Source organism: Urocitellus parryii, chromosome 5, assembly GCF_045843805.1.
Source record: "Urocitellus parryii isolate mUroPar1 chromosome 5, mUroPar1.hap1, whole genome shotgun sequence".
Taxonomy (NCBI): Eukaryota; Metazoa; Chordata; class Mammalia; order Rodentia; family Sciuridae; genus Urocitellus; species Urocitellus parryii.
Genome location: NC_135535.1, coordinates 71,765,387 through 72,053,744, shown reverse-complemented (window position 1 = coordinate 72,053,744; position 288,358 = coordinate 71,765,387). Strand labels below are relative to the sequence as shown.

Sequence of the window (288,358 nt, the reverse complement as noted above, 5' to 3'; positions counted from 1 at the left end):
TTATTCAAACCCAAACACTCCCATCTTCTCAACAAATGGAGCACCTCAATTCCTTTTTAGGGCATGTGCTCAATTCCATTTTCAGAATTTGGGAGTGATATCTCTTCCTCTTCTGGATCAGTCAAGATACTGATTCAATATTATACCAGCTATGAACAAAATTATAAAAAACAATCTCAATACACATCACATATATAATTATGGTCCAGAAGAAAAAATTGCAAATATGTATATATGCACATGCACTGTACACACACACATATGTTGTGTATAAGCTTTGTACACAAACCTAAAGACACGTGAACATATAATCTATCTACATACATATATGTATACATGTATATACAGACATAGATGCATAACAAGCAGTTCCAATCATCATTTTCATAGTTTGTCATAGATCAACCATATAACTTCCCTTTTCTACTTTATATTCCTTTATATATACTTCTTAAACTTGACATACCCTTCAGTTGGTTGGGTATCTAACCTCTTATAGTATTCTTCTACTTTTAGTACCAGAATTGACAGTGAAAGGAAATATTCACAGAAATAACTGTGTTCTATCCACAGCCTTGCCAACCCTCACTGAATGGCAGAAATCCCATCTCCTTTGATGGTAAGAGTCAACAACCTCAACCAGCATAGATATGTTTTTGCCTATTAATTCTTGGTATGAAAAAATAGCAAAAAAAAAACAATTTGGGAGTTTTTTCTATCTGTTAAGTGGAACAATTGTTGCATTACTTGGTGAAGTGTAAATCAACAGAGCCAATAGACTTGGGAATAGAAAAGAAACATTTTGTGAGTAGGTTATTTGGTATAATAGAGAGAGCTTCCCAATTCATCCTTTTAAATCTGGCTTCTACTTTATGTCTACAGAAGAAATAGTACCATTATATTGGTCACTGGTTCAGAACATATACTGTTTCCTGAAGGACAGCACCCCAACCTCCCAGCATTGTCCCCAGATGGTGAGATAAATGAGACTTTTACAAAGCACTCAACCATTCTGCAAGGCCAGCTGCTTGTGGGAAATGGATTCTTCATAAGAACATTAAATTTATGAACATTAGCTCCAGGCTTTGTATCTTTAATTGTAAGTGAGAAAACATGTGGCAGGAGATGTGATGATGGCATATAAAGCATTAGTGAGTCTACAGATAATGCTGAAAAAACTACAGTAGACAAGAAAAAACAAACTCAGATTCAGAATAAACATCTTCCAACAAGAACCAATTGAATAAGGCACAGGTGGAGTATGCCTTATCAAAATGCTCGGGACCAGCCTGCGTGGGACTTTGAATTTTTTAAAGTATTTACATATAAATAATGAGACCTCTTGAGGATGAGACCTACCCAAGTCTAAATACAACATTCACTTATGTTTCATGTCTACTTGTATAACTTAGGATTCTCTAGAGGAACAGAACCTACAGGATATGTATATGTACCATTATAAAAGGGAATTTATTAGATTGGCTTACATGATCAGAAGTTTCTGGTCTCACATGGTGTCTGCACCAGAGACCAAGAAGAGGCTGTAGCTTCTCAGTCCAAGCATCAGAACAAGAGGGGCCAATGATGCAGACCCAGTCAAGACTGAAGGCCTAGGAATTCCCTGGAGAATAGCTGGTTGGAGATCACACCACAAGGGTGAAGTGGCTGAAGTCTGATATCCTCATGGGAATGGCAGCAGCAATCACAAATTCACTACCCAAAAAGAATCAACTTTGCCTACCCAGGGCTTCCTCCTTATTCTGTCTTTTGCTCCATCTGGGCCCCAGCCTATTAGAGAGTCCTACCCACATTCATGGTGAGTATCCCCACTAACTTTGTTGTCCCACATGCCAATCATCTCTGAAAACATCCTTATAGACACACCCAGAAGACTCTTAATCCTAGACATTTCTTAATCCAAACAAGTGGTCCATCCAGATTAACCATCCCAATACCTATATACATCGCCTATAAGTAATTTGACACATTATTAATGTGCTTGTGTTTCAATTATGTCTCCATATAAAGTCAAGTATGAAATATTTTCATCCATGAAGAAGTATTCCATTATAATCAATTCGTCATTACGTAACTAGTTGCCTTAAGAGAATGGAAACTCAGGATAGTCTGCTACTTGCAGACTGGGAATTTAGCTAAATCAATCTTGGTGAAAGCCAGTCTATTTTACTAAGTTCATGCCATTCATTCATCCTTGAGAATATGACCCTTTTAATCAGGGCCCTTTGCTACCAAGAGATATAATAATAGATGAGCTTCTTTGCATTTTGGAAGCAATGTATATTATATGGAGGTGTCCATATATCACTTTTCCTTTGACCTGAAAACCTGACACTTTTAACTGAGTTCAGAGTAATAGAAGAAACTCCATTAAGTCCAAACTTTGACAAATACAGTTCTGCCACTTAGCTGTTTCTCTGCCAGGAATTCACCAGGCGTATATTATCAATGACTAAGAAATAAGGCTCAAGGACATCTACAGAACTTGTCAGCATGTGTGGGTTTTGGGGTGGCCGCTCTCATGTGACACATTATAAGACCATTCAAGGCATTTTTACTCTGTATCTCTTACCAAAGATTCATTAGTCACAGACTTGAGATTTTTATGTGTCCTTGATTTGGACTCTCATCTCTCCTTTCACTTTAAGACAAAAGTGTGATATTTCATGACATTTTAAGATCCAGTCAAATACTCTTCCTTCATTATCTACTATGATTGCACTTTGGTGGAGCTCTAAAGCATTCACAGACTATCTCCAACTAGAGCCAGAATATCATGACAAAACATTTGTAAAATAGGTAAAATTTATTCTTTTCTTAATTAATTTCATGAGTCATCTGACAAAGAATGCTCCATGAAACCATAGGTGGTGTTGAATTGGGTTGTCAAAGCAGCAGATAGAGGAAGACAAGACGAACACAAAACTGGCTCATGCAAATTATTTGTTTCTGCAGACCAAATTCACAATCACTTCCATTTTTTTTTTCCTTCTGATTGCTCATAAAGTACCATTCAGAATGCTGACTTTGTTGTTATTTAGATTAGAGAGCATCTGGTTCATCTTGGGCACCTTGGATTTTACAGCCATATAATCTTCAATGTCTATGAATGGAAGTTTTCCAAAGGTATCTACCAAAACTTGTAAGGCTGTGCTCCGAAATGCTAGGTGCGCCAGTGTCATTATTCTACTGATCCATAACTCATGCTCCACATGGTCATTTAATCTGCTAAGCTTACTGTGAGAACCATTGTGACCACTGTGTCAAGTATATTTGCTTCAGTCTTATCCAGCTGGTACACTTTCGCTTTTATGGACCTCATCAAAACTGACAGCCTTTCAAGACCAAGGTCAAAATGTTATGTTGACACCTCAGTGTAATACATCTTGACTTCAGAATGTGAAGAAACTCACTATGTCTCTTTCATAGTACTATAGGGCACAACAGCAACTTCCTCACTTTGAAGGGGACATACTTACATACCCCAGTCCTACAGAGGGATGGTTGGCAAAAAACTTCTGAAACGGAAATGAGAAAAAACACTCCATTCACAATATCCTCAAAAAAAATAAAATACTTGGGAATCAACCTAACAAAAGAGGTGAAAGATTTATACAATGAAAACTACAGAACCCTAAAGAGAGAAGTAGAAGAAGATCTTAGAAGATGGAAAAATATACCCTGTTCATGGATAGGCAGACTAACATTATCAAAATGGCAATATTACCAAAAGTTCTCTATAGGTTTAATGCAATGCCAATCAAAATCAAAACGGCATTTCTTGTAGAAATAGATAAAGCAATCATGAAATTCACATGGAAAAATAAAAGACCCAGAATAGCAAAAGCAATTCTAAGCAGGAAGTGTGAATCAGGCGGTATAGAGATACCAGATTTCAAACTATATTACAGAGCAATAGTGACAAAAACAGCATGGTACTGGTACCAAAACAGGCAGGTGGACCAATGGTATAGAATAGAGGACACAGAGACTAATCCACAAAGTTACAACTATCTTATATTTGATAAAGGGGCTAAAAGCATGCAATGGAGGAAGGATAGCATCTTCAACAAATGGTGTTGGGAAAACTGGAAATCCATATGCAACAAAATGAAACTGAATCCCTTTCTCTCGCCATGCACAAAAGTTAACTCAAAATGGATCAAGGAGCTTGATATCAAATTAGAGACTCTGTCTGATAGAAGAAAAAGTTGGCTCTGATCTACATATTGTGGGATCGGACTCCAAATTCCTTAATAGGACACCCATAGCACAAGAGTTAATAACAAGAATCAACAAATGGGACTTACTTAAACTAAAAAGTTTTTTTCTCAGCAAGAGAAACAATAAGAGAGGTAAATAGGGAGCCTACATCATGGTAACAAATTTTTACTCCTCACACTTCAGATAGAGCCCTAATATCCAGAGTATACAAAGAACTCAAAAAATTAGACAATAAGATAACAAATAACTCAATCAACAAATGGGCCAAGGACCTGAACAGACACTTCTCAGAGGAGGATATACAATCAATCAACAAGTACATGAAAAAATGCTCACCATCTCTAGCAGTCAGAGAAATGCAAATCAAAACCACCCTAAGATACCATCTCACTCCAGTAAGATTGGCAGCCACTATGAAGTCAAACAACAAGTGCTGGCGAGGATGTGGAGAAAAGGGTACACTTGTACATTGCTGGTAGGACTGCAAATTGGTGCGGCCAATTTGGAAAGCAGTATGGAGATTCCTGGGAAAGCTGGGAATGGAACCACCATTTGACCCTGCTATTGCCCTTCTCGGACTATTCCTTGAAGACCTTAAAAGAGCATACTACAGGGATACTGCCACATCGATGTTCATAGCAGCACAATTCACAATAGCTAGACTGTGGAACCAACCCAGATGCCCTTCAATAGATGAATGGATAAAAAAATGTGGCATTTATATACCATGGAGTATTTCGCAGCACTAAAAAATGACAAAATCATGGAATTTGCAGGGAAATGGATGGCACTAGAGCAGATTATGCTTAGTGAAGCTAGCCAATCCCTAAAAAACAAATGCCAAATGTCTTCTTTGATATAATGAGAGCAACTATGAACAGAGCAGGAAGGAAGAGCAGGAAGAAAAGATTAACATTAAACAGAGACATGACATGGGAGGGAAAGGGAGAGAAAAGGGAAATTGCATGGAAGTGAAGGCAGACCCTCATTGCTATACAAAATTACATATAAGAGGTTGTGAGGGGAATGGGAAAATAAACAAGGAGAGAAATGAATTACAGTAGATGGGGTAGAGAGAGAAGATGGGAGGGGAGGGGAGGGGGGATAGTAGAGGATAGGAAAGGTAGCAGAATATAACAGTTACTAATGAGGCATTATGTAAAAATGTGGATGTGTAACCGATGTGATTCTGCAATCTGCATTTGGGGTAAAAATTGGGAGTTCATAACCCACTTCAATCTAATGTATGAAATATGATATGTCAAGAGCTTTGTAATGTTGTGAACAACCAATAAAAAAAAAAAAACTAAAAAAAAAATCCTAGGCTTGTACTCCCATATCCCAATCCAAATAAAGCACCTTCTTTTTATTAAAAAAAAAAAAAAAGTAATAGCCTGCAGGTCAAATGTAGCCTACCATTAGTTTTAACAGCCTCTGAGCCCTGCCTGAAGGTCTCACTGTTAAGTCATACGTACTTACATAATAACTTCGATTTTTGCCTTTTTACTCTCAAGTTCCAAACTATTTATTAGAAACTGGGATGTACAACCTGTATTTTTTTCCCCACTCTCTGGCATATGCAGATATCTATCGATCTGTCTGTCTATCTCATACCAAAGCATTTAGAATTCTCTCAAAATTCTATCAGGATAAGTAGGCCTTGATGATGCCCTAAAGAATCACAAATTAGAGAAGGATCCTGAAGAATAAATTATGCCACTGGCAGGTAAAAAGCAGGCTACTTAAGAGAAAAAACACTTGACCATCCCCACCTAAGTTGCAATTGATTTGCCACAAGCTGTATTGATTTGCTCAAAAATCATGGCCCAATTAATTTTGGGATAACCTACTGTCATTTTCCTAGTTGAATATGTCTTTTGTACCATGCAAACTGGAGTTAAAAGATGATATTATAGAGTAGAGAAATGGGATTGAGGGTATGAGGAAATACTGCAGAATAAAATCTACCAAATCATGCTATCCCCATGTATAAATATACCACAATGAATCCCACTTATGTATATAATTATTATGCACTAATTAAAACAATAACAACAACAATAATAATAAAGAGAGATCAGTAGAGTAGAGCCAACAGATCAGGGAGAAGGAGAAGAGGAGGGAAAGGGAAGGTGTGGAGGAATGAGATTGATCAAATTATGTTATATATATAATATATAATAAATAATAAAATATATAATAAATAGAATAAATACTAAAATATATAATAAATAATAAAACATGATATTATAGAGATGGACATACTTGTATCTTTCTAGTCTTGGATTGTGGCTTTAGTCATTATAATTCCATCAAGGTTGTAATACTGGTTTTGATTTGCTCTTTTCATAAGGTAGGTAGCTCAGAGGACTTCCACTTGACCCTTCCTTTCATGAAAGCTCTTGTTACATACAAGGCCAAGTGAGGTCACAAATATTGGGGAAACATACGTTCAAGAATTGAGTGAATAACCACATTATTGGTTCATAGGAACACTGGGAATGATGAACTATGTGATGTATATTGTACTTGCTTCAAAACTCTAATTTCCTAAACACCTTAGATTTCTACTTTGGTGGTAGACATCTTGCCTTTTATTTAAGGAACTTTATGTCTTTAAACTAACTTGGGTATGAAAATTAGCTAAGAGACACCAACACTCTCTACTAAAATAGTCCAGATTAGATCTCCCTTTTCCTGAATTGGAAGTATTCTGGTATTATTACTCAAGTAGAACTTCACTAGTTGTGCTAGGCAGAATAACAAATCTGGAAGATGTCTATATCTGGACCACTAGAACTCTGAATATGTTAAATCACATGGCAAAGGAGAATTAGGGTTTCAGATGGAGCTAACATTGCTAATTAACTTATTTTTAAGTAGAAAGATTAATCTGGACTCTAACCAGATGGGCCCAGTGTAATCATAAGAGCCCTTATAAGTGGGAAAGGTAGAAAGATGAGTGGGTCAAGGTATGTGGTGTGATAACAGTTAATCAACCCACTGTTTTGAGGATGGAGTAAGAGGTCATGAGCCAAAGAATGAACTTTCTGGAAGCCACAAAGAGCAACAAAATGGACTCTGCCCAATCTCCAGAAGGGAGTGCATCTGAGCCAAATCTTGATTTTAACGTAAAGACACTCATTTTAGACTTTTAAAATACAACACTATGAGATAGTTCATGTTGTTTTCTGCCACTGTTTGGTATTTTGTAGTAACAGGTGTAGAGAATTAATAAATTAATAAAATTAATAAGTAACTTGTATTCTATTGGCCCATTCCAAATGTTTCTGCAGGTTGAACCTTGCGATTTGCCAGGCTGGCTCTGCAATTTCTCTAGTAATCACACCCTCTTTCTTTAGTATTTCTAGGCCTCTGCCATCTAGGAATTCTGCTACCTTCCTTAAAATCAGGGAGCTCACTTAAATGCAACATCTTCTAAGAACTCAGAAAAAAAACTCACTAAAATGGGATTTTTTGTTTGTTTTTTTAATACTGGTATTTTTTCTCACCAGTGGTGTTTTCAAAACCTAAAGTGAAGAGAGTGACTTCTAGATCCTCCAGAGACATACCTGGGAGGGAATGGTTCATTCTTTATCAACATCAGTTTTTGTATTTATTCCAGAACATTTCACCAAGAAATTGCGACACTGCAACCTGCTTCACATATCACAGTTTTGAATGTGGGTTTAATGAACTGACTAAATATCATTAAAAGTGTATCTCTGGGGGCCTGGGGTTGTGGCTCAGTAGCAGAACACTGAGCCACATAAAAATAAACAAAATAGAGGTATTGTGTTCAACTACAACTAAAAAATTAATAATTTTTTTAAAAAAGTATATCTTGGAGGAAATCTGATTTCTCTAATTTTCAGTATCAAAAATGCAAATGAAGATTTTTTTTCAAGTATATATTTTGCCAATTCCTTAGCAAACTTCCTCTCTTTTTTTTTTTTTAAATATTTATTTATTTTTAGTTCTTGGCGGACACAACATCTTTGTTGGTATGTGGTGCTGAGGATCGAACCCGGGCCGCACGCATGCCAGGCGAGCGCGCTACCGCTTGAGCCACATCCCCAGCCCCTCCTCTCTTTAAATTCTGTTGGATAGGAATTAGTTTAAAAGTAATCTATTCCAGGGGTAACAATGTGCTTTGACTTGTGAGATAAACACATTTTAAACTCATAGGACAGATCACTATTTAAAATAACTGAACAATCAACCTTTCATTGAAACAAAACATATTCTTGAAAAGCTAATGGTACCCATCTAAACTTTTAAAGTCTAGACTTCAAAATTCTTTTTTTTTTTCCCCCTCTTTCTTATAACTGTTTGGAGCACCTCACTATTGTGTTATTTACTCACTTAAAAGAAGGACAAAGAATTATATCCTTGTTACTATTATTCCATCTTCCTTAATGTATTTATGAATACATCAAGTTATTTATCTTTGCAATATTTATTACTATCAGTATCTTTGATTCTCTCTTAAACTCATAAGCTATTTGATACTTTTGTGGACATCAGATTCTGTCAAGCTACTGGATTCAGGTCATATATTTCATGTCAAATATTTCATTTCAAACTCTATTTTAAGCCAGACAAAGTCCTCATCTTTTTCTGAAAATCTTTTAAATCTTACAAGAAAAAAGATATATCAACCTACAGAATTTTCAAGATTAACTTCTAGTCAGGTTTTCCTTAAAAGATTTATTTCCTCAAATGAAGAAAGTTCTTAAATTAAAAATATGATGCTTTTGGGGAAAGCTTAGTGGTGAAAATGTGTTAATGGATTAATGGTTGCTTCAGGGGAAGGTGTAATTCACATTCTGAGAGGAGCAGCTGTTCCATGATAAATGAGCGAGGGGTTATGCTTGTGGTTGTGGGTACTACGTGGAGCGTCTGTCTGATTGACAGCTAGCAAGAGCTGATCAGATGGTGGTTTTTTGTTTGTTTGGTTGGTTGGTTTGGTTGCGTTTCTGTTGCTATCATTTGTTTCTTAATATACTCTAGAACATGGCTACTTATATTAGACTGAAGATCAGGATCATTATGCCCTTCACATACCAGTGGTATTTCAGCTGGTATTAATTTTGTTGTCAAAAATACAGCTGTTGTAAGAAATATTTTGAATTTTTAGTACCATCTGGTGTGCTGAAGGAAGAAATAGTGCTCTGAGCATTGGCATCAATCCACTATCTAAGTGGGTAATACTGGTGCTTTGAAAAGGGGGCTGTCAGAATGGGAGACGAGAGAGTCATTAATCTGTACTGTTTTCATCCTTGTACGGCACTACAAATACTGCAATACACCAAATTCAAATAAACACACTTAGTATGTGTGCATGTTAAGTTTTTTAAGAACATTTGATTACTTATAACACTGGCATTATTAATGGCTCATTTTGGGAAATTTAAATATTGATAAAATAATACAACTCAAATTGAGAGGACGATGTATCAGGGTTAATCTACACCTTGTTAAGGGAGGTGACAAATTAGTATTAGGCATAGTTAAATTGTTTTTCTCACCAACCACTCTTTTTAAAGTTTATATCTGGTTTTCTATAAATATAAATTTATAATTAAAATACATAAACGTAGCACTGCATTTGATACATGTATACTTGTGTAATGTTTCAATTGGGTTAAACTATGTCCTCAAACAATCATTATTTTTTAATGACGAAAACACTGAAAATCCTTCCTTTCAGCTTTTACAGATATAGAGTACAGCATTATCATCTATAGTCACCCCACTGTCCTTGCAGAACTCCTTACTAATATCTAAATGCAAATTACCCCAATGTTCTTTATCATCATATATCTTATTCAGATGTTCACTGAACTCACATCTTTCCCCCAAAATAAGTATTCATTGAGTTGGCATAAGTTAAAAACATGCAATAACTTATGACACAATGTATTTTGCTTCAAAGATTTGGGATTTCATTTTTCAGCTTTAGCTCCTGAAAGTTCCCCAAAAGTTAAAAATATAGTAGAAATAAGATATCCTGGCACTTTCCCAGGGCACACATCTAAGTAGAGTGCTAAAATATTATTGGCGTAAATAACATCACAATAAATGTTAGGAAATAAAGAAAATGTGTTTACCAGAAATCATTATACAAAGACATATAAGTGGTAGGAGGGAATACTTAAATAGGAAAGTTGAAGTATAAAGTGGTGGAAATCAGGATCTCAAAATAGAGCACCTACGTTTGAGAAAACAGCAGAAGCAAGGTCTCTCTTCACTTCCCCTGGTCCTTCTCACATGAAGCAGGTCATAAAGAATTCTCTGACCTTCCTCTGAAGTAGATCATAAGACACTTCATATGAGAGGTGCCCACTGTATAACCCAGAGGAAAGGAACATTCTCATTTCTGAATGAGGGACACAAAAGAATCTGAGGTGTTGCTGAGTTCTCCCTGTTTATCACCATGACATTATACCCTCGTTGTCCAATCATGTCTCCAAACTATCCACTTCTTCATCAAACTGAGCATAAAAATACGCAGATTTTCCTATTTCTATCAGTCTTTATTTCCTCACAAACTTTCCCATAGAACTTATTAAATAAATTTGCATTCTTTTCTCGTGTTAATCTGCCTATATTATAGGTGCCTCAGCCATGAATCTAGTGGCATGTGAGGGAAAGAAATGTTTTCTTCCTTGCAAGGGAGAGAAACTGCCCCCCAAAGGCATTTTAATCATCTGATTAAATAGTAACAAAATCTTACTAAAGTCTTTTCCAAGATAATTGTATTATCTTTTGTTGACAGAGTGAGAGATGATTTGGGGATCAAGGACTAAATTTCTAGAGAGAATAAGCTGAATAATGGTGACTTACATCTGTCCATTCCCCTGCAGCACTCATATTCTTTTCCAAATAGATAATAAAAAGTACTAAGTGAATGCATTTATTAAGAAGCAGAAAATGAGAAACTCCCTAGAATACCTATAGGTCTCAAAATAATTCTAAACTGGAGACACATTATATAAATTGTGAAGTTTCTATAACACCCAGAGGATAAAGAGAAAAGGTGAAGCTTAATGTGCTATGGAAGTTCAGAGGAAGGCAGAATTTTATTCAATTGATCAAATGAACTGAATTAAGGGGAGAATGTCATAGAAGAGCATTCCAGAAAACCTTAAGAAATAGGATTTTAATTGCTGATTTGAGTGAGACAAGATGTCCAGTCCAAAGGAAAATATGAGCTAAGACTCGAACAGAAGAAAGTTTGAGGTATTTTTGAAGCAGCTAATAGTCATTGAGCATGAAGGCCTTGTAAGAAAAAAAAAATGGGAAATAAAATTGTAAAGTGTGAATGTCACTAAGTAGAACCTGCAAGGGCTTAAGTGGTGAGTTTGACTATTCATTGGGAAACTGGAGGCTTTGAAATAGTATAACAGACAACATGGTCACAGGTGGAAGGACAGATGTTAGCAAGGGATAATGAGATAATAGAAGTGGGGGATCCAGTAGGTGGCTACTGCAGTTGTTCCAAGTTGCTGATGGTAAGATGTTGTTGATGAATTTTTAAAATTGAAAAGAAAAATTCAGAGACAAATAAAAGCAACATTTTAGAGATTGAAGCACTAATACTTAGCAACAAAGCATCTGTTGAAATTGTAGTGAGATGGGCAAGATCAAAGAATGATGGAAAATCTCCAACGTTACCTAGCATAAAGCAATCAGAAAATGAAATTGTCACACAAAAAAATGTCAAGGTGATAACAGGCTGAGAAGACTTTGTTATATCTTAACTTGATTGATCATAATATGACTTCGTATCATTTTCTTCCTTGTAGCCTATCTTGGTGGAAGGGGATCTTGGAAAAGTGCCATTTATCAATCAACTGTGTGCCAGTCATCATGTAAGATATCTTACATGATCCCTTTTAAATGCCAAAAAAAACCCTGCAATATAGGTGGTTATCCATCCCTCCTTTAAGACAATGAAACTGAAGTTCTGACAGGTTAAATTATCTGATCGAAGTGCTATGGAGGTTCAGAACTAAAGGAGGAAATGTAGAACTTGAATTTAATGGTATCTGATTTCACTAAATAGAAGAGCTGTAATCTGTTGGATACAGGATGAGTTGTATCTACAGAGGACAGGCAGACCTTAGGCAGGGAAGTTTATCTTTCTAAACTAAAAAAGGAACTAATAGAGAAATGAGGGAGACCAAGCAATCTTCCTCAAAGACAGATTTGTTCTCTGCAGTTAAGATAGCAGACCATAGGCTTCTCATTGATGGTCAGTATTGTTTAAATTTTACAGTGATTATAGGACTCTGATTTCTGAAATGTTAAATCCTGAAATAATAGAATTGAGACTGTTGTATGATATAAAGCAGGCTATTGTTCAATGATTCACATTTTCTGTCACTTCCTTCTACTTAATACATTTTTTTAAATAGGAAGAGATGTTGGATCAGATTAAATAATTTACTTATGGGTCTTAAATAGCAATGTGTTTATCATTCTCCTCTTTTACTTTACCTACTCTGTCACCACTTATAGTCGTCAGATCTTCAAGGATGCTATATCATACATACCTCCTCCTAGTTATCTTCTGAAGCTCCCTGCATGTCCCAGTTCCTATGCTGTCATCCTCCCCAATCTATGACTGACCTTGAACACATTCTTGCTGTTTTACAAAACTCCCTAGACTGCAGCCTTTGTTACAATTTAAAAGTGTGACACTCTTTCTAAAATCCCTCAATAGACTCTCACTGCACCTTAGATAAAAGACTAAAACCCACAGAATGACCCAAATTAAATTCTGCTAGTCTTTGTGTGGTCAGGCATGGACAGTGGAAATGTCAAAGCCATTTGGGGCTGACTTTCCTATTCAGGATCATGATGTTGGCCACATGAGTAGATTGGGTGTGGGGGGGGGGAACCAATTGCCACCCACTTCACCTGGATTTTTTAACAAGTTGTTTTTGTTTACCTTTACTTCATAAGTTTGAAGTCAGTTTTTACCTTTTTTGTGTACAGATATGGACATTTTAAATGGAAGTCAAGGGGAAAAGGGTTGTAGTTGGAGCCCTGAAACAGTATTTCTGATTTGCTATTTTAAATCCTCGTTGTTGCTTCAGAGACCTGTGGTAAGTTTCAGTCTTTGGTGAGCAAGCATTAGATAGTACTCAAACAAAAGAAGTGGAGGTGATGTTTGCCACGGGGTGGGTGACTTCCTTCTCTCACCATATTTATCTCTTTGAATGTTTTGAGAGTCATTCAGGCCCTCAGGGTACACAGACTGGAGACAATGATATTCCAGAAACAAATCAACATAAAAGCTTTGCTCAGCTAAGACTTGTGTCTGTATCTATCAGACTTTAGAGCTCAGTTTTATAATAAACAAGGATGTTATAGACACAGGTTATTTTATTTTATTGTACAGCTTACATCTAACTTGAACCTCAAAGCATGAAAGCATCTCATCTTTTATGTACAAATACTTAAGATATGTACACCCAAAGATGTTTATTTTGCTCCATAGTCAAACTATTTTCTGAGGCCTAAAATCATCAGGACATAAAAATAAACTGTTAGAGAAACAACTGAACAACCCTAAGAGAGGTGGTAAGAAGTGATAGGGACTAACAGAACAACTTAACCAAACTTCAAGCATATTTTGGAAAGAAATCCAACACTGAATTGAATGCAACAGAAGGAGGCCAGAAAAACATTGGCTTAATTCATTCTTTAATTGGGCACCACTCTCTCTGGAAAGCCACCACCCTTGCACTTTCTGGGCTGGGCAGAGATGCATGCAACATCCTGTCTGATAATATGCAATGTCCCAAACTCTCTTTTCCCCTTAACTTTGTTTTGTGTCTCATTTGTTCTAAATGACTATCCACTGATCTTTTAAATTTAACGTTAGAAACATTTTGATTGATAGCAATAGGTTAATATTATTCCTTCCGTTAGAATTGCATAGCCATAACTCAAAGAAGTCACTCTAATGATGTTTATTGTAGGCACCAGGGCAGGGCAAAGGGTGCCTGGGCCTTCAGTCTTAAGTTAGGTACATAAGTGGTCACACAGGCTATGGAAAGACACCAGACCTCTTTGTTCAAACCTCAGTTCTAAAGTACACTTGGGCAAGTAAATAGATGGAAAATAAAGTAGTTCCATCCCCAGTACAGAGGAATTGATTTCTACTGATGGTGAATAATTTTAGGGAAATTACAGATAATTTCTCCTTTTGATATCTCAGATATAACAATCCCACCCAACCTTCCACGCTATTTCTGACTCATTTTCAATCACTACAGTTGAAAGTCCATTAAATAAATGTGCAATGAAAATTCAAACCCCTATTTAAAATTTTTAAGTACCTGGGAAAGACAATACATCAGATTACTAACAACAGAGTTGTATTGTGAGATAAAGAGGAAATTCTTGGAAAAGAATTTGGAATACACAGACAAGGTATAAAATGAGAAGAAAAAAAAAATATGCAGCATGGGGTATGTCTCCATTTTCTTCTCTGAAATATTTCTCCTCTCTAAAACTTTAAGCCCAATTAAGATATAATGAAATGTCCTTAGGTCCTCAGAGTCATTAGAGGTCCTTAGAGAACAAAGAAGAGCTGTGTATGGGGGTTTGGGGGTGCACAGGAAGGAAGAGGAGAAATGACAGCGCCTGTGTCTCATAAAGCCACACATATCTGAATTTCTGCTCTCCACCAATTCACTTTGTTTCTTAATGCCAGAAAAATAAGAGACACCTCCAGACAGCGCACACAGAAGACCTTTGTAACAACATCTTAAGAAGGCTCAGACAGGGCTCAGGGACAGAAAAATAAATACAGACGCTTAAGTGCAGTTGGTTTCATCCAGGAACATCAGCTCAGCAGGAACAAGACATGAAAGAGACCTATGGTTCAAAACACGCCACCAAGTATCTAGACTATTTCCTGAAAAGAGCTTCTTGGAGATAAATACCATGGAAATACAAATATACATACCTTTTAGTAATGTCATTTCAACTGTTTCTGGACTTTGCTTTGTAATGACTCTGAAAATACAAAACAATTGGGTACAGAGAATTGTTTTTGACTCTTAATGAACATTTGGGTTAACGGGACAGTGCGTTACAGTCCCTTACAGGGGTGAACTAATGTTCTAAGATGTGATGCTCTTATTGATGACCTGTTCTAATTTTATTTGTATTTTCACTCATAGTCATTCACAAATTAATGTAGTAAGAAAAAAAAAAACATAGCTAAATAAAAACTTGGTCCCCAATTTAAACTGGATTAAACTGGTCTTGTTTAACAAATCTGTCATTAGTTTAGTGATGATAATAAGTGGTTGCAACAGCCTCTTGTATCTTAGTAGGAAATTTGAAGAACAGATGGCATGAACGCATAATTTTAAAAACCTTGATTTTTACCACAGAGAAGTATATATTGTTAGCACTTTAATACAGTTCCTTTGAGAATTTTTTCTTGTGACTGTGAGTGTAGAGTTTTCTGCATGTTTTTAATATTCAGTCATCCTGATTTGAACAAATAAAATTTTTAAAATATTATGGGTCAATTAGGGAAATTTAATCACTGAGAATATATCAGATCATGTTTAGTAATCATTGTTAATTTTAAAATGTAATAATATTTTTAAATTGTTTTTAGAGATAAAAAGTGAATGTTAATAGTTGCAATGATATGATTCCTTGAATTTGCTTAAAATTATCCAGAATAGGATAAAATGCTACAGGTTATGAGTTAATAATTATTGGAAATGAATGATAGATACATGAAGGTTTATTACCCTATTCTTTAATAAAAAATTATCATATTTTAAATGAGTTATAGGCCATGAGTTGAGGTCGAAAATATACACATATATAATAATATATACACATATGTATATACAAATATATATATGTAGATATACAAATATATTATTTACCATTTATGTATCATTTATATACGTACATATAGGTATATACTTTTTTAAGAAATATTTTTATTAGTTATTGATGGAGCTTTATTTGTTTATATGTGGTGCTGAGAATCAAACCCAGTGCCTTGCACATGCTAGGCAAGCACTCTACCACTGAGCCACAGCCACAGTCCCACACATGTATATACTTATATATATAGATATACAAATATGTAATATTTACCTTTTCATTATACACACTCAAAAACACCTTCATTTGACTTAACAAATTATACCACTTAAATTTTCTATATCCTTATTTTTTTCAGTTTGACTTATTAAAATCAGGGAGAGGTATGTAAGGTTATTCAAAATAATTATGCTTGGTTAATCGTTTTTCTAAGTATATTTTCCTCTTTATTTTGAATCCAAGTTTAATTCTATTAAAATATGTCATTACCTTTATGTGTATATATTTTATTGACCTATGTCTCTCTAGTTCTCTCCAACTACTTTGTCTTGAGTTTCAACTTTCACATTTATCATTTTTTCTTTTCCTTTGTCTTTGCTTGACAATTCTTGAGCATCTCTTAGTTATTGTTTTGATGGTGGGTGTTTGACATTTTATGTCTGACTAAGAAGCATATAGTGTTTTTTGAAATGTGAATATCTTTTCATTTAATTGATATGTACTGAAGTATATTGACTTTTTTCATAACTTTTTTGTTTTAAATTGTATTTCTCATCTTGAGTTTTTTTTGTTTTAAGCTTATTTGTATGTATGTATGGTTTCTCTCTTTCTCTCTCTCTCTCTCTCTCTCTCTCTCTCTCTCTCTCTCTCTCTCTCTCTCTCTTACACACACACACACACAGAACATATGGATCATTTTTGTTTCCTTTTGTTTTGTTTTTTTACAAAATTTGGTAATTATATAAACTGCTTTTAGTTCTACTAGTCGTAAAACTTAGGCATTGTGAAAACATTCTTTAACATTGTTTGTATGTATTTGAAAGCCAGTAATGAAAAGGTTTAGTTTCACTCCACCCTACAGAATATGAGAAATTCAGCTTTTGGCTTTAATTTTTCCCTTCCCGTCCACATCCTGACATTTTCTACTAAAAGTTTTAATTTTTTAAATAGTTATTAAATTATTTGCAAAAGAGCTCATCTTTCCAATTGCTTTGATTCCAAATTAATTCCTATAGAATGCATAATAACAAAACGTCTTCATGTTATCTACACGTTTTGTTGATTTTCATGTTTGTAATTTTAAATTATAATATCTTTTGTATGAAACATATGATGTACATTTTGTAAGCCATGATATTATAAAGCACAGAACTCCAATCTCACTTCAAAATATTTATTCCTAAATCTATAGTACTTATAGAGTTTACTTTTTCAAACAACCCTATGAGAAACTATAAAGGGAGGAAACATTCCCTGTTCATTCTATGAGGGTGGAAGTACCCAGATACGAAAGCCACTCAAAGATATTACAAGAAAAGAAAGCTATGTACCAGTATATTTTGATAACTTAAATATAAAATTCTTAAGTTTAGCAAATAAAATCCAGAAATAAGTTTTAAAATATGGTATATCATTATTGATTGGGCTTCATCCAGGGGCTACCAGGCATGTTATCATTTGATAATCAATCAATGAAATACCATATTAACAAACTAAAGAAGAAAAAAACATATTACCTTCTCAGCAGATACAGAAAAAAATCATCTGACAAAAATTCAACATTCATTCATGAAAAATATTCTCACTAAATTAGGTAGATGAAGAAACTTCCTCAAACTCATGAAGGCTACCTACCATAATATACAACAGAAAACTCAGTGGTCTCTCTTTTAATCAGGAACAAGATAAGAAAGTTGGTTCTCATCCCTTTCATTCCACAATGTACTGGAAGTCCTAGATAGATTAGGAAGTTCAAGCTAAAACTTTTTTACTCATAAATAATATGATTACTATGCAGAAAATCCTAAGAAAATCACAAAAAAGCTGCAAGAAATAAAATGAGAATTTAGCAAGTACATAGAATGTAAAATCAATATAAAAACACTATTCCTATGTACTAGCAAAAGTTGGAAGTTAAAAAACTTCTATCTAGAAACGAAACACACACACACACACACACACACTTTGGTCTTCACCTCACAACATACCTAGAAATTAGTTACAAATACATCATAGATTTAGATATACAAGCTGAAACTACTAAACTTCTAAGAGAAAACAGAAGAAACTCTTTTGACCTCAAGCAAAGATTTCTTAGTGCACCAAGACACAAACTATAAAAATGAAAATTTATAATTTAAACTTCACCAAATCCTAGAGATTCTGATATTTTTTAAATGGCACTTAAGAAAAATAGAAGCAAGCCACTGTTTCTAAGAAAATGTCATTTCAAAATATATATCTGACAAAACAAATATTCTAAAATGTATAATGGATCTTAGAACTAAATCATATGAAAACAATTCAATGGGCAAACAATTTGAACAGATATTTTTCCAAAAATATATGAAAATATACTTAATTCTTTAGCTATTAAGAAAATGCAAATTAAACCCCAAGTGGGGTACCATTTCACATCCACTAGATTGGCTAAAATATTAAAGACTGACAATATTAAATGTTGACAGGGATGAGGAACACCTGGAATTCTCATACATTACTGGTGGGAAATGCAAAGTGGTATTGCCACTTTGTAATACAGATTGACAGTTTCTTATAAGATTGAATATTCTCTTAGTATATGATCCAGTAATTCAACTCTTGGATATTTATTGAAGAGCACTGAAAACCTTTGCTTACACAAACATGTATTGCAATATTTGTAGCAGCTTTATACTAGCCAAAATTTTTTTAAAAAGGACTATCAATTTTTGAAGGGGCAAATTATAGTGCTTCACAAAATGCAATACTTATCAATGATCTCTTAATACAAATAATAATAATCCCAAAAGCTTTATGCTAAAGAACAGTACATACTGTATGATTTCATTTATATGGTACTCTAGGGACAGAAGCTGTTGAGTGGCTTTCAAAGACCAGGGCTGAGAGGAAGGGATCAACCACAAAGGGCATACAGAACTTTTTGCAGCAATAGAAATTCCCTATATCATAAAAATGGCAGTGGTTACACCACTGTGTATATTTGTCAAAACTTAATGAAATGTAAAGTGCTGAATTTTATCACATGTAAATTATAGCTGATTTTTAAAAAGAAACAAGGAGGCAGAATAAGAGATTTGCAGACTAAAATTCTATGGGGCAAGTCAAATACAACATGAAGAGCTTGAGTAACTTTACACAGAACTACAGCAATGGAGGCAGAACTAGAAAATAAGAATACCAAAACAACTCATTTATTAATTTTGGAGAAATGTACCAAATATTCATCTAATAGCCACTGTGTATGGATAGCATTGTGCAAGTTAATTGAGATATAATAATTATTTAATCATAGCATTTATCTTCCTGTGGCAGAAAAGTAGTTGAAACATAGACCCATAAGCTAATAATGGTTTTAACATGAGGGTAGATATAGAAAATGTTTCAGAAGTGCTGTGTGAGAATAGTGGACAGAGTTGGGACTTAACCTTGGCCTCTTCCCTAATTTAGTAAATAATTCAATAAATATTTACCGCTCTGTTGATTCCATTCAAAAGCTTTTCACCTGAATATATGACTTGTACCTAGCATGGTCCATGTGTTGCTAAAAAGAAAATGGCCCATGAAACAATTCCTTTGGTAAATATTTCATTTTATCTGAAATCATTTGGCACTCCCACTATTAAAATAATGTCATCTTTGTCTCTTATTTAGTTGGACAGAATTGACAGGGAGTGAAAGTGGAAATAAGACATAAGTTGCCCTTGAATGTAAACATCTTAGTTTGCCTTGGCTCTTGGTGCCAGCCATGGGCCACTTAGCTCTCCCTTCTTGGAAGGGGGAGGATTGGCTGCAGTTGGGTTCCATCAGATTCTTCCCTTTGACCACTGCTCTCAATTCTCCTCCTTTCTTCTTCCCTCTCCTCATCTGTATTCCATCCACAGAGCATTTAATGTGGATCTGACCACTTTTTTTGTCTCTCTGAGAAACGTATCAGTGCTTTTCTCTTTGTGGAATATTCTTCAGAGATTAATTGCTTCCTCTTTTATTGTAAAATTTCTTGGAATGTCAAATGTATTGAGAAGCACAAGGTCTTTAATTCCTTTCTGTCCCAAGGAATTAAGATTCCTAGCAGACTTCAGACTTCTTCCCAAAGAATTCTCTGCTTTGGCAAAAAAAAAAAAAAAAAATGCAATTTTTTCAAGTAGTTGAGTGATGATTCAGCAACTCTTATAGCAAACAGGAATCCAATATTTCAAAATCCATATTTTAGACATAAAAAAATTTTAACCTTCCTCACAAAGATACGTTGGAAACTCATTCTTCCCTCTCTTCAGGTGAAATTTTAATGAGCCCTGTAATATTATTTTCTAACTGTTGCTAACCAAAAGTAAACACATGCACAATCCATCTCCCATAAGAATAGCTTTGTACATTTAGTTCCAAACGAAATCAAAGTCCTTTTATTGTTTAATTAATTTCTTTGGTTTTTACATATCCTATTAGCAGGAAGTCCAGTATTCTGCCCACATCTTAATTGTCTAAACTCTCTGGAGACTGTTGTAACAGGCTCCATTTTACTTGCAGCAAGAGAATGCCAACCTGATCAAGTCACCATTTCTGGTTTTTTGGGGGTTTTTTTGTTTGTTTGTTTTTACTGTCACGTGCTATTTTATTCTGAAAATCCTGACAGGCAGTGCTTGCCCACTGCTATGCAGGATGATTCTGTTTCCTTACAGCCTAACTGTAAAGGGTGTCCCACACATGAGCTCCAAGGTGCAGCCTTAAGCACTCATCACTTTCAGTTCACATCTTATAAACCTAGAATCCTCATATTCCTTTCCATGCTGGCAACCACATGTATTCCATTAAGCCACTCCCTCCCTATCCTCAGAACTATCAGAGCATCCTTCAGAGGGACTCTTGCCTCAGAAATCTCAAAGTGATTTCCTGTCCTCATTTGCACCTTGACATTTCTGGCTATTTTCCTCATTCAGGAAAAAATAAACCATACACACACAGAGAGACATACAATCTCTGATGGGAAAATGTCTTTAAATATGCCATTATTAAATTATTAAAATACTTGTATATGATAGGGTATTATACATGTATATATATGCACATGTATACATGCATTTATATATTATAATGTATTTTATGGAATGTGTATCATATATGTTTGTATGTGTTGGTCTGAGTTCATCAATAGAGTGAAAAATACCTGTTAATTGAATACTATTATGTACCAGCCACTGAAGTCAAGAGTTAATAAAGTATAATCTCCCTTTTCAAGAAATCTGAAAATTAAACAAACATGCAATTAAAATGGTGTAACATAAGTACCATTTCAGAACTACATACACAATATAGATTGCAGGGGCAACATTCAAAGATGAAATTCATAAGAATAAAGAGGAAGAAGAAATTCAATAGAATCATGTAGCTAGCAACAGATTTCATTCTATAGCTAGTCCATGAATATGGCACCTGATTTCCTTCTGTTGTCTTGGATTCCTGACATCATAGAGTTTTTTCATTTTTTTGTTTTGTTTTGTTTTGTTTGCTTTTGATTAGGCTTTATTTATAGCAGTGTAAATCATATTACAGTTTAGTTAAATGCTTGTATCCTTATTTCTGCTATGGAGAAATAACATGACCATATAGTATATTCTTAGGAAATATGTTTTTATAAAGTTCTAATGAATGGAAAATAGTTTTATTGGCAATTATGACATAGAAAGCCTATTTATTGTACATAAGGGTTTTTTGATGCAAGTGTATCAAATTTAATTAAAACATCTGGCACAATCAATTTGTAAAATTTGACGAGATTGTTTATGAATAAATGAACTGAACTCCACTGGACGTACACAATTTAAACAGATTAATTTCAAGCAATGAAATAGAAGATGCCATTAAAAGCCTACCAACCAAGAAAAGCCCAGGACCAGATGGATTCTAAGCCAAGATCTATAAGACCTTCAAAGAAGAATTAACACCAATACTCCTCAAATTTTTCCGTGAAATAGAAATGGAGGGAACCCTTCCAAACTCATTCTACAAGGCTAATATCATCCTGATACCAAAACCAGGCAAAGACACATCAAAGAAAGAAAGCTTCAGACCAATGACCCTGGTGAACATAGATGCTCAAATTCTGGCAAATCACATATAAAGACATATTAAAAAGATAGTGCACCACAATCAAGTGCGGTTCATCCCAGAGATGCAAGGGATGCAATGGATTCAACATGTGGAAATCAATAAATGTAATTCATCACATCAATAGACTTAAAGACACATATCATATGATCATCTCAATAGATTCAGAAAAAGCATTTGACAAAACACAGCACCCTTTCATGTTCAGAACACTAGAAAAAGCTAGGGATAGTAGGAACATACCTCAATATTTTAAAAGCTATCTATGCTAAACCCAAGGCCATTATAATTATAAATGGAGAAAAATTGAAAGCATTCCCTAAAAAAACTGGAACAAGACAAAGATACCCTCGATCACCACTTCTATTCAACAGAGTCCTGGAAACTCTAGCCTGAGCAATTAGACAGATGAAAGAAATTAAAGGGATATGAATAGGAAAAGAAGAATTCAAACTCTATTTGCTGACAACATGTTTCTATATTTAGAAGGTCCAAAAATTTCACCAGAAAACTTCTAAAACTAATAAATGAATTCAGCAAAGTAGCAGGATGTAAAATCAACACTCATAAATCAAATGCATTCCTGTACATCAGTGATGAATCCACTGAAAGAAATTAGGAAAAATGACTCCATTCACAATATCCTCAAAAAAAAAATAAATAAATACTTGGGAAATAATCTAATAAAAGAAGTGAAAGACCTCTACAATTAAAATTACAGAACACTAAAGAAATTGAAGAAGACCTTAGAAGATGGAAAGATCTCTCATGTCCTTGGATAGGCAAAATTAATATTACCAAAATGACCATACTACCAAAAACATTATATAGATTTAATGCAATTCCTATTAAGTTTCCCATGACTTTCTTCATAGAAATAGAAAAGTCATCATGAAATTTATTTGGAAAAATAAGAGACCCAGAATAGCTAAAGCAATCCTTAGCAAGAAATGTGAAGTAGGAGACCTCACAATACTAGACCTTAAACTATACTACAGAGCCATAGTAATAAAAACAACATGGTATTGACACCAAAACAGACATATAGACCAATGGAACAGAATAGAAAACACAGAGACAAACCCACATAAATATAGTTATCTCATATTAGACAAAGCTGCCAAAAACATTCATTGGAGAAAAGATAGCCTCTTCAACAAATAGTGCTGGAAAAACTGGAAATTCATATGTGACAAAATAAAATTAAACCCCTATCTCTCACCCTGCACAAAACTCAACTCAAAGTGAATCAAAGACTTAGGCTCCAGAACAGAGACCTTGTACCTAATACAAGAAAAAGTAGGCCCAAAGCTTCACCATGTCGGCTTAGGAACTGACTTCCTTAACAAGATTTCTAAAGCACAAGAAGTAAAATTAAGAATCAATAAATGGGATGGCTTCAAACTAAAAAGCTTCTTCTCAAAAAAGGAAAAAAAATCAATAATGTAAAGAGAAAACCTATAGAATGGGAAAAAAAATCTTTACCACATGCACTGCAGATAGAGCATTAATCTCCAGGATATATAAAGAACTCAAAAACCTCAACACCAAAAACAAAACAAAACAAAAACAAATAGACAATAGACAGTTGACAGAAGATGATATACAATCAATCAACAAATACATGAAAAAAATGTTCAACATCTCTAGCAATAAGAGAAATGCAAATCAAAACGACTCTAAGATTTTTATCTCTAGTCAGAATAGCAATTATCAAGAATACAAGCAACAATAAATGTTAGCAAGGATGTGGGGGAAAAGTTACACTCATATGTTGCCGGTAGGACTGCAAATTGGTTCAACCATTATGGAAAGCAGTATGGAGGTTCCTCAGAAAACTTGGAATGAGACCACCATTTGACCCACTCCTTGGTTTACACCCCAAGGACTTAAAATTGGCATACTATAGTGACACAGTCACATTAAGGTTTATAGCAGCTCAATTCACAGTAGTCAAACTATGGAACCAACCTAGATGCCCTTCAACAGATGAACAGAGAAAGAAAATGTATAGATACACAATAGAATATTACTTAGCCTTATAGAAGAATAAAATCATGGCATTTGCCAGTAAATGGATGGAGATGGCAAATATCATGCTAAGCAAACTAACCCAATCCAAAAAAAAAAAAAAGCTGAATGTTTTCTCTGGTATGTGAATGCTAATTCACTATGTGGAGGGTTAGGCAAAAATAGAGGTACTTTGGATTTGGCAGAGGGAAATGAAAGAGAGAGGAGGGTAATGGGAGTGGGAGGGATAGTAGAATAAATTAGGCATTAGTATCCTATGTACGTACATGATTACACGACTGATGTAATTCTACATCATGTATAACCAGAAGAATGAGAAATTATACTTCATTTATGTATAATATGTCAAAATGTATTCTACTCTCCTGTATAACTATAGAACAATAAAAAAATCAAGTGTTATATAACTTTATAATAATAAACATTGAGAAAGAATTGAGCTTAGACTACTCTTTCTTTCCCTCTTCATATCAACATCCATAATTCCATGTAACACACTTGGAGTGACAAACACAGCCTAAGAAGCAAATGTCGGAACCCTGTGCATGAGCCAATGTGAGAATCTCCCAACAGATTTTGTCTATCATTGAGTTGTTTTGACACATGAAATTTTGATTTAAAAAAAAAATTGGAAACTTCAGCCGGGCACAGTGCTGCACTCCTGTAATCCCAGCAGCTTGGGAGACTGAGGTAGGAAGATCGAGAGTTCAAAACCAGCCTCAGCAATGGCAAGATGCTAAGCAATTCAGTGAGACCTTGTTTCTAAATAAAATACAAAATAAGGCTGGGGATGTGGTTCAGTGTCGAATACCCCTGAGTTCAATCCCAGTATACCCTCTTCCCCCAAAAAAGATATGGAAACTTTGGTATGCTTTAATTTATTTTTTGGAACAAAATAATTGTTATTGATTTTAAATATTTTATTCTATTTCTTAAATTTATTATGTACATTTGAATCAAATGGGGGGAGGAGAAATGGTGGAAAAAGCATTATATTAGTTTCATTACTGTTCTTGGCTATTAGGGTGTTCTGGGGCCTTCCCTTCATCAGATGCTAAGCAAGACCAGACATACTGTGGAAGATGTTTAAACCTATACTATCTACATGTAATCAGACATGAGCAAGTCTCAACCACTACACAGACAGAACTTTATACCTGAAACTTAAATGACCATGTTATTTGAGCAAAACTTGGATATAATTTTGAACTTAATAAATAAATTGATGGATGTCAGTGACTGTATACGTCATCTAGGATGAGTTTAGGCAGGAGTTTGGGCAGAAGTCAAGTTAATTTTGACATCTATAATCCCTGATTTAATGTCTCAAATTTTCAAAACACAGGAATGAGATGTCCTTCACTGATTGTGGTTCCCCTTGAAAACCTCAATCTGATGGGTACCTGTTTTGCAGGAAGGTGCATTTCTGGGAAAAGGAGCCATGTTCTAGTGACCAGCACTAAGGGAACAACCGGGTGGAGTGGATGTGTATAGATGGCCTTGAGGGGCATGTGTGTGTGCTCCTATTTACAACAGACGTCTGTGTAATTGAGCAAATATTGGGCATCAGGCCTACAGGACCTTCAGTAGAACCTCCAGGAAAGCCCCAATATGCAATATTGGTCCAATATTACTTTGAATGCTTTTAGTTTTTTTTTTCAAAAAATAAGGAAACAAAAGACATTTGTCCTTTGTTTTGTTTTAAGGTAACAGCTACCTCGTTAGATAGGGTTGGCTCACTTGTCAGCTTGTATTAGTTCAGCTTTACCCTGGGAAGTAATTCATGTAAAATCCCCAAATTAAGCTTGAAGTGAAAGCACCTTCGTCCCATACCTAGGAATACTTGCTCAAGGGGGAAAAAAATGATACAATTTATTGTGCCCACCTTTTGGAATTGTATTAGTTCTATTAGTGTTAAAAATTGTAGTTATGTCAGTTCTGCAGCTGAGAGTGGTTGGGTTCAAACCAGAGTCAGTGGCAGCTGCAAAAATAAGGAAACATCTTGTCTGTTGCCATGAGAGGATTAGTGTAACTAATAGCAAGCCAGCTTTATGCTAATCACCTCAGGTTTATCATGTCACAAAGTCACATGTCTCTACACGAGCTGTGTCAGCTGAGAAGCTTCCAGCCTAACCAGCAAAGAAAGGCAACCACCAAAGCCATGGGGCTTTCTACATTTAAAGGACAGATAAGTGGGACATTCTCTTCTGAAAGAGCCGTTCCCATCACAGAAGTCCGCGCCATTCCTGCAGCTCTTTCTTGCCTCCTAACCCCCCATCAGAGTCTCTGAAGAGAGATTGGTTAGAGGGTGGCTTCCAACAACCCAGGGCTCCCCTCCAAGAACAGCGCCTTCTGCTCTTGTCACGCCTCCACTGCCAAGTCACAACCCCTATTCGGGTGCTTTTTAAATGCTGTGAACCCATAATCACAGTAAGGAATTCATGTTCACCCAGATGGGTATGTATATAAAGTGCATTCACGTGCATACACATATACATAGATCTCCATAGGTATTTTAATATTATAACGGAAGAAAAAAAATTATAAAAAATATTCCCCCCAATACATGCCTTGTACTCTGTTAGTTTTTGTTATTCTATTGTTTAATCTTTACATGATCACTGCAGCCTGCCAAGTTGACTTCATGACAACCAAAACATGTAATGACCCTCAGTGTATAAAATGCTGCCAAAATTCATTACTTCTTATGGCCAACCCGTCACCTGAGGAGTGTTCTCAAAACAAGAAGCCAGGGCTGGGAAGAGGGAAGTTAGAGGTAACTGCCAGTTAAGGAAGGCAGACATCTGCCAATTATTTACTATACAGCCTTGGTCACTCAACCTTTCAGTCTCAGTTTCTTCACCTGTTGAATGATCATGCTAATAATAAAGTCTTCCATACAGGATCATCATGTGCATGAAATGACATAATACATGCAAAACACTTTGCTGTGAGTCTGAAACATGGTAAGAAGACACCAGTGTTCTTCATGAGTTGTAAAACCCTACTGTTTTTATAGTTGGGTTGTATTACTGTATGTCTAACAGGGATTTTCCCAACATGTCCTGATCTGCCTTAAACTCTGTGCCTTTGCTAGAGCCCAAAGTAGGTTAGAACTCAGTCACCTCATTAGTACCTTGCTGGCTACTAACTGGAGGTGCCTAAACAAGGTACTAATGAGATGACCAGGCTGGAACCCAACGTGGGTCCCCACTAAAGGCTATAATGAGGTGACCAGGTTTTAACCTATACTTGGCCTTATGTCCTGTAAATGTTGGTTTCCAAAGCAGGTGAGAACTTGCTTTTAAAAGACTATTAATATATCAAATCACAAGCCAATTTGAGTTTCTTTTTTATTAAAGTATCAGAATGAAGGATATAAAGGGAAGAACAGAGCAAGGTTAGTTAGAAACCCAAGGTTAGTTAGAAACTATCCTATGCCAGTTTTCCTGAAGAACTACAGTAGATTGCATTTCACATTATTTAAGTAAACATAGGGACTTTTCCAGTGAATTATTCTCAATTTAATACAATAATATCCTAAAATTCTAGGTCCTAAATTGAATCAAGTAATAAGTGTTTATTGAATAACTAATACAATCACACTAAATTAAGCACTGCAAGAATAACAAGAAAATGCAGTATGATCCCTTTCCTCAAAGTGCTTGCAGTCTGGCTGGAGGAAACTGTTTACAAGATAGTATATTGATAGAAAGTTTGAAGTATATGAAGGCAACAGGTCAGGAAAAGAGTGCCAGTTACAGTTTCCAAGAGAAGGATACCCCATGCCATGGGGGCCACCTGCAGAAACCCCTAATCAGGAGGCACACGTAGGATAAGACCTTTCATTATAGTTTTTACGGGAAAAGCAGACAAGGCAGGGTAGTGTAGAGGGTTGGGTAATTTGAATAAGTTTGGCCTATTTAGGCCATAGACTCATTGATTAGAACTAGGCCCAGGGTGATTGGAGTAGATGGATGGTGGCCCAGAGTTTGAGATCCTGATAAAGGACATGACTGGGGTGTGGGCTGTAGGTTGGCTGGTTTGTAGTTGCAATGCGTTCTCCTGGGCAAGTTGTTTACCATCTCTAGGAACTGAGAGCTCTAGCAAGGACAGCTCTTCCTCTCGAGTCAGCAACAGCCCCGATGTCAAAGTATCAGAATTCGGAAACTAAAAGACACAGTCAATTTAGAAACAACCCAAAACTTGGTAAATATTAATAACACAATTTACCACTAATATATCTACTGTATAACAAAAAAAATTTAAAGGATTTAGAGAAATTATTCTTAACCTTGTGATATATTGGCATCACCTGGGGAATTAAAATGGTACTAACATTAAATCTCCGTCTTACATCCTGACTTAATTTGCCTACCAGGAAGCCTGGGAATCATAATGTTGAGGAACTTTGCCCAGGTGATTTTAATTTGTAGTCCAGTTTAAGATCTGACACAGAGCAGGAGTGAGTAGGACAGGTGCAGACGGGGTGCACTTGTACATTTCATGCCCTATAGCCAGCTAGCTTGTGTCTCATCTTTTTCATTAGAGAAGAGGAAAAGGAGGAGATAGAAATAATAATACAATAGAAAACAATGGATTTAAGATGTACATATTACCTAATACATGTCAGGCCATTTTTAGTTACTTCAAATATATTATCTAATTTTCTCCCTGCAACATAAGAGAAAATAAATAGTAGCCTCATTTTCCTGAAAGGAAACTGAAACTCAAAGAGGTAAATGATTTGTTTAGAATCCACAACTAATAAATTGGTAAATTCATACCTTTTCTCTTCAAAATTAGAATCTATCTAGCTAATGTTTTAGGAAAAACAAAGAAAATATATCATTTTTTTTTTTTTTTTTTTTTTTTTGCAGAAAGCCACCCATGAATTACTTGAGGGTCTTCTCTTGGTACAGCAGCCAGGGAGATTTTAGGTTTAAACTTGGGAACTATTCAGGGTTCTCTCACACAATAGATTGCCCAAGGCACATGACCTTTATCTCTGCTCTACTGGGAATATACCTCATAGTAGCTCAGGAGATGGGCGTGACCCTTTGGGAACTGGACATCCCACCTATAACCTTTTTTGGTGAAGAACATTGTATGGAAGGCCTTTGATGTTCCCCAATATAAATAAAGTCATTGTGGGCTCCATTTTGCTTTTTAGGATAGAAGCTGGATCTATATGATCAGCTAGCCCATCTTGCCCCTGCTTTCTGAAAGTATTTTCTGTGTCCTATGGTTCTTTTTTTTTTTTTTTTTTTTGAATCTGAACTAGTATTTTTTTTATTGGTTTTTTTCATTCTATTTTTCTTAGCTTTTATTTCACAGCCAGACATTCCACTGAGGGGAACCCCATTTCCATTGCCTTTTTGGGACATGGGTTAGAATTTTTCTCCTAATGACCAATATTTTCCCTAATAACCCAAACATAATCTTATTTCTTTGTATGCAACTATAAATTGTATTAACCAAATACAAGTTGGATTGAATATCATTATAGCACAATCTGTGAGCCCTGACATAATTGACATTTATAATCGTCCCCATCCCCCAGTTCTCAGTTTCTATTAAGCTTTTGCCCAAGCTCCATCCCATACAGTTAAAGTTAATCTGTGAATGACAGCAGTCGGCATAGGACTGGGTTATACAACCATTGGTATTCCAGTATTTTATCTTTAGTGATTGGTACAAGAGATGATCATGTGAACAAATCAGAATGATCACATGAAGCCAATAAGAGTGTTTCCAACAAGATTTTAAACATAGATTCTGGAGAGATAATGTATTTCTATCTTATAGACTGTAGGCTCTAAAACACAGAGTGGAGCTTCTTTGAGATCATGTCTAAGGCATGAGAGAATGAGGCCAACAGGAAGAGAGATGCAAATACAAATAGAACCAAGAGATGAAGAAGCTGATATCATTGTTTAAGCGTCTGGATTTAGTCAGGCTTAAATGCAAACATCTCCACCCATGGATTCTACAATCGTATGAGCCAATAAATTTTGTATTTACTTAAGCTGTTTTGAATTGAGTTTCTGTCTCTTTCAACTATCCCTTATGCATTCAGACTTTTCCAAAAAGCACCCATTATTTGGGGCACACGCCTGCTCTGCTTAACCAAGGTATACTCAAGTTTGAACTAGAGAGTGCTTTTCTTCTGGTATGGACTACTTACTGCCTTGTTGTATGAGCAGATTTTTCAGATCAAAGTTTAAAAGAAGGCTACACTCAAAGTTAAAAATCAATGATAGAATGTTTTTTTAACAGTCTTTTAGAGAAGAGGACTGAGATCTCAATGATAAAGAGTCAATCAGTCAAAATCAATGACTAAGGTAAAGGAAGACTCCAAAGGTGGAGATGACAGATCACTACCCTCCAGAAGTTCAGTGCTTGTGGGGGAAATATGGAATAACCAGAGCGAGAAGGTAACGAATGCATGGTAAGCTGCCAAGTGAGCCTGTATAAAAGGAATTTAGGGTTACAGGTTACGTATGTTTAAAGAAATGAGCAATAGCTGTTGGATGGAGGTGGACAAAAACACTTGTTATTTTTTAAGGAAGTGTAACCTGACCTGTGCCTTGAAGAAAGGAAGATTTACCAGGCAGATTTCCTTTCCCTACAAAGAGAAAATTTCATGTAACATATATTGAATTCTTAGTCCATACTAGACCAATGGCAGTAGAACTTAATACAGCAGAAAAACCATCTCTTTATCTCTCTCTGTATCATTATTTTAAATTTTTGATTATCTAAGAGAGACATTTATTAAAAATAATGTCACAAACTATTTGAGTCCATCATGGTTCTTGTCCTTAAGGGATTTTAATGTATTCAGAAATGTCAAATAAACAAGTCATTGTTTTGAATAACAGGAAACATAACCCAAATTAAGGAAAGTCAGAGCAGAATTCTTGGAAAAAGTAGCATCTACACTAACATTTTACTGAGGACTCAGTAGAAGTTAGAAAAAGTTCTTAAATGAGAAAAAGCACAATATACATGATTCCTTCAAGGAAGGTCAAAGTAATGACAGCAAGGTACTTCTGAGAATAGAGAGGACAACATGTGAATTTAAATACTGTAGAGAAGAGAATGCTACAACGATGCCATAGAGCAGCTGTTTCCTAACAACAGAGACCATTGCAGGTCTCTGAGACACATCCATGGAGTTTTTGAAGATAAATAATGTTAAGTAATTTAAATAAATAATGCTAGTACACAATTTGCCTGTAAAAGCTCATTTTCTCATGAGCACATAGTGGAGTTTTCTGCTATACTTTTGGAAGGTCTACATAAAAGAGTGGATCGTTATGTTCCAAATAACAAATCATGATATTACAAAATCATGCATAGGTTAAAAAATTTATTCAAGTTGCAAGACAGGCCAATGTAACTGACATTAAAAATTACATAAATATGGTTTCAGATTTCATGTTGCAACTAATCTCTAAGAAAATACCACTTCTTAAATTTTGGTGTAGATGCAAGATAAATATTCACTAAAATTATCTAAGATGGCTATTAAATACTACCTTTCCCAACTGCGTATGTGCATGAGTCTAGGCTTTCTTCATCTCATACACAATCAAAACAACAGCAGATTGAATGCAGAAGCAGAAGGGACAGTCTAGGTAACTTCCATAAAGCCAGACCTTAAAAAAGAGGTTCAAAATTATAGAACAATTATACTCATAACTAATTTGGGGATAAATAAATATAGTTTGTAATAAAATGCTTATTACTGATACTTTTAAACAAATTAATATTTTATTTTATTTTAAATGTTAACTTTGAATACAGTAAGTAAATAGATATTACCCATATTTGCTCTTTGGGATCCTTATTTTTAAGAGTGTAAAGGGATTCTAAGACAAAACTATTGAGAGTGACTTCCACAGAGAGTGCCGTAGAATTTGGCTTCAAATCTCTTTGAGATTTTTTTTTTCCTGGACCCTGTGTGATTGGTGAATACTTCATTCTCTCAGTTAATGTTGAGTTGTTTCTCCTCTTCCATTCACTAATGTTCTCCAACTATCTGTTGTTATAAGCCTGGATGAACAAAGGGATCTTGCCTTCACATCACTACTCCACAATAAGACTAGTTCCTTTCATTTCCCATTGATAATGTGTCATGAGTAATAGCTGTTATTAGGACAATTTAAGAGAATCATGTAAGGATCAATAAGCAACAAGATCAAATTCACAAATGTGCCTACCTCTCTGCCAAGCACTCTCAATAAAAACAGAAATTGACTGAGGAGACTATTCTGTTAAACAAGGGATACCCAGGGGGCTTCGCATGTTTTGCATTATGAGAGGAGAAGCTTTAAGGCCACAGAGCATTAGAACATATGAAGACAGCAAAAAGTTATGACTTTTGCTGAACTAAACAATTGGGGAAATGGTTATACTGAATAATTCCTTATATTTAGTGCAAAAAGTCTGATTTCTTCCTTTGCTTTGAAGCTTCTGATAATTTCTGGCTGTTCACCATCCCCTCGTTTTGATCTTTGGATAAGGATGTTATCACCCAAGCATCTCTCCTTCTAAGGTCCACCAGGGAACTCTTTCTGATGGTTTTCACTGGGACTTTCTATTTTACTCTTGGCTTCTGAAAATTTTAGGAAAAGGAAGCATCCATTCAGTTACCAAGCTCTAGAATCCTCTGGAGGTAAATGATGTGGACATGGAATTCAGTGGCCCTGAGAGCCAAAAATGAGAGAAATAACAAGGACTCAGTGCAGGCCCTGACTCCTGGCCTGCTCCTGGCCCTTGGCACGCCGCTCCTCCAGTCCCAGCCTCCCTTCACACAGGCAGCTTGTGGGATTGGCTCCCAGGGTCACCAGGTTGCGTTTGTTTCCATCTTCCTGGAACTGACTGGAGCCCACCATTTTTTTTTCCAGTTATAAGTTTTGGCAAATTTGATTCCATACTATACGTTAGAGGACATCATTTTTTTCAAGTAAAAAAAAATCTAGCTTCTCCTAAATTTTGATTTTTTTTTTTTAAAAAAAGGTCTTTTTCATTTTTTTGTTCTTTTCAAATAGCATTATTTTTAAATAGTTGCTTATTTCAGATTAAATCGAGCCTGGTAGAAAAGGATTTTTATTTCTGTTTTATTTGAATTTGCTTGTCAACATCCCTTGAAAGCTATCTATATGGTAATCTTTCAAAAACATTTTTTTCTGCCTGATTTTCCTTATAAAACTATCTTTGTATCAATGTTTTATATTTATTTTACATTTTTCCAATCATTTCTTAAAAATCACTTTTCACTAGTCGATCCTTCAACAGCTGGAAAATTTATTCACAACCGTATATGAAGTACTTGAGTGCCCTCTCTTGTTCACCTCAAAGTAAAACAATTTTATAATCAATGAATTTTTTCTCTCTTAGTGGAAGCAAATAAAATTAGCTACATCTAATAATATGATTCAAATTATTTGTCTTACTTCTTTGAAAATTTGAGGTATAAATGCATGTTATATTTCATTGAGAAGAAATGGAGTTATTGAAAGGATATCAACTTAAAGTAAAAGACAACTTCTTTTATAAGTAGAATGATAGATTTTAAAATATAACACTGGTAAGAGTTTGATCTTTTTAATTCAGAGCATAAACTGCAAGTAAACTTATAAATAATTATCAATAAATAATCATATTCTAATTATTAAAATTTTTATTAAAACAATTTGAAATAAAAAAAACACAAATGTAAGTAATTTCTTCTATTGCTGCTAAGTAATATGGAGCCATACAAAAGATATATAATGCTATTAATTTTAAAGAAAGTTCATATTCTATTTCTAAAGCCCTGTCTTTAGGAAGTTATTGAAACAGACAGAAAAACATTGGTTTTTGTGCTTGACATGAAAAGCCAACTTGGTGGAAGATTTCTGGATAAAATGATCTTAGAAGTAATAGGACTAAAATTCATGCAGGGCTCTATGACGATAACAGGGAATGCTCTCTGCTATAGGTTTAAGAATCCTATGCCATTTCGATTGCAATCCCTGAAAAGTTTGAGTATGTAAAAAAGCACTGGGCCCTATGTAGATGTCTTCTGGAATCTCAAATGAGGCAGTTTTCAGCCATAAATCCTTCACATCCTATGAAAAATGTTTCCTGAAGGCATGGAGGAAAATGATATTTATTAGAGGGATTTTTGAAAAGAAGAGCACAGCATAGGTTTCTAAATCTGAGAAGATCTCCCTGCTCAGCTCCCCAGCTCCACGTGTTTTCCATTCTCAAGTGTGCTGGCTGCCAAATAAGGAACCTAAGTGCCACTACCACTGCACATGTTAAGAGTACTTCCACCAGTGACAGAAGTACTGCTAAGCACCCATATGTGCACACAGGACCCAGTCTCTCAACAGGGGGCTATAGCTGTTTGCAGAGTAGAGGGTCATGTGTTCAAGGACCATGTGATGTCTGATTCCCTCTGAGCCATGCTATGGTGATGCTTCTGGATATTGCCAATACTGCATTTTCCTGAAGAAGTTTTGCTCTTTAGGCGAGAAGTAGATAGATCACCAGTTACTAGAAATTTCTCTGCTCTGATGTTGAGCCTTAATAAGGAAAATCCAAAGACCAACTTGAGTGAGCCTCACAACTCCCCTGAAAGATAGAATCTATTATCATCTTTCTTTTACCCAGAGTGATTAAGTAACTTCATCCACAGCACATGACCAAATTTACTAGACAGAAGTAAAATCTGAACCCAGTCCAATCAGATCAAGTCTATGCTGATCCTTTTTCTAACCCTTCTCACCACGCAAACTCATACTATTTTTCAATGCTCTGTTCACTAATGACCTTCTCTCAGAAGCTTTCTTGATATTTCTAGTCATCCATTGTCTCTTTCTCTCCTGAACTCCCACATACTATCTTTAGTTTTTCTCTAATGTTAACTTTGTGGTAATGTTTTTAATATTTATTACTTATATCTTTGCTCACCAACTAAACAGTAAGTCATCAGGCAGTATATACATATATTTACATACACACACACACATACACATACACACATTTTTTTGCAGGAGAGGGTGCTTACAAAGTTGGTGGTGAGATATGAAACAGCATTTTAAATAAAGTTATTAGCTTTATATGCTTTTATGGATGCATTCATTCATTCTACTGGTTCTCATTAAGACCATTGATCTGGCAGGCCTGTATCTACATGCTAGGATTACCAGAGATTGATAAATAAGTCAAACTGATGACACAGTTTTATGACAGAACTACTGGACTATATGCAGTGGGATTTCTAAATATGAGTCTATAATGCACAATATTTATTATTAAAGGTCAGTTACTAGTAGAAAAACAGATCATTGATGTATTGCTCATTGTTATTGACAGGGAACTCAGAATGAACAGGGTATGTGAGGAGGTTTCTGTGGAACATCATGTTATAAAACTTAGAAGCATTACAGACAAAAAAAAAAAAAAGGAAGTACATCACTTATACAATAGCAATGGACCAATGTGGGGAAAATGTGGGATTTTCTCATGTTTGAATATGGATAACCATTTGAAATAAGTTTCAGATGATATTGCTAATTTATTTTTTTTTTGGCAGAAAGCATGGAAAGACTTGGAATTCTTAACAAGTAAAAATGAATCAGGATCTAGTTCAATTTCATTTAGCCAGAAGATCATATATCCTCCTCCATGGGTTCAATTTTACTAGGAAATGTCCAAATTATTTAGCATAATTTTCTGGGTAAGAGGTTTTTGTTGTTGTTGTTGTTTGTTTTGTTTTGTTTTTGTGTTTTCCCAAAGAATTCTCATTAAGATGCTATTCAGACCTGACCCTGATTATCAGATATATGAATGTAACCTCAAGTTGTTTGACTACTTATGGATGAGATTGGAAAATGACAGGCTGCAGTCAGTCCACAAAGAACTGTATTTGCATTAAGTGACTTGTGATTGTGTGTGGTACCCTACTGCTAGCCCATCTCTATGGATAATTTCTAGCAAATTCAGACTCAAAACAAATAAAGTAACCTGACAGTTCGTAAGGGTGGGAAAGGATGTTGGTTCATGTCCCTGAAGACTAATCTCATAAGAAGGCCATATATTATATGAAAAAGAAATGTAATTTAACCTTTCTTTGCCAGAAAAGGCAGCCAAAATTTTTATATTGTTCCAGGAAGAAAATGATCTTTCTGCGATTTCCATTTACTCCTTCCTCACCAAAGCTATGATTTGATTCTTTTGGAGATGGAAATGGTATTGCCACATTTTCATGAAGTGAAGCTTTAAATAAAATACAAAGAAATTTCAGTGCACAAACCCCCAACCTCTCTCTTCTTTCCCAGATGAGACTCATTGTTGTCTTTAGCTTCTCTTGTTCATGGTTTGGGCTTCCTGATTACTACATCATTTGTTTCTCTGTCTTGTCTGACCCTTCACCACAACACTGAAGTATTCACTGTAATAACATGTGGGCCAAAATGAGCTCATGCTGATTAGCATAGAGTATGTAATTCCATAGGAATTTTATGATAATTGAGCAATAATTCTTGTATACCTATTAAACAATTTATCTGGAAAGCATATTAAAGTAACATATTTCCCTGAGGCTCTTAACATTATCAATTTTATTATAACATTATCTATTTTTAAGAATTCTCCCTCCTTGTTGAAGACTTTCAACTTATTAGCTCAATAGCCTTGACAACAAAAGGATAAAAGAGATAGAGATGTTCAAAAATCTATTTTTAGTTTAAATCTAGGTTTATTACCAGCAATATGTGCCTATTGTGCTGCTTACAGTAGCGCAAATAATCCAGAGTCTAATAGATAGATAACAAAACTGAAAGATAATTATTTGCTAAATATACATCTCTCTATCATTTTCCCTATCCCAGTCTTCTTTATATATGTATTAAGACACAGATGCAGTGTTTAGTTCTGACTAAGCATTTTGTTTTCCTAGTTAGTAGTCTATTGTGGATTTCTGTTTTTTCCTGAATAGGTTGCAGAAGGGGGTCTCTATTCAGAGTAGGTCTCAGAACAGTGAAAAAGGAATTAATATGCATTTATTCCCAAATATAGAATAAAACAAGTTTTACATATATCCTCTTACTCAATACTGATAACTACCCCCATGAGCTGGTTCATGTGGCCTCTTAGAAATGAGCAAACTGAGGCTTTCAGAGGATAGTATATCTAATCCACTGTTAATAGTTGTATCTGCTTAATTCTAAACAAAGCTTTATGCAAAAGAAATTCTTACTTTCTCCACTCTACCCTTTTATGGAATCATTGCTACATGCACATACACAAAAATACAAGCATGTGTTTGCACATACTTAGGATACTGCACACTTATACCACAAAGCTTAGGGAAGCCATCCTGAAATGGTAATGCAATTAAGCATCTCAATTAGAAATCTTTAATAGGGTAGTTCAGATATCAATGTGATTAACCACCTTTCCCCCCTCCATGATGTTTCTATAGCCCCTCAGGCTAGGTGCAGTCCATATTATTTCTCACTGCCCTTCATGCTCTCATATCATCAGCTTTTTGAATGAGTTGTCAGGGCCACTTGTGCGGATCTTCCTATGGACTCTAATAATAGGTCAATTAGAGAGCCTGATGGTTGGGGAAATGACTTTGGTAACTCCCTGCTGCACAGTATGGGCGCAGTTGATGAAAGAATAGAACATTTGCTTTCTTTTCTTTGTTCATTCTGTTATTTTTTTCTGCAATCCAATGAACCCTTTCTTTCCTAATGAGTTTTCTGCTCAACAGCTTATCAAGTTTGTCTCTTCCAAACTAAACAGATCAAACAAGCCTAGATCATTGTCAGGAGACAAAGTTAAATCATTTGGGGAGGGAGTAAAAATAGCTCTAACTGAATCTCTACTGGCCTTTGGGGAAATCTAAAATATGTTCATTTTTCTTTCAAATTGGCTGGCTGGCTTCTTTCTTCACTCTCTAGCATGACAGTAAAGTGCATTATTTTTTTTTATCAATAGTGTGGCAGTATTGAGATAAGGCAGGGGCAATCCTATTTTCCTCTCCTGGATGAAGACAAGCAAAACAGTGTGGTTTGTCAGGATGGATATTTCTCTACTAAGACAGTCCCCGGCACGGTACTACATAAATGTTATTAAACTCCACATTAAACAGCCTGTGTGTGTGGGTACTGAGCCCAGAAGTGCCTGACAGCTAATGAATAAACATATACTGCATTTTTAGCAGGGCTTTTTGTAAGGGTATGCTGTCTGTACTTTTGGTAAAAAGACCCATTTATTTTTTGAAAGAACACATGTGCTTATATGGAAACACAAGTAAACCAGGCAGAGTGTTTCCTGAGTTTATAAATAGGTAGATCTCTGATGGATTTGCCTAAAGAATGTCCAGGGGACTCAGCTTCATTCAGTTCAGAGAAATTGCTGCTGCTCCAACCCCACACTCAAGATCAGGTGGCATTTACCCATCCGAGGCCCTCTCCAGGATGCTTATCTCCTTTTCAAAACACATGGACTTGTGAATACAAAGTTCAAAGGACTTTCTAAAGTTCAGTCCATTTGGTCCCTATTTGTAAAGAAAAAAAAAAAAAACAGTAGGTATTCCCAACATAGAGTTTGGAACTGAAATGTTCATTCAGAGTGGTGGGGGCCTATGTGTGTGTGTATCCTTATTTGTGTCTGTGGGTTTACATTGTCATAGTGCCTTACAAACATTTAATACCTAGATGGAATACCTTACTGCCACCTTTTAGTGAAGGATGAAGGATGGCTTCTTACTTTTTCATGTCATGTATAATAGTGAATTTATTATACATTTGATAAAGTTTTTCATGATTTGTCTATGGGATCTCAGGCCATCAATAGCCAATGATATAACACAAAAAGCTCCTCATTCTAAATGAGTAAAATAGACATTTTATATATGCAAATAGCATATATTGAACTAATAAAACTAGAAAGACTAGTTTGTGATATAAGGATACATCTGCAATAAATTTTCAAGAATGAAAGCCACTTCTCACCACACTGTGGTATCTCTGGTTGACCAAAGTGAGAACCATTGGGAATGGCTGGAACTTACATCACCCACCAAGCACAATGAGGCATTTGAAGGCTGAATGCATGTAGTGACAGAGACATGCTGAGAAGGAAGTTAAGGGCAGTCAGGTTTGGTGACAGCTCTGTGGGTAATGTCTTGGGCTCATCTTTGCATCATCACCTTGGCACTGGAACAGTGATTAACAACGGTCAGTCTGGGACTTTGAGCCTCCTGATGAACTCTGCTTTAGAACAAAGCCATCCTTCCAAGGAGGAGTTTATTGTGCTATAATGAACTGGAAGAAAGCGGAACGTAAAGGAAGGGAGATACAGGCCCTCTGCTGGGAAGCAGGGTTGTTAAAAATAATGAGCAGCCTTTCACTTCCTTCTCTTTATTAACTCTCTGCAAAGGACAACCTGACACTTGATTTTTTAACACAGTCTCCCCTTTTAGTAATAGCCATCAGCAGATTGCTAAAAATGTTTCCACAACATGCTCCATGTGCCATAATACTTGGAACCACACTGCAAAACACTCAGTCTTTTCCTTCCTTTTTTTTCCCCTTTCCCTTTGTACCTCTCAGAATTGGCTTTTCTATTAACTGCCTCTATGCTAAACACAAATTTGTCATCCCTCCCGCCTCTAAAGTATACAAAGCTAGCATTTGAGGGGAAAGTTGAAAGCTCATAGCAAAGGGAAAGAAAATGACTTTAAATACCCAGCCTAAAGTTCCATTCATTCCAAGTTTCTCCCTTGAACTGGCCCTGCAGGACGAATTCACGTCCAGGAAACTTTAGGAAAGGTTTCGACACCTAATTGTTGGCATGGTTTTGCCTTCAGATAGGAGAAATCTGAATGAACCAGATGGTTGGTAAAAGGCCAGAATTTTAGTCTTGAAGAGATTTCTAGAATGAATTATGAAGCTAACTACCCAGAGTTAGTACTTTGTTCCCTCAGAGAATGCTGCCTCAGTGCCAAATAACAGAACTGAACTCTTGACTTTTTCCCCTTGTAGTTAACAACTTAAGCCAAGCTTTTGATCAAAGGAAAGGAAGCACAACTGCTAAGACCCAAAGAAACTGTCAGCTTGACCATAAGTCTCTGTGACTGGGGATCCAAGTGACTCAGCCTTCCAGTGATCAGAGGATGAAAGAGGAAGTAGTGGTATTGGGGCACCTATCAGATTGTCAAGACCCTGTCAGATACTTTATGACACGATTTCATGGAGTCCCCATACTAACCCCAAGAAGTTGTCATTTGTAGCCATGAGTGAATGATACATAGAAAGTTAACATTTATTCACTCACTCTTTTAACAAATATTTATTATACAAATAATCATCATCCAGGCACAGTCCTGGATGGTGAGGCTACAATGATAAAATGGAGAGAAGCAGCGATTGCATTCATAAGGCTCACAGTTTAGTTAGGAAGATTGCTAAGTGTATCTATAAACCTGGGAGTGTTACACAAGGGAAAATATAAGGTGCTAAGCAGCTATCGAAAATAGGCCATTTACTCAACCAATCAACACATGACTATTGGAAACACTAAGATACCACTTGGCTTTTGGCTTAAGAAACCAAGTAGTACTCTTATCAAGATATAATTCTACCTCTCCTGAATGCACCCTTGGTTAATATATTACTTACTAATGGCAAAACAAGAGAGAAAGATGTGTATTGTTAAAATAACCACAAATATGAATGCTCACATAGGTAGAGCAAAACTATACTTCAATGAAATATTGGTGTCTATGAATATCTGCTAGAATTTTCTGTGCTAATAGAAATGTGTTATATCTGTGATATACATGGACATATGGTTAGGAGCACATGAAAAGTCTCTCCATGTGACTGAGGCACTGAATTATTTTAATTAATTCAAAATTTAATTTTAAGAGTCATATGTGGTTAGTAACTATCATATTTGAAAAAATAGTTATAGGTAATTTCCATGGGGCATGAAGCACTCTGAAACTTGTTTCCTCCCCATTGTCTTTGGAGAGGTTTGGGCATGCCAGACTAGGAAGCCTAGGGCAACTTGTTTCTGTTACGGTCATACTGAGACTCCCCATTCCACATATACCTCGTATTTGGGGGATAGCTCCAAGGAAGACATTAGATGGCCATAAAAAACCAAGTCTAATTTAGAGTCCAGTTAGATTCAATCTGAACTAAACCTGGATTTGTTTTTAAACCGAACTATCCTCTTGGTGTTGGTGTTAGTCAATCTGGAGAAATTCAGCATTGGGCAATTTCAGGGAAAAAGAAATTTCTTTCTGGTTCCCTTGCAACAGCTCAAATGTAGAAGAGAACCGGGATCCCAAGGCCAGTCAGAATAGGAGAAAAAAGAGTGGATTAATCTTTAGGTATCTGGTCACATATGTGGAGGTGGATTCAAGTTCTCCTGAGATCAGAGAGGTAGCTATAAGAAAAAGCACCCCTCGTCCCAACACAGTCACATTCACATGCCTTTGGGTGCTGGTGTCTCTTGGTGACCATGTGTTCTTGACACTGTTATTTTGCTAGGAGTCCTAATCAGAGAACAAAGTAAAAAAGAGGTGATTTAAACCTAAAAAAAAAAAAATGAAACTTAATTTGCTTTAGATCCTTTTGTCAAAGCAACTTACTCATTACACGAGTTTGTTTTAAATAAAGAAAGGCTATCTATCAGGCAGTAAATTATAGTAGTCCTGCTGGATATTAATTTATTCAATGACAACATCGACTCCACTGCTGCTGACTTCAGCTTCTACTTTTGGTTGGTCCTGTGGCCTCAGAGACATTCTTTCAGCTCTAGATATTTTTCTTAGTAACATAGGTATAGTTTAAATCCCTCTTGGATGGCAATGAATTGACCATTCTTTCTCTCTGCTTCGGTCTCCTGGCTACTACCACCTCAGCCAGCTACTTGACCTCACCACTCCCCCCTCCCCACTGTGAACTGATGCACACTTTTCTGATATGACTGCAGTTCATTACTAATTGGGCATTACTGACAGACTGCTGCCTCCAGGCCTGCCATGGGTCTGGCTGCCACCTCAGGAAGCAACATGAATCAGCATCATGATTATTGCTTGCTTTATTCTTAAGGAAAGGAAAGGAACCAGACCTTTAAAAATATACTACGTGTTGTATTTCAGCATGCTGTCCAGTTGCCAATTCTTCTTTCGAAAATTGGTCCTATGCAAACACTATTTAAAAGAAAGTTGGCTTGGGGTATGACTGATATCAGATCATTTCATGAGATAATAGTAGTAAAAGTTTCATTTATTGGAAGCCAGTAATGTGCTAAGCATATTTATTGAAACATTCATTGTTATATTCAGTTTTCACAATAACCAGTAAACTTTAAAACTTTTTTTTCTGTTTTTTTTTTCAGATGAAGAAATAACATTTATGAGTCTAAACAACCTGTCGAAGGTCACAGTTTGGAAGTCACAAACTCATCTAACTCCTGTAGCCAGTGCTGTTTCCATACTGATGGACCAACTTCTGGGGTACAAGGTTCCAGAGAGGAGATAGAGATGGGAATGAAGAAAGGAATATGTCAAGGTGTATGTCAAGGTGTCTAACTTCACTGGGTTAGTTGAAAGCGATAAAGTGTCTATCTTTCACTACTGATGTCACTTAATTTTTCCTCACACAGTACTAGGCACAAACGAGGCACTTGCTGAATGAAATAAATGTTTAAAAATCTGTCCTGAAAATATATTTTCGAGTAAGATTTAGACAGAAACATTGTACTAAGCTTGCCCTGGAGAGACCAAGCATGCAAAGGTCTTTCTTTTTTGTGGCCTTATTTTTGGGGGTGGGATAGAATAGAAAACAGTAATCATAGCAATGAGCAAAATAATTTCAGATGGTGTCAAAGTGCAAGGGGGAAAAAAAAACAGTGTAAGGTGACCCAGTGCTCTGAGTACCTATGCAGGCACAGGAGCACTAATTTAGACTCAGTGGTCTGCAGTGTTCTACAAAAAGGCCAACACCCAAGGAACCTTCAAGATCTGTAAGGAGACTGTGCCAAACAAAGGGAGCATCTCACTAAGTGGGGAGTACAAAAAGAAAAATCAAAGTGCTTCCTGGGGTTTAAATTCAGCAACTGGCAGGACCTTGATGATTTACTGAAATTGGAAGACCTGGAGAAAGCAAATTGTGGAGGGGGAAATGTAAGAGTTTTTTTAATTTACAAAAGGCATTTTTATAATGCTTATTTTTACCAGGTAGACTCTAAATACAATGTCTTATTTCTGCATATTTCTATGAAAAGTTGATAAATTCAATGAATCCATCATTTTCATTTTAAATAAAAAGATACAAGTTATATTCATAATTATTCTTTTTAAATTAGTTCTATTTTTACCAGTATGAATAATAGAAAAAAATGAAAATCTTTAGAAAATTATTTCTAGTTTTTCAAACTCTGCAGTGTATTTTTTAACTACCAAATTATATTCTTAAGCATATTTTTTAAAGAAATGCCATATGCAGCCAAAATTCAAGTTTCTGTGAATCTAATCAAAAAGGTGCATAAAGGCTTACAATAAAATTTCCATTTTTTTAATGCCAGCATGTTCCTTGAACTTGAAGATTATGAATTAGGAAAATATTTCATTTGAAAAACCTAATGATTTTATAAAGTGAGTCCTGGGAAAAACAACATCATAGGCACATTATTACAGTACAATTGTATGGTGAAATTACTATGAAGGTGCAAGATAAGACAATTCTTTATCCTTTGTAGGGAAAAGAGTTAAATTTCTTAGCCTAGTCTTTCAAGAAGAAAGGTTTAGAAACAAAGATTAGGGCTGTTGGAAGGGAATTCCAGGCCGATACAGGTACAAATGTATCAATTGAGAACCTGACTGCTATGTGACTAGAAAATTTAACATCTTCCATCTTAAAAAATAACAATTCATTTAAAAGTCTTAGGATCTAATCTATTTTGATGTTTTGTTTCATTTCACATAAGTATTTTTGCTCTCCCGGTGTTACCAAATGAGGCCCATTTTGTCCACAATACAGAATGCAGATCACTGAAACAAAACAAGTTTTGCAAAAGAGATTTTACTCATGCAGCACCAGTCCTGAGACAAGGTGGCAGCTTCAAATCTCAAATCCACTTCAAATCCACTTCCCAGTAAATAGACTTTAGTGGTGTTCATGGGATGAAGAAAATAGGGTTACCTAAGGTAGGGGGTGGGGTAAAGATGCCTGGAGTAAGGAAAGGGGTTGTAATGGTGGTCTACACATTCCTGAACAAATTTATAGCTTTTCATTGGCCTTGTTCAGAAAATAGCTGAGTAAGTGTGATATAGGGTTAGGGTTTTGGCCCTCTGATGTCAGAAAGTTACCCACTGGATAACACTGGACCCAAGTCAAGGGTAGGTGTTTTTAACCAGTTTGAGATAGGCTAAAGCAACCTTTGAATTCCTAAGAAAATACTGAAGCAATTACAACAATAAGTCAGAGATGTTACCAATAGCAACGCCAATGGAGAAATACTGCTTAGCTCTCTGACTCCCAAAATTGGCAATAAAAGCAAGTAACTGAAAACAAAAGAAGCTAGATGGTTTATTCAGGTTTTCCCTTGGATTCACCAATTTTAAACCAACTTCTCAACATCAGAAATAACAGCAAAATTTTAAATGTTGATTGACTTATAAAGCCATTATTTATTACCTCAACACTATTCTGAAGATATTAGTTGAAAATTATAAAGATAACTATCTAAGTAGTTGGAAGAATAATCGTGCATTTGTCAGAGTTCTAATACTTGTATAAACAAAATAACTGGGCCATCGACTGAAGCATTTATTATTTAACGAGATACTTTAGTGCTTTCAGCACTATCTCCTATAAATATATCATTTTAGCATAAATGCCTTGTAATTTATAATTTTCATGTTCTTGGAGATTCTTATAAGTTAAAAGCATCTTCTGTAACAAATTAAATTTGAACATAAAGTATGTCTCAACTAGTTCTTTGACCTAATTATTTACTCTTCACAAGTGCCTATGAATACTGACTTCATTCAAAGATGATTATAAAATCTAAACATTTTAAAATGTGAAGGCTGTATAACTTGGCAAATTTGTACTGACTAGTCATTTTAATAATTTTTTTAAAATTTTGTTAATGATGGTACTCTAGATATCTAACTTCCCTTCTATACTAGATTCAGCTGTTAACCATTGTTTATAGCCTTTGATGATTTCTCCTCTTAATCCTAATTGTGAAGGCAGTAGATTATGCAAATTACTAACAAATCTCCTACTGATAAGCTATGCAAATGAAGCACCAAGTGAGTGGCTATATTCTTTTATCATTAATCAGTTGATTTAACTCTCCTAAAAAATGCAAGATGACATGATTGACCCCAACTTGCAAGCCTCCAAAGAGTCGTTTATGTTGTCAATAATGTAGCCAAGAAAGCAAATGCATATTATTTGCATTTAGTTTTTAAAAGCCTGGAAGTTTTCAGTTGTCTTTGCAAGGGCTCCAGATTCTAGCCTCTCTCTCTGTTATATCTGCACCATCTATAATATCATTAGAATCCTAAGCAAACCCTGAGGAAGGGGAGTTGGACTTACTCAGTATGCAAAGCAACAATAGATGAGTTTTCCAGACAAGAGTTCTGAGAAAGAAAACCTGTTGGGAAAGAAAAGAGGGAAAGGTTTCAAGTATTGTTTGTTTTTTTTTCCAACTTGGCTTTTCCACACTCCTTTTTCTGAGAAGCCATTTGTATGTACAAATCACTTCGGTTTATTTTTAAAACCCACACACAGAGAGATGTTGTTTTGTTGTGGTTACATCCTGGTCAGTAGAGGCCCAAAGCTTCCCATCGTGAGAGGAAATGAAGGCTGGCTGGATCTTTAAGGAATCTCTTAATGCACGTGGCTCCTTTCATCTCATGCCTGTGATAGCTGTGATTCAGTCCCTGGTTTATTTGCAAAGGTAGCTTACCGAGAAAATTGAACACAGGCTGGGAGGTGAGCCCCACAAATGGAACAAAGTTTGCATGTTTATTAAGAAGAAAAAGGACAAAGCAATTTCTTCCCTTACATGAAGAAAACCAATCTGCTGTGTTGCAGGAGTCCTACGACTAGTAGAACCAAGGCACTTGGATAGGACAACAGAACATCAAGATAGATCAGATTCCAAAGTTTACAAATAAAAAATCTTGAGGTGCATATGCCCAGAGAAGACCAAATTTTCCAGTTGTGTGGCAGACTACGTTCTCCAACAGTTTCATGTTTTTGTGCCTATGTTGACCTGGAAGGCCCTTCCTGTAGCCCGAAGGACTGCCTGAGAAGAAAAGATATTTTCTTCCAAGACTGAACTAAGACTCTCCTCAGCCTTGATTCCCTCCTCCTAAAGGGCAGAGGGTTATCTTTTCTGGCCACCTCTGTAGCTCTTGCTGCATGATAGTGTTACTGTTGGACAGCCTGGCCTCCAGATTAAATTAGACTGAGCTTCATGAGTTGGAGATCTGTGTAGATACTTGAAGAATCAAGGAACCATGGTCTATCCAGGTATCCAAATTTGGGTTCAGAAAACTAGATCATTCTAAGACTGGTTTGAATCTCTCCCTCTAATGATACACTTTCTGCCACTTATTACTACTGACCAAGTGCAAACTTGTCAACCCTGAATGGGAATTGAACCACTTTAGTACTCGATATGGGAAAGGGAGAGATACTATTAGCAGACAAAGACAAGTTATGTGAAAATTTTTCAATAAACTCACTGTGGTTAATCTGAATTGTCAACTTGATTGGATTCAGAGATGCTCAAGATTAAGAGGTTTCTGGGTGTGTCAAGGAGGGTGCTTCTAGGAATCATTGACACGAGGGACAGCAAACCGAGGGAAAGACCTACCCTAAATGTGGATAGCACAGTCCTATATGTTAGGGGCCTGGACAGAACAAAAAGGTGAAAGATCAAGGAGGCAGCAGCAGAGAGGATCCCCCATTCTTCTTTGGAGTGGGTTCCATTGCTGCTGTGTTGGCATGAGGACATGAGACTCCAACTTCTTCACTCTTCAGAGCAGGTTCTCACTGGTGACTCTCCAGGGAGTTTCCAGGTTTTCTGTCCTGGACCAGGACAGCATCATGGGTTCCTCTGGTTCTGAGGCTCCAGCTTCTTAGACTGAGCAGCTACTGGTTCCTCCAGTTCTCCAGCTTTCCATCATTGTCAGTCTGATATATAGATTATATATATATATATATATATATATAGAGAGAGAGAGAGAGAGAGAGAGAGAGAGAGAGAGAGATAGACAGATAGAGAGAAATGATTATATATATATATATATATATATATATAATCACCTGTTGGTTCTGTTTCTCTGAGAACTCTAACAACTAACAACTCACTATCAGCCCTTGTCAATTTTAGAGTATTCTTTGAAGCTACAGATTCCTACCTTGCTTGTTTTATTCAATAATTTAAAATGATGTTCCCATTATGATATAAAATCAATTTTTCTTGCTGTATTTTTAGTTTTTTGTTGTTGTTGTTGTTTTATTTTTTACATACATGACAGCGAAGTGCTTTATTGCTTTCTGACCAGTACTTCCACAAATTGCCTAAGAAACCATTAAAGTTCTGAGTTTTTTAAAGAGATTATTTTAAAGAGATTATTCTTCTTTGAAGAAATGTGTTTTAAACCCATATGAGACATGCTAATCTTGCATCATGGTCTAATACCCATATTTAGGTATATGCAAGAATATTTAACAACTGGAAATAAAACTTTAATATAGTATTTTTCAATAAATAATTTTAAAATATTCCATCACTCTCTTTTGTCAGTAGTTTAAAAAGATGTCCCTGTCTGAACTATAAGACAGAAATCTTGCCTCTTGCTTTATTAAACTGATAGTCATTAGATTCACTTGTAGTTTTTGACTGCCATCAAGAGGCTAGGTATGCTGAGTCTATACCCAGACAGCCTGAAACTTGGACCCACCCAGCATTCTGTTATCATCACCATCTGGCCAGTCTCCCCTTATCACCCATATTGATGCTGAGCCCCACACCCCACCCCTGCCAGCATCAGGAGATGTGCACACAGATACAAATGCCCCTCCTATTTGAGACCACTCTGCAGCTAGCTAGGGTGACCCTCATTTGCAGAATGCTCTAAGCCCCAATATGTACTTTATAGACATTTGGGTTCCATACAGTAAACCATTTACCATCTGGTACTGATGCCTTATATTTCAACTTTTTAATGAATGATATGTTCATAGTAGTGGTGAACATCAGCTCTGCCTAGAAGGTTCTGGTCTTTATAGATGACTAACAGTAAAAGTCTAATTTTCTTCAGCTAGCCAAATAGCCATCTGGTACTTATACCATAATTTATAGGAACTTGGTTTTGACATGAGGTCAGAAAGAGAATAGATACTACTTATACCATTCAAGTTTTTTAACAAATTAAATAAAAATGAGCACTTGTACAAATTAAATACATTTTATCTCATCCAGTCTTTATATCAATCCTGTCTTCAGGTAAAATCATCATTTTATAATTGGGAAAACTGAAGCACAGAGAAATTAAATTGCCCAAGAATTCATATGCTCACTTCAGAATTCAACCACTATGATATACCACCTTCCTATTAAGTAAATGGCTCTCTAAATGACCAGGTTTATGTACTGAAGTGAACAGAAATATGGTTTGAATTATGATTTCCTCACTTACTAATTGAACCTCTGAAAAAATTACTTTATCACTGTAAGCTTTAATTTTCTCACCTCCAAATCAGAAAGAATAAACCTTCTTTGACATAGTTATTATGAGAAATAAACAATAAAATAAACAGAAAATGATTACTATTGTACCTGGAACATAATAATTCTTTCATGAAAATCAATTCTGCTCTGTAAAATATCTCTCGTTAGCACTATATGGGCAGGAACCATATTGGGCTCATCCTCATAATTACAATGATAAGGATAATAGCTAACTACTGTAGACCGAACCCTTGACACATGGCAGGCACTGCTCTACTCTTTTACTTAGAACAACTCATTCAATCCTTTCAACTACCTTCTATATACATGAGATTAGTATTATCCTCACTTATACAGGTGAGGAAACAGGAGCAAGAAAATCATGTAACTCAACTCAACATCATCCATAGATGGCAAGTGGTAGACCCTGAATTAAAATTTAAACCAGGCACACTGGCTCTAGAATTTGTGCTTTTAACCACTGTTCACTCTTAGTGCTCTAGAGTTTCAATAAATATTTGTAGAGGAATGTGTAATCCTGAAATTACACAATTATTATTTCTTGTGTTAATTTTTAGCTTTCTAGTCCCTAAGAAATATGAAGCTGATATTAGACCACTAATATGTTTTTTCATTTGAATGTTGATGAATTTGTTTATTGGTCCTAAAAAGATAACAAGTTTTGAAAGGACAGAGAAAATTACAAACAACAAAAGCAATAAATATGGCTAGGAAAGAGATACAGTTAGATAATACAAATGGAAGAAATGATTTACAGTAGAAGGGGTAGAGAGAGAAAAGGGGAGGGGAGGGGAGGGGAGGGGGGATAGTAGAGAATAAGACAGACAGCAGAATACATCAGACACTAGAAAGGCAATATGTCAATCAATGGAAGGGTAACTGATGTGATACAGCAATCTGTATACGGGGTAAAATTGGGAGTTCATAACCCACTTGAATCAAACTGTGAAATATGATGTATTAAGAACTATGTAATGTTTTGAACGACCAACAATTAAAAAAATAAAAAAAATATAAAGTTGCTGGATAGGAAAAAAAAAAAAAAAAAAAGAAGCCATACCAAACATGAGACCCCAAGCTGGGGTTCGATTTCTATTAGCCTCATGAGAATCTAATACTTACCAAGTCTTAAATCTTAGCTATAATCTTTTTAATTAAAAGACACTATTTGAGTATGATTGGAAGAAAAGATAACAATGGTATTTCTTTCTAGAATATTTATAAACATTTTAGCAAGTAAAATACAAAAAAATAATAATTTGATTGTAATTTTTCTTTCTGTCTGGATTGTCTCAAGAATACATAAAATATGTAATCCTAGTCACTTGGGAGACTGAAGCAGGTGGACTTCAAGTCCAAGACTAGCTTCAGTAACTTAGTGAAACGCTGTCTCAAAATAAATAAATACCCTCACACATCAGACAGAGCACTAATCTCTAGGGTATATAAAAACCTCAAAAAGCTAGACACCAAAAAAACAAATAACTCAATCAATAATGGGCCATGGACCTGAACAGACACTTCTCAGAATAAGACATACCATCAGTCAACAAAATATGAAAAAAATATTCATTATCTCTAGCAATTAGAGAAATGCAAATCAAAACCACTCTAAGATTTCATCTCGCTCTAGTCAGAATGGCAGCTATTATGAAAACAAACAACAATAAGTGTTGGTGAGGATGTGGGGAAAACGGTACACTCATACATTGCTGGTGTAACTGCAAATTGGTGCAGCCAATATGGAAAGCAGTATGGATATTTCTTAGAAAATTGGGAATGGAACCCCATTTGACCTAGCTATCCCTCTCCTTGGACTATACCCAAAAGATTTAAAAACAGCATACTACAGGAACCACAGCCACACCAATGTTTTTAGCAGCAAAATTCACAACAGCTAAACTGTGGAACCAACCTAGATGCCCTTCAGTAGATGACTGGATAAAAAAAAAATGTGGCATATATACACAATGGAATATTACTTAGCAATAAAAGAGAATAAAATCATGGTATTTGCAGGTAAATCGATAGAATTAGAGAAGATAATGCTAAATTAAGTTAGCTAATCCCCCAAAAAACAAATGCCAAATGTTTTCTCTGATATAAGGAGGCTGATTTGTAGTGTAGGCTGATTTGTAGAGGGAGCATGGGAGAACTCTAGATAGGGCAGAGGGGTGGGAGGGGCAGAGTCGGGGCATAGGGTTAGAAATGATGGTGGAATGTGATGGACATTATTATCCAAAATACATGTATGAAGACATGAATTGGTGTGAATATACTTTGTATACAAACAGAGATATGAAAAATTGTGCTCTATATGTGTAATAAGAATTGTAATACATTCTGCTGTCATATATAAATTTTTAAAAAAGCAAAAACCAAACAAACAAATAGGCCTGGGGATGTATCTCAATGATACAGAACTTCTGGGTTCAATCCCCAGTATTATCAAAAAATTACATAAAATATTATCAATAAGTTAAAAAAGTATGTGCATCTTAGAAAAAGAAAACCCTCTTGTATAAAAAAAAGTTTGAAAATTCCATCTAAGATAGAAGCACTGCTTTAATAAAAAAAAAGATAATCCTCTATGACAAAAAACCTACTTTTAATACTTCATCCAAGTTATCTTTTAGTCTTATGTCAATTTAGAATTTGTTCATACATCATAATATAAATAGGCCATTTGAAAACTGAGACACAAATACTAGTAATCTTAGTTCTTATTTATTAAAATTTAGTGTTTAGTACTATTGTTTAACCTCCATAATTGCTTTTGAAGGTTTACAAAAAGTGTATTTATATATATATATATATATCTTCAAAGATTTTTAAGAGATAAAACTCTCATTTGACATATTTCTTTTATTAATACTATTTGTGAAATAATTCCATGCAATGAATTTGCCACTGTATTTTCTCATGTTTACTGTGATGGAAATTGTGAACTTGACTAGGATGATACAGGTTTAACTATGTATCCTTTAAGGTGGTCAGAATCCTTTTTAGACCTGTGAGGTGTCCTAATTGACCGGTCACATTACTCAGCGTTAAAAAAGAACAAAATCATAGCATTTGCAGGTAAATGTATGGCGTTGGAGAAGATAATGCTAAGTGAAGTCAGCCAATTCCAAAAAAAATAAGTGCCAAATGTTTTATCTGATATAATGGGGGTGACTCATAGTGAGGTAGGGAGGGAGAGCATGGGAGGATTAGATGAATTCTAGATAGGGAAGAGGGGTAGGAGGGAAAGAGAGGGGGAAGGGGATTAGCAAGGATGGTGGAATGTGATGGTCATCATTATCCAAAGTACATGTATGAAGACTTGAATTGGGTATCAACATATCTTGTATACAAACAGAGATATGAAAAAATGTGGTATCTATATATATTAAGAATTGTAATGCAAAAAAGCGCATGTATAATGGCACAAATTGATGTGAACATACTTTATATACAAAGATACAAAAACATTGTGCTCTATGTGTGTAATAAGGATTGTAATGCGTTCCTCTGTTGTGTATTTTTAAAAAGTAATAAAATCAATTAAAAAATACTAACTTATGAAACTAAAAGTCTTAATGCAAGTCATCTCAATCCAATGTCTGCTGTATTAATCACAATACAAATAGCTAAGTATCAGGATATCCGAATGATATTTTGTGGAAAGGGAAGGATCTGAAGGCTGTCAAAGCTTGATGTACTATAACCTGAAAGCTGACTCACATCAACTTTGACACTATTGTTCTATAGGAAATGCTCATCTTTGATCTTATCTTGAAATTTTGAAAGTAGTATCACTACTTTGCATTTGTTTGAGAGTTAATAAATGAGAAACAAGAATACAACCTATTTTAAACTTAAAAAACATTCTCAAGTGAGAAATTCAGAAGGCAAATAGAAACACAATAACCTATATATTATTAAGATCATTGACCCTATAGTCAGACAGACCATGCCTTTATCTTTATTATTTCTTCTTAAATTTACTTATTGTTTAAAGGATCACTATAAAGATTCAATGAAGTAACACATGTAAACCACTTAGTACAATTCATAGCAAAAATAAGTAAATAAATGAACCAACAACAAACTTCCTCCAAATCTCTCATTTCCCAATTGTTTTGCATTGACATTAAGCAAATTAACTTATTTCTCTATGTCTTAATTTAATTATCTATAAATATGATATAATTGAAGGCTTGTTAGAAGGATTATGAAGAAGATGTAAAATTTCTGACATTTAGAGTGAACTTAATAAATGGTTTGGGGTTAAAATTAACCTTCAGTTTTGCTATATATCATGAAATTATACAACTAATACTGACTTCACAACCTGAATCCCTGTGTAATGTTGAGAGCCACAGCCAAAGGAGCCCCAGCAAACTTCCAGCTGCCAGCAAACTTCCAGCTGCCGGCTGATGATTGGCTCACAGCGGCCCCAGCAACATCTAGCTGATTGGCTCCTCTGCGGTGATGCTCATTGGGCTGTTTCCCTGCCCTTCAGACTGCCAGCTGATGATTGGCTCACAGCGGCCCCAGCAACATCTAGCTGATTGGCTCCACCACGGAGCTGCTCATTGGGGGACTTCTTTGGCTCCACCCACGCAACCCAGCCAATCGGCCTCAAGAACAGGAGGATTGTGGGAGGTGGAGAAGCTTGTGTGGGTGAGAGGCTTGTGGAAGCCAGTGGTGGCAGTTGGGCTCTGAGGGTTTTTTCCTGAGGAGCTGTTTTGTTTGGCATTTGTTGTTCTAAAAATAGAGTTAGTTTCTTTTGACAAGTGGCTCCTGAATTGTGCTCAGCCAGACTGCGGCAGTGTAATAAACTTATTAGTACATAGTCAAGCTAAAAGCTTGAATTTTTTTTGTAACAATTAGCTGAGTCTCAGCCAATCACAGCAGAAGAGCTTCAACCAATCACAGGCTCAGACCATGCCCAAATAATGCAATCACCAAACTGGAATCAAAAAAAGCTGTGTCTGTTCCTCATCTCCATTTTCTGTCCGTTAATGCTTCCTGCCTATGAACTCTACCATGAACTTTTCTGCTGCCTAATTTGGAAATTATACCTAGCTCAAGTAAATTCTATTAAAGTTACTTGTTGCAAGATTTTGTTTAACAATATATGGTATATGTATGTAGTGTGTTACATTTAAATTTTATTATACAATTTTAAAAACAGCTATTGATAAGGATAAAATACAGGAGGTATAAATTAGCTAGTACCTCTGAGATGTTGACATGTATTTGAATGGGGTAAATAGTTAAACAACCCATTATTTTAGCTTAAGTTTGTCAGATGAAATCAAACCAGAGTCTCAGCATAGAAGCAATTTTTAAGGTCCATCATCAAAATGATTTATTTAGATGCATTTTCAATAGTTTCTAATTTCAGAAAAGGCACACATTTCTCTTTTTGTGTTCAAGATAGTCAAGCAGAACCCTTTATGATTTGAGAAGCAACTTTCTCATTTGCATATTCTGGATGTTCCATTTAAATTTCTTGTCTTGCTTTTTGTCTGTTTAAGCTTTTATTAATATTACAACAATTTGCATTTTTGTCCCCATAAAGAAGGATTTTTAAAAGTGTCTTTTTGTTGGTTCTGCTTTCCCTCAACACAATGGCATCTGAGCATGAGAAACTATTTTTTAAAGTTTTCTATTCAATTCAACATTATAAGAAAATATTTTTTAATTAACATAAAAATAAAAGCCTATGCATGTTTCTCCTGAATTTGAGCAAAGAAAAAAAATGTATGCAAACATCAAGCTGGTGAATTTCATTTTTGGTCCCTATGTCAACACAAGATGGCCACAGCAAAACCAGATCATTTGTATCCATCTCACAAGAGTATTTCCAAGGCACAAGATCCACTAAAATTGGAATTCCATTGATTGGTTTCAGTCACATGCTCATCCTTGAAACTGTTCTAGAGGGATGAAATTTGCTCATTGGTTTAGGCCTAGGTTATAACTCTATTTCTTAAATGAACCTTGGAGCCCACCAAGCTTCCTGGTCAAAGGGTGAAAAAGTGTTGTAGCCTTAAACCCCAATTAGAAATGACTGCTAGAATGAAGAATACAAACCTCAAGATGGCCAACAATCAATCTTTTTTTTTTATCAAATATTCACATTATTTTGAAAAATCAGTTCAAGTTTCTTTCCATGACTAGCTGGCCTGTCTGAGGGCTGGGTTGCTATCACAGCCCCTGACATACAATAGGCATTTAAACAGTGTATTGGCAGGCTTTGTCCTTGAGTTCCTTCTTAGCATAGCAGGCAAAGAGACCCTGTATGGATATATCAGATGATGTCAATCCCTACATATTTCTATCTCATGTCTAGCAAAGTGTGAATTCCTTACAAAGTCCAAAGAGCTTTTCACATTATGGTCTCCCCATTCCGTTCTGCTCTGTCTTCTTCTCTTGGTACTTCTTTATCTGGATCTCTGCTCCAACCACCCTGGTCTCCTTGCTATTCTTCCAAAATGCCAGGACTTCTGCAGGTGGCCTTCTGTCTGAAGTCCTCTTCTGTCAATCAGATCTGAGCTCACTCCTCTTCCCCCAGGTATTCCCTGGCTAGCCTATCTCAGTTGAATCCACCCTTGTATGAATTTCTGTCCATCTTTATTTGTCTTTGCTCCATAGCATCATCTAAAATCCTTAGGGTAATTATTACTAATGCTTTTCTGTTCTTATCTCTAGGATATAATGTTATTAAGGCAGAGGTTCTGGATTTTTTTATTCATGACTATATTCCCAATTCTGTAGTGTCAATAAATATCCATTGAAAGAAAGAATATGCTTCTCTTATTCATCCTCCAATAACAGGTACACTCCAACTCTGCATTTCAATAACTTTCTCCAACATTCTTGCTCCTTAAGGTGGGTTAACTTCACTCACTCTCAATTCCCTGATTTCTGGCACAGAGAATATGCTCAATAGATAAGCAAGTAAAGGTGTATAACTTATTGAGTGTACAATAGCAGTGAACGCTCCGAAAGATTTCACGAAATATTACATCATATTTTGAAACTGAATTTTTGTTATGCTGATCTTGGAGCCCTTATATCATCCCACACATGAGAAGTTATGTACGTGCCAAAATGAGCTTGTTCTAAATCTAACCACATCCTCAAATTTTCTTCAGCCATTTGTCTTTCAAGGCCCTTTCCCTAATACACACACACACACACATCCAGACTTATTTTATCATCAAGTAGAGCATATTGCAGCAATAGATTTATTAGCATGAACATGCTGGCAGGAAATGGAAGACTTCTGTTACTCTCACAAAGCTTTCTATAGAGTAGAATAAGAGGCACAGGCCTGCACTGACCCAGCAGGAGTGGGAGGGAGGAGGTGATGTGGCTGTTCAGGCTTCTGGGGCTTCCTCTGGCCCCAGCACACTAGGGTGGATCTACCAGCATGACTCAATTTGAAGCCTCCTCAGAAGATTTGGCCAACTTTACTTCCTGCTCCAGTGAGACTTGGCTCAACAACTGAACAGGCCAAAGCCTGCTAAAGAGCCCATTAGCAGATTCAACAATAAAGAGATAGGGAAGAGAGGAAATAAGGCAAGAACTGAAACCTTCTGTTAAAACAACATCAATTCCCCATAATGTCGTCCTTTATAAACAAAGCTCCCATGGAAGACTTGTGAAAGGTTTAAAATTCTCATGAGGTTTTTCTGACCCAAACACAATTTTATACCCACTGACAGGCCCAGAATAATGTCAAAGTTCTGGTAATTATGAACCTAAATATGTTAGAGCATCAAAATTTAAAAAAAAAATTAAAAGAGGGCCCCAAATAATCTGATATAATTGCTCGAGTCTATTGAGAATATAAATGAGTGGTTTGAATATGTTTGTTTGGATGTTTGACTTAATTTTTAGAGGAGAATACGCCTTTATAATTGCCCCATGAGTTGGAATAAAGGCCAGATACATATGGAAACACTCTAAGAAACTCATTAGCCTCCACTTCTGGATTTTAGAGCTTCTAGGTAAATATTGACTTAAAATTTTTGAGTCCTATCAGGCATCAAGCATGATGGCACTTTCTAAGTTTCTTAAACACTAATAATTATACCACTAATTATGTGCTTACTATGCTCCAAACAAGACATTCTATGCTGTTGTAGAGAACTTGCTTTATCTTCATGACAACTCTGTGATTTAGGTATCACCATCTATTTATACAGCTAAGAAAATGGAGGCACAGGGAATGTAAGTGGCTGTTTTCAGTCACACAGCTAGCAGCCTGCAGAACAGGATTTAAATCCACATCCTGTGGCTCCTGAATACACACTAACCATTGTACTTTACTTCTTTTCAGTGAATACCAACCATTCTTAGCAATCACTGAGTCCTTCTAGCCTGCAGACTAATGATCCTTGAGTTGGAAATAGAGGCTCCTAGATAAACATTCACAGTATATGCTCCATTCTCTAAAAGGAGATCCAAATGACATGTTTCTGCCAGCTGGAAGTGTGTTGGACCATCTATGTTTCCTTCCCAAATTGCCATTCTTGGCCTTGGCTCTTTCTGATTAGAGACCACATTTATTCTATCTGGTTCTTGGATCCTCCTGTCATATCAGAAAAGTGGCATTGCTTGGCACTTCTGATGTTTCAGACTAGATTTAGGACTTGCATTTCTTGGTGTAATCCAGGATTGGCCCTGATTTGTATTTCACTGTGCTCTGCAGCTGGAGTACAACAGTCTGGAGGCCTGGAATGGATATGAATATTAACAATTCTATTATCAAGTGCTCCATATGCTTGTGTCTTGAAGCCCATTTGGTCATAGCCTGTTTTCCCCTTGTGGGCTCTGACCAAGATTGCTTATCTTAAGAAACATTCCAAATGAAGACTTCAGAACATTTTCTCAAAATGATTGAATGCATCCTTAGGGCCTTTTCAGATTTTTCCAAAAAGTTATAATTGTGAGCCAGGCTTTGCAACACACAGCATGACAAATGTTATCCTCTGGCCTTTTAATTTAGTTGAATTGTAGGATAGAGGCATATTCAGATGCTACTTCTGTACATTCATCCTAAGCCAACCCGTGGATTGCTGTAGGAGATAGAATAGCTACTTCTGTCAGCTTTTTTATGTCTAAGCTGTGATTTCATGACCAACAGCACACTGAATTACTAAATAGGAAGAGTCTCTCTCTAGAATTAGCTAAAAACTTAAAAGACAATTAAGAACTTTTAGAGTAAATTCAGTAATATTTGCTAAATATAAATTAGGTGTTATATAGTGGAATAGACTACATAGATATAGGAACAAATAGTAACAACAATGGTTAATAATTTCTATCTCTTTCTATGCTAAGATTGATGCACTAAAAATTTATTTCATCTAATAGTCAGTACAATATATATATATATATGAGATAATCCTATTATCCCCAGTAAAGTAACTTGTTCAAAGTCATATGGGTAATATTTGGAAAAGGTGGATTCTAATTCTGACTTTAATGTGAATCCAGAGTCCTCAGCTTGAACCACTCCTAGCCAATATATTAATAGAATAAATCGATGTGATATGTAAATAAATTATTTTAATATTGTTTGTACTTACGCCTAATCTATGGGTTTCAAAGGCTCCTCTTTGGTAGATAATCTCTTACTCCATCAGTGTGGCTGGGGTCCAGTGTTCAGCAGATAGTGTGGTACCTCACATTGAGCACCACTGGCTTTCCTCCCTGGTTGCATAATACAGGACAACTGACAGAATATCCTGCCCATGACCATATGACCTTGAGCTTTGTATGATAACTTCTGGTGATTAAAGCTACCAAGCAAAAGGAAAAATGGCTGTTTACCCCTGGGAAAACTGAAGTGTGGAGTCACAAGCTATTTCCCCTCTATCATTGTTTCACCATTACAGGTACTCACTCCCACCTTGCTCCTTGGCTATTAATCTCCTTGTCCTCATCGTATGCAGAACTGAGCCTGATTTCACTACCCTACTATGAAACTTCCATTACAGTACTCCATCTTGAGTGAAGACTTCTTTACCATCTTTAATAAGCATCAATTTTTCCTTTAACACTTTTTAATGTCCTTCTGCTTTTTGAAAGTATCTTTTGAAATCAGCTCCTCTTGTAAACTTTGATTAATCATAACAGATGTGTCATTATTTCTGCAGAAATTTAAACTTTATACCATTTAGTTTTTACAATTTTCATGGAAACTAAAATCAATGGTTTTTTAAAAAAATTTTGATTTATACTTAGTAAAGTTGCCTAGAAATTTTTATAAATATCTGTCCTGAACCTGTCATGTTATCTGAGTGAAGTATAGAGATGAACTCCAGGTAATTTTCAGTTGTCTTTGATAATGAAGAAATACTCAACAGTATAGAAAAAAATAAGTCTACTAAGTAGAGTCAAAGTTAACAAATGCAGCAGCTTTAAATTCAAAAAGCAACAAGAAATAAATGATGATCACAAACTATTAGGGCTCTGATCAAATTGTAAACTTATTCCATTTTCCTAAACAAAACATGCCATTGAAGGAAATTAGTTTTAAAATCTGTCCAATTAAAACACTTCATGGATAAAGTTCTTTTGCTGGGTGTAGTAGCACATGCCTATAATCCCAGCAACTAGGGAGGCTGAGACAGGAGGATCCCTTGCAAAATAGCAAGGCCCTAACCAACTTAGTAAGACCCCATTCTCAAAATTTAAAAAATAAATAAATAAGGGCTGAGTGTAGCTCAGTAGTAAAGTGCCCCTGGGTTCAATCCTGATATGTTCCCACCTCCACCTCCTGCCCCTCAAAAACAGATGTTGTTTTGAAAAGCTGCATTTTTATAAAGTGAGGCTTACTATAAGTATAGAGAAAATACCATTTCCTGCTATTACAGTGAATTTTCATGGTTTTTCTAACTTCCTGAAAATGTGCTTTGATAGAGGAACTAAATACAGAAGATGGATCCAAACAGATGAATTGCTAACATTCCAACCTGCTGTCTTAATTTGATAATTCAAACCCCCTCATACAAGTATCCTAAACCACATTTAAATTATTAATCATGGTTAATAAGATAATGATAATGCGATAAGCAGGATGTGTTAGTTGTCATTCTAAAAGGCTTTCAAAACTCAATGAAGATTTCTGGAAGTTAGCTTTATAGACTTCATGATCCCTTCTGTTTCTTCCTCCTCCTCCTTCAAGAATTTCAAGGGGAGGAACAAACTCATGCTATTTAAACTCTATCTGAAGTCTACCTTTGATGTTGGCATAAGTTATATCGGATATTATTTTTCATTGTAGGGAACGGTGGCAGATTTTCTCAAGGGAAGCAGACAATGAGGCAGAAAATTCCAAAAGGTTTGGTTTGCAAGTTTCTATGATTTAAATCTCTAGATTTATGAAAGATATAAAGCATCAAGTTTAAAATAAGCACTCTTTTAAATATAACTCAATTTTATCAAATGTTGGCATTTTTGCCATAATTTTAAAAGCCTTTGTTGTTGTTGTTGTTTTGTACCAGGGATTGAACTCAGGGGCACTTTACCATTGAGCACATACCCTGCCCTATTTTATATTTTATTTAGAAACAGTGTCTCACTGAGTTACTTAGCACCTCACTGTTGCTGAGGCTGGCTTTGAACTTGCAATCCTTCTACCTCAGCCTCTGGAGCCACTAAGATTGCAGGTGTGCTTTCCATATTGGCTGCACCAATTTGCAGTTCCACCAGCAATGTATGAGTGTGCCTTTTACCCCACATCCTTGCCAACACTTATTGTGTTTATATTCTTAATAGCTGCCATTCTATTGGAATGAGATGAAATCTTACAGTAGTTTTGATTTGCATTTCTCCAATTGCTTGCGATGATGAATATTTTTTCACGTATTTGTTGATTGATTGTATATCATCTTCAGAGAAGTGTCTTTTCAGTTTCTTGGCCAATTTATTGATTGGGTTATTTGGGTTTCTTTGGTCTTAAAATTTTTGAGTTCTTTGTATATCCTAGAGATTAGTTCTCTATCTGATGTACGTGTGGTAAAAATTTGCTCCCAAAATGTAGTCTCTCTATCACCTCATTGATAGTTTCTTTTGCTGAGAAGAAGCTTTTTATTTGAATCCATCCTATTTATTGATTCCTGATTTTAATTCTTGTGCTATACGAGTCTTATTAAGGAAAGCAGTATAGAGATTCTTTGGAAAACTGAGAATGGAACCACCATTTGACCCAGCTATCCCACTCCTCAATCTATACCCAAAGGACTTAAAAACTGCATAACACAGGGACACAGCCACATCAATGTTTATAGCAGTACAATTCACAATAGCTAAACAGTGGAACCAACCTAGATGCCCTGCAGTTGATGAATGGATAATGAAAATGTGGTATATATACACAATGGAATATTACTCAGCAATAAAAGAGAATAAAATCATGGCATTTGCAGGTAAAAGTATGGAGTTGAAGAAGAGAATGCTAAGTGAAGTTTGCCAATCCCCAAAAAACAAATGCTAACTGTTTTCTCTGATATAAGGAGGCTGATTCAGAGTGGGGTTGGGGGCAGAGCATGGGTGGATTAGATGAACTCTAGATAGAGCAAAGAGGAGGGAGGGGAAGGAAGGGGGATTGGGGGTAGGAAAGACAGTGGATTGAGATGGACATCATTACCCTAAGTACATGTATGAAGACATGAATGTTGTGATTCTGTGTACAACCAGAGATATGAAAAATTGTGCTCTATATATGTAATATAAGTTGCAATGAATTGTGCTGTCATATATAACAAACTAGAATTTTTTAAAAAAATAAGATTACCAGCAGCACTGCAGCTGGCTAAAGTCTCTTTTAAGAGAGTCTCTCAAATTGTCAAAACCCACAGTGTACCCCTTCTTCAATTCAGATGTAACCACTGTCTTAAATTTGTACTTATTACACTACAAATAATTTTATACTTCATCACAATTAATAATATATCTATATATGAAAATATATCTGAAATAGAATACATTTTCATCATCTGTTAGCAGTATGTTTTATGTTTTTAAAAATTTATATAATCATTGTACATTTAAAAATAATTATATGCTATATTTGTGATTCTAGTTAGTATTTTTAAGTTATATATTATTTTATACCCATTTTCTCCATTGATGGGGGTTTAAGTTGTTTCCAACTTTTTCCCTATGATAAATAGTTAGGTTTTGGTGTTCTCAAATGGAACATAAACAATTTTACACAACATCAACATCAAATAAGGCCATCTGTGACTATAATAGATCAGGACAAAAAGCAGGAGTTCTGTGTAATCATGTTTGGATATAGACAAAAGCATGAATATTGTTTAAACAACGAAAATGACTAAACGCACCTCTTTCCTGGCTAACAAGAGTGCTGCTGCTTCTTTAGCAATTATAGCCTTAGATTTGCCCTAGACTTCTCTCCTTTTAGGTAAGATTTAATAAAATACCCAATTATACAATTATCGCACTTCTCAACAGTATTCATTTCCGAGCAAAATCAAACCTCCTAAGCCTCTCCCCATATTCCTCAGCACAGCAAACAAGCAACCCAAATGGTTATAGGAGCCCTCCTAGTGGCCATTGGCTATAGGGCCCCGATTTCAATGAGTCTGAAGATCTTTTCACTTATATATCAGCAAAGATAACCATCAAGGGTGCAAGCTGACTTTGACTCTGAGATGATCAGAGGGGGCTTCAACTCTGTTTCCTCTTCTTGCATTTACTTTCCTGAACTGCCTATTCCCTTTTCCCATTTCTCTATTGTTTTTTTAAATTTTGTTATATATTTATAAGGGCTCTTTATATTTTCAGGATACAGCCCCTTTCTGTGTGCTGTAAATATTATTCAAATCTATAGTTTTTACTGAAAATTGGTTTTTATACACTCATTTTTATTGCTTTTGCAATGCTTTGTGATTCTTATACCTTAAGGAATTCTTCCCTATTTAAAGGGAATAAATATATATTTAAAAGTCATAAATATATCCTTTTCTATTTTCCTATTTGTTTTTGAAAAATATTAATTGTATATATTCTATTTATGGGAGAATAATGTGATGTTTACATGTACACTTCCTTCTTCTATCCTATTTGTAATTTTGAAGTTTTGTTTTTTTCATATTTTGTCCACTAACATCCCAGAATTTATTTTGTCTATGGTGGCAGTACAAATTAAATTTTTTTCCAGTCTGGATAGTGATAAACCTTACTGGACAGTCTTTCTTTCCCTAATCATTTATGAAGTTATTTCTGACAAATAGTAAGTTTCCAAAGAAATGTATGAGTCTGGTTCTTGATTCCATTATCCCATTATTTTTATCATTCCTCACACTAACATTCATTTTTTTATTTAATTATTGTGCCCTATTCTTCTCCTTCGAGACACTTACTATTTGTGTTTAAATGAGCTTTTCTTTAATGTCTAATTTCTCATTAAACTAAGCTCTGTGTGGAAAGCTCAGTGTTCTGCATAGGGCCTCAATACAGAGATTCAGTACATATCTGTTAAATGACAGGAGGCATGAGTAGAAGAATAAATGAACGTTTATTAGAATGTAGAATAATGATAAGTCTAATGACCTGAACTTTAGCTGCATGTGGCCTCCCGGCATACTCAGTCACAACTCTTCTGATTTGAACATGCTATTGGGATCCCTCGGTCTTCTCTATTTACATCTCCCTGTTTGGGTTGTTCCTTAGAAGGAAGAGCAGAAAGTTTGTTTTTATTGCTTCACTTTGATCTCATCACACCTGTATAAATACTTAAAAATTTTCACATAAATGAGCATTTTTCTTGTTGTTTGTATTGCCAACTTTTCGATATATTCTCTAATATCTACATCAACTTTTTCCTTTCATAATAATAATTATAAGAGTGAATACTTAAGTACTGAATACCATGCACAAGACTCTGATCTGTAAGTCCTTTCAATACATTAGCTCATCTCATCCTCACCCCTCAGGGGAGTGCGTCCTTATTATAGAGGAGGAAGCTATCACTTGGAGTTTAAGCAGATCTCTAAAATCACATGGAGACAACTTCAAGTCTATTTATAGCTTATTTTACATAGACATTCTGCTTTGAAATGCATTTCAGATAATATAATTTGTATCAAGGTAAGGAGGATATCCAGGGTGGTGTCTTGCTTCACTGGAAACTACAGGGCTGGCATCTCCAAGTGTGCTGAGTTGTGGCTTGAAATCCTTAGGGAAGAAAGATCCTCCCTCTTTCAGGATCCATATACTGTAATAGAAAGTAGCACACATACACATGCACACATACCGATTCTGTTTTCTCCTCTGAATTATCTGTTTCCTCCAGAGTTACTGTTGAGTGCTCAGCTGGCTAGCTTCCCTGTGCATCATACAGACCGGAAACTGGAAAGTCAGCTTAGGAGAGGAACCTTGTCTCCCCTAGTGTAGCTTTTAAACTCTTAGAAGAAAACCCTTATTCACCGTGATGTCAATGTCTTTGTAGAGAGTCGGGTTTGGAGTTAGTAGATTTGGGTTGTATCCAATTATTTTCTGTTTCCAAGTCCACGGCCACTTGAAGGAAAGTATGGGAAATTCATTTTTTTTAATGTTTTTTTAGTTGTAGGTGTATACAATAACCTTTATTTTATTTTTATGTGGTGCTGAGGATCGAACCCAGTGCCTCATGTGTGCTAGGTAAGCGCTCTATTACTGAGCCACAACCCCAACCCCGGGAAATTAGTTTTTAATAAGTATTTTTACTGATTATAAAAGTAGCTCATATTCATTAAAGGAAAGTGTGGAACACATCCTCGCATAATGAATAAAATAAAACTAAACGTATCTCCTAATTCATTAGAATGAGGAACTTCTTGAATCTGATTGACCTCAAAGTATTTAATAATAAAACCAAGAAATGTGTCAAACATTTTCCTCATCTGATCTCACTGATTATCACTTAATAAGTTGCTTTCCCAGGATCACTCAGAGAACTACCTAATGAAGACTTTATAAATACTTTTCCTTTTCCAGGGCATAATGTGGCTCCAGAAGATCTGTCACTCTTGTAATTTTAAAAACATATTCATATTTTTTTTCCTTTTCTTTCTTCTTTTTTTTTTTTGGTAGAAATAGGGATTCTTTCAGTCATTATGTATCAACTTTAAAGGTCAGCAATTCCAAACCTGGTTTGTCTGTATTTTTCCTCTTTTTGTTTGTGCAAGTAAGATTTGAAAAATGCTTGTGGGTTTTGAAACTCCTGCTGCGCCAGCCACAATTTCCCATAAAAAGGGGAACATTTATTTGTGTATATGAAGTCCTGGACAGCAGTACTTGGTCAGACGTGAGACAGATGTATGTATGCACAGCTGTTTGTGTTTAAGGACAGAATACAGACATAAATAAGGTTAGATAGTCTTGGTTTGGTGCTAGAATATTTTCATATACTATATTCAAAGGAATATCTGTCATAACTGAAAACAAGGAGAAATTTATCAGAAACAGAGCACAGAGCCCTTCCCCTGAGCCAGGATAAACAAAACCAATATGGGCCTATCAAACTATGGTCTTGTAAAATAAACTTCATTGTACAAAAGGAAACTATCTTATTTATTCTTAAAGATATTGTCAGATATTTTCCTAAGGTCATGTAGTACTGTCTTCGATAAAATTAAAGGGCATAAGTAGATCTTTCTGGCTTGTCTATCATGATCAGAATGCAATCATATTAAAAGCCAATAACACTAGAGAAGAATGTTTTGTGAAGAACACTATTACTGTCTCCACTATTCAACTCCCTTCCTGAACTGAGAGAGAGAAGCAATCTTTCTTCTTTTCTCTGAAAAAAAGTTTATATTCCAATAATGCTGCTATTTCTCCAGTACGTTTCAATGGCAAAATGATTCCCAGAAAGATGTTTTTCCCCACCAAATACCAAAATCACAGAAAAATAATATTACAAATCTGACACCCAAGCTCACAGAGATTTCTAGAGAGAGCCTTGGAATTTGTTGCATGGCTTTGATGATCCAGAACTTTGAGAAGTATCTCAGGAAAAAGACTTACAGGAATGCTGCTAATTACTTTATTTATTTTTATTCTATTTAAGCCTATTCCAATTAAGAAGTCATTCACATTATGCACAATCTGGAAAACAATTTTTTATATCAGAATTTATTCAAATAAAAAATGTGTAATGGAAGTTATGTTTAATATTTATTTTCACACTTTATGTGCCAGGATTTTCACATAGCCTCTCTCTTCCCCTCTCTTCAGGTCTTTCCTTGAAGAACATTCCTTTAAAAGTTCAGAACAGACCTTCAAAGTAACTACCCACTTTGTTAGAAGGTACTCTTGTTTTGATGAAAACCCTAAAACAACTCCTTTAAAGGATTTGTTTAAAAGAACCTAAGACATAGTGATATCCATAAGACTGAAATGCTATACTTTATTTACCTAAGTTTGGACTTTGAAGAAGTGTTTTGTTTTGTTTTGTTGTCAACCCAATAAATCATATTGAGAATCACGGGTGACTTACAATGTTCAAGACCCAAAGAAGACAACTAAGAAAAGTCTGTTCTTTTAACCTTGACTCTGGTAACTTAGCCATTATTAAAATCATATGATGAAAACAGAGGATTACAAAATAGAACTCCCTGGAAATAAAATATTCCATCCTATGTCTATAAGTAGAAATAACTGGCTAATGTTTTATAGGTTTCAAGAATTATAAAATCTCTTTAATACCTATATGCAACATTTCTTTAATATGATTTTCAGAATTACATATTTGGACCATTACACATGGGGATAAATCTAAAAGTAAAATAATGGAAAGCAATGAAAAGTACTCTTCCTGTATTTTACATTTAGTTCTGTAACCCTTTCTTTCAACATTATATATCTGAGATTTATAGATGCTGATTTTGAATTATCTACATGGCTGTACTCAGAAGTATCAAAATATGTGAGATCCTGAAATGTGTTTATGCATTCTAAAAGGCATACATAAATTATAAATACCAAACATTCCCTCAAAATATTGCATAAAACTACAAAAGCTCTTCAAAAGTATATCATGTTACAAAACTGCAAAATTAAACTCCACATTTGCCTATTTTTCCCAGTAATGTGATTACTTTGCAAGAAATATCCTCAAGAATGAACAAATAGTTTGACAGAGAATACTGAATGACATATGTATTCCTTATGTGATAAGATATGTGGATTCTGAACAACTGTTACTATTCATCAGAACAATAGAAAGAAGAATTCAACAAAATCATTGCTTTAAGCAGGAAAAGAAGAGGCTTAAAATAATGCATACTCATTGATACTGTTAATATAAATGAATTTCGAAATGAAAAATATTGACAATACTATTTTTAATCATTGAAATGCTGCCTGACACTCAAAAATATGACAAGCTTATCTCAATATCACACTTTTTAAAAATAAAGAACAAAGTACTTAAAATGTCCTAAATCATTGTAAAATTTACAACCACAAGAGGGAGCTTTGAGTGAAAAAAGTCCAAAGATTCACATGCCTTGTTCCTAAATTATAAACATGGTAAAAACCCAAACAAAAGAAGAAAATGGATAGACAGAAATTGAAGTGTTGAATTAGCTGCTGTATATGTCCCATTAATGTGCTAAGTCAAAAAAAATTATACATTGTCAATTTCAACCCAATGTATTTGTTAACCAGGTTTCTAGCTCTTTTTGACAAGATATTATTAACAATGTCAATAACAATAAAAACTACATTCTACTGAGCTTTTAATATATCCCAGGCACTACATGTAAAACAACTGCATTCAGGAATGCGTACAGTATGATTTTCCTGACAACCCAAATGAGGCAGGTTTGTGTGGGCATTTGCTTCTTGATTGAGTTTTATTGTTACTCTTGCTCTATCTCATGGTTTGGGAAACAGAAGTTTAAAGAAGTGAAGAAATTTTTCCAAGGTCACTGAACTAATAAATGCAGATCTAAACCTAGACCTATTAAAATTCTAAAATAAGTTTGCTAATATAGCAAATAAGGGTACAGGATACCCAGTTATTTTGAATTTCAGACCAACAATAAATAATTGTGCAGTATACATCCTGTGGGATATTTGAGATATCCATATGCTAAACAGTTATTTGTTGTTTTTCTGGAATTTCTTATTCATCTAGGCATTGTGCATAAAAACTGCCAACCCTACTTTAACTCTGACCCAGAGTTTGAAGTCTCTGCTAGCCTGACTCTCCAAAGCCAGGAAGCCTGTGCTGGGATGAGGCTGGGATAGCCTCTCCTTTGCTTTTCTGGATAAGTGAAGCTCGGTGATAACTGTGTAGTTGCACCTTGAGCATCTTTCAGTAGTTCAGTGGTTCTCAAAACAGTGAGGGTAAATATCATCTGGGGTGCCTGGTGAAATGCAGATTCCCTGCCAGAGTCTTTGAGGAGACTTTAAAATATGCATTTTAACAATACTCCTGATGTTTCTGATATAGGTGGTCCTGACCTAGTCCCTGAGAAATAGTGAAATAGTTGGCCTACTCAAGAACAATGTAACATTATTAGAAAAATATGCTATAAAATTAGCTTAGGGACTATGTGAGGTTTGATGCAATCTGGAAAAATATAAGCTGTGGAAGATCCGACTGAATTTTATGTGGTCATCACCTAGATTTCAATAATATCATAAAAAGCAGGCTGATCAATTAAACTCAATATACTTTCGATAGTCTACTGCTGTTCTTCTAGACAATGGCCTTGGGAAATAAAGGCCAGTGTTCCTTAACATGCTATATACATTAAATTTTAATATTACCTTTCTCCTTACTAAGTCATTCACTTCCAATGCAGTCTTACTCTTAAGTACTCAGGTTGGCATTCGGGGTACAGGTGAGTCAAACATTTTGACTTTCTCCTAAACTTTTTATTATCTCATCAATTTTTACAACCTTCCTATAGACTAAGGAATTAAAGAGAAAACCAGTTTAACTAAATTTGTATAACTAATGTTTTTCTTCTAAATGTTTTAAAAGAGCTGAAGATCCTAAGGAATCTTGAAATGATATAATTAGGTCACTTGGGGATTTTTATCCACACTCTTTTGAACATTACCTGCAGTCATTTTAGTCTTCCTGTTCTTAACTGTTACACTATATTTTCTCTTTTTAAAATATACACAGTATTTTAAATTCTTATTTCAGTAACAAAATGGCTGATTAAAAAAAAAATACGCACATGCAGCTATTGAACCACTGCCTCTAATTTGCTGTTTTCTGTCTCATAGGAAAGACTGAAAGAAGCCATTAGCAGATATTAGCTGACTAGGACTTTTAAATGAACCATCTTTACTTTATACATTACCCACAGGATTATCCCAAGTTTCAGTCTGTATGCTGAAAGACAACATTAAGTAAGTTTGGACCGGAAGTAAATCTCAGAGCCTTGCCTCAGGTAAATAGGCATAATGACTCTCCAGGGAGATTGTTAGGTATGAATTATTTCCAAGCCTCCTTTTTGAGGAACCTGTTTGAATGAATCAAATATATCTGTGCACATGTACACATGTGTACGTATACATACACACGCCCCTAGAACTGTCTTAGATACATCAACATGCTCTGGACTGATTATGTGAGAGGGGCTTCTCATCTTTCATAACTCACAGCAGGAACACTTTACAGCCATTTCCTTCATATATAAAGATGTTTTCTTATATGTCATTCACTTTTTCTATATAGATGAGTTTCTGGGAAAATAAGATGAAACTATACCATCCTTGCTAAAACTTATACACCCCCTCCACAGTAGATAGCATGTAAAACTCCTCTTACCAAGATAATTCTAGGTCCTTTGGCTTCTGCCTAAAGTTTTAAATTGGCTTATCATTTTCTGCAAAAATGTCTGCGAAAAGTTGGATACAGTGGCTCATACCTATAATTCCAACTACTCCGGAGGCTGAGGCAGGAGCAGAGCAAGCTTGAAGCCAACTTCTATCGCTTAGTAAGACTCTGTATCAAAATAAAAAATAAAAAAGTTCTGGCAAAGTATCTCAGAGGTAAAGCACCCCTAGGTTCAATCCCCAGTTTAAAAAAAAAAAAACTGTCAGGATTTTGAATATGATTGCATTAAATCCATAGATCAGTTTGGAGAGGACCACCATGTTAACAAAACTGAGTCTTCCAGGATAACACTCTTGCAGTTTGTGAAAATCTCTCTCCATTTGTTTAGGTCTTCTTTATTTCAGAAAGTTTATTTCTCTGTTCTAGAGTTCTCATCTTGATCTTATAATTTCCATTCCTCTGATTAATATGACATTTCTCTATGATTTTTATTCACTGAAAATATAAGTTATTGTTGTTACTTTATTGAAGATGAGGATATTATATGCTAAATTTTTTTCTAATACATAATCCATGTTAAACTCTCTCTCCAAGAAGTTTTCTTTTTGCTTGAGAATGTGTGTTTTGTTTGGGGTATTCAATTGGGGTAATCTTAGAGTGTTTGCTAGACAATAGGAACTTTAATTTGTGGGGATTCAGGATTCTGCTATATTCTTTGATGAGTGTTGTGGGCTTTTTTTATTTCTTATATACATGACAATAGTGGAATGCATTACAACCATAATTATCCATTCACAGCACAGTTTTTTGTAACTCTCTATATAAAGTATGTTCACTCCAAATTATGCCATTATACATGAGCTCTCTTATTATTATTGTGGCATGTATACACAATGGAATATTACTCAGTACTAAAAAAAGAATAAGATCATGGCATTTGCAGGGAAATGGATGGCATTAGAGCAGATTATGTTAAGTGAAGTTAGCCAATCCCAAAACAACAAATGCCAAATGTCTTCTCTGATATAAGTGGGGTGACTTAAAATAGGGTAGGGAGGGAGAGCATGGGAGGAAGATTAGCATGTGGGCTTTATTTGGCAAGTAATTTTCCTGCCTGGGCTCGGGCTTTAATATCTTGTTTTTTGTTTGTTTGTTTGTTTTGAGTAGCATCTTCACATTCAGGCAGAGCTTTAACCTTTTACTGGGCTGCTTGGAGTCTGTTTTGTTTTTATTCTTTCTTTCTTTTTTTCTACATGGTTTAAAGGTGAATAAAAAATATGGACAGACAGATTTAAGGAAGCCCTTTCTGGCTTACACTCTGATTAATGTTTTACAGTTTCATATTTCTGGAATCCCTGGGCATATTTCTTTTGTGTCTTATTTTTCATTTGTTTATTTTTAAGTTTTTGGTGTGTGCACTTGAGTTGCAGTTAACCCAGAAAGAAAACTATAGAGAGGAGCATTTACTTAAGGACCTTCCCATGTTTCCTCCTCCAAGTGAGCATGGATTCTCCACCAGATCTCTCTTCTGTTCACTGCCAGTATCTTTATCATTGCTTCATGCACTACATCTTAGCTTTATAAATATTTTCTGTGGAGTAATTTTTCTGGTAGAGTCTTAAGCCTACCTTACCTAGAAATGAAACTGCAACTATGAATTAAGCTTGTTGGAAATACTGTCATTACTGCGCTAGAGAAAAATGTCTTTTTATTGCTGATTTCAACATGATTAAAACTTCTCAACTATTCCATGGCAGCCATTTTTGAGCACCTAGCTTCTAGGGATTCTGCAGTTTTCTCTTCATCACTATGGCCCTAAGTCTATAATATAATATTAAATGGTAAAGTCGAAAGTGCCAGAAACTTGGTCATTGTTTTCAAAAGTCTTCTAAAAAATATAAAAGAAACTGGACCGTTTTGGCTAAAATGATACTGAAAAAATTCCAGAGGAGCCGTTTTCCCACGTCCTGCCCATTTTAAATGTGATTCCCAGCACAGCTGGCTCTTCCAGGTCTCTTTGGAAAACTGATTTTAATCTCTCCCTTTGTGTTTGGTGGATTCACCAATTCACTCAATGCATATTTATTTTTCAAACCTTTACTTTTCTTTCCCAGTTGTAGTTTTTCCTCTGGCATTTATCTCTATTTCTCATGTTTTCTTTTATGGACCACCCACCCAGTTTCTCGCACACCCAATATTCTTAACCTAACTTCCTAACTAAGCAGTCCTTGAATATCACTTTTATTCTCAAATCTTCACAGATTTATGACAGAGACAAGTTACAAAAACCTAAATTCCATTCCTTCTTTTACTTCATATGTTTTCTCCCAAAAGCTGACTTAGAGTCCTGCTCAAAATAGTGTAAATATTTACTTAGGCTATTGTCCTAATACCCACTCAGTAAGACATCAGTACTAATAAAACAGCAGGGAAATATCACAGAGAAATTTCTGCTTTCTACAGCTTAATGACTAAAGGGAATCTTTATTTAATTAAATTTTATTATATCTCTTTTCTGCTCTTAAATAACATTGAATTTCTCAGGAGACCCTTATTTGCATTTTCCATTTCCTTTAAGTTAAGGATTATCTTGAATTCTTGGCCTGAATTCCCTAGAGTGTGAGTAGCCAAGGAATTTACCTCTTAGGCATACTCTAAAGTCCCTCACCAGCTTCAGGGTGAAGAAGATTGCTGGCTAGGGCCATCAACAGGAGTACCTAAAAGTCTCCAATAACGTCTAGACATCCAATCATATAGATCAGGTAAAATATAAGGAGGCTGAAAGAAATGATTTTTTTAAAACAATTATTTTTATCTGTAGGGCAAAAGAAAGATAATTTGCTGATGTAACTGGATCTAAAATAGTTCAATGGTACCTCCTCTGTGTCAAGTACTATCCAGAGTATTAACCCAACTCTAGTTGGTTCGGTTATCGTTCTCATTCTACTAAAGTTCAGGATGTGTGTAAGACATTCACTAGATTCGGGCTTAGCTGGGGTCTGAACCCTGTAATTTGACACTAGAGTCCCTTGTCCTCGACCACTATACAACACTGGGCTCTTATTGTATGTTGTTTATCCCGGTCTAAAGAAGAGTTCTCTCCAAGGGATTCAAACCTAATGGTAAATAGTTTATAACAGAGATGCCTATGTATAAGAAGGTGCTAAAAAAAAGTAATAACTCATTGTTATATTAAATATTAAACATAAAATTGACCATTCTGTATATCAAAAATGACTGAATATCAACAATTTCAAATGGGTCAGTCTAATATTAAGTCAAAATACTTGAAGTTGATTCTCAGGGGGAATACCAAATAATATTGGAATTTAAAATGTTAGCTATTTAACAAAGACCTAGGAGTTAGTGAGATGTGGCTGGAGGAGATGACAAAAGTAAAGTCTCCTTAAAGATCTCTTTTGTCAATGGGGGAGTATGGGAAGTCGTAATATGCTCGAGGGCTTATCTTAGTAAAGGGAGAGTAGGGAGCAAGAACACCTTGGTGTGGAGGGCAGGGGGGTAGTCTCTTATTTTTAGAGCATGGTGGAAAAATGAGTATTTGATTATAGACATCGAAAAAGGAAGGGTGCTCCTGGGAAACTGACCTTCCCTGCAGGAATGTAGCCCGAATCCACAGAACAGGCTGCTCAGGAAGGGTGGTGGTCCTTCAGAAGTGAATAAATCCCTTGAGAATGGCAAGAGGAATGTCTCACACCTGGTCCAAGGCTAGCTCTCTGTGGGTGGCATCATCCACAGCTGTGCAGAATCTGAATATACTGGTGTTTTCTATGAGCCACCTCTGTTGGAACACAGCAATGTAAGAGTATTGTGTCCTAAGAACTTGTTCTACTTTGAACTCTGGGCAAAGTTCCAAACACTGCTGACATTTCTTCATGTTGAACAGGTAATGCTTTCTAGCACTCTTAATTGGTTTGACTGAAGTGACATACACTCACAGTTTTAGGATTCTTAATAATTACAACTACAATTGTCCAAAACTATTTATGAAAACTAGAGCACACAATCAAGACTATTTAATAAAAAATGTTGAAAATGAATTGAGTGCTGGTGAAAATGATTAGTTAGAAGATAATTTTAGGTGAAATCTCAAGAGTCCTATTTGTTCCTACTTCCCACTTTATTCCCCTTGTCTGTAGAAAATGGTGCTCTTGGAGTTGTTGTATGTTCTAGGCTTATGTAGCATTTAAGTACCTTTGAAGAAGGTTGGAATTTCATTTTCACTTTTCATACAGAATTAGCATATATAACGGAAAATGACATACGTAGACCAAAACCAAGGTTATTGAAAGGGGAAATGAAGAACTCAAAATTATGGAAAACAATGTAATTTGAATACATTGCTTGATATGTCTATTTTAATAACGAGTACTAAATTAAGTAGAAAGGGGGAAATGCAATAACAAGCTTTTATATCAGAGCACAGTACAAAGAAAGCTACTTGAGTTAGAAATAATAGTTGAAAGAAAGAAGGATAAAAGAAATAGGTTGAATGTGTGATAGACTACATATCTATGAGGATGCTGGAAAAAGGCAAAAAGTATAGAATATGCTAAGAAAAGTCATATCTGCTGATGGGAGTCCATGCTCAGTGCTCAATAATCACTAAAAATGAAGGGTATTAAGACAAATAAATTTTTTTACTAACAATGATCAGGTATTTTGAGCTGCTTTCTAATCTTCTCTGATTAGATAGCCTGAGATGTGACAAGTATTGATAAAACTGGAACCAAAGAAAGAAGGAGAAAGGAAAGAGAAGAAAATTCCCAAAGAAGAGACACAAATTGAATTTTGGGTCCTAGAATGGGGAGCAAGAATAGACTTCGGACTACCTGAAGACTGTTTGGTGAGGGTGCTTTGGTTTTTTAGGAAAGTGATCTTGACTTCATCCTGTATCTGGAAATGTTGTGCACTCCGAATGCACTGGGTTTGCTTATTTCAGTCAATTCTGGTTAGTGGGCCGGATTTCAGAGCAGGCAGATAGAAAGAGATAGAAACAAAGCCTTCCCCTCCATGAGAACAGCAAAGAAGCTTCTCATGTCTGTGAAGGGATCTCCTCCCTTGGGTGAGATCATTCACATCCCATATCCTCCCTCTTCCCTCACTACATTTTGTGCACACTTTTGCTGGGAACTTCTTGTCAGTACCACTGTCATCCTAGTATAAAAAGCATGATAAAGTAACCACTAGTAGAATAGAATAGCAGAATTAACTTCCAAATTAGCAAGGGGAAAAAATTTTTTTAAAGTCATAAAATCAAATATATAGCAATATTAAGAGAACAGAAAGGAGTAAAACCAAATATATAATGGAAAACTTAAAATGATCAAGATAATTTCTTCTTTTAAAAGGCAGACTAGATAAGATCAAAATAGTAAAGATTTCATAGGCCACTTTTTTTCTGATTTTATATCAATTAAAAATATTAAAAGATAGTGGGAAAACAACTATATGAAACTATCTAGAAATTAAGAATTATCCTTTTTGAGGATTTCTAAATCATAAGCTAAGATCCCAAATTACAAAACTATATTCAGCATGAGAAAGTATTGCACCACAATCTATGGATACCAGCTCAAGCTGAAATATCTTCAAATTTTAAGAACATAGGATAACAATTAGAAAGAGACCAGCAAATTAAGTCAAGGGAAATACACAGAATTAACAGAAAGTACATAGAATTCATAATAAAACTTGGAAAAAAACAAAATATATAAGATATATGAAAATTCCATTATTATGAAATGTCCAATAAGAAAACAAACCCTGGGGCTTGGGGTTGTGGCTTAGTGGTAGAGTGCTCGCCTAGCATGCACAAGGCACTGGGTTCGATCCTCAGCACCACATAAATGTAAAACAAAGATGTTGTATCCACCTAAAAATTTAAGAATAAATATTAAAAAAATAAAACAAACAACCTTAGCAAGCTTAATGAAAAATAGAGAAACAAAAATGATACAAGTGTAGAAATGAGAGGACATATGCAATTGGTAACACAAGAATTAGGAAAGAACACCATTGTCATCAGCTTTTCATTGTCATAACCAAAATACCTGACAAGACCAACTTATGGGAGGAGAAGTTTATTTTGGCTCCGAGGTCTCAGCCCATAACCAGTCTACTCAGTTGCTCTGGGCCTGGGGTGAGGCAGCACATCCTTATGGAAGGGCCCAGTGGAAGGAAGCTGCTCAGCTCCTGGCAGCAAGCAAGCAGAAAAGAGAATGAAGGAACTGCAGGAACACCAGCCCTGCCAGGGCATGCTCCCACAGTGACCCACCTCCACCAACTACACCCCACCAGCCTATAGTTAGCACCCAGTCCTTCCATTAAAACTAGGACCCAGCTATTGCCCTTCTCGGACTATTCCCTGAAGACCTTAAAAGAGCATACTACAGGGATACTGCCACATCGATGTTCATAGCAGCACAATTCACAATAGCTAGACTGTGGAACCAACCCAGATGCCCTTCAATAGATGAATGGATTAAAAAAATGTGGCATTTATACACCATAGAGTATTACGCAGAACTAAAAAATGACAAAACCATGGAATTTGCAGGGAAATGGATGGCACTAGAGCAGATTATGCTTAGTGAAGCTAGCCAATCCCTAAAAAACAAATGCCAATAAAAAAAATTTAAAAAAAAATAAAAATAACTAGGAAGGACTGATTAGATGTCAGCTCTCACAATCCGCTCACTTTACCTCTGACTATTCTGGCATTAACAGGTAATTTGGGGGACACCTCACATCCAACTATAACAAATACCTTCCATCATCTATGGTAGCCATTTTTAAGGTCTAGAAGAAATTCTTGATTTATTTGCAAAAAATATGCAACAATTGACCCATGTAGGAATAGAATCCTGGCCTTTACTGATTATATACGGAATTTTAAATGTTTAGTAGATTTCTCATATTTTCATGTATCCACTCCCTAGTCATTGTGTATTTTTTCTCCTCCTGATTTTGGGATTGGCCATGAAACTGTCTTTGGCCAGTAATACATGGGTAGGTATGAGAAAGCCAATCTGAGCCTAGGCCTTCAGAAGGTTCTGGCATTTCTGATCTCTTTGCCTCTGACACAGACATGAAAAGGATTTGTCCTTCCTAACTACTGCTAATAAGGAGACTGTGAGAGACATGTGACAACAAAGCTGCCTTGGAGCCAGCAAAAATCCATGATCTGCAACAGACTTGTGCATGGCTAAGAAAGACAAACTGAGATAAAGAGAGTTCTTCCCTATAGCTGCAGACTCATGAGAATAGAATGGTGTGTTTAAGTCTCTGTGTTGGGGGTTAGTGTGTCACTAAGCATTCCCAAGTAATAGCTAATGCATGCCAATGTTAGTTAAGTTCTTCCACCATACACTGCACAAATATGAGAAGGTCTCACTGCTGATTTTTTCTCTAATCCTCCATGCAGATAATTTCAGAATTAATTGAATCTTAATTCCAAAACATGATATTATAGTACAAAAGAGAAAGAAAGAGAGAGAGAGAGAGAGAGAGAGAGAGAGAGAGAGAGAGAGAGAGAGAACAGACAATAGGAGAGACAGATAAAGTTGGAGGGAGGTACAAAGAAGAGGGGTGGTGAGGGAAAGACAGAAAAGTACCGACCAATCTCATTTCTGAATATAGAACAAAATGTACAAATTGTACAAATGCAATGCTAATTATGAATCTGATTAGTAACTGAAAAATGTTAATTTGTGACCAAATTTAGTGACAAGTATTTAATCATCTCTCCCTCAATATCTGTTAATGGAAATCCTTCCTGTGCTTCAAGAACAGTTTGTCAAGGGATGCAACATGAGCTCATCTTTCTTCTGAAACACCAGTTCTGTTTATCTTAGAGGAACTGGCATTGCACCATGGCTTTTGACAGCTCCATTCTGTTCTTTTCACTCCTTTTTCTCTTTGGGTTTCAGTTTGGATGATTTCTTTTGACTTACATTTAAGTTCATAAATTCTTTGCTCAGTCGGTTGAGTCTATCAGTTGACCTTCTAAAGGCATTCTTCTTTTCTATTGCCATGCTTTTTATTTATAACATTTTGTACCACAGGTCTCCTACTAAGATTGTTAAGTATTCACATTTTGAAACTGCTGCTGAATGTGTGTAGATTGAGAACTGTAATAATGTTCTGCTGCAAGATATCATTATGAAATTTTTTAAATCTCTACTCCTGGTTTGTGCATTACAGTCTATATTTTCTCTAAGTGTAGTTACATCAGCTCTTTTTTTTTTTTTGGTTAATGTTTGTATAGTCTAGATCTCCCCCATAACTTTCTTGAACTGTCTGTGTCCATATTTAAGAGGTATCTTGTAAGCTGCTTGTAGTTCATTTTTGGCTCTTTATCCACTCTGAAAATCTTACTCTTTCAACTTGAACTATTATTTAGTCCATTTACATCTGTTGTAGGTGCATACATCTGTGAGAAAGACCCAATGCTCTGCTATAGGGAGCATTATCGGCAGACAGTCTACTGTTCTCTGTTCCTTCCAGGTCTGCCCCAGTAGCACAGAGGAACTCTGAAACAGATGTTCTTATCTTTCTAGTGCAATATGCATCTGGTGATTGAACAAGTTCTAAATGACAAGAAGATTCAACCCAAGAGAGGACAACTCTGATGGCAATATCTGCTCCACAATTCCCTGCTGGGTTTGCTGGGAATTTGTTGGACCTGAATTTCAGTTCAGCCTCTCCTTCTGCCCAATTCATCTACCTCTGGTTCTCTCCTGTTCCTAAAGGAAGACCTATGACAAAAGCCCAACAAGTTTTTGTCACCTCAAACCCTGAGTGTTGGAGGTCTCAGTTATCATGCCTGCTGTACAAAGTAGCTTGAAAATCTGCCCAATGTCTTAAACAGAGGGCATGTGGAAGGCTTTGAAGAAGGTTCTTCCTTCCAAGGTACAATACCGCAATATATTTCACTCTGCCTTTAGAGTGAGCAGAATGTAATAAATAGGTAGGGGTTGGTGAATCTGAATCATCTCAATCTTCTAACATGTTACACCAAACCTTAAAGTAGTATAAGCTTTGCTGCCAGGATAAGCCCAAAGTTTGCCTGTGCCCAGGTTCAGAATCAGTAAAATCTCCAAGCAGAATAAGAGAAAATAGCTGGAGACCATCAGCTCAACTCAGAGAGCATCTTCCTCTTTCCAAGTTTCATTGTCTAATAGTCCTTGCTTACATGCTCTCTGATGCCATTTTAAATGGCAGTGGTGGGTTTTGTCGTAGTTTTTAATCTGCTTCCTCTAGTTGTTGAAGTAGGGACGTTGATTTGCTGTGACCTCCCATATCCTATGCGATGTGGAAATCCCATTTATCTACCAAAGATGATGCTTTTATTCTTCTCCCTCTTCCTCCAGTCAGTTCCCAAGTCTCTGAATTCTACTCCGGCAACGTCCTTTCCATCCTGTGCCATCTTTTCTTTACCACCAACACCACTTTAGTTACTCCCTTATCTTCAAAGGATGATTACAATGTCACCTAATTTTCCCAGCTCTAGTTTCTGTCTGGTACAACCAGTGCTCTAGACAATTCCTTAAATTATTGGGGAACGCAGCTCTAATGATGTTGGTCTCCAGACAAAATATTCCCATGGCATTCTGTCCCAGTTGAATGTCAGATTTTAGTCCTAAAATATATCCTGTTTTATGACTCAGATTGCTTATGCTTCATCCAAACCTGACTACTTAGGTTTCCTTTGACATATTCCATACATTGCTACTATCTGCCCTTTGTCCGTGCTATTACCTCTTCTTGACAAGTTAAGATGACAAGTATTTAATTATTTTTCCCTAAATATCTATTAATAGAAATCCTTCCTATGATTCAAGTCATTGTTTAAATGCTGCTTCTTTTATTAAAATCTCACTTATATTCCAACAGGATCTCACGATTTTCTCTGCTTCTAAGTTTTTCAGATATGTAGTTTTTATGTCACTTGGCATTTACTAAATTCTATCTTCTTTTAAATTGACTTGTTAGTATACTCACAACTAAGAAGTAAAATTTTGAGGTCAGGAAACTGTTTATATTATCTGGTAAAATTTATTAAACATTTATTAAGCCCTTTGCACAAAAAAGAACAATAAGTATTTGTAAATGAACAGAAATGAGCCACATAGCTGATCAGAGTGACCTGATTTCTAGTCATACAGAGAGAGTTTCTGATGTGGAAATCTATTTTTATCTTTTTCCCTGTTGCTTCTCAACATCTTTCTTCAATACTAGCATCAGGAACCATTCAGATTTCCTCTAATGAATGTTTGGATCAAAGTAAATCTCCTGCTTGGCTTTCTACTTTAGCTTTATCACCCTCAAAATCATTATATAGAGAGGCATGATTGGGATCAAGTACAAAATATTTCTCTAAGCAACATCGCATATTCGCCTTAATTCATAATTTAGCCTTTAAGTTGAAATTATTCAAATATTTGTCCACAAAGTACTTTCAGCATCTCAGAAGAATAACATAATCTAAACACAAAATGCAGCTTCTCCGTTTATGAGGTAATATTTATAACTTACATAGTTGGATCCTTTACATTTGCACAAATTCTTCCCAGAAATAGCCCCACCCAAAATAAAACTGTTCAAAGTGATGATACTTCATTTTCAAGTAAAAATAAATAAATGATGAAAGTGGGTAAAATGATCTGTCCAACCCCATTTGGAACAAAAGAGCATCAGTGAGAAATTTTATAAAAGACTCAGAGAAACATTTATTTGTATATCAGCTAAACTCCTTTCCCCTTCGCCTGCAAAGTATCAACTGTCATGTTCTATAAAACTCTGTGAGTCATGTGGTTCCAACAAGTTCTTATCATTGCCTGTCATCAGCCTACGTGGACTCACAACTTGGAGAAAACAAGCATAAGTGTCTCAGGCTCAAAATGATTAATAATATAGTTGAAAGAGATTATAAAAGCACTGTTATTTCCTGTCACTGGATAATATGTTATAAGCTATTTTTGTTGTAGCAACATAAGAAAAAAAAACTTAATTCAGTAAACCTGGTTTAAAAATGAGCAAATGAATAAATGTAAATCCTGTAAATAAAACAAGACATGTTGTGATTTGCATACTTTCAAGCCGAATTTTCCTAATCTCTAAACATCAGGAGAAGATTGAAAAGGAGCAGATGAAGAGCAGGGACAAGAATGTAGGTCTTAAAAACAGATGGCCTAGGGTCAGACTCCAGCTCCAAAGTCAGCTAGGAAGCCTTCAGCAAGTTACTGGTGCTTCTTGTCTTACCCAGAGATTATATCCTGATTATGTCCACCATAAATTGAAAATACCATAAGCCAAAAAAATGCATTTAATACAACTGACGTACAAAACATCATAGCTTAACTGAGCAACCTTAAATGTGTTTGTAACATTTCTATTAGCCTACAATTGGGCAAGATCATCTCATACAATGCCTGTTGTAAGGTAGTGTGACTATTTCACAGGGTCACAGGAAGCTGTGTCTTCATGCTGATGCTAAGTATCTTGAGAGAGCATCCAACTGGACATCACTAACTAGAGGAAAGATCAAAATACAAAATTTGAAGTGGGGTTTCTATTGAATGCATCTTGTTTTCACACCATTGTAATTTCAAACAATAGTCAGTAGAATTTTCCTAATTATCTGTGTTATGATTTACATATGAGGTGTCCTTCAAAAGTTTCTGAGACAACACAAGAAAGTTAAGTGGTGAAATGATTGGGTTATGAAAGCCTTAACCTAATCCGTGTGTTAATGTTAATGGCCTGGTAAGAATTAACTGAGTGGTAACTGTAGACATGTAGGGTGTGGCTGGAGGAGATAGGTCACTGGAAGTTGACTTTGGGGCATATATTTTGTACCTGGCAGGTAGAGTGTCCCGCTGTCTCTGCTTCCTGGTTCCATGTCCCCAGATGTTCTCCTCCAGCATACTCTAATGATGTTCTGCCTCACCTTGAGCCCCAAGGAATGGAGCTGGCCTTCTATGGACTGAGACCTCTGAAACCATGGGCCCCCAATAAACTTTTTCTCCTCTAAAATTGCTCTTGTCAGGTCTTTTGGTCAGTGAAAAAAAATGAACTAAAACAATCTATGAATTAAAATCAAGGTTTCTGTATATTTTTTACCTTAGGGTATTGTTCAGTGAGTATATACATTTATCAATTTTATACATTATACATTTTATTCTATATAAATTATATCTCAACAAAAAGGAAAAATTGTTTAAAAATCAGCATTCCTGTCAGAAGGGGAAAATCACAGTAGTTATTACATGTGTATGTTGGATAGATTAAATAAGATAATGCATATAAAATGCCTCACAAATCATAGGCATTATTATCTGAACAAATGACCAAAACATTGCAAGGTGAATGTTATTATCTTTTTTTGTTTGTTTGTTTCAAAATAAGGATAAAGCAGAGTTTCAAAAATTTATACTACCTTGCCAAAGATCTGAAGCTGAGCTTTAAATACTGGTCTGTTGAATGATTAAGTTTTCTGCACTCTAATAGAAAATTACAGTGTGGGCCCTTTAGGAAGTTGGAATGGAACAAGCAGTTTGGTACAGATCTTGTTCCTTTCTTGGAGTGTAACCATGGGAAAAAAGCTGAAATGATTTAAATATTTTTTTAAAAATCAAATTTGTGATTTTACCATTGAGAATTTTGTAATTTGATACAGCAAAGGAAGGATACATTGTGGAAGATGGGAAATTCATTCCTGCTGTCTTTAATTGCTAAGGGAATATTTTGTTGTTTTCAATCTGTTTAGAACTGGTACTTTTCACACTGACAGCCTAATGGATGATATTACAAAGCAGATAAAAACACTTTGTGTATATCTTCTTTGGGCATGTGGGAAATATACATAAACATAGAATTGACTGCAAACATATTGCTTATGTGATTTGAATAAGAACAAACTCACTCTGAACTATATGGCAAACCTACATGAACGTATTTCCAGATGACATTTCATACATTATGAATTGTTCTCCAAAACTATCATTCCCGCATAGACTGTTTATATTAAAACATTCCAAATTTCTGTTTCACCACAGTTGAATTTAGTTCTACTTTAGGCTCATTACCTTTTGCCATTAAAGAAAGTGATCCTGAGAAATAAAAATCATTCTAAGACATAAATCATCAGCTTGATTTTACATCAGTATTGTAAACTCATTCATATCCTAAGACTCATTATCTCTGATTTTGGAAATTCTGACATTTTAAAGAAATTATGTAAAAGATTTGACCATCATTTTGTAAACTTTATTGAAAATAAATTAACAACATCTTCATATCTAAAAATACAACTTTTATTTACTCATTAAAATAGTATGGGTGATTGCACTCAGGAAAAAAAAAACTGCATTGCGTAATTGGTATAAATAGGCAACCTCAAAGAACTTTCAATTTCAAAGGGAATTTTCAAAGGGAAATGGAATTATACTGAAAGAACCACATACGAATCTGTACTAAGGATGTCAATTAATCTAAGAGTAGAAGGAGAAAAGTAAAAAAGATATTTCAGAGAAGACATATTATTCTCATAATAGAAAGTTCAATTGAAAGGTTCTAATTGAAAATCTTATGTTTGATAGAGTAAGGATAGAGAAGATTTAACAGGGTATTTTAGTGAGAAGAACTAAAATGAGAAGAGACATAAAAACTCAAATCAAAAACCCAAGAGTAGGAAAATAAAAAGGAGCTCAGTAGCAAGTGGCATAACTACTACTATAATTTGGATCTTAAATGTCCCCCACAGGCCTGTGTGTTAAAGACTTGGTCCCCAGGCTGGCACTATTGGAAGAGGGCGAGAACTTTAACAGGTGGAGTCTGGTGGCAGGTCTTAGGTGATTGGGGAGCATCCTTTAAGGGGATTGTGGGACCTTGGCCGCTTCCTCTTCCTCGTCCTCTTTTCTTTCACATCTGGATCATTTCCATTTTCGTTCCCTCAACACAGGCCCCAAAAGCAATGGGCCAACTAACGCTGGATTGAAACTTCTAAAACTATGAGCCAAAATAAACCTTTCTTCCTTATAAGTGAATTACCTCAGTTGTGTGTTACAGCAACAGAAAGCCTACTAACACAACTGCATATTTCAGATAGTAGAGAGACGTGAGATGAATGTCAGAGAGGATGCTTGGAAACAGATGACAGAGGTGTGAAGATGCCAGGGTAGTTTTGATTTTTATTCCTCAGACTCTGAAATCTTGGTTTTATCTTTATCCTAGTAGGTGGTCTAAGAAACACTGGGGTCCTCCCTGAGATTTTTTAGGGAGTCCATGAGGTCATCACCATTTTCATAATAACACCAAGACAGTAATAGCAGTTGTCACCTTCATTGTGACACAGGTTTGCAATATAGTTTTCCATAATGTGTACCATTAAGGCACATAGAATGCAGAGCAGATGTAAGAATCCTGGTGTTCTCTCTTCTGCCAGACACTATGAAGATTTGTGAAATACACAAACACATGCCATTCTTCTCAGTAGGCATCCTTTTGTAATATACAGTAATTTTCATAAAAATAATGATGTATTATAGGTATTTAAAAATAAATCAATAAATATTTTTGAAGTTATTTTTCTTTTTTCTCTCTGTGTGCTGGGGATCAAACTTAGGTCCTTGTGTTTGTGAGGCAAATGTCTACCACTGAGCTACATTCCCAATCCCCTTAGTTTTTATTTCAAAAACACTACATATCAGTAGATAACCCTTCCCCCCCAAAAAAAAAAAATTCTTCAAGATCTTCACAATTTTTTCCGTTTCTTCCCCCCATTCAACCCAAGGGTCCTCTACTGCTGAGCTACATCCTCTACCCTTATTATTATTATTATTTTTTATTTTGAGACAGGATCCCACTAAGTTGCTGAGGCTAGCCTTGAAACTTTGGATTCTCCTGCCTCCGTCTACCTTGTCAGTGGGATTACTGGTGTGCACCACCATACCCAGTGGTCTTCACAAATTTTTCAAAGTTTAAAGAGATCCTAAGACCAAAAGTTTGGCTAGCCACTGCTTAAATAGCAATTTGGTCTTGATAGACACTCAAGCATGACCTCTAGTGGATGCATCCAGCCGTTTTTAGAAATCAGTTATCCAAACTAAAAGACATCATTTGAAACTCCACTGTTATTTCTTCTTGAGACTTCATTCAAGCTCTTCTATTATAGGCGCCAAATCTAGTTTCTGCTACACGGGTTAGGACTAGGTTTTTCCCTGGTGTCCCTGGGCCACTTGCTTCAGAATCTCTGGTGAAGCAGGCTTCGAAGGAAGATGCCCCGGTCTTTCTTAGAGCTTCCAATCAGAACCTCTATGAAAGAGCTCATCTGCAGTCCATCAAGAACCCCACGTTGTTCTTACGAATACTGAGATTCAGTTTCCTGTTCTGGTATATTTGTGGTGTCCTGGGGACGTTACAAAGAGTCATCATAAAATGGTGGTCTGGACTCCTGTGGAGTCAGACATTTTTACTCAGCTTAACTTGAGTTCCCATGGACTGGCATGCCTTTCAACACTCATCAGGCAGAAATTAAGAATCTTGAAGTTGATGGAGCTTGTTCAAGGAAAAAGAAATACCCATGAGTCAGTCACCAGTGAGACCTTAATTCATCAGAGATACCACTCTACCCTCATGATGGAGGTCAGCGTGAGTGAAACCCATACTTCTGAGGTTTGTAACATGCAGAAGAGTCACGGGAGACTGCTGAGCCTAAAATATTTACTATCTGGCTATTTATAGAAAAGTTCTCAGCCCCCTAAAAAATGTATGATTTTTTTGAATGTGACAAAGAAATCAGCCTTCCAGGGACCTTGCTAAGACATGCATTCTGACCCTGTGGACCTGATGCTAAAGTTCTTATTTCTAATTAGCAATTTAGATGGTACTGGCCCATCAGCAACCAACCTGAGCACGGGTTTCAAATGCAGAATCTCAGGCCGTAGGGCCATCTCATTGATTTTGAGGCTGCATAGCACCAGGATCCACAAGCATTCTCATGCCCATTAATAACGAAACCAGAAACATGGGTGTAAACTATACAAAGAGCATGGCTTTTGACTTCAGGCAAAGTGGGATTGAAATCCCATTCTCGTACATTAGGCAGGTATAAGAATGCAGTAGGTTCTCAAAAGTCTCCAGGCCTCAGGGTCTGCATCTCTAAAATGGGGACAAAAATTCTTAGTTCACTCACATAAGCACCCTATTGTGAAAATTGAACTAGATGATGGAAACCTTTTTTGAGTAATAGGCAAAAAATTAACACAACACTGGAGCTAAACTGTAAGGATCAAGGGTTCGCTATATGTAAGACACAGTTGTGAATAATTTACAAAGGTCTTGAGATTCAGAGTGGGAACACAGCTTGTTTGACTTCACAGAGTTAGCTGCAGAAATACAGATTTGGTCAGCTTCAGCCAGTGGCTGCCAGCTCTTGCACTCTGTGACCATATAAGTGTTTCCTTCAGTCCCTCCCTGCACTATTTGAATGTCTGTGCCAATGATTTGTTACTTTTTTATGAACATATTCCAAGACACATATTCCTGCCTTGCAAAAGAAATCTGCAATCCGGGTCAGTAAGGAGAATGCTCCAAATCTTAACACATACATGTGTCCTTACCAGAAAGTCCAAAAGCAACACAGTAAATCCAAAATTTTCCTAATTTATATTCTATGTTAGAGCAACTTTGTGAAATGAACCTGGAGCTTACACAGTTGACCGTTATGATGACTAAATCACATATCGGAGGAAATAGCAGTATACAAGTACCTCAATTATATGGTTTTCTTGTCTTTAAAAATCACCTTCCTGTGTTGCTTGCAGGAGACAGCTTTGGCACCAAAGCCTCCATCTGCTTATAATCTCCCTTGCACATAAGGGGCCTTTTCAGAGTTTGTTGTTTTGCCCAGCAGGAAGTCCCCATTCCTGCCACTCACTTTCATTTTCCTTTCTTGCCCTTAGTGAAGGTCACAGACCTTGAAAACTTTCTGCGGAAGAGTACTCTATAAAAGATGCAACAGCATCCTCTACTGACCATGACTTATAATGCCAAAGGGGCACCAACTCACCAGTATTTGAGCAGGTCTGGGTCACTGCTGCTATAGCGCACTTATCCATGATTTTATTTTCTTACTTTATTTTATGCTGATTTTGTTATTAATACAAAATGTTGATGTTTCATTTTTAATTAAATGGCCTTCAGCAGGAGAGTTGTTTTGATAAGCACATAATTCTTATCTGCATGGGGTGTGGCCTTGCTTCATTCAGAACTGTAGGGACTTTCATTGTGATTCTCCCAGTCTTGTCACAAATTGTACACAGTGTCTTTCTGCCACTGCTACTCCCAACATCATAGGGTCTGCTCCCACGGCCACATAAGCTACTGTCATCCAAGTGGCAAAGCTCCTTGTGCTCCAGCCTCAATGAGCCCATAAGCACTTTCCTGCCTTGGATTCAATGCAGAGAACACTCAGACTGCCACATATTACCCTGTAAGGGCTAAAGTAATATCCTTAGCTGTGGAATTTGCTGTCTGCAGAATCCCAAGAAGCCCAGAAGATATTTCACTAGCTTCTTTGTGGTAGGAGGTATAAGATGTAATGTTTTGATTTTTAACAGGCAGTATGTCATAGTACACCTCTGATCACTGGACCTCTAAAAGCGCATATTTGAACCATTCTCCTGAAATTTTAGAGTTCATCTCCTTCCACTAGAACATGTGTGTTTTGTCAAGACCTCCATGTACCGACCACCTGCTTCTTGTTCACCCACCCAACTCTACAATGGTCATCTATGTAATGGATAATGTGATGTGTGGGATGACCAGATTATCCATAGTTTTTTGGATTATGCCAAAGAAGAAGGTGAAAAAATTAACACAACACTAGAGCAAAACTGTATATATTTTTCATTGCTCAATCCTTATGATTATGAACTATTTATAATCCTCTTTTCTTATTAGGATAGCAAAGAATTCATTTGGTAACCCAGAAACTATAGACCATGTATCTGAGGCCATACTAATCTGCTCTAAGAAAGATACCAAATCTGGCATGAAGACTCCACTGGCAACTATGATTTGGTTGAGCTTCTATTAGGCTATCATCATTTCCTAGGACTATCCAGTTTCTTCAGGGGACAGACTAGTGAATTAAATGGCAATAAGGTGGGAACACTACTCCTGCATCCATTAGAGTCTTAATATGGCACTAATTGCTGCTCTTTCTATAAGAATATTACTACTTGAATGTGATGCTTCTAGGTTTCCATCTTGCCCACTGTGATGGATTTTACTCCACAGTTCAAGGGTTTAATGTGGAAGTTACACTAACTGCCAGGTATTTCAATTTCAGTTATATATCCAGGGATGGGGAATGATCACCAGGTGGGCCTATGGACCTGTGAACTTAGGGGTCCACTATAAGTCAGAAGTTAGGCATGATTCCATTTATTATCTAGACCACACACAGTGGTGATGTCCCTGCAGGTCCTTAGATATTAGTATCAGCTCAATCCTGTATCCAATAGTCACTGAAATGTGTAGGGCATTCCCCTTTCCCTAGTGAACAACATCTGAATGAATGTTCATAGGACTTTTGGGGGTAGGACAAGAGGATTCATTACTATATAAGTGGAGTTGAGACCCAGCCACTCTTTCAGTCAATATGTGCTGGATCTGAAAACTGGCTCAAGTCCCAGAACTTGACAAGGGCTGACAGTGCTTGGCTTCTTTTGATGTCTTGTGCTTGTGTTTATGCAAACTGAGTAGTGCCCTTTCTGATTCCTCTTGTATTTTGCCCCTGGGGAAAAAAGTTCTATTAACTTTCCATAACTCTTGGCAGGTCAGGACCCCTTGGACACCATTTCTCCAGCTTCTACTAATACATGTTGGCTTAGTCTGGCAGCGCATTTGGGATATAGTTCTTTTCCTTTGTTATTGGGCTTAGGGAGTCCCCGGCTGCATTATAGACTGACTTAATCCTACCTGTATTTCCAATGGCCTACTGCCCAGTAGGGGAGGGAAGTCCAGACCCAGAGAGGGACATCAAAGTCTTGTGTAAGAGAGGCATCTGTATCATCTTCCAGGATGGGGGAAGTACTACATCTCACAAGAGAGAGGTCAGCTATTCTGCAGGCCCAGAAGATTTGGGAGGGTCTTTGGAGTCAAACTCTTCAGGGCCATAAGGTCCAGATGATTACATCTAGGGTTTCCCAAATAGGGTTCTACTCTTTCTCTTCTTGTTGCTTCCTAATATTGCAAACATTGACCTGACAAGTTGTGATAAATGATGTTTTGTTTTTATTCAGTTCTAAGTATTTTGTAATTATAAGTTTTCCAATCTAAAATTATTTGGAATTTTTTTTTGTAAATATTTTCTTTAGTTGTAGATAAACACAATGACTTTATTTTATTTATTTTTATGTGGTACTGAGGATCAAACCCAGTGCCTCACACATGCTAGGCGAGCACTCTATCACTGAGCCACAACCCCAGCCCAAGGGTTGTTTTTTTTTTTTTTTAATATTTTGATTTTTTGTAGTACTGGAGATCAAACCCAGGACCTTGTAGAAAGCACACGCCAGCCTGATAAATATTCTATTGTTTATGTATGTTGCAAATAAATATTTATTCTATAAATATTTGGCATAGAATTCATTAGTTTACATTTGCTAACGCATTGTTTGAATTTACTAATGTAACTTTAGTTTCTGAAAAAAATATTCTAAAATTTCCTGCCATCATTGTATTTTTACATTTCTTCTTGTAGTTCTGTGAATTTTTGCCCTTTATACTTTGAAGCTATGAGGATGAATAATGTGGCTCAAGATTTCAGTGTTCTTTCTGATAAATACTTTTTCTGGTTGTAATAATGATCATTACCTTTTCCAATGCTTTAGCTTAAAGAATATTTGACTAATTTTAATAACATTCTCCAACTTCGTTTTGGTTAACAGTTGCCTAAGGCATCTCTTCCCTAATCTTTCACTTTAAATCTTTTGTAGTTGATACATCTTTATATGCATATTTTATAGAGCAGGTAAACTGAACTCTTTTACAAATCCAAATTATGGATGCATTTTGATTCTGTTTTACCATGTATTTTGTGTTTTTCTTCTTTGTGCTTTTTCTTGGTTTGCTTTCCTTCTTCCTTTATCTCCTGATGAAGTTTTGTTTATCTGACCTTTCTCCTATCCTTATTCAGAAGTTAAAACTTTTATAAGTTAACCTTATAATTTTAAATGTGCTTATTTGACTAAAGTCAAAGTTTTATCTCTCTGCCTTCCTCTCTAAAATGAGGTCTTTGGAGTTTTCATTGCAAATCACTTCCTCCACCATTTCAAGCTCCTTTAGTCAGCATTTGAGTTTCAAAAACAAGACATTATCTTGATTGTTAGTTTTTTTTCAGTCAGTGTTTATTCACATCAACACAAATGGTTAATAAAGTTTTGCCTTCACGTTCTGACATCAACATCCTCACTATTTATATAACTTCTTTAATGGTCATTTAGCAAGGGTCCATGAATAGCAAATGTGGCCTTTGATAATAAATGTACTTCACTTTTATTATTAACTATCTGACTATGTGATGTTAGAATGATCTCTCTTTTCCCTCTGCATTTTGAGCTTGGCTATGCATTTTGTGGTTGCTGCTGCTCTACCTTATTCAGCATCTCTGCAATAAGGGGGAGGCCCACATGACCCCAGGTCTATGGAATGACTATAACTACAGGCCTTTCTAATGATGCAGCCCTTGAAGTTGGGTTTCCTTTTCCTTCCAAACAAAAACATCCTAACTTACCAAGTTGGCTTATAAACCCAAATCTTTGGTTGAGATTGCAGAGAAGCTTTATGAAGTCTTTTCCTATGGCAAAACCCAAGTTGAAGTAAAAGTGATTATTAGTTCTTTCTTCTTGTCCCTTTGTATCATGAACTGACCTGAATTATAGTACTGTCACACTCAAGGTCATCAACTCTGCATGTGGCAAGCTCCCACACTAGACTATAGTATCAGGAGTACTGAGATAGTGCTTATTAGATGTATAATCCCAGCCCTTCCTCCTTATAGCATGGCAAATCTATAAATGATGTTTCTTGTATGAGAGAATGGGTGAACAAGTAACTTTTTCAGGGCACAAGATCTTGGGCCTGTTTCTAAATTTAGGTGGCAGTTCAGATATTGTTCAGACTTCCTTACTAAGTTGAATAGAGTGGAATCTCAATAAAATGAGCTTTGTCCTTGACAAATATATCTAATTCAAATAAAGACAAATTACTTATAAGCTTCTTTATAACAATAATAGCAGTGGTAGCAATACTAACATGAGGCCATTTTATAAAGAGCATGAACCTTGTGTTAGAGTTTGGTATGCATCCTCCAATGTAGCTGTAGAATGTATCCTTGGATCCTACAAGGCTGTGGCTGTTGGCAGGTATGCTGTACCAGGAATGTATAATCAGATATTTGTATTTTCAAAAAATACTCCATATGTTTTTGACTTTGCTAAGCTATTAGTCTTTAGAGTCTCAAGTTTTTTTTTTTTTATTTTACATGGTTGTGAAATTTAAGTTTTTATCCCCAGTGATATTTACAAAACTAGTTTAAAAGATTCTGGGAAGCCATGCTGGACCAGATTGACATTTAGCAGTTTTATATGGCTTACAACTTGGCATATGATTAGAATGAGAAACTGACCCACCCGTTTCTGTTACCAAGAGCTTTGCCTCTAGCAGCACTGATCACAGACTGATATTAAGTATTTGTTCTCTCTTCTTTGTTTCAGAAACTGATTGGTTCACTCTAGACAATATAAATTATTAAAACATATCTAGTTGGAGACAGGGGAAAACCCCAAATCATCCCCATAGTTGATGCCATCAATATTTGCTGACACAGCAGCTATGCTTTGGGAGCTTCAACTTGCTCTGCTGATGCATGATGCTGCCACAGAGCTCCCACTGCTGCCTCTGGGCCCTGGGTGTAGCCATCTCCAAGGCACCATCTGTCACTAGTGCAGACTTCACTGCCTCTGTTTAGAGTCACCACCTTCTGAAGAAAGTGGAGATGGTGATTCCAATTGAAGGAGCAGAGGTCATATGCCTGTGTTCTAGCTGCAAGGGATGTCAGGAAAGCAAGTACTGTGTTTGATCCTTGCAGCATCTGCACTGGGAGACATGGTCCACCAGATAAAATAGGGGATTCACAAAAGAAGGGTAGTTTCAATGAATCTCTGGCTAGATTCTGTTCAACTGTCCTTTTTAGTTATTTTCTCATACTCCTCCTCAAACCCCAAATCTGAGATTTTCCCTGCCTATGCCACATGTATTTTTTTCCCCCAGGCAAGGCCTAACTAAAAACAAAAGCAAAAACAAGCAAACAAACCACAACTTTGCCACTTGGTGCTTCAGAGGGTTCTGAAATACTGTACACCAAACTGCATACCCTGTGACAGAAGAAAGCTGTTTACTTTGTTTCTTAGTCTGCTGGTGACCAGAGTTGTTTTCAATAAATATATGCTGCATCACTTTGGGGAATTTATCTCTTCCTGTCTAATTAGGCCATAAGACTAGGCTCTGGAAACTGGATCCTTCCTATCTAGCTAGACCTGGTTCAGAGAAAACAGAGAGATAGCCTATGATGTGCCAAATTTGATATACTGGAAATGGTTACCAGGGAAACTATACTAAGAGTTTTGAAGAGGTATCCAGACTGAATAGTAGGAAATGTCTGGAATGATTAATGCCCACCCTGGGTGCCATATGCAAGAGCATTGGCACATTTGCTGGCATGTACCATCTCTAACACAGATACAGAGAAAATATTATATATTTTTAATGTGATCAAAGCTAAATAAAATTTCTCCAAAAGTCTCCTTTTATAAAATGATGGAAGGACAAAAAGACCAAGAGTAAGAACCAATACTAAACTGTGGAATAGAAAAGAGTCTCCCTCTAAGCAGAGTCTGTGCTAATGTAACTGCAGTTGGCTATTCTCTGGCTTGGCTGGCACCTTGACAGACACGTCACACTGAGAGCATCTTTTTCAACCATCTGGGCTATACATTTGATGGAGCTGCCTAGAAAGCACTCACCATTACCTCCCAAGATGGTTTTTTGACAGTTCATCCTATGGCACTCAATTTTGGGTATGTTGAAACAAGAAAAATCAAGCAAGAAAAAAGAGCAGAGAATTAAAAGGAAGTCCAGAGTGAAAAGGGGTGAGAAGGGCAGAAACAACAAACACAAAATGCCAATCTTGAGATCTAATTCACAAACTGGGTTGTGATTAATTCTTCCCAAGGTGATTTCTATTTGGAGCTGATTAGCAGCACAGCAGGGATGGTGAGCAGAGACCATACAGCATCAGATGGCTCAAGGTAAACCTATGCCATAAGAAAAGGCAAAGAGCTTCTCCACTGTCCCTGGGGCCTGGGTGTCCCTCTGCCCTCTCCACACACGCATGGATGTTTGTATGCCTTCAGATGAGCTCACAAAAGCATTATCCATGACCTGGAGGTCATGATGGTAACAGAAATGAAAGCAAACATTCATGAAAACTGGATGTGCCTAGCCTAGTGCCAACATTTTACATATTAATATTTGAAGTAACAAAGTAAAATAGGTTCTACCTATATCTCAAATTTATAATAGAAACCATGAAATTCAAAAAAGGGAGTAATATCTCCAAGATGACAGATGCTGATGGACTCGGGACCCCTCTGCTCTCTGATAATGCTTTCAAAGATGTTTACATTAAATTGAGGAATATAATTTGGCACTTTCAATTATTCACAGCATACAAATAAAAATCATTCAATTCAACTTTTTTTTTTCTTTTTGGTAGTTGTAGCCAGACAGAATCCTTCATTTTATTTGTTTATTTTTATGTGGTCCTGAGGATCAAACCCAGTGCCTCAAGCATGCTAGGCAAGTGCTCTGTCACTGAGCTACAGCCCCAACCCTCATTCAGTTCAACTTTTAATGTTAGGAAGGTAGAAGGGCAATTTCATTTCTATCAGTTTTACAATTGACAATGTTGAGGTTCAAACGAAGTGTTGTGCTATGAGACCGTATGGCCAGAAAACAATCAAGCACATCAAGAACTTTTTTTTCACTCACATTAAGTACTAACTATATGAATTTAACAAAAAGTAACTGTCAATTAATATATCAGACTCGAATTGTACTTTTACACCTGAAAAAATACCTGAGGAGGCAGTTCTTTCAAATCTCTTATTTTATGGCTATGGGACAATCATAAGTTGCTGACTTATTTGATAATATCCTATTCCTTACTTCAGCCTGTTCCAGAATACTCCTGGACCCCTTCCAAGTATCCTCTATTTACCAAATGAAGATTCTTAAAAAAAAATTATTCCATGAAAAGCCATCTCTTGGTCTGCTTCTGAAGGTCAAGGAAGATTTATGTTGGTAAGAATATTCTCAGATTGAAGTTGTAGAAAGCAACATGTATGAATGCATGATATAGACATGGATATTATATAGACATAAGGATCAGTGTTAAGTTGGCTTAAGGAAGCCTCAGAGAATTTGCCCAATGCATTCCAAGCGATCATGTCACAAGCTCTCCAGCAAAGTGAAGAAGAAAATTAGTTTGGTCACTTTTCTTTATCCTGCTGAAGAATAGTTATAAGCGGCCAGCAGATGCCACTGTTGTCAGTTGTATTTTTTCAAGTTTCAGATACGAAAGGGCGAAGTCATTACAGAAAATAATGGGATGAGTAAAAGGTAGCAAAATAAAAAAAATCAAATTATCTTTAAGAAATTATGTGGCAAAAGCACTGCAATAATTGGATTTATTATATACACTTTAACAAATATTCAATTAACCTCTTGGCAACTAAAAACTAGGTACTAAATTATTACAAAAAATAACAGGAGAAACGGTGAGACTCTTAGGTCTGAAATTTTCAAGAATTACAAGTTCATACAATAGCCAGTGTTAATAGGTATATTTAATAGCCAATATGTAACCTATCCTGATGAGTGACATCAAAGAAGAATAAAACAAAAATAATTCTACTCCTTTTCATTATTATTATGGTATCATAAAACAATTTTATCAAACTTGTGCTTATTTGTGAGTTATTTATTACAAAACATTGTTAATTATACTACTATCTTTTATTTCTAGGTATTCGTAAATCTTTTAAAGTAATTTAAGACATATTAAAGAAGACCCAAGTAACCGATTCCTCAAAGAAAACATGCATGGTGACTGTTGTCTTCTTTAAGCTAGGCTCATAAATTGTACAGTGGGGAAAATAAGCTCCAATGAGCTTTTCAGGGACACCTGTATCTTCTGACAATATTCCTGGATTGTTTTTACATCTTAAAAATAAAATAAAATAAGTTCTACTGAGTATCTATAAAATACAGTTCATATAGACTTTTTTCATAAATTTTCATATGGAATCAAATTCCTAAATATTTTATCTTAATCACATGAAATATTAAATACATACTGGGTGGTAGATATTCTTAGAGTTGTCATGAGGAATACAAAATGAATAGTTTCTGCCCTTAAGTGAACTTGTATAGGGTGGAGTAGAAGAAAAGCTTTTTGTCTAGACAGTTTACACTAAGCTAAATTGTTTCTACCATTACTAACAAATGATCCATAAAATGGTGATGCTTCATAAGGTTGTTGCAAGGATTAAAGAAGGATGTAAAGTGTCTCTCAGTACCTGGCACAAAACAGTAACTGAATAAGTGCTGATTTTTACGCAAATAACATAATCTTAGCAGGTAAGAAGAGTAGTCAAACTCCTGTTCACATAGAAAGTAGAAAACAGTAAGAGAAATAGAAAGAAATAAAATAAATATGGAATTAAAAATAATGCATATCAAACAAAATTGTCTGGGAAGGATTTATGGTAGAGGTCTCATTTAGAGACCACTCAATGGAACAGGCAGAATTGTGGGACACAGTTATCTAAGATGGAGAAGAGAGAACAAATAAAGCATGGCACCCATCCTAGCCATCACTCCTACACTAGCATACCCTTTTCAAACACTATTAGGAAATTAAGTGGTGACATTTCTGAATTTGCTAATTGTATCTGGCAATATTCCTAGATTGCTTCTACATCTTAAAAATAAAATAAAATGAATTCTATTGAGTATCTATAAAATACAGTTTTTGTAAGTTTATGTAAGAGAATGTTCTCTTATGAAATGAAATATATACTAAATATATACTAAAGTATTAAGGGCCAGAAAGTCCTGAGATAACCAACCTATATTCAAATTATTAAGAATAAATAAATATGTGACAATAGATATGTATGTATGCATATCTGTATGTACATCTAAAGAGAAAGAAAAGGACAATGATAAAGTAAATATGGCAAAATGTTATAAGTTAATAAATATGAGCAAAGGACAGGTGGCAACTATTAGTGCTTGCAATTATTTGTAAGTTTCAAATTATGTCAACATTTATAGATGAAGATGAAAAATATGAAGGTGAATTAAGGCCATCCAGTCAAATAAATGAAAGCTGAATTTGTACCACCTCACTCACAAAATAAATAAATAAATAAATAAATAAATAAAATAATTTTGGAGAAAGTTCTTTAAGTTGAAGGGGAATGATAACAAGAGAAACTCAGATCTATAGGAAAGAATGATGGGAGCAGAAAATAACAAATACATGGATACATATAAAGTAAAACTTTATATTACCCTATTTATTTAGAAAGATACTTTAAAATGTACATAAAATGTTTTGTAAGTTTATAGATTTCAAGGTACATTATGATAGATTAAGCGTATATACTAGAATTCCTATTTGAGCACTAAAAAATTTAAACAAAAGAGGCAACTATAAAAGAAAACATAAAATTGAATAAAATAAATAAAAATAAAATAAAACATAAAAAAGAATCAAATAACTCAACAAAACAAAACAAAACCAGAAAAGGAGTGTTTTAGTCAGCTATTTTCCTGCTCTGACTAAAAGACCCAACCAGAACAATTGTAGAGAAGGAAAAGTTTATTTGGGGACTCACGGTTTCAAAGGTCTCAACCCATAGACAGCAGGCTCCATTCCTCCGGGCTCAAGGTAAGGCAGAACATCATGGTGGAAAAGTGTGGCAGAAGGAAGCAGCTCACATGATGATCAGGAAGCAGAGAGAGAGAGAGACTACACTTTCCAGATACAAATATATACCACATAGCCCCACCCCCAGTGAATCACTTCCTCCAGCCACATCCCACCTGCCTCCAGTTACCACTAACGGATTAATTAATCCCATCATCAGGGATTAATTTACTAATTAGGCTAAGACTATGGCCCAATCATTTCTCCTTCAAACCTTCTTGTATTGTCTCACGCATGAGCTTTTGGGGAACACCCCACATGCAAACCATAACAAGGAGAAATAAGGGAAGGAAGAACTTATGAGACAAATAGAAAACAAACAGCAAGAAGGTAAACTTAAATACAACCACTGCAACAATTGCATTAACTATATAAATGGCTTTAAATTCTTTTTTTTTCCTTATTGGTACCATGAACTAAACCCAGGAGTGCTTTACTCATTTTTTTAAAAAATGTATATATTTTTTTTATTTAGAGACAGGACCTCACTGAGTTTCTGCCTTATTCCTCCTGCCTCAACCTCCAGAGCCCCTGGGATTACAGGAGTGTACCACCGTACTCAGCTGTGACAAGAAATTTTTAAATGTTTTAAATCATATCCACATAAAACTGCTTTACTTTTATTTAGAAATGTTTGCTCCCCACCCCTTTTCTTTTGGTGGAGGAGTGGGGAAGGTACAGAGCAGAGGAAGAAGAGGTAGGAAGTTGAAGGGATTAATTAACTTCCAATGGTCTTCTTTTTATTAAAAAAAGAAAGTAATGCTCCTTACTAAGAATTAAACTAAAATTTTTATCCTGCCGGTGGTCATTTAAATTGACTTAACCAATGAAAAATATTCAACGTCTCTAGCAATCAGGGAAATGTGAATCAAAACTACACTAAGATTTCATATCCCTCCAGTTGGAATGGAAATGATCGAGTATACAAGCAACAATAAATGCTGGCAAGGTTGTGGGGGAGAAGGTATACTTGTAAATTCTCCATGGGACTGCAGACTAGTACAACCACCCTGGAAAACAGTACAGAGTTTCCTCAAAAAACTAGGGATAGTATACCACCATATGACTCAGCTGTTCCATTCCTTGGTGTTTTCCCAGAAGATCTAAAAGTAAATGGATGGAAATGGATACTATCATGATAAGTGAAATAAGCCAAACTCAGAAACTTACAGTATGCAGAAGCTAGAGTAAAATAAAAGAAAGGGGAGGGAAGGGTAGGATAACAAAAAGTACCAATCAAATATAAATTAATAGATGAGCAAGAAGAAGTCTAGTAGAGGAAGAAGAATGGGAGAAAGAAGAGAAGATGGGAGGGAAAAAGGAGAGGGAAAGGGGGGACCACAAACTGAAATCCATTTCCATGCATGTATGAGTTTGTTGGGATGAACCCAACTACCACATATAACCATAAAGAAAGATGATAGATGGATGGATGGATGGATGGATGGATGGATGGATGGATGGATAGATAGATAAATAGATAGATAGATAGATAGATAGATAGATAGATAGATAGATAGATGGATGGATAGATAGAAGATAGATAGACAACCATTTCGGGGAGTACTTTGGCAATTTATATGGAGGTTGAAGATGGTCGGATATGTCACAGGGAAGACATGTGATAGATATGTCTGTTGCCTGGTTTGGGAAAGGATTGTAGGCCCCCTCCTATCTCCCAGCTTCTCGTCCTCCTGCCCTGAAGATGGGAAAGATTTCTGTGTCCTAGGTCTGATCATGTGATTGTGTTTAGTCAATTGAACCTACGTAGACATAAGCACTACTTGTGTGGACATACATATTGGAAGCTTTTTTTCTGCCTTCCTATCCATAGACTTTTGTCATAGGAAGAGTGTGCACCAGGCAGAAGTTGTTTTCCCTACCCACTGCAACAATTTCACTAAAACAACTTCTTAGAATTCCTGAAGTGATTTTATGCATAGAGACTTGTGGTGAGGGATTCCTTTCTTACATGTGAGGACAATGAAAACAAAGTGCTAAATCATCACACAAATATTTTTATTATTTAAATGTTTATAAATTACAAGATTTTAGTTATGAATGAAAACATTTCTGGAAAATGTAACATTTCATATTATTTGTTACTGGTTTAAGGCACATAGTGCATAATACTTCTTTTCTGATACAGAGATCCCCAAATGTTTATTTAACCACATTGGCACAAAATTGCTTTAGCACCTTACGTGGTACAATATATCCTTCTTAAATGTTTGGGGAAAAACACTTTGTGGGTAAAATGAGTACACCAGTATCTTATAAAATTCTGTTAGTGGATTCTGTTTATTTTATTTTGTTTTATTTTGATTTACAGAGTAGGTTGTCATAGATAAATATTATTAGTAACCTGTCTTTTTAAGTTACATTATTACATAATACACAATTCTAAATTATTCACATAAAATACCATAATGCCCAAGAATTTGACTCTAAACAGTTAATTTTTATACTTCCCTTTATTTTCTGACATTAAGAAACCTCCAATATAAAATAACTTGACATTTCTTATAAAATTTGGTGTCTTAAAATATAATTTTACTTTTACCAAAATAAGATCTTTAAACTTCCAAGAATTTCTACTTTTCTATTTGGTTAATAAAATATAGTACATAACTTTGAAAAAAAATAGATTTTTAAAGACTAGATATATAACATATACAAGGGTTATAAAGGCATAAGAGTATATAAACAGTTTAAAAAGAACATGTTGCTCTTATAAGTACAATTGAATTAGAGGTAGGTTTTAAAAATCAAATTCTAATATATCATATCTTCTCTATTATACCCACAAAATTTTATGTTTAGTATTTAACCGAAACACAAATTCTTAACACAAAATTTGTACCACATTTTTAGGACTTTTTTTTTCCATTGAAGCACCATAATCCCCAATTAAAATTAAAGGAAAAATAAAACAAGGTGTCTAATCTGTATCAGCAGAAAGTATAGTGGCTATGTACTTCTTTGATATAACTATTTATTTGATATTCACCTGACAGTTTTAATAATGTTTACAGTAGTTTTATATACATTTTCCCGAATTTAAACTTATTCCATTTTAAGAAATAGAATAAAAACCTCATTGTACAATAGGATATTGAAGAGGTTTACATATATGTTTAACAGTATGACATAATTGTGGTCCAGTGTAAGCTGTTAACAGCACCGTTGTCTGGCATAATTCATCACACATGCTTGGATTCCCTATCATAAATTATGTTCTTTAAAGTGATCCTGATGCATATATCTGTTCGTTTTGAAAGCCTTGAAAAACTCAAGTGATTTGAATCCATGATGAGCACCTTCAATAAAAGGCAGACATACTGGACATGGAAATCTCAGGAAGAGAGAAATAAAGAAATGAGCACCAGTTGTTTGCATGTTCCAGAAAAATCTCTCCCCATTGGGGCATACTTCCTACTTCTGAATGTTCATATCACTTGAATTGGGAGCCCAGTAGTCATGTGAGGAACACACTTTCCACAGAACCCTCCACATCTACCGTAGACTTTGGTTCCATCCTGAAAATAGGAAGAGACAGAAGTACAGGAGAATATTATACAAGTTGGTATCCATGTGCACAAAGCAGAATATGGAAATGTTTTGTATCATGTCACTGAACTCATTAGTTAAGGTGTCTAACAACTGCCTTTGATATAAAAAATCAGGTCATTTCAATATTAGTTCAAGTTGGTGGTCATGGCAAAGTTAAAATTAGATAACCTAAGTTAAATTAGATAACCTAAGATTCTGAAAGTTAGATTCATTTTAGCTACTTGATGATTGTAAACCACAAAATAGACACTTCAGCACAATCCATATATTTTTCATCAAGGTATCTGCATCAGTGAGTCATTAAAACCTTTCCCAATTTGCTATCCAATTGTTACATAATTTTATATAAGATTCTCTTAAGTTAATTAAAAGATATTATACAATATTGACCTTAAAGGTAAAGAATTCATATTCTACCCTTTTACTGCCTCATGAAGCATTGCCATGGAGAAAAGCACAGAAGGTAATGAAATGGAGGGGGGAAAGCTGGGCTGAGAGCAGTAATCACAATTAGAGAAGAACTAGAAAGAGATGAGTGAGTAGAGTAGTTCAACGAGTGGGTGAGGTAGGCAGGGATGGGTCTAAGCTGAAGGTCCTCTCAGATGACCTTCTGTCTTCAGGACCCAAAGTCAAAAGACTAAAGACGTTTTTGTAGAATGAGACAAAAATAGATCGAACTCCTTTCATTTCTTGGGGAGGTAAGTTTTGGTTGTTGTTTTTAGTCTAGGTAGGAAGGGAAGAGTAGAGAAGGCAATTTTTGGTTCTTGGAACACATTAAAATGGAAATTGCTAGAGACCAGGTGTTTTAAAGTTGCCTTTCCTTTCAAAGGCCCATTTAACTCCAGAGAATCTGAGTAAGCAGAGAGCGAATGACTGTGAAACCTCAATTTTGTATACTTCTCTATTTCCAAGCAGATTGTTGAAGTGAAAACTTAATCTTGATTGAACTTACTGGCTAAAGAAAATATGTTTGCATTTCCATAAGTATATTTGGGTTTGATAAGGTTCGATTTTATACCAGGCCTGGGATTTCAAAAAAGGCTTTTATGTGGAACATTTTGATTGAAGTACTTCTCCATAAATTAAATAAAAAACAATCTTTAGACAAAAAGTTAAATAGGAACAAAATGAATGATTTTACTAAATATTTACATCTTCTGATGACTTCAGCCAGGATTCCAGTCTTTACGTTTAACCAAAAGATATCTAAAAGCTGCCTACAAGGTTAGAACATTTCATTGAGCTCTCTACATTTATACTGCTCAGGATATACCTTAAATAAGTAATTAATTTTTCCTATTCTTTTGCCCCAAAGGATTAAACCTAAATATGCAGAATAAATGATTAAAAATAGTCATTTTTTGATTTTGTAGCAAGGGTTGTTTTCTTATTTGTTTCATGAGCACAGTTTAATGTTTGTTCAGAAAGCAATTGAACCTAACAATTTTAAATGAAAATTAAAATATCTAAGTGGTGAAAAAAATAGTCATTTTTTGAAAGCCTACTATATTACCCATAAAAGAAAAATAATAAAAAATTAAATTATTTAATTATTAATTAAAACATAATTTTAGTCTTCAGAAATAAAATATTTTAAAGGTTATATGTGAGAATATTGCATTTCATATTCAAATAATGTTCATATAAATAAAATATAATAGAAGTCACTTTTATTTAAAAAATAGAGTAAGCATGATTTATTTCTGGTAAAGATTTACATGCAAAATGGTGAAAACACTCATAACCTAGATCCAGATTCCCTGTGGGTGGAGCCAAACTTCCCAAGGCACTGTAAGTACCGGAAGGCATCTCTTGAAATGTACATGTTAGTATACCTACCAGCTAAAAATTAAGTGGATTCTACTTTGCATAGTACTTGTGCTATTGTTCAAATAACTATGAAAATAAATTATAAAAATAGTTACAGCTACATGCAGAAGTACTATATAATTTTACTTATATAGTTAAAATAACAGTGTTATCAATATAAAGGTAGGGAAATATGAGTAAGACATAAATACTCCTTATTCTTGAAATCACTGTGAAGGATATTTGTTAAATGACAAATGGCTTCAACACTTCATCACTAAATCAAAGCAGTGAAGTAAATAAACCAAAAATTTACCCTCACTTTGAAATATTAAACACTATAAATATCTAATAATTAAAGTGGAATTAAGACCACTATCTCTGACTGCAGTATCTGCATGTGAAGTCATTATCTTTAAGCCTGAGAAAGACAAAGTCTGCATGTCCTCACATTTGGTACTTCATGTTAGGATATCTGTACCCTGTGTATGGATGAATTTTGTGTGTGTGTGTGTGTGTGTGTGTGTGTGTGTGTAAAACCTACAGTTGTACTGCAATAAAAATGAACCCAATTTCACTTTATAAATGGATGTTGTACCCCATTGTATGTCATACACTCACTATATTTAACAACTCTCCAGTCATTAGCTCCATGAAATTTAAATTTAAGGTAGAGGACCTTTACTGCTGCTTTGCAGCATAGAAATAGCTCCCACAGGCTCTTTGGTCGAGCAGGACTTACTTGGGATCTGTGTATTGTGACAGAGGCATACCTCCCCTGAGCAAGCCACTTCGCTGTGCTGGATATCTTCATCCCAGTTCCTGCCAAGTTAATGCTGAACTGTCCCTGGATTGTAAACAAAACAAAACAAAAATAGATGGATTCATAAACTATTTAACAATGTTCTGTTCTGGAAACATCAAATGACTCAAATTATTTTTTTCCAAGGGTCTTCTTTTATAAAATGAAAAATATTGATGTAAATTTATTGTCTAGAAAATAAGCCAGTTAAGGATCTTAAAAAATTGATTACCAGTGTCTTCTCAATTACAAATGATGACAAAATTAATACCATACTGTTTCTTTGCTGAAGTTCAACCCCACATAGGATTCTACAGCTCGACAAGCAGAGCTAATGGCTCTGTAGCAGTTGGCAAGTCCTGACAGAGAGTTATCCACAGGGACTATCAATTGCTAGACTTCAGTACTCCTCTTGTTTCAGTTCCTTCCCTCCCTCCCTCCCTTCCTTCCTTCCTTCCTTCCTTCCTTCCTTCCTTCCTTCCTTCCTTCCTTCCTTCCTTCCTTCCTTCCTTCCTTCCTTCCCCTGTTCCTTTAGTCACTTAGGACCTCTATAAAAAGCTGAGCCTGGCTTTGCACTTGCACTAGCTCCTCTTGCCTCCATCTCTGGAGTTTCTGGGATTACAGGTGTGTGCACCACACCTAGCTCCTATTTCAGTTTTTGATTTCTCATCGCAAATTCTTGGATGTTACAACTGTTTCATGTATTTTCTGGAACCTACTGTTGTTATACCCTTCCTTTTTATGCTAAGAATATTACTTCTTTACCTACCACACAAAACTACGGAATGTGGGATTTTCATCTTGGCCATTATGTCCTTTTTAAGTTCCCAGAAGGGTACCTGAATATGTGATGCCCTTATTACACCATTGTGTGGGTCCCCTAGTGGCTTTGTGACATTATTATTTTCTAATACAAAGATCATTTTATGTCGAAATATTTCAAACTATTTTTGTTAAAAAACTTCAAATAACTGTGTGAAAAAGATACATACTAAAATGAGTAACATCTTATTTACATTATCTTAATTCATCCAACTACCAATATTTAGTATTCATGAAAATTCAGAGAAATACTAAGGCATTCTTAGATCATGTCATAATATTCCAATGGCCTAAATCTCACAAATCTTGAGCAAGACTGTAATGGAATATTGAAGTTTATATTATGTGAATGAGAATATGATCTTGTCATGAAAGTTAAGGCTAAATAAACATTGTATACATTTATAATAAAACACTAATATTGATAAAGCAATTAAATATTAGTTTATAAATTTAAATTTCTTCACAGACCTATATTATATATCTCATTTAAAAATGAAACAGATTAAAATACATTTATAGTACAATGACACAAAATGGAGAATTTTTATAGCAGAAATAATCAATTTTAGACAAATTCCAAAGATTTATTAAGTACAACATCATTTGGTTATGAAATTTAGCATATGACTTCTCTGTTTGCTTCATTTCTATATCCCCAGAGCAAGACCTAGGTATTTAATAGTGCTTCTGAATGGAAGAATTAGATGCAGCATTATAAATATTAAATAGTAGCACCATAAAAGCAAATATATAAACACACATATAGACCCATCAGACTTCATCCTGATAGATTACCCTAATACTAGACACAGGAGCATTTTAAGTTGTAGATAGTTGAATTTGAAGAGCTAACTCTTAGGATAGATTATACTATTTGGTACTTAATCTGACATAGGTTTTGCACTGGTTACCTACAGACCCCATTCTCTCACAGACTTCTCAATAAAATTTTTCAACAATGGAGATGTATTCAGTGATGTTGGGGTGCTGTAACCAGGTAATTGCTGAGAGCTATACAGCGTTAACACACCTGATACTCATTCCACACTTCCATCATTCTCTACCTCCTTGCTTATGAGGCCTGGAAGCATCCAAATGCGCACACACTGGAAAGGAAAGGAGAAAGTCCCAACTGACTGCTTAGAGGATTAGGGGGTCTTTAATCATTGGGTCTAGAAATATCTACTACTCCATTTCCGTGGACTCATTTTCATGAGCTTTACTTCTGTTCTTAGTCATTAAAAAAACTACATGCTACAATCTCAAAAAAAAAAATCATTGAACAATTTATTTGAAATTTAGGGATGACTCTGACAGAGGTACAAATACTTTATATCCATTTGTTCAAAATAAATTGAATGGTAGACAAAGTGTCAAGTAGTATAAGAGTTCAAAGTTCTTACTTTAAATCTGGTAAGTGAAAGAGCATAAATATATAAATGTAATGCACATTTCCTTTTTGAAGATTCGCAGTGCATGTTGGTGCCTTAAAGGTTTGAGATTTCTTCTATTTCCCTGGTAATCTCAAAGGTAAAATCCAAACTCCTGGGCTGGTTTTAAAACTCCTCTGACTGGCCCCACCTGATTTAGTCAACCTCTCTTTTCGGGAGGCAGGCTGGTCACAACCGTTGCTAGTGTGCTTCTTCCCAGTCTTCACCTCTGGGCCTCCTCTGATTCTCTTTCCTTTGAAATTCTCCCTAGACTTTCCACTTCCACCAGCTTGGTCAAGCCCCAGCTCAAGTTTTATCTCCTTGACCACAGGCCTCTCTGATGAACTTGCTCTTCACTGTGAATTTTCTCAGAATTGTACCTGTACAAGGTGGTGTCATGTCATTGGGATTTACTTCAAGGTTATTTTGGGATTAGCCTCAGGGTATGTGAGATATATATAGTTTGTAAACAGCTTTGCTTCTTTTTAAAAGCTAATGGGAGCCCATGACAGTACCATGGATTATAAAGTTCTTGTAGATAAAAAATAATGGTGAATGTACCAATGGCTAGCCATTTTCCATGGTAAAGCCACTTAGATCCTGGATCTGTATGAATTAACAATTACTGAACAATGATTGAACATGGTATTTACATTTTCTGTAATTAATTACTTTGATGTTTCTCAAATTAAATGAAATAGCAATGCAAAAGATTTTACCTAAAAAAAATAAATAAATAAATAAATGTAATGCAGTGTAGATAATTATAGGTGCTGTAAGGAGGTAGTAGAACATTCCTGTGGAACTCCAGAAGTAATATTTGAGTGAATAATATTAATTACTTCAATTACAATATTTTATTTAAAAGTTGAGCCTCCTTAAGCAGGATCTTTAACCAAAAAAAAAAAAAAAAAGATTCTGCCTGGGAGTTGCTAAATATGTATGTTATTTTAAAATAGATTTTATTGTGCATATTTAAAGTATACAACATGACACTGCATGGTACGTATAGATAGTAAAAAGGTTACTATAGTGAAGCAAATTAACGTATCCATCATCTCTCACAATTATCTCTTTTTGCTTTTGTTTTTGTAGCAAGAGCAACTAAAGTCAACTCATTGAGAATGAATCCTGAATAATGAGCTATTACCTATAGCCTTGAGCTGTACATCAGATCGCTAGACCTGTTCATCTTCCATATCTGCTACTTGTACTTCTGGCCCCTGCCTATCCAACCAACCTCTCAACCCCCACCACTTGTGGTAACCACTCTTTTGTTGTCTGTATAACTGAATTTTTGTTTAGATCCATATATAAATATAGTCATGCTGTATTTTTTTCTTTCTGGATCTAGATTGTTTCATTTAGCTTAACGCCCTCCATGCTCTTCCCCACTGTAGAATATAGCCAGATCCTCATTCTTATTCTTTTTTTTTTTGGCATCTATCTATCATTTATTTTGCAATTTCTTTATCCATTCATTCACTGATGAACACTTAAGTTGTTTCCATGTCTTGGTTGTTATTTTTACAGGACTGTGATTTCATTTTCTTTCAGTATGTGTCTAGAAGAGGAATTGCTGAAACACATGACAGTTATACTTTTAATTTCTGTGGTACTTTTAATTTCTTTAGAAAATTCCATACTACTTTAGATAATGGCTGAATCAATATAAATTCCCACCAAAAGTGTCAGAGCTCCCTTTTTTCTATATTTTCACTGACATTTGTTGTCTTTTGACTATTTGAGGTAATGGGGATTGAATCCAGGATTTTACATGTCATACACAAGCACTCTACCACTTAGCTACATCTCTAGTCTTTAAAAAATATTTCATTTGGAGACAAGGTCTCATGAGTTGCCCTACCTGGTCTCAAACTTGTGATCCTTCTTTTCTCAGCCTCCCAAGTAGCTGGGACTCTATAGGCATCTCCTATTGTGCCCAGTTTTATTTATTTTTAATATTTGTTTTAAATATTTATTTTTCAGATGTAGTTGGACACAATACCTTTATTTTGTTTTAAGTATTTTTATGTGGTACTGAGGACCGAACCCAGGGCCTTATACATGCTAGGCAAGCGCTCTACTGCTGAGCCACAACCCCAGCCCCCAAGCTTTATTTTTTAACAATGCTAACATAACAGTTGTGAAGTGATATTTCCTAGTAGTGTTGATTTGTATTTCCCTGATGATTGGTAATGCTGAGCTCCTTTTCATATGATTGTTGGTGATTCATATGCATTCTTTTGAGAACTGTTCAGATCTTTTGCTCATTTTTTAACTGCATTACTTAAACAAGTAATTACCTAAACAGCTGTTGAGTTGTAAAAGTTCTTTGTAAATTTTAGATATTACATTTTATTTTATTGATTGTTTACTGTGCAGAAGCTTTTTGGTTTGACAAAGTCCCATTGATTCTATGGCCTGAGATAATGTCTAGCTTTTTGTGTTCTAAACGTTTTATAGCTTCTGGTCTTACATTACATTAAGGTATTTTATATATTCTGAGTTTTTTTGTGTGTATGGTGTAAGATAAGGGTCCAATTTCCTTTTTTCACTTGTGCAAAAACAGATTTTCTGTATCACTTATTGAGAACCCTATCCTTCCCCTTCATGTCTTCTTATTTCCCTTGTCAAAATTTGTTGACAGTATATGTTTAGATGTATTTTGGGACTCTCTTTATTCTGTCCTACTGGTCTATGTGTCTGTTTTTATACTAGTACTATACTGTTTTGAATATTATCATTTTGTAATATAATTTTAAATCAGGAATGTGATAGATCCTGTTTTGGTTTTCTTCTCAGGACTTTGCTAACTATTCTGTCTTTCCTTTTTCTATACAAATTTCAAAAATTTTGTTTTCTCTTTCTGTGGGAATGCCATTGGCATTTTGATAGGGACTGTGTTGAATCTGTATATTGCTTTAAGGAGCATAGATATTTCAATACTAATATTTCTTCGAGTCCTTGAGCACAGGATATTTGTTCCCTTTCTTTGTGTCTATATCAGTTTCTTTCATCAAGGATGAGATCTTTCCCCTCATTGGTTAAGTTTATTCATATGTTTTTTAGTTTTCTTTGATGCTACTGTAAATGAAATTATTTTCTTGATTTCTTTTTCAATTAGTTCAATATTTGTGAATAAAAATGCTACTGACTTATCCAGATTAATTTTGTATCCTATAACTTAACTGAATTTACTTATTGGTTATAACAGTTTGTATATGTGTGTCTGCATGCAGAACTTTTGAAGTTTTTTATTATAGAAAATTAGGCAATCAATAAATAAAGATAGTTTTATTTCTTCCTTTCCAATTTGGACCTCTCTTTTTTTCCCTTGTTTTATTGCAAACCACAACAACAGAGAATGGAGCAGTTTTTGCTAAGAGTTAGGTGGGAGGAGATGTCTAAGTCTAAAAGGGAAGTGGGGAGAAGATATTTGAGGTAAGAGTACTGTACTGTATTCTGATTATGGTAATGCTAACATGAATTTGTACATATGTTAAAGCTCATAGTACTGTATAACAAAAAAGAAAAAGAAAAAATTTTTTCTGTATGATATTTTAAAACATATAATAAAAAATGTGAAGGAGAGTAACATCTGTTTTAAAAAAGGAATTTTTAATGGGTTGCCAAACAATGCCCAACTATCTGCTATATGTATGGAATATACCTAAAGCAAAGGGGAAGCTAAAAATAAAAGGGTGGGTAAAATTAACAAATAAATAAACAAAACAAAACATGAAAGCAGGTAAATGGACATAAAAGGAGAGCAGGAACAGAACCTGATACGGGTCAAAAAGACTTCAAGTTTTAAATTACAGTACCATGACAAAGAGCTGGTAAAAACCATGATCCATATAAAACAGTTGACACGTGACTATTATGCATCAAACAGTACAGCAACAACTTATGGCAGAAACTAAGAAATGCAAGGAGACATAGAGAGACATACCCTAAAAATAGGAAAATTTAATATACCAGTTTTAATACCAAGACAGATCAAGTAAGGCAAAAAGGGAGAGAAAAGTTCTAAGCAATATAATTTTAAAAATCCATTTTATATATGTATATATAAATATGTTTTATGTACATATTTTATGTATATGTATATACACACATATGTATATGTATGTGTACTATATATACAACACGTGCAAGTATACACACACATGTGTGTATCTGTGTATTTATCAGTGCAAGGGAATGAATCCACAGCCTTGCACATATTAAGCATATATTCTGCCATTAGGCTACACCACCCAGCCCCTGGCAGATCTTATATATTAAACTACTCACCTTGATAATAAATAATATATACTCCATAGATTTAATACACTGACTATACACACTCAAAATGGGTACTACCTATGATCCATGGGTGTTGGTTGAATGTGATTATTTCTCTTGCTCTATATAATCAAATATTAATTATGTCAACTAAAGAGATGCACATTAAGCTTTTTAAAATTTCTGTGGCTTTGTGGAAAGCAAAGAACATTTACTTTTCTTCACTTTTGACATATGCATTTGAAAGTCACATTATACTCTTTAACTTCATCTCACATTGCAATGTTGCAAAGTTTATTTTCCCTAAAGAACACCATATGTGTCCATTCTCTTTTTATCATTCATGTCCTGAGGTATTCAGTCATAAGCAAACATAGAGGATGTGGTTTTGATGAATCCCAAACAACAGAATAAGTTCTTTGTAACATCAAACATCTGGAGGGTATTCATGCAAATGTTGTATAACTTAACACAGAATCTGGTTTATATATTTGAAAGAACATCTCCCAAAACACTGGGCAGTTTGTATTTTTGGTAACAGTAGCCTAAGGCAGATAAATACAAACTGAATATAAATGGACATAGCTCCTTTCGACAGCACACATCTATGCCCAATAACATGTAACCTTGTAATGGAGCTCTACATTCCAGAACTGTCTCAAAAACCACGTGAGGAAGATAACACATCTTGATGGGCAAAAAGAGGGCCTTTTTATTGCTGGTTCTGCCTATGATTTTTTCAAGGATCTTAAACAAATTGTTAACATGGAATGTCTCTCTGCAACTATAAACTGGAATTACACAGTTTATAGATACATAATTTTCTCAAGATATTTTAGGAAAAAAATCAGGTTACAATAAAATCAGAGAAAGGGAGTTAGAAATAAATAGAAATGGTTATCTTATTTAAAAACCTGATTGTGCAAATGACTTTAATCCAGATTCTATGCTCATCAAGAAATGATTTTTGTTTACAATAATTTATTTTGCACTAAGATATTTTCTATGGGGAAAGTTCACGAAGTGAGATAAAAAGAATGTTGTTTCCACTTAACGATTAAAGGATTTACCCTTTTATCAATCACCTGTAAATTTTGTTGATGTCTCATTTGACCAGACCTTACTCAATTCAATATAAAATAATAAAGACCAGATTTCCAGAACTTGGTCACCTTTCCAAAGAAATAGCATCAGAAAAGCCTTGTATTAACACACTATTCACATATATAGGTTGTGTTGTCAGTTTATTTCTCTCTAATCAAATAAATGAAATGATCAAATAAGTGATCAGAAGGCATAGCTTAAAAGATGGATGGATTGTTGGACAAAGTTGAGCAGTCAGAAGATGAGTTGACCATTGGAGAATGAACATCCATTTAAGAGAATCAAGATGGAAGTGTTGTCAACAAAAGAAACTTATATATCAGGGAAAACACTGTTTAGAATGTTAAAAGTTTTAAGTCAGACAACTTTAACTTCAGAACATGAAGAGATATCCAAAGAAACAATGCCAGGCTTCAGAAGCAGAAGGGGAGTCATGGGAAGGACAGATCTAGGAATGAAACCGAATGATACAGATAAAAGATAAAAAAGGTACCAGTTGGGAGGCAGTTATGATCACCACATGAGTAGAGTAGGAAATTGGGGAAAAGAAGCATGGATGTGAGTTGAGCTAACTAGTAATAAAGATGGAATGAGAGTGTAGGATTCTTCTGCAAAGTTACCCACCTTTCACTGAGAGGAAGCACTTTTAGAATAGCAATTTGAAGGAGCCCATGGGCATTCTCTCTGGCAATAACTGGTGAAAATTAAATTGTTTCTCTGCAATGAGAGAAACAAGCAAAATGATAGATAAGGTTGAGTTTAATAGATGCAGCTAAGACAGATTCCTCTTGGAGTCTTCCCTAAGCTTCAAGATTGACCTGTAAACCACCCTGGCCAATGAGGAGTAATTGGTGTCCCCAGGATGTTTTTGAAAGACTAGAGCAATTATCTAGCAATAGTAAAGACCAAGTACTGAGAATTATGTCAATAAAGATGAATCAGCAAAAATCTCAATGAAGAGTCAGGGAAAGACAACTGAAGAGAGCCCAGCCAACACCACGGTCATTCCTGGGGGAAAAAGCAAGATCAGGGTAAGTATGTGAGCCCAAGGATGTACTCTCTGAAGTACAACATCAAAGGGATACACTTCAAGGGAAACAGAATCCACTGAAACAGTTCAGCCAAGTAACTAAACAAATATACACACCAGCAAACAATAATAAGAATTCCTAGATGGGAGGGGAAAACGGTATCCACAATTTCTAAAGTATTGTATCTAAAATATTTAATTGTCAACAAAAAATTACAAGACTTATAAAGAAAAACTGGAAAGGATGACATATACTCTGGGGTAAAAGAAAACTATCTTTGAGAGGTATGTGATCTCAGGTTGAAAAAAGATCAGCTACTATAAATATGTTTAAAAAAAGAAACTAGGCTTTAAAAAGTAAAAGAAAGGATGGCGATAATATCTCATCAAACAGAGAATATCATTACAGATACAGAAATTATGTTTTTTTAAAATAGTTTTAGTTGTAGTTGTCACAATACCTTTATTTTATTTATCATTTATATGTGGTGCTGAGGATCGAATCCAGGGCCTTGCATGTGCTAGGTGAGCACTCTACCGCTGAGTCCCAGAATTCTGTTTTATTAAAAATAGCTAAAGGGTAATTCTGGAGTTGAAAAGTTCAATAACCAAGATAAATTTAATTCACCAGGGAGGCTCAAGCAACAGATTGTATCTAGCAGAGGAATTGGAACATTTGAAAGAGATATCAATAGCAATGATACAAACTTAAGAACAGAAGGAAAAATGGAATAAAGAAAAATAAACAGAACATCAGAGAAATAAAGAGACACCATTAAGTGTACCAAAATATGCATAATGAGAGTACCAAAAGGAAAGAAGAAAGAGAAAAGAGCAGAGAGTTACATGGGAAAGAAAATAGATTTCAACTTTGAAATGTATGAATCTATACATCCAGGACATTTAATAGACTGCAAACTGAATAGATACTAAAGTTTGACACCAAATATATCACAGAAAAGATGCTGATAGACAAAAATAAAAAGAAAATCCTAAAGGACCACTAGAAAAATGACCACTTACATGGAATAAGGTAAATAGTTGATATCTACTATTTATCTAGCCTCTGCTCACCAGAGGGCAGTGGAATGACATATTCAAAGTGCAAATAATCATCTATCATCATCATCATCATCATCATCATCATCACTGCAAATCAAGGATTTTATAACAGGCAAATCTATCTTTCAAAAATGAAGGCAAAATAAAGACATTCTCAGATAAACAAAACAGTATTCTTATTAGCAGTATATGGGAGGATATGCACAGACTATATGCAAATACTATGTCATTTTATATGAAGAACTTGAGCATACACAGATTTTGGTTTCCATGAGGCATCCTGGAATAAACGCTCCACTGAAATTGGGGACAACTGGAAGTACAAGTACTATGTCTCTATGTCACTGGAGTGGCCCCATTAGTATTGGACAAATTAGATTTTAAAACTAAAAACAAAAAAAGTTACTGCAGTAAAAGAACATTTTATAATGATAAAAGCCTATCTATTAGGAAGTTATGATGGTTATAAATACATAAGCTTGTACAATAAGACTCCAAAAGAAATGAAACAAGATTGAACTTAGAAATAGATAATTCAGCAATTATAGTTGCATAGTTTCAGTGGACAGAAGAATCAAGTAGAAGATCAACAAGGAGAAAGAAGAGGTGAATAACACTATAAACTACCAGGGCCTGTAGTCTATAAAACACTTTTTACCCAACAACATCAGAACACACATTCTTTCCAAGCACACATTGAACATTCTTTAGCATAAATCATATGTTACACCGTAAAACAAGTCTCAATAAATTCAAAAGGACAGAGACAATATAGACCATGTTTTTCAGTGGAAATGAAAGTAGAAATTAAACAAAGAAAAGAAGAAGGAAGAGGAGGAGGAGATTTGGAAAATTCACAAACATTTGGTAATTAAGCACCATACTTTTAAATAACCAGTGATCCAAAGAAAATGTTCTATTGTCAAACACATGACAATAGAAAATATTTTAGGATACATGAACATAAAAGCACAGCATACAAAATTTCTGAGATGCACAAATTAAATGCTTGAAGGGAAGTTATAGCTATAAATGCCTATATTAAAAAGAAAAATGTCTTAAATCAAGAGCCTAATCTACCTTAAAACACTAGAAAAAGAAGAGACAATTAAATCTAAAGCAAGCAGAAGAAAAGAAATGGTGAAGATTAAACTGAAAATTTATTGAATACAAAGCAGACAAATATGAAAGAGGGGATGTGACCACTGATCTTACAAAAATACAGAGGTTTATACATTCCATCAGGATGTATTGGAACCAATTAGATAACTTAGATGAAATGGACATCCCTATAAAGAAAATTACCAAAACCAATTAAGGAGGAACTAGAAAATCTGAATAGATCTATAATAATAAAGTGATTAAATTAGTAACTAAATTTCACAAAGAAAAGTACAAGGTCAGATGGCTTTGCTGAATTCTACCAAACGTTTAAAGAATGAATTCTTCATAAAGTTTTCCCCAAAACTTTATGAACTTCCCAGTTCATTCTATGAAGCCATTATTTCCCTAATATCCAAACCAGACAGACACCATAAGAAAAATGACAGAATAAAATCTTATGAATATAGACAAAAAATTCTGAACAAAATTTTAGCCTAGCAAGTCTAGAAGAATATAAGAATTATACACTATGACCATGTGGGATTTATTCCAGGAATTCAAGTTTGCTTTAATATACTAAAATAAATCATTATAATATATTTATCATATTAACACAGTAATAGACAAGAACCACAAAAATCATCTCAATGGATGCAGAAGAACCATTCAACAAAACCCAACATTCCTTCTGGTAGCAATACTTAAGCTAAAATTAGAAGGGTACTTCCTGAACCTGATCAAGGGCATCTACAAAACACTCATAGCTAGTATATCTACTGGGGAAGGACTGAAAGCTTTTCACCTAAAATCAGAACATAAGGAAATCTACTCTTCTATCCAACACTACTAGCAGAGATGACCAAGCAACGAGGCAAGACAAAAAAATTAAAAATACCCAGATTGAAAAGGAAGTAGTAAAAGTATTTTATTCACAGGTAACATCATCATGCATTTAGAAAATCCTAAGGAATCTACTAAAAACCTATTCTAATTAAAAAATAAATCTTCATTTTTCTTTTCAGCAAGATTGTGGGATAACAGATCAATCAAAGTTATGAAAGCAATAAAGAAGTTTGGGGAGAAATATGGAAATAAGAGATGAAAGCAAGAATGAAAATGTAATCTCTACATTTCACACATAATAGAACATCATTTCAAGAATGTATATAGTCAGTCTTATGTTACTACAACAAAATACATGAGGCAATTAACTTTCTAAAGAGGAAAGCTTTATTTAGGTTCATGATTTTGGAAGTTCAAATTCAAGATTGTGCAGCCCCATTTGTTGGAGTCTGGCAAGAGCAGCACATTAAGTTGGGCGTGTATGCCAGAGCAAGGGATCTCATCACAAGCCAGGAAGCAGAGAGAGAATGGACCAAAGGGGCTCCACAATCCCCCTCAAGTGTATGCTCCCAATGACCTAAGTACCTCCCATGAGGCCCTGCCTCTTGAGTCTATAGCACCTCCTACTACTGTCATCTGGGGACCTATCCTTTAAATATGGACTTTTGAGAGACCCTCATCCAAACAATAACAGAGTGCCACAGACCCAAACAACTAATACTGATGATATATGATCATCATATTATCATACTGATGATATATGAAAGTCACATGTTTATGTTCTATTCCTTTACCTTTTAATATCAAAATTATGAAGTATCATGAAGGAGAAATAGGATCTGAACAATTTAAAATTCTTGTTATTATATCTCTCAAACAAACCCAATATTTGTAAATGCTCTTCATCTAAGGTTTATCTATAATCTTTGAAATAAAGTGCATATAGAAACTTGTGCTTATCAATTTACTTATGCTTCTTGCAATATTATGGTAAAGAAAAATGAAACAGGAGAAACATTTCAAATTTTTTCATAGTGAAGGAAAACAAATTAAATACATGTCAAATACCTGTGGGCATCTGGCAGCACTATAGCAATCTCCAGCCGTGGCAAATGGAACTGCTTTACCAAATATTGTCTTGGAAAAAAGAAGGTCTGTAGCTAGAAAATAGATGAAACTCTTTAGTATTAAGATAACATTGCAATATTAATTGTCAAATGTACACAGAATTTGCATACTATTGTCTTCAGTGTATTTACATAATAAATTCAAAAATTTAAGCAAAAAGACACAATTATAGTACGTAGTGTAGAACAGTCTCTCAATGAATACATTATCTTTAGTATAAAAATGTTCATGTCATAACTTGCCCTAAAATTGGCAGGTACATCTGTAATTAAAACAGAATATTTAAAACTAAATAATTGCTTTATTATATTTTATATCAGAGCAAATACTAAAATAAGAAAAATTGAGATCAGGACCAAAATCACTAAAGAAAAGATTAATTAAAGACAGATAAATTATGCTGAAGTGCTTATGCACTGCATATGTATCAATTCATTTGGGAAATTAAGAACCACCAAGCTAAAATATTTGCTGTTTTCTTTGATATCTTACATTACTGCATTATATTATTCTTTTCATCTTAATTTTGCTGACACTATTAGCAGAATTTTCTGATTAGCAATAGCTGGGGATTCTACAATTATCAAAGGATCAAAAATAGAATCATGGGATCAAAAACAGGTTGAAAGGAATCCTAAAAGTCAGCTGCTTCAATCATTTAATCATGCCTGACTCACTTAAATAATATTCCAACAGAATTATCCAGACAGTGGCTATCAGCTCCACAGAGTTGTCACAAATTATTTCACTTTTAGAGAAAAACTGCAAGATCATTGCATATCCCATGATGACATCAGTGCCCTGGAGGCAATTCTCACAGATAGCCTTGCTGCAAAGAGCTATCTTATCTCCAAGAAGGGTTTCCAAAACTAAGAGCACTTCTTGGTATGTGAAGCAAGCCAGTACCAGTGAGAGCCAATTGTGGGCATCTCTTCCCAATTCCACATATAATAAGGTCATGTTGGTAGCTTATAATTGGCTGTGTGCAAGTATAGATACCATGAGAATGGACACAATCCAACTTTTTCCTGCATATCTGGTCATTAAACATTTATACATCACTACTTATGGCTATTATGAGTTAGACTGGGGCAGAGCAAAGTATGTATCCAGTCCACTTGACTCTGATCAATTCCAGGACATCTACCAAACTCCTATAGAACAACTACTTGGGTGGCTCAACATCTCTCTCTAACTTAACTTGCCTGAGATAAATGCGTTATCTATTTCTCCCCATTTATTCCCTTGCATTATTCCCATCTCACTAAATTATACAACTATCCACCTGTTATTTTAGAAATCTTTCTGAATAGTCCATATCACTTATTCCCACGTACCTTCTGTGAGAAAATCCTATTGAATCAACTTCTTTAATATTTCACCATATTGTGACACAGGTCCTTAACTGTGTACCTCATCACATGAGATTCCTAATTATTTTCATGGATATAAGTTGTTCTCCCTCCAAGCAAGTATAGAATATGAGTTGCCCCTCCTCCTCCTGATACTTTTAGTCCAATGGCTTCTATGATGTCACAGATAAAATTCAATTACATACAGTAGCCCACCATTATCCATAGGGAATATTCCAAGACATTTCTCAGATGCCTAAAACTAAGATGGAAATGAACCCTATTCATACAGTATTGTTTTACACACACACATACACAACACACACACACACACACACACACCTATGATAAATTCTAATTTACAAATTAACCATAGTAAGATATTATCAAAATAATAATAATAATAAAATAAAAAATGTAAGAATATACTGTGATAAAATAAAATAAGGGTTTCTTGAACACAGGCCCTGTAATACCACCAGAGCTGATCTGATAAAACAAAACACTGCCAAGTAATTGATAGGCAGGTAGCATATCCAGTATGAATATGCTGGAAAAAGGGATAACTCATGTTTCTTGTAGGATGGAGCAGGACAGCATGAGATTTCATTAAATTACTCAGAATGGCATGCAATTTAAGACTTAAGAATTATTTATTTCTGGAATGTTCCCATTTAATAATTTCTGAACATGGTTGACCACAGGTAACTGAAACCACAGATAATGGGAGGCCACTGTCATTTAGTACACATTGTCCTTCATGGTCTATTCCATGGAGACTTCCTAATATGCTATCATACCTCAACCTCCACTCAATTTATGGTTCAAGATAGCTGTCCTTAGAAGCTTCTTGGGGAAACAAATATTTATTTGTAGCTTATTTTATATTGGGCACTGTTACAAATACTGTGAACACAATAGTGGATGAAGCAGAAGCTGATGGAAGCGGAGTCCTACCAAAGAGAGACTAGTAGTAGAGTAAATTTTTATATTAAGTTAGGAGTGATAATTGCTATGGTTAAAAATATACATATCCAGCATGGAAGAGCACTGGGGAGAGAGGAATGTTAAGAGTGCCCTAGTGATCCTTCATGGCATTATTGAGAAGCTGTGGGATGAATCTTCCAGGTAAATGGAACAGTAAGTGAGAAGACCTTAACTCAAGGACCTGCCTAGTGTTCAAGCAAAGAGCCACTGTGTCTGGAGTCCAGTACACAAGGAGGTGGGGAAGGGGTGAGAAGCAGAGTGGTAATGGAGGTGGGGAGATCATGTTGAGTTTTGTTGATCAGTGAGAGAATTCTCTATTTCACCCTAAGTTAGGTGAGAAATGTCTGGGTAGTTTCAAGCAGAGTTTATGTTTGTTAAGAAATCAGATGAGAGAAGCACAAGTCATAACACAACTGAAGTTTTATAGGATTGTTCTGGCTTAACTTTTGAGAAGAAAATCAATATCAGAAGTGATATGGACTTGGACCAATATGATAGCAAATGAGTTAGTAAGAAAGGAGATTTGGCATGCCTTAGATAGTTCAGGATGCCATAACAAAATTCCATAGACTGGATAACATAACTAACAGAAACTTACATTTCACACTTCTGAGGGCTGGAAATCCAAGAATCAGGGTCCCAGCATGATTGAGATCTTGTGAAGGTGTTTTTGTTTTCTGTTTTTTGACTTGCAAATGAAGACCCTATTGCTGTATTTTTCCATGATAGAAAGTTCTGATAGCTCCTCCTTTACTTAAAGTGTGCTCCTCCTATTATGAGGGGCCCTTCTTCATGTTTTCATTTAAACCCAATTTTGTAGAATAGTTCCACCTCTAAATATCATTGCATTGAGGGTTAAGGTTTCAACTTTTTAATTTTGGGAATGTGCAATTCAGTCCATTGTGGTATGCATGTAAAATGTTCACCTGATATAGTTTGATGATGGATTTCATATGGTTGTAGAAGAAAGAGAAACGTTAAAGATATTGCTAGTTTTTAGCTACAGCAGAAGGAGAAGTTTATAGTTGCCACTTTGGGCAATGGTTAAAATTGAATAGAAGGTAGAGGTTTAGCAGGAAGTAGTAGAAGCTCAGTTATGTTTGACATACCTATGACACATTCACATGGATATATTGAGCAGACAGGTAGATGTTCAGGGTAACAGTCCAAGTTGGAAATGTACACTTGGGACTATCATTTAATAGGTGGTATTTGAAATCTATAGAGGGAATGGGATCTCCGAGGCAATGAATGAGTCTTAAATGTTCCAACATTAAATGTTATGGAAGATTAAAAGTAATTGGCCAAGTTAAGACATAGTGAGAAAGACAAGACAAAAAGTGACCAGGAAAGGCACAAAGTCATTATAGTGTGGTGTCCTGGAAGGCAGGTGCAGCAGTTAAAAATCATGGAAGATGAAAACCAAGAATCTACCATTGAATTTAGAGGAATGGAGGCCATTGATAATCTTAATTGAGCTATTTCCTAAAAGTGGTATGAATAAAAAACTGATCTGAATGAGTTCAGGAGGGTATGGAGGAAGAAAAATGGAAGAGAGAGGAAATGACACTTTTAAGGAATTTACTGTAAGGAAACACACAGAAATTGGACAGTGGCTAGAGAAGAAGAGAGTAACAAGGATTTGTTCTTAATTTTAATGGAAGAATCAAGAGCATTTTCTCTGTGTGACGTGCAAATTAAAGCAGAGAGGAAGAACTGATGATGTATTGTATTGATGGGGATAATATAGTATCTGACAAATTCTGTTCCATGGCATAGGTACAAAATTGGTGAAAGGTTTCATTTAATCAATACTTGAGTTTTGCCACATTCATTGAGGAAGGAAAAAAGAAGAGCTAAAAATGTATGTAATTGATCTTGTACACTCAGGACCCAGCCCAATGACTGAAAATATGGCAACTTTGTTTGATAAATTTATGAAAAACAGCTAAATATGTAAATATATACTTAGCAGTACTAATTACCTGATACATAATAAAATAATAACCAATATTTTTAGTGCATTTATTACTTGCAGGACATTGACTATGTATATCATCTCTTAATCTTCACCAAAAGTAAGAAAGAAAGAAAAAAGAAAGAAAAAAAAAGAGAGAAAGAGAGAAAGAGAAAGAAAGACAAAAAAAGCAGGAAAAAAGAAGAGAGAAAAATTGGGGAGGGATTTCTTATTTCACAGTTGAGGGAATTTAGACTTTAAAAGGTATGTTCAAGGTCATACAATTAATAAATTGAAACAAAGAATTTACACCCAAACAATATGACTCCAGAGTTTCACTGAAATCACTACTATAATTTGAATAGGATCTATTCTTACTAACTCATGCAGAAATTCAATCCCCAAAGTTTTTTGTTAATTATATCAAGGGAATGGAAACTTAATTCTGTTATGGTGTTTTATTTCGAGTTTTTTAGGAAATGATGAGATTATATTAGGTGAGTGGGGTCGAGCCCCTATGATTGAACTGTGTTGCTGCATAAGGAGATGGAGGGAGATCTCACAGACACAGAGATACACACACATGGCCACCATGATGTGAGGCAGCCAAGGATGAGGACCTTGCCAGAGCCTGTGTTATGCCACTTGAATTTTCAGCCTATAAAACTATGATCCAAAATAAACCTCTCTCCTTTATAGTATAGGAAAGAATTTCATTACGTTAGTGAAAAATGAACTAAACATCCACTGTAGTAAACGTTGAAGGTTTGGTAAATGGTAGTCATCAAGTTCATCATCATATTAACTATAATTTAGATACTACATATTAATGCAAATGCTGCTTCAATAAATATTCTCTTTTCATTTCTTTCTCTAGTTTATGCACTGGGCTAGACACAGTTGATCTAATGAGGACTGAGATCTGTCTCAGATTTTGAAATAAACTCTTTGCCTCTTTATACAAGCATGTCACTTTCAAGACAGGAGGCTGCATCAAGCTCAGTGTATTTAGGTTTCATAAATATGTTTTGACTTGATTGTATCATAAATTAATTTCTAGGCAGTATTATAAATTAAGGCAGTATGATCCATTATTTGAGGTCCATAACTAGAACTTTATAATCCCCCCCCAACAATTACTAACTAGGAAACGGACAAGTCACTGAACTTCCATATATATATATATATATATATATATATATACATATATATATATATATATATATATATATATAAATTTCTCATCACTGCTTACAGTGTGATATAATAGCTGCCCTAATACAGGATTGCTGACATATTAAATTAATACTGTATGGGAAAATAATTGATCAATTATAATTTATAGTTAATGTTCATTATTAATTTAAACCCTGAAAAAAGTACTTACACGTATATGTCAATGAAGTTAATTTTCTTACCCTTTTATAGTTGGTTATTTTAAGGTAGAGGGTTTTGATTTGAAAGGGCAGTATCTTATCACTGCCACAACCATTACATTTTGATTAAGGGTACCCCTGATATGTCATTGCAGAGAAAGCAGATAGCTAATAATACTTTTTAAATTAAGTAATTGTTTTGCAGTGCTAGGTCCTTCTCTATACCCTGATTATCATATATATCAGCATATTGCTAGACTTTCATTAGAAAATGGAGGATTTTGTTTTAAAAACAGAGTCAGCACTTACTTTTAATTTGCAAAGAAGTAAGATCAATTCTTATTTTGCTGAAAACAGTATATCCAGCAGCTAGGTAGTCATTTTTACATGCACAGTCTTGCCTCCTACTTCCATTAAAAGGGCATTCATATGGATTTTGTAGTCTGTAACAACATTGGAATATTTTTAATCTTAGATATAGTTATTAGACCCCCAGCATGATGAATGGTAAGCTTTGAAAGTGGGAAAATAAAAAATATTCCTGTTCTTCAATATCATAATTCCAACAAGTTTAATGTGAAAGACATAAAAATAATTCAATATACAAAACTAATATACAATTAACATACAATATTCTCGATGGGCAATTTAAGGATAGTTTGCAGAAAAATAATTCCTAATGTTTGTCACTGGAATTAATTTGATTTTTATGAAAATACACACAGATCTTTAGCTATTCCCTTCTCTATTGTCCCACCATTCACCCACGTTTAAGTCAATCTCTCTGTGAGTACAGCTTAACACTCATGTCTTTCTTATTAAATATGCATGGAAACAGATGGCTTAGGTCCTCATATGTCCATCTGCTCTTAAATTACTTGCCCCATATGTGATCTATTCAAGTGTCATACAAAGGTTAGAACTTTTAAGAGTCATAAAAAATGCACAGGTAGAACAAAACACAGCTCATACCTAAAACCATACACTTCAGAAAAGTTGTCTTCTTCACCTTTGACCAGTGATAAATATTCCTTAGGGTTCTCCAAGTGCATGTCTGCACAGTAGACCTAAAAGAAAAATGCAAACACCTATAAAACTTTATCAATAGACAATGAACAGTGGTAAAGTCAACTAGGAACTGTTTCTGTAATACCTTTATTATTCTTCCCTTAATGTTAAGGTAATAGTCACCATCCTTGGTAATGTTGCTTTTAACTTGGATTTCCTTGCAGGTGGTAAATGATTTACCTTCAAAGACAAGTTAACACATCTTATCAACACTGAACAAATTACAAACACAGCATGAGCTTAATCATATAGATACTGCCACACATTGAAGACCTGAACCCTTCAGGTTGTAGAGTATGTGACTATTAGGTACATTTATTTTTACACTTTACTAAAACTTCTTCTTAGAAAAACTTACATACTAGGCTGATTTTTGAAATTTATTAACTTACAGTCATTGGCATAACATTTCCTTTGAGCATCTGGTTTTAAATGCTTCAGACACAGGTCACTGGATCCACCATTTTCAGCTATGCATTCTACTCTTCTCTCCATTATCCCACTTCCACAAGTCACTGAGCACTGTGAATAGAGTATAATTTACAGTGAAACATATAACAAATACTAAGGAAGCCCAGTAAGTCCATGCCTTCTCAGAGTAGGTCCTTTTGAAATAAATGGGGGGTCAATAAGGGTTAGAACTACTGAAGATACAGAAATACACTGGAGACTGCACAGTTGCAGATGGAAAAAGTCCTCAGTCCTGGGATTAAGTCTATTATTTCTCAGTTACTGGCTTCTTTTCATTTATTTTGTATACTTATATCTATAGTACATTGTAAATACTTAATAAATATTAATTAACGAGGATATTAAGACTACTGAGAGTTTTTTTTCCCACTGAGTTAAGATGCTATTTGCAAAGTAGCATTTATTTGCTTTCCATCCATTAAATTGGGAACATGATATAGTGCAAATAATATTTATTACTCATATATTAGATTTATTTATTTCTTCACTTAATTAATAAATATGTTTTAAATACTTTCTCAAAGTGTAATCCACTTTACAGGGTTCTCTGAGGAACAGAAATAAGTATTGATATGGCATCTATTATAAAAAAAAGTTCCAGAAAGCATAGAGGAGAGATAAGATTATATATACAAATAACTGATACTTTAGTTTTCAGACAAAAGGAGATGAGACAACTCCAAGAATCTAGCTAAACATGCAGATTTCCAGGCATTCTACCCCCTGGAAAATCTTATTCAAAAAGTTTTAATTCATTATTTCACACTGACCTTGCTCCATTTTCCAACTTTCCAAGTGGCCACACGCAAACAGCCTCTCATATTGCATTTGTAAACCTGAGAGGAAGGAGGCACAGGGCATTCTCGATAGGATACAGGCCAAAGCTGATGGAGCTTATGTTTCTTAGTAGACGGGATCCCAATGCAATATGTAATCCTTCGTTGATAACTAAATCCACAGTTACCTGCACACTTAAAAATACATGATTGCAAGATGATAAGAAGATGTTTTGAAATTTAACAACTAAAATCAATCAATTGTTTAATATATACCAAGCTGCATTATCTCCACAACAATCTTATTTGATCAGCCTCATTTACACATGGGTAAACAAAGTTTCCAAGCCATTTGCTCAACTTTTCCAGAGTTGTACCAATAAATAGAAAGAACTTAGATCCAGGCTAGATTTTGTATTTTGTAAATTTTCTATTTATTTTTCGACATCAAGTTTTTTGAATTCTTTACATATTCTGGGTGTTGATCCTCTGTCAAAGAGTAACTGGCAAAGATTTTTCAAGGTTACTACAGGGCCAAAAGGGAGAGAATAAGAATAAGGCCAGATAAAATCCCACATATGTAAAGGAACTCAAAAAACTTAATGTCAAAAAATAAATAACCCAATTAATAAATAGCAAGTGAACTAGACTGACATTTCTTAAAAAAAAATGAAAAGGCCAAAAAAAAATTAGAAAATCTGTTTAACATTTTTATCTGTAAGGGTAATGCAAACCAAACTACATTGAGATTTCATTTCACTCTAGTTAAAATAGCATTCATCAATAAAACAAATAATAAATGCTGGTGAGAATGTTGGGGGAAAGGAACTGTTGTTGGGATTGTAAATTAGTGCATACAACCACAATGGAAGTCAGTATGAAAGTTCTTCCAAAGTCTAGGCATGGAATCACCAAATGACCCACTGTATACTCTTTGGTGTTTACCCTAAAGAACTAAAGTCATTATACACAAAATCAATTCAAAGTATAGGAAAGACCTAAAAGCATAAACAAAAATTATACATGTCTTAGAAGAAAACATCAATATTCATCTTTGTGACCATGGAATAGGCAATAATTTCTCAGGTGTAATACTTAAAGCACAAAACACAATAATAATTTTAAAAGTTTGTCAAATTTGACTTCCTCAAAACTAAACACATTTGTGCACCAAAGGACACTATGAAGAAAGTAAAATGACAACCCACAGACTGAGAAAAAAATATTTAAATATGATATAACTGACAAAAGTTGGTACCTGAAAAGCATTTCCTAACTTAACAATAAAAATACAAATGGGCAGAGGATTTGAATAGCTATTTCTAAAAATGATATATAAAAAAATAACAAATAAAAGAAGCTAGACACAAAAGACCACATGCTTTATGATTCCATTTATACAAAATGTCCAGAACCAGGCAAATCAATAGAGACAGAAAGCAGTTAGTGGTTGTCAGTGACTAGGAGGAAAGTGGGAGAATGAGAAATGACTACTAATAGGTAGAAAGCCTTTTAGGTGTGACACAATATTCATGGTGATGCTTGCAAAAACTTATACTGAATTTCTCTAAATTGCAAACACACAGACTTTACAATTAGCATAGAAGGACATTAAAAAGTCAGTAATGACTGTTATATGCTTAAAATATTAAGTATAGACATGGAGGACTTCTTAAAAAGATAAAATTGAGCTTTTAAAGATGAAGATGGTGACGTATGGAATGAAAAGTAAACTGGATCAGAATTAAAGGCATATCAGACATCAGAGAAGAAAAGATAAGAAATCTTGAAAACATCTATAAAATTTATATGAAATATTACTAAACAATAAAAAAGAATAAACTACTGATACATATTGTGACCTCAATGAATCTCCAAAACTTGTATTACATCAGACAAAAAATAATTCTATTTATATAAAATCCTGGAAGTTCAAACTAATACAGTGACACATAACTAATATAGAAAATAGTGGGGGTTAATTGTGGGGTGAAGGGAGTATAGGGAGGATTATAAAATAGTACAAGGAAATTAGGGGCTGATGGAAGTATAATATGCTATTTATTTTGTATATTATACTGATCTTATGGATACATACACATGTCTAAACTTAAGCTGTACACTTTAAATATATATAGTTAATTGTCAATTATACCTCAATAGTACTGTTTTTAAAATGTGAGAACCATGCAAGACCCATTTGCTAAACTATTCCTAGTAGCTGGTTTCATGGATGGTACCAATGGACACTTCAGACTTATACTGCAAGCATCACCATGAATATTGTGTCACACCTAAAAGGCTTTCTACCTTTTAGTACTCTACACAATCCAATGGTATCACTCATTAGATCAATATGCATACCCATTATTTGTCCCCACTTTCAAATTTGAGACCCAGCTGTTGTGTACAGGAACAAAATCTCTCAATTCCTTTTTTTGCCTTACCTGGGATGGGTCTCCTGTTACCACCACATATTTGCAGGGAGGGTTTCTGCACTTTTTAATTGACAGAGGCCTGGTTGAAGGGTCACAGAAACTTTCATTTACTTGCATGTTCTGTGTATCAACACACTTCACAAGCCGATGGGTCTCTTTTGTCTTACACGATGTTGAACACTAGAAATGCAATAACAAAATGAATAGCACACTCTTATAGATGTTGTCTTTGAAAGCTCACTCATCAATACTCACATCCAGCCACTGTCCCACTATCCATTGGTACTGCACACAGTCCTGGCGCCAGCATTGCCTCTGAAAATAAGGCCGGGTGGACCGATCACACCTTTCTTCAGCCACCCGACCAATGCCTCTCAGTCTGCAGTAGACATCTCTTTGCTGAACTCCAGAGCCACAGGTCACAGAGCACTGCAAAGAAGCCCAGATGCATTGAACTACATAGCTAACAAATATCAAATTATATAAAAATAGCAAAATTGAGCTATTGCATATTTTTATTTCCTTTAAACATCATTAATATTATATTATGCATTAGGCAGAAATTAAATGTGTTGTAGCGTGTTTATGTGGAGTGTGTGTGTGTGTGTCCTCTTTTTTAATAATTTCCTGAAGCCTTCCAGAAACTTTGACAAGTGAATTATGTTATGCCAGACCACAACCAAATTCCCAATTGATAACCCTCTCTTTTGACTTAAATGCACTTGATATCTATAATAATGACCATGCAGTCATAAACTATTCTACTACATTGCTTTTATGTTTCACTTAAATTCTTATACTATACACATTATCTCCAAGAGTGTTAGGTTCACCCTTTTACTTATAATATTTCAGTTTGTACCTATTTCAGTTTGTACCTATTAAGGGATCCATACATTTGCTATTTGTTGACTCCCAATTTTATTTCAGTGGATAGGAGTTTGGGAAGCTACTGTATAACTTATAAATTTAGCCTCTCTCCAGGCCTCATTTTTCTTATCTGTATAATGTAAACTTTGTGTTATTTATATAATTTTACAAAACACACATATTTTTCTTGACAAGAGTTTTTCTAAAGGAGGTACCATGCTGAAAACACCAAGACTCAGAGAGGTTCAGTCACTTGCTGGCCTCTGTAAGGGGCTACCTATGTGAGGGGGTTTCTTGGTCCACCCAGAAAGTTAATTAACAAAATAAGATAAACCAGGTGACTTATTAATGATAAAAACTGATTTCTGACAATTCTAGAGCCAGAAATTCCAAGATCAAGGTACCAAGAGAATCAGTGTATGGTGAGGTTCCCCTATCTGGGTCATAGAGGACACTCTCACTGTATTCTGATTGGACATGACCTCTCAGAATCATGAGAGCAATGCCTTCGTGACCTAATCAATTCCCAGTTCCCTTCTTGTCTCATCACCGTGGGAGTAGGGTTTCAACATGAATTTTAGGGGAACATGAATATTCACACCACAGCATTCTCTCCCTCACCCTGCCAAATTCATGTTCTTCTTACATGCAAAAAATAGGCATTCATTGCATCCCCATAACCCCCAAAGTCTTAACTCATTGCAGCATCAACTCCAAAGTCTGAATTCCAGAGTATCAATATCTAAATCAGACATGAGTGAGATTCTAGGTATGATTCAGCTTCAGGCAAATGAACCTGTGAAATCAAACAATTTATGTGATGGGAAAAGCATAGGATAGACATCCCCATTCCAAAAGGGGGGAAAAAATAACAATGGGGATGGGTACTAGGTCCTGAGCAATTCCCAAACACAACGGGACAAACAACATTAACTCTGAAGTTTCCAGAATAAGTCTACCCTCAATGTCCTGATTTCTGGACACACTGGGGGAGAGTTTGGGCAGATGCCTTGCCTTCAAAACTCCAGGCACCTCTATCTTTTGATAGTAACTACATTATGTGAAGTAACCACATTATCATAATAAGATACTGTGCATGCCTGGGAGATGGCACCATGTAGACGTTGTCAAAGCTAGCCACCTATGCCCTCTGGTGGGGCAGTGTACACTGCACTGGGCCCTCTGAAGCCATACCTGAGGTAGCAGAAGAGTGCTTTTCTCCAGAATGTAGGGACTAGAGCTAATAATGTGAGTTGGCACCAGGTAGCTGTCACCCTATCCTTCCCCTCAGCTCTGGCACGAGGGCCTATGAGGGGAGGGGTAATCCTTGATAATCTCCAAAATGCCTTTACAGGTCATTCTTCCATTGTCTTGGACAATAGGCCATGGCTTCTATTTAGATGACTATGTGATATCCACATTGTCTTGATAAATAACTCACAGCTTTGATTGAAATGGCCAATCCAATTAATCTAATCATCATTAGATAATTTTCTAATATGATTATTAAATTTGGCCACAGCCTTCATATTATGTAATGAATAATCTTCCTCATTTTGTCAAATAGAATATTTTAAGTTATCTTCTCCTTTGATTTATATTCCAATTTAAAAAAAAATCTTTTTAGTTATAGATGGACACAAAACCTTTATTTTATTTGTTTATTTTTCAAATAATCAAACTCAGTGCCTCATATATGCTAGGCAAGTACTCCACCACTGAGCTACAACCCCAGTCCCTACATTTCTATTTTAAGTCATTTCTGTGTCGTGGCATTTTACAATAAGCAGTCAGTAGAAATCGAGTTGCAATTTCAAAGCTTTGCTTTGTAATTTCTTTGATATCCAGTTTTATTACCTATCAGTTCTACTTTCCACAAAACACAGGAAGGTTAACACAATTCCCTGAAATGTGAACACAAAGTAGCCAGATTCTTTGTAACTGTGTAACAAGGATGGCCTTTCCTCCTTTGTCCAATAACAGGCTCCTGATTACTGTCTACCATCTCATCAGATTGGCCTTTACAGTTCACATTCTCTAAGATTGAGCTCTATCTTCAGCTCTTCTATTTTCTTTTTTGAGCTCTCACCAGAATTGCCCTTAATACCTTCATGGCCACACAGGATTTTGTAACATAAACATCAAAACTCTTACAGTCCCCACACTTTACCCAGTACCAAAACTACTTCCACATTTAGATGTTTGTTACAGCAGCATCCTGCTATCAGTACCCATTTTCTCTTAGTCTGTTTAGACTTCTATAAAAATATACTTTAAACTAAGTGACTTATAATCACAGGAATTTATTTCTCACAGTTTGGGTGCCTCAAAAGTCCAAAATTGAAGCACCAGAAGATTTGGTGTCTGGTGAAGACCTGTTTCTGTTCATAAATGATCATTTGCTTATGCTTCCTCATGTGGTAGAAGTATAATGAGGTCCATTTAAAGTTAGAAATCCCAAATTGTTTATTATTCTTCATTTCCTGATAAAGCTTTCATCCATCCCAGCTTCCTATAAACCATCATCTTGTGCTGAGAATGGGAGCTAAAATTGCCTTCCCCAAAACCCCTGGCACCAATATGCTCAGAGAACTTGAATTGTGATGGATTTATTGTAGTTTGGGTCTGAAGTGTCCCCCAAAGGTTCATGTCTGAAGGCTTGTTCAGAAATGAGCTTTTGGACTGGGTATGGTGGTGCATGCCTATAATCTCAGCAGCTCAGGAGGCTGAGGCAGGAGAATCACAAGTTCAAAGCCAGTCTCAACAAAAATGAGGCACTAAGCAACTTAGTGAGACCCTGTCTCTAAATAAAATACAAATTAGGGCTGGAGATTTGGCTTGGTGGTCAAGTGCCCTTTAGTTCAATCCCTAGTACCCATCCCCAGAGAGAGAGAGAGAGAAGGAGAGAGAGAGAGAAGAAATGAGCTTTGGGGAAGTAATGCATCATGAGGACTCTGACTTCATGACCTCATGAGTGGATTAATCCACTGATGGACTCATAGCTGAATGAACTATTGGGAGTTGATGGAAACTGTAAGAGGAGGGATCTAGTTAAAGAGAGCAGCTCTTGGAGGGCATGCCCTTGGAGACTGTATCTTGTCCCCAGTCTTTCTCTTTCTCTGCTCAGATGTTATGAGAAGGGCTTCACCAAGCCCTTTCAACATGAAGTTCTGCGTCACCACTGGCCCAGAAACAATGGACCTGGTGATGGTGGACTAAAACCTCTGAAACTGTGGGCCAAAATAAATCTTCCCTTTTCTAAGTTGATTTTCTCAGGTATTTTGTCACAGCAACAAAAAGCTGACTAACACAATATCTTGGCTAGCACAGATTGGAAAAGTCTACATATGTATATTTCCTGGCTTTTTCCCACTATGAATCTAATATTTCTGTGGGACAGCACAAACAGAGAGTTGTCTTCCCAGTTTGGACCAGGCTATAAATTCTTTTTTTTTTTTTTTTGGTATCATTTTTCTCTTATTGATGAAGCAACCAAATCCAGTGGGTTCGGATCCCAGCAACCTCCGTGGTGACAGAAGAGACAAATTAAGTCTCTGGGGTCGTTTTCATAAGAGAGTCAATTATGGGGATTCCACCCTCATGACCTAATCGGCCGCACACTCCCCACCTCCTAATACTCTCACTCTGGGGTGCAGGATTTCAAACCATGAATTTTGAAGGGACATAAACATTTGAATCACAACAGTGGTAAAGCACTGTCAAAGCTCCATTCTTTCTGTTGAGCTCTTCTCACTGCCTCTGGGGGTGGAAAGACTTCACAGTTTTGCAGCTGTGGGATATAAGTTTTTCTAAAACTAAGTGGTGAAAATCATACCACAGAGCTTGACAACAGTGCAGAGTTGTGGTGCCTTCCTTAATAAGGTGCAGAGTCTAAGAATATTTATTTAATTTGTGAGTCCGGTGCTATATATTCCCTGTCATCTCAGAAGAGATTTGAGGTAATACTGGATAGTATTGTGTGAGGACCCATCAGTATTCCCAATAGCAATATTATAAAAAAGAAATCAGGTTGTTCTTCAAGTTCTCTATTTTTGCAGGAGTTGCAGAGTAACTAATTTCCTTTTATATTTATTTTAACAACATTAACAGATATCTGCAAAATATAATTTTGCCATGAGAAAAAAAATATGTAAATCCCACAAAATCTAAGAATTTAATTTACCGAGTAGGCTCCAATTCCTCGTACAAACTGTAGCAGCATTTTCACTATAAAGACACTGTAAACTTTAGTATTTCTATCTTGCATGTATAAGCAGCAACCGCTGACTTCAAAGAGAATTTGTATGCATAATTTTACTTATCTACATAATTCATATATACATTCAAGTTATGCTTAAGCTATTGAATTTTGCCAACTCATTGAATGTTTTCACAAAACATATATACCTCTTTGTAGGGAGACAAATAACTTAATATGTGCTGTGCTTCAGTAACACTATTAGATAGACTAAAACATCTGGAAGCAGTTTAGCCTCATCTGAACCGCTTATGAAAACGTTTAACCTATAAAATATGGCTCCTGCAAACTTTTCAGAGATAATTTCAAAAAAATAAACCATATTTGGAAAACATCCTGCCTCCAAACCTGAAAAAAAACAATTCCTGGAAAAAACAAGTTCACAAAACATAGCTTAGCAAGAAGTTCTAATGAACACATATAATTTCCTATAATTCACTAAACCACACTGCTTTATTGGTCCTTTGATCCTAAAACAAGTTTAAAAAAAAATCCACTGAGACCAGGCATGGTTACTATATTTTATCATGGCCCTCTCCTCCCCAAAAGGAGAAAAAGTGGACTGCTTTGAAAAGAAGGTAACTTTTGTTTTTCAGTATTTTAGGGAGTAAATTGATATGGTTTTAGATTTGAATAGAGGATAATTATTACTTCTATTTAATATTTCTCAACCCTTGTGTCATCAACAACCTGCAAATTCAATAGACACTTTTCAAACCTCTTCTTGGCTAATTTCACCAACACATTTGGCACCACTAACCACTTCCAGTGCATTGGTCTTACTTCTAGGATTGAAATCTTTCTGGTTCTAGGTGCTCTCCTCTTTCTTCTTATACGTCTCCCTCGAAGGGTTCTTACCTGACTCCACTCTCTCTGATCATATGGTAAGCATTAGCATATCCTACTAAAACATATCAAACGCTACTGAAGTTAAATGTTTTCATAGCAGAACTCATCACCTTTACCTAAAGCCAGTTCCTCTTATGGTCATAGATGCGGTGTAAACACTGCCATCCCTCTTAAGTGGCTTATCAGAATGGCCTCCCAAGTGCATTACAACCCCCATACACTCATCCTTATTTTAATAGTTTTATAGAACTACATATTTATATGTGTGTTAAATTTTATTTTAAAAATATCCCCAGATGATGTGTTTGAGGGCTTTGTGAGGCCATGGATGCAAGTATAACACAAATAATTGGAATACACTAAGTTAGCAACCCTACATAACTCAATTTTGATAGAAAAATCATACTGACACATAAATATAACATGGCTTAGACTAGAACTTGAAAGGCTTAGTGAAAACAGAAGATGAATTTTAGCAAATCCACAAGTTCTGTAGCTATTGTAGAACAAAGATAAAGAAGTATCACAATCTGCATTGCAAAATGGTTTCAATAATGCTGACTCACTTTGCCATTTAATAAATAATTACTTAAAATAAAAACAATGAAGTCCTCTCTCGATGAGTTGGTTATAATTTTCATTGTGAATAAGGTTTTTGTTCCATTAGTTATTTGCAACTATAGTTTTTTCAAGAGAATCAATAACATAGCAGTAGTATGCCATTTTGAGTTAGAAACTCTAGGAATACCTAATCCTAATCTTTCCTTAATTCTGAAATCTCTTTTATAGTAATGGTGAATGAGAGCTTATCAAACTAAACATAACCAAATATAATTTCTTAAAGCATTCACTATATCTTCAAAGCAAACATTTGATTTTCAGGTGCCTCCAATGTTAGCAAATACTCTCTTATGTTGACCCAAAATTGTCTTTAAACTTTACCCACTCTCCAGAATCTGTTCTCTTCTATTAATTTGAACAAAATGATGTCTACTGTCACATATAAAAGTATGAAGGTGTGAGGACTAGAACCGTGGAAGCCATCTAATGACCATCAGGAGCTGACAAATGAACTGGAGATATGTCAATCCAACTCCTTGATATCGTGGAGCTGCTAAATCAAAATTAAAACTAGCCATGCTGTTTTTGTTGTGTAAAAATAAACATTAGTGCTTTAATCTACTAATAATCAGGGCTTTTGCTGCTTACAACAGAAGACAGCAGGACTGATAAAGCAGTATTGTTGCCATTTGATTGTTCATCACTGGAAATCTGAAACATTGTAATGATTTTCTTAAAGTATGGATCCCAGAGTATGCACACGTCCAAATACCTGACTATTAGAGCCAAAAAGTACAAACATTATCCTTCTGTTAATATAGCCTAATGTGCTTCTAGTCATTTAAGTCATTACAGTTTATTTAACATATGTGATCAACTAAATCCTCAGTTTCCTATGCATATAAAATTACTATATATTTTTAATTTATGAAATAGCCATTTTTTTACATGAATAAGCTTTCAATAAATTTAGCACAGCATATATTACATTTCTACTGAATAAATTATTATCTAGTATAGTAAGAGCCTACAATTATTGAAACTATGCCCTTCTTGGCCAGAGAGGACAATATAGTATTAAGGAAATATAAGGATAAGCTAAGATATAATGATAATAGTGAAATAATTATGATAGCAAACACAGTGGGAAAAGCTCAAATAGGTCTGTGTTTCTATCCCCCAATATTTCCTGGCCTGTGACCTGCACACGCTACTTGTTTTTTCATCTGCATAATGTATGCATTAATACCTCCAGTATACTGTTGTGAGGAATAGAGAAGCTTCTCATACTTTGTCAGGAAGGGAGTGACTGTCCCTGACTCCTCCCTCCCCCCTATATTTTTTTGCTTCACTTTTCTTGCTGAAGTACCATTATTTCTGCATTGAAAAGTTCATTGATACATACCTCATCTCAGTCATTCAGAAGCCATCTTAAATTTTAAGAAAAATGATAAAGGAAGAGAGTTGACAAGCAGCAGTGAAATGCAAAAACAGAAGACTGAGAACCATAGCACCCAGCCCCAGAGGAGGGACGGCATCCATTTCTGAAATTGTACCCAGCCTGCCTGCCTTAGTGGACACATCACTGAGTACCCTGAAGACAGAGATGAAGGTATTCTGGATCCTTGCTTGATAGCACCAGGGACTTGAAAAAGATTAATTATTTTTAGGACTGGGGTTGTGGCTCAGTGGTAGAGCATTTGCCTCACATGTGTGAGGCACTGGGTTGGATCCTCAGGACCACATATAAATAAAATAAAGGTCCATCAATGACTAATATATATATATATTTGAACAAAATAATGTCTACTGTTATATATATATATATATATATAATTATTTTAAATTATAAAATATAAATATAAATGCATATCTCAGAAATTTTTGAAAATATGGAAATAGACATGCATTTGGAGACATAGAAAATATGGAATTAAATACAAAATCACTTAAAAATCCAACATTTAGCATATAGTTTTAATTTGTCCAATTTAGGGGCTTCAGGTGGGAGATTCTAGATAGATTCATGAGATTTGGGAACTTATTAGCATCTTTGGTCCCAGCTCTGACCTTAAAATGTGAGAGAGAAAATATGGATCTCAGAGAAGGGGAATGAGGCAAGTGGCTGATTTCATCTGGCTCAAGATTGAATAAGGTTGAATGAGACTCTCATTCTTTTCTAAATTACCCAGCAGGTTCAGCCTGATCAAGGGAAGGTAAGAATTCAAGACATGTTTTTGTTTTTGTTTTTTGTCCCCAAACATAGGGACTATTCATTTTGTCAACACTTAACTTAGTAGGTGAGGCCTGAGACACTGAAAAATCTAGTGGTAGTCTCACCTTGAACTTAAAAAGGGAGCTGATATTCTCAAATACATACATGATAAAACATCCCCTTGCTTCCTTCCAGGAAGTATGTTTGTGAAGTTTTTTTTTTCTTTCTTTTTTTTTTAGGACTTATTTGATTTGCCTCTAAAGATACACATCTGGACACAGAAGACAAATGGTCTTGTATAACAGTGTTTGTTCTTGTTCAGCAATTGTCATTAAAATTCATTACATTAAAGAAAAAGGATATCAAACACCAAATGGAAAGTATCTCTTCAGACTCATTTGAGTACCTTTTTGATCAACAATTTACCAAATGAGCCTTTCCATTTAAAGCCTCATGTAAATGGTAATGAATGAAATTATTTTATAGCAGGTGATTTTATTAAAGCAATGTTAGCAATTTATACAAGCAGAACAAAGCAGCAACCAGTGATTTTCTTGTAACCACCTCTGAAATTACACTTCTGTTGAATATAATATTATATGTAGTGCAGTGACAGCCTGCAATTGTGACTTCATGTGGGTACTTTTTATAGAATAAATCAAAAGCCAAGGACTTTACAAGTGGTCATTTGTTTCTGGCAGAGATTTAAGGACTGTGTGGGTGAAAGAAGCTAATTTCTATGACAAGGAAAACCAATGTAAAGAGGAGAAAGCAGACTCAGTACAAAAGCATCTCTTTTACAGTCTATGCATATTCAAATCTGTATCTTTGAAATTTCTAAAATACATTCCTTTAGTGGATATTATACAATTTCATGTTTGGTGGTAACCCAAGGCCAATCTGTTAGGACTAATGATGGATGGATTCACTGTCGTGGGGCTGGAGGTCAAAGGCCAGAAAGTGTCCTTCATGAATACCAATCACAGCAGCTACAGCAGCTGCATAGCAGCAGAAGCACCCTTGGGAACCATAGGAATACTGGTCAAGAAGCAAAGTCTCTCCCAGTTTCACTGCAAACCCCCATCCCCACCCTTCTCTGTGGATCCTGCCTGATGTCAGAATGTGGAGCTACCTGTTGGCACCTGGTCCATCTGCAATTTTTCACATCCAGCGCCCTTTTGGCATTTCACCTCAGGGAAAGTTGCTTTAACATTATTCTGCCACACTGGTCCAGAGAAAGTAAGGTGGCCCTCTACTTAAAGCACAACCACAATATGACAACAATAATAAGAGATGTTGAGATCCTTTGCAATTAAATTGAAGTATTCAAAATAAGAAGTATTTAGCTATGTATGAAGTTAGGTGCTTAGTGAAAAAGATATCCATTGTCTCTAAGAGAGAAAAAGATAGTGGTCTGGTGTAATTCTGAAGAATATTAAAAACTTATCAAAAAAATTGTGCACCATGATCAAGTAGGATTCATCCCTGGGATGCAAGGATGGTTCAATATACGGAAATCAATAAATGTTATTCACCACATCAATAGACTTAAAGATAAGAACCATATGATCATCTCGATAGACGCAGAGAAAGCATTCGACAAAGTACAGCATCCCTTTATGTTCAAAACATTAGAAAAACTAGGGATAACAGGAACTTACCTTGACATTGTAAAAGCTATCTATGCTAAGCCTCAGGCTAGCATCATTCTGAACGGACAAAAGTTGAAGGCATTCCCTCTAAAATCTGGAACAAGACAGGGATGCCCTCTCTCACCACTTCTATTTAATTTAGTCCTTGAAATATTAGCCAGAGCAATTAGACAAAAGAAATTAAAGGCATAAAAATAGGAAAAGAAGAACTTAAATTATCACTATTTGCAGATGACATGATTCTATACCTAGAAGACCCAAAAGGGTCTACAAAGAAACTACTAGAACTAATAAATGAATTCAGCAAAGTGGCAGGATATAAAATCAACACGCATAAATCAAAGGCATTTCTGGATATCAGCGACAAAACTTCTGAAACGGAAATGAGGAAAAATACTCCATTCACAATATCCTCAAAAAAAAAATAATAATTGGGAATCAACCTAACAAAAGAGGTGAAAGACTTATACAATGAAAACTACAGAACCCTAAATAGAGAAATAGAAGAAGATCTTAGAAGATGGAAAAATATACCCTGTTCATGGATAGGCAGAACTAACATTATCAAAATGGCGATATTACCAAAAGTTCTCTACAGGTTTAATGCAATGCCAATCAAAATCCCAACGGCATTTCTCATAGAAATAAAGCAATCATGAAATTCATATGGAAAAATAAAAGACCCAGAATAGCAAAAGCAATTCTAAGCAGGAAGTGTGAATCAGGCGGTATAGCGATACCAGATTTCAAACTATATTACAGAGCAATAGTGACAAAAACAGCATGGTACTGGTACCAAAACAGGCGGGTGGACCAACGGTATAGAATAGAGGACACAGAGACTAATCCACAAAGTTACAACTATCTTATATTTGATAAAGGGGCTAAAAGCATGCAATGGAGGAAGGATAGCATCTTCAACAAATGGTGTTGGGAAAACTGGAAATCCATATGCAACAAAATGAAACTGAATCCCTTTCTCTCGCCATGCACAAAAGTTAACTCAAAATGGATCAAGGAGCTTGATATCAAATCAGAGACTCTGTGTCTGATAGAAGAAAAAGTTGGCTCCGATCTACATATTGTGGGGTCGGGCTCCAAATTCCTTAATAGGACACCTATAGCACAAGAGTTAATAACAAGAATCAACAAATGGGACTTACGTAAACGAAAAAGTTTTTTCTCAGCAAGAGAAACAATAAGAGAGGTAAATAGGGAGCCTACATCCTGGGAACAAATTTTTACTCTTCACACTTCAGATAGAGCCCTAATATCCAGAGTATACAAAGAACTCAAAAAATTAGACAATAAGATAACAAATAACCCAATCAACAAATGGGCCAAGGACCTGAACAGACACTTCTCCTGAACAGACACTTCTCAGAGGAGGATATACAATCAATCAACAAGTACATAAAAAAATGCTCACCATCTCTAGCAGTCAGAGAAATGCACATCAAAACCACCCTAAGATACCATCTCACTCCAGTAAGATTGGCAGCCACTATGAAGTCAAACAACAACAAGTGCTGGCGAGGATGTGGAGAAAAGGGTACACTTGTACATTGCTGGTGGGACTGCAAATTGGTGCGGCCAATTTGGAAAGCAGTTTGGAGATTCCTGGGAAAGCTGGGAATGGAACCACCATTTGACCCTGCTATTGCCCTTCTCAGACTATTCCCTGAAGACTTTAAAAGAGCATGCTACAGGGATACTGCCACATCGATGTTCATAGCAGCACAATTCACAATAGCTAGACTGTGGAACCAACCCAGATGCCCTTCAATAGATGAATGGATAAAAAAAAATGTGGCATTTATACACCATGGAATATTACACAGCACTAAAAAATGACAAAATCATGGAATTTGCAGGGAAATGGATGGCACTAGAGCAGATTATGCTTAGTGAAGCTAGCCAATCCCTAAAAAACAAATACCAAATGTCTTCTTTGATATAATGAGAGCAACTATGAACAGAGTAGGGAGGAAGAGCAGGAAGAAAAGATTAACTTTAAACAGAGACATGAGATGGGAGGGAAAGGGAGAGAAAAGGGAAATTGCATGGAAATGAAGGGAGACCCTCATTGCTATACAAAATTACATATAAGAGGTTGTGAGGGGAATGGGAAAATAAACAAGGAGAGAAATGAATTACAGTAGATGGGGTAGAGAGAGAAGATGTGAGGGAAGGGGAGGGGGGAGAGTAGGGGATAGGAAAGGTAGCAGAATACAACAATTACTAATTGGGCATTATGTAAAATTGTGGATGTGTAACTGACGTGATTCTGCAATCTGCATTTGGGGTAAAAATTGGGAGTTCATAACCCACTTCAATCTAAGTATGTAATATGATATGTCAAGAGCTTTGTAATGTTGTGAACAACCAATAAAAAAAAGAATAAAAAAAAGAAACAGATAAGCAATTGTAGGTACTCTGGGAGCAACCAGAGGGTTCTGTTGAAAGCCCAGCCCAAGGCAATCAGCCCTCTGGAAATTATTCCATTTAACATTTTTATCTTGTTCATGGCTTTTGTCCCATCAATATTTGCGAAGCTGGTGTTTGCTTGACAACCACTTTCAGAAGCATGACTCCTCCAATTCAGATTTTGCGCTCTGTTCCCTGAGGAAGTCAGGGCAGGTATCAATCACCCTTCTTTTACAACTGAATTCTCAGCCTGGGCCTAGTTTATTTGTGAGCTTCACTTCACCCAGGAGTCTTTCTACTCTAATCTCAGCCCAGCTGATTTTATCTAACTTTCACACCTCCCTAATTATCAATTTCCAATCCTGTCTGCAATTTACCAGTCACTTCTACAAGATGCAGTCTAAGCTGAAATCCAAGCTTTGGGGGATGGAAATAAGGTCATTACTAAATGCAACCACAGCAACATATATATCGTGCTGCTAGACTACCAAGATGATTATCAGTAGTTGTCCCTCTAATATTCAGAAACAGAATGCCTTGTAAAATTTATAGCCACAGACAAATCAAGTTACAAATTAGTTATTTAACTGTAGACTTAAAACAAATGCATTTAATACTGTACAGTGTTAATTGAGATTATAGTGCAGAAAATTCAATAACAGAATAAAGTACACTTTAAAGAAAAAAACTTTCTAGGTTATAGGAAACAGAATAAATTAAGATTTTAAAATGCAAAAAATAATTTTATAATTATAAAATTCATCACATACCTCCTTCCATCTATTGGCTTTCCATGAAGGGCATCTGATAGATCTACAAACTTTGTGAGTTCGAGGTTTCTGCAGATGGCTACAATATTTTTCTTCTAATTTCCCTTGGAATTTGTCAATGCAAAGCACATCACGATACTTTATCCCTTTACCACACGAAACTGAACACTAGAAAAGAAACATGAATGCCCTTGATTTATTTTTCTTAAGTTTATCTTCAAGAAATATAAAACAAAATGATCAAAACAGCATTGCTTTGACATTCGTATTAAGATATGCTCCAGTACTTCAAATTAGAATTTGAAATTCGACAATCTGCCCTCAACCATCAATTGATGCTGATATCAAAAGGTATTCATTCATTCTACAAAAAAGTATTGCTTGTCTACAATATACCAGGAATTCTTTGACACATGATGTTTTAGATATTTTAAAAGACTTCAAATAACTCCTTTTATCATGCATAATAAAACTTGCTTTCAGTTTGTAGAGTCACTTCCACCTATTATATTTTTATTCTCATATGCTTTTTCCACACTGGAAAGTATGTTTTCCTTGTTAAAAACCAAAACAAACAAACAAAAAAACAATCCAATGACCTCTCAGAGCAGGAAACTGAAAAAATAGATATTTTATTTTTTAAAGTATAGTTTCATTTAAGTATAGTTTTTTTGCATCAATCCAGAAGACAAATCTCTCTACCTTCAATGTGTTTAGTGAAAAAAGAAAAACTTGTGAAATATAAGTAAAACTCTATTTTTTCAGCCAGTTGTCGTTTTATGAGCCAGGATATTGAAATGTGCTGGAAAGAGCTTCTTCGGCCCTGGCATTGAATATGGATTTTGTCAGTCACAGATGAATGACTTGCAGGTACATTTCATCATCTGTCCAAGCAGCAGTTTCTTCACTTACAAAATGGGAATAATGACACCAATCTTATAAACTTTTTATGAAGATTAACATGAGATAAAGAATATGAAATATCTAATCCAGTTCTCTTACACCAGGCAGATTCTCAGTAAACATTAGCTTCCTCTTCTATCATTTTCGTTCGTGAAGTCTCAGAGAAGATATTGACAATTTCAGCATGACACAGGTAGCAGGAAAAGCAGGGAAGACATGGATCCCAGACAATTCTTATTCCTCTCAGATAGCTGTTTATGGTGTTTAATTTAGAAACATACTGAGCTCTGAGAACATTAGCTAGTATATTATGCATTTAATGGGTATCATGAGTTCACAAACTATTATACTATCTAATGTGGGCCATTAGATGTTTAAAATTTTTTAAACTTCAAAAAATGAAATTTACTTTGTTACATTATCGGCAATACTGTATCTCATTTGTATGGGTAATGAACTTGGTGCCTTCATTAAGCCTTGCTGTGATCATGTCCTAGATGTTTACTTCCCCCTTCACTAATACTTAGAGTCTTCCTATGCCACTTAGAACACATTTAGTTGTTTGAAAACCTCTAATAAATTTCATATTCATATACAGATAGCATTCTTTCCTTCTACTGATGATCTAGACCTCCCTATATGCTCTACTCTTCCTGGACACTTATCTTGGGCACAACTTTGATTCTTTCTTCATTGCTTATTTTTCTAAGAATGTAAATATTGCACATTAAAAATGTTATCAGGGCTGGGGATGTGGCTCAAGCGGTAGCGTGCTCGCCTGGCGGCCCAGGTTAGATCCTCAGCACCACATACAAGCAAAGATGTTGTGTTTGCTGAAAACTAAAAAATAAAATTAAAAATTCTCTCTCTCTCTCTCTCTCTCTCTCTCTCTCTCTCTCTCTCTCTTTAAAAAATATTATCAATTATCTAGCATATACTGTCATGGAGTGTACTAATTACTTTGCATGCATACATGTTCAAACATGGAAATTTTTCTCCTCAGATGTATGTAATTTTTCTAACATTTGAATTGTGATCTTTTGAAACAAAATAGCATTTATTATTCTCCCTGTTAACCCTTTATTTAAAAAGTAATAATTATTTAAATGTGCAATATTCAATAATATTCATGTTCAAGTGCTTATAATCTAAAAGATACGTGCCATTTGTGAAATGAATTATGCCAGAGTAGGTCTTAAATAATGTAAACCCAGTGAAGATCAGAAAAACCAAAAATGCTACAAAACAATAAGTATCACTAAAATGGTAGAAGAAAGAATATGGTGAAATTAAGAAATTAATGAAAAGTAGCCAATTCTTTCTAGGGTTTTTGGTAATTACTCAAGATAGTGACATTCACACTTAGTCTTGAAGGAGAAGCAATTTCCTGATGGACAAGGATGAATGATCTACATATATGCTTTCTATACTTTATCTATATTTTGCTCATGTGTGTCTATTTTGTAAAATTTCCCAAGGTTCTTTTTAACCATGCCCAGTATCCAAGAATCACACAGTAAATATGAAGCAAATTGTTAATATTTCTGGAAAGAATGAACAATTTTCAAAATACATAGGATGAGAAGAAAGATTAAACTTGAGATTCTAATTTAGAATTCAGCAATATATTTCCTCTATGAACAATATATATGAATGTAATGTAAATTCAGAAGTGCAGAGTACTATTAAGATTACTTTTCAGACAACTGAATGGTCTCCTACTCTTAACTCTAGTTCATCTTCTATTTTTTCTCTTATTCCTTATTTTAATCTATTAGAGTAATCTATACTATTGTCAGTCTAATTTAGATTATGACTATACATAATTTAAACATAAACCAATTTTATCAACTTGTTTAGTACATTTATATTTTCAAATTTAAGCAGACTCTTATTATTATAACATAAAAACTATTATTATTAAATAACTTTAAATGTACTTTTTTTTTTTTTGCCCAAGAATTGACAATGGCTCCTTATTGTTTTTAATCCATTCTCTTCCTTGCTTTTGTGGATTTTGGTTGGCATAATTTCCCGGCTGAATTCTGCTACTTTTCATCATGCAAACTTCTCTACTGAGGTATAATGTAATTGCTTTCTCTTCAATCTTCAACAGAGTTTAACTCATTATCTTCTTTACCCAGACTAATCACTTCCCCTAGTGCTTTCTCAGTGTTACTTCTCCTTAAAGGCTTATCCACCTTTCACTTTGTTGAGTTCTTCTGATTCTCACCTGTTTTTTAGCACGTCATCATTTTCTATATTTGTCACGTGCTTTATCTACCCAGCCTCCTGGAGGTCAGTTTGTTTTAGATTATTCAAAGTAGCAGGTATCATAAATATCAAGTGGATTGATTGATGTTGGATTTTGGTGTAAGCAATTTATTCGTTTTTATTGCACACTAAACTAATTTATTTAAAAATTTTAAATTCCATAAAATATATTTATTAGTTAATAAATTCAAAGTCCTCTAGGTAAGTTAGAAAAAATGTAAAATCAGATAATTATACAATAAACTATGTTTTGAACACATGTTTGAAGTAGAGCTCTTTTTCTTCAAGATCTGAAGAGGACTAAGTACAGATCTCTTTTCTTGATCTGAAGAGGAATGAGGCCATTATTTTATCATGTCTGGAATTCCATGTGGAATTTCTCTGAAGTAAAAGCGAACATGCTATGCAGAGAATTGTGTTTTAGTTGCAATGAGGCAGCTATAGAGTAAACAAAGAATGAAATGTTACCTCTTTCCTCTCCCAAACCACAGTACATTCTGTGTTGTCAAGATTCCACAAAACAGCCATTGGTAGGGATACCAAAACATAGCAATTCTTTCCTCTCCTATCACAGCAATCTTTTCTTTTTTCTGTACTTTATATTTCTATGCCTTCCTTTTCCCCTAAGATTTTCATTGATGCTGCATAATTCATTTCTAGCAGTCTGACAAAAGTGGTATTTTTTTTTTCTCAAAGGTAACCTCTATGTCCCTTAATAAGAGGTTAAGACATAGCCTTAAGGAGAATGTCTATGGAACAGTAGATATAGGACCCAGCCCACTTTGGAAGTGATGATACTGAATAAACACATAAATATCCTGAAGTGACTACTCATATATTAGATAAAGACAAATTTCTATTTAAGACAGCATTTGAAACAAATGTACCACTTGCAAGCACTAAAACTGTGGTAGAATCTCCAGAGTCATTTGGGATAGCTGGTACTTTCTATTCCAAGAAAATTAATTAGTCCCCCTTAACTTTGGAACAAGAATATCCTTGTTTTTAGAGAAAAGTTGTACATAATTATAGGAGAAGACTACTTCTGATATTTGAGGTGAGGATCATTTTGTTTGTTTATACATAAACGTACCACAGAAGAATGAATGCATTGACTTAATTTGGGGAGTCTTGATTAATTTAATTCTGGAAACTTAAATTGCTGAACAAAATTAAATAGGGAAGTTTATTTATTTCTAGGAAATGGACGTCTTGGGATTTTTGGCTTTTAGAAACTGTTATGTTAATTTATACTGTATTCTTTTTGACAACAGTGAGGAACAGTATTTGTACTGGGGAATTAGTAGATACTATAGCTAGTTATGAAATAATCCTGAAAAAAGTGTTACATTCTACCTCAGTCATGCATGCACTCTTTGCAAAGTATGCAAGCTGAGTAACTACAGGTAAATTTTTTACCCATATAACACTCCATTTTCCATTAATAATATTGGTAAAATAATACTTTCTATATGGGTGAAGGTAAAATGAAGGGATTTTTTTGAAAAGACAGAAATAAAACTAAGAAAACTGTAAAGATATTTTAACGGTATAGAAAAATGTTAAAAAGTTAAAACCAACAAAGAACCAAAAGAATATTGCATAACACCACATTGATTTCATGAGAAAAATGCTTAAAAATGTTTCTTTTTCCATGTTGTGAATAAAACAGGGAAAATAACACAGAGAGAAGAGCAAATGGAAATCTATGCATGAATGTCATTTTCTAGAGTGTACTCTGCTTATTCCCAGCTCAGCACCTTTGCATATGCCCCCTAACTCAGACCAGATTAGGCATGAGTCTTACGAACTTTTTTTTTAACACCTTGAGTTTCTCCTTTGTGACCCTCAATACACCTCTAATTATCTGTTATTCATCTGTTTTCTCTTCCAGACAGATTACAGAATCTAGTAGGAACAGACATATTATAAGGAAACATGAAAAATAGAAGAACCCAGAATTACTTGTTCCAAATGAAATTTGTCATAAATCATTCTTCATTCCTTCTAAATGGAGAAAATAATTCTAATGTACCATTAACCATAGGAACTTGCATAGAGGAACATCCTCCAAACTGGTATATATTCCACTGGTAGCACATGAACTGATTTTAGATGGTATACTACAAATTTAAAGGTTACTTACATAATTATGATCAACCTCAATTTTATTTATAATATGTAATTTGAAGAAAAAAAAGAATCTGTAATTTGGTCTATAGGACAGCAAAAACAATCAAAATTAAAAGAAAGAATTATTTATTCATTACATCTATTTTAATTGTTTAGAAAAGTAGAAATATCTATTTCATATGCCACTGAATAGTGTCACTTATAAATAAAATTATATATTTTTCCTTCCATGTCAACCACACAGATTTAAGCTAAAATTCTCTAAGAATATTGTTAAAACTAATATTCAACACTTAATATTAGGAAAAGGCTCTGATACCAACTCAGTTCTATGCTAAGATTTTTTGATGACTATCAAAATAACAAGTTGTTGAGAAGAATTTTATTTCTTAGTTCTCGGCGGACACAACATCTTTGTTGGTATGTGGTGCTGGGGATCGAACCCGGGCCGCACGCATGCCAGACGAGCGCGCTACCGCTGAGCCACATTCCCAGCCCGAGAAGAATTTTAAAGATAAGCCTACTTTCCTTCATATGTAATTCCTTCATATATATTCTTGCTTAATAATTTAACATTTTCCAAACTAACTCTGTAACACAGGCTAAATTATTGCCAGTTTTCTAAATGGACTTTTGTGAGTAAATTTGTCAAAAATCCACTTTAAACTAACCAGATCATAATTCCAGATTAATTAATGAAAACAAAAAATACCTTAACAACTAACCTGCAGCTCCCTTAACATTTCTCCTCACCACTGAGAAGTAAATTATTAACAATTAAGTATAATATTTCATAATTTTATAATTGTAAACATTTTGTTTAATAATCTACTTTTCTTCTGAAAACCATACTGGGGGTTGTGGATATGGCTCAGTGGGAGAGTCCTTGCCTTGCATGCTTGAGGCCTGGGGTCTATTTTGGGGCTAACTAAAAATTATGACACTTAGTTTTTTTTTTAGCAACCATAAATAAATAATCTAACTAGACATAAATTTAATAGTCGTAACTTTTCTCTCAGCCATTTTATTTAATTTTTGTTTTCTAATGTTGTAATTAAGCAAATAAACATAACAAGAAAATACAAAACTGAACAAAAATAATAAGGTACTATTATTCAATTTCACTTCGCCTACCAAAAGTTTGGGAATTTAATGGTTCTTTGCTTTTAAAACATACTCCTTAGAAATCAACAGGTCATCGGATGAAGAACAAATTTTTACTTTATTACTAAATATCATATTACCTCTATGTTTTCCTGATAGCAAGTTCTCTAAGTCATTTGTTAAAGATGTAAACTCATAACCAGGTGACTGGTGTTATGTCTATCCCACTGCTCACCATAAGCCAAGTATTAATGACTTCTCCAGACAACAAAGAAATCCCACAAAGGGAGTAGGATTTGTAAAGTATTCATAAACTCTTCTTGTTTAAAGAGCTTGTCTTAGAAAAGTACTTCTTATATATTAGAAATCAAAATCTATCTCAATACAAATAAAAAAATTATTGCCATCAAGACAAATGCAACAGCATAATAAGAAGCATCAATGTACAGTAAATAGAGTGATTTTGACTTAAACACCAGTATGCTAAAATAACTTAAAGAAAATCAGGTGTTGTAGTATCTCTCATGAAATACTTTGAGAGGATTAGCTGTGCTTTCCTTAGTCTTTAAGTGACATTAAAAAGCATCAATTAAATTTTCAGTATTGGAGTATGAATCCTTTATCTCATTTATCTCATAACTAAACAGTTTTATGCTCCTTTAGCAAAGTTAAATCAAAAGTTTGAAAGGGAAAAAAATCTGGGCCATACTATTTTGCTAGAGAATTTTTTAAAGTGAGATTTTAGTGATTGTTTTAAAAGTTTTAGAACATTATCATGGAATAAAAGGTTAGCATATGAAATTACCTATTAAATACAGAATGACAGAATTTCCAGTAAAAATTGACCAGAAATTAGTTGTTTTGAAGAATAAAACATTATTGCATATATGTGTACATGTGACTTGTTTTTGTTTTTTAAGAAGACTATTACAACACTCTAAATAAAATAGGTTGATTCTAAACCATTGCATGGTTAAACAGCATGGTTGTTGAGATCTTCAGAAAGCCAGATATTTCTGTATTATCTATGAGAAAAGTCCATTACAATAAAATCTTAGATATGAGTTCCATACAACTACTTTATTATTATGTTCTCTATAATTGAGAGAACCTATTTCTAAACTGAACATCTCAGTTTATTAGATAAATAAAACATTAAATTAGTTAGAGTACAGTAGTGTATCCTTCTATTTAAAACAGCTATAGAAAGGACAAAATATGCATATGAAGAGTGTCAGCTCTGTAAAATAATCCCACTACTGTTCTCTTAATTCACTGCACATGTGGGCCAAGGAGTGAGATACTAAATCCACCAACAGGGTCCCCATTCATACTGTTTCCTGAAAGATTATGCTTATAATTTAAAGTTTCATGGAGTTTGAAAACTTCCTTTTAAACCTGTTACAAACATTCTTTGATAACACAGCATTAACAAACCAGGACAGCTTTTAGTTTCTAAAGTATTTACCACTGAAACATTTTATTCTATTGCAGTACATCTAATTATATTTAAAATTTGTAATTTTGGCCATTAAAAAAATTTAAGTCAGATTGATTTGCAAAGTGTTTGACTCACAACTGAAAGCATAATAACCAAAAAATGATGAATAACCAACATATCCAGCAAAGTTACTTTATATTAGTTAATATCATCATAAAACTTATAACTTTAATTTCAATTTTGTGTTATAAGATTTTAATTTTGAATGCATGGATGTGTATATTTATGTATATTCATAGACTTAGAGTTCTAAGCTGATCAATGCAATATGTGTGATCTCACATGTAATTCATCTGGCTAACTCAATTATAAGAAACAGTTAAAGATAATTTGCTGCAACTGTTAATCTTGTCTAAATTATAACTCTGGAAAGTTTTGTGATTATTTTCACTTGCAATGTAAACATGAGGAAAAGTTTCAGTAATTGATGCAGTGTCTTATGTAAAAACACATCTGCGTAAATGACACACATATCATATAATATTGTTTGCCCACAATTTAAATATTAGAAAATTAGAATGAAAAATTACCCCAGTAACTAATAATTAAAAGATTCAACTATTAGATTAGTTTCAATAATAAGATTTAATGAAGAATAATTGAAAAATCTGCAAAGATTAATTATTAAACTCAGGTATATTTTACTGGAAGAGTAAATGTAATTCTAATTCAAAATGTAAGCATTATTTGTTTTGAAAAATACTTAGGAAAAACTATCATTAGTTTGAAGCTTATGATTTATTCTTTTAACTCTGCTAATGGCAAAGTTTCTGTGTGCCATAAAGAGGTAATGAACATTTCAGCCTCCTCTATAAAATTCATTTGCAAGTGGAAATCATCTAAAAATTTCCTGTTAGAAGTTTTCATTGACTTATTCAGTGACATGAATCTTTACAATTATATTCCAACCAAGAGAAAAATGGTATGGTAATATGAAATTGATGTAAATCTTGTCTAATTTTAAGAATTATTTTGGTGGCATTATTGTGAATTTATTTATTATTGCTGTTTCTACATGAATCACAATGACCTGGGACATTGCTGTTACAAGAATGTAGGCACATTCCATTAAAAAAAAAAAAAAAACACTTCTATCTTACTGCAGAGAACCTAAATCCAGAAATATGAGCATCTGCCTTTCTGGGTGCAGCAGAGCAGAGAACTCTTCAGTGTGGTTAAACCATACAAAGGAAAAGGGACCAGAAAAATAACCAAATCATACTTGCCTAAAAATTATGACTTTTAAAGCATTACTTACTATGGAAACATTAACCAAATTCTTAAAATCAAGTGCTAACAATATAGCAGGATTTACCATTCAAGTTTCTTCTTGTTTTATGTACAGGCTGTGGGAGTTAACAGAAATAAAGCCAAGAAGTTTGCTTTTAAGTAGGGTTATAAAGGTCCAAAAAGGAATATGCAGAGAGCTGTGTGATGAGAAATAAATGAGCTCTTTGAATGCTTGAAAAGGGAAAAGTCAGAGTTGAGTTGAAAGGAGCAGCCCTCACTGCACAAATTAATATCTACTTACCATATGCAATAGAGGTCATGAGGGAAGGATGTGTTTGGAATTAATTTCATATTTTGGTGAATTTAAGCTAATTTAAAGTTATTGCTTTAATCACATAGAAATGAATTATATATGTTAAAATTGAAGGTGAGTTTCATGATTTGCACTCCTGGGTGGTAGTAGATGGAATAATGAAAAGGGCACAGAATTAGGAGTCAGACACCCACATTTGAATCTCAGCTGTCAGTAGTGGGGAAAACTTGGGATAGATGCTTAATTTCTGGTCCTCCAATTTCACAACATAAAGTGACAATAATACCTATGCTTCAGTGAGGTTGTGATATTAAATGATCTATAAGTGAACCCCTAAAACAGTGCCTGAAACAATGAAATAAATGCATATTAAGCCTCTATTCCCTTTTCTTTTTTCTCCTTTCTCAAATTCAGAGGGAATATAAAATTGTAAAAATACAATGTCTGATGTAGATTTGCCAATTAAACACATAAATGCAACATGGGAGTTGTTCAAAGCTCCTAACATTTGCAACTCACTCAGTTATGAGATAAGGAGACAGTGAGCCCATTTGAATTCCAGGGAAACTCCATCTTGTTCCTCCTAAGACAAATTATTGTAAAGGTAGGGATAAGGTAGAATAAACCCCAAACAAAGAGGGCAAATTTTAAACACTTGGTTTTAAGCAAAACAGATTTAGTTAAAAATGATAAATGATCTTTTGTATTTATTTCCTCTCCCTCTTTTTTTCAACCCACAATGTCCAAGAGCATAAAACTATACTTCAGTAGCTTAGGAAGATGCAAAGAAGATAAACAGAAAGGAGAAGACCAACATGAAGCAATACAGTTAGACCTGCAGAACCCCTGCCATGCTCAGCACTCAGAAGCAAAAAGTCAGAGAGAGGGCTTTTTCGCAAACAAATTAAACTGCATGGGGTTCTAGAAATGGGGCACTGGAAGAAGAATAAGAGGCTTCTATATATTGAACTCTCAGGTCTTTAGTACCTCTGCCCACAGTCTACTCTAAGCAAGGAATTAGGGGGGTTCTTCTCTGGAGAATCTGGGTGTCCAAGAGAAAAGATCTCAAAGCGCTGGCTTTCAGGGAAGATCACTAGTTACTCAACTATCCCAATGCAGTTTCCAAACACTAATCCCTTACTCTAATGAGTTGCAGAGAATCATCAAAATTTGAAGAAAATTTTCAGTGGAAATGACAGAAAACCACTTTTCCTTAAAGAAAGGGTCTAATGGATAAAGATATGTAAGGGGAAAAATATCCCCTCAAAAAAAGATAACTGTAATTATTACATGTAATATAAGATGTCATCAAAACTGAAGGCAAGAGAAGAATATCACAGAATGAGAGGACAGTGTGACAGAGGTACAGAAGGTTAAAATCATCCACCCTACATCAATGGAAGAAGATGGGAGGTGTAGGCGAAGGAGTCTAGGGAAGAGAAAATACCTGAACACTTAGGGAAAACAATTCACAGAGATTTTACACATCTGGACAAACACTTGAGAGGAAACAATGGTGATTGAAACATAAAAAATTGAAGGAATTTATGAATTAGGAAATGATTAACTTGAGAAAAAGTAGAGAAGTTGTACAAGACAGCAGGATTTCAAAGTATACTACTTGGCTTCATACTGACCGAGTGGCACCGACTATTGACTTGATCAAAATTTCTTTGAAAGATAGACTGTAGAGCTCATGATTTTGCATAAGAAAGCTAAATTCTCATGCTCTATGAGGAGACGTCAACAGGTAATTTTTTGATGCATCAAGAAATAGCAGAATAAACTTTATTTGTAAATATGGAAATAAAGATAAGAAGATAAATGATTATTTCTAGAGTGGGAGAGATGATCAGGAGACAGCTCTTTATCTTTACTGACTTTTTAACACAACAATATTTTAAAATGTTGTATGTGTTACATTGGTAAAGTTGCATTCAGAATTATAATCACAGATATTTGATTTATTAGTGGGAATCAACATCTGCCAGTATATTCTAGAGTTTTGGAGCTGCCTCATGAAGGCTACTTAGTGAATACATGAAAAGCTTGCTTCACTAATTTATTCATGTCATGAAGTTGGGAGGATTTGTTAAAATCAGATGTGAGTATTAATATGAAAGATGTATGCTACTAGGCAATCAGGAGAAAATAAATATTCTATTCTTTTGCTTAAAATATTAACTATGCTAAAGATGCATAAAACCCAATTTAATAATAGTATCTGATTCCATGTGTGTAGGTTTATACTGATACAGAATCAGTGTAGAAAAACTGGATGACTAGTAAAAATTGAAATTTGATGCATTTTTGATCATTTTGATCACATATTACATACAGTACATATAACAAAGCTGGCAATATTCTTTATAGCTACATTCTTGATAGTAAGACCATTTTTCTTCTCTTCTACTAGTGAAAATTCTAGATATCACTCTTTGAGATGGTCATAATAAGGAGATTGAGAAGACTGAAGAATTGAACAAAATGTTTATATTTTACTAGGAAAATAGAAGACAGAAAATAATTGTCTTCAAATATTTGCCTGGTGGAGGAGGAATTTCATTAATTTTTACTTCAAGATGGCAAAATTAGAATTGGAAGTCAAAGTCTCATATGTGTATTTAACTAAAGAATACTCCTAAAGAAAAGTGGGTTACATGTGCTGTGGTATGGTCTCCAATTTTAGAAAGGCTTGCTAGGACATGGAAGGCGTGTGTACTTCAATTAATACATTTGTTTAAATAATTTATGCTTTGTGTAAAAAGACAGAAAAGAGAAAATTTGAGAACTCTCCCAATTTTAAAGATACCCAAAACAACTAAACAGTATCTCAAAAGTATTTCAAGAATCTCAAAATTTTATTGTTTAGATAAATAATATTTATGGGTCTATAAAAACATATTGCATCATTATTACTTACTTAAATGAGAAAAAGGTAAATTCTGTATACCCGAATTCTCCTTTGGTGAAATGGAACTTGTCATCCTTTAGTCTTAAAAATTATTAAAGAGTCACAGTTTGTATGGATTTCGGTATCAAAATGAAATTCTGAAGTTATTCCCAGACCTTTATATTTCAGTTGCCCACAAAATAATATTTTTAAAAAAATCTTTCGCAATAGCAATTAGCCAAGAATCTTTGTAACTAGTGTCTCTTTTCAACTAATTTTACTGAGCCTTATAAAAGGAAACACTTTCCAATTCTCTAAGAAACTGAGTTTTGTTCATTAGTTTTCTCAATGCTTTTACATTAAAAGTTATATAAAATCCTTGTAGTTTGAAAATAAAACACAAACTTTGGAAACCACATTTAATAAATTTTTAAAAAATCTCTAAAGCTCTCTCCTCAATGTAGAAATAATCTTAAATGATCTCTATATAAATGTAATACCTTAGTAACATAATAGTAATTTGGGTATTGGAATGATTATTATAAACAAGTTTGTGTGTCTCAAAAATAGCTGAACTTTCCACCGAAATATATCCAAAAATTAGTCAATAAAAAAAAGAAATTATGCATAAGAATTCTAAACTTAATAAGGGCAGAAACCACATCTATAAATATTTACTGAATAAAAAAAATAAATAAATGGTGTACAGAAAAAAATATACTTGTAGATAAGAGATCCTTTGCCTTAAAGATATCATCTGTATTTCTATTTATTTTTACATCTTTCTTTACATTATGCAGCTTTACATTATCTAGTATTTTTGCCCCAGAAATTTAAGAGCTGATATACTATTCTAAACTTCATATTTGGTAGAAAGAAAAGTTAGTTGCTTTGGCATTTTTATTTCAAAAGGTGCATTTTGCCAAGTATACATATAACAAAGACCTTTTCAATATAAATCTATTTTATTAGAAAGGGGTGGAATTGAATGATTTTTAGCCCCACAGAAAATCCCATGGGAAGCAAAACTACATGTAATAAACTTCTTTGCTTAAGATTTCTTTTGCTGTTCGGTTTTTTTGGGGGATGTGCTGTGGATCTTTTGAGAAAAGAACCTATTCTTGGGTTCATCTATGATTGAGACTTTGCCCATGTTAGCAGAGTGAGGGAGAAGTCATGCTTTTTGTCTTTCCTACTTCTAGATATAAAATTTTTTTCTAAGGTTCCAAAGCAAACAGTGAAGAGGTTCAGTCTCAGAGGAAATGATGAGAACTCTCTCTGGTTGGCAAATAGGGCCTATTTTTCATTAGAGTAGAAGTATAAATTGCCTTTTACAATCTACTAAATGAACATATTAGCACAGTTTCACATTATCGTTTATATAACATATATTTTAAATCTTGCACTATATTTAATGATATCTCAATCAGAACAATTAATCATTAATGACACCAAATGCCTTCTTGTTTTGTTCATCAAATATTAATATACTTGGATTTATATGTTTTGGGCACACTCTATAGAGAAGCAAATTTTCTGCTATATTTAACAATAAAAATAATCACAAGATAGAAATAGAAATGGCTCTATTATACAAAAACCTGGTAATTTTAATGATTACATTGAAGTGGAACTCTGATTGCTACCATATTTTAAGAATGTTATTTACATTTTAGAACTGGTTTATCTTAAAGTATTTCTTACTATTAATAAACATCCCATTAAAAGAAATATTTTTCTTGAAAAAAAATTTGGTAGTTAACTAATTAAATAGGTATTTCAATAGTCTTTGATTAAATATCTCAAAATATTTTTTCCCCCAATGGTAGGGTTTGAACCCACATGCTAGGCAAGCACTTTACCCCTGAGCTACAGCTCTCACTCTCAAACTGATTTCATAAAACTGCTATTTTTTTTTTCTGGGAAATCTACTTTTAGTACTACTTTCTACTGATTTTGAGTAGATTCTAATTCCAGAATTCTTTTTCTTTACTGAATATCAAAGTGATATTTAAATCATCTGAAAAAAAAAGAAAACTAACATTGGTGAAATTTAACTCTCAGGTGAAAGAAAATTCATTTTTCCCCTTCTCAATCCTTCAGGATTCTTCTCATTCTGTGCCCCACCAAGCTCCTAAATTCTTTCCTTGGTACATGTATATGGTTGAGTATGCAGGAATAATCATATACTTATTTTCATTTTACTATTTTTACTTGTTGTAATATAAACTGTTCCATGTCCTGATTCACTGGTATTTTTATTCTTCACATCTAACACACAGTGACTGCTATATAAATACCTACTGAGTGAAAAAAATTAATGGAAATTCACGAAGATTATAAATCAGGAATTTTACATTTTCTTCAAAAAAGAACTGAGGCACGTATTAGCTAATCTTTCTTCTCTTAATCAAATTAGCGGTGTAAAGTAGTACAATTTGTCTCTAACACTTTCAAATAGTTTTAAAATAAATCTTTACTAAACACTTAAGTCATGAATTCTGCTATTTTTTTTATTTGTGTCCAATACAACCCATTTAGAGTGTCCCACCCTTCTACTTACTGAGAAGTAGAAACCCCTTGTTTCTTTTCAGTATCCATGGCTGAGATTGGATGACAGCAGAAGACTGAAATGTTAGTTGATTTTCTTCACTATGTATTTCCAACATGGCACTTACATACAAAACAAAACAAAAAATAACTCCAATATACTTATAAGGTGAAGAATAAGAATCAATAGAAAGATGGCCAAAGGACTTCTATCAGCACTTTACTAAAGAGGATATCACAAGGCAATAGACATATGTGAAGGTACTCAACTTAACCATCAAAGAAAATCAAATTAAAACCACCAAGAAATTCCACTACAGACTCAATAGAATTACTAAAATTTAAAAGTCTGATAATATCATGTTGGCAAGAATGTGGGGAAATTGGAATTCTCTTTAAAAAACCATGTCGAAGACTGTCTGTTTAGTAATATTTATTAAAACAGAACATATTCATACACTATCTTTTAATGAACTCCTGTCTACATATCCAATGGATATGTATGCACAAATTCATTAAAAGACATGTAAGAAATGTTCAGCAGAGAATTACTTCTAAATCCCAATTTTTTAAAAAACAATCTCAAATGCTTGTCAACTAGAGAATAAATATGCATTACAAATCATAGTCATTCAAACAGGTCATATAATTTTGATTTCAAAGAAGTAATACTAGATGGCAATTGAAAACTGCAATTGTATACAATGTGATCAAATTTCATATATTGTGACTTTCACAAATTATCAAAATTCCATTCATCTAATGTTGACAAGCAGGCAAGCTAATTTGTGACATCTGAAGTCAGAAATGGAGTAATATAGTGACTATGAAGAAGTAAATGGGAGAATTTCTGGGGTGCTGATGTTCTTAGTTTAGGTCCTGGCTATACATATGTGATCACTTTGGAAAATTCATTGAATGGCATCTTTGTGATTTGAAATTTCTCTGTATTTTTTTATGTCTATAAATGTTTACTTAAAGGAAATAAAACCAAACCTGAATCCAAATTAATTTCTTTCTTATACTGGAGTATAACTTGCTTAAGTGGGTTTTGTTTCAGATTGTTTGATGTGTTATTAACCCATTCTTCTGTATTTGGATTTTTAGTTTCTTGAGGAAAGGGAGTTTGTATTTACAGGATAAGTAATAATGGTTAGCAGAACACCAATCTTGAAATAATAGGCCTTCTGATAATCCCTTTTGTATTGCTTCATTTTATTCTATAAATGTTCTCTTTAGGTAGGTATTATTCTCATTCCAACAAAATGAAGTCTTAGAAATGTTCAGTAATTTGCCAAAGATTATTCAGTAAAATATGAGTCTTACTGAACTCCAGGCATTTTAATGCTTCTTACCCTAACCTGCAGGATGTAGGATAGATTTATTATTAAACATATTTCAACAAGCTTAAGAATGATGTTAGCCGGGTCAGTGGTGCATGCCTGTAATCCCAGCAGATCAGGTGGACTGCAAGTTCAAAATCAGTCTTAGCAACTTAGTAAGGCCCTAAACAACTCAGTGAGACTCTGTCTTTAAATAAAATATGAAAAAGTCAGGGGATGTATCTCAGTGGCTAAGAACACCTGGGTTCAATCCCCTGAACAAAATAATAATGATGATGAAGATGATAATAATAATCTCTTCATATTCCTTACATTAAAGTTTGCATTTTGTCTCAGTGAATATTATCTTCTTTATGTGAGACTATATAATACAAATCTTGTCTTCATCATCAAATGGATCCCTCACAATGCAGCTTGCAAACTCAGTGCCCTCAATTGGTTTCTTTGCTCATTGTTCAATCTTTTACTCTCTTCAAGTTTAGGTTTCATGATCCCTTCAAATTTATATTTGTATATCTTCTACACATCATATAATCACATTAGTTTATATATGCAATGTATAAATATATAATATATAAGAACACATGCTCAAAACATTTTATTGATAAATATACACATACATACATAAGAATATGACCAAATAGGAAGTTAGCAAATGTCAAGCAACATACACAAACTTTTAATGTATGATTGTCATGATTATGTAGAATAGACTGCTGAAAACTGACATGTAAAATCTGTATAATAAAAATTTAGAATATCTTAATGTCCTAATATTAATTAATGTTTATGTATCTTATATAAGCAGTCTCATCATATAGCACATAGATGGAGAACTCTGGGAACAATTTCTTCTAACATCATCTAAAATCTATTTCCAGAGATCTTTAAACAATTTGAAGCATTATGCCTGGGAAATTAGTAGCATTACCAGAGACACACAGGCATTTTTACTTTCTTTAACATGGACGTATGAAGAAAAAATAAAACATATCATGATTTATGTTGAGATTTTTCTTAGAGTTACTTTATGCTCTACATTTGAACTTCACTTAACATCAAAACACACACAATCTCTTTCTTGTTTTATGATCTCATCATTGCTTCAAGTATCTGCTTACATTTTTCCTAGGTCATACATTTCAAACCTGCAGGCCAATTGTGTCACCTTTTTAAAGTTTTTTTTTTGTTGTTGTTGTTTTCAGAGTATTATATCTAGGACAATCTATTAATCTTTGCATGTTTTCCTTTTTGGTAAAGCATAAAATCCATATGTACAAAGAAAGAAGACTATGTAATTAAACCTAAACTATTCTTCTAGGGTAGATCAAGACACTATTTATCTTTGCCAGGTTATGATGGAATGTGTCTTACTGGCTTAGGCTTTCTAGAAGGATCTGCTAGCAGAATTATTCTGTTGTCAACTACAGTGTTCATTTCTAATTATTAAGTTATTTTAACCTATTAAGCACCGAATATTTATAGCTCCTCAATATTGTAAATCACACGGTTGTTACTGAAATAAAATAGGAATCCCACCCTGCACTCTGATCATCTGTTTATTACATTCATTGCAAAATTGCAAACTCCTTGGACACAAAGATTGTGTCTGATTTATTTTTAGTAATTTGTAGTAGATATTCATGATTTGGGGGAGATCAATGAGTGTACTTTAGAAAGACATGGTAATACATACCTTATATATAATCAGAGAAATGATAAATTATGGTATAATGGTGTATTAAGAATTGTAATGCAAAAATAAATAAATTAAAAATTTAAAAAAGAAACACATGGTAATAAACATAATACATGGAAAGACTATTTCAATACTTAGTAGATATTTCTGATACATTTTCTAAAAAAAAATTTATTTAAAAATGTATTTCCAATCCACTTACTATGCTTGTGTATCTTTTCCAAACTTAAGAAAATAATTAATAACTATGAATGTTTTTACTCAACACTCCACTTTACAAAGTCGAAATAAAGAATGGATGGGTTTTTGAAGCATTTCCCCACACATTACCTTGCCTCTGGGGCTGCTGCTGGTCAAGCTTCCTGAGCGAGTTTCTCCTGCAATGGGAACTACAGTGGAAGGAGCCGCCCCATTCCACTGCTTAGCCTCTCAGTGTTCTTTTGTTACACACAACTGTTAAATTGGCAAACTTTGGATTTACTAGGTGTGTACTATTATTTTCACCTCATTTCTGAAAATGCTTTTGTTTGTGGCATTCCATTGTATTGTATTAATATATATTTTTCTACATAATGATATAGGCATTTTTTTTTAAAAAAGAAACACTTTGAGGAAAGTAATAGAATTAAGAGGTTCAAATGGCTATTCAAATAGCTATTTGAACCTCTTTTTTAAAAAAAAAAACAACTTTCTCATATTTTTTGTAAAAAAAATGACCTTTAAAGAAAAAAATGTATTTTCTTTACTTTTGTTGGTTAATCATCATTACCAGAACTCACTGGGACACAAGTATCTGTTTGTCAAATATGATTTCTTTCTACATAGGAAGTAAAAACATCCTAAGAAAATGAATTAGATCTTAATGTGGCTAAGTGGGAAAAAATATATAAATATAAATTGACTTAAAGAGAATTTGCTAGAATAGTTCAATTTCATTATGTGTAACATCCCTTACCAAATATAAAAAAAAAAGAAAAGTAAAGCTTACTCATCTTTTAAAGATTACCTTAGTCATAAGTACATGTTTTTAATTCACTAAATAAAATTGTTCATAATTTTATTCATTATTCATAATATATAGAAGAAAAATAAAAACATTTTTAGGATTTAAAAATTGATATTTAAACAATAAATCTTATACTTAGAATTCCAATGTTAGTGTATAACAGAAATATTTTCTGTAAAACAGCAGTAGCTTATACATATACCAAGTAAAATTATGAAAGCATACACTATTCAACAATTAAATATTTAATAAGAGAAATTAGCAGTTTGTTATTTAAGAAAAAAAACATAAAGGAGGCATCCATTACAACACACAATCTGTTCAGTGACTTAAAACATTTCAGATATTGATCCAAGGAGTACAAATGAGCATACATATGAATTATGCAAAGCACAAAGCCACAACAGATCATTAATAAACAAGAGTTAAAATATAATAACATCACATTGGGAAATCACAAAAATGCAGTCATTAAATTAACAGGCATAGGTTAAGATTTATTTATTCTTTTTGTTATTACAGCACAAGATTTCCCACAACATGGAGAAAAGTTAGATGTATTGTTACAACTTTCTTTCTAATAGTATTTTAAATGATTTTGCACTTTATATTTTTATTTTCCTTTCAAATTAAGAGATTTCATGTTATTTGTTCACACACACACAAACACATATACTCTTTACTTTTCTACTTAATGAATAGGATTTTAAAATTAGTTACCCATGAAAGACTATTAATCTGATATGTTGACAAGAGGTATTCTGAAGTTTGGCTAATATGTAATAACATTGAAAAAGGCAAAAGATTAGATCTAGTTTTGATAACAAAACTTCAGATCCCCTAAGCCCTTTTAATATAAAAGGCTAATTTAACAAATAAATATTCTTCAGGTAATAAAGGAAATCCAGGCACTCTAATGATATATGTGTACTTTATACATATACAAAAGTAAATAAATAAGTTTGTAAAAATTCTAATATAAACATTTATTACAATAGTAAAAACTTCATTTTCAGTTTATCAAGAAAAAAAGATATCAAAGTTCTTTCCTAGTGCAAAGACTGAATTTTCAAAGAACTCCTTTTGGAACAGACATGGTAAACGATGAAGAATTCTGTACTTCTGCCTTACTATTTTGTAATTTTTTGTTATATGTTTTCTTCATTATTTATTTGTATAAGATTGAAAAAGATGTCTGTGCACAAGATTTGAATGAACACTCAGGTTTTTGACTTATGGCACCATTTATGTACAAAGATAGCACAACACAAATATATTGGAATTCCAACACAATACATAAAATTATGCAAAAACTGAAATAGATATGTAGAAAAGATTGGTAAACCTAAAAATGTTTTTGAATGTCAAATGAAGGACTGAAAAATATCTACCTAAAATTGATTCAAAAGGAATAACTGTAATTTTAATGATCTGTACATTTTTATGTTAAACTTAAAATGTTCATTAAATAGGACAGGGTCAGAAAGGGCCAAATAGTAACTATTGCAGGCTTTGCGGATCATACAGTCTATTGCAACAAATTAGCTCCACTCACTGCTGGAATGCAAAAAAAGCAGCCTTAGATAATACAAGAACAATGAGTATGACTGTATTCCAATAAAACTTATTTATAAAACTAGGTCGGGGGTGAGGTGGTGGTAACTAGATTTAGATCAGGGGCTATACAGAAAAATCTGACTCAAAACACTTTAGTTTCATTATTTCAATATCTACCACAAAGCAGGAATAACAAGTAAATGTTTAGTGCTTTGCGATTAAAGTCATGAATCAGTAAGGAAAATAAAACCTTTGTGCTGAGAAACCAATGCCATTACTACTCAGTCTCTAATCAGTGAATAGGATGCTGATTTTTTAATTAAGGCAAAATTCTAAGAGGGTCTTATTAAGAACTATGCCTGACAACTAAAATCAATGAAGTGAAAGAGAAAGAAGAAGAGCTATAATAAGGAGAAATTGAATTTCCAATCTAAGATAGTTAATAAAAAAAAGATGTCTTTTAGGGTGAGTTTCTATAGTATTTCTAATCCCCCTGAGTGGACTATAAAATCTACATGGATAAAAAATATGTTTTAATTAACTCTGTAGAGTAGTGCCCAAGACATAGTAGATGATCAGTTAACATTTATTGAATAACTGTGTGAGTGCTTTCTATGGAAAAAAAATTGTGTTTTTTTTAGTTCCCACAAAGGGATGGTGCTCTGAAGTAGTGATTTTATTTTAAAATCTTCTTATAAAGTTAAAATGTTCTGTTGTTTTGTAACATGAGTCACACTTGGACTATAAAGATAAATTTCAGCCTGAACTAGAACTTGACCTATATCTCACTGTTAAAGTTTGTCTTGGGCAAAGCAAATGCATTACCAAGGGTTGGGTCTAGTCAGAGAGGATGGTGGAATGGAACTAGACAGCAATTCCTGACAATTCCTAACACAGAAAGAAGGTAGTGAAGGATCAGCTGGTCTGAGACCAGATAAATGCTCTAAGATCCAGTATTACATAGTTTGATACCTGAAGAGAGTTGAAGCTTGAGTACTGGAGTAAAAAATAAGGACAGAGTTCCCTAACCCTGAACCTCGACTAGAGTGGAGGGAGGAAGGAGGGGCTGAACAGAGAAAGAAAGAAAGAAGGAGAAAGAGGGAAAGAAAGAGCACATAAGCTCATCCCCTTAATAACAACTGGAAAGAAAAGCAGATCAAAGTAAAACATGGCAAGAGCAGTGGTGCCCTTGAAGCAGATCAAGCAGTTTAAATTCATAGTGTAAAAAGAAAGCCAAGAAAGCTCAGCATTTTGTGGAACCCACAGGTGACCAGTCATCCCCATCATTACTGCATCTCCTCATCTCCAGATAATAGCAAATTAAACCAGAGGGAGCACCCCTGCAGTGGGATCTCTTATGAATCCGCAAGAAAGAACTTCTAATTGGATCTCTACTAACCAAAAGTTGCTGCAACTCCCACACTTCACCTGGAACAAGGAGAGCAGGGTGGAGCAGCCCCACTCCAAAGTGCTAGCTTAACCCAGCACTCTACACAGCTTCCACAGGAGCCCAAGCAGAAACAGAGCAGTTGCCTGCAATTCATGGTGGCTGGAAGTGAGAGTTCAGATCCCAGCGGGAAGGTGGTTTTGTCCCAAGAAGAAGAAAAGAAAGCTGTCAGCATCACAGCCACCACTGGCACTGATGGAAAGCACATCATGGTGGGAAGTGGTCTCAGTCCTGATGAACCTAAAGGGACTGATCCCCAGACTGCAGCCACAGTCTGCATGAAACAAATTCCAGTGGGAAGCTGCCTAGGTCTCCAGCATAGAGGGATGATCCCCAGATCTTGGCAGCAGCCAGAGAAAGACGGTTATGGAAAGATGTTGCCTGTGTCCCAGGAAGCTTAAAGGAATGGTACCTGGATTGCAAGCATAGACAGTAGGAGGTCAGTCAAGGTGAATAGTTGCCTGGGTCCAAGGCAGTAGAAAGCAATGGTACCTTGTCTCAACCATGGCCACAGCTGGAGAGTGTCTGGACATGGACTGCACACTGCCTCAGTCACAGTCAGCAAAGGGAAGTAACACCCACAATTAACAGTTTGGGGCAGTGGAAGCTAGAACCCAGGCAAATCACTTGAATCTCTTTACTCATTCCTAAGGACAATATCCCAGTGAGCTGCACTGGCAATGGGGAATGCTTCTGCACTGCAAATTACAGAGAATCTACAACCATAGGACCTGTGCTTGTAGATAGCCACCAGGATCTAGGTCATTTTGAAAAGGATTCTATAGAGGAGAGTGGGAACATGGGACCCAAGGCAATCACAATGACAGCCCAGAGCCCTTGCATCCTGAACTTCTGCACACAATAGAAACAACCAGCTGACATAACTGCTGTATCCCTGAGCACTCAGACTCAGGCCCCTGAATTGACAAACCAGAACTGGCTGATGGGAGATCCATAGCAACTAAGGGAGGGGCTTCTGTGCCCCAGCATCTCTGGAGGAATAGAGGGATCAAAAGTCAAACAATGATGAACATCTTCTAACTGTCCAAATTTGAATGAAATCTAAACCAAGACTCAATAAGAATTTTCTTCAACTCAACCTGGTTTGCTATAAAGAAGATTTTTGCCACTTCCTCACCAGACAGGGGATTAATATTCAGAATAAAAAATAAATAAAAAACATAAAAAAACCTCAACAGGGCTGGGGTTGTAGCTCAGTAGTAGAGCATTAGCCCAGCACATGTGAGGCACTGGGTTTGATCCTCAGCACCACATAAAATGAATAAATAAAAGAAAGGTATTGTGTCCATCTACAACTAAAATGAAATTTTTTTAAATAAAAATAACTCAACAAACTTAACATCAAAAAACCCAAATAATCCAACTAAGTGGGCAAAAGAACTGAAAAAACACTTCTCAAAAGAAGAATATAACAAATATGTGAAAAAATGTTCAACATCTCTAGCAATTAGGGAAATGCAAATCAAAAATCACATTGAGATTTCATCTTCTACCAGTCAGAATCACAATTATCAAGAATACAAACAATAACAAGTGTTGGTGAGAATGTGGAGAAAAAGGTACTTGCACACACTGTTGGTGTGACTGCAAATTAGTGCAACCACTCTAGAAATCAGTATGGAGATTCCTTAAAAAAACTAGGAATGGAACCACCATATAATTCAGCTATCCCACTGCCTGATATCAAAGATATAAAATCAGCATTAGCAACACACCCACTAGCCAGACAATGGAACTAACCTAGGTGTCCTTCAAGAGATGAATGAATAAAGAAAATGTGGTATATATACACAAAAGAATATTACTAAACCATAAAGAAGAATGAATTGAGGCCTTTCCTGGTAAATGGATGAAACTGGAGACTTGTGCTAAGTGAAATAAGGCAGACCCAGAAAGTCAAAGGTTGAATAAGTTTTCTCTGATAGAAGCTAATACAAAATAAGGGGCAGAGGTGGGGAAGGCCAGGAAGGGGTATTCCATCAAACTAGAAGCAAAATCAGTGAAGTAAAAAAAAAGGAGAATGAGGGGGAAGGAAGAGGGACTGGATAAGGGGAGAATTGAGGAATGAATCTGACCTAAAGTTTCTAAGTGCATATAAGAATAAACCACAGTGAATCTCACCATTATGTATATCCACAAGGCAGTAATTTTTTAAAAAATGCTATAAGTAAATAGCAGAAAGGTGACTAGAGGGAGGAGAACAGTAGGAGGGAGGGAGGAGGGAAAGGGGAAGTATTAGAGACTGATTTAGAGCAAATTGTATTCTGTGCTTTTACAATTATGTCAAAATGAATCCTAATGTTATATATAACTAAAAAGAACCAATAAAAATTATAAAAAAGGGTTAGTTGTAAAACTGCAGTTATGATTATTTTCTAAATAAAATATGATTTAACTTCATAAATACAATTATAAATATATTATAGACTCAAATCAAGTTTTCATCTGAAAGAAATGAACTTAGTTGTCCATGATTTAAAAAATCAGAAGTGACCAAAAAACTAATTCAATATACTTAGGTATTAAATATTCTTCAGAGTTTAGATATCTGAAAACAACTAGAGAAAATAAACTATTCATGAGCAATATTTATGAGTTTGGTCTATGGCTCCAAAAAATAACAAAACAGAAAATTAAAATATTCCTAAACACAGTAACTCCACACAGTGGAGAAAAATGAAGATTCACATAAATTATTATATAAATCATACTTTTCTGTGATGTAACAAACTGTAAACAATTAATTTATTTTATGTAAGTAAATTTCTCTATCTTTTCTTTAATATAAATGTTCACATTTCCAAACAAAATAATGAGTTTTAACAATGATAAAAACAAGTTTTAAAAGATTGTTATTTGGTTTTGGATCAGTTATTGGACATTGACAGACAAAAGCCACATACAGTTATATGCTCAACAAGACATAGCCTTGATTTGCCATTGTTACAAGCAAAGTGTTAACATTACATAAAAATGTAAATAGTGAGGGCAAACAAAAGATGTAATGAAGAAAAATATTTCCATGGGAATAGTGCTATGGTTCAAACTTCACATATAAAAATAAATACTTATAGAACTATTAAATATTACAGTACTTAAAATTGAATCAATCCTTCTTCCAACTATCAATTTTTAATAATATAAGCCAAGAAGGCCAATGGTCTGCTTTAAAAAAAATCAGAAATCATAGTATGTGGATTTCATGATTTGTAAAGAAAAGAAATTAAAGTGAAAGGAACCTAGTAAAATAAAACAAAATTAAGATTGAGAATACTATCGTACCGATTTCCATGGTCCCCGATGCCATGATACATCATCAGGGCAGGCATGAACATGACATTGTATCATACTAGGCGGCTTGTTTAGGATTTCACAGTTGTGCTCTTCTGACAGTTGGCCATTGGGAAACTGGCATATTACAAATCTTGATTTTATTCCTCCTCCACATGTTTGTGTACACTAAAAATAAGAAGAGGAAATATCAAGCCTATGTGACTTTACAGAGACTGTTATTCATTCTTGAAATATAATTAGTAATGCTAGAGCTTAAACATTTATTATTTCTAATTATCAACATTTCTCCCTGAATTTAAGAGTTTTAATCCCATGATTATAAAAACTGACAGTTTCTGCGACTTATTAGGAAAATATTTCAGTAAGGTATGAAGTCTATAAGATACTATTTGCAGGTTATGACAGAAACAAAACTGATTTACCTAAGTAAAGAGTATCAATTATGAAATGTATGAATTATAATCAATGAATTATTATGTAGCCATGAGAGCTAATGAGATAGGTCAAATTTTATAAACATGGATATATATTTAATACATTTTATATAAAAACCAGACAGAAAACAGCATGTATAATATAAATCTGTTTTTGTAACCTATACAGAACAAAATTCTAGCAGTAAATGTACCAAAATGATAAAAGTTTGTATTTGTTTATAGTTTTCCTATGATTTAAACTTTTAAAATGAATATACCTACTAATACTGTAATACTAAAGTTACTTAATTTTGGAAAATATTAAAGTATATATGAAACACGTACTTGATGTTTATTAGCACCTAGCCAAAAGTATGCCTTTAAGCAATGATTTCCAATAAATTCCCTATGAAGAAAATTACATAATAAAAACAATTAAGCAAAAACATTTGACTAATTAAATTAGCTGATTTATTTTATTCATCCCAAACTAACATACATCATTGTTTCTTATTCTTTCCCATTCAAAATAAGGGTGGGATTAATATTCAAAGTGACCATTTTAGAAATTATCTTTACATTTTCAGTGCCAAAGAGCAACGGGGCATGATGAAAGTGCTTAATAATTGAAAATTATCTAGCTTAAAGGAGAAAAAATTCATCAAATGAATGACTAAACAATAGGAGTTAAATATGGTCTACATATTCACTTTGTTTTCTATTTATATCAATCCAATTTTCTAAGATATTTGAATAATAATGTACAAAAGTTAGAAAGATATTAGTAATTCACAGTCATACTGAGTAACATAGCAGGTTCTATTTACAAATCTGGAATACACGCTTTCCGTCATGAGTGAGTGACTTACACAATGAGAGAACACCTAGTAAAAGAACAGGGTTTTGATCTTTCAATTAAGAAAAATATTTCTTTCCATATATAGTGAAGTAAAATTATCCAGCAGTATGAGATAATGAGGTAATGTCAAAAAGCACTTTACTTTAGGTCTTCAGATATGTAAAATTCTCCACAAATTTGGGGAATCTTATGACTTACTTCTCCCCAGCTTCCATAGTTCCAGCGTGGACAAGGTCCCGAATCACAGTGCTTTGATTCTGGGGGTTTTGAGGCTGCATCACAGTAACTTGCACTTTGTCCATTCTCATCCTGGCAGACCACAACCCTACGCTGGAGACCTCCAGCACAGCTGCTAGAACACTGGCCAGAAGAAAATAGAAACACACATGAACTGCAGATTCCACAATGTGAATTTTCATGGTGGAAAAAAAAAAATCATGCCTTGACTCAACCCAAAGCAAACTTTGAATCATGAAAATCTGACAAAAACACTTAAATTTTACTGAGGGCTTCATTAAAATTTGTCAATGAAAGGTAGGACTTTCAATTATGCATTAGGAAATAATCTTCCACCTTCATCCTGAATGTTAAGTAAAAAGGAATTACAGTTTTAAGATTAACTGGGAAGAAATTAAAAAACAAAAACAAAACAGTGTTATGTCACTTGATTTTTACCTTGGTATTTTTCTTTAATTTGTATCATTAATATCATGTAAAATATGAACTACAATCCTACCTTTGGTAGTTTACCATGATTTTACCCTAGTTTATTCCATGTCTATCACAGTAAGTTTTTGTTTTATTTTTTTCATAAACATTTGTAGTCTTACTTCTTAAAGGGTTTTCTCTTATTTTTATTATAATGGACCCTAATCAGATTATTTTTAAGTGCATTCCTTTGTAATCATAATATCACATTAGTCTATAATTCAATAAGAACTCTGGGGAGTTGTAGTCTGCATCAAAAATGCTTAATCCATTTAAGATTTAAACTATTGATCTTCAGATAAATTTAGCATTAAAAGCATTTGATGTCATTATATACAGATCTGTTAAAGGGCTAAAACATAACAAAATTACAGAAATAATATAACTCAATAAAGAACAGCTTACTGATCCCCATGGTCCTGTTCTCCATTGGTTTCCTCTGATTGACAGATGGACCCCCTGATTTTGATTATCTTCGGGTTTGTGAGTTAATGGAAAATGCCTGCCTGGGAAACGACTTGGCTGCTCAGAAGAACTAGGAAAGTGGCTGTACATGGGTGGGCAGGCGGCCAGGTTACAATCTTGTTCTATCAAGGGGCGAACTTCAGGGTCACAGTAATTCTCATCAATTGGCTGCTGGTGGTTGATGCATAAAACTTGTCGAGTTGTTTTTCCATGGCCACAGGATGCTGAACACTGACGAGAAATTTAGTCAACATTTACTATGTAATACACTTCATTGATATTATATAAAATATCATATATTATATTTAAACATTTCACTTCCTATTTTTTCATGAGGATACTTACAGGTGACCAATTTCCTGCTTGCCATTCTCCACAAGGGCTAAAGCAGACAGATATTTCAGCAGGTCTGGGTAAGTGTGCACAGTATGATTCATCTGCTATTCCATCATGAGCATCACGACAGCTTACATAGCGGGCTTGATTACCTCTTCCACAAGACACAGAGCACTTAAGAAATCAAATAATATTGAAATGTTAGATAGTACCTCTCCCACTTTCCTTAACCATAGCTGTTACTCACATTTCTAAAACATCAAGTTTCTTGAGAAAACATAAATTAGGAATAACATTACCTGGCATCATCTCTCAATCAAATACAGATGGGCAATAAATATTCCAGTTTAGATCATAAATTTCACAGATATAAAATTTGAATTAATATAATGTTTTGAAATACTTAGTTATATTTCAAAATTAAAAATGCTATGTAAGGGAATCTTAATATATCATTAAAATAATTTAAAAGACTTAATTCAAATTTAAGATTAAAGCAAATGATAATCCTAAATACATTAAAACTTTCAGTTCAGAAAAATAACATTAAAATGTCAGTAGTTTAACTAAAAGTTGATAAATGCCTAATAACACATCTGTTTCTTATAACAACCTGTGACATAAGTATCATTATCCTCATTTTATAGATTAGAAAATCTATAAAAGGCTCAAATTTCCTGCACATAAACACAGGCTCTTGAAAGTCAGAGCATGAGTTAGCCATTAAATGACCTATTTCTAAACCCTATACTTGTTCCATACCATCAAAATACCTGAGAATGAATACATACATTAACTTAAGCAAATCTGTCCCAAACATTTTGCTGGTGTCTAAAGACCTCCATAAGAAATACTATATCACTTCAATAAATTCACTTACTGGGGTCCAAGAACCATGTCTCCACTGTGCTACCTTTCCCATAGGAACAGCTGGTAACGACGTAGCCCCAACATTGGGGACAATTGGGCAGGGAGTAACTATACAGTCCTATTCAAAAGAAAAATAGATCTCAAAGAATATCATTTAATTAATCAACCACATTTAAATTCATTTTGGCATTTCATTGTCTCTATTAAATATCTAATTCAACAATAGTTGCATACTAAGTCGCAAATAAATGATGTAAAGAATTTTATTTTCAAAAGTTCAAGGTACTTCAAGTGCTAGCAGTGGACAGTAAGACTGAATATCCATATTTGGATCATTCCATCTGATAGTTGAAAACTGAAAGAGCAAAGTCCTTCAAAAATACCACTAGGCTGAAACATTCTGAAAGTACAGAACTCCACTTTAAAAAGGCAAAACACACTTCAAAAGTTCATAATAATAGATCTTGTTATACAAGCACAGTTCAAAAAATGGGAATACACAAGTTAAATGAATAATCCACAATAATACACAAGTTAATGAATAATGAATAATGGCAGATAAAGTGTAAGCTATGTCATAAGAAAGCTATAAGAATTTCAAAACCAAGAATAACAAATTCTATTTCATGCACACATTTTTAAGGCATAGAAGTTTAAGTGGAAAAAGTACATATAAAAATAATTTGAACATATTAGCAATCCTCCTGATAAATAATAAATATTTTTATTTATAATCCACAAAGATTGCTTCCTTTACCTGCCTATCACCTGGGCGACTGGCCCCTTGACATTCTCTGTCATCTAATACTGCACTAAAGAGCTCGCTGACACATTTAACAGCACGTATCTGATACCCAAGTCCGCAGGTAGCTGTGCACTGAAAGATAAAGATAAATAGATATCAAAAAACATTGTTTTTCAAAAATTACATAAACTTCCATTTTCTTAATAAATATATAGTTAATAATATACTTTCAGTAGATCTTCTTATACAAGCACTTTATACCAGATTCAAAAGAAATTATTATTCAAATTAATAAATTCAATCATCATGCCTACTTATTTAAATACCTTATGTAGACATTACTAAAATACTGAGGTTCACAAAATGTATATTATTAATATAGTTTTAAAAGTTATCATGTAAAAAAATATCAGTAAAGGCCTGATATTTTGGAGGCAGAGTCAATACAATTATAGAAACAAAATACTTTCAAACTCTATGTATGTATGTCACTTAATACACTGAAGAAATTTCAAAAAGATATAGAAGAAAGAGGTAAGAAGGTTTCCATCAACTTTGGTAATCTTCACAGGATACTATACTACCCACACTCATCCAGTCTGATCACTGCTCACTTTGCAGCTTCCTGGTTGGCTATTCTAACAATGCCTATTCTAAATATGGTAAAGATGCCAACGTAAGCACAGAATGTGAAAATATTTATAGTTTAATCAAAGCTAATAAAAACATGAGATTTGAAGACTTTCATTTAACTAAAGTGAATCCAAAAGCAAAGCTGAAATATTTACCATAGCAAAACTAACAGTAATGTCAAAATTTTGCATATACTCACAGAACTCCATGGTCCTACTTGCCAAGAAGCACATGCGTGAAGCTCACATGGTCTTAGAGATTCAGGTTTGGTACTTGGATTACAGAAGCCATCACTCAAGTGATCTTCATTCAGTTGACACCAAACCTGCCGCTGCTTTGATCCTTTTCCACATGTAACAAGACACTGTAAGAAGTCAACAGGATACATTACAAAATGATGCAAGGATCAATTTACATATTAAAATACAGCTGTGAGACCATTTCTAAGTTCAGTGTAACCCAAATCCTCTAGAGACATCTGCTCCCCAAGTATCACTGAAATGTCCACTAGTCCTAGAAACAAAGATACAAAATTAACCTTGGAATAAGTATATATCGAGGCCACTGCACTTTCTTATAAAAATAGTTATAGTTGTAGATTAGACATCAGCAAATGTTATTGATAATTTAATTTAATAACTGTAAATAGTTTAAGGATAGCCATTTAAAAAATTTTACTGCCTTTAATAAAAATATCTTTAAATGATAAAGTTAAATATGTGTGAATTTTATAAAGTCTTTGATGTAAAGTTTCCTAACACAATATTATAATAGTTCTAAGCCTCATGTTTTTAATGTTACCTCACTCCACTCACTAGCAACCCAAATGGGACAGGAAAATTCATTGCAATTCTCTACAATCATTCGAGGCAGCTCTTGACATTCTCTGTCAGCAAGACGGTGGCCAAAGTTGTTTACGCAATAAGATTCTCGAGACCGTTCTCCTCCTCCACAACTCCTAGAACACTGATTAAAAAAAAAAAAAAAAAAAAAGAAAGAAAGAAAGAAAAGAAAAAGAAATTAAAAAAGATGACTTTTGGAGATAAAAAATTAAATTGTTTACAAATATGTATTTCAGAGAAATTTAATATTCAGTTAGGAAAAAGGAGACAACCTTCTTTAACCAATAATTATTATACCTGAGACCATTCTAAATAATGCCATCTTGTTAAGACACAGTCACCATGGCATGGCTCTCGGGTAGGAGGTTTAATTTGGTCACTGCAGTCGTGGTCATTTACTGGAACAGTCTGTCCTTTATGGATGGAGTACTTCATGCAGTGGACATCCAAGGATCTGTATCCTGAACCACAGTGGGATGAACATTCACTTTTGCCAATGACGTGCCACCTAGAAAGAAAGGATAATGTGCTATTAACACAAATTTAAAAGTGAATTTAGAGAAACTCATGCATGAAATTCAATTTTAAGAATTCTAAGAGCTAACAGAAATGCAACCTGAAAAGATGTAAAGATGTAATTTCAAGAGATTATATAGCTCAAACTTTCAGATTACAGATTAAAAAAAAAGATTATCTATTCCAATGGTACAATGCTTGAAAATTTTTCTCTTTTGATCAGAAATTGTACTTTTTTCCATATTAAATCTTAAGTTGCTTCCAAAATATATATAAATGAAATATCTAGTTAAAGCTAGAGACAGGGCACCAACACTACATCTACTGATATTATCCTGACACTTGATAGTAACTTTGGAGGTATGTCCAAGGAAGTACAAGTTTCAAAAGCATTTGAAAACACGGGGTTTAGATCAAGATGACTCAAGTAGTTAGTGGCAGATTTAAGACTATAACTGAAGACATCAGTTAGTCTGATGTTAGTCAATCAAATAGTCTCTCCGTTTGAAAACCTCTGATAGTACTTTGATACGTGAACAGAGAATATCTGGAAATCTGAACACATCAATAAAGATATAGTCCTTAAAAACTGGCAAAACCGTTTTTGTAAAGAATATCACACTCACTCATTAATTCATTCCAATCTCTATTTAGACATGTTTGCAGGGAAAATATTTATTATAAGCAAAAATGCTAGTTATAGCCAAGTTATCTCAATTACAGTCTAGTAAGCAATCAAATTATGAGTATCCCTGTATAAAGAAGCACAGAATTCACAGAGTTCATTTCTGATAGCTTCTCAAGAATGTCATTGTGTTTTATGCGACTTAAAACAGGCAATTTTACTACTGGGCTATGTATATAAAAAACAGACATATAAATTCATATCCTTCAATACTGAATGTAACCTGCTACGATGCAAAAATAAAAAATGAAAAACTGGAAGATTGTTATTGTTACTGTTCTTAGTATTGGTCTGTTACCAATCATCCAAGGAGGAAGAAAGGATAAGAAATTTAGATTAGAACTACAAACTTTCCTGCCATGATCTACCATAATGTTGCTTAGTATCTAATGGATTAATTACTAAAATACCAGGAAAATTGATACAGTCTCTAATCCATAAAACTTATAAATTTAGTGGTTCATGAGTTCAATGCTAATTATAGGATCAGGCTACAGATATGTTGTTCTAGATCTTTAAACCATGGCTTTTAGACAAGAGTTTACTTATATTTATTTTACAGGCAAAATGACTTCTAACACAGTGTAGAGACCTGGGTAACTGGTATTCAGCCAGTAATATGAATAAAAATTCAGTTACATTTCTGAATTTCACCACACATTAGTGAATCTGAAATTTTATAATAGAGACAGATGATGGGTATTAGTGATATGTCCACTTTATGTTAGGCACTGTTTTATATTTATCTCACTTATTAGTTTAGTTGCATTTATACAGTAGTTATATCACACATTATTTCCTTTTTACCTTAGTTCACAGTCTGTATTGCACTTTTCAGTCACAAACAATGGGTGTGGCAACTGGTCACAATTTTTATCAGACACAATCACATGATCACTCTTACGTATGCAGATAATTTTTCTTCTACGAAGACCTTGACCGAAATCAAATGAAAATTAAAAATGAAATGAGAATTTACATAAGTAGAAGTTCCTTACTTATTTAAGTCCACTAAAAGCCTAAAGGATGTAGCTAAGAAAGCTAAATTTTCAAGACTTACATCTAAGATATGCTAGTATATTAATCTAGTCAGGAATGACTTTTTATAGTAAGTAAGCTGAATTCTAAATGATTGAGGAGTTTGCTTAGTGAAGAGGAAAAAGGAAGGTGGGACAGGTACAGAGTAGAAAGAAATTCATCAGGGCCAAGGCAGAGATTGGGGGAAATTGAGTGGCTAGGGACAGTGCTGATTCTATGTGGTACATGATATTATTGTTTCCCAGTATTTGCTTTCCCTATATATGAAGGGAAGTGCCCATTTCTGGTTGCTACAATGTCATGGTAACTTCCTGTGGGAGAAGATCACTTCCGTCTCTCAATTGGCATCAGCCTTATGCTGATCAACTAAAGTGGATGAGACCTATTCCAGCGATTCTCAGGCAAGGGCTGCTCTTTCAGCCTGGAGTCATGAATGAAAAGACATTGACAAAACAATAAAAAGATCAGTGGTGTCACAGGTTGTAGGGGAGGAAGGCAAGATGAAAAGGTGAGCACAGGGGATTTTTAGGGCTGCGAAACTTCACTGGATGATACCATCATCCATATATTTGTCAAAACCTATAGAATGTACAACACAAAGAATGAATCCTAATATAAACTATAGGCTTTAATGCATAAAAATTGGCTCATCAATTATACACATGTGCCAAACTAATATAAGATGTTAATAATGGAGGGAGTGAGTAAAGGATGCACAGAGGGAACAGAGAGGGAAGGGACAAGGCAGAATATTCAGCCTTTCTATCCAGTGTTTTTCAGTAAACCTAAAGATGCTCTACAAAGTAAAGTCCATAAGTTTTTAAAAAATGACATGGATGCAGTAATAAGTTGGAGCAGAGCCATAACCAATTAGCAGCAAAACATGACATGGGCAATAAATAAACCTTCATCCTAAACCATTGAGATTGGTGGCTGGTTGTATGCAGCATAACAGCAAAAGTAAACTCAGAGAAATGGTTATAACATCCAGAATAGTCTGAATTTACATTTTCTGCAATGAAGAGACAGTAAAGAGTTTAAGCGGTCAGAGACATGATCAAATTTCTGTTTATAAAGTTCTACTTTGTACTGCCAGTTGACTGAAGATGAACACATATGTTTATCTCTGATCTTTCCCAAACTCTCTTTAAAATAAAGAATTTTGAAAAGGCATATGTCTAAAAGAACAGGGGAAAAAGGAAACACAGTAGGCAAGATGAGAATTTTTTTAAATATGAAAAGCAGATGGGAATAGATTTTTGACTGTTGAGGAGATGAATCCTAAGCCTATGAAGGTAGAGAATAAATAAGGAAAAGCCCGTGCATGCCACAAAATCCAAAATTCAAAAGAAGTTCGGGAATCAAAGACACCAGGTTTCTCTGAAGAGGTGAATGTTGTGAAGTGTAGGCCAGAAAAATTAATAATTGATTGAAAGGTACTTATGAAGAACAGTTAGATGACTACCCTTCTAGCCAAGAGCGGCACTGGCTAACAGAAGCCACCTGTGTCACTTGGCATTTTCTAGTAGTCACATTAAAAAGTAAAGAGAGGCAGGTGAGATTAATTTTAATAGCATTTATATTTAATCCAATTATCTGGAATTTTAATATAGCACCAATTTATAAATTATTAATAATACATTTTAAATTCTTTTTTCCCTATTTTTTCCAAATCCAGTAATAATTCACACTTACAGCACATGGACTAGCCACAGGTGGACAGCATAGCTCGAGGAAAGGAGAACTTGAAGGAATAAGAAACAATACAGGGAAGCCACAGCACAGCAGACTGAAATGGGGTGATGAAGTAAGTCTCCATAGTGAAAGAACAGATCCCAGCCCCAAATCTCCATCCACTGTGGCCCCAAGATGACTTCTATTATTCCCCACCCCATTATGACTGTCAGGAGATGGGAAAATTCGTCTCTTGGGCAACTGTTTAACCCAGAAAAAGGATCAACTGACAACAACATTTGGTTCTTCACCCCACTGACAAACAAAAGAGCCTCTCAACCATCCAGTTATTCTAGAACAAAGCCCCTGGTGGACGCATCTGACACATGTAGAACTTTCAATTAGCATCTTGATACTTCCTAAATATGAACAAACAGCCAATAATCATTGGAAATTCTAGGAAAGCCACTAACAAAAGAGAACAAAAGAAACAAAACCACAATAGAACTAGAATAAAACCAATATGTCAGAGCAGAAGAAAACTCAAAGACTACACTTAATACCCTCAGAGGCCTAATAGAAGATATTACACCCATTAAATAAAAGTTATGAGAAGAAACCTCAAAACAGTGTAATGAATAGAAGAAATTAGAAAAGAAGTCCTCAGTTTAAGAGGTTGAGTACTCCAATAATAAAACTTTCAGAGAGAAGAGAAAAATGAGTGTGAGGAAATTATCAAAAAAATTAAAGAATGCAACTAAATTTTTCAAGACAAAGAATCAGTGTTTCCAAATTGAAATGACATCTTAATTACTTAGGCAAATACAGAATAAGTAAAATAAAATGAAGCACCAACATCAAGGTATTAACGTTAAGGGGATCCACAAAACTTCCAGAACAGAAAATGCCCCATACAAGGGTAGGAAATTGAAAAACAAGCTGAGAAAACAGTCATAAAACAAGGCTTCCCAAATTCTCAAGGGAAATCGTCTGTTTCAGAATTTGTACCAAAAGTACTGAGCAAGAATGAGAATGACACAATGCAATTTTCAGAGATGGGAAGCCTCTAACATTGCCTTTCTTTCTCAGTAAAGTACTGAGGAGCATGTCCACCTAATGAGGGAAGGAAATCAAAAAGAGGAACTCATAAGACTTAGAAAACAAGGAATCCAGCCTAAGAGAAAGTTGAAGGAAATTTCCAGGATAATAAAGGAGGGACATCTTGAGGTGATGGTCACATAACAGCCCTAAAAAGCAATGCAAACAAATTAGTGCAAGAGAAAAGAGGGTCACAGACAAAGATAAAAAATGTGAAGGAAAATTAAAGCTGATAATATGCTTCTACTACCAGTAAAATGTGTAGTACTGACAGAAATCTTGAGGACTGATGACTTTCAGCATACTGAAAAACAAGTCAACAAGCAAACAAAGTTGAGGAAATGAATGAGAGAAACCAAAAGCCTATACAAAAAAGGAATATACTCACAGCATACTGTGAGGTAAAGAATTAATAGTTCCTTTTTTTCTTGCACATGATTCTTTAAGGTGGTTTTCCTGGTCTGGACACCCCCATCACTTCTTACCAAATTTTCCCCAACCTCCCAGAATCATATTATTCTTTATTTGGGGTGTCTACTGCATTTAAGAATGTGCCTTTATTCACCTGTTGCTTGGCTTTGTCCCCCTAGGTCTCCATGTCCAAGGCCACAGACCAGCTTATTCACTCAGCACTGGAATATCAGCTCCCCAAATTCCAGTTCTCTCCTGTAAAGTACACCCAGGGCCTTCCTGTCAAAGTGAGTCCTTCCTTCTTCTGCATTATCAAAGCCCCTGGTTTCTACTTTAGCATTTATCCCAGCTGAGCTGGTGTCATCTACTACCAAAGCCCTTCTCTGAGACACTGCTGCCCAAGCAGTCACAAGAATGCCTGATCTCATGCAATCACTCTGGGGGTCACTGTCCCAATGCAAAGGACCACAGTTGGGCCTCTTCCTCAATGAATCAGCACAGTTCCTTTGGTATCTGGTCACACCAGTTAACTAAACTGTTCCTCACATTCTCATCATCTGGGGCCACTGCCTCTGGTCACCTCCTTTCTCCTATAGGATCATCTCCATACTGTTCTAAGCTTCCTTCCATCTGACCGCTGCTCTCCTGAATTTTTAAGCATTCTCTATTCTCCATGAAAATGACTTCTCCATTCTATATAAACTTCTCTATATATACCTCAGCTTCAATCTCCTCATAACCTTTTTCTGTGATCATCTCTGATACATACAGAGATATAGTATTGCATTTACCATTTTATTACTATTATATTACTATTTTAAATTAAGATATCTACTCATATTTCTTTTGCAACCACTAGACTTTAAAACCTGAATGCAGAACTGGAGTCTCATTAATAATCTAAAACAAAGCAGTCCCTAGATAATTGTCCTGCATTGAACACGGTATTACACAACTAAGCATCCAAAATTAAACATTACACAAAGACTCTAGTCTTTCTATTTGCTGTCCCTACTATAAATCTCTCTGCCATTTCCTCTCTGCTCCTTTCAATTAATCATGCCACTAATACAAATATATTTTCTCAGAGCTGGGGAAGGTAAATGAAAGAATGGTTGATATCTCAACACTGAAAGAGGGAGACAGGTTTATAAGAAAGAGTGTGTGGAGGACAGTAGATGAGAGGACAGGTATTTAACTAGGAAGTGGGATGCAAGTAAGTTAGAGAAAATTTCTGCAACTGCAAAAAAATTTTAAAAAAATAAAGAGAGAGAGAGAGAGAGAGAGAGAGAGAGAGAGAGAGAGAGAATGAAAATGTGAAAATGTACCAGGAACAGTAGAAAGGGGTAGTTTTAAAAACAGGGTCTGTTGAGTAAGAAACAAAAAGAGTGAGAGGAAAAGTGAGAAGAAGAAAATAAAACTGTACACTTTTGTATGCCTGTGTGTTATGTTTATGAAAAGAAGGAAGATTCTATAGGCAACCTAACTGGAAGGAATCAAATGATAACAGCATGCACAGTTAAACCTCCATCTCTTTAATACCAAGGTACCTTGACACATTTTGGTGCAGTCTTGCCATGGTCCATGTGCATCCCATGTGAACAGGTCACTCCTCTCCTCCATAGGGATGTTGAAGGAATAGCGTACATCAGGGTTATATAAATTACCCACACATAGCACCTCAATAAAGATACAAAGGAACATACAACTTATAAAAGATACATTCTTCAGACATAATGTCTATCTTTAATAATAAATGCTAAGCACTTAACCAGTATAGATCACTAACATGATTAAAGTGAAGTCTTACTGACCACTGAAGAGTTACCTGTAAAACAAGTTCTTCTTCCAGTCTATCAGTACTGTTAATTCTTTCAATTGAGTTGTTTGATCCACTGTATTCAAAAATAGCTCCTTGTATGTTTATTTCCTTTTTTGACATACTTACAACAAAATTTCCATTTAAAAGAAAATTCCCTTGGGCATCAGATAAGGCTGTAAAAGAATAAAATATTGCTCATGAAGTCATAAAGCAAACCAAAAGTACAGAAAATGATTTTTTTAACTTTTTAAAATAAAATCCTGTTTTGAATTCAAAGAATGGAATTGTAAATTAATAGTAAGGATAATATTAAAGAAATAAACCTTATTTTGCTATACTGGGGTATCTATTCTGTAAGCAGGCAAACTTCAGCATGTCAGCCAAAGAGATTAGAATAAATTCACACTACATTTTTCTGCCTGAAAGGGTCATCTTCCCCTATGGGGCACAGAGCGTCAGGAGGGATGTACAAGAAGTGGTCAGGCTGAATGAAATCATGCCCGAACCAGATAGATCAGCTAAACCAATTGTGGTCATCAACAGAAGGAGACAAAGAGCAACGGACTTCGGCAACACTCCATTTACACTTGTCTTGGAAAAAATGTATGAAGCTTTAACTCTAGGGTCAATATTCTAAAAGGCTATGCAATGACTACACTGTTCTCTATACAGCTGTCTCAATCTTTTTGTAAAGAGGCACTCTATCACTGTTGAAATACAAGTAAATATCAGCTTTTCAGAATAATATTCCTATCATCTCCCTTGCTATTCATGCCCTTTCTTGTTCTCTCTCTTCCATTGATGTGTAATAATATAAGCCCATTAAATACATGCATATTTATTTGTATAATGTATACATAAAAACAACAGTATAGTATATATTCATAATTTGTTGCTTTTTAAATTAAAATTGCACGATGTCTACAATAATGTGGTTGTAAAAAGACAAAAGAATTTAGTATTCAAACAGTTCAAATTATCTTAATTAATTACTTTGTGGTGTGACACAAACTTGTAGCTCAGTTTCCTAAACTGCATAATAAAATCAATACATATTTCTGCCTTAACAGGACCTTAATGAGGATCAAATTTGGAAAATGTTTATAAAGTGTGTAAATGGTAAAATTTATGCTATTTATTTTTAATTTTCAAGAGAATATATAATATTTAAAACTTTACAATAATAAAACTCTATAATAATCAAGTTCTTCTCTTCTTGTTTTACTAGCATTATACTTCTCAGTGGAACAATAACCTTTGGGGGAAAATGTATTTAACGTCCAGAGAACTGTACCAAAACCACATAGTTGACTTACAAATAAACTTTATAATAAATACAATACCCCTCTGAAAAAACAGTCTTGAAGGGATTATTGCAAAATCAGTTACATGTTTCTGTGTATATATGAACCAGCTTAACTGCCTTTATATATTATATTGAATTCAATGAAGAACAAATAACATTCTATATTTATTTTCTAAAAAAGAAATTCCTCTGTGTAAGAATCTGCACTGGATCAAAGGTAGAGAGTCCTATTTAAAGAACCATTGGTTACATTAAATCTAAGGAAAACAAATAAAGCCTTTGTGAGAAAAATTCTACACATTTTGTTACTTTTGATGATGAAATTTCATAAATGTTTTAAAAATCCTTTCTAGTGACTTTATGTTTGTTTTGCTCACTTCAAATCAGACTTTAATATTTGCATTTGCAGTTCTCCTAGAAAGTAACACTTCTAATCTTTTAAACTTGGGAAGAACCTGTGGTTCATTCCCGGGAAGATACAGGTATGTACATTTAGAACCTTAGAGAGACATACTGGATTATTTATCTACAGATACTGTAGCATTTTTCTGTATCTATGCACATAGGTAATATTTTTTAGCAGAAGAAAAAAGTTTCAAATAAATGTAAAAGAATAATATATCAAAATATTTACATTTTATTCTCTTGGGGAAATAAATGATTTGCATTTATTAAGATGAAACTCACAAAACACAGAACTAACCACTTTTAAGTGAACAATTCAATAGCAATTAATACGTTCATAATGTGCAACTATCACCTCAATATAGTTCTAAAACTTTTCTATCATCCCCCAAAGATACCTTGTACCCATTATGCAGTTGTTTCCTTTACATTTGATTTTTGTAATGCCAAATGTAACTCCTAAAATAATCTGTTCACACCAGATTCTCATTCCTTGCTACAAGGTTTAGTTATCTGGGCCAATATTTCATAGTTTATTAATGTGAAGTACATAATTTCTCTACATCATCACCTACTCTAGCATGGTAAATTACAGGTAAGTCAATTTTTAAGATGTTTTTCTGATGGAAAAGTTTTGCAAAATATTCTTTTCATGTTATACCTAAGCAAAATTCTCTAAACTTTAAAGCTAATTTCAAAAATAAATGCCAAAAAGTTGCATAATTACTATTAGCTAAAAGGAAGAGAATTTTACTCTAAACACACAGGTAACTTTAACTGAACATGCATTTGGTTATCTAAAATATTCTTATGAAGAAAAACAAAACAATTAAAAAAAAATTCAGACTGGGGTTGTGGCTCAGTGGTGGAGCGCTTGCCTGGCAAGGGTTCAATTCTCAGCACCACATATAAATAAATAAACTAAATAAAGGTTCATTGACAACTAAATATATTTTAAAAAAACAATTTTTCAGAATTTTGTTAAAAAAGAACATATTTTATGTAGTTTAAGAAGAACATATGCACAGGAGTCAGATGATCTAAGCTACGTAGGAACTGAAACTACATGTTTGTTCCAGGGATTCTTGTTGCCTTCCAGGAATTCACATCAACCACAGACCTCCATGAAATTGCACACAAACCACATATTGGCTGCTGCTTACTAAAAATGTTTACCAAGGTAATTGTCATCTTCTGGTTTTCCGGAATAGCTGTGCTGAAGAATTTCAATGTTTGTTGCTCCTGTGGGAATCTTTACAACGACATTGTAACCTGCAATATAATTTTATAAATGTTAAATTTCACAAAAGCAGATGTCCTAGAGAATATTACTACTAAATGTACGATATAGTCAGTCTCAATTTCATTTTACCTTTAAAAAATGAAACTGATCGTTCCTTTTGAACCTTAATAAGTTACTGAGGACTAGAGAAAAGCAGCTGTTGTCTAGAAGCATATAGAGTTTCAGATTCTTAAAGTTTAACTCTTCCTAATTTTTTACTTCTAAAATTCTCTTCTTTTATTATCATTATTATCATTTTCAGTACTAGGGAATGAATACAGGGATGCTTTACACTGAGTTACATCTTCAGTCTTTTTCATTCTTTACTTTGAGACAGGGTCTAAGTTGCTAAAGCTGGCCTGAAATCTTCTTGCTTGTCTCCCTAGTCACTGGAATTACCGGCATGCACCACCATGTCCAGCATAGAATTCTTAACATAGGATAGAATAAAATTAATATATTAATTGAGCCCCTTAAATGCTCAATTGGCGTATTCATTTTTAAGTGTGACTAATGCATTTAGATTTTCTCCTGGGAAAAATATGAAATTTCAAATGCTATTCACAAATATGAAAGATATCAGTAAAATTGGTCTTTGGTGTGATAATGTTAACAGATACTAAGCAGCAAATTTCATTGCTAAGAAATAATAATAATAAAGAAAAAGCTCAATCTCTTTCATAAGCTTTTAGTTTATAGTATAACCTGGAATCCCTATATTTATTTGCCCCCAACAATCTGGATTCCCTATATCTACCCCCTGCCAAATTCTGCATTGATTTTAAAAGCCTATTAATAAACTATCTATGAGAAAAATTAAATGTTTACTGGAAGTAAATAAAAGTAATACCTCTATGTACAGACCAAATTCAATAAAGAAGAAAAAGAGGGAATACTATACCAAACATACATTAAACAAGAAAAAATATTTTCTTGATACAGAAAAATTCATATTACACAGTTGCCCAAATACTCTCAGGATAAGTATATAATTGATTATATTCTAGTTATATTAATCTAAGTTTTCACTTGTCCTTTCTTATTAAGATTTTCCTCTACTTAATCAATAAGTGAGAGAAGTTGTAATTTTTCTCATTCACTAAAATTTAAAAACACGGGACAAATTTAAAAAGTAGCAGTTTTATAAAAGCTTAAATTTGTGATCCTGATATTAGATTCCTTTGAATAGTCTTGCAACAGCCTTTTTCTATCTCTTTAAGGCAGCCCATTTTAAATATAATGTGATAGATGATTTAAAGAGTCTGCATACACCATACATACATATTAGTTGTAGATTATCAATATTCAAGAATAAATTCAACTCCTCTTCTCTATAAAATATCCCTGTTCACTACTTCACTATTTATGTCTGCTAGTGCAATTTTTCAAGAAAGCAAGCTTGAAACATTTCAAATGCAACAAGATGAAGGTGACCACCAGGGGGCAGAAACGTCGTCAGTGCTATTCAAAACACTGCAAATGACTTCACTTTTCTCCATTTACAAACTGATTAATTCACAGTACAGTTTTTGCATGTTAACTATTTAATACTAATTTGAAATATGTCCCTTTTTTCCTTCAAAAATATACTTTTCAACAGATTATGCTAAGTATGCGTCATTGATTATAGAAGGAGAACAAACTGTGTGGCTTTCATGAAACAATGAATAAAACAACTAGAAAAATATGTCAAATCATCTAATAACTAATGATCATAAGTACCACTAGCATGGGAGAGTATAAAATGTACTATACTTATTGTATAAATAAAAATGTAAATTTTTGAGTTTTAAGTTATACCTCTATAACTGAAGTAATTCACATGTTTAAACACTTATGAACACAATTTAATGCTGAAAAGCACAGTAGTAAATAATACACCTTTACTGTTCAAGGCGAGTTTTAATGTTCTGCTTTTATTTCATAAAAAAGAAAAAAAAATGTTTGTTCAGAAAATTTTAGAATGGAAAATTTTTGAGATATTCTCATAACAATTTTGAGTAAAAATGAAATCATGGCCAAATATCAATTATATTTATCATTCAGATACTGCTTGGGAAATCAAATGTGATGATAATTATTAAATATTATGTTAATGGTTTCATCCTTCTCCTTCAATCAACATTTTCAATATTGATAACATAAACAACAGACTGACCAGGTCAGACCAAAAATAATGTTTCAATGATAATAATTTAGAGCAGGTTTCCTGAAAAATAGTCATAAGTATATACATTTTAGATTACAGGAACAACACTAAAAGCACTTCAATCATTGGGGGACTATTCACACATTGTGGTCAAATAACACTGAATTTACTTTTTCTCTCATAATGCACCTAATTTATCTTTAAAAATTAGATTTGTCTTGGGTGGGTGAATTCATTGATTTAAAAGTGCATCTGGTGTAAGATGTAATTTTCTCATATTTAGGAAGTATTTCTTTCACAATCATTTTGAACTAAGGGTATAGAGTACACAAAACAATAACCATGTGTTACTATTATACCTTCATTATATACTCACTACTAGATCAAGTAAAAGGGAAAACTTGAAGCAAATACACAGCTTACCATAATGGGCACTGTTGAAGACACCTGCCATTGTCCTGCATGAAGAGTTATCTCCACCACACACTCCACATTTGTCTCTCTTGGCCTTGGAGTTTAACACATGATCACATCCAGCTTGCTTCAAAACATAATTAGTACAATTAAGACACTCCTTGAATGTAAGAAATGAGAGCCAGAGGGCTAGAGAGAGGATTTAACAAAGATGTTGACTAAATGTCACCATAGAAGGTCACAATCAAAGTAGCAAAAGTAGTTTACAACCTGTATGAACGTTATGTTCTACCCTTTTAGGAAGCTCACATCATCTTTATCCTGATTCTGAATAGCACAAGCTAACCAGAATCAGCAAACTTAGTGCTTTATGAGTCATTATTAAATGACAGAGAATTGCCTAGTAACAAATCTAATCATATTCCTATAGATAGCATAATATAAAAATTACTTTATTGGAATTCATAAGAATGTACTATGAAGCAGCAAAAGAAATATTTGGTTAGAGAAATAGAAAAAAACTATTGTTATTAAATCACTATACATGTATAGAAACTTCTAGTTTACTTACCCGACACAGGCCTTGAACACAGATGTCGTTGGTTTCAGTTCCACAAGGGGTACCATCAGCAACCCTATCCTTCAACTGGTAGAAGTTAGTGGTTCCAGCAACCCGACAATAGAGCTTACAACGATCTTTTATGGCAACTGTAAAAATTTTAAAAAGTCAATTTTGGGGTGTACAATAATAAAGCCATGAGTTCTAAGGTCTCAAAAAAATTTACACTAATGACATTATAAATACTTACTCCCACTGTACTTGGGAAGCCACCTCACATTAGGGGAAAGACCATTGATGTTGAAATGTTTACCATCAAAATCAGAGCACTGCTTCTCTCGAAAGTCTTGCTTGCCTTTTGGACATGAATCAGTGTTACATGATCGAAATTTCATCCTGCGGCCCACACAGTACTTTCCTCCGTTTCTTGGCCTAGTCAAATTCATTACATTTTAAAGCACATCAGTACAACATTATTTCTGCCATTTACTTCTATAATTGTTCCATTCTTTTCCAGGATCAGGAAAACCACTGATGTTCTACTAACATAAGTTTTTAAATGGAAGTATGTAAAAGGGATTTTAAGCAATTCTCTGACTAATGAACTATAAAAATATCCACCTTCACATGGATGCTGAGGCCTGGAAGGTAGAACCAACAAAAAACTAATGATGCACATAAACGAATTAGAATAAACAAATTAACTTAAAAAAACTGATGGACTTTTTTTTAAGTTGTAAATGGACACAATACCTTTATTTAGTTTATTTAGTTGTTTTGTTTTGTTTTTAATGTGGTGCTGAGGATCGAACCCAGTGCCTCACGCATGCTAGGCAAGTGCTCTACCACTGAGCCACAACCCCAGACCCTCATAATGAACTTCTTTTGTAAAACATCAAAATGGAATTTGTTTACTCTCTGAGGGAAAAAAAGACATGTAATGAATAGCCAAAGACAATAAAAAAGGAAGACAGCATGTTCAAAAGGAAGTATATGTGCATCTCCATAATGTATATACTTCTTCCCACTCAGTTCAAGGAGTTTCATGGTATCAATCTATATCCCTCTCTATTTCAACTTAATGCTGGAAAATAGAAACTCTTCAGAATTTTAGATATAAATATTTTTAGTATAATGTAACTATTCTAAAGTTCAAATGAATTTAGATTTTATTTAGAGTATGTCATATTTCTGCATTAAAATGCTTTTAATAAGACATTGAAAGAATGTCACATTGATTGCCAAATAATATATCATATATACAACAGAAACATTCATTTTAAAAAATCTTTATGAGCTCTCTAAGCTCTTTTATATATTTCAATGAGGGGGGAATATATTTACTTATTCAGCTAAATACAATGATGCATCTACAATGTGAGCAGAGAATGAAAATGTGACACATAAAATTATATAAGACAATAAAAACTACCAACCAAACTATGAATTTTCTCCAAAAGAGCCAAAACTAAGTGAAAGGATCCAGGAAGTTTCATTAGAAATACAGTAAATGTGAAAATGCCAGTGTAACTGTCATTCATATTCAAAAATATTTCCTAACTGATATCAAATCAGAAAACAAATTTTAAAAAAAGAAGAAAATGATTCTGAATCAGTTCAAATTATAAAATTTTATCTATTTATGTTTTTTAAACTCTGAATCTACAAAGATATATAGCAATATGGTTAAAATATTCCAGAAGTTTTCTGAAACTCAGAAACTTACAGACTGACCTCCAGTTTTAGAAGTGAATGAAACTGGTGTTTACTTTCTGGTGCCTTGAGTTAATCTTAATTTACAGTGACATAAAAAAGACATACTCAGGACGATTACAGAGCCTGGCTGTGCTTTTGATTCCACCTCCACATGTTCTTGAACAAGAACTGTAAGGTCCCCATGGTCCCCATTCACCATCTACAGGTCGTGTCTCCATTTCTTTGTTTACACACAGCCCATGGTGGCAGTGCTACAAAAATAACACACAGAGAAATGACTCATGTATATCTAGTTGGAACATCGCAGTTATTATAGTAATATTATCAAGATTAATAGAAGGACAATATACAAACAATTTAAAGTAAACCACTAATAATTCAGAAATAGGATTACATTTGACAACAACTTATGAATATTTCCTGTCTACTGAGTAACCATAAGATCTGTGGAATGCAAAAAGAATCTCTTCCCTTTGAGACTTAGAGGCTCACTGGAAAGAAAAACATAGTAAAATGGAAAATGATGTTTTTTAAAAAGAAGTAACAAATATTAGTTTAATACTGTATATGTTCACAGTTTCATTATTTTACTCCAAGATATCAATCCTCTTTCCCACTCTTTTAGATAACTTTCTGCATCTCATTCATCATCTCAGATGACCTTGTTTCTTACTTTCATTGATAAAACAGAAACTTAGAGAAGAATCTGACCACAATATCCTCCTACTCCTTCTATCCAACCAACAGCATCTGTACCCAGATACTCTCTTTGTCATCTATTAGTGCACATGAAAACTCTATGATACTAAAAGAAGTTAATCCCTCCACCTATGCCCTTATTCCCATCTCTTCTCACTACTTAAAACATTACTCTAGCAATTCTCCCTGCCATCTGTCTTATATCATCATTGCTTGGTGACAGCTAATCAAGGTGTCCTCGCCTGAAACAAGTCTTTACAGTTTGGTAAGCACAGAACTGAGAGTTTAGAAACATTTCTTTAGACACATGATGCTGGAGACCAACCCTAAATCTTGCACATGTTACAGCAAGTGCTCTACCACTGAGCTATTTACCCAGCCCCGCTTTTGAAACTTTTATAAGATTCTAATAGAATAAGTTTATGTTTATTGAAGTAAATAATTTGAAAATTGGCTTGTATTTATTTTTTAATTATTTTAAAATACACATAAAATTATGATCACAACCATTTTTATGTGTACAGTTCAGTAGTATTAAGTATATTCACCACTGTTGTACAAGCATTCTCCAGAACTTTTTCATCTTGTAAATCCCTACACCCATTAACGACTCCCATTTATCCCTTCTTTTGCCTCCTGGTAGTTACCATTCTACTTTTTACTGTTATGAATTTGACTATTTTGGACACCTCTTATAATGAGAATCACATAGAATGTCTTTCTTGCCAGGCTCACTTCACTTGGCATAATGTTGCTAAGAACCATGTTGTTGCATGTGTCAGAACATCCTTCATTTTTAAGGACTATTAGAATGGAATATCATTCCTTTGTAAATTTCCATATATTAGTCCATTTGTACAAGGCTCTAATTCCCGATATTATTACATTGGAAATTAAATTTCAATATGAATTCTGGAGGATCACACATTCAAATCATACCATATGTATATATAGCATTTCATTTACCCATCTCCCCATCCATGCACTCTTGGGCTATTTCTACCTTCTGGCTGTTGTTAATAATACTGCGATGAATATAGGTGTACAAATATCCCTTCAAGATCCTGCTTTCAATTCTTGGGAATTTAGTCCCACAAGTAGAATTACTGGATTATAAAATGACTCTATTTCTAATTTCTTCAAGAAAGGCCATACTGTTTTCCACAGAGAATTTTGGAAGACACTTCTATTTTCTCTTTTTCATTTTATCTTTCTAGTTATAATAATTTTTATTTTATATAAAAGTACCAGTTAATAAATAACCAGAAATTTTGAACAAAAAATACAATCTTTTACTACAGATAGTTTGAGAAGTACTTCATTAGATCATTCCCATTAACATACACACTTCAAAACAATGGCAACAACGAAATCTTTCTTAGCTCTCACTTCCCTCACCAGCTCCAGTACTTTTCTCCAGTCTTATTATTGACTAACGCTCTCTGCCTATGTTCTCATAACATCACCCCAGCCAGGCTTTCATGGCCTTCATGAAATGGGACTTCATGGCCTATTTCTGCATGAACCTGCTCAGGTGTAGGTCATGGATGTCTTTGCACTGCCATAACCAAGGGTCAGTTTTCATTCTCTGTCTTCTTTGATTTACCAGCAATACGTGACTCAGTTAATCACTCTTCCTATCTGATATACTTCCTTTCCTCTTGGTGTCCAGGACCATTCTTAGTCTTGGAACATGCTTGGTTTTCTTTCTTCTTTAATAATGAATCCATCACAAGTATCTTCTGCTATTTTTAATTTGTCTTTGTGCTCTCTTAATATCGGAACCAATAGCATCTGTACACAAGCTGCTTGCTTGTGTTTAATTGATTTTCTAAAAAACATTTCAAAAGGAATCTGGAAATCAAAATCCTGCCTCTCCTCCATCAAAACCTGCTTCTCCTGAATTGATCTAAGTTGTTCCTGCCTCTTCTTCCTCATCAAATTGTCCACATCAGAAACATTAGCAAATGCTCTGGTTACTTTTAAATACATCAAGAATTGAACTTTCTTCATCCTTGCTGCTCCCACTCTGGCTTGAGCTACTAGTGTCTATCACCTCTGTCACTGCTATAGATACCCTGTTTCCACTCCTCTTCTCTACTGTTTAGCCTCAACATGGTTGCCAGAATGATCCTTTTTAAAACCAGTTTTTAAATTAAGTCAAATCAGATGATGACTCTCCTCAAATCCTTCAATTACTTTACTTTATGTAAACACTAAGTTCTTACAGTGTCTTCAAGGCTCTATATAATATTTCGCCAGTTAGTTCCTCCAAGTCTCACTCTCTGCACTTTACTCCAATGGTGAGGTGCTCTGTGATCTGCGCTGAACACTCCAGGTTTCCCCAGAATTAGCAGTTGAGCTGTTCTTTGTTTGAAACTTGATTATCCCAGATATCCTCACAGCTAATCCCCTTACCTTCTTTAAGAGTTCATTTGGCAAACTTCATGAAGCTCTTCCTGGACCACTAGATTTTGCATTGCAATCTACCTTCTCCTACTAGAAAACTTCTGTCTTCTTCCTGCTCTGTTTCTCTTGTCAATGGCATTGATTAGTTTCATGGAACTATTATATATTAATTATTCATAATATTTATAATTTGTTCCTAGAATGTAAACTCTGGGAAAGCAGGGATAGCATATGTTTTATTTGCTTATATGTCTTTAGCACTGAGAATAGTGCCTGGCATAGAACACCCTTGAAAAATCTTTGTTGAATGAAATAATCCTATTCTTAATTTTATCAGCAGAAAAAATTGCTTTGTGCCTTCCATTAGAACAAATTACCTAATAGCATAAGGCTGTTAGAGGTAAACAAAAACAAAGTATCAGAATAGACTGTATTATGTACAAATGCATTTTGTGGGATCTCCCAGAAACAATTAAAATAATCTTCATGCTCTCATGTGTTCTCTCTCTCTCTCTCTCTCTCTCGATATAGATATCTATAAATATCTATAGATAATATATGTATACAAACATATACACACACATAAAAATACATATACACATACATACATACATAATTACATATAATGAGAGAATATAGCATTAAAAAGATAGGTAATACTATTCATCATTTAGTACAATTAACTCATATTCAGATGGATGCACAATGGCTTTACACAAATTGCTTTACTACCAAAAGTATCTAACACAGACTCATTTTTAAGACAGTCACAAAATAAAGGAACTAGAGGAAAATGTTATGGCACAATTTATTTATTTATAATGTCCCACCAATAAAAGCTTCATTTAATACTGAATAGAGATAACATATAGGGTTCACTATTTTCAATAAATAAATAAAGAGAATGTATATCTGTCATACCCCACATGTTGCAACCTAACTGCCATCTCTGTTTTTTAATCTTCACTGGCTTTAAAATACATCTCACTATCTCATCACTTTGACCTAGAATCCCAACCATGCCCACCTTTCAATCTCATACGGGAAATATCCAAATGGCTATTCAAATGGCTAGTAAGCAAATAGAATGATGCTCAAGATATATAATAATCAGGGTAATGCAATTAAAGTCACAATGAGGTTTCATTTTATACTTAATTAAATTGGCTAATTTTTTAAAAAGATTAACAATATTAAAATCTGGAAAGGAATGCAGAGCAACTGAAAATTTCTACATTGAGAAGCGCAGTGTTGCACATATTTTGGAAAATGGTTTGGCACTTTCTTATGAAGTTAAACACATGCTTATCCTATGACCCGCAAGTCTATCCCAAGAGAAATTCAAACATGTCTACAAGGAGACTTGCACAGAGATGCTCATAGAAGCTTTGTTCATAATAGCCCCAAGCCAGAAAGGATCCAAATCCTATAGACAGAAGAGTAAGTAAATTATGTGCATTTAGACAGCTGAATTTCACTTCTGTATAAAGGAACAAGTGCTGATGCACCCAACAATGCTGATGAAGCTCAAAACATTATGTTGAACAAAAGAAGCCTGATCCACCCTCCCCGCAAAATCTACACTGTTTCCACTTACACTAAGATCAAAAACAGGCAAACTAATCTATAGAGATAGAAATCAAAACAGGAGACTTCTTTGGAGAGACAGGAAATGATCCAGAAACAGGGGAGACTGAACTTTGCAGAGTGATAGGAGTGTTCTAATTTTAAGGGATGTGTTCTAATTTTGATTGGGATGTTGGCATCTATATTTGTTAAAACCTACCAGACCATAAACATAAGATCTATGCGTTGTACTCATATGCCTCTGTTTCAAAAAATAATGTTTATGTTCAAATTGAATTAGGCTACCCAATAAATTACCTATAAATAGTATATCCCCATTTTGGCCACACAACATTATTCCTAAAGATTCATGACATACAGTAAACTGAAAGTTTGCTAAGGAACAGAATAAGGTCCAATCCCAGATTGAATCAGGTGAACATCTTGGAGAACATTTCTTATTTAGTGGTCCAATAATCAATATCCCAGCATTCTCACTTCTAAAAGGTCTTTGTCTCTGCTCAACCTCAAAGTCAGTAACTCTCACAAATACAACCATTTCCCTCAAAAAGTCACTTACAGAGGAAATGAGAGGGAAAAAATATAAAATTATTTTAAATAATTCTTACCCCCTAAATAAAAATACCATACCAATTAAAAATCAAATTTTAAGATTCAGTGCTAGTTAAACTGAAAAATTCTACTAAAACTTTGATCCTAAAATTATAAAATGAGAATTAAGTGTTACATCATTTCCATGAGTACTTCAGCTACTACATAAATTACTGAAGTTCCAAATAAAACTTTAGTAATCAATTTATTTGTGATGTGAGCAATAGTCATAGGAAACACCTGCCTTTTGGTGGAAAAGTGATTCCAAAGAAAAACAATAGCTGGTACAAGCATTTCCATGAAGCAACAGGTGGGAAAGATGCACTTTTAGCTACTGAATGGACTTTAGTTTTGAGAAGTGTTCAACCTTTGTCCAAGGTAAATGTAAGAGAGGGGCCACATTAACCAACTCATTGCCAAGGAAATGTTCTGTCTATATGAGGGAGTCAGAAAAGATTACCACACCAAAACCTAATATAGACAACACTCTTTGCTAAATCTGAAAGAACATGACTTTATCTTGGAGCACAAAGCACAATTTGACGTCAGCCCCACCTACAATACATTTCCTTATCATGTTGAAACTTATCATTCAACACCGTATTGACAGATTTAGATGACTTCATGATTTATGTTAGAATAGTAAAGAAGTAGTTTGGTAGGCAGTTATTTTAGGGGCATAATATATTTTAATACATGTAAAACCAGAAAGATTTGACGATACCATTTAACACATTCAATTATACTTGACTGAATTTTATGGGTAAAAATGTATGTAATGGAAACATCTTTAAATATGGGGATTTGCTGAAAGGTTAGGTTCTTGACGTCTGTATTAATTTTAATAAAAATACTATTATATGTGTGTCTGTGTAATTATATGATGATTAAATCTAACTTTAATATTCATCTGCTACATGCTGAAAAAAGGGTAAAATTGAACATTCAATTCAGCTGACAATGCGTACATCCAAAAAACATGGCAATAACATTAATTCAACCAGCTAAACAAAAATTGACAGCAAGTAATGAACAGAGTGCTGAAATGCAGAGCAATCACATCCTTGGATAAACTCTTGATACAAGACTCACCCTTTGAGAAAACCTACCATCCCAGGACCACAGTTTGTTCCATCTGCCAGTGGCATGTGTTGAGTGCGACAGCCCTTGTGAATTCCTTCTGCACTTGTGCACCAGAGACGCCGGCATTGTCTCTGCAGAGAAACCAAAGGCAGGCAAGCAAGTGTAAGCATATGATCACCCAGACCAATTCAGTATAATGCATATCATAAGTTGATCTGATCTATTTCCTAGGTTCAAAATCAAAGCTGGAAATGGTTACCAAACATCCTTACAAAGTAAGTTCTAGTCATTGTTTTTCCTCTAAGCATAAAAAATGGCAACATTTACTTTTGAAGAAAGGTTAAATTTTATTTATTGATGAACAATGGGAGAAACGAACTGAAGTCTAAATATTAAAATTTACATGAGACATTTTTCTTTCTTGACGAGATATTTTTCTAAAGGGACTTTTTGTTGCTAAATGTTATTCATAATGAGTTTCCAAAAAGTCCTTTTTGATGTAATGGTGGAATGTATGAATAATGTGCATAGAAATGCTGTATAATGTACTGAAGTTTCCTATTTTGTGAATATAATGCACACTTTAAATTTTTGAACAAAGGGTTCTGAAGTTTGCACAAGAAATTAAAATCCCTACAGGGTCATAGGGCATATACTCAAAATAATTCCTTTCTTTTTCTGAATTTAAACTTGAAGTTTATCTAGAGTCTAAATCAGATCAGGAAGCAATGTATATTTTATAATGAAATATTAAGAAAATCTTTCCTCCTGCACAGTAAATGTTTAAAGGCTTATTAAGATTTTTTATTATGAATTTAGGGTTTTAGGTATAATATTCCTATGTGTAATAAGATTTGCATGTCCCTACTTTCACTGTTAACTGACTTATCCATGCATTCATTCAACATTCAATAAGCATTTATTTTGGGACAGCCATTATTGTTGCAGATCCTGAACTGGACACTGAAAATATAAGTCGAGAATCCCATATCTGAAATGCTTAGAAATAGAAGTGCTTCAGATCTTGTATATTTTCAGGTTGTATATACTGGCACATATACAATAAGATAAGTTGGGGATGGGACCCAAGCCTAAACAAAACTTCATTTGTTGCATATGCACTTTATATACGTAGCATGAAGGTAATCCCTTTTACATTATTTTTAGTGCACTTGTGTTTTGACTAGGACACATATGAGGTTGGATGAGAACTTTTCCATTTGGGGTATGACATCTATATTCAAAGATTTTAGAACCTGGGGCATTTCAGATTTAGAATTTTGGATTAGGGATGCTCAACCAGTATGTATGTGTTTAAATGAGTAAATAAGTCTGCATTTCTGGACCAATGAGCCTCACAATCTAGGAAAGCAAAAAAGAATTTGGCAAAGTTGTGCAAAGGCATGAAGAAAGCAAAGTGCCTACTCTGCTTGGCAAAATGAGGCATGGATTTGCAAAAGCAGTGATATTGATTATAAACTACCTCCTAAATTTACCATAAAGTAAAAGAAAATCATAATTATAGATCCAGTAACAAAAGTGTTAGGATCATTTACTTTAATGGAAACTAAAAGAAAATATCGTATTAAAATCCTCAAAGTAAATGATAAAGTAACAGCTTAGTGAAAAGTAAGTTACAACTTTAATTCTTCTGTATTTGACTCTATGTAAAAGAAAATGTAGTACATGTTAGATTCCAGCGGCCTTTAAAAAAACTCAGTATCAAAACATCTACATTTCCCCTCACCCCCCAAAAATATCATTTGAAAATAAATATTTGAAGACTTTTAATTTTAAAATTTTACTACTACTCTAGGGCTCAAATTTCCAAATAAGAGTATTTCGCAGGAATCTGTGAGAATTAACAAAGATAATTTTAAGTATCTCACATGGTACCTAGTAAACAATAAGAACTCAACTAGTTTTAGTTTTTTATTTTTACCCACTTTCTTCCAAATTCCAGATTTTTCAGAGATTTAAAGACAGTTGTTCTCTTCCATTCAAGAGAATAAACATAAATTTTGAAATATATACTAACTATGACTTTATGGTAGTTCTTGAACAAAGGGACAGAATTTTTCTTACCAAATAAGGACACACTTGTGATCCAGGACCAAACATAAGCTCACACTGTTTGTTTACATCATACATTAACCCAGGCAGTTGTGAAGACAGGTCATATATTCTTCCATTCGGTTTATCAAGAAGGCATTCTCCATGGCCAGTGCTGTACCAATGACAGAAAATAATATGTTGTGAAACAAGTGGATACATTTCAGTACAACATTCATCACATTTGCTGTTGTTCTTACACTTTCAAGAAGAATATTTTCCATAATTTAAAAACCAACTCATGTCAACATGCATAACGACAGCCTCACAGTTTACAAGGGATTTTTAATGACAAGAAATAAACATAAATTCATTACAGTATAATTTATATCACAATGTTGGGTCTACTTTTCTATCCAGTAGTAATGTCTTAAATATAATGCCCAAACTGTCAAAATGTGGAAAAAATAAAAATTAGTTTTCAAATCATTTGAGAGCATGGTTTTAGTTCTAAACCAACAAAAAAGGAATTTCAAAAAGTCTCATGCTATCTCCAAGTTTCATGTTTCTCAAGGAGAGAGAGCACAGCACAGTCAAGGTCACTGGCTTTGGGAGCTTACATTTTGGTGCCACCATTTCCTAGAATACTTAATCTCCCTGAGCCTGGATCTCCTTATCTCTGAATTGAGAGTGGTAATGTCTTGTCACTTACTATTAGAGTATAGTCACATGCCACATAACAATGATTTAGGCAATGATGGGCCTCCTATGAGATAGTGGTGCCATTAAGATTAGAACAGAGCTTAAAACTTCCTGTTGCCCAGTGACATCATAGCTGTCATCATGTTGTAGTGCAACACATTACTCAGATGTCTGTGGTGATGCTGGTGTGAACAAACCTACTGCACTGACAGTAGTATAAAAGTGTAGAACATGCAACTATGTTCAGTATATCATACTTGATAATAAGTGGTTTTATGTATTTACTATACTACACTTTTCAATCTTTATTTTAGTATACTCCTCTTTATAATAAAATTTACTGTAAAACTCTGCTGTTATGCCAGCAACAGCCTGACATTATATTCTGTTTACTGTGTTTCTTGATTACATCAAGGTTACATTTAGTGAATTACCTGCATCATACAGGTTTGTAAAAACATGTTCTATGATGTTGACACAATGATGAATTGTTTAGTGAGGCACTTCTCAAACTGTATCCCCATCACTAAGGAATGCATGATTATACATGATATATTTAAATTACTTAGAAAAACAGTAAATAGCATGGGAAATATGTATGTTACTCCTTTTTTTATGAAATGCCCAATCTATATAAAACTCTGTGAAAATGTTCAGCTACTTCAACTGTGCTAAAAGCAATAATTTGTTCCACTGTAATAATAATTAAAAGAAATATTTTTGGAAACTTTTGCTGGCTAAAATGGCATTTTGATTTTTTCAATAAAATGAATGTGTATAAAATCTCCATTGAAGAGAATAAAAATATTATTCCTTTCTGAAAAAAAAGCACACTCAGTGGTATTTTAATCAATACATTAGTTAATCATAGAAAAAAGCTGGATGTAATATGTACAGATCAGAAACTATATGTTGGGCTTTTAAATTAAATTCCCATATAAAGATAAATGATTCTCTGCTGGTTGTAATTATAGGCCATACTTATGAACATACATTCTAAAGCAAAGTTAACTAATTCCCATAGTTTTCATCAAGAGAAAGGTAGCTATAGAAAATACTAACACTGTTAAATTTGTGATTAGACTGTATATAACAGTAGAAGAAATAAAGGAGTAATGCATTTATGAGGAAAGATTTTCTGTAAAGAGCTTAGGTTTGCATTTGGATAAGTTTCAATGATAGAAACACCATTTAGGTGAAATAAAAAAGTGGGAAGTAGAGAAAATTGGCAGAAGGTAAAGAAAGAAGACAAGAAAACCTTGATCTGCCTCCTCTCTTCAGAGTTAGAAAGGGCCTCCAAAGAGTATGCAAAGTTGGAGGCTCCACGTCTCTGTGCCTGTACACAGCTATTTGGATAACTCATCATTGACTTTAGAACTATTCTCTGTTCTTTAGGAGCATCCAAACTTCAGCCATTCAACTCCTCTCAAAATATGACTAATAACTTCTGAAAAACTCAAAAGCACATAAGGAAGCTGTGATTGCTATTAAGTTTTCCCCCAACTAGAGTTTTCATCATAAGAAAGGGTTCAAATAAAAAACATGACAGGTAGGTATGAACTGCAATAAAAATATTTTTTAAAAGGTGTGAAATGATATGTATATACATGCTTTTCTTTTTTTTAAACATCCATTTGTGCAGTGAAAGTAAGCTTAAGTCTAAACAATGAAAAACTAAACAAAAATTAAAACTTTTAAAAGAACATACACCTTTCATATCTTATAATCCAGTAGTAAATAACCAATTACTCAACTAAAGAAATATAAATTCATACTTACTCTAGGAATTCAGTGATGTATTTCTGACTACATTTTGACCAGGTCCAAGGACTCGTGTGGTAATTTAAAGTTGGGGCCATTACATGATACTGATGTTTAATTCCAATTTCTTTGCATTTAAAACTATCATCATGTGGAACATTAAATCTAAAAATAAAAACATGAATTAAAGAATACTATCAAAAATAAATACAACATTAGTAACATATCTCATATTTATACTATAATATAATGAAGAAATATATTAATCTGATTATATTGGATTTTTTCACTCTTGATCACTCCATAAGGCAGTATAATTTCATTTTTGGAAGCACAGGATTTCTGAGAAGCACTAGATTATACCTGTGATCAGTTTACTGTCAACTTGGCATCTGAGTCTAAACAATAAAAATATTTGGAATCTGGCTCACCTCCTCACAACACAAGCATAGCATTCACATAAAAATGCCTGCAGGTTTCAACAAGGATATCCTAGAGATACATGTGGACACATTAGGTAAGGTGATACCACATTACATTCTAGGTCTTTGAATGTTCATACAGTATCCAAAAGACTTCTTTAATCCCTGACTCCATATCATTCTATAGTATTCATCTGTATTATATGAAACAACCTAACTACTGTTTCTGCTCTACAATGAATAAGTAAAATGGATTGAATTAGAATAATAAAAAATTTCCAAAGGACAACCAATACTTCACAGTGATAGCAAAAATTTTAAATATTAAGCAGGTTAACCACAAGTCCTACACTCTTTTACAGACTCAAGTAGAAACCCAAGTTTAGAAGAATCGCCAAAATCGCCTAATTCAGGTTTTTGCATGCTGAGACTTGTATTTAAAACACTGTTTCAATTGAACTACTTACCCATATTCTGAACACCTAAAGTTCCTAAGGAAGAAAAGAAATTCTAAGCACTCTTTGAGAGAAAGGCTTCTATGACTTGGCAGCTTTGGAGACCAGCAAATGGTACTTCCTGCTTGTTGCTGCAATACTTCACCAGTCTGTAGGTGCTCTCTTCAACAAACTTACAAAACTGGCTAAGACATAACTATGCTAAAAGGGAACTGAAAAGGTGCTAGTTAACTAAAAATTATGTCCATTTCAAATTTTTCTACATAAAAGCTCTAATGACATCTTGAGGAATAATCAGAAAAAAAATGTGATAAAACTACAGGAGGTAATTCAGCCTCAGTTTCTTATTAGCAAAGTAACAAAAGAAACTTCAGGATAAACTCTGGGGGTACAGTTGAAATTTTTTTTCAGAGGATGAGTTGTAGGGCTTTCTTATTTTTAATGGATGCTCAAAAGACATCATGGGAAATCATGGATTCCATTCTTACAGCATAGAGCCCCAGCAGAATTTTAGTAAAGCAGGAATAGATAGCAGAATCACAATTTTTTATGAGAAAATATAGAGTGTTGGGGGGAGGGTTTTAAAAATATTTTAACAAATAGAAATTTCCATGGGCTAGTTTCACTGTTGAGACTCTGAGCAAGAAATGAGCACTATTAGAAATTGTGTGCGATTTCCTCAGCACTAGGAGCCCCTGCAGGCCTTCCCATAAGATGGTAGTAGACAATACCTGGTCGTGTATAGGGTAAAAAGGGATAGAGGCAAGAAGTGCTCGTCATGTAATCCAATAAAGTAAATTAAATAAAAGAACTGTCAAGTTCTAGTTCTTTGCTAAGTCTGATGATTTGTGCAGTCTGTTTGACCTAATATAAAACCCAAAAGATTTAAATATTGCCATACTAGTGTCTGTTGTATTCTGTACGGGGTCAAAATGGGGGTTCATAACCCACTTGAATCAAAGTGTGAAATATGATATATCAAGAACTATGTAATGTTTTGAACAACCAACAATAAAAATTAAAAAAATAAAAAAAATTAAAACACAAAAGAGCTAGAGGTAGCACTGCAAGGATAAAAATTATTTTATAAAGAAATAAATGTGTTCACTACTCAATTAAAGATAGAGTTTCAGGCATTCTGTACAATGACAAATAGAAGGCACATTACTGAGGGAATAGAAGGTACTTACACATGCCCAAGTTCATGGGCTATAGTAAACGCGGCACTAAGTCCATTTTCTTCACTAATAGAGCAGCTCCGTAAGGGATCACACAGGGTACCTAATTCTGCTAAGCCTGAAAAATTTTACATTTGTATTTCATCAAAATGGGAAATAACCATCAAAATCATAAAATAAGAATTAAATTTTAAAGCATTTAACCATTGGTATTACTCCTTAGAAATGAGTACAGGGTGAGCTGTTAATATCAAATAAACTTTCTTTAAAAGTTAAACAAAGGATTGATTTTTCAGCAGCTTTTCAGGAAATTATTGGACTCTTTCACTTAAGAAATAATCCAAAAAATACAGGGTGATCATACAATTTTTAAAAATATAAGAAAAGAAAAATATAGTTGGTGTAGTGTGGGCAGTAGGAAAGGTAATGAATATATTAACTGGTAACAGAAAAACTAACAAGAAAAGAAAAAAATAGCACAGAACTCTACAAATATATGAAATGCTTTTAATTTTTAAATTTAAAGCAGCATACAAATATTTAATTATTGCCTGATAATTAAATGAGTAAAACGTTAAGTGGCTAAAATAGTGCCTGCCACTTAATATATGTTGAATAAAATAAAATGATTATGATATAAGAATTATTTTAAGTACTCAGTAATTTTGTAACATTTCAGCAATAGAAACTGTTATTATATATCAGGATCTACTCATTCCTATATAAAAATTAGTGGGCAACCCAAATATGCTGTTGAAAGATCAAGATAGTATGAATTGGTTGTATACCAAAGGCAGCAATAATTATGGACTATATATAGAGTCCTCTAAAAGTAATATAGATAAGAAGCTGAGTACAGTGGTACATGCCTGTAATCTCAGCAATTCTGGGGGTCACCCTGAGCAATTTAGCAAGATCAGGTCTCAAAATTTAAAAGGGCAGGGGATGGAGCTCAGTGGTAGACTACCTCTGAGATCAATCCCTAGAACCTCAAAATAAATAAATAAATTGGTTAAAACCATAGTAAGATATTCAAAATAAATATTCATTAGAATAATACATATTCCATCATTATTCAAGTTAGCTTTTCATTTCTTTTTCAATTTACATAATATTATATTCTTTACTATTGCTATCGTTCAATATTTAGTTGTAAATTTATATGCACTCCTATGATTCCTCTCACAAAAGAAAAGATTTTTCATATATAAGATTAGTATTTCTAATTGCAAAGTTTTTGCATTTAGAAATTTCTTAATACAGAATGAGTAGATTTGTATTAGCTACTGTGCTTTTAGCTCCCTTTTTCAAGGTAATCTTTTATTCACAAAAGTTAAAAATATGAACATCTTCCTAGCATTTTAGATAGATTTTCTAACAATTTAAAACAATAGAATGCTTGTGGTACACTAGAGAAATGAAAGTTAAATTAAGGAATCTAAAAGGACTGGAAAAAAAGTCAAAATCAAATAAGTTCATTAGCCAAAAATGGAAAGATTTGTCCTCTTTCTGAACCTATTACTAAAAGGTCTTTTTCATATTTAGAATCAAGACCATAAGTAGGGAAAGGAAGAAAGGAAAGTAGAAAGGAAGGAAGGAAGAAAAAAATTAAATTAATTCTTGGACAAATTTCTATAGAGAATATGAGGAAATTCCTATTGTCCTTAAGATCCTAAAATTCATACTAGCATGTATAATTTTTTAGCCAATTCCCATTTTATGTGTTTTTTGTTATTGTTGTTGTCAGAATAAATTCAATAGAAACATGTTTTCTTCATGAATATATTGCTGTTCCCATGCCTTAGTAAGTATTTCTAAAAATCTGCCCAGTGGCTCAATTTTAATATATTTATTTTCAGAGATGTATAGATATTTGAACACAATATCAACTCTATTATCACCCAAACTTTTTGTTTCATGCTTAAAAATATAAAATTCTAAACTGAACATTTTAGTCCATAACAGATTTGTGAGGATATATATTACATGTGACTACACACCAGGCTCAAACACTCCTGTAACTGGTCAACACCAAGAAGCACTGAAGTGAAGGATTAGTATTATGGTACCAGGCAGCAAGGTAATGGTTCATGTCTAGTTACACTCAAGCAGATTCTGGTTTTTCGAAAAAGTGTTTGAGAAGAATAAGTAAGCATGGGCCCAAACATGATACAGTTTCTATGTGTTTAGAAGAAGAAAACACTCCATAGACATCTAATTCAGTCCTCTTGAAGAATGGAAAACATTTTTCGACATATTTTGTAAAATATGCTCATGGGTCAAGGCAACAATACATACAAAAGGAGATACACCAGGAAGCCTAGCAATTATTAACCAACACACACCATATCATCAATAACCTCTCAATTTATTTTTGATATATTTTAGATGAGAAAATAAGATGAATAATTAACATAAGCTGAACAGCCTTGGGTAAATTATTTATCCTCATCTATAACACAAGAATAATACTAGTACTGACCTTATAGTTTACTCTGAAGCTTAAATAAATTAAATTATAAAACCCCTTTACATGATGTAAGATACATAGGAAGCATTCAGATATTGTAGCTATAACTATCATCATTACTACTGATTTAATGGATAATATGCTTTCACTTTCATAGTCTTTATTTCTAAATGGCAGTATAGTTTATTTGCAGAGAGTGCCTGAAAACTACAAAAAACATAAATAAGGACTTGAAGACCACCCACTTCTCCAGGAATAGTCCAGAATGTCTAGCACCTAACAATTTAATAAAGTTTAATAAACTTTAATACATATTTGACAAAACACAGATATAATAAGAAATACAATTGAGAGATTTTTATAAAATGATTGACTCATAAAATATACTTAATTAAGCCAGAGAACAGATTGTAGGGAGGGGGGAATTCAGTTGTATAAAACTTAAGAGCATCGGGCATCTAATTTCACAACTGAGTAAGAAGAGAGTTTTTAAGGGATCACCTAACATAAAGAAAACTAGATGCTTAAGTACTAGTATTTTTTAGTGAATGCTGAGCTGCATGATTTACTAAGAAATATAATCTTCACCTCTGAAACCAAACACAGACATTCTCCCTCTCTCTTGCTCCCTAAAATAATTATGCAATGCAGACATATGTACATAAACACACATTCATATTTTGAACTAAATTCTAAGTGGTAGGCAATAAATAGTTAAGAATAGAAGCTACTATGGTAGCAAATACTGATAAAAGCAATATGGTTCAAAGAGTGAGAGCTTGCTATAGGATGCTTCAAGGTGGATCTACATCCTGAGTTTCCTGAATTAATCCAAGGACCCAAGTAATGAAGATTCTTTGGATTCCTACAAAATCCTCTCTTGAGGAAAACACACACTTTTTGAGCTGGCTATATCACAATCCCCTGGGTTAATATTAAGTAAATGTGAGCTCACAATGTACACAAACAAGTCAACAAAGAGAAAGCAGAAATGACATGTCTGGCTCTGAAAAATTTCATATGTAGGAGTTTTCAGGGACTAATATAAAATTACTCCATACAAAATGTTTAAGGAAACATGAAATTCAATTACAAATATGAAAAAAAGCTTTAAAAATGTAAAAAATGAACAAATAGATTGCAATTAAGAATTAAATAGCATATTTTAAATTAAAATTTATGTTAAAATAGAAAGTTTGAAGGGTTAGTAAAACATCTAATTAGATACAACCAGAGAGAGAGAGAGAGAGAGAGAGAGAGAGAGAGAGTAAAACGGAATATAGAGCTGCTTGAAGAGATAAAGAAATGAAGGTATGGAGAAAAGAATAAGAATACAACACAGATATAATCTGAAACCCAAGGTAAGAATAGATAGAATTAAATAACAAAATTTGAAATAATACAATGAAAAACAGATGACAATTTTCAGAAATGCTGCAGGATAGTGATCAGCAGATACTGAAATCACAATATATCCCAAATGGGATAAATAAAAAGAGATCTATCCATATTAAGGCAAAATTTTCATGAAACTACATTATATCTGAGACAAGAAGAGGATCTTATTTTAAAAAACAAACAAACAGCTCATCAATGAATCTACAACTAAACAGACTGCAATTCTCAATAGCAAAATCCAGATGACAAAACAATGACATTAGAAATACTGAAAGAGGGGCTGGGGATGTGGCTCAAGTGGTAGTGCACTCGCCCAGCATGCGTGAGGCACTGGGTTCGATTCTCAGCACCACATAAAAATAAAATCAAGATATTTTTTCCACCTAAAACTAAAAAATAAATATTTTTTTTAAAAAAGAAATACTTAAAGAAAATAACTGTTAACCTAAAATTGGTACCTACAAAACTATATTTTCAAAATGAGAGTATATTGAAGACATTTCCAATAACATTCATATTTTAAAAAATTTGCAACTAGTACATCATCACTAAAGAATAATTTTAAGAATATAAAAGAGGAAAAAAGGAAAACAACTTCAGAAACAAGATTTGAGAAGAAAGAAGAAATTATAAAAATTTTATAAACATGGAACAGATTTAAACAAATGCTGAATATAGCACAATGACATCCAATATGCAGGCTATGAAATGACACCAATAAAATAGTGGACAAGAATGCCAGGTAAGTTAGGAAGAAGCTAAACAAAGTTAGTACAAGCATCATTTATTTAGGAGAGAACTTTAGACAGGTAAGGTATTTCTAGTAAAAAGCCAGAGTACGTCCAAAAATAATAAAATAGTGTATACATTTTTTTAATCTGTAAAGGAAAAATGGGATAATAAGATTAATTTAACCCTTAATAAACTTAGAGAAAGACCAAAAAAAAAGGTGGCTGCGAGGCTAGCATAGAACAAAGTGTGATGAACAGAAAATGGTAATTATAACTCAATAATAGTAATAATAACAACAAAAAAAAGAAATAGAGTAACAAAGGTTTACTATAGTTGATTTAAAAAAAAATCCTATGCTGCTTCCAAGAAGAGAAAAATAAAATAAAATAAAACTAGTATGTAAGGACAAGAAAAAAATTGGAGGATGGCTCAGGAAGCTGGGACAGGAGGATTGCAAGTTCAAAGCCAGCCTCAGCAGCTTAGCAAGGCCCTACACAACTCAGCAAGAACCTGTCTCTAAACAAAATACAAAAAGAGGGCTGGGGATGTGGCTCAGTGGCTAAGTGTCCTTAGGTGCAATCCCTGGTACTGACCCCCCTCCCACCAAATAAAAAAAGAAAAGAAAGAAAAGAAAAATTGGAGAAAATGATGTATCTATCTATCAAATATCCAATAGGAAAAAGTTGGGTAGCAACTGTGTTATCAGACATAATATATTTTAAATACAGGATCTTGAAGAAAATAATATATATTGATATTTTTAAAGTCCTACTTAAATGAACAGATCAATGCTTTATGAGGATTTCCCATGCTGGTTCTAAAAGTTTTATGAAGGGTTTCTTAAGATACAAAAGTGCTAACTGTAAAAGAAGAGATTTCTAAATTATCTGTTTTTACACACAAAATAAAAACCAAACAATAAATTGTTAAAAGGTATTTGAAATACTTATATAAAACACAAAAAGTTTGATATCAAGAAGTGATTAAAAAAACAACTAAAAAACAGTGGGACTGGAGTTGTAGCTCAGTGGTAGGGCACTTGCCAAGCACATGTGAGGCGCTAGGTTCGATCCTCAGCACCACATATATATAAATAAATATAATAAAGATATTGTGTCCATCTATAACTAAATTTTTTTAAAAACAGGAAGAAAACAACACCACAGCACAAAAAAGTGCCATATTTCTTTCTCTTATTTCATTCCTAATAGAAAAGTAAACATCAATTGCCAATAAATACATGAATTGGTGTTCAAACTTGTTAACAATTAGGGAAATGAAAATTATGATTTTTGTGATATATATTATCTTTTGATTAGCAAAAATGAGAAATTTGAAGATAACCTGTATTGACAGAATACTATCAAATTGATGCTTGTATTCTACTGAAAATATGTAAATTGATATGACCACTTTTGAAAATAATTTGCTATGTCTTACAAAGTTGAACACAGGTTAAGTATTCCTTATGCAAAATACTTAGAACACATGTTCTAAGATTGGAACCAAATGTTCTAGACTTGAAAAGTTTTCAGATTTTAGAATATTTGCACAGAACTTACAGTTAATAATTCCTAATCCAAAAATCCAAATTCTAAAATGCTTAAAATATGAAACTTTTGGAATGTCACGTAGGCAGATTCAGATTTTGGAGCATTTTGAATTAGGGGTGCTCAACCTACATTAGCACACATAGTAACATCACAATTCTAATGCTAGGGAATATACCATAGCTCTTATGGCAAGATTCATAACAGGAAAAAAGCTAGAATTAGCCCAAATATCCACTAGTAGAATATTGATATATAAAATGTGGATGAAATGTTTTACATTAGTGAAAACACATAAACTATGGCTACAAAGTTTAAAAAGGAGTAAAAGCAAATGATTTCTTGTTTAGAAACACATACATATGTAATGTTACTATTCTTCAAAAGATGAACATTCATGGTATTAGCTACCTCTAGGACAGAAGCAGAGAAATGTAATAAGGATTGAGCACAGGCCATGTAATAGTACCAAATTAACGATTAAATCTAGTGATAGATTCATGGCCATCCCATCTCATTATTTTGCTTTAAGCTGGCATGTAGGTTATCATTTATTATTTCTCATGAATCAAATGTTAAATAATAAAACACTTTAAATCAAGTACATCAAATTCATACAGCAGTTATCTTTAGTAATTGGAAATTAGTAGTTCTTGTTATTCTATAAAATTATAGAGGCAAAATTAAATAACTAACAGTGACAAGTATAATAATTTATTAATACAACTAATAATAATTATTGAAATTTCAAATAAAAGAAAAACAATCTAAATAGTACTTTTGTTCAATTTAATAAACAATTATATAAGCCAAGTTTACTGCCCAAAACTTACCTAATGTGTCACATTTCTCTCTAGCTCCACAAATGTCTTCCCTTAAAATAAAAGATAAATTTTAAACATTTTCAAAAATACTTTTACAATTAGCCAAAACAAATATAACATCAAAAAGCTCTCAAAATGTTTTATGCACATTCGTGAACATCAAAAGGCATACTCTATATAAGCATGTCAAAAAAGAGTTGAGGCTTTAACCAAGTCCAATGAAAAACTTTCTGAGTAGATAGTTTACCTCCCTGCCTTTACACAGTATATATAACATTACTAACCCTCTTCTCAATAATTCAATGTTTTATGTACTTATCTTATGTAAAATAATGTTGTTCAAATGTTACCATGTTGCTTAAATTTTTTTACTTCTGCGTTATTTAGTCCCTGACCATTCAATTTGAAATTTCTCTTGTCTCTTTTCTATGTTCTTTTTCCATGGCCAGTTCTTCCTCCCATTAAATCTATAATCCCCCAATCTTTGCAGCTTGATATCCAAATACAATGCAGAGCAGGACCATTGACTATGATAGAGTACTATGTGTAATTTAAGTCAATTCTACTTTAGTTTTTAAAAAAAAGATAAATTACATGGGCTATATGGCAGCAATTTTACATGAAGTAAAGATTTTTACTTCAAAATTCTAGTCAACCTCATTTCCTTGAGGCTGACTCCCAAGTAAAGGGTTTTCACTGGTAAACCAACCAAATAACAAACCTAGGATTTATATGATCTGATAGTATTAGTACTGCTGAAACAAGATGTGATTTAGTACATTGGTACTCATAAAATGGAAACAATTTTATGATATCAGAACCTGTTTTTATTATAAATAAATAGGATTAAAAACAACCCTAGCAAAGGTAATGTGGTAATTATGATATGCAGTAAACATCAAAACAAGGAATAGATGGATGGATTCATTAATAAACAGATATATAGACAAATAGAAAGAAAAAAGTACAGGTAATCCAAAAAGGGGACAATCAAATAAATTTAGACACTATTTTCTCACAAGCAACTGAAACATCAATAAGGAAACAAATAAAACCTACCCTGGTTAATTTAGGTTTATTTTCAGATATTATTCCTATTAATTTCCAGATATTATTATTAATTCTCTCATTCTGTCTTTGATGTAATAAGGTTTTTGGCTTAGACTAAACTATTACTCAATAACCTAAAATTGCTCATTTCCTAAGGAGCTACCTAGCATTCTAGTCTGAAAGAAAAGATTATTTTATTATGTTTCCATGGATCAATTCCATTTATTATTGACAAAGAATTAAAGTAATGAGAAGTACCAGTCATCATGCAGGAAAGAGAGTAAAGAATTGCAGTTGGAAGGGTTATTTCCAAAACTGTACCTGGTGATAAGGACAGCAGTATCATGGTGGGAAGGGTGAGCATCATCAAGAACATTCTGAGTTTGCTGCCATAAACAAAAGTTGCGTAATGTGGTAGCTGCATTAAAACTGATGACTGGTCCTTCCTACACAAGATAAGAAGCGATTCAGTATGATGTCAAAACATTTATATTCTCCCTCTTCTCCTCCCAAGCTTATTGGCACCCACACAATTTATCAAACAGTCTTTTCCAATAAACATGTGGCATAATTTCTCCTTCAGTTTTATTTAAATATATTTTAGTAACATCTAAAACATTGTTATCAAAATTGAATCTAATTAGCAAAATAACTTTAAAAATTAACACATTCAAAATCCTTCATTATTAGGATTGTAAAAATGAATTGTTTACTGATTTTTGTTACTTCCTTAGCTCAGTTCAACACTTTTGTTATCCCATTTTATTTCCATTCATCACAACAGAAAAGGGTAACATCACTCCTCTTCAAATTAAGTTTTTAAAGTAAATTTTTAGAAATTTCTAATAAGAGTTTTGTGGTCTACATAAAACCCTATTAAAAGACTACGACAGCCAGGTGCATTGGCGCATGCCTGTAATCCAAGCATCTTGGGAGGCTGAGACAAGAGGATTATGAGTTCAAAGCCAGCCTCAGCAACAGGGAGACACTAAGCAACTCAGTGAGACCCTATCTCTAAATAAAATCCAAAAAATAGGGCTGGGGATGTGGCCCAGTGGCCAAGTGCCCCTGAGTTCAATCCCTGGAACCCATCCCCGCCAAAAAAAAGACTACCATAAATAAAATTACATATTTTAGATCTGTCCTTACCTGTTCATTATGAATTACAATTAATTTTACAATTACTATGTTTATAAGATTTCCAATACTTGAGTCCTTGTAGATTGCTGCAACCTGAAGTAAAAAAAAAAGTAGGATTATATGTCTAAAATGAAAATTTCTTCTCAAAACAAATTGAAACCAGTCCTAGAGCATGTATTCTCCAATTTCACTGCACAGTGAAGTCTCTTAGAGAACTTTTACAAATTCTCATGTTCTTTTTTTTTTTTTTTTGTAGCTATAGATGAACAGATGCCTTTATTTTATTTGTTTATTTCTATGTGGTGCTGAGGATCAAACCTAGTGCCTCACACATGCTAGGCAAGTACTCTGCCACTAAGCTACAGCCCCAGCCCTCAGGTCACATTCTTTATCAATTAAATTAGGATCTCTATGGCTGTGAAATGGGCATCAGCTCTTTTTAAGGACGCTTTTTAAAGTCCCTATAGTGAAACAAAAGTTTGAGAACCAGTATCCTAACCTTGCTACGGAGATTGGTCCATGTATTGGTAGCATCCACATCACCTAGAACTGGTAAGAAATATAAACTCTCAAAACCCTTTTAAACAAAATCCTAAGTGATTTGATGGCATAATAGATTCTGGAAACTACTGTTAGGGATGATTCAACAAGAAATTCACTTTATTCTGGGTCTTATCTACAGTTTAAATGACCACAATATTCCATAAAATTGTAAATTTGGCATATTCTTTTCTGGTAGTTTTATTTTATATTCTTTTCTATAGTTGCATATTTTCAATTCTGATTATTTTTAACATTTAACACTACTTTAATACATGGAGGTAGATTCATCTAGAATCATACAAATAGCTGTAGAAGAGTCCATACGTAAATTAGAATCTAACCCTCAATTGTCCAAGACTGACATGCAAATCTATGAGGCACTCTGGATGGATTCAGTTCGTGATTTATATTAAGGTGTTATCCTCTTTCCAAATTCATATTCTTTTCTTATATCCCTCAAAGAGGTTATCACTGATCAACCTAGGTGTCCTTCAACAGATGAATGGATAAAGAAAATGTGATACACACACACACACACAATGGAATATTATTCAGTGACAAAGAAGAATGAAATTATGGCATTTGCCAGTAAATGGATGGAACTAGAGACTATCATGCTAAGTGAAATAAGCCCAAAAAACCAAAGGCCAAATGCTCTCTCTGATATGCAGATGCTCACACAGAATAAGGGGAGAGGGGGAATAGAAGTTCATTGGATTGACAAAGGGGAATGAAATGAAGGGAGGGGGGATGGGAATAGGGAAGACAGTGAAATGAACATGACATAACTTTCTATGTTCATATGTGAATAAACAACCCCTGTAACTCCACATCATGTACACCACAAGAATGGGATCTAATTAGAATAAGTCATACTCCATGTACATATAATACATCAAATTATACTCTATTGTCATGTATATCTAAGAAGAACATATTTAAAAAAAAAAAAGAGGTTACCACTGCAAAAGAAATGCCTTCCACGGGCAATGCCTCTGCCTTGTACTCCTTCAGAGACATCACACGGTCTAGACACAAGCTACCTGTGCAGTGAAAACTGCCTCTGATGCCTAGATCACCTTCTCATGAGCTACTGCCCAAGCCAGACAGCTAACTGCTTCAGGGAATACTACTTCTCTCATGTTTTTAATAAACAAATGTTCAGCATCTACTCCTTGCAATGTTTGCAGGAGATAAAAAGAGGACATGGTCCCTGACTTTGTAGAACTTAGTTTGCTAGAAGCAATGGTACCAGGACCCTCACTCCATCAGCCAAAACTTCTTCTACACAATATATAATAACATGAACATGACTGCTGTCAATGCCTCTAGTGCCAAAGATACCACTATCAGAACCAGAGCCAAAAGCATCTCTGGAGCTGCTGACACTGCTGGGTCAGCATGGGCACAAATACACATTCCTGCACCTTTATTGTTGTAATGGTGCAGCCACAAATACTTACAGGTTTGTCATCTTTACCAGCAGTAATGCCTTTGGCTCTGGTGGTAGCAATTTTTGGCAACAGTGGTAGTAGCCCCAGTGGGGTTGACAGTAAGTTAAGGCAGTGAGTCAGATGATTCGTGATTTCAAGAAGGTCTGTTAGCACTGCAGTATTGCTCACTTTAAAATAAGAGCTGTGGAAATGTATAGTTGGATTTATAAATATTCATTTTATATGCAACTTTTAAAAATATATTTGCCATAAGAACCAGCATACCTATATGTCTGGCTTTAGAGACTTCCTTTGATACTATGAGTTTAAAAGTAGGTATTTTCTAAGTCAAATTACTGGGCAAATGACATATCTCAAAAGTATTTATAAAGTCTCTTTTTTTCCCAAATAATGAAAAACATGATTGTGTGTGCTCATACACAACAGGTATACCTTGTACTACATTTGGTGTTTAAAGGTACTGTCACTGAGTAACTCTATTCAATAATACTGACCTATGATTTAATCAATGGGTAGCCATATGGCTCATTTGGTATTCACAGAATTTTAGAATCAGTATGTACAATAATGTGCTTTTCTCATTCATAACACCAGTGCCCTATATTAGAATGTCTTGATGGCAGTGTACTAGTTCCCTACTACTAATAAGTACATAGATGATAAGCAATAAATAAGTAAAGAACAAATACATAAAATAAATATTGAATGATTATTACACACCAAATGTGTTGTAAATTTAAATGTATTCATTCATTTAAAAAAAAGTTCAATGAGATAGAAACTATTATAGTGTACTTTTTACAAGTAAAAAAAACTAAGATACAGAGAAGTTCAGTAATGTATTGAAGTTTAGGCAACTGGTAAACAACAGAACCCAATTTCCATCCTAGGCAGTCTGACTTTAAAGCTCCTCTCTCTCTCTTGTTTCCCCCAGTGCCCTTTTCCTCCCCAAGTAGATTCTTTCTTTTAGGGTCATCTTTTATTCTTTCTTTCTTTCTTTTTTTTTTTTTAGGTTTCCACATATGACTGAAACATGTGATACTTGTCTTTCTGTGTCTGGCTTATTTTACTTAACATGATGCCTTTGAATTCCATCCATTTTCATGATCAGTTTTTATTTTAGTGTGGCTGAAATTTTCCCCTTACTGAAAACATCAGGAACCCAAGGAATTGAAAAATATACACTCAATATAATTCAAGTGAAATAAATGCCTCTAATAATAGCAATTACGTTTGAATTCTTGAGGCTCAAATGATTTTTTCTTAAATTTACATTATTAAGTGTGTGACAATGTGAATATTGTGAAGTAAGCCTTAGTAAACACAATGGCATGTGAAGCTTTCTGGCCTATAGTAAATACCTCCGGTATATTAAATAAAATATCACTGAATACCAAAATAAGCATGCCGAAGAAAATAATTGCTCTAGCTTACATGTAATTTGGTAGTTTAATAATATCTATAAATGCCATTTTAACTTGATGCTGTTGTCCAAATATGAGTATAAAAACTTTAGAGTAGAAGATTGGACTATGACTGCTCATTTAATATACTTATTTCACTAGTCATACACATTTGTGTTCTTTCCCAGTGCTGCTAATTACAGATACCCTTTGAAAAAATAGAGATCCATGAGCTATATTCACAAAATATTATGGAACTCTAAAACGTAAATTAAATCACATTCACTTTTCTATATCATTGTTTTCAGACACTTTGTTAAACTGTCAAAAAGTTTAACAAAATATCACATTTGTTTACTTGGTACAGGATAGGTAAAGGTAAATGATCTTCTTTCTAAATTTTGTGCCTATAGTCCATTAGCTTAATTCAATCACTTTCCCATTAAATGTAGAACTCAATGCATAAAAACTTTTTCTGTACTTTGAGCTTTCCTTCAAATAGCTTACTATCACATTCCAAATCTCAATCACATTTTCCTAAATTATGATGATCCAATCAGAACATTACCAATAATCCAAGTATGTATGTTTGAATAAGGTAATCAGTGCCTTCCAAAATAATGGGAAGAAAACATGCAAAACCTGCATGGTTCTTTCTTCAACCAGAAACAGCTGTTGACACTTAAGTGGAGGATGCATTCCTCTCACCTCTTTAGAGAAACTTTGGAAATGGACTTCACAAGTAGAGATAAAACAAGCTGGACTAGATTTGATAAACTCTGCATATGTGACCAACTGACTTAGTTTGCCCAAGTGTGAAGGATTTGCAAAGAGACTTTATGAGACTTTCAATGCCAGAATTTTAAAAGTCCCACACAAACAGTAAGAGGTTTCATTTTTTTTCTAAGTTGCCTTCCATCTTCAACATTATTTATATCCAAGAATATAGCTGTGATTGGTTTGTTACCAATAAAACAACAATGTGTATAGAGTACCTTATAATCTCATGACTTCTCTATATTCTCATTTGAACATTCTTTCAATGAAAGAAAAATGAAGAAAGCACCAAACCCAGATATTTAGAAGTCACCTGAAAATTGGCCTCTGAGTAAGAAAGCGGACATACACACACAAAAAAAAAAAAAAAGAAGAAGAAGAAAAAGAAAGAAAGAAAAGGAAAAAAAAGCCTCAAAAAGAGACCCTCCTTGGGGCTGGGGATGTGGCTCAAGCAATAACACACTCGCCTGGCATGTGCGGGGCTAGGTTTGATCCTCAGCACCACATACAAATAAAATAAAGATGTTGTGTCCACCAAAAACTAAAAAATAAATATTAAAAAAAAATCCCTCCCTCTCCCTCTCTTAAAAAAAAAAAGAGAGACCCTCCTAAATTTTTCCTCCTACTCCACCTATATTTGGAATGTTCCCCTTTTACTCAACCCTACTGCATCTGTTTCCCTGTAAATGAAAACTTAGTGCAAAACAGATGACAGCTTCTACAAAAATCCCACCTTCAACTAAAATCTGCTATCATTCTAGTAGGACTAAAAATCTAGGAAATAACTTGTATACATGCATTGGTCTGATATTCCAAGCAAAATCAGACACAGGTCTCTCCATGAAGTCAGACCGTTGGCTTCTCCCTCTAAGAACTCTGCTTTAAAACTCACATAGCCAACTTCAGTTACTTCATGACATGCCACAATATCTTCATTTTGTTGTTGTTGTAGATGGACACAATACCTTTATTTTATTTATTTATTTTTATATGATGCTGAGTACTGAACGCAGTGCTTCACACATGCTAGGCAAGCTCTCTACCACCAAGCCACAACCCCAACTTCACAATATCTTCTTAACAGTGATGATCTTAATTGATTTGCATGTAAAATCAAAATAAATATTTTTGAGGGTGGTGATAGCACCAAAAATGCATGCAAATATTCCAAAATTATTCTTGTGTTCCTTTACTTCTTCTAGTAAGTTTCTCCAAAGTACTGACATCAGTTATCTGTCTCTTACCAGCTTCAAAAACTGTTTCATTTGTAAAATCTAATATTTTCCTTCAATATCCCCCTTAACCCAATTTTCTTAATAAGTGTCACTACTTAAACCATTTCAATTGCAAAGTTGATTTCAATATTCTATTTAATTGGTACCATTTCCTACTTTATAAACTGACATCCTCCACATCTAGTTCTCATTAGAATTTCTTGATTTTAAGTACATCACACTCACATTTATAATGACACACCTAAATAATTATTTTGGATTCAGAAGTGTAAAAAAATGTCATCAGGATAAATATCTATAGATATCCCTGTGTCATTTAAAAATTTCGATTTCAATAGACAAAATGAGTTTTGTATTATATAATTGCAGAAAATTACTTTGGATCATCTTTGTTTTTTGTTTACCAAAATGTACTACATTCAGAGAAAAATACTACTTTAATTTTATTCACTAATAAATTCTTTCAGTAATGTTCATTGAGCACCCACTTTGTAGATACTACATTTAGGCAGCATAGAACATGATATAATTATAAAAATTTAATGTCATAGTAAGTAAATGATAAGACTCTCAGGATCTTCAAGCTACAAGAAATATAACTGGTAATTTCTGGTTAAGGGAAATTGACAAGGTACTACAAATGTGCCTTGACCAAGTCTTTTCAACCAACTGAGTCTAAATTCCCTCTATGTGTACTTCTAGCTGTGGTATATGTTCAAATTATCTGAATCTGCATAAATAGGTGACCGTATCATTTGTCAACTAAATCAGAATACTCATGACAATAAAAGGAGGTGCTTTTAGTAATAACTCTAAAGCAACTACCCAAATTCAAGAATGTTTCAGGAAGTATGACGAGTGTGTGTTTATATTTGTACACACATGTATACATGTGATATAGGAAGCTGCCTCTCACAGAGAACTGGTGCTTTTCACTAGCATTAGAACTTCAATCTATGAACAATGGCACCAACATTGCTCAACAGAGAAATTAACATCAGATCAAAGACTCTTACACCTACTGTGATCTTTACTCCAAGATTGCTAAAATAGCTTTACTGGCAATAATTTATCTCTTTATCCCTAAAAACATATTTATAACTTAAAAGATTGTTTGTCCAAATTTCTGATTTAGGGAATGTAGCAACAGTACAAATAACACACTCTCCCCTTGAGTAGGGTCAAGTTTTAAAATTCAGATTCAAAGATCAGTGTGACAAGGATATTCCCTGTCACTAGAGGGCAGAAGCTATGCATGTGATGCAGTAAAGAACAATTCAAGCATTTTCTATCAATGGTTTCACACATTTTCAAATATTTAGAAAGTTGTACAAGTAACAGAATAGTATTCCTGGTATATATCTTTCTAAGCTAAACTTCAGTGAAGTCTAATTTCTAGGTACAATTTGTGTACATGAAGAGTTTGGGGAAAAAACACATTGTTTTAATTATGTAAAGAAATTAAGTGCTTTAGGCAATATAAAAGTAATAATAAGTTACTTACAATTGACATTAGGGTTAGTACATAGTGCTGCAAATTCTGTCCATGATGCTGAACCATCTTAGCATCAGCTGTAACCATAACTTCCACATATCTTGGGTATGATAAAAAGCGTTTATTCCTGGAATGTAATTGACTTCTTTCATCTTCTAATGATATATTTTTTAAAGTATATCTGAGAACTCTTTCCTTCCTTATATTAAGATCTTCATTCATGTTGCTATAGTTGTGAAATCGTAAAGAAGTTTTCTTTATTTGATTTTCTGGGAGGAAAAAAAGAATACAATATAGAGCTATTAAAAGTTGGACAGGACTAAAGATATTTCACAAAAGTGAATAGCCAAAATATTTAATACTTACACATCTGCCTCCAATATGAAACAATAAAAAGACAAATTAAAGAGTAACAAACTGTTTGCAAAATGTTCAAATTTTTACAGAATATACTAACAAATTTGTATGTATGTCTTATTTTAACAATTTTAAGTATTCAAAAATATCTATTAATTACTGAGTGAAAAATAAAAAGGGTCTTATAATTTTAAAAGCTGATACCACATTAAAAACTATATAAATTAACAATTCTCAACATAAAATTGTTGAATACTGGAATATGAGACATGAGGCAGGATGAATTAGGTATATGTGTTTTGATAATGAAAAGATGTCCCTGACACATTTATAAATTAAAAATGTAAGTAGCATGTAAAACTGGCTCCCATTCTTGTAAAAAATATTTCTCAAAATATATAAGTATTATTCAAAAATTTATATAATGAACCAAAAATGTCTGGAAGCACACATGTCAAACTTTTAACATTGACTATACTGGGCAGGTAGGTGAGAAGGGATAGAAAAGCTATTGGAGCCAAGCTAGATGTCCTTCAGTGGATGGGTGAATGGATTAAAAAATGTGGCATATATATGCAATGGAATTTTACTCAGCAATAAAAGAGAATAAAATCATGGCATTTGCAGGTAAATGGATGGCGTTAGAGAAAATAATGCTAAGTGAAGTTTGCCAATCACAAAAAAACAAATGCGGAATGTTTTCTCTAAGGAGGCTGATTCATAGTGGGGTAGGGAGGAGGAGCAAGGGAGGAATAGATGAATTCTAGATAGGGCAGAGGGGTGGGAGGGAAAGGGTAGGGGCAGGGGATTAGCAAGGATGGTGAAATGTGATAGACATCATTATCCAAAGTACATGTATGAAGACACGACTTGGTGTCAACATACTTTATATACAACCAGAGATGAAAAATTATGCTGGATACGTGGAACAAGAATTGTAATGCATTCCACTGTCATTTATTTTTTTATTTTTTATTTTTTTTAAGAGTCTAAATTTTTATTGTTTAAAACCCACGCAAGTAAAAGTTCTGTTTGTAAAAAGATTTACACAGTAAAAATCTCAAGCTATCTTGCATTTCCTTTTCTCGTGCAAATATTATTGCACTACAGAGGATGCTCCCGCGCTTTTTCTATTTACAGATTTTCTATTTATACATACACATATTTTTTTTCCTTTTTTTTTATTGATTGTTCCAAACATTACAGAGCTCTTGATAAATCATCTTTCATACATTTGACTCTATTGGGTTTTGAACTCCCATTTCTACCCCAAATACAGATAGCAGAATCACATCTGTTACATACTCACATTTTTACATAATGGCATATTAGTGACTGTCTTAATCTGCTACTTTTCCTAACCCCTACTATCCCCCCTCCCCTCCCCTCCCACCTTCCCTCTCTGCCTCCTCAGCTGTTGTTCAATTCTCTCCCTTTTTTCCCCCCTCCCCCTTGCCCATCATAACCTCTTATACTTTTGTGTATCATTGAAGGTCTCCTACCATTTGCAAATCCTTTCAGTTCTCTCTCCCTTTCTCTCCCCCCATTCGTCTTTGTTTACAGTTAGTCTTTTCCTCATGCTCTTCCTTCCTGTTTTGTTCTTAGTTGCTCTCTTTATATCAAAGGAGACATTTGGCATTTGTTTTTTAGGGCTTGGCTAGCTTCACTTAGCATAATCTGCTCTAATGCCATCCATTTCCCTGCAAATTCTATGATTTTGTTGTTTCTTATTGCTGCATTTTTTAAAAAATCAATTAAAAAAATAATAATTTCCTTAATATCTCAATGCCCTTTAACTTAACTTGTTTTGTCATTATAATTTAAGAAATAAAATTTTATTTATAAAACAGCACCTATTAATATTTTGTAGATTAATATTTAATTATATTACATTTCCTTGGTACTTATACAAAAGTAGTATAGCAAATGACTAGGTAACCTTTACAAATACCCTATATAAGTCATTACTCCAAATATACTTGCCAATTCAATTATATCACTCATTTTGGGGGGGAAGGGGTACTGGGATGGAGTCTGGAGATACTTTATCACTGAAATACATCCTCCAGTACTTTTTATTATTTATTTTGAGGCAGGGTCTCACTAAGTTGCTGAGGCTGACCTTGGGCTTACAATTCTCCTGCCTCAGCCTCCCAAGTTGCTCAGATTACAGGCATGCACTACCATGCTCAGTTACATCACTTCTATGCAATGTTCTCCTTTCTATTTCTGTTCCATTAAGTCAAATGTTAAAATGATGTCTCCTCCTTTATTAATAACCAGTGTATTATGACCCAAAACTAATTTAGACCAAACCAAAATGCAAGATCATGCATGTCATGGAAAAATGATAATCTGCCTGCTCGAACATAAAATCCTTAAAAATTAAATCAGTGATTATAATACTTATACAATATAGACTTATAATGCCAGAAGAATATTAGAAATTAATGATAATACAAACTACCAAAATTTGTTAATGATAATGTGAATAGAAGTCCTATTGCCACCTAACAGTTAGCACATATGTAACTAAATTCATCATTTTCCTCTCCCGTTACCAGTTCCCCTATTTCTATTGTGAATGAAGCCTCCCAGTGCCCATGATTCACACTCAAACCTGTACACCATCATGGACTCTTTCACCTTCCCCTCATACTTAGATTCTAGTTGCCACATTTTGCCATTTCTCCTTCAAAATGTTCATTGAACTGCTCCTCTTGTAGTGACCTTTTCTTTAAACTCATACAGGTCTTTCTCAGAACACTCTTAGAATCAAGAATGCAAAATTAGACACAAAGAGCCCCTCAAATAGTTCTGCTGTTATCAATTTATTGTCTCTCCCAGTCATATTTTATTTATGTCAAAAAATGTTCACTTTTAGAAATATTCATTTTTTTCTCATCCTTATTAAGATGAGATAAACAGATTTTCATTAGAACATGGACATAAGATTAAGTCCGAGTTCCATTTCTCATCAGCTCACCACTAAACACAGTCACTATCACAATCGCCACCACCAAACTGTAAATTCCTTAAAAACTGAGAAAACTGTTGGGCAATCTGTTCTAAGTGCTCAATAAATGTTCATGGGAAATAGAAAACAGGGTTAGGATAAAGAAAGGAAAATGGAGAATGGAGTTAGAAACCAGAAGGATAGAGAGGGAGGGAGATGTAAGAAAGGAATACACAGAGGAAGAAAATAAAAAGAGTTTATCAGTCCAGAATTCACGGTAGGGAAAATACTAATGTGATGTACAATAGAAGCAGTTAAAAGATAAATTACCTTCGACTTTTCTATCTATATATAGACTGGAATTGATAAGAGTGCTATGCATTTGACCAGATGGAGAAAAAATATTTTCCCTTCTCCAACAGCATATAGCCAGTCATTTTTAAAATTGGGGCATAAAATCCAAGGACATATATTTTAGTCTGTCAACATTTGAAATCACTTGTTGAATGCCCTACAGCTCAAAAAACTGAGGGTTCCTTGGAATAAAATGACCACATCATTTTATTGTGAAATCTAACATGTCTTCACAGAGTTTTAAGTTTTTGAGTTTTCTTATTAAGACTAATACTAACAATAATAATACACATAATACCAACAAAGAGTTTATTACCTACCATGTACTGGCACACTTTACATGTTAGCAAAACCTCTATGAAATAAGCACTGTTATTATTCTTATTTTATAAAGCAGGAAAATGAGGAACAGGGAGGGTAAATACACTCCCTGACTATGGTAATATAGCTAATAAGATATAAATCTGTAACATACTTATATTTTAAATCAGTGGCATTAAAAAACAAAAACCATGAAAACCTATAGTTCCCTATGATTTTTTGATATCATTAGAAATCTCAGCCACTACTTTAGAATTAGGGCTTATAGTTTATAAATTACTTTATAATACTCTATTTCAAAGATTTTCTTAAGTTAGAGTGCCTTCTAGTAATAAATGTGGAGAAGACTTTCCTTTGGCCAGCTAAAACTTGAAGCATAAAAGAATCATGACATCATCACTCTTGCCAGCGTCACTGAGTCAGCTACTATTACTGTGCCCATTTTAAAAAAGACATGTGATACAAGTTAAGTGAAATTTCGAGAGCCACCAGCTAAGTGGCATAACAAAGAAATGAATTCAGATTTCCTCAACATCAATTATTACAGCTAAATACCACATCACATGACTCTTCCAAAGGTCACATGTAGTAATACATGCAGAACGTTGAGAATTTAGTAACCAGAGTCATGGGAAAAGCTGCTTCCTAAAAGACTAAAAGAGGGAACTAGTTAGTCATATTCACAAAAATATGGGCTTTCGTCCTCCCTGCATTACGGAAACACAGAGCTGAGCCAGGACTGGAATATAAAAGCTTGCAGCTCTACTTTGGATAAAGATTTGAGATCAATCTGGTGCTGTTCATTCATTCAGTGGCCTTGAAGAAAGATGGCAATACAGGAAACTCCCAAATAACTCTCATTAATGTTACACACAAGAAATTCCAGCTACTTCCGTTATGTGTGCCGGCAGGACAATGAGGCACAGTGGTCATGTGTCACAGAATAAATGCTCTTTTATCTCCCACATTCTCAAGAAGTTTAAACCATAGTGCTTCCTCTGAAGTCAAAGCCAGTATTGTGATTTACAATGTCCTAAGTGTTCAGGTGAATTCACCATAAACTTAAAGAAGTTTACATTTCTGGCCTCTCACTTGCAAACTCCCTTTGTAAGGCTTTCGAAGGAACATTAGCAATGTCGCAATCATAATTTTCTATTATTTTTCTTTAAAAAGTTTACTTTAAATTGTTTAATCAATAGGCTTTGAGAAGTGGTCATCAGATAATCCCAATTTGAGAGATTATATGGCAAATTATTCAAATCATGATAATGGAGAAATAAGTTGCATGAAAATCCTAGTCAGTTTTGCACTGAGAATTTTACTAGTTCTTTCCTTTACCACAGAGTGTATTTTATTTCTAAATATCTCAATCCCCTACATAGTTTTGTCTCCCTAAATACAAATAAAGTTTAACTGTTAATCCATTTGTCAAAAATATCCCATTCCTTCTGAATCTCTTATCAATGACTCACATCTCCTTTTGCTCAAATGTATCCCCAAAAGTTCTTACAATTTCAGTATCTTAACTGCCCATCTTGTGTTTGTTCATGTTTTGGTTTTATTTGACCAGCATCTATTCACTAACTTTCCACAATTCCCTGGGTACCTATTCCCATCCTCTCTTTGTTCATAGCTACAAGCATTGCCCTGACCCCACTGGCAGGGTAGATCTGGCTGACTGGACCACTGCCTCCAACAACAGGGATTGGTAAAGGACAAGTCAGGGCAAACGGTAATCAGCCCCTATACCAGGACCCTTGCTGGAACTACTCGCAATACCTGCTGGACAGCTGTAGAAATAAAACCCAAGTCCCCCAATGAGGCTTACACAGACCTTCATGAGCTTTCTTCTGCTTACCTTTGCAGTGTTATATCAACTTGCCATCTCCCAGAGTCCCATATTTTGCCTTAATCAACCACCTTTAGCTTCCTTAATTGGGTAAGCACTGCCTCATCTCTATAGATATTTGCACATGCTGTTTCTGCCATACAAGATGCTTCCCACTCCCTCCCTTTCCCTAACTAATTCTTACTCATCTTTAGAGTCTCAGATAATAAATTATTTTCTCAAGTAAGTCTTTCCTGACATTCAAGCTGAGCTGGGTACCCCCTCTACAAGGCCTCAAAGCACCTTCTCAATGATTCTCATCTTACACACTTGTCTATAAGCAGAAAAGTTATTTTGGTACCCATTTGTCAACTATTTACCCAGTAGTTATCATATGCATAATATAGTTCAAGCTGATGTGAAGAATGTGGTGAAAATAAAATAAAATGTTACTTTTTACTTTAAAGGAGCATAGAACAGAATCTTAAAACTGGTAGGTGGAATAATAGAGGCATATTATGTTTAAAAACAATGCAAGGTAGTGTAATTATATACACTAAGTTGTGAAATATTCTATGCCACAGATTCTAAAGTCCACAATGTAAATCTTGCAAAATTATGTCAGGTACATTAACCATAGGAAAATGAATAAGACACTAATTATAAAACAATTGAATAGCAGTTTTTAGTTAAAGCAAGAATCTATAATAATGCACAGTTAGTAAAAGTGCTAAAAATTGATGACTCCACTATATATATGTATGTATTTATACATATATAAATACATATATATATATATATATATATAATTTCTATAAATGAAGAGCACCCTAAGAATTTAAATAACTCATATTTAGAGCAAAGGGATTTTTTTACATTTGAAAAAAGACACACTATGTCTCTGCAAAAGCAAAAAAAAAATAAGGGACTAAGAGTACAAAAATAGATGAAGGAAAAAGAAATGCAAATTGGTAGACCAATCACAAAGAATGAGCACTTAAGAATATATAAATGGAAATGTGTTCAATTCTCATAGTGGAGGCTTACATTGCTATCAAGTGAAAACTCACAGAAACCATGTTGCAGAATAACTAAAAATCCTATATGCAAATTTCAAAACAAGATGTAAACCAATTTAAAGCAAGGATAGAAACATTCTTAATGGAGGTACAACAGAAAAATAGGAGCACAGTATATTTCAAAGGGTCAGTAATTTCAATCCCTTCTCAACAGTAGATTTGATCAACAAGATGACAGAAATCATCAGTCTTCCTAGCAGTGAGCAAGAAATGCTAACTTTACAAACAGTGGAAGCCAATCAAATCTTAACAGAACTACAAAAAGTGGTTTGACACCATTATATTCAAGATACTGGAATAGTTTACTCTTTGATTAGGGGTTATCAGTATAAAAGCTTCTTTCATATCTCAAGATTCAAAATCCTCTCCTATTCATTTCTGGGCTAATAGGAAAAAAATGTTAAGGAAAAAACCCTTGCCTTCCAAACTAGAAAACAGTGAACCCTTATGTCTGCCACAAAACCTTCTCTAGTTTAATAAATGAAATATATAATCCTAATACAAAGAAGGGAATTTGAAAAGAAACTTGTTATATTAATTCTTCAGAATAACCACGTAGTCCTTCCTGGAAAGAACTACTGTTTTCACAGCAGCTGAGGACTACATAAGTAAACTCTCTGGTTTATATCATATTGGTTCTCTTAGTCATTTGTCCATTTCACATAATTCACCCTAGTTGAGAATCTTTAACTTTATTAAAAGTAAAACTAGATAACATAAGATTTCATAAATAAATGAAATGAAACTAGAAAGCTCTAGTGATTATTGCCACAGAAAAAATAATGGCAATGCAAAATGAGTACCACATACAGGCAAACTGATCCTTCTCTTTGGAATATATTATTAATAATGTAATAGTACATTCACTGTAATGGCAAGAAGAACACACAACTGGCACAACAGGTCAGCTAATAGGATAACCCTCTACACATGGAACCAATACTCACACCACCTCTAGGTTTTACCTCAGATAGAAAACATCTGGAAGCTGAGGATGAGCATGCATCACAGATACAGGATCAATGAGATTCGACTTTGAAGAAAGAAAGGGTATGTGTGGCTGTATAAGTGAAGTAGTTCTACTTCATAGGATTCCTAACCTTAAAACCTGATCAGGTCAAATTTCATCATGTATAATTTTGTTTGTTTGGAACAAATTTTAACTCAAGAACATGACTGTAACAATAAGACTGAAGAATAGCCACTGTAAGAAAATGAACTACTCTCATGCGCTACGGAATACTGATTAACAAACAAAGCAAAAAGGGATATCCAAATGATTGAGGCAAATAGTTTGTCATTAAAATATAAATAAATCTTTTCAGGTTAGTAGAGTAGGATCTTTTCTTAATACAAGGTGTACCTGTTAAGTTTCCATTATAGCCTTTGCTGGGCTTAAACAGAAACTTGGGCACCAAAAGAAAAAAGGCTTCTTCTTGGGCATGTGGCTGAATTGGGAGCTAGAAGAGGGAGAGTGGCTTCAGGCTCTGCTGTGCTGACCCTAGAGGCCCCTGGGACATCCAAAAAACATGAGCATCTTGCAGTTTGTACACCCAAGGCTTAATCTTAAAACAGGAACTAAAGTTAAAGCATTTTCAAAAATTATGTATTGTCCAAATAGTAGTTAAAATTTGGAAGGCAGAAAAAATAAATCATAAACAAATAAATAAATATAAATATAAAATGAAGTTTTATATTTATCAGTTGATCCTATAACTGTAAGGCATGCTCATCCTCAGCTTCAGATGTTTTGATAAATAAAAATAAATATAAAAAACGGTTTAAAATGGTGGCCAAGAAGAGCACTTTAAAAAATGCTTAGCCAGGTATGGTGGTACACTCATGTTATCCCTGGGGCAGGAGGCTGAAGCAGGAGGATAGAGTTTTCAGAGCCAGACTCAGCAAAAGCGAGGGGCTGAGCAGCTCAGTGAGACCATGTCTCTAAGTAAAATATAAAATAGGACTGAGGATGTGGCTCAGTGATTGAGTACCCCTGAGTTCATTCCCTGGTACCAAAAATAAAAAACAAAACAAAACACCAACAACAACAAAACAATGCTTAACTCATAAAATGAAAAAAATAACAACCAGCAAGAGAAATTTGAGGAATAATTAGAAAGCAGAGAAGCAAAGATGAAAATAAAACATATCCGAGAACCTAAAGAAATGGAAACTCAATTAGGGGAAGTTGACTGAGAGTTGGGAAATGTACTCCCCAAACAGTAACAGTAAGACTAAGAGTATTGCTCTTGACAAGTAGAAGGTCAAAGTCCCATGTGACCTTTGAGAGAGCAGATTGCAGTAAAACAGTGAGCAGGAGAATGAGATATCTATCCTCATCTCTCTGTATATGTAGAGCTTGAGCTGACCCTTGAAAACACCATTAACAAGTTATTAGTTCAAAATATCAGCCATGGTGATAGTCATGTTTACAATCCTTCTGTAATGACACCTTCTTGGCCAATAAATTTTTAAAATGCTATAAAAGGCAATGATTTCAGAAATCATTAAGAGATTACAAACTGGTGTCTAACAAACCATGTTCAGCTCTCATTTTTAAAAAAGTCTAACCACAAGGTGTAGTAGCACATGCCTGTAATTCCAGCCACTTGGGAGACTGAGGCAGGAGGATCAAAATTTCAGGGCCAGCCTCAGCAATTTAGTGAGACCCTAAGAAATTTAGCAAGACCCTGTCTCAAAAATAAATAGATAGCTAAATAAATAAATAAATAAATAAATAAATAAATAAATAAATAAATAGGACTAGGAATGTGGCTAGGTAGTCAAGCATCCCTGGGTTAAATCCTTGGTACCTCCTCCAAAAAAAAAAAAATCTAGATTTTTAACTACTCTATAAAACATAAAAGATCTGCCAATACTGGTCCCACATTACCAAAGTGCCTTTTGCAAGGAGCATGTGTGTTCACTGCCCTATGGATACTCAGTGTCCTTATGACACCTCCCCTCATCGTTTCCAGTAATCACTTGGTTTCTATAGCTGTAAATTATCAAATTGTGGCATTCATTTAAGAAGGAAACTGGCCAGATCTGAGAGTATCCAGGGTGATATGGCCCTAGATGAAAAGAATGAATTCCTGCCATTTGCAGCAATGTGGATGGAACTGGAGGACAAGATGCTGAGTGAAATGGTCACAGAAAGACAAATACCACATGCTCTCCCTCACATGTGGAAACATAAAAGTTGACTTCATAGAAGTAGAGAATAAAACAGTTACCAGAGCCTAGGATGGGGAGGGGGATGAAAAGAGCATTGTTAGTGGGTACAGTGTTGTAGCTGGTGAGGAGGAATAACTTCTAATATTCTACAGCACACTAAAATAACTATAATGGTTAACAATTAATTGAATATTTCAAAACAGCTAGTAGAGAGAATTTTGAATGCTCTCAACACAAAGAAATAATAAGTGTCTACGGTAAAAGATATGCCAATTATCCTAACCTGATCATTGCACATTCTGTACATGTACAGAAATATCACTCTGTACCTCATAAATATATACAATTACTATATGTCAAGTAAAAAAAAATATATTTTTTAAAATAAATTAATGGGAGCTGGGATTGTAGCTCAGTGATAGAGAGCTTTCCTTGCATGCATGAGGTCTTGGGTTTGATCCTCAAAACCACATAAAAATAAATAAGTAAATAAAAATATATTAAAAATTAATTAATTAATTAATTAAAAATAAATTAAAGGAAACAGATTAAATTCTCAACTATTTCCTACTCTTGCTACAACCAGAGAGGTGTAGGTCTCAAACTCAGAACTCAAACTCTGTTTCCTGACTTCCAGCTTACTAAGTGCATTTTTCCTTCCCAATTCACACATTGTTCAGAAATACTTGCAGGGCTTTCTTTATTCTAATCAGTGTACCTTCAGGAGAATCCTTCAAACAGGTGGTCCTACATATAAGTGCACTGTAGCCTCTGCTGAACTAAAACCATCTGGATTTCCCCCAGACAGATGCTGATTAAATTATTATCTTCAAAGGAAAGGGAAATAATCTTCACAAAAATATAATTTTATTGAAAGAAGACTGACTCATAGTGGGGTAGAGAGGGAGAGCATGGGAGGAATAGATGAATTCTAGATAAGGCAGAGGTGGGATGGCAAGGGATTAGCAAGGATGGTGAATGTGATGGACATCATTATCCAAAGTACATACATGAAGACACGAATTGGTGTCCACATACTTTATATACAACCAGAGATATGAAAAATTATTCTGTATATGTGTAATAAGAATTGTAATGCATTCTGCTGTCATTTATTTTTAAAAATAAATTAAAAAAGAAAAAAAGAAAAAGGAATCCTCATAAATTCACAGAAATATGCAAATAGATTACTCACAAATAAAAATCTTTAAAAATTTATTAAAGTTTTGAAAATGCTTAAGGAAATTATCTTCAATTTGCTTTTTAATGTGCACTTTACTTGTTTGATATTTCAATCCTTTGATGACAGATTGCTTCTTTTCAATTTTAGTCTCCCTCCCTTCAGTCTCCTCTCATTCAAATCCAAAACTATCATTTTTAGTGCATGACAGTTATACATGACATTGGATTCACTGCAGCATAATTATACAAGCATAGAATATAATTTGCTCCAAAACCATCTGGGAAAAAAAAGCCACCATATCAATTGAGTAATACTATCTATCTATCTATCTATCTATCTATCTATCTATCTATTTAGAAGATCATGAGTTTTCTTTGCTTTAAAGTTTGTTTCCCCAATGCCTATGGGATAGCCAGCGAAATCCTGGAGTTCTTTCAGGTCTGTGGCCTTGTCAACCTCCCAGAACTTCACACACATCTGCACCCTGCTCTCTTGAAGTGATAAATGGGTAACTCTTCTCTCCACACATCAGGATTCTGAAGATGCAAAATGCTATGTTCTCTTGTCTACATCCCTTTTCTAATCAATTTTCATATACTTTGTAATATTAAGTACTCAATAACTATATGAACAAATAAATTTAGAAAAATTCAAGAAAAACACAGAAATTTAAAAATCAGTCAACATCCTAAAAACTCATTTAAAGACATTTCACTTTTCACTCACATTTGATCCTCCTTCCTATCCCCAAGACATTCAGATGTGGGGCAGGGGTTGGGGATCACAAAGTCTCTTGATTGGCCCTTGGAGGACAAGCAATAAAGAATTATACTCAACATAATTCAGAGACTTTTTTCATTCCCCTTCAGTTTTATTTATTTTATTTTGTTTGGGTGGTGATGTGTGTGGGATTTTTGTTTGATATTTTTTTTATACTGTGGAGTTTCTTATTTGCTTGCTTTGATATTTCCCCTGGATTTTTTACTTAGAGTATATCTGACATCTAAGAACCTGGTATACACAATGGCTAGGTCTGGCTACCAAATTTAATTTGTATGACTTCAAGACACACAGTGAATACTGGCCTTGGAAACAATTTAATCTAATTCATCAAGGCTGAAGCCACTATGAATTGTAACACGTTAGGTTCATGACAAATTAAAACCATCCATAGAAAAACAACAAAAAAAAAGAAATCACTTTTCCTTCTCCATTTAATCACATTAGCTCATGTGCTAAATCCGTAGGCCCACCTGTTTGAAGGATTCTCCTGAAGGTGTGCTGATTAGAATAAAGAAAACCCTGAAAGTATTTCTGAACAATGTGTGAATTGGGAAGGAAAAAAAAAAACACCTCGGATGACATTTCACTAATTACATTCACAACTCTTCACTTTTACTAACAAAATGATGATTAGTAGCTAATTTTAGGCCATTAATTGATTGCCTTTATTAGTAATTAAAACTGTGCATGTTAATTGTACCAAAAAATGGAGGAATTTAATTATTGAAAAGAATGAATACCACTTCATACATTTTAACAGATATTGAAAAAAGTATATCGTGATTAAAATTAAATCCTATAGATTTCCATTCATTTTTTTATTTGTAGTTTTTAAAATAAATCTTTAGTATAAATATTTTTAAACAAAAGAACCCAGCTTTACTTGAATCATTTTCTTGCTGATAATTAACGCTGATCATGAATGTGAAACCCTGCATATCATTATGTGAAACATTTATGCATTCAGAATGTCTACTTGGTGGTTTTCTTCTTAAGAAGCTAAACAATTCATTAAACAAGTTGCTCCTGAATGGTAGATCAGAACAAGCATAAGCTGCCTTCTGTAGAGTTCTATTGTGAAGCTGTACCCATTTGTGTTTTCTTTGAAGCCATAAAAATGAAACCCTTATGCTCATATTAAAAGCATAAGAAAGGCATCTATTATGTCAATAGATTTAAAACAGGGCCTTAGACACAGTGAGAACCACTCCAAACTGGCACCCTTATAATAGCAAAGGTTAAGAAGTGCATTCCCAGGGAAAACCTTCAAAGGCCTACATATCATTATATCCCAAAACAGATGGCATCACAGTGTTTGGAACTATAGTTTATGGACACCTACAATCACAAATAAATCCTTTCTAATCCCACTCTTTTGTCTAGATTTTGTACTTTGATGATAACTGCAGGTGCCTTTTCTCCACTATATTGTAGTACACCATTTTATAAATAATGAAGATTCACATAGATATAAGGACACAACTCAATAAAAACAACTTTAATACAATGTATAAGTAAAGTATTTTAATGGTAGCAGATTTATACTTTGTAGTAATCTATGACTTCCAGATTCTAATCTATTATAAATCTTCAGTAGTCTGAATTTTACAGGAAAAAAATATGATGAAAATATACTTCTCTCCTATATTGCTGGAACTATAAATATGATTTTTTTTAAAAAGCCTCTCCATAAAACAATGTGGAATTATCTAGTGTCTATTTATATACCACGGAGAAACTCTCAAACACAGGAGATAGGGACAATAACATTCACAGTGGCATCTTTTGTATTAGCAAAAACTACAAAGAAGCCACAAGTTCAAGAGGAAAACGAGTGCAGGAACTAGTCTACCAGTGTCTGATACACTCAGCAAATGCAGACTGTGCAGCAATGACAAGGGATGAACTGCGGCTCCACACACTCATGTAGAGGAACCCAGAAACAATTCGGAGCAAAAAGGAAGAGTCACAGCTATGTGCAACTTATTTCCACTTGTGAAAGTTAAAAACCATGCAAAACTGAGCAATGTGATATTGTTATTTATGTTCAGTCAGTCGTACTTTTAATCTAAAATTCTGCTGAGAATAACCAAATCACACTACTGTGGATGACAGATGACATAAAATTGCGTGTGATTGTTCCCTATAAATCCCTTTTTTTAAATTTAAACATAGTTTACTACAAAAATTATCTACAAACAATTTCTAATAGATACTTACAAGTCAAAATATTGTTTAAAAATCATATACTTCAATATTGAATAACATATGCTCTCACTTACACATAAAATCTAAAACAGTTGAAAACATAGAAGTAAAGAGTAGAACAGTGGTTACCAGGGGCAGGTGGGAAGGGTTGGGGAGATGTTGGTTAAAGGAAACCAAAATTTCAGTTAAATGGAAGAAATGAGTTCAAGAGACATTTACAACATAGTGACTACAGTTAATAAAAATGTATTAGAATCTTGAAAATTATAAAGTAGATTTTAAGTGTTTTCACCTAAAAAAAAAAAAAGCTATGTGAGGTAACACATGTTAATTAGTTTGATTTAGCCATTCCACAATGTATACTTGTTTCAAAACAATAGGCTGTACATGGTAAATATATATGATTTTGATATCTCAATTAAAAGTAACTAAATACTTAAGGAAATATGTAAAAGCTAAACCATAAGAAGATTTGAATTATATCACAACTTAACAGAAAAGTTTGACTTTATAGTTTACCTGAAACTTCACAAGGTCTGTGAGACTGTAGAAAAGAGCTCTTCAATTCCTGTCTATATATGAGATGTGGCTTATTGTGGTCTTCTTCATGTTCACTCCCATCTGCCTTCATTATAGGTTCTAAGAAATATTCACCATCATGTGCTTTAAATGTTCCCATCTGAAAATAAAGAAAACAAAAGTCAACATTTTCCCAACTGTAACTAAGAAGACACACTGCACCGCAGGTTAAAATGAGCACATAGGGCTAGGGGAGTGGCTCAGTGATAAGAGTGCTTGCCTAGCATGAGTGAGGCCCAGTGTTCAATCGCTAGCATGACAAAAAAGTAAAATAAAATAAGCACACAGAAGTAAAACAGCAGAGCCTGTTCAAAAATACCACAAATCTACATAAAAATTTCCTTTTCAAGACTCATTCTTCTTTCTACATTCTTATATATAAAAACTAAATAATATTCCAATAGGCAGAGCTGCGATAATAGGTATTCCAGATATAAAAAAAAATAGCAAAGCAAAGTCCTCAAAATGGGAAAAGATAAGTATAAAATAGTCTATAAATAGTAAAGGCTGGTTGATTTAATCTGTGTAAGGCAATAATGTGATATCAAGACTAAAAAGTAGGCTGGGTCAAAATTGTTGAATGTGGTGCTAGAAATTTGGATTCATCAGCAATGAAGAGCCATGAAAGAATTTTCACAAAGACCTGTCTTCTGAATTCCAGAATCCAGCACCCAAAATGTTGTTGACATCATTCACACAACATTCCCAACCTTAAGAGGTCTAAGACCATACTCTTTTTCTTTCTTTTTTTTTTTTTTTGTGTGCTCTAATTTTTATTTTAAGTAAAATAAAAATTTTTGGTACAGAGATTGAACCCAGGATGCTTATCCACTAAGCTAAATCCCCGGCCCTTTTTATTTTTTATCTTGAGACAGGATCTCACTAAGTTGCAAAGAGCCTCAATAAGTTGCTGAGGCTAGATTTGAACTTGTGATCTTCCCATCTAAGCCTCCAGAGTCTCTGGCATTATAGGCATGTGCCACGGTGCCTAGCCATACTCCAGATTCCGGGTCCAAATTTGTTGTTTTTAAAAAACACTCCCTACTTCAGTAAATGGCCTAACTTTTTTTAGATTTCTGAGACCAAAACTTCTTTTAGAGAAATCAAGGATGGTTCTTTCCTTCAAATCCCATATTCAGTCCACCTGCAAATCCTGATGGCTCAGCTGTCAAAATGTAACCAAAATCAAACGACTTCTCCCATTTGGCACTATATCTATGATCAAATCTAAAGGTCTTTCTTCCTGAACTAAATCGATAGCCTTCTGTAATCTAGCTTCTATACACAGTCATAATAATTGTTTTCAACAAAAGTCTGGATCATGTCACTCCCCAGGGGGAAAAAAATACAACTAAGGAAAGTCACTCAATAAAATCAAAAGTTCTTACAATGTTCTTCAGTATTCTATGTGATGTGCCACCCCTCTGTACCCCTCCATTCCTCTAAGCACACACTGACAACAATTAGACTCTGGCTTTCTTTTCTCCTACTTTCACCTTATCTCACACTAGAGCTCTCTCCTGGTGCCTTTGTTATTTCTCAAACATGACAAATAGAGTCCCACCTCAGGGACTTTGTGTTTACTAAACCTGCATCAAGCACTTCTTCATGGGAGCTCCCAGTTATCATTTCTTTGGAATCTCCACTCAACATTCATCACCCTATACAAAATGGAACTGAATCACCTCTCTAGTCCCTATATCCCAGTTCACTTTCTTAATATCACTTATCACCTGATACATTTGTATTTATGCTTCTTTGTAACTTGTCTGATACAATCCACTGAAATATAAGCTCCATGAGAATAGGGCTTTGCTTGTACTCTTCTCTGTATGATTGCCACATTCCAGATATTGAATAAATATATGCTAAATGGATGAGTACTTGAGACCATAAGCTATGAAATTTAACTTAGTAAGATTTAATGTTAGAGATGATAGAAAAAAAAAACTAGCAACTACAAGACAGGCTATAACCCAGAAGAAAAATCTGAATAATGGTAATGGTGATAGAGCTGGTTTGGCAGCTGGAATAGATTGATTACAAGATATCAATGCCAGAAGAAAGTAGAAAAAGAGACAGTGAGAGGAGTGATAGAGATGATTTGGGGGGAAGATAATTTACTAAAAAGAATCCAAAAAGATTAGATATCCTAACAGATCCCTTTCTACCAAGAAAAAGATGTCCAAGTTACATCACATACAAAAAAACCCAGCCTTGATGGTTTCACAAAAGAATTCCACAATACCTTCAAAGATCAGATAATTCCACCATTATTGAACTGTTCCAAAAGATAAAAAAGAAGAAATAATCCAAATTATTTTTATGAAATTAGTGTGAACTTAACATCGAAATCTAGAAATAACAACACTAAAATGCAACAAATGAATACAGAGCAAGCTCATATGTGAATATCATAAGGTAAAAGTCCAAAATTATATTATCAAAAGGAATAATAAAATCCAGCATCACATTAAAAGACTAATACATGGAGCTTATCATAGGAAAGCAAGTATGATTCAGTATTAGGAATCCATTAATAAAATCCATAATAAATAATAAGTCACATGGCTTTTGATAAAATTAATAAATATTATTTTTTTAAAATGTAAAATAGATGGATGCTTCCTTAACATAATAAATTATGTCACAACCAAAAAGACAACATCAAGCATAATGAAGACATAACAAAGCACTTCACATAGGTCAGGATTACAAAGATTCCCTTTATTATACAACAGAATTAGATAAAAGAAGGAGAATAGAAGTATAAAAATTGGAAAGGTAGACGTAAAACTGTCATCTTCTTATATTACACCAATATATACTTTAAAATAATAATATTAACTGAAAAACTACTGCTAACCCAAAGTAAATATAGTGAGATACATATATCCAAACAATTGCCCTCTCTCTCCTTGGTCAGGTGAGGCTAAATCATCCAAGGTAGGCATATATAATAAAAATGGCTTTACTCCAATATAGAAGTCAGATATCATATTCTCATTCTCTCTCTCTTTCTCTCCCCCCTTCTCTCTCTCTGACTTTATCTCTCTCCCCTTCTCTCTCTCTGACTTTCTCAGAGAAATATATATATATATATATATATATATATATATATAAAAGGTAGACGTGTGTGTGTATACCTCTATATTGATATATATTCATCCATACATAATTCATATATCAAACTAACAATAACTTTGAAACATGTTATGATATACTCCTCACTTTACAGGTAAGACAAATAAGGAGCAGAAGGGTTAAGAAACTAGTCCCCAAGTCTCACACTTAGTAAGTAAGAAGAGGAACAGCCCAGCTCAACAATTCATGCCTTAACTCATTACACTACACAGTCATCATATGCCAATTTTGATAAGTTCATGAAATAATCAACAAATATTTCATATGCACCTACTATGGACCAGACATAGTTTTATGAGCTAAAGATACAAAAGTGAACATGACAAAATCCTTGCCTTCAAATAACTTATATAGGAAAAGACAGACAACATGTAAAAATGTAATACACCAATAAGTGCAATTAAAAAAAAACTAGATCAAAAAGATAGAAAACAACAGGTGGGGACACCTTCTACAAAGGGAGGGCAAGGTTGAAGTTGGAATAACAAGAAGGTAGCCGTGGAAAACTTCCAGGGAACATTCCAAACAGGAACCAAATAGCCTAGAGACAAGGAAAGTTTGACAAGTCCAGGTGACAGAAAACAGTAAAGCTAAAGCTGTGCCAACCAGGAAAGATGGACTAGTAGGATATGAGGTTCAATCAGCAGAGGTCAGCACTGCTTGACTTTGAAAAGCATTCATTATCATACCTCAGAATATACAAATATATATTTACCTATACTTAAACTAAGCATTTTTCCACTTAGAAAAGCATATTTCTGCAAAGAACCACTTCAGAAGTGATTTACTGAATTATAGGTAATACTATAGGCACAGGTTTAGTGAATGACACTCCATTTCTTAATTATAAATATGCTAAGATAATTTATAGACAACTTTAAAATGGTTGTTTTAAATTCTATTATAAAAATAAAGGTATATTTTAAATTGCTATTTTAATGGAAAAAACACTAATGCCATTTAAATACTTATGGCAATTGTAGGCATAAAGTTCTTTTTACGATAATTACTAGATCAGTGATTTTACTCTCTTTACAGTTCAAACATCTAAAACATTGCCTGAAACGGACACTCAATATTTCTGTAGAAATTAAAATTATGAGAACCAAGATAGTATCTGAGATTTTTCTCATATTCCCTTTAATAATTCTTTGATTTTCTTTCTAAACATTCTTAAGTTATGGTAGCCTTGAGACTTGTCTGGGATATATTTACATGATAATTACCTTTCTTTGCTGAAAACTAAAATATTTAGGAACTCTTAATGTGTTATTAGGATTGTATATTTTAAATGGTTTAAAAGTTAAAGAAATTCCATCAGATATACTAACTATAAATTAGTGTCTTTTGGGTAAAAAGCAAAACAATACATATTAAGATGTTTTATCTTTATGTTTATTTCCTGGACAGTTTCCTAGTGACCTGTCCCCTATCATATTTCATTAATGCTACCAATATATAACCACAATCAAATATTTTCAGTATGTACCAAAATTCTAGCATTCTCTATTTTATCATAAAACTAATTTCAACTGTAATTATAAGAAGTAACAAAGACACTGGTTTTGAAATCTGAGTGCATGGATCCATGCAAAAATCCCTTTCTGCCTTTTAAAAAAAGCTTGCTGAAGAGGGGAAATGTGATATCTAGGAAAAAGATGCAAATAGACATGAACTAGCCTGTTACTTAGCTAACTGCAACTACAAAACTACTTTGAAGAACATCATACTATTCCCAAGTAATAGCGAAAATATTTATACCTGTGGAATTTCTTTCATGCTCTCCAGGCTCAAAATCTGACTATGAGGTACTTCTATTTTAATGTTCCAATAAAACTGCACATAGATCCAGCTCATGCTCCCATATCAGAAAAAGCAAATATAGTTCAGTCCAGACTCATCAGCACCTCCTTTTAGTTGTGCTAGAACAGCTTGCGAAGAATAGTGCCTTTGCAACTAAAAGGTTCTTTCTTAAACAAAACCTTCATGTTTTAAAATATAAAATTCAGGGAAAAATGTGAAATAACTTGTTTTTTTAAAATGATTTCTCTTTTGAATTATCAGTGAGGGACCTAGAAGTATTTTACTTCCATGAGTTTTTCTATAATCCATCCCATTAAAGGGAATTTCCTGTTCAAATAATAAAAATATTAAGGTTTTGCCTAAAGGCTCCTAAGGAAGCACTTAATTTTTTAAAAAACTTGGAAAGGAACCTGGTAAGGAATTTGAGGACTTAGCAAAACAGGTGGCTCATAGAATTACATTTAGATCATGCCATATTTTTAGAAACTTATCTTCAGATGAGCACTACAATTCGATTTATGAGAAATGTCAATCAGATTCCAAAAATACGTTCTTTCAATGACTATTAAGAATCTGCAAAATTAAATTTCCACTTGGGCAAGGGTACCTAATTTCATAGAATAAGGATTATCTATTGGCCAAGCTGCTTTGAAAGGCAGTAAATAATTATACAACTGGTTCCAATTTATTCCCATAGGCCAAAATTCTTATGTTTAGAAAATTTTTATACAATTGTTTTTCCTAAAATATTCTTATTTCAGCATTGTGGCATTCATCCATGTATTTTTTTCAAATACATGGCAAACACATGTACTGTTGCTACCAATAATGTGCTCTCAGATTTCATTAAAGGGTAAAAACAAGCACAAGATACAAATCCCTTTAACTCTCTTCCCAAATCATTACAGTTTTCATATTAAGCAGTAGCAACTGGAGAACAACATATGAAAATAAGGTACTGTTGAAACTGTTTTCTAAAATATTTAATGATTTCCCATCTTTAATCATACACCATATCCTAAACATATTTATAAGAAAGCCAAGAAATGTGTACTATGTTTGCACTCATGGAACTTTAAGTAAGTTATTTCATATCTCTAACCCTCACTAGAATTATCTATAAAACACTATAAAGTGCAAATATAGATCTTTATCACTTGGCACTATGTGAATTAAAAAGACAAATTATCTGCATAATTTTATTTATTCCATTTCCTACAAAATGTAATATACATTAAGATAATGTTCATAAAAGGAGCTCAATAATTGTCTTAGAATTGAACATATTTTCAAAAAGGATGAAAAATTCTCCATTAAATACACCTATGTTACAGTCACCCTTTGCACCACAGGCAGAACACAAGTGTTGCATAATAAAAGATCCCAACAATAACTCTGAGATTCATTTTTATTCTGGAATAATAGTCTGTTCAATGCATAAAGGTTTCTCTCCCTGACAATTCCTCATTGTAACACCAATGATCAGGCCTAGGAAATAGTGTATTGAATAAATGAATGAATCAATATGAAGAAAACATCAGAATTGGATCTGGAAGAACAAAGCAGAAAATTTATGGTAAAGTTTACTTTTCTCTTCTGACAGCATTCTTTACCTTCCCCAACTCCAGATCTTTAGAGATCTTTAAAGACCTGGAATTGGGGAAGGTAAAGAATGCTGTAAAAGTGAGAAGAGACAATAGAAAGGAAATCCATGGCTGACCCCTCAGCTAAAGAGAATGGTCCTTTACCAAGTGCTGGTCCATCAGGATCAAGAAAATAAAAACAGCTGAACTCATCTACCCAAGATTTATACAGCCAGAGGACTCAAGTTCAAATACTGAATCCCAGCAACCTCAATAATGAGGAATAAATTCTGTAATATTTCTTTCTTTGAAGCACTAAGGTGTTTTTGAAGTCATATGAACTTCAACAAAACAGACAATTATCAAGGAAACAGCCACATTCTTGTAAAATCTTGGTAGCAGTACTCAGGTCAGCCTCTCCCAACCTCTCCCTAAAATGTCAATAAAGACATAAAATCTAAAATCACCATAACAGTGAGAAATTACAACAATGACAAAAAAAATTTAGATATAATAGAAATTTTAAAAATATTTTAGATATATAATAGAAATTTTAAAATATAATAGAAATTTAAAAATAATATAAATTAAAAATATTTTAGATATATAATAGAAATATGTTCATGATTATATTGTCAAAATAGTATAAAGCAATATTACTTAAAAACAAAAACAAAAAATACATAGATTAACTAGAGGGAGACATGCTATAAATATGCCAAACCATCTGTCCTATTAGTAGCATATATTTTTCTAGCTTATTTTAAATTTATTCATAATTATCTTGACATGTAATTCTCTTCAATTATTACTTGGGCAAATCTAGCTATTTTTTTATTTGTATATTTCCCTTTGTATTTTCCCCCATCTAAAGATTATAAACATATTGTCATTCTCTTGTGGTGCTGGGGATCGAACCCAGTGCCTTGTGCATGTGAGGCAAGCACTCTACCAACTGAGCTATATCCCAAGCCCCTTCTTTTACTTTTGTAATAGAGCAATAGTTTTATTTGTCTTACTAGTAGGCTGAGAATCCAATACATGCTTTTCCCTAAAATAGATTCTTAGCATTATAAGATTTAATATAAATGTCTTTGGCAACTGCCACAGGAAAATAATTTAAAGCAATTATCAAAATTTGATCTGCAATGAGAAGCCAAATCAGTTTCTGACAGATTATATTAGCAAAGAAACCACGAGCCTGACTCAAAATTTTTTGATGAATTTCATTGTAAAACAAACTATAAGTCCTCAGAACTATCCCAGCATTCCTGAAGCTTCCCTCCTTTCAGTCAGCAGTGCCCTCAGAACCCATTTAGATAAATAATGGAAGAGAAAGGACAAGACTCTTATAGAAGGCAGGTAACTGATGACTTTCCAGAAAAATGAATCACAAAATATAATGAGGAAACCAACCAAATGGTCTCAACAATTCCTCCCCAGAAGGAGTAGAAATTTTTTGTAGATCAGTGACTACTAGGTGTCTCGCTTTCTTCCTACAGAAAGTTAAGGTTAGGATACCACCCATGCTGGTCATGCTGGGTTTGCAGGGGGTGCAAATAATTGTTTTTTTTTTTTTTAATTCACAAAGTGCCAAGTACCAAAGATCTGCATCTGTACTTTATAGAGAATATTGTGCATTACTCAGAGACCACAGAATCTCAGTCAGAACAAGTGCAACTGTGAGCATTCATAGACAAGAAGAGTATGTCTGCTGTGTAGCAAGAGAACAGCAAAGGGCTGTTTGGTAAATGGAAGGGCAGCCTGTGGTAGAGACTGTTAGCTATCTCCAATATCTATGTTCCTGTCTTCTTCATGGGAATACTACTACTCCCCATTTCCCAGACTTTTTGTATCATGGTGAAGCCAGGAAACAAGTTCTCATCAACAGAATATACAAAGAATTGTATGTGTCTCCTTTGAGTTGAAAAAGTCAAGACCCAGTATGTCTTCTCTGTGCTTTTACTATGGTATTAGATCATTTATCTAGCTTATGGATATATTTTGAATTTAAAAGTACAATATTGTTCCAACTGGAAAGGTAATCTATATGACCAATACCCAATAGTGGTTGCTAGGTACTAAATGATAAGTATTTATTGAAAAGAATGAGCATTCTGTTTCTTCCTTTTAGTGTAAACTGGAAAGCTGAAATATATTTTATAGAAAAGTGTAATTTTGATAAGAAAAACAAGAATAAAACCACCAGGGTGTGATGTAAGGCCATATGAATAATGTGACAAATGGAATGCAATTAATCTAGGTAATATCTGAAAATATTTAATCATACACAAATTATAAAAATGTCCAAGTACTTCAAGTAAAATTTCTAAAATAATTTTCCTGCATTGAATGGCTAATATGAAGCAGAACTAGCTAAATATTTGGCACATATTAATGAACATTAACTATTTTAGCATATTCATTCACACTCATTAAGCATTTCTATATAATGCATTAGCCGCTAAAATAAATGACTATATTTTCTGCCTTTAAAGTCTATTAATGAGATAGAAATGTAGACAAGTAACTTCAATTCAATATATAATGAAAGCATTATATATTGCATAGTAGAAGAGCAAAGGCCTGATCAACACTGACCCGAGAAGATTGGGAAAAGGAAAAAAAGCTCAAAATAGATCATGAAGAATAGGTCAGAATTTGAAATAAAAGACATTCTAGACAGAGAGAAGAGCAAATACAAATTTAAATAATTATGAAGACTAAAGGAAATCTGTGATTGAATCAAATAAATGTTCCAGAATTTTTCTTTATCACCTGCTCCTTTGTCACTGCCTTTTTTGTTTAATGGCCTGGAGATCACTAATTCATCTCAGCCCCATCATTAGAATCATTTTGGTCTCCTTCTCTTACAGTGCAAATTCTAATGGGTCAGTGTTGAGAGCCACAGCCAAAGGGGCCCCAGCAAACTTCCAGCTGATTGGCTCACCATGGCCCCAGCAAACTTCCAACTGCCAGCCGATTGGCTCCTCTGCGGTGCTGCTCATTGGGCTGTTTCCCCGCCCTTTCAGACCACGGAGCTGCTCATTGGGGGACTCCTTTGGCTCCACCCATGTGACCCAGCCAATCGGCCTCAAGAGCAGGAGGAGTAGGGGTTGAGAGGCTGGCCGGAAGAGCCGGTGGTGGCAGTTGGGCTTTGAGGGAATTCCTGAAGAGCTCCTATGGTTCAGCCTGTGTTCTAAGAATAAAGTTCCTTTCTGTTTGACAAGTGGCTCATGAATTGTGTCCAGCCAGACTGCGGCAGGTCAGCTGCAAGATTGTCCCCTTCAGCACTACTCTTTGTTATAATGGGGCTTTTTAAGGATTGTGGGATGTTTAGCAACAACCTTGGTCTCTATCCATTCTTGGCTAGTACCATGCTTCTCTCATGTTCCCATTGGCTATGAAAACAAAACCACCTCCAAACATTGCCAAATGACAAAACTACCCCACAGTTGAGAAAGAACAACTGTTTATAATAATTCACCTTCCATGGATACCTATTCTTATTCACTACAATATTACTCAGGTAACCTTTCTCCCTCAGGTAGACTACAACAGTGGTTCTCAGTGATTCACTGCCTTCTCTGTAGCTTGCACAATGTTGCTGAGGAGAGATGTGCCTCCTATCACACAGAACTGTCCTGCAATATACAGTTAAAGCACCCACAACTTTACAATATATTTAAGGCTCATGGTTTAAGAGGTTTCAACAGTCCATGGATGGATGGTTCCATTACTCTAGGCCTGAGGTAAGGAAGAACATCATAGCAGAGGAGGAATGCAGATCAGAGTATCACCACCAGGATGCTGAGAGGCTAAGCTTGGCTTGCCAGGGACAAAATAAATACCCCCAAAATGATGCCTCCCAGTGATCTCCCTCCTCCAGCCACACTCTCTACCTGCTTCCAATTATCACCCAGTTAACCCATTTGAGTGGATCAATGCACCAATTAGATTAAGGCTCTAAAAACACAATCACTTTACCTCTAAACATTCTTGCATTGTTTCTCATATGAGTTTTAAGGACATCTCATATCTAAACTATAACAGAAGCCTTCCCCAGCACAGACCTCAACAACTCCCTTAACACCTCCTTCCTCAAAGTTCACATAGAACTTTTTATACACTCTTTTAACAGCACTTAATAGATTATGTCTTAAGTGTTTATGTGCATGGTGTCACTGCTCTGATAATGTCAAACATAAGTGGACAAGGGCACTTTGAAACCCATCAACATTTGCTACCTCACCATTATTTCCCCAAACTACTCCCAGTTAGTAACCAAATGTGACAGGAATACCAAATAGACTTATTTTGAGGAGGTATGAGATTTTTCTCCCAGCCATGTCTGGCTCAAGGGCTTTGCTGGATCGCTTGTACTTCCAAGTGGCCTAGGGAGTTTCTACCCAACATTTTCATCCTCTGGCTTCACCTGTTTCACACTTACATGCCCCTATCCCCAAGACTCCCCTTAGTTTCTCTAGCACAGGCACTTCCGTTGAACAAAATTCCATCTTTACATTTGCTTCTTGAAAACCTGAACCACAACACTCTAGAATGTTGAAAGTAGATGTATAGGAAATTCTCTCTACTGTTGTTTGATCAAATATTTGAGCAAGCACATGAATAACTAAAACCATTACGAGTTTTTCCAACAAAATATAAATGAAGAATGGCATATGTAATTATCTGGGAATATATTAGTTTTGGGAAAGTAGGAAGTTTGGAAACTGATAAAACTTAATTTTTCCAGAGCAGACAAAAAATAGTAGAGACACCATTGATACTTTCCATACTTTTATTTCCTGTCTGAACAAGAAATTACTAGAGAAACTCAATAATCAGTCATCCAAGAGCAGGAGAGCCTGACAGGCTGCAGAATGGTTCCTATGTGAAACTTCAAATAAGTTTCACATCGCCACTGCAAGCTGCTCTCTGAGAAAACTGTATAAGCCAGATGCAGTTTCTGGTTTTATGACATCTGGAAACTGTTTCCTTCAACCAAAAAGACTGCATTGCTTCAAATCCCACCAAGAAATAGTGAAGTTAGCTGACTAGGTGGTCAAGTTAGTCCCTACGGGACTTTGGAAGAAGGGAATCCCTAGGTAATATGAGAAGAGAGCTACCAGTGACAGAGGGATTGTCAGGAATAACTTCTGGAAAATGTATGCATCACATCCTGGCAAGTACATGACAATAACACTGCAATTTACTAAATATTGACCCCAACTCTGGCAAGAGCATTTGTCAATGTTATATATGTTTACAGTTGAATATAGGAATATTAAGTCCTGATAACTATACATTCTATCAATTGGTTAATAATGGTGTTTGATTAGCTATTACACTACTCATAGATAATTTTAAGATCCAGCTTCATTTTCATATCTACCATAGATTTTGAAGATGTATAAATAAATCTCTGTTCAGAAAAGTGTATATCATAACATAAATAAATATTCATAGTTGTGGGAAAGAACGACTATAGAGAAGGAAAGACTAGGAAAGCAGGAGTTACACATGTTAAACAAAGAAAATTTCTGGTAGACTCAGCCCCTTCTGGTTGTTGTGCCCAACACTTGGGAAGAAAACTAAACAACAGTAGTTATGGTTCAGTGATTCAGTAAAAGAGAAAACGTGTAAATACAAAGACTTCAAAAAGTGACAAGAGTAAGGATAAAATATAGAAATTGAAAAAAAAATTAGTTCACATGTTTTAGGTCAATTCGACAGTGTCAGTTTGAACAAATGATTGGACAGAGATAATATTTTGAAAGTATTGATCTGAATTTTTGTTCCTTTCCTTTAAAAGTCACATTCCCCAGCAGCCACCAGAGGATGGAAGGGTAGATGCTACCCCAAATGGGAAGATGGAAGAGTGATGGGTTAACTAAAAAAAATACAAAAGAGTCCTCCATAGAGTTTATGAAGAAAAAGGCAAGAGAAGCCAAAGAAAGAAATGGTAAGATGTCTATGTGCTAATGTCTCTTATGTAGGTTAAAATTCCAGAATCAGAAGGCATATTAGATTGTTGAAATAGATGGTCAAGAGAAGTGCTCTAGCATGCTTAATATGTAGGACTCAAAAGAGATCTTCTGAAACAGTTCTCCCCACACAGAGAAACAGGAGGTGTAAAAGAGTTTGGCAAAGGGAAAATTCAAGCTATTATTTATGGCATTAACTCTCAAATGCCATAGAAGGTTTCATGCTCTCTGGGAGATCTGGAAGATTACCATAGCATCACCAAACTAGCTTAACTGGAGAAGGTACTGCACCAGGAATAAAGTAACCCTGTGTCTTAGGACTGTACAATGCATCAGCCTGTCAAGAAATCAAACTGGTATTACAGCCAGAACTCAGCAAACAAGACCAGGGAGCTGTAACTGAGCAAGAAAGGGAAGGCCATTAATTTCTCAGGCCCAGAATTCAGTTGCTGGTACCAGAAAGGTTCAAACAGAAGGATATCACCAGGAACTTGAAGAACAAAACAGTACAATTTCCTCGCCTTTCTCCCAAATAATACAAATATCTCAGAACATTTTATGGCCCTGTATATGGTCAGTTGTCATCAATGACCAATGTATGCTTGAATCAACAGTGTATAATATACACTGAGCCAGGCTCAATAGCTCACGCCTGTAATCCCAACATCTCAGGAGACTGAAGCAGAAGGATCACAAGTTCAAAGCCAACCTCAGAAACTTAGTGAAGCCCTAAGTAACTTAGTGGGACCCTGTCTCTAAATAAAAAGAGAATGAGCTGGGATGTGACTCTGTGGTTAAGCACTGGGTTTGGTACTGGGTTGAATCCCCAGTACCAAAAGAAAATAAAAACAACTACAACAAAAGAAAACCAAAAATAACAAAAAAAAGCAAGAAAAAATAACATTAAATGCTCATTTCAACATATTCAGGAAAACATTTAATACAATGCAACATCACAATTTGAAGCAAAACTAAAGCAAAGCAAAAAGTAATTAGAGAAAGAAGAGATTTCTAAGTTAATAAGTCCCTCAGCAAACTGCAAACAGTGTCTAATGGATTAACATTGGTCAAGCTAGATCATTATTAAGTACACAAGGAAACAAAGGTAAGCTAGGAAGTGAGGAACAGGACCAGAAGGTTGGTATTATTTAGTTCTTAGACTTTATATCAACATCTATCTACAAACACCAGGCCCAGGCTGTGGGTACCACAATTTTATCCAGATATAAAGATTAAAGACTAATCTGAGACTAAAAAGAAGAATCTGATATAATGTTAAATCGATTCTAAAATCTGCCAAAAGTTCTTCTCTTTGATGAAACTATTCATCTAAAGAAAGTTAATGTTAGATCAGGTTAGAAATATTCACAATTACAAATAAGTAGTAATTAAGTGTTTTAGTGCTAATATCAGAAATAGAAAAACTCAAAGAAATGCCACTAAAATAATTCTAATAATTCAAACTTAAAATTGGTTATGATCACACTACTGAAAAGTTATCTACTTAGATCTTGATACCTCTCATTATTTATTATATCATTGGAGAATTTTTATCTTTTTTATATGTATGCAATTAATTTTTAAATATTAAATAAAAAAACTGAAAGTATCACTAAATTTATCAAAAGCAAATAGCATTTAAATACAGGATTAATAATCCAGGATGATGACTTAGGCAACTATATCTAAACTGGCACAGTGACAAGAAAAGATGAATTCTAAAAGGGAATATGGAAAAAATAATTTGAATTACACCAATATTGTGAATCAAAATGAGCAAAAACATCATTCCTAATACTGTTTTCCATCTGGACTGTTTTTCCCAAAAGTTCTAAAATACTGAATCAAGAAAATATATTGACCATGACAAATTTGCAGTAGTAAATTTAGATTTTCCAGACAAACTAAACATTATTTTAAAAGGCTGTAGAAAAGAGAATTTTTTCCTTTGAAGTATAATTGACTGTGTAAATATTAGAGTATGTTTCTGCCATTCTGATGTTGCAGATATTTTACGTTTATCTACAGCAGAAAGGAAGGAAATTGTTCAAGGCATTTTGTGTAAATACAACTCAAGATAATAGCTTGAAAAAGAGCAAAGAATCCAAATTTACTTAGTAGTGGCCAACACTCACCCAAGAAGACATCTTAAACCTGCAAGGAAGTTATTCATTTGGCTTGGAGAGACCTTTTATTAATTTTTTATTCAATCACATAATAAATAGTGAAGATATTCTAAAAATATCTTTGAATACCTTTCTAAAAGTATGGTTGTTTTGGTTTGTTGATTGGTTTTTGCTTAAAAATATTGACAGTATTTGAGAACACTAGAACCCTTTAACCAAATTCTTAGTTCTTTTTAAAAAAAAATATTTATTTTTTAGAAGTAGCTGGACACAATACCTTTGTTTTATTTTTATGGGGTGCTAAGGATCGAACCCAGGGCCTCCCATGTGCTGGACGATCGCTCTACCACTGAGTCACAATCCCAGCCCCCTTAGTTCTTGATTCTTCTTGAACATACATTTTTCAAAGGAGTCACTGATGAAGTGAGCTAAGATCTGTTTTAGAGTAAACGTCCTTAACCTGGGGTTCCAAGAAACTGGATGGAAAAAAAAAATTACGGCTTAATTCTCACTAACCTCTGATAGCTGAACATTTCTTCCAATTATGACTATAAGTGAAATCACAGACATTGTGGCTTTGTTAACAATAAACTGACACTTTCATATTACATTAGAGTTCATGTAGCTAGCTGAATTGCTTAAGTTCATCAACCACAAAAGTACAGTAGTAAATAGACTAATAGCTTTTATTATTTAATGTGTTAATAAGCAAGTATGTGTTACTATATCACAAATTGGCTTTGTAATATTTTGACTAATGAATTTAATTGACTTTCTTTTTAATATTATGTATGTTATGTTGTATGTTTAAAATAATTACTGAAAAGAGGTTCTAGGCTTAAGCAGACTGCTTATGTTCACAGGGAAAAAGTTGAGAATATGTTTTAATGGGAGAGAAACAAATCAAATGGTTGAATATTTTATTTCATTTCCTTTCTCCTCATTAAAGTTTTAAAACTATCTTTGTCCTTTATTCTTCTAACACTAATGACCATTTCTCATTTGCAGGATGCAGGTCTTTTTAGATCACTTGAATCTTGCAGGTACAATGCATTTTAAATAGATTCTACCTCCTCCCTGTTCTATACTTCACAGATGAATGGTCATCCCTATACTATCAACCAAAGAAAGTTCTTTTCAAACCTTGCCAGTGTGAACCTTTTCATTCCACACGTATTCATTCTCTTATCATTCTACATTCCAGCTAATTTACCAAATTCAAGTAAATGTAGAGGGTTCTGCCTCAGCAGGTGACCAGGTATGGGTGCATTTAAACAAAATAGCCAGCCCTGCTGTTGGAAATCAGACTCCACTTATAGCACAACCCCCACAAGCCACACTACCTGAGGCCTATCATCACTCCATCTTCTGACACTTGTAGTAAAGATGCTCTCTCAGCTTTGCTCAGAGGAGTGATTTTACCCTGCAGGCAGGGACTTGCTCATCCTGGCATTAAAGCCTTCCAAACTCCTCTCCCCAAGGGAGTGGCCTTTAGCTTGGCTTTATCTATATGTTAATTCCTCTGGTGGCCCCCCATGAACTCCTAAGTCATCAAACGTCAACTCAAAACCCCACTGCCCGACTCCCAGGAAAATGCCCAGGGATCAGAGCAAGCTTACCAGTCCTCCACATAAGCTGAAGACCGCTGTTTGATCCTCCCGCGCATTGACCTGACCGCGGTAGAAGCAGTGGCGCAAGTCTGGGGGCGCATCGCTGTGCTCCTGTGCGCCGCGCGCGGGGGTTCCCAAGTGCACTTCGGTGTAACCCGCAGCAAGGAAGGTCGAGTCCGCGCTCAGGTTCAGCTGGAAGAGCTGCCCGTAGGCGCTGATGCGGTAGTGGGTCCTGAACGGAGTGGGTTCCAGAGCCTCAAAGCTGCGTTTCTTCCGGCTGAAGTGGCGGCTCTGAGGGAACACTTCACCGAACTCATTGACCCGCGCCGGGGTCACCACTTCGTAGGAGGCTAGTGTTTTCACCAGAGCTTCTGCAGCCACAGCGATATAGCCATTGAAACCTCATGCGCTCCCAACCCCAAATTTCTTCAACCAGTCATCTCCGCTAAAAGTCCCAAGATCCTGGTACACCCAGGGTCGGGAGAGATGCACTCAAGCAGGAGATAGCGTACACACCCACACCCTCAAGCGCCTGTTGAGACTGTTCATGATCTGCTTTCCCACATCCCAATTTGTTCTAAGCAAAGACCTTGCCACTTATTGCCCTGGGCAGCCCACCTCCTCCACCCCATCCCTCTAGGCTTCTCTGCCGCCACCCACTTGTGCCCCCCGGGTTCCAGCGCCACCCTGCCCCACGCGCCCCAGCCGCGTGGTCAGGGGAATAAGATGTGTCCCCATTGCGCGCGATTCCTCGAAATCCGGTGCAACCAAGATCTCTCGGGATGCTTAGGACTAAACGGTCCTGGAGTCCCAGGATTTCCTGTAGCTCCAGCGTCCCTCAACCCACAGAGTTGCTTGCCCCCTCCATACTCCTGTCCCGCTCTGGCCTCGGCCCCCATTGCTGCTGAAGTGCCCCCACGGTAACCTTACCTTGTCTGGGGTGGAAATGAACTTCCCAAGACCTGGTGATGAAGAGCGAGAGCTGGTAGAGCAGCCCGGTCAGCCACTTGGCCACCCGCATGGTTCCACCCAGGGGATCCCAACCAGGGAGACCAACCGGAGCCACAGGCCGCCCAGCCGGCTTTCCCCTGCGCTCCGCTGCTTCTCCTCCCTCGCGCCCTCCGCTCTCCCGCCGGCCGCCCCGGCGCCTCAGCAGCCTCCCGAGAAGTAGCCCGGGCCCCGCGCCGGCCAGTCTAGCCACACCGCCAGCCTCTTCTCCCTGAGCCGCAGCTTCATCGCACTGCAGCCCCACAGCCCCTGGCTCCCTCTTGGCAGCTTTGCTCCCTTTCTGCGCCCACACCGCGCTCAGAATCCCTCTCCTTAAGTCCAGCTCAGCGTGGGGAAGCTACTCGACCTAGCAGGAACCGTGGCAATATAGCCTCCTCCAGCCAGGCCAGCGCCGGGGTAGAGCCCGCCCCTAGGGGTTGGCCTGGCCAATCAGTGTGAGACGCGGTCAGCTCCCCCTCCTCCCCAGCTCCCCCAGCCCCACTAGGACTGAGATCCTCTAGAGCTACTGCTCATACTGAGGCTAGAAGAGTGATGCAGGAGGCATCACAATATCTTATCAGAAATTACACAGGGCTGTAGTAACAAAAGCAGTATGGTATTGGCATCAAAATAGACATGAAGACCAGCTGAACAGAATAGAAGACACAGAGACAAGCCCATATACTTAGCCATCTGAGACTCCACAAATGTGCCAAAAATATACATTGAAGAAAAGACAGCTTTTTATACAAATGATGCTGGGGAAACTGGATAGCCATATGCAAAATAATGAAATGAAATTGTAAATGGATTTCAAAAAATAATGCTATATGCATATTTAAATATACCAGAGGGAATTTCACCTTTATGTAATGTAAAGAGAATCAATCAAAAATTAATAAATAGGTGAGCAAAAGGAAGACCAGTAGAGGAAAGAGATTCAGAGGAGGAAGGAGAGAAAAAAGTGATAACTTGAACTGAAAATGAATTCTACACATGTATGATTTTGTCAGGTTGAACCCAACTATAATATGTAACTATATTATTCTAATGAGAGAGAGAGAGAGAGAGAGAGAGAGAGAGAGAGAGAGAGAGAGAGAGAGAAGAGAGAGAGAGAGAGAGAGAGAGAGAGAGAGGGAGAGAGAGAGAGAGATTGCTGTGAGCATGTAATGTGATGGGCAGCAAGAGGCTTGCCTAGACAAAACCCTGAACTTAAAAACCTCAGCATGATACAAGCATCCAGAGAGATGAGAGGTGCTGGCAAGTATTAGGTAAGTATTAGATTGAAAGTTTTTCTACTCCTTATATTTCACAGTAATTTTAGACTCTTCAAAAAATAAAATAAAATAAATAAGCTATACTAGAAAGTTCTGGTAGGTAGAGGAAGCCACCAATGGAGCTTGGTGACCAGGCCTCATTTTCAAGAGCCTCTGTGTATGCCAGAAGTCTCTGGACTTATGGGGGGTGGGGGCAGGAAAGAAGCTGAGTTTGCAATAAATAAGTATGAATGAAATGAAATGAAAAGGATTTAGTCTCCAAAATTCCAGCTAGACTTGTTTTTATTTCCTTCTAAATACTCTTTTGTGCGTGTGTGCTTAATTTTGTATAAAGCCCTCCTCAAATTTATATAAATAATAAGATCTACAAAATTATTTACCCCTGCCTAAAGGTCATTATTTTTTTAGTTTCTCCTGGTCATTCCACAGTATTCAAATACCCCAATGAGTCCTGGTATCCACATTCATTCTCCTCAACAATTATTGTAGCTCTGAATCCAGTTTTGTGGACAGCTGTCAAATTGAATAAAACCTCAGTGGAAGGGAAAAGCAATCATAATTTCAGTACAAGTTGCCCTTGTTCTAAATACACCTGATTGACTTACAGATTCAATAATTACTTCTCTCTATAACCAGAATGAAAACAAAAAGAGAAGCAGTGGTCAGAGTGGCTTGAAATCCAGTCAAAGGAGACAAATAATATGAGAGGAAAAAGTAAAGGAATAAATGGGTAAATCTTCCAAAGAGAATGGAATGCACTCTAATTTAGAACTTGGTTACCCCATCTTCCTCTACGCTCTTGACAATGGAAATTCTGGTGTCTTTGGATTGACATCTGATGACATGCCTCTTTACTTTTATGTGGTATTCTTGGTCCATTTGTTGTTCACCACAAAGGTGGATCAATCTTTTTCAGAGACGGAGAGTTTAATCTTACATCTCCCAAGGAAATCACCCTGCTTGGCCATGGTAATTCTTTCACAATTGCTACCCTCCCTTTGTACCTCTTTCTCACAAATACCATTTCATTCATGAGAGAACTTTAGACTGCTGGTGGAGGTTTTTTCCCACTAAGTTAAGCTTACTGTTGCTTTACACAGAACAAAAATTGATTTTTCTTACACCTGTCTATTCAGTATATTATAATTTGGTCATTTTAATTATATTGCAATTCTGAATGCATCTTTACATTAGGAGCCAGGGTTTTCCTCCTACAAATAACAGAAAACAGAACTGCACCTGTTTAATTGGCTGTCTGACTGCTGACTACAGACAAAGCAGATATTTCATTTCCATCACTGAATATTTGTCATTCAAACAGTATTTTCAAGGGAGCATTTGATTTTTTTAAGAATGGGAGGACAATGTGTATGCTCTGTGTCATTATAGTCTTTAAAGTGTTTAGCAAAGAGTATTATTTTCCTAATTTTTTAGAAAATTAATGTTATATTTTATATAGTATATAAGTAACTAAGTTGAATTTCTTCCAATGCTTTCATATTCAAATGCTTTCCAATGTATTAGACTATTAGTATTATATTCCTTCCCTATTAATGAAAATGTCATGAATAAACTAATCTATGATTATTTAAATCAAGCTGTTTCCTCATATTGTGCATTAATTAGAGGTACCACTCATGGAATTCTCTGCCATACTAGGCATACTATAGCAGACTTTAGAAAGGTTACCTTATTTAATTTACCTATTACCCCCATGAGAAATTAAGTAATTCACTTTGGATCTCCTCTCATATTTCTTTGGTTTCAAATTCCATACTTTTCCATAGAATAAAGCTGAATTATTCATACCAGCTCAAAACTTATGCACAGTTGTAACCAACAACAAATCAGAAAATGAAAGCCATATTTATATCAAATATAATTTTGTTTGACTTGTAATTTAGATAATTATCCTTATAAATACAGCAATGCAGCCAGGTTGATATGCTGAAAATATTTTCACTCTTGAGAAATATGAATATGCTTACTATTCTTGGGGGTTATATATACCTTGTTTTATAATTCTAATTCTGTAGCCAGTATGTAAGTTGGACAATTTACCTAATGTAATCCTACTGTTTTCCATTGTAGAATAAAGAGATGGTAATTTATATAGTTTTTAAGATGATTTAAAAAGATAATACTGGTATTTGGCATAATACTGGACAAAATACGGTCGTACTGATTATTATTTTCATCATATTACTATAGGAGTCTGAATGTTCAAACCAGAAGGAACAATTGCAGAAAATCTGGTTTTCTAATACTAGTGGTTAGAAGTTGAGGGTGGCCATTTTCACAGTTTACCTCAGACTAAGAAATGCAAGACCTTCAGTACCAAAACTTAGAAAGTCTTGAGAAGATCGAGATGAATTGGTTGTCCAAATTCAGAGCTTATCAACCAAGGCAATATTGAGTTTTTGGGCTGAACGATTCTTTGCGATTTTGCCCTGCACATTGTAGGATGTTTAACAGCATCCCTTGCCTGTACCACTAGCTGTCCAGTAGCATCCTACCCTTGTTGTGACAGACAAAGTATTTGCAGACATTGCCAAGTGTCCCCAAGGGAAAAAATTGGCCTCATTTGAAAACTACTGCTATAGTGGGTGAGAATCGATAAATAGTAAATGCATAAAAGTGTGTTTGGCAGGATACCACATGGACACTGCTCCATTCTTAACTACAAATGACCAATTGTTTGCAGAAAATCTTTATGTATTTTAGCAGGTGTGAAAATGATCAAATGATCATCAATGCAAGCAAAGCAAAGTAAGTTTTGGTCATTTTGTGGATATTTTAAGAGAATTACCATTATTTCCAGGTATGCAGAGAAGAATCAAACTTCTCTGCTCTAATACATATCACACTCTCTTCTAATTGTTTTTTGACTTTGCCACTTTCAACACTTCATTATCAAGGTCATGTGAGGAGGGATTAAGAAAATTATTTGAGGCAATATCACCAGTACTAAAGGTATGGGCCCCATGGAATAGGAAACAATTAAAAATGTTCACTAAATATATAAATACTAGCATTGAATTTTTATAATCTAGTGATAACTAGGCAAATTACTATCCAATCTTTCCAGCTCTTTTAATTGAAATATTTACACCATTCACATTTAGCATAACCATTGATGTGGTTATATTCAAGTTTATCATCTTGCTGTTTGTTTTTAATTTGTACTATAATACTTTGTTTCTTTTTCCTTTTTTCTGTTTTCCCATCTTCTTTTAGATGGATATGTTTTATGATTTTGTTTAATCTCCCTGTTATCTATAACTCTGTCTTTTGTTATATAAGTGGTTACCTTAGGATTTGTAGTGTACATCTTTATCTTGTTCACCTTCAAGTAAGAGTGTGCCAATTTGATTTCTTCCTTCCCAATTTTTGTTCTGTTGTTGTTATACATTTAACATTTACATGTTACCATTCCCAAATATTGTTGCTACTTCCATTAAATACTCATTTCCATCTTGTACAATTTCCCTTCTACCTGAAAGTCTTCCATTACCATTTCTAATAGGGAAAGTCTGCTGGTAAGGAAATCTTTAAATTTCTGTGTCTTTAAAAGTCTCCATTTTACCTCTTTTTTTGAAGCCTGGTTTTCCCTTCAGGTATTATATGTTGGGAGTTGTAGTTTTGTTGTTGTTGCTGTTGTTGGTTTATTTATTTATTTATTTATTTTTGCTTTTAACGTTAAGTATTTAAAAGATGTTGCAGTGTGAATAGCACTGCATCAGGACAGTTCACCTTGTTCTGTAAATTTCTTTTGGTAAAGAGAGAGAGAGAGAACTCTCAGCTCATATAACAGTTATCATAAATAAGGAAGAAGCCATGTAGAGGAAATAAAAAAAAATATTTAGAGAAGAGCAAGAAGGCTCAGCAGGAGCAGATATCATGTAGCAACAAGGAAATACATGCTTTCTGAAGTTGAGAGCTGACCCTGCTTTATGGAACACTATATTCCTTGTGTGGAACTTCAGAGATTGAGTATCCGATCAGGTAGTTAGCCGAAGTCAAATTTTGCTTGGAGATGCAGAGGAAGTAGGCTACACTAATAACAAAGTCAGAGCTTAGGATACAGTTTGCCTCTGTAACAGCTAAAAATGAGAGAGGCTAGAAGGCTGCTGCACACCTCTCAGTCCAATATCTATTTTCTGAAAATCACCAGTAATCAAGGAAAGGAAATAAAAACACAATGAGATACCACCACAAACCCACAGCATGGACAAATTTTAAAAATGAAGAATGTCAAAAGGTGGGAAGGATATGGTGCAGCTGGAGCTCTCATCCTCTGGTGGTAGGGATGCAAATTGCTATAACCACAATATATCTGAAAGTTGTGCATAAATTTTGTATGTAATTTGTAAGTATATCTTCACATCCATAAGTATAAGATGTAACATATGTGGGGCTGGGGATGTGGCTCAAGCGGTAGCGCACTAGCCTGGCATGCGTGCGGCCTGGGTTCGATCCTCAGCACCACATACAAAGATGTTGTGTCCGCCAATAACTAAAAAATAAATATGAAAATTCTCTCTGTCTCTCTCTCTCTTCCTCTCTCACTCTCTCTTTAAAAAAAAAAGAAGTAACATATGTAATAATGTGTGCATCAACACAATGTTTATAATAGCCTACACCTAAAACCTTATCAAAAAATATTAATTAGAGACAGAACTACACCCTACAAGAAAGGCTGGTATTGCATGATTCCATATCAGTGCAATATATAAAATTAACAGGCAAAACAACTTTATATTATTAGAAGTCAGGGTAGTGGCTAATCCTTGGGTTAGAGAGAATAAGAAACTGGAGTAAAAGTGAGTGGGTTCTTAAGACTAGTAACCTGATCTTCCTTGATTTGGATTCTAGTTGTACAAGTGAGTTGTTATGCATCTGCCTCCCTTTGTTCATTTTTCTGCATAAGTGTTTAATACTATAATATTTTTTTAATTAAGGTATTTTAATATTAATAAAACACTCCTTTAATGGTGAAGTTGTGGCTCTGTGGTAGAGCACTTGCCTGGCATGTGTGAAGCCCTGGGTTTGAGCCTCAGCACCACATATAAATAGATAGATAGATAGATAGATAGATAGATAGAAGAAAAGATCCATTGACAACTAAAAAAATATTTTAAAAAATACTCCTTTAATATGTGAAAAGGCTTAAAAGAACTTCTGGTAATTAAATATTAAACTAATCTTTTGAGGTGAATATATATTTTCAGATATGATTTAATCCAATAATAGAATCTCCCAAGCCAAAAATATGAGAGAGACTCTGACAAAAATATGCCCTATGACTATTTATCAGTTACTTGTCCACATATATTTCTTACAAAGGAGTGTATTTTATTTAACTAAATTGATAACTACATGGTACATGCTTTTATTTAATTAAAATACTTTTATCTGCATTTTATTTAAGTACCATGAATTTTAAAAAAGAAAGAAAATAAGGAGAGAAAAGGGAAATCTAACTTCCCTTGTCTTTGAAGGATTCTTGAATCATTCATGAGATTTCATGTATTTTTTTTACATTTTATCTTATTTAATTTTTTATTATAGTATTATAGTTGTACATAGTACTTGGTTTTATCCTGACAAAATTATAATTTTTTAAAATTAAGGTATTTTAATATTAATAAAACACTTATAAAATCTTCTCTACTAGGTGTTTTGAAATATTCCATGGAATTTGTGTTCAGTTCAGGTTACCCTCTTTTCCTCTCTCTCTTCTTCCCTCCCCACATTCTCCTTCCTCTATTCTACTGCTCTTTCTTTTGCTAGTCTACTAATCTATTTTACTGGTTCTCTCTACATATACATAAAGGTGAAATTCCTTGGGATATATTTATATATGCACATAGCATGGTTTTTTTAAAAATTCATTCACAATTTCCTTCCCTTTTCTGTCTTTTCTTTTTCCCTCTCAATCTCCTTCTTCTACTCCACTAACCTTTCCCATATCTTTAGGATATTTGATCCTCCCCTCCTTTTTTCCTTTATTTTGCGCTACATTCTTCATATAAAAGAAAATATTCTACTTTATGAGCCTGGCTTATCTCACTTAGCATGATGTTTTTCGTCTCTATCCATTTATAAGCAAATGCCATAATTTCATTCTTCTTTATGGCTGTGTAAAACTCCATTGTGTTTTCTGTTTGGTTGACTTGTTTTTATTTTTGGTATCTTGTGATTTTTATATGTATTTTTCAAACTATATTTTATTACATTGATACATAGTAATTGTACACACTTACAGGTACAGTGTGACATTTTATTATATGTATGCAGTGCACAATGATCAAATCATGGTAGTTAGCATGTCCGTCAACTCAGACATTTATTTGTGTGTGTGTGTGCTTTGGAAACATGAAAAGTCTTCTCTACTAGGTGTTGTGAAATATTCCACTAGCTACTGTCACCCATAGTTTTCCTACTATACTATAGAACAAGTTATTTTTCCCATCCAACTGCACCCTGGTACACAGAATCATTCTGTCTCCATCCCTCCTCTCATTCTTCATACCATCTGTTAACTGCCATTCTACTTTCAACTTTTATGAAAGCAACTTTTTAGATTGTACACACTAGTGAGATCATGCTGTCTTTATCTTTCTGTGCTTGGCTTGCTTCACTGGGCATAATGATTTCTAATTCCATCTATGTTGTTGTAAATTATAGGATTTTATTCTTTATATAGCCAAATAGCATTCTACTCTATATATGTACCATGTATTCTTTATTCATCAGTTTATGGACATACAAGTTGTTTCCATTTCATGGTTAAGGCCAATGGTGCTACAAGAAACATGTAAGTGCAGATGACTCTTTGACACTAAGTTCATTTTCTTTGAATAGCTATACCCAATAGTGGAATTGTTTGATTGAATAATAGTTCTAGTTCCGAGCTTTATAGTTACATATGGTATTTGCGTTCATCCCAACGAAACTATACATGCATAGAATTCAATTTCAGTTCAAATCCCCCCTTTTTATCTCCCCCCTTTCCCCTCCTGCCCTCTACCCTGCCCCATTGTTCTTCCTCTACCCTGCTAGACTTCCTTTCACTACTCTATTTATTTTTATTTGATTGGTTCTTTTTACTTATACATGAAGGTGAAATTCCTCATGGTATATCTATATATGCATATAACATTATTTTTTAAGAATTCATTCCACATTGTTTTCCCTGTCCCATTCTTCCACTCTGCCTATCCATCTCCTTCTTGTACCCTACGGATTTCCCCTATATCTTTATGCTATTCTATCCTTTCCTTCCCCTTTCCTTTATTTTACTCTAGTTTCTACATATGGGAGAAAATATTCAACCCTTGATTTTTTTGACACTGGCTTATTTAGTTAGCATGATGTTCTCTATTTCCATCCATTTCCCACCAAATGCCATAATTTCATTCTTCTTTATGACTGAGTAAAACCTCCATTTTGTTTATGTACCACAAATTCTTAATCTATTTATCTATTAACAAGCCTCTGGGTTGATGTCATAATTTGCTTCTGTGATTGTGCTGTTCTAAACATGGAAGTGCGCTATTAGTATATATAGTATGCTGATTTTAGTTCTTTTGGATAAATACAAACAAGTGGGTCATATGGTGGTTCCACTCCATAATGCTTTCCAGAGTGGTTGCACCAATTTGCAGTCCCACTAGCAATGTATGATTGTACCTTTTCCCCCACGCCCTCACCAGCATTTATTATTGTTGTGTTCTTGATCATTGCCGTTCTGACTGGAGTGAGATGGAATCTTAATGTAGTTTTTATTTGCATTTCCCTAATTTCTACAGATGTTGAACACTTTTTCACATATTTGTTGGCCATTTTATTTTTGACATATTATACATACATGGAGTATAACTTATACCAAAGAAGATCCCGTTCTTGTGGCTGTACATGTTTTGGAGTTTTACTGGTCATGTATTCATATATGAACATAGAAAAGTTAGGTTTGATTCATTTTACTGTCTGCCATGACCTGCACAGCCAAACCCCAGAAATCAGAGATGGGCAATGGGGGATTAAGAAAGACACACAAACACCAATAAAGGGAAAGCTGGGACTGGGTGGGACACTGACCTCTGATGGAGGAACAGTGACCAAGAGCTAGCTCAGCACATTTATTATATAGGGTCTCACAATCAGGAAGTTAAATAGGGACATTGTTCTCTATGCTTTAAAAAATTATAGAACTTTCTATTGTTATTTTTGTCACAATCCCATAGTTGCAATGCTAGGAATATTGTGTTATTATCCTGCTGTACCCAGGAAGCCCATTGTCCAGAATTTGTGCAAAGCAATTGTGCTTAAAGTTTGCAGTGCTTGCAAGATATGGTGGTTATCTTGATCTGATCAGAATTCTCTATCCCTGGCAGCTGGTGTCTGAGTTTAAGGTCAAGACTGTAACTGTTTGATACTTTTGCACAGAACTTCCTCAGGCAGGGTTTTACCATACCATCTGGGCAATCTTGTCCTGCACCTTTGCACAGACAGTTCCCAGAACAAAGTGCAGCCACAGCTCCACAGCAAAGACCATGATCCAAGTCACTACTCTACACCTTCTTTCTTTCTTATGCCCATCCTCCTTCCTTTCCCCCTTGTTCCTCTTTATCTAATGCAATGAACTTCTATTCTACACCACAGACCAGAGAGAACATTGTGTGTTAGTATCCACATACCATAGAAAACATTTGGCCTTTGGTTTTGGGGAGACTGGCTTATTTCACTTAACATTATAGTCTGAGTAATATTCCATTAATACATTTTCATTATCCCCTCATCTATTGAAGGGCACCTAGATTGGTTATTGTAAATTGAGCTGCTATGAACAGTGGTGTGGAAGCATCAGTATAGTACTACATAATACAGTATAGTACTACTTTCCAGAGTGTTTGCACGAATTTGTAGTCCCACCAGCAATATATGAGTGTACCTTCCCACCCTGCATCCTCACAACATATATTGTTACTTGTATTCTTAATAATTGCCATTCTGACTAGAGTGAGATGGAATCTCTGTGCAGTTTTAATTTGCATTTCTCTAATTGCTAAAGATTTTGAGCATTTTTCATGTATTTATTAACCAATTGTATCTCTTCAGTGAAGTCCTTGTTCAGTTCCTCTGCCTATTTATTGATTGGGTTGTTGGAGTTTTTGGTATTAAGTTTTTTTAGTTCTTTGTAAAGTCATAATTATTCTAAGTGGAAAAAAATTGAAAGCATTCCCTCTAAAAAGTGAAACAAGACAAAGATGCCCTTTCACAACCTCTATTCAATATAGTCCTTGAAACCCTAGCCAAAACAATTAGACAAAAGAAATTAAAGGAATATAAATAAGAAAAGAGAACTCACACTATCCCTATTTGCTATGACATTTTTCTATATTTAGAAGACCCAAAACACTCCACCAGAAAGCTAGAACTCATAAACAATTCAGAAAAATAGTAGGATATAAAATTAGCATGCATAAATCAATTGCATTCCTATACACCAATGATGAAGCAGTGTAAAGAGAAATTAGGAAAAATATCCTACTCACAATAGCCTCAAAAAAAAAAAAAACATTGAAAACCTGGGAATCAATCTAACAAAAGTGGTGAAAGGCCTCTACAATGAAAACTACAGAACACTAAAGAAATAAATTGAAGATGACCTTAGAAGATGAAAAAAATTTCCTATGATCTTGGATAGACAGAATTAATTTTGTGGGGAGTTAAAATTTTTTATTCTTTATATATTCTGGCTATTAATGTCATCAGAAGAGCAACTGACAAAGATTCTCTTCCATCCTGTAGGCTCTGTCTTCATGCCTTTAGTTATTTTCTTTGCTGTGCAAAAGCTTTTTAATTTGATGGCATTCTACTTATTGATTTTTGGTTTTATTTCTTGTGCTTTAGAAGTCTTGTTAAGGAAGTCAGTGCTGCACCTATAATGATGGAGTGTTGTCCCTGTGTTTTCTTCTAGGAGTTGCAAGTTTTCTGTCAAATTGCTAAGTCTTTCTTTAATACATTTTGATTGACTTTTGTGCAGAATGGGAGATACAAGTCTAGTTTCATTCTTCTACATATGGCTATCCAGTTTTACTAGCATCATTTGTTAAAAAGGTTCTCTTTTCTCCAACATATATTATTGGCACCTTTGTGGAGTCTCAGATGGCTAAATATGTGGGCTTGTCTCTGTGTCTTCTATTATGTTCCACTGGTCTTCATGTCTATTTTGATGCCAACATTATGCTGCTTTTATTACTAAAATTCTGTAGCATAATTTCAGATCAGGTATTGTGATGCTTCCTGCATTGCTTTTCTTTTTTTCTATTAATTAATTTATTTATTTTAATTAGGTATATATGACGACAGAATGCATTTTGATTCATTGTACACAAGTGCAGCACAACTTTTTATTTCTCTGGTTGTACACGATGTAGCATCACACCATATGTGCAGTCATACATGTACCTAGGGTAATGAAGTCTATTTCATTCCACCATCTTTCCCATGTCCCCTCCTCACCCCTCCCTCCCTTTTGCCCCATCAAAGTTCTTCCATTTTTTCCCATGCCCCACCCCCATTATGGATCAGCATCCATTTATCAGAGAGAACATTCGGCTTTTGATTTTGTGGAATTGGCTTACTTCGCTTAGCATGATATTCTACAACTCCATCCATTTACCTGCAAATGCCATAATTTTATTCTCTTTTAATGCTGAGTAAGATTCCATTGTGTATATATACCACAGTTTCTTTATCCATTTATCTATTGAAGGGCATCCAGCTTGCTTCCAGTATGTAGCTATTGTGAACTGAGCTGCTATAAACATTGATGTGGCTGCATTACTATAGTATGCTGATTTTAAGTCCTTTGGGTATAGACAGAGGAGTGGGATAGCTGGGTCAAATGGTGGTTCTATTCCAAGTTTTCTAAGGAATCTCTATACTACCTTCCAGAGTGGTTGCACCAATTTGCAGTTCACAAGCAGTGTATGAGTGTGCCTTTCCTCCCACAACTTCGCCAACATTTATTGCTGTCTGTATTCTTAATAACTGCCATTCTGATTGGCATGAGATGAAATCTTAGAATAGTTTTGATTTGCATTTCTCTAATTACTAAAAATGTTGAACATTTTTTTTTTTTTTTTTTTTATTGGTCGTTCATAACATTACATAGTTCTTAATACATCATATTACACGGTTAGATTCACGTGGATTATGAACTCCCCCTTTTACCCCGTATACAAATTGCTGTATCACTTCAGTTTCCCTTCCATTGATTGACATATTGCCTTTCTAGTGTCTGATGTATTCTGATGTCTGTCCTATTCTCTACTATCCCCCCTCCCCTCCCCTCCCCTCCCCTCCCCTTTTCTCTCTCTACCCCTTCTACTGTAAATCCTTTCTTCCATGTGTATTATCTTGTCTTACCCCTCCTTTCCTCTTGTATGACATTTTGTATATCCCTGAGGATCGCCTTCCATTTCCATGCAATTTCCCTTCTCACTCCCTTTCCCTCCCACCTCTCATCCCTGTTTAATGTAAATCTTCTTCTCAAGCTCTTCGTCCCTACCCTGTCCTTGTTTACTCCCCTTATATCAAAGGAGTCATTTGGTATTTGTTTTTTAAAGATTGACTAGCTTCACTTAGCATAATCTGCTCTAATGCCATCCATTTCCCTCCAAATTCTATGATTTTGTCATTTTTTAATGCAGAATAATACTCCATAGTATATAAATGCCACATTTTTTTTATCCATTCATCTATTGAAGGGCATCTAGGCTGGTTCCACAGTCTTGCTATCGTGAATTGAGCTGCTATGAACATCGATGTAGCAGTGTCCCTGTAGCATGCTCTTGTTAGGGCTTTAGGGAATAGACCGAGAAGGGGAATAGCTGGGTCGAATGGTGGTTCCATTCCCAGCTTTCCGAGAAATCTCCATACTGCTTTCCAAATTGGCTGCACCAATTTGCAGTCCCACCAGCAATGAACAAGAGTGCCCTTTTCCCCACATCCTCTCCAGCACTTATTGTTGTTTGACTTCCTAATGGCTGCCAGTCTTGCTGGAGTGAGATGGTATCTTAGGGTAGTTTTGATTTGCATTTCTCTGACTGCTAGCGATGGTGAGCATTTTTTCATGTACGTGTTGATTGATTGTATGTCCTCCTCTGAGAAGTGTCTGTTCAGGTCCTTGGCCCATTTATTGATTGGGTTATTTGTTATCTTATTGTCTAATTTTTTGAGTTCTTTGTATATTCTGGTTATTAGGGCTCTATCTGAAGTGTGTGGAGTAAAGATTTGTTCCCAGGATGTAGGCTCCCTGTTTATCTCTCTTATTGTTTCTTTTGCTGAGAAAAAACTTTTTAGTTTGAGTAAGTCCCATTTGTTGATTCTATTTGTTAACTCTAGTGCTATGGGTGTCCTATTGAGGAATTTGGAGCCCGATCCCACAGCGTGTAGATCATAACCAACTTTTTCTTCTATCAGATGCCATGTCTCTGATTTAATATCAAGCTCCTTGATCCATTTTGAGTTAACTTTTGTGCACGGCGAGAGATAGGGATTCAGATTCATTTTGGTGCAAATGGATTTCCAGTTTTCCCAGCACCATTTGTTGAAGATGCTATCCTTCCTCCATTGCATGCTTTTAGCCCCTTTATCAAAAATAAGATAGTTGTAGTTTTGTGGATTGGTTACTGTGTCCTCTATTCTGTACCATTGGTCCACCCGCCTGTTTTGGTACCAGTACCATGCTGTTTTTGTTACTATTGCTCTGTAGTATAGTTTGAAGTCTGGTATCGCTATACCACCTGATTCACACTTCCTGCTTAGTATTGTTTTTGCTATTCTGGGTCTTTTATTATTCCATATGAATTTCATGATTCTTTTATCGATTTCTATAAGATATGCTGTTGGGATTTTGATTGGCATTGCATTGAACTTATATAGGACTTTTGGTAATATCGCCATTTTGATGATGTTAGTTCTGCCTATCCATGAGCAGGGTATATTTTTCCATCTTCTAAGGTCTTCTTCTATGTCTTTCTTTAGGGTTCTGTAATTTTCATTGTATAAATCTTTCACCTCTTTTGTTAGGTTGATTCCCAAGTATTTTATTTTTTTGGGGGATATTGTGAATGGAGTAGTTGTCCTCATTTCCGTTTCAGAGGATTTGTCGCTCATATACAGGAATGCCTTTGATTTATGCGTGTTGATCTTATATCCTGCCACTTTGCTGAATTCATTTATTAGCTCTAATAGCTTCTTTGTGGACCCTTTTGGGTCTGCTAGGTATAGAATCATATCATCTGCAAATAGTGATAATTTAAGTTCTTCTTTTCCTATTTTTATGCCTTTAATTTCTTTCGTCTGCCTAATTGCTCTGGCCAGTGTTTCCAGGACTATGTTGAACAGAAGTGGTGAGAGAGGGCATCCCTGTCTTGTACCAGATCTTAGAGGGAATGCCTTCAATTTTTCTCCATTCAGAATGATGCTGGCTTGTGGCTTATCATAGATTGCTTTTACAATGTTGAGGTATGATCCAGTTATCCCTAATTTTTCTAGAGTTTTGAACATAAAGGGATGCTGTACTTTGTCGAAAGCTTTTTCTGCATCTATCGAGATGATCATATGGTTCTTGTTTTTAAGTCTATTGATGTGGTGGATAACATTTATTGATTTCCGTATATTGAACCAACCTTGCATACCAGGGATGAATCCTACTTGATCATGGTGTATAATTTTTTTGATATGTATTTGAATCCGATTCGCCAGAATTTTATTGAGGATTTTTGCATCAAGGTTCATTAGAGATATTGGTCTGTAGTTTTCTTTCTTTGAAGTGTCTTTGTCTGGTTTCGGAATCAGGGTGATGTTGGCCTCGTAGAATGAATTTGGAAGTTCTCCCTCTTTTTCTATTTCCTGAAATAGCTTGAAAAGTATTGGTGTTAGTTCCTCTTTAAAGGTTTTGTAAAACTCTGCTGTATACCCATCCGGTCCTGGGCTTTTCTTAGTTGGTAGTCTTTTGATGGTTTCTTCTATTTCCTCTATTGTTATTGGTCTGTTTAGGTTGTCTATATCCTCCTGGCTCAATCTGGGCAGATCATAAGACTCAAGGAATTTATCTATGCCTTCACTATCTTCTATTTTATTGGAATATAAGGATTCAAAGTACTTTCTTATTATCTTCTGTATTTCTGAAGTGTCTGTTGTGATATTGCCTTTTTCATCCCGTATGCTAGTAATTTGGGTTCTCTCTCTTCTTCTCTTCGTTAGCATGGCTAAGGGTCTGTCAATTTTATTTATTTTTTCAAAGAACCAGCTTTTAGTTTTGTCAATTTTTTCAATTGTTTCTTTTGTTTCAATTTCATTAATTTCAGCTCTGATTTTAATTATTTCTTGCCTTCTACTTCTTTTGCTGTTGTTTTGCTCTTCTTTTTCTAGGATTTTGAGATGAAGTATGAGATCATTTATTTGTTGGTTTTTTCTTTTTTTGAGGAATGAACTCCAAGCAATGAATTTTCCTCTTAGAACTGCTTTCAATGTGTCCCATAGATTCCGATATGTTGTGTCTGTGTTTTCATTTAACTCTAGGAATTTTTTAATTTCCTCCTTGATGTCTTCTAAAACCCATTGATCACTCAGCAACCTATTGTTCATTCTCCAGGTGATGCTTGATTTTTCCTTTCTTCTTTTATCATTGAATTTCAGTTTCATTCCATTATGATCAGACAAGATGCATGGTATTATCTCTACCTCTTTGTATTGTCTAAGAGTTGCCCTGTGACATAGTATATGGTCTATTTTTGAGAAGGTTCCATGTGCTGCTGAGAAAAAAGTGTAGCAACTTGATGTTGGGTGGTATAGTCTATATATGTCAATTAAGTCTAGGTTGTTAATTGTGTTATTGAGTTCTATAGTTTCCTTATTTAACTTTTGTTTGGAAGATCTGTCCAGTGGTGAGAGAGGTGTGTTGAAGTCTCCCATGATTATTGTATGGTGGTCTATTAGACTCTTGAACTTGAGAAGAGTTTGCTTGATAAACACGGCTGCACCATTATTTGGGGCATATATATTTATGATTGTTATGTCTTGTTGGTATATGGTTCCCTTGAGCAGTATGAAGTGTCCTTCTTTATCCCTTTTGATTAGCTTTGGCTTGAAATCTATTTTATTAGATATGAGTATGGACACTCCTGCTTGTTTCCGTGGTCCATATGAGTGATATGATTTTTCCCAACCTTTCACCTTCAGTCTATGTACATCTTTTCCTATCAAATGCGTCTCCTGTAGACAGCATATTGTTGGGTCTTGTTTTGTGATCCATTCTACTAGCCTGTGTCTCTTAATTGGTGAGTTTAAGCCATTAACATTTAGGGTTATTATTGAGATATGGTTTGTTCTTCTATCCATATTTGTTTATTGATGTTACTATACCTGATTTGTTATCCTCTTTGACTACTTTCCCCCCTTTACTGTCCTACCTCCCATTGTTGGTTATCAATGTTATTTTCCATTTCCTCTTCCTGTAATGTTTTGCCAAGGATTTTTTGAAGAGATGGTTTTCTAGCTGCGAATTCTTTTAACTTTTGTTTATTGTGGAAGGTTTTCATTTCATCTTCTAATCTGAAGCTTAATTTCGCCGGATACACGATTCTTGGTTGGAATCCATTTTCTTTAAGCGTTTGAAATATGTTATTCCAGGATCTTCTAGCTTTTAGAGTCTGTGTTGAGAGATCAGCTGTTATCCTGATTGGTTTACCCCTAAATGTAATCTGCTTCCTTTCCCTTGTAGCTTTTAAAATTCTCTCCTTATTCTGTATGTTGGACATCTTCATTATAATGTGTCTAGGTGTGGATCTCTTATGATTTTGCACATTCGGCGTCCTGTAGGCTTCTAGGATTTGGGATTCTGTCTCATTCTTCAAGTCTGGGAAGTTTTCTTGTATTATTTCACTGAAAAGATTGCTTAATCCTTTGGTTTGGAGCTCTGTACCTTCCTGTATCCCAATGACTCTTAAGTTTGGTCTTTTGATATTATCCCATAGTTCTTGAATGTTCTGCTCATGGTTTCTTAGTAGACTTGCTGAGCTATCTATGTTCTTTTCAAGTTGAAATATTCTGTCTTCATTGTCTGATGTTCTATCTTCTAAGTGATCAACTCTGCTGGTAGTATTCTCAATTGAGTTTTTAAGTTGGTTTATTGATTCCTGCATCTCTAGTATTTCTATTTGTTTGTTTTTTATTACCTCTATCTCCCTGTGAAATTGATCTTTTATTTCCTGGATTTGTTTGTCAATATGATCTTTCATTGTCTGATTTTGCTGTCTCATGTCTTCCTTGAGACTCCAGATCATCTGAAGCATGTATGTCCTGAGCTCTCTATCTGACATTCCATCTGTTGCAGCTATTACCTCTTCTAAAGTTGAGTTGACCTGCATTGCCTGTGGTCCTTTCTTTCCTTGTCGTTTCATACTTCTGGCGTTTCTTTCTGCTTGGTGAAATTGTTGTGTCTTTGATATTTTCCCCCTCTATTTAATTATATTGCTCTTGTATAGTTGAAAAGTCACCCTTTCAGGGCAGGTAGTGGCTGTGATCCTCCTCCAATTAGTGTGATTCTGGGGAGGAGAGATATTAGAAGGGGAGGGAAGAAGTCACTAAAGAGAATGAGTGTAGGCAGGTAGAATTCAAGGAAGGTGGAATAGGAAAATTGAAAGAAGTGAGAAGACAAAAGAAAAAAAAAGTGAAAAGAAAGAAGAAACGAAAAAAATAATAATAAAAAAAAAATAAATAAAAAAAAAAATAAAAATTTAAAACCAACAACAAAAAAAAAAAAAGAAAAAAAGAAAAAATTTTATAATGATAGTAAAAAAATGGAAATTAAAGTTTAAAAAATAATAGTAATACTAATAAAATAAAAAGAATTTAAAAAAATGAAACCATTAATAGGAGCGTTAAAGAACAACAACTACATCAACAACAAAAAGTGAAAATAAAATTAAAAAAAATACTAATAATAATCATTAAAAAAAATAATAATATTAATAAATGCAGTCATATAGCTCGATTAACTTCTCATCCAGTTGGTGGAGCTATGCCCACTGGGCCAGGCTTTTCTTCTTGATAGGTGGGAACCAATCACTGTGCCTCAGCTCTTCTTCCCAGACTGTGTGGGTCTCTAATCCTGAGTGCCTAGGGCCTTCTCTTGTGGTTCCTCAAGCCAGGCCCCGCTCACCTGTGACACTCACCACAATACTGACTACACGCCAGGTCTGCTGCTCCTGGGAGCCCTGTTTTCATGGGTGCCTGGGCACACCCTTTCTGTTTGCCTCCCTCAGACCCTAAGTTTGTAGGGCTTGGGGCTGAGGGCCCCCAGCGAATTTATTTGCCCTCAGGTAGCAGCAACTCCCCTGATAGCTGGTGCAAGGGACCTGTTGTCAGCACTGGTGATAGCAATAGCTGGGAGTCCTGCACCGCTAGTCCTGCGTCACTCCTGATTCCCTGGGTCTGGCTGTGGTGCTCAGTTGGCTTTTACCTCTTTGAGTTCAGGCGGGCCGACTAGTTATTTCAGCGGGATCATTAGTGTTGAGTCCATGAAGCAGGCGAACCTGCGCTAGAATGCAGCCAATTCGGGCTCGGTGTGTTCTGAGAAGGCTAGACCGTTCGCCCGGGGTCCACTTCAGCTCAACCGTGCCTAGTGGTCCTGAGCGAACAGTATTTTGACAGTTTCCTTCTCCCTATGCCCGTGCAGCTGAAGGGGTTAGAGACTTGATCTCTCCGCGTCCTGAAGGGGTTAGAGACTTGATCTCTCCGCGTCCGCCGCCATGTTGGATCATTTAGATTTTAAATTGTCACTCATCTCATCAGCTGTTCCATTTTACTCGGTTAAGAGTCTGTTCTAAGGTGCTCCGTGGAAAGCGGTGGCTGCAGCGGCGGCAGCGGCGGTGGCGGCAAAGCTGTGGCCTTCGGGACCCCCGTGGAGGGGGTGCAGGCTGGGGGAGGGGAGGCAGCGCCTCGGGGCCTCGCGCGGGTTGGGTACTGGGCACGCGAGAGAGCGGGTGGGGTGGGGGAAAGAGATTGAGATCTAGATTTAGGGAGTGAGCGTGGGAGGAGAGATGGCGGGGGAGAAGCGAAGCGGAGAGGCGGAGAGGGGAGTGAGAAGGGGCCCAGGGAGCCCGGCAGCTCGGGGGCTGCAGCCTTACTGCTCTTGCTGAAGTCGTGGCGGATTCACTCCATCTAGGCCCTTTTCTTGACACGGTGCTGAATCCTTGTCGACAGAAGTCTGAACATTTTTTTTATATATTTGTATATCTTCTTCTAAGAAATGTCTGTTTAGCTCCTTAGCCCATTTATTGATTTGATTGTTTGTTTCTTTTGGTGTTAAGCTTTTTAAGTTCTTTATATATCCTGGATATTAGTGCTCTATCTTGTGTGTATGTGGCAAAAAATTTGCTCCCAAAATGTAGACTCTCTCTTCACCTCATTGTTTGTTTCTTTTGCTAAGAAAAAGCTTTTTAGTTTGAGTTCATCCCATTTATTAATTCTTGATTTTATTTCTTGTACTTTAGGAATCTTGTTAAGGAAGTTGGGGCCTAATCCTATGTGATGAAGATTTGGGCCTACTTTTTCTTCTATTGAGTGCAGGGTCTCTGGTCTAGTTCCTAAGTCTTTGATCTACTTTGAGTTGAGTTTTATGCATGGTGAGAGACAGGGATTTTGTTTCATTTTGCTCTATATGAATTTCCAGTTCTTTCAGCGCCATTTGTTGAAGTGGCTGTCTTTCCTCCAATGATGTTTTTGGTGCCTTTGTCTAGTATGAGATGAATGTATTTATGTTAGCTTGTCTTTGTGTCTTCTATTCTGTATCATTGGTCTACAAGTCTATTTTGGTGCCAATACCATGCCATTTTTGTTATTATAGATTTCTAGTATAGTTTAAGGTCTGGTATTGTGATGCCTCCTGCTTTACTCTTCTTGCTAAGAATTTGCTTTGGCTATTCTGGGTCTTTTATTTTTCCAAATGAATTTCATGATTGATTTTTCTATTTCTATAACCCTACTCATCAGAGTTAAAATATATACCCCAAAGCAAGACCTCAAAAACCCATCTCCTTAAGCCACACCCTACTTGCATACAGTTACCTACAGTTAATTCCTATCAGAGGATTAATTCACTGAGTAAAGACTCTCATAACCCAGTCATTTCATCTCTAAACCCTCTTGCATTGCCTCACACATGAGCTTTTGGAGGATACCTAATATTTAAACCATAACAATCTTGTATCCTGCTAGTTTGCTGAACTCATCTGATAAGCTTTAGAAGACTTGTGGTGAAGTTTTTTCGGGTATTCTAGATATAGGATCATGTCATCAACAAACAAAGATAGTGGGCTGAGGATGTGGCTCAAGCAGTAGCACACTCACCTGGCATTCGCGGGGCACTGGGTTCGATCCTCAGCACCAGATAAAAAAATAAAATAATGATGTTGTGTCCACCAAAAACTAAAAAATAAATATTGAAAAAATCTCTCTCAAAAAAAAAATAAACAGAGATAGTTTGATTTCTTTTCCTATTTGTATCACTTTAATTTTTCTTCTTTTGCCTCATTGCTCTGTCTAGTGTTTAAGAAGTACATTGAATAGAAATGATGTGAGTGGAGGTTCTTGTCTTGTTCCTGCTGTTAGAGGAAATGCTTTCTGTTTTTCTCTTTCCGGTATGATGCTGGCTTTGGGTTTGTCATAAATAGCCTTTTTAATGTTGAGGTAAGTTCCTTCCATCCTTAGTTTCTCTAGAATTTTTAACATGAATGGGTGGTAGATTTTATCAGAGGCCTTTTCTGCATCTCTTGAGATGATCATGTGATTCTACTTAAGTGGTGAATTACTTTTATTGATTTGTGTAACCTGAACCACACTTAAATCCCTAGGATGAAACCTACTTGTTCATGGTGCACTATCTTTGAATGTGGTTGACTAATATTTTATTAAGGATTTTTACATCTATGTTCATCAGGAATATTGGTCAGTAGTTTTCTCTGATTTGTCTCTGCCTGATTTGGTTATCAGGCTTATACTGGCTTCCTAGACTATATCTGGGAATGTTCCCTCCTTTGCAATTTCCTAGAATATTTTGAGAAAGACTGGCTCGTTCATCTTTGAAGGTCTGATAGAACTCAGTGCAGAATTCATCAGGTACTGGGCTTTTCATTGTGGAAAGGCTTTTAATTGCTGCTTCAATTTTATTACTTGATATTTGTCTTTCTTATTTTTTATATCTTCCTACTTCAATTTGGGCAGGTCATATGTATCTAGAAATCTGCCAAGTCTTCTAGATTTCATTCACTAATTTTCTTTCAAACTAAATAATGCTAAGTTTACCCAGGAGAATGTAGAGTCCTGATGGAGCTGATCATCATTTTTTCATCTTATTTAAAACTTGACCTTTTATACTCTACCACATATTAAGGCCTATAACCTGTTCATTTTGCAAATATTATAGAGCTCTTATGTAGAAGAATTTTTTTCTCACACAGTGAATTCATATTAAATATATAAACTGTCTATAGAGTGACTGTAATACTCCATGAGAAGTTAAATATAATTGGAAGACTGCTTTACAAGGAAATAACTTTTTCTAAACATTTGCACAATTGATTCTGTTTACATGGTCTTTATATTGGAATGATACAAAGCATAATGAACTGATGTGTCTTGCTTCTGAAAATTGATCTTTTAGCTAAGTATTTTCAAAAGTAATTCCTAGTAATTTATAGTCTAAGGTTCATATAAAATGTTTCCTTCTAGACAAACTATTAAAAAGTAGTATATTGTGGCCTGGGGTTGTGGCTCAGTGCTACAGTACTTGCTAGCACATGTGAGGAACTGAGTTTGATACTCAGTAGCACATAATAAGTAAGTAAGTAAATAAATAAATAAAATTATTATTTCAATCTACAACTAAATTTTTTTTAAAAAGTAGTAGTATATTCTGTGTTTCATTTTGTAAATGTGACAAAGTTCTAGCTATTTATTAAGAGAGAGAAAAGGTCAAAAGAATTATTACCCCTAAGACTTTTGAAATTCTACACTAAGGCAATGATATATGATATTTAGAAAAGGCAAGATTAACTTTATCTTAAGGAGTTGTTACATAAAAAAATGGACATTCTGTGGCATTTAACTATTAGAAGGTTTTCCCAGCAGTGTGTGCAGGCAGTGGGGGGTGGCAGGGGATGGCAGAAGATCAGAGAACACAGGAGCCAGTCTTGGAGTTTACCCCAGTGACATGACTGAATGTCAAAGAAGGTGGAATAAAACGAGGATGGAATGAGAATAAGGCAAAGAGACTTCATCAAACAATGAAGGAAATGACAGCTTTATTCCAAGGGCAGAAGCAGCAGAAGGGAGCTGCTCTCTCCCTATAACTTAAATTACAAAACTCTGGAAGCAATGGGAGGAGCTAAAATTACAACTCTGTTCTAACTGGGGAGGTGCCTGGAAATCCATCAGGCTAACATGATGATGATTGAATGGTTTAAATATAAGAGTCTAGTGATATGTTTGCCAGAGCCAAGTAAACGTCTGCACTCAGGAGAATATGACACCAGGCAAAAATTCATCCAGGCCTTTTCACTCCAATTTGCATCACCACATATTTAAAAAGTTACAACCACTTCTTTTATGAAGATATGAACTAGTTAGAGTGATGTTAAGGACATATACACATCAAAGGAAAAATATGTCAAGTATCTTCATCTTTCAAGGTCTCAATTTGTTTTCTTACCTATGAAATGAGAAAATTAGACTGGATAACTTCTGGGAGTATTGGCATGTTATTGTTATGTAATTTCTATGATATCGAAGAAATACAAGATCACCAGGGAATGGAAGAGTTCATGAGCTGAAGAAGGACAATATGAATATTAAACTTTAGTTATGAAGAGAGGGCAGTGAAACAAATGAATGGGATCCTTACCTTAAGAAATATTTTGTTCCTTGATGAAACAAAATAAGGTAGAAAACCAAAGGCTGAAATCAATATTTTGACATCCAAAGGAGGACTGTGAAGTTCCACTGAATTACATGTAGACAATCAAGTTTTAACAGGTAAGAGAAAAGGTATACAATACATGATTGATTTTGAAATCTTCTGTAGAAATGGAATTTATGCACATTGGTTTATTTTGTTCGATCCTCATACACCGCACACAAATATAAAAGAATTAACTATGAGAGTGATAAAAACTGAAATAAAATCAGAAATACAGTCTTCATTATTGCATGTTCTTACACAAATTAAGACCAAAATATATTTTATATAAGATTGTATATAATTTACCAAAAAATGAAATAAGAAAGACATTTTATAAAATACAGTCGTGCATTGCTTAAGGACAGGAATACATTCTCAGAAGTGTGTCATGAGAGATTTTGTCATGGAAATATAATAGAGTCTACTTACACATACTTAAAAGGTGTACTCTGGTACATAGCTAAACCATACGTAGTTCATTCCAAGATACCATCTTAAAGAATTAGAAGAAAAAGTGTTTAAATCTGAGTCAAAATTAGATTATTTAAGAGAAAATGTATTCTTGGAAGGACAGAATTAGTCAACTAGGAATGGGGGAATGGTCAAATAAAATGAGGAGTGATAAATATATATTGGATTCACAAAAAGGCATCATGGATGACTTCCCATCAGTGTGGGATTGGAACAGACTGAAAGTGGACCAGGAGGTAAGGAAGGAGAGGCAGGGAGCACCGATACTCTTTCAGGTAACTGAGTTATGAAGAGATAGAGTGGCCTCTGAGTGACATGGTTATAGAGACACTTGTGTTTTTTCAACTTTTTAAAGACAAAAGTGTCTGGAACGTATTTAAAGTTGATGGGATAGAGCCAGTAGAGAGGGAGCAATTCAGATATGTACAGTTAACTGAATGTCATTTATTCCTCAATAAAACATTAAAATAAAAGCTTAAAAATAAAACAAAAAGGCCTTTTAAAGATCCATAAGATTAAACCACTTAATGAAAGTTGCATAAATTTTGCCTGTCTTTAAGACCAATTTAAAGACATGAATACTAAAGCTCCCAACAGACAATGTGAGAAATATCATTATAAATTTATTGGAGACAGAAATCACATCTTCCTGATGTTGCATCCCAGGGACCTAACAAGGCCAAATATCACAAGTACATAGCAGACTTAATAACATTGATAAATGTTTATTGAAATCAATGCTAAATTTTTGGATTTTTAAATCCTTGTGAAAATAAAACTTTGGATGCTTGTCTTAGGGACCAAAAGAAATTAGTACAAATTAAAAGGAGCATGGGATACTGCTACATCGATGTTCATAGCAGCACAATTCACAATAGCTAGACTGTGGAACCAATCTAGATGCCCTTCAATAGATGAATGGATAAAAAAAAATGTGGCATTTATACACAATGGAGTATTACTCTGCACTAAAAAATGACAAAATCATGGAATTTGCAGGGAAATGGATGGCACTAGAGCAGATTATGCTAAGTGAAGCTAGCCAATCCCTAAAAAACAAATGCCAAATGTCATCTCTGATATAAGGAGAGCAACTAAGAACAGAATAGGGAGGAAGAGCATGAGAAGAAGATCACCATTAAATAGGGTCGAGAGGGGGGAGGGAAAGAGAGAGAGAAGGGAAATTGCATGGTAAAGGAAGGAGACCCTCATTGTTATACAAAATTACATATAAGACAAAGTGAGGGGAAAGGGGAAAAAAACAAGAGAGAGAAATGAATTACAGTAGATGGGGTAGAGAGAGAAGATGGGAGGAGAGGGGAGGGGAGGGGAGGGGGGATAGTAGAGGATAGGAAGGTCAGCAGAATACAACAGACACTAGTATGGCAGTATGTAAAAAGGTGGATGTGGAACCGATGTGAATCTGCAATATGTATACGGGGTAAAAATGGGAGTTCATAATCTGCTTGAATCAAATGTATGAAATATGACATGTCAAGAGCTTTGTAATGTTTTGAACAACTAATAATTAAAAAAAGAATAAATAAATAAATAAATGGACAGTAGATTATGTATTGGAAAATAAATGTGCTCTCAATTTGTTGCTTTTTCACAAGAATATGCATTTATAAGAGATCCAAGTATACTTGTTAAAAGAGAGATCACTGAATTGAATTAAAGTATCGGGTAAGCAATATAAGTAAGATAATAGCCAAATGACAAGGATGGTTTCAGAAAATATAACAGGACAAATACAAATGTCACAGACTTTATTGTTGGTGCATGGAATTAATCATAAAACCAGAACTACATTTAGTAATAATAATAAATAACATTCTGAGGTACTTATTATGTGCCATACCTGGGCTCAGTATTTGGATAAATTCTGTAATTTAGTCTTTCCAGCAACCTTGTGAGTCAGGCACTATTAGCATCCTCTTCTTCCTGATGAAGGAACTGTTGTTCAGAGAGGGTAGTAATGTGCTCTTAAATACTAGAAATGCAGTAAATGTCAGAACTAATATGAATCCAGTTCTCTCTGTTCCCAAGTATATTCTCTTTACCACACTTTTCTCATCCAGTGTAATGTCTGTATTTATCAAGCAGAAACTGAAGCCAAGGGATAATGTAAGTTGTGTGCATTTATGCACCTTGTTAATTGTTAAACCATGAACTGAATTCAAGTCTCTTCATTCCCAGTCCAGCCATCTCTTATCCATTCTTCAAAGACATAAGCACTGATACATTAATTTCTCATATTTGAAAATTTTACTCAACTTCGATTCATCAACTTAATGAACTAAAATCAACCCTAATTAAGTGTATGGATCTATTTTCCATCTTGGAAGATCTTGGATTGGAGGGGGAAACAAATACCCATAGGGGAAGTCAGAAAGTATCTCACTGGATACTTCCTGCCCTGCAAAAACTATTTGGTTCATCCAAGGCTAATTTAAGGACAGTAGTTCAGTAGTAGAGTACTTGCCTAGCATGTGTGAGGCACTGGGTTCGATTCTCAGCACTGCATATAAATAAATGAATAAAATAAAGGTCCATAAACAAGTATATTTTTTAAAAAAATGAAGTATGAGAGTCCTAGTGAATGCTTGGAGTTTGGGGGCTAGAGAATGTAAGTATGTGACTCTCAGCTGAAGGGCTCTGGATAGAGGTGGTATATGGCTGCACTTGCCCTTAGCAGTTGAGTGAGTAGAGGAATGGGCAGTAGTGGGAGTGTCAGCATACACTTCCAGAGTATGAGAGCACTAGAATGCATGAGTTCTAATGGACCAAATGAATGTCACGGAAGGAAGCCAGCTCTAGACTAAAAGTATTGTTTGATAAAGAAAGACATCCAGCAGAAAAGGTTTGTATGAGGTCGACCTTTAGGACAGAAGCTTAAAAAACTGAAGTTGCCCTGCAAGGTAAAACAGAGAGAATATAATTAACAATAGAGAGCAATGTAGAGTTCCTCCAACATTGGAGATGGGCTCCAAAGTTAGCTACAAAAATATAGTGCATCAGGGGAAGAGCATCATTTGAGCTTCTGCCCTACGGGAGGCAAGGGCAGCCAGCTAGCAAAAGCAACATCAGTCAATGAGCAGACACTTTTCTCTTCCTGATCTCCAAAATTATTTCCCAATCAACTTTGAATTCATTCTACTTAATAAGCTGGTTTCCTTTTTGTCTGCTGCAGTTTTTAAATTGCTCTACTTATCCACAGTATAGCAACTCGTTAATCAATAATTTTATTTCTGTCAACATTTTTCTAAAATATATTGCTTCCTTGCTCGGACTCTTTCTTGATACCTGCTGTGCCCCAATTAAATCATAACTCTTCAGTTCTCCTGGACAGGATTCAATAATCCTTTCTCTGTATTCACTTTCCAACATATAAGTGTTTTGACTAATAGTTGGACCCTCTGTGAAGGGGAACATCTCAAAAGAATCTTTAAGAATGCATTTTGGTCCCCCAAAGTTCTGTGACCATGTGCTTTTATTTCTCCAAACTTTTCATGACTAACACAATTCTAAGATCTATGTCAGTCTCAATCTGAAATGTGTTTGTATTCCAAATCTAAATCCAACCCATGCTTCAAAGCTAAGCTCAAATATCACCTCTTCTTAAGACTGACTACCTGATTCCCCTGTTGGAATCAGTTAGTTCTTTGTAGCTTCTTGTATTATTTTGGCTTTGATCTTATTTCATTCTACTTCATATTATAGTCATGTAACACGGGTAGAAGACAAAGCCCAAAATGGAAATATAAATTTTAGACACAATAAGGATTTTTTTAAAAAAACTAGAAGATTTTAGTTGCATGTAAATCAAAAAAGCCTTCTTGGAAGATATGACTGAGACTCTTGAACAAGTCCAGGTTCAAACAGCTTCCTGACTTGTGAGGAGGAAGCTCTTTGCAGAGACCTAAGTGGGCTGTGTAGAAGTCCTAGGCCTCAGTCCTGGAGCAATAACAGGAGTGTAATAGGGATGGAAGTTGTGTAATCAGTAGTGAGCAATATCAGCCACCAACAATGAGTTTAGAAGCAGTTGGGGAAGAATTTTCAGAAATCGAGCCTAATAGGATTTTATGATCTTCAGGACACCCCCACGGGATGCTGTTTGTGAAAGGGTTGTTACTTTATTTCAGGGAAGAAGGCTAGTTCTTGATGATGATGGTGATGAAGAAAGGAAAATATTGAAAAACATAAGAACATGGTCATGAAACCAAAGGGAAGAGACAAACCTCAATTTGAGAGCTGAAAACCTATGGGGTGGTCATGAGGGGCTTAGCAATGTCTTGTGTGGGGTCAGTATCCACACAGGCATGGTACTAGTGGAATGAACATGGCAGCTGTGCCTGCAACATTGTGAAGGGTCAGAATCCGCAGTCTCAGATGAATTACAGAACTAATTTAGAATAACAGAAACAACCACTTGTGGCTGCAGGGGGTCTACTCTAAAAGTCACAAGAAGCATATGTGAACCACTCCACCAGGGAAGGGATTTGGATTTGAGTTTCAGCTGTCTCACTCCCATATCCCAACAGAGGAGAAAATGAATGTAAAGAGTTGTAATTGTAGACACTTAATAAATGCCTATAAGGACTTGTATCTTAAATGTCCCCCCACTGATGGCCCTGGTGGGAGGTGATGGGACCTTTAGGAAATGGGGCCTAGTGGAAGAAAGTGAGGTCATTGAGGGTGTGTCCTTGATTGGGATATTGGGACTCTGGCTCTACCTTTCTCTCTGTGTTTGTTTCCCAGGCTCCATGAGGTGAGCAGATATCCTCTCCTATGGGCTCCCTGCATTATATTCTGCCTCACCACAGGACCCAGAGCAATGTGGCCAAGTGACCATAGACGAAAACTGCTGATACTGAGCCAAAATAAATTTTTCTTTTTTATGGATCGATTCTCCACAGTGGAAATCTAACTAACACAATGTCTGTTGAATAAATAATAAACACATGGTTATTTTCTGGAGGAAGCTTCACTATCAGTTCTTGCACAACAGCATAGCTAGTAATTTTAGTAATTCTCATTCTTTCACTCTATCCTCAATTTTCCATGTTGTAGACATCAATATTTTTATCTCTTGAATGTTCCCCTTCCCTCTTCCTCTTCATAAATGCAACTCCCTTCTCTTGGGGAACTCCTTCTTTCTCCAAATATTTGACACTGGGAGGCTGCCAGACATGGAAACATGAAGCAGTCACTCAGGGTGTCCTGTTGTTTTAGCAATAGGGCTTGATGTCAAAAATTCATACAATACTCAAGCTTGGTTAATGAAAATGATCCACAGAAATGGTATATACAGAAGCAGGGAGAGAAAAGCCCAGTCTTTCCTCAGAATCATGAAGCTGTCATGTTTATAATTTTGGAGCTTCTACTACCTGCTATGTTCTCTGTCATGTGGAGAAAGCTAGTTTGAAGGAAAAAAAAAATGAAGACTGGCAAAGACAAGCTTGTGTGTGTGTGTGTGTGTGTGTGTGTGTGTGTGTGTGTGTGTGAGAGAGAAAGACAAATAGAGAAATAAGAGGAAGAGACAGCGAAGAAAAGAAAATTTTCTTAGGAAGACAATAATTAGAATATTTTGTTTTTATTTTTATGAACAACTTCATGCTGCTGAAACAAGAATTATTTCTTTAAATCAGAAGAAATCACAAACACATGTAATAAAACATATTGGGAAGACAAATGTGACTGTTGATCGCCGTATAGCCAATCCAGCCTCATCAGCCTTGCCTAGTTCAGACTGCTTAGTTCCACTCTACCACCACGTGTGACAGTAATGAAGGTTCTAGCTTCATATTCCCTATGCCAGAAGCTGCATTGTTTTCTGTAACACTCTGGAGACCCACTGTAAATATTTAAAGCATGTCAAGCTTCTTATCTACAAGGGAGATTCCAAGCAAAGCTCTCCTAGAACATTAGAGTGGGGGTAAAACAGCCATTATGAAATCAGAACGTTTTGTAAAATGCAAGTTGATTTTTCCTTATTTTAGAAGTTTTTATTTCTCATGGGATCTTTCTCTGTATATCCTGTTTCTGACTACATAGTCTTGCTTAATATTTATAAAGTAGATCACTACAGTGATTCTTAAAATCAGAGAATTTAAAGTAGAAGTAGAAAAGGGCAATCTTGGAATGAAAACGAGGCAAAGAATAATATGTTGAAGAAAAGTAAATCAAAGTTGTCTTGAACACCAACAGATTTGAAAGTTGAATTATTCAAGGCGGCAAATTTTCTGGATTCCAGCTCTATGCTGCAAGAATTGGAAACAGATAACAGAGGCATTGTTATATATTTTTCACTGCCAGCCTTCTGCTGCCACCACAAAGCACCCCAGTCTGTCTCTTTTGCCAGCCTGTAAGAACTTTACACGGAAGATAACAGAGTCCCTGGTTTTGTATTTAAAAGATAAGAATGTACCTTTAGACTTTTACAAAGAAGCTTCTCATCCAAAATTCTAATTAGTTTGTCTAATAAGGTATCAGGTAAAATTTACTTACATGATTTTACTCACATTAGATAACTGGTATACAGAGACTGAATATGTAAGGCAGATAGTTTTTGAAATATGCAGAACATTCCCATCATTTCTCTCCAACTTAGAATCTTCAAATTGACATTGCCCAAATTTAGTTACCATAGGTTCACATAAACAATAGATAAATTCTCTCCAACTTTATTTCAAAGTCTGATGCCTCCTAACCCTATACATTTTTAATAACTGGGACTTCAACAATACTTACTTTTTTTTTCTTTTGCTTCTTTTCAAATAAACTCTTTTTTTTTCTTTTGAAAATTCCTACCCCTCACTTTAATAGGACAACCAATGGGATTGTTTTCTTACATGAAAGCTAGACTAGTCTCTGTAATTTGAGGTGCTCTCAGTTTTGTTTTTTGTTTTTTCATTTTTTTTCTTTCTCTATCTATAGACTACTTGGTATTAAGTACTGCTTCTCTAGAAAGCATCAGTCATACTTTGGGAGAAAACTCTGATAGAAAAGAGAGAAGAAGAAAAGAAATGGGTCAGAGCCAGATGCTACTCAGGAAGAACAGGCCCAGGGAAGGAGAATCCTGGCAACATCAAATGGACGCTGAAAAGATGTGTGAATCAGATGAGCATTTCTTCAGACTTAAGTGAGGTAGCTCATGGGAAAAGCAGGACTAGGAGCCTGGTGTAACACATTCTGGTGCAGATGTTTCCAACCTTTCCTCCCTCCTTCTGGGTTCTCCGTATAACACAACCAGACGGACGTGGGACCCCCAACATACACCAAAAGATGTGAATGTCCACATTTCTGCCACCAATTTCGACTTCAGCTAACTCAGTATTATGGTGGCTGCAGACTTCTAGACAATGCATGTCTAAAAAAATAAGTTTAGAAGAACTAAAAGTCCCCACTCTATCTCTCAGCTAAAATTGCATGCAGATGCTGCTCGGTGCTTGTATTAACTTGTAACTGTGAACAAATTATAAGGTTTTAAGATCACAGAAAAGTTTTTGAAGTTGAAAATAACCACCATTACAGACAAAATAACCTGTCACTTCTTTTAGAGTTCAGGGAAATAAAATGTTGTTAAGAAAATAAAACATCCTGGCTGTGTTCCAGAACATAACATAACATTCTCTTATACACTTCTAAAGTGCTTATCTTGAGTGTCAGCAAATGGCTGTTTGTTTAAATTCAACTCCCTTAAAAATACTTAAGATCTTTTTCATTGACAATATGGACTGTCTGGTACATATAAGATTATGTGTTAACATTTTTCTAAAGGCAATAGTATCTAAACCTTTATATCATCTGAATCAAACTTATATGTTCTGCAAAACTCATCTACAAATCAAAGAAAGAAAATATTTGCTATGTTTAAAAAAATAAATGACAACTGTACACATCTTAATACTGCAACATGCTTATAATTTTCCTAGTTTTTATTATTTGAAACAAATAATGCACACAGTTTAGAATCTGTGTATAATAACTTAAATTTTCTGTTATAACAATAAGATGTAAGTTTCAGAAAACCTGCTTTACATAATTGTTATGGAAATTTAAGTTCAGAAAAATTAAGTCTAATTATAATTTATTCCATAATTTCAGGAGTATTGGTTTAATCATAAAATATAATACATGAAATAATTATATGAAATTTAAAGGGAAGTTGCTTCCACCAAAACTCTGATGACTCACAATATATACAGTATTTTCTCTCAAAGGGAAGAAAACCAGTTCTCTTGAGATTTCTCATCTGCAGCTGTATTCTACAGAGGTCTAAAAACCATTGAAATGAATTGCCCCAAGGTTCAACCCAGGCTTTTTCTTTGAAGGGCACATTGAGGGTAAATTTTTGAGCCTAATTATTATGCCACTTCAAATGCACTCCTTCATCTGGATGGGTGGAACAGAGCCATCTGCACATAGGTTCAGCATCTCAAACGTCTACCCTTCTGACCCTTCTTAGTTCCTCTTCCTATAAGCCAAGCTATTCTGGATTTTATTTGTCTTATTCTATCTTTCTTACTCTCAAAGAGGAAAAAAACTTATGCAAAAGAAACTGAATAATGGTGCCAAGTGCTTGGGTGTATAAAACAGAATCTATCTTACATGGATTCTAAACTCTATATATTGTTTCAAATAGTGAAAATCAGGAAAATATTTTTCAATTTTACTAGAAATATAGAGCCCAATGTATTTCAAATATGCCAGAAAGTTCAAAGTCTGAGAGCACCTTTTGAAGAGTAGAATGATTCATCATACCATTTAACATAAATATTTTAATTTAGTTTTGCCTTCATGTTAATTGATGTTAATTCTTTTGCCTATTTGAGGATTATATTACTTGATCTAAAGGTCAGGAGTTCTAGGTTTTACTCTACCATTGAAACACTGTATAACCTTGAGTAACTTATGTAAATGACCTATTCTATGTGATTTGTTCCTTTACTTTTACAGATACAGTACAGTGTCTTCAAATGTGTACAGATGCTGTTCTATTCACAAAAACTAAGTTCATATAAAAGGCTTATTGAATTCAGAATAGCATATTGTTACTTTGTATTTCCATTAATCATACGATACTAAAATTACAACTGATATTATGTTAGAGATCTGAGAAAAACTGGGACATTAAAAAGAGAGCCACATTAAAATTTTCAGTGGAATCTGAGATTACTGCTAGAAACCCTTGGGAAACAAATTCTATGCAAAATGCTTATACTGTTCCATAGAAGGGCTATAGACACTTTAAGATGGAGATAATGAACATTTTTGTCCCATGACATTTTCTGCCTCACTAGCCAATGGTGATTTTTTTCTGTGTATAATAATGTCTTATTCTATTTTCTGTTGCTGTTATGGAATACCTGAGACTGGATAATTTATAAAGAAAAGAAGTTCATTCTGGCTTATAATTCTGGAAGTCCAAGAGTATGATGCCAGTATCTTTTTGACTTGTGCTGAGGATCTCAGAAGAAAATGGAAGGGAAACAGGTACATTCAGGAGAAAAGAAGAGGGCAAAGTGGTCCATACAGTTTGTAACAACCCACTTTCACAGGAACTACATTAATCTTTTCATGAGAGCATGAACTCTTAGGAGTTCTACTACCTTTCGATACTAATACATTAGAAATCAAACCCAGTAAGTTTTGGCAGGGATGAACCATATTAAAACCACAGCAAGGAGTATAGATTCTCACAGAATACCCCAGAGTCCAACTTAAACTAAGAACCCCAAAGATCTTGAAACAAGTCTACTTTTTCTCAGAGTTTCCCATGAAAATAGTTCAGCCTGAGCCAGGTATGGTGGTGCATGGTTGCAATCCCAGCTACTGGGGAGGATGAGACAGGAGGATCATAAATATGAGGTCAGCCTGGAAGGACCATATATCAACATTTACAATTTTTTAAATTAAAAAAAAAAGATGAGAGATGGGGCTGTAACTCAATAACAGAGCGCTTGCCTAGCATGCATGAGGCACTGGGTTCTAAACTCAGCACCACATAAAAATAAACAAATAAAATAAAGGCATTCTGCCCATCTACAACTACAAAAAAAAAATTAAAAGGTAAGTATGTAGCTTAATGGTATACTGCAAGGTTCTGGGTTCAATTCACACTGTTGGAAAAAGAAAAATAGTCAAGCTATAACAGCTGCAACATTTTTCTTTGAACATAAGCCATGAAGCTGGATGCAGGGGCACATGCCTGTAATCCCAGATGTTGGGGAGCCTAAGACAGGAGGATTTTGAGTTTCAAGCCAGCCTCAGCAATGGCAAAGCACTAAATAACTCAGTGAGACCCTGTCTCCAAATAAAATACAAAATAGGCTGTGGATGTGGCTTAGTGATTAAGTGCCCTTGAGTTCAATCCCCCATACCAAAAAACAAAAAAGTTGTTTAAGCCATGATTTTCAGTGTTGATAGTTTTGAGACTTAGTATAAGAAATTTGTGATAATTCTTTTAGAATAAAAAAATGCTATTGGGAAGATCATATACTTCTATAGAATCAGTGCAGGGAGACAGGAAAAACTTTTCTGTGTGCATTTTGTGGTTTAGGCACACAACAGGTTCTCTTTTCTCTTATTTTCTTTTAATAGTCTGATGCTAATATATGCATCTAAAATCAAAAGTGGGTTAGGTTTTTATTGGGGATACCAAATTACCAATTATCAAGACAATTAGAATTCTATAATAGTTATAGAGATAAATAGATCAACAGATAGATGCAAAAAGTATATAAGTAATCATCAGTAGGGAAGAAACAGTCCAGTTATTCATTCAATCAACATTTATTGAGTCATCATGATACAACAGGAAATGCACCAGATTAATAAGTTAAATTCTTTATCCTGTAAAAGGCAAAGGAGAAAATAAACTATTAAGTCACAATGATTGTAACCATTAAGTTATAATGAATATAAAATAGGCCTTTATAATGAGGAGTCTGATTCCAACTTTGTTTTTAATGTTGACCCCTAATCACTTCATGCCATACCCTCCCGCCTGCCCTTTTGTTTCCTGGCAGGGCATGATGATTAGAAGGCCTTAGGGCTCCATCCCTTGGTGCTGATGGAGAAGTTCAAACCATCCAAACCCAGTTCCCTTGGGAATCCTCACCACAAGCCCCACCCTTTCACCACAATAAAACCCAAAGCTATTGGCTTCTTTTCTCACTTAAGACTTTCCAGACTTGCTTTTGTGCCTGCTCTGCTTTTCCCAGAAAGTCCCATTATGTGAGCAATAAATCTCTTCATACCATTTTGATGCGTGTGTGGTATCATCAGCCTTGACATCTGAACCAATTATGGGTGGGTGTTTGTTGACCTCTAGAGGGCAACCACAGAATACCCCCTAGGGTCCTTGCCTCCTTCTGTTCATGTCCTTATATAATCCCCGCTACTAGAAAATGGGTTGAGCCTAGACATTGGCTTTGAATAAATAGAAGACAGCATAGTGTTGGGAAGTCCACTCTGAAATTACATTACCATGAAGATTCTGGCTTTTCTCTTACCTGTTATTGGTCTCTTGCTTGCTCTAATGGAAACCAGTTACACTGGTTTATAAGGAAACCCACATCATAAGAAACTGAGAGATTGTGGTTAATAGCCAGTGAGGAACTGATGCCTTCATTCTATCAGCCTGTGTAGAGCTGAGCCCGGCCAACAACATGCCAGTGAGCTTTGAAGGATACCCTCCTTCATTAAGCCTTCATATGAGACCACTCTTCTTCCAACACCTTTGCTCATAGGCTTTGGCTTAGAGGACTGGGTTAAGCTGTGACTGGATTACTGATCCACAGAAACTGTGATACAATATGTTGTTTTAAAACCACTAAGTTTGGGGGTAATTTGTTGAATACCAATTGATATTGAATACAGTGGAGTGTTGCAGTTGCAGAAATACACACAGATATTATTCTTTGGGATAATGGTAAGGGAAGGTCTGCCTGGTCTGGACATCATGAGTTAAACATGGAGACATGAGAAGCCTGGTGAATTAATGAAATGTAGGGGCTTACAGCAATTGAGTGTGGCTAGCCTAGAGTCTGAGGATGGTTTGTTGAGGGCTGGTGGGCATGTAGAATTGTAGAGTCAGGATAAGAGAGTGCCTCAGAAGGCCATGCTAAGTAGGAGTCTCTGAAGAATTGTAAACAGAACAACATGATTATTTCTGTGTAACAAGAACCTGCACTGACTTCTCCCTGAGATTCACACATGTCCAGAAAGGTTTTGAGGGCTACAGGTCCAGGCGCTCAGTAACTTATTTGCATGAGTAGTCAAGGAACTTCTTGGTAAATAGTGAGTCTATAAAAAGCAAGAGTCTCAAAGACTCTTGGAGTCGGTGACAGAAAAGCAATAGTTTTAAGCTTAGCAATACAGGGTCTGTCCCTCTGATTGCCCTGCTTCCCAATCCCCACAGATGGATGCTTGACCGCCAAGAAGAAGGAACTGAAATGACCAGTAAAGAAACTAAAAGGAATGTTTAACAAGATTCCCATGGGAATCTCAGATCCCAAAACAATATCATTGAATCAGCAGCAGTGAAGTTAGTAATTTGGCAGGAAGCAAGGTACTGGCTTCTTTGCAAGGACATTGGCACCTTAGACTTTGGACACCAGCACTGGCATCAGTGCCCTGCTGAGGACTCCAGATCTTTCAGCAGAAGGCATTATTCTCTTTGAAATCCAGAACAAGACAGAGGAAAAATAGTGGACAACAAAAAGACTATTTCAGGTCACATACGAAAGCACTGTCCATTCAGGATCCTGTATTTAGAGAAGAATTTGAGGGATCTTGAGGTTCCTTCAAAACAAGGTAGGTTAAAAGAAAACAAGTAGAAAGAAATACTACTTTTTAATAAATAGGCATTATTTTTTAGAACAGTTTAGATTTATAGAAAAATTGAATAGATGGTACAGTGTCCACATGCCTACCCTCTGCAGTGTTCCCTATTACCAGCATCTTACACTCAGATAGTATAGTTGTTACAATTAATGAACCAATATTGATACATGATTATCAACTGAGGTCCACAGAGTATTCATATTTCCTTGGTATTTACCTAATATCCTTTTTCTGCTCCAAGATCCCATACAGGGCACCACATTACAGTTAGTTGTCGCATCTCCTTCAGTTTATCTGAGTTGTAACATTTTCCCAGGCTTTGTTTGATTTTGATGACCTTGACAGTTTTGAGGGGCATTGTGTCGGATATGTTACTCATGGTGAGACCAGGGTTATAAATTTTGAGAAAGAACAATACTATTGTGGTATTGCTGTGCCATTTTTACTTCCCCCATTATCTTGGCCTGGGAAATAAACAATGTATAGCATTTTTATTTTGGGAAAAGTCACTACTGTGAGGAAATATGGATTAGGGGCAAGAAAACAAGGATTTTTGGGCCTGGGATTGTGGCTCAGCGGTAGAACACTCGCCCAGCACATGCAAGACGCTGGGTTCCATCCTCAGCATCACATAAAAATAAATAAAATAAGGCATTGTGCCCAACTACAACTAAAAAAAAATATTAAAAAAAACAAGAATTTTGGGCAAGTTGAAGATTATTGTAATGATTCACATAATGAAGATCTGTGCTAAGGCCACTGTAGTATGAGAAAAGAAGAAATGAGACAAAAATACACTGAGAACTTAGAAATGGTGGAAGTCTACAACCAATTGCATAGGAATGGGAGAAATCTGAACAAGTGAGAAGAAATGGTTAAAATGTAAAAGAAGAGCCAGCATGAGCCTGTGCCAAAGCCAAAGGAAGAAAAGTCTCATGAATGGCACAGTAATTCAAATGAAAGAGGACCAAAATGACCTTTGGATTTAGAAATTACGATTATTAGTCAGGGGCAGCAGCATGATTGGAAAGAGTTGGCAAGTGAATGGAATGTAAGAAAATAAAAATAGTGAGTGCTCATAAACATGAACATTTATATTTAAAAAGAAAGGAGAATGATCAGGGTAGTTAGCAGAGGGATTCATATAATTGAAGACTTTGGGTGAGACACAAGACATAAGCATGTATTTATAGACAATATGGAGTGGAATGAACCAGGAAAAGAGATTGAAAATATAGCAAAATGAAAATTGGTTTTACAGCAGATGAAAAGATGTGATAATTGACAATAATAATAGCTGTACACATTAATTGAAGACTTTCAAGTATTTGAGTAGGACTTCAATGCATTATGTGCATTAAACTTAACATTTCTACCACATAGGTGTGATCTATTCCTGTTTTATGGATGAAAAATCCAAGATGCCAAAATGTGAGATAAGATTTGAACCCAAACTGATTAACTCCACATGCTATCTCACTACTTTATATTAATTACATCTCCAAAGCCTGGGTGGTAACCTGAAATAACAAAAGAGAAATCTGTGAGATAGAAGAAAAGCAATGAGTGTGGGTGGCACATGAGTGATTGCATAATAAATATTTGTAGGATGAATGAAAGAATAACAGAGTACAGATATAGATATGTAGCTATAGGGCAGGAAGTTGACAGAGGCCACAGTTTACAGTGCTGATTACATCACTATGGATGAATGTGTACCTTGTTGTATAGGATCAGCACAAAGCTTATTTTACAGTATTACAGTTCTGTATTTTACCTCTGTCTCCTCACTTATCTGAATCCCACTTCCTCAGTAAAGAGATGGATCGGGGCTGATCTATTCCTTGAATTCCTCAGGTCATAACTGGAAACATGCTTTAGGAGGTTCCAGAGGCAAAGAGAAAGCAAAGCTCAATGAAAAGTTGAAATCCAAGAAGCTGAAAATCAAAGGTCCCCAAATAGGAGTAGCAGAAACAGGTTTGGAATCCAAGAGTGTGGAGCTGGGGATTTGAAATCCTGGGAGTAAAGAGCCAGAGCAAAGGCCTGGAAAAATGATCTCAACAGATGTTGCCTTCTGAGTTTTACTTTTAGCTGTCAGTCATGATGATGAATGGCCAAACTGGCCAGTTTAAAGGGTTGTGAGGGGTCAGATACCACCTCCAAGTATTGAATATACTGGGGTCAAGGATTATGGCTTTTTTTTTTAATCTATAATTAAATACTCTTAGCAACTGACACAGTGCCTGGCACAGACAATATGTTTAAAAGTTTCACAGAATAGAACAACAATAATCTGTGTTTAAACTAAAGTCTTTCTTAGAGTGATTAATAGCTCTCTTTAATTATAAAATATTTGAATTTGAACTTAATAATGGAAATTAAAATGACAAAGTCACTTGAATTTGCATCTTACAGAACATACCTGGTTTATCATTAGATATTATTGACACAAATAATATTCAGTCCTATTTAGGATAACAAATGATTATCCTCCAAGGGGAATAACAGAACTATGATTCACAAATTTATTAACTATTCTTTCTAATTGCAAACAGCTGTAGTATTCCAAAACACTTTTACTGAAATCATAAGCAACCTAGATACATCACCCTGGTCTTCAAGTTTTCCCATATATCAGTTAGGAGTTATCCAGTAGAAATACTAGAATTGCTTTGGAAAAAGGGTATTACTGTAGGGTTTAGGTCTTATAAAACTGTAGGACTAATGAAGATGTTTATGGAAAGCTACTGTCTCTCCCTCTAGGGTGGGCATGAAGTCTCTGTAGGTCAATAGGGCTGACAGTATAGATGTAAAGCAGAGGTGGATGAGAACAAACCACAACCTGGAATCTGTAAGTTCAAACTAAATCCCTACATCTGTATCTCACTGTCTCCAATCTTGAGACATGGGTCACCTGAAGAAAGGACTCTCTTGCTTCTCTGTGGATCTGCACACATGCTTGCTCATGACTCAAGAATCTGAAGGAAGACATGGGGAAAACTGCAGGCTCATAATAAGGACTTGGGCCAGCAGATCAACCACAAGTACACAAGCTTCAACCATGCCTGGCCCTTCCCACAGATTTTTAGAGCACAGTTTCTACTGCTTTGCCTATGCTTTCCTAATCCCACACAATTTTCCTATGACCAATTCTAATCTACAATCATAGAGAAAAAGTAGTCAGGGAAATTCCATCTCAGATTCACAGAGTTAACACAAGATAAAACCACCATGCTATATAATGCCCACATGCTCTGCAAATTTGAGTTTGTCCCTTACACAGGAACACTCCAGATGCTTTTGCCAAGTTGTTGAAACACATCACCCTATTTCTTCTCAAGAGTAGGCACAGCTAAGTCTCTGCTGAAATGCTTGATACACTGCAGTAGCGGAAGTATGACACAGCACTAGAAGTGGCCAAGGCCAACAGACTTCCTTTTACTTCTACCCATAAAGTAGACATCAGTGTCACCCCCTGATCCCATATCAACCACCTGTGGTTCTATAGTAATGAGTCAGATTTCAAATTCCTTGCTCCATGCCCCCATTTCTATATCTGACATTGCCTCTCTTTCCCTCCCTCCCTCTCCTTCTTCAAAACCTTTCCACTATGAGACTATGGCAATGGAATATACCTTTTTTCAGGGAAAAAAAAAAAAAAAACACCTCCTTGCATCCATCAGGTGTGATTAAGCTGCATAGTCTAAGCAAGGAAACAGGACATTTCCTGAGGTTCGCTAAATTAGTTTTATATAACAACATTTGAGCCAGGTGTAGTGACACACATCTGTAATCCCAGTGATGGAAGGCTGAAGCAGGAGGACTCAAAGGTCAACTTAGTTAGACCCTGTCTCAAAATAAAAAGGACTGGAGATGTAGTTCAATGGCAAAGACCACTGGGTTCCATCCCCAGGACCAATAGCAACCTTTGTGGAAAACCAAAGTCAAATTAGCGTGTGGAGTGTAATCTGGCTACTTTGTTAAACTTTCCTGGAGTTAGATGAAAGCAGGTCCCTGCTTCTTTCCTGCTGTGGTCTAGTACCATGACCATATAGTAGCAATGTTTGGAAAAAGAATATTCTCTAACACACACAAACATATATCTCCCAAAATATTCAATGCTTTGTGGCATTTGGTAGCCTAAAAC

General features: G+C 34.8%; 1 protein-coding gene and 1 long non-coding RNA gene across 2 annotated transcripts; both read right to left on the bottom strand.

The window, feature by feature from the left end:
• Positions 1-44,857: 44,857 nt before the first annotated feature.
• On the bottom strand, positions 44,858-87,070 carry LOC113191641 (uncharacterized). The gene is made up of 3 exons (XR_003301917.2): positions 86,899-87,070; positions 70,197-70,273; positions 44,858-47,717 (listed from the first exon to the last, which is right to left on the bottom strand). It is a non-coding gene; the product is annotated as an uncharacterized LOC113191641 (long non-coding RNA).
• A 13,025-nt stretch (positions 87,071-100,095) lies between these two features.
• On the bottom strand, positions 100,096-247,606 carry Adamts20 (ADAM metallopeptidase with thrombospondin type 1 motif 20). Its single transcript, XM_026401433.2, has 39 exons — positions 247,516-247,606; positions 246,595-246,956; positions 230,273-230,432; positions 215,517-215,776; positions 208,610-208,693; positions 207,782-207,906; positions 206,420-206,460; positions 199,449-199,554; positions 197,400-197,546; positions 194,952-195,093; positions 192,893-192,997; positions 186,603-186,748; positions 185,032-185,213; positions 184,794-184,930; positions 184,232-184,349; positions 181,554-181,649; positions 178,673-178,839; positions 178,395-178,524; positions 173,431-173,557; positions 171,720-171,930; positions 171,382-171,546; positions 170,780-170,944; positions 169,960-170,079; positions 169,213-169,320; positions 168,342-168,506; positions 167,937-168,227; positions 167,022-167,183; positions 165,537-165,713; positions 140,281-140,448; positions 126,934-127,107; positions 126,688-126,858; positions 124,235-124,435; positions 123,386-123,515; positions 123,079-123,173; positions 122,898-122,992; positions 122,235-122,368; positions 116,194-116,285; positions 103,378-103,482; positions 100,096-100,792 (listed from the first exon to the last, which is right to left on the bottom strand). Exons 1-39 carry the CDS (start codon positions 247,604-247,606, stop codon positions 100,703-100,705), a joined length of 5,745 nt encoding a protein of 1,914 aa, XP_026257218.2. The 3' UTR covers positions 100,096-100,702.
• Between the last annotated feature and the right edge of the window lie 40,752 nt (positions 247,607-288,358).

Excerpts from the sequence above, each read along its gene's own strand:
- Adamts20 (XM_026401433.2), bottom strand. The coding sequence starts at position 247,606 with ATGCGGGTGGCCAAGTGGCTGACCGGGCTGCTCTACCAGCTCTCGCTC. Across the intron at positions 178,525-178,672 it reads AAGAAGAACTTGTTTTACAG|GTGCTATGTGTGGGTAATTT; the intron begins GTAACTCTTCAG and ends ATCTTTATTGAG. Across the intron at positions 124,436-126,687 it reads TAACAGGAGACCCATCCCAG|TGTGCAGGTAACTGTGGATT; the intron begins GTAAGGCAAAAA and ends TGTATTTTTAAG.